The sequence below is a fragment of the Ambystoma mexicanum genome, chromosome 1p (assembly GCF_040938575.1).
Source record: "Ambystoma mexicanum isolate Mex_15411 chromosome 1p, UKY_AmexF1_1, whole genome shotgun sequence".
NCBI lineage: Eukaryota > Metazoa > Chordata > Amphibia > Caudata > Ambystomatidae > Ambystoma > Ambystoma mexicanum.
The window spans coordinates 1470226642-1470514999 of record NC_090921.1 but is presented as its reverse complement, the minus strand read 5'-3'; the positions used below and the strand labels follow the sequence as shown (position 1 = coordinate 1470514999).

General features: G+C 48.0%; 1 protein-coding gene across 2 annotated transcripts; it reads left to right on the top strand.

Moving 5' to 3' along the window:
• Nucleotides 1–148006: 148006 nt before the first annotated feature.
• On the top strand, nt 148007–279239 carry LAMTOR2 (late endosomal/lysosomal adaptor, MAPK and MTOR activator 2). Of its 2 annotated transcripts, XM_069607134.1 has the most exons (5): nt 148021–148181; nt 200176–200338; nt 234217–234250; nt 242118–242207; nt 278578–279239. In XM_069607134.1, exons 1-5 carry the CDS (start codon nt 148114–148116, stop codon nt 278760–278762), a joined length of 540 nt encoding a protein of 179 aa, XP_069463235.1. In that variant the 5' UTR covers nt 148021–148113; the 3' UTR covers nt 278763–279239. The 2 variants fall into 2 exon arrangements, with proteins under 2 accessions (XP_069463236.1, XP_069463235.1); XM_069607135.1 differs by lacking the exon at nt 234217–234250 and having other exon boundaries at nt 148007–148181.
• Nucleotides 279240–288358: the final 9119 nt, after the last annotated feature.

Here is a 288358-nt window from a genome sequence, read left to right as displayed (position 1 = left end):
TCAGCACCCATCCTTCACCCCCATCCATGTCCAGGTACAGAGACTGGCATGCTCTCATGTCCAAAATCTGCATAGGGCTCCCCATGCCGCATTTCAACACATGCAACAACCATGTGGGTCACACATCACTGGTCGCACATGCATTACCATGATGTCCCTGCACACATACATGCATACATGGCCCATGGCACACATACAGGCAAGTATCATAGAACCAGCACACCGCAACATGCCCTGTCTCACACAGTAATGCTTGGACACATACCGCTCAACTCCAGACGGGCCTCCCTCTCAAGGACCTGGGCGTGGAGCGCTGGGCGTACGCGTTCCAGGACCCTCTTCTGGATGGAACTCATGCGGCCCGGCCCCCCTCCACGAGGCGCCGGGCCTTCACAAGGGTCCTGGACCTCAAGTCCTCCCAGCGCTTCTTGATCTTCTGGACGTTGCGGGTTGCCACCCCCTCCGCGTTGATGGCAACCACACAGTCGGCCCAGATCCTCTCCCGTCCTTCCTTGCTGGCGCGGGACGATCCAAAGAGGGCATCATACTGCCCCAGGACATGCTCCACCAGGACACCAACTTCGGTGGCAGTGAAGCTGGTGCCCCTCTGGCCTGGGGTTGCCACTGGTGCCAGATGTGGAAGTGCCCGACATGGCAACCCCAGAGGCAGGTGTGGGTGGGCAACTGGGTCCTGGGGCTGGGCTGTGGAGCGATGTAATCCCAGTTGGGAGTCTTCTGTTCCAGCAGGGGTGGACACAGCAACTGGACCCCTGCAGATGGCTGATGTGCAGGCACCAAATGGCAGGGCACGGTGGCAGCAGGCAGGCAGGCAGCAGCAGATAGCACGTGGGAGGCTGCTCGGGGCACTGGGGGGCAGTAACTCGGCCTTCTGGGCAGGAGCGTGGTGTTCCGTGTGTTTTCGGGTGGCCAGCTTGATACGGAGTGATTTGGCACGTGAAAATCCTGCACGTCAGCGTGAAATCCGAGGAAAGGCCCTTAGCGCGTAAGCGCGTCAGCACGCATACGCGATTCTATTGGACCAGAGTCCCTCAGCGCGTAAGCGCGTCTGACGTGACCCGCACGGGCGTTCCCCACTCAGCAGGTGATGACGGAACACACGTGGAAATACTGCACGTCAGAGTGTCATCGCGTGATTGGCCTATGTACGTCTATTTCATTGCGTGTAATTGGACAAAAGTGTGCGTACACGCGATTGGCCTATGTACGTGTATTTCATAGCGTGTAATTGGACAAAAGTGCGCGTACACGCGATTGGCCTATGTACGTGTATTTCATTGCGTGTAATTGGACAAAAGTGTGCGTACACGCGATTGGCCTATGTACGTGTATTTCAGGGGTGCGCGGGCACTTGCACACGCAAGTACGTCAGCGCACCTGTATGCCTGCTGCGTGGGAATTTCCACACGCTATTGGAGTGGGAACTAGATTCCAGGGGTGCGCGGGTCACACGCTCGCCTAGAACACGCGCAAAGCATTAATTTGCGCACTTTTCAAATAACAAGCCAGATGCCAGGATGAACATACCGTTCCTAGCAGCAGTGGCAATGGGCTACCAAAGGAGGAGGAGGAGGAGAGTCAGGGCCAGAATATTCACACCCAGAACCAGCCTTTTCGGGATGCCTGATGACCAGGTGTATGGAAGGTACAGGTTTCCACCACACATAATACTGGACCTGGTGAGTGAGTGGGAGGATGACCTCACATCACCCACCCTGTGCTCTCAAGCACTCAGCCCCCTGGAGAAGGTCCTCAATGTACTGCACTTCTTAGCCACTGGATCATTTCAGCGGACAAGTGCCATAGTGGGTGGGGTGTCACAGGCCACCCAGTCACGCTGCCTACACCAGGTCTTGGACATCATCACTGCACGCCCATCAGTCCGCAGGCACATATACCTGCCCAGAACACCTGCTAAAAGGCATGCTGCCGCCCTGGATTTTTACGGAGTGGCACGATTCCCCAAAGTGCTAGGTGCCATCGACTGCACCCATGTGGCTCTACGTCCCCCCAGGGCATCTGAGCACATCTATAGGAACCGCAAGCACTGGCATTCCATCAACGTGCAGGTAGTATGTAATGCCAAAGGAATCATCACCTCAGTATATGCCAACTATCCCGGGTCCACCCACGACAGCTTCATTTACCGAATGTCCACCCTATGCCGGGAAATAGATGCTGGGCGGCATGGCGATACATGGCTTCTCGGTGAGTATGTATGCCACTGCACATGCATGCATGTTGGATACTGAGCAAGGTCACAACCCCACCAATGATACCAATCACCACCTCCACAGGGGACAGTGCCTACCCTCTCAGCCCCCACATGATGACGCCAATTCGGAACCCCACCACGCCACCCGAGGTAAGATATAACACAGCCCACATTACAACCCGGGGCATAGTGGAGCGCACATTCGGAGTGCTAAAGTCACGCTTTCGCTCCCTTGACCGTTCTGGCGGGCAGCTGTTATACGCTCCCCCAGTAGTGTGCAGGATCATAGTGGCAGCATGTGTCCTGCACAACGTTGCAACACGCCGGGGCCTGCCCGTGGACATGGTGGTGGCCCCACATCCCCAACCACATGCACGCCCGCTGCGCATGGGAGGGGAAAGGGCACGAGGGGAGGCAGCCCGTACACAGCTAGTGGCTAATTACTTCACATAGTATTCACTCCCCTGTGGAGTGCACACGGGCCTGGCACATTCCATCTGACAATCAATGATGACTCAACCTGACACTGATCCTGAATGTCTGGAGATTCAACCGTGAAAAGCATATCAGCCTGAGATTGTTCACCTGGAAGTGTTACAATGTGTGCATCCCTACCCACACACAACACCAATGCAGTTTTGTGAAGGAACACATTCAAGCAGCCAAAATTAATACCCACTTGCTAAATGCAACAAGAGGACAGTGCCATGTCACCCAACCCATCCCCAGCACCGCCACACAACACACCGTGCCATGTCATGCTATGTGCACGTAAACAAAGTAATCCCCACAACGCGACAAGTGTTGCGATGTACAGTGTCCCCAATTGAAACTTCCTACACCTGAAATGCTCACTGTAATGCAGGACAAACAACATACTTGAGCACGTACTACCATAAACATGACTTCAGTAATGTAATAAATCAGTTGTCTCACCACCTGGATATGCCTGCACTCCCACCACTTCTAACTGAACAGTGTTGGTGCCATGTAGAGTTGTAGGTGCACTGCTGCCAACAAGGACCCCATCTCCAGACTAGAGGGCCTTGTGTAGACATGAGGAAGGGACCTGCAAATTGGGAGGCAGACACAGATGATGAGTTACACATCAATGCAACATGCAGTGTACAACACAACAGCAATATGCACTAGGAATGTATACACAGTATTGACTAGACTACCCACACATGTAGTGGGAGTCCAATGTCACCATGTACTTCAATGTCACTTGGGCACACCCTTTGCAAGCCCATGGAAACGGGAAGCAGGAGGGGTGTGTGTGACTCAAACCCAGGCATCTGAACCTAATACATGACAAGCCTGCATGTGCCCAGCCACAATGCAGCGTATGCCCACAGGAACCACGGAAGCCAACAATTTGTCCCAAAAAAATTGGGAAAAATATAAAAATAAAAATAAAAATTTTAAAAAAATAAAAATAAAATGAAAATCAAAAATGGCCATTAAAGGGCCCGGGGGGGTTGGGGAGGCCACCCAGGAGGTCCGAGGTCAGGGTGCACACCAGAAACCACCTGTGTGGATCCTGGGAAAAAAAAAACACCTCCATGGGCTCATGGCCCACACGGCTACCCTATTGTGGGAGTATCACTGCTGTCGCTATTATCACCCTGTGCAGCTGCATCCGGAGGTGGTTGCACTATGGGAGGCAGCCCACGCAAGGCCCTACTCTGTTCCTCCATGGCTGCAAGCATGCGGGTGTGGTAGGTCTCGTTCTGGAGGATGAGGGTGCGGAGGTCCCCATGCAACAACTCACGGGATGCCCGGACCTCCGCCCTCGTTGCTTGCATCTCAGCTGAGAGCGTACGGGTGAGACGCTCCAGCTGCTGTTCTGTCCTTTGGTGTGTTGAAGCCTCTAGCTCAACAAGAGTCGTCCTGAGTTGATGTAGCTCCTGCCTCAGGGCTTCCCTGTGGCCCTGGGACTCTATGGAGATGGCCTCCTGCAGAGTCGCCAGTGCCGCCCGCCTGTCCCTGTTGGACGCCAACATGTCCTCCCTGTGTGACTGGCAGATGGAGTCGGTTGCCTGCTCTAGTCGCTCCATCAGCCTTTCAGGGGGGACAATGGAAGTGGCCACCCTATCCATGGCCTGAGCCATCATCTCGGATGATGCTGCCTGTTGGGTAGCCATACCGTAAATGGATTGCTCCCATACGGTATTGCCAGGTGGCGTACGGCCACCACGTCGGCGGGCACCACACCTGTCTGGGGCAAGGCGGACTGCGCCTTGCTGTGCCGGCACTGCCTGAGGCTGCAGGACTGCATTCCCCCTCTGATCTGCTGGCCCAGGAACAGGATCAGATGTCGCGGAGTGTGACCCTGCATCCGTAACCACCAAAGGCCTAGCTGCCAACACTGACATCCCCATTGAGGGTTCTGACCCTGGTGCAGGTGGGTGGGACAGAACAGATTCCCTCCCTGGAACACTCACCTGCGACGGCACGTAGGTCTCATCATCCGAGTCAACAGCTGAGTACAGCTCGGGGGAGGTGCAGCCAGAGACACCCCTTGAGAGCACGACCTGCAGCACTTGTGGGTTTTCACCCACCAGCACACCACGTCCCTCACTGGTGGTTGGTCGGCCCTCTGACCCCTCCTGGCTCTGCACGATCTCCACAACCCCAGCAGTATCAGGTGCGTCTTCCCCTGCAATGACATAATGACAAAGAAATGGAAACCCGCATTAGCACCATGGCACACAATGAGGGCTGTGAAACAAGAGAACCAGTACTTGATTGACACATGTCCCACATGACTAAGACCCTCCCATGCATGCACCCTCACTGCGTATGAAGGGCAGGCAAATGGCACACACTCATTACACAAAGATGGAAGATGAACACATTTCATGCATGCTGCCTGGCAGTGGCATCACACATTGCCCTGTGATTGCCAGGTGACACACACATGCCATCACACAGATGGCATGTGCCATTGCTATTGAGTGTAGATGGAGAGGAGGGCAGCACTTATTCATTCTGTCCAGTTCCCACATGCAATAGCTTTTCTAATTCTGACAGGTCTGCTTTATCACCTGGAGCTGCCAGTCCAATATGGTCCAATTGCACAGGGACATGTGTGAACATATGATATCCAGGTAACAAAGTAACTCCACTTTACCATGGCCATGCCATACATGTGACTAGAGGACTGAGGAATGCCTAGTATAAGTGGTGGAATGCATACAATCTGTCTGATTGAACATAGGAAAATAATCAACAATGTAGTGGCAAGGTGACACTTCAAGGGCAACTGGCGTGCAGTTGGGCTAGATGTCTACTGTTGGCAGAAGGGATACTGCAATGGCGAAATGCAGCTGCGCAGGATGTGTTGCATGAAGCACATGGCTGACCCATTCGACTCAGGCGCACACACTCTCACCTGGCACACAAACAGATGCCCTCACACACACACCATGCACATGGATGACACACACATGCATGTGCACTCACCGGACAATGCCTCGTAATCAGGCAGATCTCCCACGCCTTGGATCTGTTCCTCCGTGACGTAGGTCCCAGCGACTGACTCATGTGGAGTGAGTTCCATGTCTTCTACTGGAGACCCACCTCCAGTCACTAGAGTTGCGGCATGACTTGAGGCCAGCTTCTTCTTTGCCCTGCGCTTTAGGTCATTCCAGCGCTTGTAGCAATCATTGGCTGTGCGCCTCACGATTCCAAGGGCACTTACGATGTCCGCAATGGTCTGCCAGTGTGCCTGGCGTTGTGCAGGTGTGGTCTTGGATCCTGCAACAATGACCATCTCGTTATCATGTCCGGACACATACTCGACAAGTGCATTCAGTTCCACATCCGTGAAGCTGGGCTTCCTCGACGGACCGGACTGTGTAGCCGTGTCGGGGGCATCAGCCTGTGTCGGACGAGCACTCTTCCTCTTCCGCTTGGAAGGTGGTGGTGATCCTGAGTTTCCTGCGCCGCTCTGGACACTAGCGGCAGGAGCCCCCGTGGGCTCTGTATCAGGTGTGTGGGATTGCACACTCAGCATGGGAGTTGGTGCAGGCATTGGCTCAAGTGTAATGGTGTCATGGGGAATGTCAGCAGAATGGACTAGGACGGACACTGTCCTGGCTGGGTGTGTGAGAGCTGGGGTGGATGGAGCTGCAGCTGCCCCTGCAGCCTCTCTGCCCTGCCTACTTGGGGCAGCAGATGACCTTGCTGCCCCAGATCCACGTGGCATGATAGCATCAACGTGCACCAGCGCACGTGTCGTAGCCCTGCTGACCTGGAAGTCAGCCATGGAGTCAGCCAGGTCTGGTGCCACAATGGGCTGGTCCAACAAGGGCTGAGCATGGATGGTGTCAGCCACTTCAGCCTCAACGGGAGGGGGGGGGGGGATGATGGGTGCCCTTGACTGGTCCTCCACACATGGGGGGACAGGCTCACCCTGCAAGTTACGACCACGTCCCCTACCGGATCCACCACGGCCACCACTTGTGGCTCTTCCACCTTTGCCACCCTTACGGAATCCTCGCCTACCAGCCATGGCACTGATATTAATGTGCGTATGGGAGTGGCTGTAGACAATTGTCCTGGGCAATTGGGGGTCAAAGGGGTTGGGTACCAGATGGTAATTGTACCCTAGTGCTCTAGCACGGCTGATTGTAACCCCTGGGGAAAGATGACGGGTCACGCAACGCACAGGAGGCCCAAAAAAGGGAGATGACGTGCACTCAACCCCTCCTAGACCACGTGTGCAGAAAGAAAAACCTGCACTACGCTGTGGCACCCAGTAACACAAGAATGAACGTATGCGTGTCACACGCAGCCTAGAATGACCTCTGAAGGGGTAGGCTACACACGGGGCAAGCACAGAAGTTGGATACGTGCGTGACTCACCGTCTGCCAGGTAAAAGAGCGTGAAAAATGAGCGCGTTTGGCTGGCAATACCCCCGCCAAAAGAAGATGTGTACGCTGTCTGAGAAGACAGGACAACAGTAGAAGTGGACACTGTTTGAGGGAACAGGCCCAGGTAAACCAGTACAAGAGGAAAAAAGAGAAAAAGCTGTCAGAGGTAACAGGGAGTATGAACTGGAAACGCCTTGAAGTAAATCGCGTGTGAAACGACAAGAAGTACAGAATTCACCCACTCGCTCTCCACGAAAAGCACGTACAAGGAAATGGTGTTCTACATGTACCTTATATACAGGCCCACACGTACAGCGTCACTTACGCGGCGTGTACATTCACCAATCACACGCTTTGTCACTCCTGCGTGTAGATCCATTTTCACCAATCACACGCTTTGTCACTCCTGCGTGTAGATCCATTTTCACCAATCACACGCTTTGTCACTTCTGCGTGTAGATCCATTTTCACCAATCACACGCTTTGTCACTCCTGCGTGTAGATCCATTTTCACCAATCACACGCTTTGTCACTTCTGCGTGTAGATCCATTTTCACCAATCACACGCTTTGACACTGGGACGTGTCACGCAACAATTTCCTGCACGTGCAGGTGACTATAGGCGCGCATATGCTGTTGACGGGTTTACGCGCTAAGGGCCTTTCCTCGATTCACACGCTGACGTGTGGGATTTCACTCCCTATCAGGCTGTCCACGCGTTCACACACGAGAGACCACGCTCCTGGCCAGGAGGCCAAATTACTGCCCCCCAGAGCCCTGAGCACGCTCCCACCTGCCATCTGCTGCTGCCTGACTGCCTGCTGGCCACATGCCCCACAGTGCTGGTGGGTGGGGGTGATAGGGGACATGAGTGGGGGCCTGGTGGAGGCTGCCCCTGGTGGCGGGAGGGTGGGGGTGGTGGGAGACATGGGTGGGGGCCTGGTGGAGGCTGCCCCTGGTGGCGGGTGGGTGGGGGTGGTGGGAGACATGGGTGGGGGCCTGGTGGAGGCTGCCCCTGCACTGCTGGGGGGTGGGGGTGATAGGGGACATGAGTGGGGGCCTGGTGGAGGCTGCCCCTGGTGGCGGGGGGCTGGGGGTGGTGGGAGGCATGGGTGGGGGCCTGGTGGAGGCTGCCCCTGGTGGCGGGGGGGGTGGGGGTGGTGGGAGACATGGGTGGGGGCCTGGTGGAGGCTGCCCCTGGTGGCGGGGGGGTGGGGGTGGTGGGAGACATGAGTGGGGGGCTGGTGGAGGCTGCCCCTGGTGGCGGGGGGGTGGGGGTGGTGGGAGACATGGGTGGGGGCCTGGTGGAGGCTGCCCCTGCACTGCTGGGGGTTGGGGGTGGTGGGAGGCATGGGTGGGGGCCTGGTGGAGGCTGCCCCTGGTGGCGGGAGGGTGGGGGTGGTGGGAGACATGGGTGGGGGCCTGGTGGAGGCTGCCCCTGGTGGCGGGGGGGTGGGGGTGGTGGGAGGCATGGGTGGGGGCCTGGTGGAGGGTGCCCCTGGTGGCGGGGGGGTGGGGGTGGTGGGAGGCATGGGTGGGGGCCTGGTGGAGGCTGCCCCTGGTGGCGGGGGTGGTGGGTGTGGTGGGAGACATGGGTGGGGGCCTGGTGGAGGGTGCCCCTGGTGGCGGGGGGGTGGGGTGGTGGGAGGCATGGGTGGGGGCCTGGTGGAGGCTGCCCCTGGTGGCGGGAGGGTGGGGGTGGTGGGAGACATGGGTGGGGGCCTGGTGGAGGCTGCCCCTGGTGGCGGGGGGGGTGGGGGTGGTGGGAGACATGGGTGGGGGCCTGGTGGAGGCTGCCCCTGGTGGCGGGAGGGTGGGGGTGGTGGGAGACATGGGTGGGGGCCTGGTGGAGGCTGCCCCTGGTGGCGGGAGGGTGGGGGGTGGTGGGAGACATGGGTGGGGGCCTGGTGGAGGGTGCCCCTGGTGGCGGGGGGGTGGGGGTGGTGGGAGGCATGGGTGGGGGCCTGGTGGAGGCTGCCCCTGGTGGCGGGGGAGGGTGGGGGTGGTGGGAGACATGGGTGGGGGCCTGGTGGAGGGTGCCCCTGGTGGCGGGGGGGTGGGGGTGGTGGGAGGCATGGGTGGGGGCCTGGTGGAGGCTGCCCCTGGTGGCGGGAGGGTGGGGGTGGTGGGAGACATGGGTGGGGGCCTGGTGGAGGCTGCCCCTGGTGGCGGGGGGGGGTGGGGGTGGTGGGAGACATGGGTGGGGGCCTGGTGGAGGCTGCCCCTGGTGGCGGGAGGGTGGGGGTGGTGGGAGACATGGGTGTGGGCCTGGTGGAGGCTGCCCCTGGTGGCGGGGGGGTGGGGGTGGTGGGAGACATGGGTGGGGGCCTGGTGGAGGCTGCCCCTGGTGGCGGGAGGGTGGGGGGTGGTGGGAGACATGGGTGGGGGCCTGGTGGAGGGTGCCCCTGGTGGCGGGGGGGTGGGGATGGTGGGAGGCATGGGTGGGGGCCTGGTCGAGGCTGCCCCTGGTGGCGGGGGAGGGTGGGGGTGGTGGGAGACATGGGTGGGGGCCTGGTGGAGGGTGCCCCTGGTGGCGGGGGGGTGGGGGTGGTGGGAGGCATGGGTGGGGGCCTGGTGGAGGCTGCCCCTGGTGGCGGGAGGGTGGGGGTGGTGGGAGACATGGGTGGGGGCCTGGTGGAGGCTGCCCCTGCACTGCTGGGGGGTGGGGGTGATAGGGGACATGAGTGGGGGCCTGGTGGAGGCTGCCCCTGGTGGCGGGGGGGTTGGGGTGGTGGGAGACATGGGTGGGGGCCTGGTGGAGGCTGCCCCTGCACTGCTGGGGGTTGGGGGTGGTGGGAGGCATGGGTGGGGGCCTGGTGGAGGCTGCCCCTGCACTGCTGGGGGTTGGGGGTGGTGGGAGACATGGGTGGGGGCCTGGTGGAGGCTGCCCCTGCACTGCTGGGGGTTGGGGGTGGTGGGAGGCATGGGTGGGGGCCTGGTGGAGGCTGCCCCTGCACTGCTGGGGGTTGGTGGTGGTGGGAGGCATGGGTGGGGGCCTGGTGGAGGCTGCCCCTGCACTGCTGGGGGTTAGGGGTGGTGGGAGGCATGGGTGGGGGCCTGGTGGAGGCTGCCCCTGGTGGCAGGGGGGTGGGGGTGGTGGGAGACATGGGTGGGGGCCTGGTGGAGGCTGCCCCTGCACTGCTGGGGGGTGGGGGTGCAGGGGGACATGAGCAGGTGTGCAGGGTAGTCCCCTGTTTTGTAGGCTGCCTGCAGGGGCCGTGGAGGGTGTACAGGGAACACCTGTGAGGACCCACCCAGCCAAATCGCGTGTGACTTCCCACGCACACCTGTAATACACGTACCCAGCCAAATCGCGTGTGATAATTCCTGCGCACCCCTGTAATACACGTACCTGGCCAAATCGCATCCCTGTAATACACGTACACAGCCAAATCGCATGTGATAATTCCCGCGTACCCCTGTGATACACGTGCCCTGGCTAATCGCGTGTAAAACTTCCCGCCTACCCCTGTAATACACGTACCCTGGCCAATCGCGTGTTAAACTTCCCACGTACCCCTGTAATACACGTACCCTGGCTAATCGCATGTAAAACTTCCCGCATACCCCTGTAATACACGTACCCTGGCCAATCGCGTGTTAAACTTCCCGCGTACCCCTGTAATACACGTACCCTGGCTAATCGCGTGTATAACTTCCCGCCTACCCCTGTAATACACGTACCCTGGCCAATCGCGTGTTACACTTCCCGCGTACCCCTGTAATACACGTACCCTGGCTAATCGCGTGTATAACTTCACGCGTACCCCTGATATGCACGTTACCCGCTTTGCGTTCCTTGTTTGGCAGCCCTGTAAACTGGTCCAGGGTTAGCGCAGCCCTTTGCGATGATTTTGCGATTTTGATGGCTTTTCCTTGCGCGAGGGCGTTCTTGGGGGCGTTACTGGCGCTGCTGCAGGGTCGCTGCGATACTCTGCACCACAGCTGGTTTGGGAGCCTAAAATCCATGAATACGCTGTGCGCGGAAATCGGTTTTAGCGCACGTGCCTGGCGCAGACAATCGCACGCGGACACTCTGCGCCAGCCGCTTGCGACACTTTTCTGCGAAATTCTATGAATTACCCTGTTTGTTTTCAAACGTATTTTAAAAAATATTGAAAGAAAATACTGAGTGATTTAAGTTTTTCGTGTGCTTGTCACATAAGAGGTCATTCCAATTTCTTGGGGCAGCACACCCAAGAACAGTTTGCAAATTGTATTTCTATCCCTCAGTGCTGAAGAGATTATTTGGCAACAGGACCGCATAACATTTATGCAGTTCCAATAACATATGAAAATAATTACCTGCTGACAAGTGGCAGCTTGAAAGCATTGGCCTCCTGCTGCAAGGTCTGTTCTCGCGTGCCTGCCTTCTCCAGCGGTCTTGCTTCCCGCTTTGCCTGCTCTGCTTCTCTTCTCTCTGACTCCTGATTGAATGTTCAGGCCATTTTTAAATATCCAGCACAGCCGATGTCCATTGAAACAACTAATCTATGTGTTTGGCTTGGGGTTTATTTCAATCCATGCTGACTTCTTCCTCTTCTTCGTCTCAGTACTTGAGGCATTATGGCAGTTGGAGTCCATAGTATTTATAAGGATTCTAATGTGATTTTGTTTGGGATTTCTATTTGGGACAAACACATCAGAGACCAAGGATGTTAAATGTGATTTGTGTGTATTTGAGGTGTGAATGTTAGTCTGCTGAGTGTTTTGCAGAAAGGGTTCTTTGGTCCTACAATGGGGGGGCCTTGTAAAGTGACAATCAGTCATTAAGAATTCAGGAATTATGTGGTCTTCCCCCCCTGGAAATGAAAGAATATTGTGTCTCTCCCAATGGGGTCACCGCTTTTCCCCAGTAGCCATGTAGCCATCTTCTCCCATTTGATCCTCCCTTTTAATACCACCCCCAGGGGCAGGAGTCAGGATCGGGTAGCGACTTGCCGACCCCTGGCTATAGGGTAATGGATCCTTGGCTGGGAATCAGTGATGACTCCACAGGATTAATCACAGTGGGTAGAAAAGAAAGAAATCCCAGGGTGGTCTGATGAATCGGCAATGATTCACACAGAAAACCTGGTCTTGGACCCTTCTCATGTGGCCAGGGGAAGGCAGACGCTTCCTCATCCCGACCCCGGAGGTGGTGTTCTGTGGAATGATCACATGAGGGGACAAACCGGTCAGGAAGAATGGAAAACACCCTATTTAATTTCCCCCAAAACTCCAATCTTTAAATGGCTTATTGCAAAGCTACAGAAGTCAGAAAAACTAACTTTGTTACTGGGGGCTTCAGGTCCCATAATTCCCTAAGTACTGGGACGAGGAAGAGGGCTGAAGAGGAACAATGCAGGGGTGGTTAATGTAAATGACCCACACCTCAAGGAAGCTCTGATGTTTAAAAGGCCCCCTCAGGTGCAGGCAATGAGCCGCAAGGAGAAAGCGGGTGGAGAGCAGGGTGAGCAGAACAAGCCGGGCAGATAATGTATGCAGACCAGGTCAGGCTGGAGAAGGAAGACGCAGAGACCGTAGTGAAGCCAAAGACTGTGGGCCTCATCACGAGTTGGGCGGTATCCCTTAAATGCAGTGGTAATGCTATTCCTGCCGCATTTAAGGGTCCGCCCAAACATGAGTTGGCAGCATTTACCCCCAACTGGGGGTAAATGCGCTGGAAAATGTATGATTTTTGCCGCAATTACCGTGCGGTAATACCGCCGCTGTAATTGTACTGAAACTTTCCCGTTGGGTCCAATGGACCCAATGGAGAATGGGGAATACCCATTACCAACCAACCCTTGATCCGGCGCTAATAGTGCTGGACGGGTGGCCAGTAACGCAAATATTGTTGGGCAGTATCCCAGTGGGGATACCACCCTACTCACAATGAGGCCCTGTGGCTGGTCCGGAGAGGGTCTGTATTTCCAAAGGTCCCAGGTGCAGAGGTTCATGTCGAGGGAACGATGTCTCTGTGAAGACTCATTCTGCAGAAACTGCGCAGTGGGTGGTAAAAGCAGCAAGGGACGTTTGTGGAGAGGTCACTGGAGGCTGGGGAGCACCAGGAACTCTCAGGAGCCAGGAGGGCTGCAACAAGTGGCACAGGCAAAGGCGAACAGAAGAAGGTGTTCGCCAATTCACTGGAAGCCACTGCAGCAGAAGACCTGCAACTGCGGAGAGGAAAGGAGGAGCGCAACCCGACCGGTGAGTTCACAGTGGAAAAGTGAATCCGGGACCCTCCAATGCCACTCGCATGGTGCAGGCAGGCAAATTCACCCGCCTTTGAGTAAAGTTAATTTTAAATACTGAAATATAACCAAGCAGCAAAACTAGCCTATTAAGAAACCAAGTGACGGTCAAATTGGGCATGTGAGTGTATGGCAAGTCCACCAACCCAGGGAGGCGGCATTATTAAACAAAGCCTACAACTATTACCCAGGTCAGGAGAGCTTAAACCCTGAGCAATATAAGTCCAACAGATATTGCCAAAGATAAAGGGTGTGTAATAGAAGAACCCAGAGTTGGGAAGTCTGTCATTCATGCACACTGGACTATTTAACAACAGCGAATATAAACACACATTGCCAAAGCCATAAAGGTAGCAAAGCAAATCTATATTGTTGTCAATATATATGGTTATATATGGTTCCTGGTGCAGTGGGGAAACAAAAGAGGCAAAGAGGATGCCCTTCTGAAGGGTGTAATTCAGAGAGAGAGGAGCATAATTTGCAGAGGAATCTTGAATAGCATACAAGTAAACCTTGTTTCCCTAAAAGGTTGATGAACGTTTTGTGCTGCTAACCAAGGAGCATTTTGAAGTTGTTGCAAAGTTACTCAAGTTTTTGTTACCACAGAAGCACATGCTGTTTATAAAGAGCAATTTGGGCAGGTGAGTAAACCTGGATGGCAAACCTTTGAAGCAGCAGGCCTGGCATGGTAAGATACCAGGTAGCAGTTGATAAAGTGCTAAATTGTGGTCCTAATAAACAATGGGCCTCATTACGAATGTGGCGGTAAGGCAACAACGGCGCCGGTAGTGCTACCGGGTGCCGTTGTTACCATACCACCACATTACGAGTTCTGCTTGTGGGTGCCTTTCTGCACGCCTGTTCAGACCAGGCATGCAGAGCGGCACCCGCGAGCAGAACTCGTGATTGCAACGGCACCGTTTATAACAGTGCCGGTGCAATAATTCTCCCCACCCCCATTCTGCCCTATGGGGATCGAGAGCCCGGCCATACCGGCACCCGCGAATGAGCTATTACCGTCCCATTCAACTCGTAATGGGCCAGTAATGGCCCATTCGTAGGTGCCGGTAGTGAGTTTGGCGGTAGCCGTGCCCTTATTAAGGGCACGGCTATCGCCAAACTCGTAATGAGGCCCAATGTGTTATCATATATAGAGCTGAGGGAAGAATTGTAGAAAGCTGCTGTAGAGGAGTTACATTTCAGTTGTGGCAAATATCATCCTGACAAGACAAACATGTATATTTCTTGAAGACAATTAATTGTGGTAAAAAGCATCCTGACAATGACAAGTTGTGTTGTCTTGTGGAGAAGATTATCCTGAGATACATTTGTATACGAAGGAGAGAAAGAACATTTTGTTTTGAAGCATTGGGAACTTGCTATTGTCCAGTGGACGTTACAAAGGACTGTGACAGAACTTTGTTATCAACTAGGATTTTCTCATTTTCTTTAGAACTGTAACAAGGACCCTGGTGGAAACTGGGGACGGGGAATTCACCCAGAGCACAAACCCACAACTGTGAACATATAACTGGTTCAATTGTGATGTTATTTTGTTATGTTGAATTGCTATGTGTTTCCTTATGTGTTTAATCTTTAAGAGTGAGGGACAGCTATCCTTTATTAGAGTGTTTCCATTAGTTACTTTAGGCAGGGAAATCCCCATAAGGGTAGGGACAGTGAGGCGTTCATCCAACCTTTTTTGATTCAATAAAATTACAAATTTAGAAAACTCTTTACAAAGTGGTCCGCCTCCTGTTTCTGACCACTCAAATATGGTGTCAGAGTGGGATCGGAATCATTTGACACAAATTGGTGAACCCTTAAAATTTAGAGAAATTTTGCAAAAGGGCCTCCACTCCCACTATAGCTACTGAACAATCGATAGGTTTCGATATCTACAGTGGTAGAGAGGAGTTAATCCAACCGGGGCAGAGGGCTTTGATCCAGTGGCGTCACTAAGGTTGGTTACACCCAGTGCAGTAACTCATGGTGTCACCCCCTCATGGGGAGGGTGGTGGTGACACCATGAGTTACTGCATCGTGTGTCACCAACCTTTTGTATTCCCCTAGTGATGCAACTGAGGGTATAAGCAGCAGGGCAGGGGACAGGTACTGTAAATCAAGGACTTTCAAAGGCTTCACGTGAATGTCCTGACATCCTTTGTGGGTGAAGCCTGTGTAACTGGGTTTGCTTTTCCACTAGCAGGCACTTTGTTTGCCGATAATCAGATTGGTATACCTTGCTCGTGATCCATATTGTGTTTTACTGGTTGAATGAACCTAGTATCCGAGCCGAGAGCCCAAGACAAGGAAACTGTGGCAGCCAAGAGAGAAGCCACCCTTTGCATCTACATACTTGGAAAATGCTGGTTGAACGCTTGACTCAGATTTTCAAACGTCCAATGCCTTTGTTTTCACCATAAAATCAGCTTACCATTCAGCCCAAGATCACACATGCAGCCACACGTTACTAAGAGCCGGTACTTGAAAGTCTTAGAGGACAGGTAGGGAAAATGGCCACAATATCCCTGTGTCTCTCCATTTTTCCTGCTGTCATTTTTCACTCTCAGCCATTTTTGCCATTTTTCTTTCATTCTCACTCCTCTCTGGTATTTGTTTTCTCTTATATTTAACTCCCCCCCCTGCCACTTCTTACTTTCTTGCAAGCTTTCCCCATGACACTGTAACTGCCTCTTCTCATCCCTCTCCCCCTCTCACCCTTTATTTTTCATCCCTTCTTTACCACTTTCTCTCACTGACTTAACCCCTTATGTTTCTCTCTCCGTCTCCTTTCTCACCATCTCCTCTGCCTTTCCATCAGGGTTGGACTGTGGCATGAAATTGTCTCGGACGCCAATGAAAAAGTGTCTCACAGTTGTAAATGCCATTCATTCCTTTGAAAGTCCGGTTCAGTACCCATGCTGAAGTTCTTTTTATAAAATGTAATGCAAATTGTGCATTTTAAACAATATTTTGTCAGCAACACTGGTCAAAACTACTAGCCACATAGTGAAGTAACTCATCAAACTGGCCCACATTGGCCATAAAAGTGTCCCACTTTGACCCCAAAAACTGGGCCATCCTAGCATTTTGAGTTTTTGATTCTGCCATTGCCCTATTGCCCTATGAGCCAGTTCGAGCCTGCCTTCCATCCAGTCCATCGCCCTGAATGTCTCACACACACTACATCTTTATCACTTCCTCATTAATTCCTCCCTTCTCTTTCTCATAATGATCTCTCTTCCTCTACTTCAGCCTTTGATGACAGCACACCTGTGCTCGGAGTGCTTCAGGGGCCATATTTCTGTGATGCATGTAAGTGTAACACAACTGGTCTTAATTTCTTCTGAAATGTAGGGGTGGCCAGTGGGACCATAACAAACAATGAAGATTACCCTGCTAATAGCGCAGGGAGTCTTGATTCTATTAAAGACAAGGAGGTGAGCATTATGCTTCTACTTCCTTTATTCCTCTCTCCAGCAGTTTCAACAAATTTAATAAATCAACATCTTTCATGTTTGAATAAAACATGTATATATATTTTTCCTGCCAATACCCTTCCTGGGGTCTCTGGCTGTTTTCAAGACAAAGGCTAGCATCTTTGTGTCCAACTCTGGCGCCTCAGCTACCTTCCCTGGTAATTCGGGTTTAGGGAATTCTGCCCTCAAGCGCTGCCTTGTTTCCTTCTCTAGTTCTTTATGCAGCCTCTGGGTCATATACTTAGTCACACGTGGTGACGGCTGCAGTCTGATGACTTCGGGTTTTTAATATATTCAGGTTCGAACATGTCAGAGATTTTGTCTGTGTCTTCCAAGTTCTTTTCCATCCGCAGCCTTTTCTATGCGGGGGGCTGAAGGTCATCCTCTCCATCTCTGTTTCCTTCTTACTGGGGGGAGCGTGGTGATTCTGGAGGCTCTCCCTCAGAGTCTCGCCCTACATTACCCATACTATCTTCCCCTGGGTCGGGGGTCACGAGGCTTGGCACAGCCGATCTGTGCATAAATGCGTTCTTAAGTTTTTTTAAAGCGTTTGCAGCCTCTGGGGCCTCTGAGTCTGCCCCGTCAGGTTGACCCGGGGGGTCAGAAGAGGCATTCCTCTTCTGGGTCTCATTAGCCTCTTTATGGCCCTCTGTCGTGGCCTTTGTAGATGTGCTTTTCAATGCTTGGTTTCTGGCTCAGAAAGGTCTCTATTGTTGCCAGTCTGTCTTGCAGGGGTTTGACTCCCTGCGCCACTGCCTCCACCAGTGAGTTCCCCAGCACCTCCCTGAAGCTGTGGGCCAGGTACTCCGCCTGTTCCTCTTCACTCCACTCGAATTCTGCCATGCTTTGGGGTGCTTGTGCTTTGCTTACCTTTTCAGGTGTATGTGCGCTGTGGGGCAAATGTGGCTTGCACCTATTGCTTTGTGCTGCTGTGCAATAATCTCGCAGTGCGAGCTGCATTTGAGCAGGGGTCCTGCTGTTTATCTGCACGGCCTAGCCATGTGTTTCCCAGCCTAGTCGGATTCTGTATGATATATGTAGTCAGTTATTATAAATATTACATATACATATATTTTTTTGCCTTCACCCTTCTTGTGGGTGTTTATTTGCTGCTCTGGCTGATTCCCTCGCTAATAATCGCTTAGCTGGAGCGTCCGTGCAGCGTACAGTGTGTGGAAGAACATAGTAAAGATGACAGTGTCCTCGTTCAGAATGCGCAATATCAGCTTAACTCCGCCCCCCCGAAGGGTGGGGGCTTGCTGTGCTCTTTCTTCTTCTTCTTCTTCTTCTTAATTATAGGAGGCATGGGCGGACCCACACAGGCGCTTCCCCATCCTATAGGATGATGTGCACCGTACCCGCTAATTATTATTTAGCTCCATTTAAACTCACAACTCCTCCCACCTCCCCGTCTGCCTCACAAAATCCAACATCACACTACTCCTCGCTGTGCTCTTTCTCTCCGCCACGGAGCGTTGAGGGGCTTGATAGTATGCTGCTTGCTAATTGGCAGCTACTCGTGCAGAGGTGCAGAAGCTCCGCCCCCAGAGGGTGGGGCCTCTGCTCCACCTTAGCTCTACCTCCTCACCTGAGTGAGCCTTTGATTATGAGCAAGGAGATAGCGTAGCCCCCGGTCATGCTGATAGTGCGGCACAGGGCTATGCTGCCTCTGGCTGCCTTTAAGTTGTGTCAGAAAAATGAAATCTTAGTATTTTTGTCGATATTGCGTCTCTAATACGCATTCTTATGTCACGCTTTAGCGCTCATTAAGCATATGTACATGCTCAGATGCGCTCATTACAGATACAATAACATTAACTCTTTGCGTATCACAGCTAGGATTAAATAGTACTTATCTGCTTGAAGAGCAGGAAAAGAAGAGGAGGGAGGAACAGGAAGGACTATGAGCATGTGACAGGAGTCAGAAGGACTACAGAAAGGACTAGATTTGAAGGGACATATAATTTGAAAAAATATATATAAGTTTTGTTGAAACATGAAAGATGTTGATTTATTCAATTTGTTGAAATTGCTGGAGACAGGAATAAAAGAAGTAGAAGCATAATTCTCGCCTTCTTGACATAGAATAATAAAGTCAAGTTAATGTATAACGCTTAATGCAGCATTCCTCCTGCTTCTAAGCGCTGTAATAATATGTGCCATTATTACCCAATTTTAGATCCCTCAATTCATCGAACTCAAAGGATGAAGGCCAGTGTTGGCTTCTGAAAATGCAGGCTGCCCCCATGCATGGGGTGTGCGCTTAACTTGAGAGCCGTCCACCCGGAAGGGCACATTTTATTCAATTGACTAGCACTACGAACATAAAAGGCCAGCACAAGAACTCACTATAGGACAACAGGGACAAGCATAGCATGCATGTGATTAGACAATGTTAATGTTAATGATAAAGGATATTTGTACCGCGCACTATCACCACCGGAGTGGTCCCCTGACGTTCTTTCGGCTCTGAATAAAAAAGGGGAAGAAGGGAGGGTGAGTTAGTGGGGGAGAGCTGGAAAAATGCAAGAGAGAAGTGATGTGCTGTTGGCGGCCTCAGCCCGGTGGGTCCGTTGGCTGGGCCTGGGGTGTTTGAGGCCGGTAGTCGTTGCGTACTGTTGTGTGAGTCTATGTGTGTTTTGTTTTGTTGTTGCAGTGTAGTGAAGTTTGTGCGGTTTGTTGTGTTGTAGGTTTGTGGTTGTGTTTGGTTTAGAGTTTGAGAGGTGTATGCAGAGGGGTGAAATTGTTAGTGGATTTGGCATTTCTGTCTCGAAGTGAGGTGCTGGGTTTGCGTAGTCTCCCCAGATGGGGGGTGGGAGCATTTCTGCGCCTCTGTCCTGATCTGGGCTTGTCAGGTAATCACAGATCCTTTCACACCTGGCCTACACTTCCGTCAACTTCCTTCATAACCTTACCTGCCTTCCTTCGCCACTCATATGGCCAGTGTACATGCTAATGTCCACAACTTAGTTCTAGTGTGGTGATTGCTAACATTCAGACAACTTTATAACAGTGCAGTATCTGGTAGTAGTTATTGGTTGAGTGGGGATGTTGGCTGGGATTGGCTGGGGATGCTGATTCTGTCCTTGAGCTTGTCGCTTGTGTTCAATTTGGCTTGGTGTTACCTATCTAGTTGTGGTCAGAGATTCTCTGGTCGGTTCTGGGTGTTGTCTGTGTCCTCTTAAGTTTAGTCATCCTTTTTCTTTTCTGTTTCGGTTTTTAGTTTGAATCTGTGGTGTTGAAGAGCCAGGTTTTTAGTAATTTTCTGAATTGTAGGGGGTCTTTGGTGTTTCTTATTTTCTTTGGGATGTTGTTCCAGGTTTTTGCGGCTAGGTGGGAGAAGGAGGCGCCTCTATGTTTTTTCTTAAGGTATGGTTTTTGCTCTAGGCGGATTTCGTTGCTTGACCTGTGGAGTCTTGTTGGCTTGTAGATTGTTATTTTCTTTTGTAGGAATTCTGCTCCTTGTCCGCTGATTGCCCTGTGTGTTATGCCCATTGTTTTGAAGGTGATGCAATGTTTTACTGGGAGCCAGTGTAATGTTTTTAGAGCAGAAGTGATGTGATCTCTTTTGGATAGTTTGAGGAGTAGTATTTTGGATCTGTTGTAGTTTCTTCAGGAGGTATTCTGGTATTCCGAGGAAGAGGCTGTTTGCATAGTCGATTCTTGACATGATGAGGGCGACGATTGTGAGTGTTTTGTGCGTGAAGGAGAGGAAAGGTAGGATTCTTCTTGCTGTGTGGAGGAGGAAGAAGCATTTCTTGATGATTGCATTTATTTGTGGTTCTAAGGTTAGGGTTTTGTCCATCAGGACTCCCAGATTTGTTACTACCTTAGATGGTGATGGTGCAGTTACCATTTCCGTTGGCCACGGGATGGCGGTTTCGTTTTCTTGGTTTTTGGATATGATCATGATTTCTGTCTTTCCTGATTTGATTTTCAGATTGTTGGCATTCATCCAGTTGAAGACTTCTTTTAGACATTCGGCTAGGGTTGAGTGATCGTCTTGGGTGTCTTCAATTTTGTAGATGATTTGAGTGTCATCTGCGTAGTTGTAGCATGTAATGTTGTATTTTTCAAAGATTCTGATAACCGTTGTGGCACTCCAAGGTCGTTAACTCGTGGGGTGGATTTGAAGGGTTTAATCCATATGGTTTCTGTTCTGGCTGCTAGGAATGATTTAGTCCAGAGTAGTGTTGTGTCTGTTATGCCTATGTCTTCTAGTCTTTTGGTTAGGGTGTCATGGCCAACTGTGTCGAAGGCTGCAAAGAGGTCGAGCAGAATAAGGGCTGAGGTTGTGTTTGAGCCTGCATTAGTTTTTAGGTCATCCCAGGTGGATAGTAGTGCTGTTTCTGTTCCTCTTGCGGGTCTGAAGCCGACTTGAGATTGGTCTAGCAGATGGTGTTTTACTACATGTTCTTGGGTTATTTTGTATACGTAGGTTTCCAGGAGCTGTGCTGGGCAGGGAATGTTCGAAACTGGCCTGTAGTTGAAGAGGTCTTCTATGTCGCCACTTGTGTTCTTTAAAAGTGGTTTGATATATGCTGATTTGAATGTCCTTGGTACAGTTCCGGTGGCTAGTGATAGATTTAGAAGGTTTCTGTAATATTCTGCTGGCATTCCTTGTGCGAGGATTGATTTGTAGATGTCCAGGGGACAGGGATCCATGGGTGATCCTGCTTTCTTGCTATGTTTTACCTGCATTGCGAATGCCTCTGCTGATATTTCAGGAAAGTTTTGGTGTTTGTGCTGTGGTTCTGTGTTGGGTTCATTTGGTTGTATGTTGCGATTGGTTGGTCTGTTTTGTATGGTTTGTCAGATGTCATTATTTGTTTCTTGAAGTGGTCTGCCAGGTTGTTGCAAAGTTTCTCTGAGGGGGTTGGGGTGTTGTCACAGCCTGGTGGGTTTTTCATCTCTTTCATGATGTTGAACATTTCTTTTTGTGTGTTGGTGGCATTGGTGATTCTGTCATCATAATGCCTTCTCTTTGCCTTTTTAATTTCCTTCTTGTATGCGCAGATTTGTTTCTGGAACAGTGATTTTTTGTCTGGGTTGTATTTTTTCCTCCATTCCAGTTCTATCTTTTTGTTTTCCTTTTTCATGGTGCTTAGTAGTGTGGTGAACCATTTTGCCAGTGCTCTTTTTTTTGATGGGGTGAATGGTTTTTCCGGGGCGATCTTGCCAATTGTATCTGTAATCCATTTGTGCAGTAGCTCCACTTTCCCGTCTAGGTCAGCTCGCTCTAGTTCTGCAGTTGAGGGTTTGGTCATCTCCAGTTGTTCAAATAGGTTGCTTTCTTTGACATGTTTGCAGTTTCGTTTTGTGGTGGTTGTGGTTTAGGGAGTTTGATGTAGACTTGAGTTGGTAGAGTGATCACGAATGGGAGGTTGAGATGGTCGCATGGTCGCTCCACGGTATTTGTATCGGCGGTGCCGTGGTGATGAGATTTTCCTTGGCGAAAATTGTGTCAAGTGTGTGTCCTGTCGAGTGTGTTGCCCCTTTGACTAGCTATCGTAGTTTCATGGTCGTAAGTTGTCCAATAAGTGAGTTTTGGGAGTTGGCGTGACTGTCTTCAAACCAGATGTTAAAGTCCCCTAGGATGATTATATCAAGGCCACCAGGCTGCCCAAATACAATATTACGCTTGTCAGTTATATCTTCCTCTTCACTCAAACACAGCATATCTCCTACTTCCCCTTCCTCCTTACCTCACGTGGAAGAGTAGTCCAATTTCTTCCTTCGGGTGTGTCTGGCTTGTGGCTTCTTCTTCTTAAGAAGGTACGGTCTGCCTTGAAAGGAAGCCACTGTGACTCTGAGTCTGGAATCAACAGTGACTCCCCTCCGCGACAGCCAACAACAGAGTACGGGGAAAAGACTTGTGGCACAAAAAACCGCTTCAGGATCTTAGGTTGAGTGAGAAGAGTCCACACCGGATGAAGACCAAGGCGGCAAGTGGAAAGCTGACTGGAGCACAGTGGACTACTATGCGACGTAATCCAAATTCCAAGCAGAGAGAATGAATACCAGATTCTCGAGGGAAACAAAAAAAGGGGGCAGAAGGAGGCTGTCCCAGACAGAATACCAGAGAGAACCAGGGAGGAGTCAAGGAAGCACGAATAAGGGAATAAGGGGGGGGGGAGAGCCCACAAGCAGTAAACCCCCAAGCACGGAGAAACTGCAGGGAAAAAGTAGCGGAGCGGGGTGAAAAAATGGCGAGTGGGAAGGAAAAACAGGGAATAGACCGGACCACCGCTAAGTAAGGTAATGGAGCGCAGCGCAACAAGAGAGATCAAAGTTGCAACGCGCCAAACCGCTGAGTGTAGGATGGTAAATGCACTTGCGTGGCCATGTTGGAAAGGCCTAGACCGTTAACTACGTCTAGGGAAGAAACATCGTGGCACCGTTAGATGGCGGCCATGTTTCCACCTCTTCCACAGCCGCCAGTATCCCATGGTTGTGACAGATTAGATGTTTGTGCTTGATGGCTATGTTGGTGATGGCTTCTATAAAGTTGTCGACGAAGGTTGCATTGTATGCCGGTGGTCTGTACACCAGGATGAATGTGATGTTGGTTTTTGGGCTTGCTGTTAGATGTGTTACCATGGTTTCACAGTTGAGGATGTTGAGTGGTTCGTCTGTTTTTATTTTCAGGTGTCCTTTGAAAGCTATTACGATGCCTCCTTGTTTTTTGTTTTCCTGTTTATTTGAAGGCATTTAAAGTTGGTTGGAAGGCAGCTTTGCAGTGTGATTTTGTAGTTGTCATCCAGCCATGCCTCTGTGATGAATAGGATATCAATGCAGTTGTCATTGAGTAAGTCGAAGATCTCTGTTGAGTGTTTTGACATGGATCTTCCGTTTATTAGATTGCAGTGGAGTTTGGAGGTGTAGTTTGGCATTGCGCTTTCTTGTTGGAGTGGTCTTCTGATCGGTGTTGAAGTTTTCTTCCCGGGCGATCTCTTGTTGAGGTGTTGGTGCCGGGGTGTCAGTGTCGTTGAAAAGTTCTTCTAGGTTTTATCTTGGATTTTTGTTTTAATCGGGTTCGTTTTCCAGGAGTTGTGGGTATCGATTGGAAGTTCCTCTTGTTTTGGTGAAGTAAGGTGTTATCGCATTGATCGCGTTTTTGTTGTTTCTACTGTTGTTCATCCTTCTTTTGCGTGGTTTTGTTAGGTTGTTTGATTTTGTTACTTCTAGTGTTGGGTTGGTTTGTTCTGGTGACTAGTTGTCAGTGAGGTATGGAGTTAAGTAGAGGGACTGGTCTCTTCTCTCAGCGTTGGTTCGATTTTGTTCCTTTCTGTGGGGGTGCGTTCTGTAGTTTTTGTTCTTTGTTGCTGTATCGCAGTGTTTGTGCTTTCTTCTCTTTTTCTTTCCCCGGTACGGGATATCATACAGGATGGAATGAAGGAAGCAATAGCTACTCACATGCAGTGTTGATGAAAATGCATCAAATTCGAGACATAAAGTCCAGCACTCCGGTGTTTTTTAAAATGTGCCCCTCTGTATGATTACAGGGGGTTGCTTATCTACACGTGTTTCGGTTGTAGTTCATAGGCGATGATTGCCTCGCCTCAATATTCTTAGCCAACCTTCATCAGGACGAAAAAAACAACTATCGACTGTGAGTTGTCTCTGGATAGGATGGGTGAGCCTCTCAATCTCTCCACTTCAATTGAGTGGACGGGGACTTGATAGAGGGGAAGAAATCCCAGTAGTGGGTAGTTCTGTGTAGTAATGTATCGGACGGTAGTATGTATATACTGGTTAATATTTCATAAATCTGACATCTTCCGCGTTATTTGTGCTAGCCTACACCCTATCACAGTGACCATAGATTTACATTTGCACCAATTAGCACTGTCTATCCACAATGGAATAACCCATTCTGAGCGCGTCGTGTGATTCACGATCAGATAAGTAACGAGGCAGCTAAGTTACCAAATGTATCCAGTCTCGAGTAAAAAACACGAGAGTGCTGGACTTTATTATTTCTCAAAAATTGGTGTTGATATCTGGGGACAATCACTACCCCTTTTTCAAAATAGGTGATAATAGGAATATGGTATGCATGAGTGAGGTATGAATGATGTATGATGGGAAAAGTTGTTTATAGGATGAGCCTTTTGTAAATATATATGAGAATCATCAACAAGGACACATGGCTTATGTTATGTGAACTATTCATTGCTTATATGTAGAATAAAGATTATATTTTGCTAATATGTTGGAAGATTGAACTATATCACTGTCATCTTCATTCTATTGGTCCATATCCTACTTTTGTTTATATGTATGCTCACCTGGAGGACCATAGACAATATCCAGGCACCCTTATATTTATCAGAATATATATGGAAGCGACCTGATCCCCATGAGGTCCGGCAAGTGTGAGGAAGTGTTCAGCCTCTAACATCGCCTGGCTTGGGAGATTTCTCTCACGAATGATGAACGCTCTATGCGCTTGTGGAGCGAGAAAGTAAAATGGTGTGCACCTCTATGAGCTAACTTCACCTCGGGACGTGAGTGGCTTCCCGAACACTGACCATCAGTTCCTGCTACTCATGAGGAGAGAGTTATAGCCGCAGCGGGTGAGAACGGTGGCTCCGGTCGCAGCGGTCTTGGAGGCGGAGCTGAAACCGTCCTCCATGGCATAACAGAGTAAACCACTCCACAGCGCCATGGGCTGCCCACCCCAACAAGACAAGCAGCAGGAACCGGCACCCAGCCATCAGCACCCTCCCTCCTGCAGAGGGAGAGTGGGACCTCCCAGTGTGCTCCCGGAGCTCCGGAGAACCCTGAAGCCGTGGGTGACGGCTAAAAGTGGGTGAGGCTAATCCCGATTACTCTCCCGCCCTGCACCATCCCGACTCCAAACCAGAGGAAGCAACACAAGGACGAAGGACATGAACCAGCCAGGGCTGGTGACCCTTACGCTGCAATCAATTGGAAGGCTGGATGAGCTTTTGGCATGGACGGCAACCTGAAAGAGCAGCCCAGAGGACTCCAACTACATCACACCCACAGAGTTACCTTCATCCTGCCTGACAAACCCCAGGAGCTCCACGCCCAAGGAAGACGTCCGCATCTTTCCACTCGCCTCCATCGGCAGTAAACAGACACTTCCACTCCGTATCCCGCCATCGGGTAACGCCAAGCAAGCTACCCCACACCCAGCGGGAAGGTAGGATGGCACTTGCCGCACAAGCCAACAGCGACAGCCCTCTTTCCCCTGCTTGTGAACTAGGGGCTCGACCCCTCGTGCCCGAGCCCCCTGAAACACCCGCCTTCTTAGTGACTGTGAAGGCCATAACAGCACCCCTTCGGCCCAATGCTGTTGTGCTGCACACGCAGGACTCACAGCCCTGAATATAAGTCTGACGGTTCGACTCCCCAGTTACTGGCAGCATTATCGGAAAGCATGCCCCAGTCCATAAAGCTGCCAGTCCGTCTGAGACCACCCTTCTCGGCACAAACCGGCAAACAAGTCCCCAAGTCTCAAAAATCGCAATCCTTGGGGTCTCCTGAGGGAAATAAAGCCTATCACCAGGCAAATCTCCTGAATTCAGACCGCAGAGAGTGAACAGAGAGCAGAGCCGAGGAGGCACCCAGTTAGTGCAGTGATCACAAACTAAGACCCTTTCAGCCCCATCCTGCATACTCAAAGGAGGGGGAGCTCACCCCTTCTGATATTACCCAACATCCGATAGAACAGTTGGGAGCATAAGAGGACACGATCTGCCCTGCCAGTGCATAGGAAATAAACTCACAATGGCCAAGAACCCCAAAACAGACGGACATCTCTGCACTGCTGTCAACCCCAGCAGCAGAAAAAGCAAAGCGGGGGGACCGTAATGAACCTATGGCCACAGGTACACATGCAGAAGCGGATCTCCGCCCCTCGGCACAGGCTGTCACGAAATCCGACCTGCAAGACTGCTTTCGCCCATCACCAAGGAATACCAGAAGGGCACAGAAGAGGTTATGAGCAAGATCACTACCCTGGACAAGCGGGTGGGGAAATGGAGTCCAGGACAGCAGAGATTGAAACTACTCTGTATGAACAAATCTTCGAGATTGGTGAGGGCACGGACAGAATTGCAGCGTTCTACGCCAGATGCAAGGCCCTCAAACTCAAGCAGGAAGACAGCGAAAACCGTTCTCGGCACAACAACATAAAGAGGGATCCCAACAACAGTTACTGACGCAGACCTGGAGCTCTATGTCAATGACCTATTCCGCTTCATTCTCACCTTACCAGATGAATCCCACCTTGAGCTTGATAGAGTGCACAGAACAAGAACGAAACTAGGCTCATCCACTCTGCCTGTCATGGCCACTGGGCAAGGACCCATGTCTTCATCATCTACAGGGTCCAAATGGACCTAGTCCTGGCACCTCTGGCACCAGGCTCATAGAAAAGTGTGCTTTGCACACTTTGTGCCTAAGGCACGTGCATCAGGGCCGGGCGTGGCCATAGAGGATCATTGGGGAGCACGTGCAAGAACCTCTGGGAGTGGCAAGGTGGAGCCACAAGGCGGGGCCAAAGGGAGGGGCCGGGCCCAGTCTATTAAAGGCCAAACCGCCCATATACTGGCGCTTCACGTTAGTCTGCTTTATGCAGCGTAACGCTTACCGCCGTCCTTACCTGTTTTCCCTGCTCTTCACCTCGTCGTGCATCTTACCTGATTCCAGCCGCTCCAACTCTGAAGATGCATCATACCTGATTCCGGCTACTCCATCGCTGAAGGGGCATCTTAACTGACTCCGCCAGACTTCTCCTGCAAGAGAAAAGAGCACACAGGTTAGGAGTCATATAAATAACTAACGCTCTGCCGCCCCATACCTAGTCCTAGCATTCTACATTAAAAGCCAATTTACCATCTAGTTCAAAGGCTTCATCCTCCTCTGGGGAATCACTGGACTCGCTCCTAACACTGCGACTCTGGGCAGCCATCTTCACACCTATAGAGGAGAGAAAAGACATTGCAAGAATTACGAACTATAATCATAGCAAAAGACATTGCACGAATCACGAATTACAATCACGGCAAAAGACATTGGGCCTCATTACGACCCTGGCGCTAATTGAAAAACGATGGCGGTAAATGGTTACCGCCATCGTTTTCCGCCAGGTCCGATCATGACTCGTGACCGTAAACTACGATGCCAATAGCGGCATCGTAGTTAACGCTGCCGCTAACTGCGCTAAGGGTGCGCGCACGCGACCGCCCACACCGTACTTAGCGCCATGGCGGAAAGGTACGCAAATGCCGACCCAAGCGGACATGCACCTAACGCCATCACCGAGGCCGCTAAGTACCTTACCGCCATGGTGCAAATAACGCCATCGCGAACCAACCGTAAAGGGCCATGTCAAGTGAATGCAGCTGCCACAGGTGCACAGAAACAGCACAGGTGAAGGCAATACAGACTCAGGGGAGTACAAAAAGAGCACACCCCACCCCTACCCACACCCAGTCACACTCCACAATGATGCCAATACGACTAGCAATGTTGGGGCTGGAGGACCTGATAGCAATGCATGTGCTACTACAACAGCAACAACAACAACAACAGGCAGCACAGAGGAGACGCAGGAGGAGAAGGAGGGCAAGGCAGGCCCAGCAAGCCCCACCAGCACAGCCAGTGCCACCACGCAGGCAGCCCCCAATCCCACGCATCAGAGCCAATCCAAACAACCTCACTGCTGAGCAGATCCACACCCTGTACCGTTTGGACCGGGACACCATCACCGCCATCGTAGACATGACACACAACGACATCGTCAGCATGATAGAAAGTCCAACCGCCATCCCCCCCCTACTGAAGGTAGTGGCTGTACTCCACTTCCTGGCCACAGGCACCTACCAGCACACAGTGGGGCACCTGCATGGCATTTCACAACCATTATTCTCACGAACACTCATCCAAGTGCTCGATGCCCTCCTCAAGCACACAGACGACCACATCTCATTACCACGGACTGCCCAGGAGATTGCAAACACCAAAGTGGGTTTCCATGCACTAGCCAGCATACCCGGTTGCATTGGTGCCATCGACTGCACCCATGTGGAATTGGTGGTTCCACGTGCCATGGAGGTACCGTACCGCAACCGGAAACAGTTCCACTCTATCAACGTGCAAATGGTCTGTGACTCCAACAAGATCATCACACATTGTTGTGCCCGATTCCCCGGATCAACCCATGATTCACTGGTCCTGAGGAACTCCACAATACCACGCTACATGGAGCGACATGCAGGCCCAAGATCCTGGCTACTCGGTGAGTGCAATGTCATGGAAGTGGGCATGGGAATGACGTACCAGTGCATACTCCACCTGGCAGAAAGGGGGGGGGGATGATGCATACTCCACCTGGCAGAAAGGGGGGGGGGATGATGCATATTCCACCTGGCAGAAAGGGGGGGGGATGATGCATACTCCACCTGGCTGTGAGTAACACAGAGAACGGAGACAGAGGAAGGGCACTCACAATGCACACAACCCCTCTGCATACATAGGGTGATGGCATGCAAAACAGGCCATGGCAGCAATGAGCATATACTGGTTGCATTGTGTGAATCAATTAGTGCATGTAGAAGTGAGCCAAGGTAACAGTTCCATGCCAGCCATGGTGGAACATCATGTTCCTGATCAGACAACATGACTGACACATACATTCTCGCCTACATACAGGTGATGCAGCCTATCCCCTGAAGAGGTGGCTCCTCACACCAGTCCGGAACCCGCAGAACCAGCACGAGGAGGACTTCAACCGTGCACATACACGTACTCGTGTGGTCATAGAGCAGACATTCGGCCTCTTGAAGGCACGGTTCCGAAGCCTCAGCAGGTCTGGTGGGGCACTCCTGTATGGCCATGAGAAGGTGGCAAAGATCGTCATGGCATGTGTCATGCTGCACAATATGTGCGTCAGACGGAATGTGCCCCTGCCCCCTGACGCAGAACTGCAACCACCTGACGATGAGGATGAGGAGGGTGCAGATGGGGCGCCACCACATGGAGGAGGCGATGCACAGGAGGGGCGTGCCATGCGCCAAAGTATCATCGACCACTGCTTCTAGCACACACGGCTGGTGTTCATCGCATGGAGACTGCACTTGGGGCACTGTGTGTCTCTGGGACATGCACACTGTGGACTGTACACCAATAAAGCACACATACGCAATGAAAATGTCCACACATTTCTTTTTTTGAAAGAAAAAAGTGTATTGGAACTATGAACTGTCGTGTAACACCCCCTCCCACCTCCCCCCTGCACACCCCAACACACCCCTTCCCACCTCCCACCTCCCCCCTGCACACCCCAACACACCCCCTCCCACCTCCCACCTCCCCCCTGCACACCCCAACACACCCCCTCCCACCTCCCACCTCCCCCCTGCACACCCCAACACACCCCCTCCCACCTCCCACCTCCCCCCTGCACACCCCAACACACCCCATGTAGGTGTCAACAGATGCCTGTGACAGTGTCCACAGGCCGTCACAAGCCCCCTCTCCCGGCCCCCGGGGCACCCCTGGCTGTGGAGCGCAGGTTGCGTCCAGAACGTCGCACGGGGCTGCTCTGCGCAGAACTGGCAGTGGAGGATGTCCCTGGCTGCCCCTGTGCATGCAGCTCCTGTACTGTGTGGGTGAGGTCAGTGACCGCACGACGCAAGCCCGCAAGTTCGGCACAGATGTCCCTGGACATGGCATCCCTCAGGGTGGCAGTGCTCTGCGCCACTTCGGCCCTTAGTGTCTCCGTGGCCTGTTCAATGCTAAACCTAGCCCCCACACATTCCGCGGCATGCTCATCCAGCATTGCGGACAGTTGATGCTGCCGTTGAGTGATGTCCTCGAGGGACTGCTGGCCGTGCTGGCCCATGGCCAGTGCAGGTGGAGTGATGGAGGGGCTGCCCCCCTCCTGTGGAGTGTGCACAGGGCATGGGGTGGAAGGCCACTCCTCTGCCTCAGTGTGCCCCTGTGTGTCACCCTCATGGGGGCTGGCGTCTGAGAAACAGGGGGAATGTAGTTGGTCAGTGGGGCTTCTGACCTCCTGCTCCATGTCCGAGTCAGAACATGCAGCTGTTGCAGCTGTCTCCCCGATGTTGCTGCTGGCCGCTGACCCCCTGCCTTCTGTGGCAGGCAATGTCGGTGGAGGTGGAGCAGCTGCTGCTGGCCTGCTGCCAACAGGGGTGCTTGCCGGTGGGACCTCCGGTATGCCTGCAGTGGGACCTGCCTGTCGTGGGGTCTGCCTCACTGCAGCTGAGGTTGAGGGTGCAGGGACGTTGTAGTTGGACTTCGCTCTCTTCGGCGCAGGGGTGTCCTGGTCCTCTGGGTGTGATTCTGTGCCTGTGGTGGAGCAAAGGTGGGAGGGCGTTATTGATGGGTCTACGGACTTTGGAATTACAATGGTTGACATTATTTTGGCCAGTGGATGAGGCAGATTTCAGGCAGTGCCATGCAGGTTGTCTCCTTTTAGTGTGGTATGTGGATGCAGGTATGCGGGTGCCAGCAGTGTATGCAGGGTGGTGCTCGCATGTGGCTATGGGCAGTATTGATTTGTGTTGCATTTACACTCTAGGGCAACCTTGTGCTACACATGATTGGACTGCTGTGACTATGGCATGTCTTGTATGAGGCACCTACCTTCATCGCCTGATGTCGGGGCTCCCCTTTCCATCCCTCCAACGCCTTCGATGGATTCCATGCCGATGGTGGTTGCACAGATCTCCTCCCACGGTTGGAGTTTCAGGGGGGATTCCGACCCTCCACCGGTTCCCTGGGCAAGGTTGCGGTTTGCTGAGATGACGGCTCTGACCCGTATGCGCAGGTCATCCCAGCGCTTCCGGCACTGCTGTGGGGTGCGGGGTACGGTCCCCACCGCGCTGACGCGCTCAGCCACCAGGGCCCAGATGGCCTTCTTCTTCCCGATTGCTGTCCTGGTCATTTCAGGGGAGAAAACAACACCTGCGTTGTCCTGCAGGGTCTCCGCTAGCATGCAGAGTTCCTCCCGGCTGAATCGCTCCTGGCGCTGGCGGTCACATGCCTTTTTCACGGATTTTGGCATTTTCGGGAACTTGGATGGGTGGGTGTTTGGTTGGGACAGGTGTCAGGGTTGGGTCTGGTGTTGTTTGGTAGGATGGCGATGGATTGTGTTTTTAAAGATGGCCGACGGGCTGCTTCCCGTTCCGGCGCGATGACGCTATTTCCGGTTTGGCCTTTTACGGCCGCCGCTAATTACGGTGGCCGTAAATTACGGTGGCCGCTACTTACGCTGGCGGAAGGGCACCTTGCTCGCTTAGCGATGCCGGTAGGGGCCTTTTCCGCCATGGCGTTAATTGCATTACCGCCATGGCGTAATGCTCGTGCGCGATGGGTCGTGATGTGGCGCTCTTTACGCCATCGTGCCATGGCGTAAACGCTCATTACGCCATGGCGGTAATGACGGCCGATTACCGCCAGGGTCGTAATGAGGCCCATTATAATTAACGAACAATAATCATTGCTAAAAGACTCACCTTCTAAGTGGTTGGTCGCAGCCAGCCTGGATCGCCACTTCTAGGGGCCAGTGAAGCAACTAGGTCCACTCCAAGCACCCCTGCTACAAGAAGCAGGACGGAGAGCTCAGAATTACAAATAAACAGGTGAGCTTGCATGGGTAAATGCTTGCACACTTCGTTCTGGCACGAAAGGGTCGAGAGGAATCAGGACGCCACCATGCCATTCTCAATGCCTCTCATCTTCTCTCAGGGGCAATATCAGCATCCAGAGCAGTTGATTCCACAGCAGCTGGGGGACAGAGTCAATCCAGGGGAGCCAAGTGGAGGGAGGGCTCCAACCGTGCCCCAACGTCCCAGCAGAGACCAGGTGTGTGTAACACCGCCGGACGAACTAGCAAGAGTACACTTCTACATAGTAAAAGAGGAAATAATGCGGGAAGATAGAAGCTCGCCCCGCATACACTCCAGGGACGCTTCTATCTCTCTATATCAGGACCTAGCAGCCTCCACACTAATGAAAAGAAAGGCCCTGAAACCTGTCACAGAATGGCTCAGAGAGAGAACGATTCCATACCGCTGGGGGTTCCCCACGGCACTGACCTTTACCTGCAAAGGCAAACCTGCTTCATCCGTACCCCAAAAGTGGCAGAGAGGTTTTTGAACCCAGAGGCTGAGGAGGAAACCCCTGACAAAGAATCACCCTCCAGACAGGGCTCATCAGGGGACCTCAAACAATCCTGGACCCGAGTAGACAGACGATGCAGGATCAAGGGCCCCCTGTCCAAAAGCAAGCGGAACATCAAAGACCGAAAGAAAGAGGACCCAGACAGCCTATACAGAATCGTACAAAAATGTCGACCTGGGAACTGCGACCCCTCCCTTACACCATATATATATGTGGGTGGGTTAAGTGTATAATATTAATATGGGGGGTCTTCAGGGGGTCTCCACCCGCATATATATGTGGTGTAAAGGGTTAAATAAAGTCTGCATTTTCGGCCGTCGCAGTGATCACATAGATCCACCTACACTGCCTACATTTGACAAGGATCTTCAGCACAAACCGTTGTCCCACGAAAGGTCAAACGCGAACGTCATAGCTTCTGATTTGCCAACTGCAAGAATGCCAAGTTTCAAAATTAGAAGAAAATTAGAAGAGGCTCAGTTGCCTCGAAGTTAGTTGGTTGCGTCAGCCTAGCCGGATACTCTGTTGGTCGAAGGCTGGTCCTGACACCCTGTTTTTGTTTGGAGTCCGTGGAGGGGGGGGTTGCGAGAGGAGGGAATGGGGATAATGAGGGGATTCCCAATGGGGGCAAAACAATTGGCAATGAAGCTGGCTCATCAGGGGAGATCCAGAAAAGTCGCTCAAAGCAATCAACAAGCAGAATCTTCAAACTTCACAAGGAATGGGGGGAACAAATACACAGACCCGCAAGGCCCTGCCCGGATGACGGACAACACTAAAGAACTCTCCATGATAACATGGAACGTACAGGGTCTGAACTCACCAAGAAAGCGAAAGTCGGTCGAACACAGACTGGCCCAACTCACAGCAGACATTGTTTGCCTCCAAGAAACGCATCTACTGATACCAGATGAGAGGCGAGTCAACTTTCATTGATACCCCAGACGGTACTTTGCTTCATCAGGCCAGAAGAAAAGGGGCATAGCCATACTAATGAGCCGCAAGATCCCCCTAACACAAATCACAGTTAAGCAGGATTCGGCAGGGAGATATCTCCTGCTCATGGGGCTCTTGGTCGAACTCCTGATCACCATAGCAGCGATATACTGCCCAAACGCTCAAGATCGTTTCCTCCGCAATATCCTCCCAACGATAACACCTTCAAAGAGGGCCGCCTGCTGATTGGAAGAGACTTCAACCTTACCCCGGATCCCAACAACGACAAAACACTCCCTCCCTTGAGGGAGGACTTCTCCTGAGCGCTGGGGTTGGCAGAATTTCTGAGGGAAACCGGAACCATAGACGCATGGAGGCTAGCTAAAAAAGGGGTAAGAGACTACACATTCTACTCGGGTCCTCAAGGGATTTTCAAGAATAGATTTACTGCTGACATCCAGTGTTCTCTTTCCATACGTAGAAGACATACAAATTGGCCATAGAGCTATATCAGACCATGCCCCAGTGATAGCCCGCCTGCGAGTCGAGGACCTTCTGACACCCCCACAAAGGTACTGGAAACTACAAGATTATATCCTGTCAGACATAGCATCCAGCCAAGAGCTATCAAACTCTCTCACAAATTATTTTATGGAAAACAAAGCAAAAGGCACCTCTGAAGCGATGGTCTGGGATGCATGCCAGTGATCAGAGGGAAAGCAATCAACTGCACAGCGGCACACAAACGACGGCACCAACTACAGCTCTCCAGGCTGGAAAAGGAGGATGCGGAGCTAAAGGCAAGCTTCAAGAGATGCCAGACTACGAAAGCAGGAAGGGAGCTTAAAAAGGCAAAGGCAGCCCTCAAAATGCACCTTGCAGATCGGTTGGCCCACGCCCTAGCTTACACGAAACAGTATTACCATCTAAACAGCAATAAAGCAAACCAACTGCTGTTGCAGAAACTCAAAAAAGCTGCACACCCGGAACAATATACACGCCCTCCAAGACCCGAGTGGCAAGCCCTGCTACACAAAAGCAGAGAAACTGGGGATCATCACAGAATATCACAGGAACATCATGTTGGGCGCCCCAATAGACAAGGCGGTGCTAATCCAATACTTATGCACCATCCAAATGGGCCCCCAACACCTGCAACTGGAGCTCCCAATCACTGTGGAGGAAGTGGCCGATACAATTTCTTCCGTGAAAAACACTGCCCTAGGCCCTGAAGGGCTGATGGCGCCATTATATAAAAAATTCACCCACATCTTAACTCCCCATCTGGCATTGCTATACAACACTTTTCTCTCTACAAGTAGCATTACCCTATCAATGGAAGAATCCTTAACTGTGCTGATCTTGAAGCCCGGGAAAAACCCAGAACACTGTTCATCCTATAGACCCATCACACTGATGAATAATGACGCCAAGATATTGTCCAAGATTCTAGCACACAGACTAGCGAAAATTCTCCCAGAGTTGATTCATCCAGACCAAATGGGATTCATGCCAGGCCGTAACACACTGGACAACACCAGGCACACCCTAAACATAATTGAGTCTGCAAACAGGACCGGAGTGCAAATGGCAGTCCTCTCGTTCGTTGCACACAAAGCGTTCGACATGCTGGACTGGGGATATGTAGAGGAAACCTTAAACCACTTCGGCTTTGGCCTGAAATTTTTTAAATGGACTCTTGCTAACTACCAACACCCCACCACTTCACTTAGAATAAACGGCAGCAGATTGCCCAGAATCACGAAAACCTTGCTTCTCTTCTCTCATTCTATTCTCCCTCTCAGCCTCTCCTCTCTGTTGGACTCTTCCTACTTACTGTTCCTCGTGCCCCGTGTGCACAATCTCGCTTTCAATCTTTTCAACTGCTTGCCTCTCTTCACTGGAATCTCCTTCCTCTATGTCTCCGCTCTATAACCTCCTACTCTCTGTTTCAGGCTTCCTTAGAAAGTCACTTACTTGAGTCACCTGTCTGATTGTCACTGGCTGATCTTGAACAAAATTGTTTATGCTGATTTTATTGTACTGCTGATAGTTGTTTGTGAAGCGCTTTGATAAAAAGCGCTATATAAAATATAATAAAATACAAATACAAATACGGGGGCACTCGACAGGGATGGTCCCTCCAGCTCAAAGGATGGCGGATCCATTTCTCAACATTATTTTTCGCCTCCATAGTTTACCCGAAACTATTGTGTCTGATCGGGGACCTCAATATACTTCTTACTTTTGGAGACTATTGTGTGAAAAGCTGGGAGTACACCCAGTTCTTACGACAGGGTAGCACCCTCAGTCAAATGGCCAAACAGAGAGATTGAATCAGTTCTTAGAACAGTATCTAAGATGTTTCGCTTCAGCCACCTATGACAATTGGGCAGCGTTGCTTTCCTTCACAGAATATGCCTACAACAATGTCATAGCTCTCAACCATTTCTGTTGCAAAGGTGGGTGAAAACACCCAATTTTGTTTTTGGCGGGTGAGAGCCCATTGAACTGAATGGGCATGCAGGAGGCTTGGCAGGTGAGTCCGCTCTTTACAAGGCGGGTGACACCCGCCAAAAGCGTATTAGTTGAGACCTATGACAATGCCATGCATTCCTCTTTTTGAGTAAGCCCCTTTCTATGCCCCTACGGCATTCATCCAGTTTGTTTACCAGTGTTGGACGTCAAAGGCATAAATTCTCCTTCTCTTAATGAGCTTGTGAGCAACATCAAGAAAGGGCATATTACTGCATTACAATCTTTGAAGGAGGCTCAAGCTTACAGTAAACTGATGGCGGACAAACAACGGCTACCCTCTCCTAACTGGGCTGTGGGCGATCTCGTTTAGCTCTCATCCCGTTTTCTACCCAAGCATTTTGTTCCCTCCAAACTAGCCTGACGCTACTTCGGACCATTTAAAATCTGCAGGACAGTGGGTCCTGCTGCCTACAAACTAAAATTGCCATCTTCATGGTCTTGCGTCTATCCAGTATTTTACGTCTCTCAACTAAAGACATATCATTCTGACCGGTTCTGCAGGAACAACATTCGGATTCCCCCACCAGTTGATACTGCTGCAGGACCTGGATATGAGTTCAGGGCCATTTGTGACTCCAGGTACCACAGAGGACAATTGCAGTACCTACTGGACTGGAAAGGCTACACTCAGAGGCGTTGCTAGGGCAAGGGCGGCTAAGGGGGCTATAGCCCCTGGTCTTTTGGTTGTAACCCCGGATAGAATCTCAGGAACTACAACCAAAAGGCTAGGTAGCCCCCAGTCCCGACAGTCCCGACATTAGCGCAGCCCATACATGCCAACATTTTGCCACAGCTGGGAGGGAGATTTTGTGACAGAAATCGGGGGAAGGGAATTTTCCCATTGGATTGAATTGAGGTTACAAATATTTTAGGAGGGAGAAAGTAAAAATGAGCAACATTTTTGATGAAAAAATCAGGAGTCTCCCGCCCAAATCGGGAGGGTTGGCATGTATGGCAGCCACTGATCTTTTCCAGATCTAGCAACACCACTGGCTACACTCGCACCTTGGAACCATCTGCATAGCTCTTAACTCACGCGCTTTTGGTGGGTGTCACCCGCCTTGTAAACAGCTGGCTCACCCGCCAAGACTTCTGCACGCCCATTCGTTTCAATGGGCCTCTCACCCACCAAAAATAAAATCGGGTGTTTTCACCCGCCTTTGCGACACAAATGGTTGAGAGCTATTCATCTTCAAGAGTCCATGCTCCTCGCTTGTTGCACAGATTCCATTATTTACATCCGTAAAGGGGGGGAATGCTGTTAGGACTTTGTCCTCTTCCTGGTTTCTATGGCAGCGTTGGCGTAGGAGACATCCATATGATTCCAAAACCTTTCCAATATGGCAGAGAATGGGTCCTCACTTGCTTCATAGAGCGAACTCCCTAGTTATTCCACTAGATGGCAGCAGTGTGCAATGCTGCCGGGAAGAGACGTAACTACGGAAGGTTCATAAGCTGAATAGGAGGTGAGAGTGGTGTGTCACTTCGTTCTATTTTACCAAGCTACGTGCTAGTTTTCCTCTTTGTTGGTTACGCTCTTTCTTTCTTGCTCTCCTCACCCCGCCTTATCCGCAGCCTTCCATCTCTAGGACACCTGGTTCCCGCTTCTCCGGGCCTCGCCTTATTATGTATTATTATTAATTTCTTCCTTCTCTGTCTCTCCCGCAGCCCTGTCTGCCTCGACAGCTCGCCGCTTCAAGCAGCTGCTCTTTCCTTTCCGCATTCCTGTGGCACGGCTGCCCTGTTCCTTTTTACAAGCATTGCATTCTGCGGTCTGCTAACGGCTCCTACTGTTATCGTCAGCACACTCTACCTAATTTCAGCTTCTACTATCAGGGACGTCATTTCACCAAAATGCCAGGGGTAGTAGAAGTGACATCACACGACCCTTGACCCCCCTGATGACATCACAGGAAGTGATGTCATTTGACCCCATCCCGAAGTGATATCACGGGAAGCGATGGAACACGACCTATTGACAAAACAGGAAGTGGCATCACATAGCATTGTACACTATGAAAAATATGGTTATGATATCACTATAAGATGATGTACATTTCATACAAAAATGTATCGCCATATGTATGTTAAGTTCAGTGTGTATAGGCCCATATTACCAAATTACTGTGAATGCAAGCAGACGTCCATGAGCAAATGATAATGATGTGTTTTATATAGCACTTACGCTTAAGCGCTTTATATAGAAAAAATATACACCCAATATCGCCCAACCTGTTTTGGTACGCATTTATCGACCTCAGAAGGATGAAAGGCTGAGTTGAGGCGTTTAAGAACAGACTAAACCAGTGACTCATCCCATGAAGTGTGCTTGAAATAAACTTTTAATGAGTCTAGCAATTATTGTATAGAATTCCAGGAAGACACATTATTTGGTATTGCTATTCTTTCTTATTTAGGGTCAGTGCTGAAAGTGTTAGACTTGTGGCACTCCTGTTCTTATTTGTCGTCTTTTCATTAAGGGGCCTGAACAAGAAAGCCAGCCACTGCAGAGGTAAATGTGATGTCGCAGCCACGAACGACGCATGCGTGAGCCTCGCTCTGGGTCGCGCATGCGCGTTAGTATTAAAGAACGTCCGTGCGGCAGTTGCCGCCAGGACTCCGGACGACACACACGCGTGTCCTGTGTCTCCTTGTGCGAGTGCGTGTGCGCTCATCCCGGGCGGCCCGAGGCACGGGCTCGCCCACCACATCTGGCGACGAAGCGGGATGCAAACGGAGCGTTTCGTTCACACAACGCTACGTGCCAACCGTGGCATCGTGATACCGTTGCGTTCCCCGAATCCAACGCAAGCAAAATGGATGTGTTTCCCGGAATAGAGTGCGGCAGTAGCGGCTTGGAAAGGTGCTCGTGCGCTGGCCACATTTTGGAGGAACACCAAACAAACCGGAAGGTCCGACGGCTACGCTAACCCTCACGGCGCAGTGGGTCGAGGTACGTCCATTTGTGTGTCCAAGTCAGGTTTGCGGCCTCTGACCCAGGTAGGAGGTGCCTGTGCGACCTGTGAACATGGCGGGAAGTAAAAGAGAAGCAGAGGCAGCGCAGGTGGTGGTGCGTCGACAACAGGGGTCTTTGTTACCCATGCAAGAATTTGACACATCGGGCCCCCCCTCGAAGCTAGGCCCGAAATGGCTGTTGTGGATAAAGAAATTGGACATGTACTTTACTGCAACAGGAGAAACCGACGACGACGCAAAAAGGGCGACTCTGCTATACTCGGCAGGTATGGAAGTTCTACGAATTTATGAATCTCTCAACCTGCAAGTGGCAACCTATGACGCAGTCAAAACTGCCTTAAAGAATCATTTCATTCCTTTGTCCAACGTAGACTATGAGAGGTTCCTTTTCAGTGGCGAAAAACAGCGGGAAGAGGAGTCTCTTGATCAATTCTGTGCGCGCCTCCGACAAATGGCCACGACATGTAGATGGGACAATGATGAGGCCATGATTAGACATCAAGTAATCCATGGTTGCAGCTCAGGCAAGCTTCGCAGGCAGGTGTTGAGGGAGCTGGCTGAATCAAGGGGTGCCAAAATGGATGCGGCGGTGCGTCCCGGCAGGTCAGAAAAGGCATTCGCAATTGGGAAGCAGTCGTCGTCGAAGGCGAGGTGGGGCCAGATAAGCCAGGAGGTGGGTCCAACGCATGGGGCGCATCCATATGTCAATACTGTGGGTATGATTTACCGCACTCTGAGGACTGTCCCGCCAAATCAAGATCCTATGGCAGGTGCAACGGTCCAGGGCACTATGCCCGAATGTGTCGTGCTCCGGCACCTATATCTATACAGAGAGGACCGGCCAGGCTGGTAGGCGCCGGTTCAAGGAGGCAAAGGAGCATTGCGACATTGGAACAGGATGTGCAAGACCTAAATATCGCCGAAGAGGAAGAGTAAGATGAAGTATTCTTCATTTCAAATATAGAGACAGGGACAAAGAAAAAGAGGCAGCCCAAGTGTGTTGTGGACATTCAGGGGGTGCCAACACAAGTGCTGATTGACACGGGAGCATCGGTGTGCGTGCTTGCTGCCGATCACTATTAGTCAATCCCGGGGCCACCTCCACTAGACACTTCCAGGGCGAAGATTTTCACTTTTGGTGGTGACACACCACTCCCCATTCAAGGTGTGTTCGTGGCGCCCATATCCAGGGGCAACAAGACCATAAAAGCCCAGTTTTTCGTCACCGACGTTAGCCCCCACTCTTTACTCATTTGTGCGGCGTTAGAGGCATTGGAACTTGTACACTTTGCGTTTGAAGTTTATCAAGTAGACATTGAGCAGTTGTTGACCAGATTCTCAGGCATTTTCAAGGGAGTGGGAAAGTTGAGGGCTCCTCTTGTAAGGCTTTACATTGACGGGACCATCAGGCCTACAGCTCTCAAACATCGACGGATCCCGTTCCATCTCCGGAATCAGGTAGAGGAAGAGCTCCGCTCATTGATTCAAATGGACATCATTGAAAGGGTGGAAGGTCCGACGCCCTGGGTCTCGCCCATATTGGTAGCTCCCAAGCCAAAACAGCCGGGAGCGGTGCGCATTTGTGTCGATATGCGCCTCCCGAATGCGGCTATCAAAAGGGAGAGGCATATAACATCCACTCTGGATGACATTGTTGGAGAGCTGCAAGGGGCGAGAGTGTTCTCGAAGTTGGATCTGAGGTCGGGCTATCACCAGCTTGAGCTCCACCCAGATTCACGTTATATCACAAAGTTTACGACGCATGATGGCCTATATCAGTTTAAGCGCCTGAGCTTCGGCATTTCATCTGCTGCAGAAGTTTTCCAAAGCACAATCAGAGGGGCGCTAGCGGGACTGAAAGGTGCATTAAATATGAGCGATGACATCTTTGTCTTTGCCGAATCTGAAGCAGAACACATGCGAAGATTGGAACACACCCTGAAGAGGCTGGAGGAGTTGAAAAGTGTGAGTTTTTCAAAGACAAGATTTGTTTTTTCGGTTTCATCTTTCATGCCAGCGGCGTGTCACCAGATCCTGCAAAGGTCAAGGACATTCGTGAGGCCACAGCACCCCAGTCCCCCACGGAGGTAAGGAGCTTCTTGGGGATGGTCAACTATTGTGGGCGTTTTATTAGGGGCCTGGCTTCCTTGTCGGAACCCCTCTGGGCGCTAACCAAGAATGACGCTGCGTGGGTGTGGGACAGGAAGGAGCAGGAGGCCTTTCAGGCCTTCAAAAATGCCCTGTCGGATGGGGATACTATGGCGTACTTTGATCCCACTGCAGAATCCGAAATTGTTGTTGACGCCAGCCCGTTGGGTGTAGGGGCGGTCCTGATGCAGGCGGACAACAGAGGGTATATGCGACCCATCGCTTACGCGAGCAAAGCGCTCGCGGACACGGAAAGGCGGTATTCGCAAATATAAAGAGAAGCCTTGGCGATTCTTTGGGGCTGTTGTCACTTTCGTCTATACATCTTGGGCAAGCCCGTTGGGGTTGTGACGGATCACAAGCCCCTGCTGCCCATCCTGGCGGGAGTGTCATCAAAGCCACCGCCCAGAATAGAACGATGGATGTTGGCTCTCATGGAATATGGGGTCAAGCTTGTGTACAGACCGGGGTCCAATAATCCGGCGGACTATCTGTCTCGCCACCCAAACCAGGAGGAGGCAGAACCGACCAAGGAGGCTTCTGACTGTCAAGGGCTGCTGTGTCACATGGTGGAGGGTGCGTTGCCGGTGGCACTGTCCAGGCTCACCATAGCAACAGAATCGTCCAAGGATGAAGTGTTTCACATCATCAGAACGGCAGTGAGAAGCGGTGACTGGAGAGAGGTGCTTCACAACAACTCGAGGCGGCATGCGGATGCCCAAAGAGATCTTCAGGCACTTTGGAGGGTGAGGGACGAACTGTCCATTTCAGATGACGGATTACTGCTGAGAGGGAGGTAAATCGTGATCCCACCGGTGCTGAGAACTCGTGTAATGGAACTAGCCCGCATAGGGCATCAAGGGGTCGCCAAGACCAAGGCGAGACTCCGACCCAAAGTTTGGTTCCCCGGCCTAGAGGGAATGGTTGAGCTCTTCGTGAGAAGGTGTCTACCTTGCCAAGCAGCGAGTCCGGCGGAGAAAGCCCCGCCTATCAGCTCGATTGAACAGAGCGAAAAACCCTGGGGAACTGTCCATGTGGATTTTGGGTCGAGGGGGCGCGGCATGTATTTTTTGGATGTGGTAGACCAATGGTCAAGATACCCCGAGGTGGAGGTAGTGGAAGGAACAGCTACTGTGTACACCACCAGGGCCCTGGACAGAATGTTCACAACACATGGTTTCCTCGAACTATTGTGCTCGGACAATGGCCCTCCATTTACGGGTAGTCAATTTGCCAAATACCTAACTGAGAGGGGCATCAAGCACAGGAGGGTGTCGCCTCTGTGGCCTCGGGCAAATGGGGAAGCCGAGAGGCTCATGCGCACTTTGAACAAAGTGCTGAGGATATCTGAAAGTGGAGGGGAGGACCTATAGAAGAAGCTAGTGGAGTTCCTGAGAGAGTATAGGACCACGCCCCATCAGTCAACTGGTGTCGCTCCCACGGAAGCGCTCTTCGGGCGTTGTCCCCGTGGAATGATACCTGAAATAGAAGGCCGGGGACCGAAGGTCATTGACAATGATAAAGTAAGGGAAGAGCGAGCAGCACGCAACCGGAGGGAGAGCGAACGTAGGGGCCTACAAGACAAGGAAGTAGCCGTGGGTGATTCCGTGCTAGTACGGAACTGCCGACCGGAAGGCAAACTGTCCCTTCCCTATGAACCTCACCCGTGGACAGTCACGCATGTGAAGGCAATGATGGTCACGGCGGCCTGTGCACGAGGGACGGTCACTCGCAACAGGTCCTTCTTTAAGAAGGTGGACACGTCAACTGACGCGAGTGATCCTGGCGAAGGCACGTCCTCCGAAACCGTCCAAGAGAATCCCGTGGAGGATGCAGTGCAGGACGACGCTCCGCTAGTAGAGGGTCCCAGCGCAGTCCCCTCAAGTACCCCGCGGTATCCCGCGCGACGAGACCGCAGACTGCCCGCTCGTTTCAAGGACTACGTACTGGACTCTGGAGACTGAGCCGAGGTTCCAGCCAGTCCACAACCCACGTTGGGTCACATGTTCTGTATTCCCTGTTTGCACTGTTTTTGCATTATCTATGTTTGTGTTGTTTTTGATTAAAGAAAAAAAGGGATGTGATGTCGCAGCCACGAACGACGCATGCGTGAGCCTCGCTCTGCGTCGCGCATGCGCGTTAGTAATAAAGTACGTCCGTGCGGCAGTTGCCGCCAGGACTCCGGATGACACACATGCGTGTCCTGTGTCTCCTTGTGCGAGTGCGTGTGTGCTCATCCCGGGCGGCCCGAGGCACGGGCTCGCCCACCACAGTAAAGAGCCACATGGTGCTGGCCACAGCCCAAGAGCTTGCATTAAAAAAAAGAAAAAAAAAGTTTATTTAATTACATTTTTTTAGCGGTAGCAAGGGAAACCACAGAGGTCGCAAGGGAGAACTCGGAGGTCACAGTTGCGACCTCTGGCGACCCCTAAATGACATGCCTGTCTACTATTAATTACCACACCCGCGGTTGTTTACAATCTACTCGTGACCTTGCACACATTGCCAAGAGGCACTCCTCCTCAATTAGCAGGGCACTTCATCATACGGACCTGCTAATATTCGCTCTCCTTCTTTTCGAATTCCTTTGCTACTTACTGCTCCTGCGGTTGTTTCCCTTCAACTCGTGCCATTGCACCTGCAACTAGGAGGCACTCCTCCATTATTCGGAGACATCATCCTTCAGACCTGCTTGTATCACGTTACTCTGAATTGCCCCACCTGCAAGATAAGAACATCTGCACAAGCAATACTCCTATTTTTGACTTGAGAAGAAAGAAAACCTACACAGGGTTTTTTCCTTTTCAAGGGTTTTCCCCGGCTTACTTGGGCTAAGCCCCAGGAGCACCTCTGGAGACCTTTTCTCTTTACCAAGACTCAGGAGAGGCTTTCTGGGCCTTGTTTCACATACATCATAGCGCCAGACCAAGACTTCCATGAAGAGCAGGCAAGTTCCTTTTGTATTGGATGGCTGCTCATTTTGTAACACTGTAATCACATCAAGGTCTGACACCAATGGTCTGGTTGAAAGATTTAACCAAATTTTAAGACACATCTTAAAGAAATTAGTCTAGGCATTTGGAAAAATTGGGATATCATGATACCCTGTGTCGTGTCGTCACGGACACGTCACATGGGGAAGGACACGGGGCAGTGGGAAGGGGAGGGGCGAGGGACGGAAGCAGTAAGTTCCAGTTCTGAGTGAGATGAATAAAGAAGTGTTGCGCCCCATCTCCTGTCTGTCTTTATTTGATTTGTGAATGCGCAGCAGGCCTCCAGGAGATAAGGCAGTCCACTAAGATAGCACAACCTGGGCATTTTGCTATTTGGGAAACCTCTCAGTCATCTACCGGAGTCTCTCATTGTGAGCTCCTATATGGAAGGGAACCCAGAGATGTGTTAGATATGTTACGTGAGAACTGGGAAGAAAGAGAAGGGCTACTATTGCATTGTCTCAAACTGCACAAAGACTAAAAGAACATATGACTGCAGTTAGGAATATAGTACAACTCAATATGACCCGAGCTCAAGAACATCAGCAGGAAAATTAAAATAAAAAGGCGGTAGTGAGCTCCTTTTACATAGGCCAAAATGTTTTGATTCTTCTTCCGTCCTCTGACAATAAAATGCTGTTAAGGTGGCATGGACTGTATGAGGTTATGGAACAAACGGGACCTGATAATTATAGAATATCTCAACCAGATAGGAAAATTAAAACCCATTGTAAGGACCTAGGGGATTACAAGACAAACACAGAGCCGGCTACAAACGAACCCGCAGTGGTGGATGCGGGCAACACTGGGGTTTGGTGGTGCTCAAGGTTGTTTTATTGGGCTCGACTTCTGGAATGTGGCACATTCCTCACAGTATTTAGCGACTTCCCAATAGACCCCTGGCCAGTAAAATCTTTTCAGGATTTTATCTAGGGTTTTCTCTCAGGCCATGTGTCCCTCTGTCCTGTCACATGCGCAAGTTTGATTATGGCAGGTCTGAAACTGGCCGGTACCAACAGTTGTTCCACCTCCTGATCATTCTGGTCCTTGGTATTTCTATATAGAAGGCCTCTCAGGAACTTAAACTTAGGGTGTTCCTTGCCGCTTTTTGCTCCATCTACTGCTTGTTCCCTTACATTTCTCAAAGTTGGGTCTGTTAGTGTTTTGCTTCGAAATGACACCCTTTTATTCTCCGGGACCCAGTCTGCAAGTCCAGTGAATCGTTCAATCCATTTCTTTTTTTCATTCCGTACTTCACCCCTACCCTTCCTTTCTGCCCTGTTTTTATCCCCACAATATTAGTATGTGCATAAGTGGTCGTGGTTAGCCAGTCCGTTTCCGTAACACATTCTTGGAAGGTGGGTAGTTCTGTTCCTATTAATACTGGGGCAGGTAACTGTGGCATAACGGCTACCTCATATGTGTGCTGACCCCGTTAACTTCTAGGGTGACCTGCTTAGATGGGTAAGCTTTAGTGTCCCCATGCACACATTTCACTGGAATCATGTTAGCCCCCCATGCTCCCGTTGCACTTACTTCTGGTCTGATGGGGGTCTGTTCACTTCCACTGTCGAGAAGACCTTGCCTCGGAATCCCATCGACATGAAGATCTACCAGGTATGGCTCTCGTCTCCTTCGGAACTCCTGGTTCTGCATATACCTGATCCCCATAGGTTCCGATTTCTGTTTTCTAGGGCAGAATCTGCCAATATGCCCCCATTCTCCACATTCAAAGCACTGGGGCTGTCTATTGGAGATAGGCCATGCAACCCCTTTGTCAGGGTGCTGGGGTTTGGAGTCTATAGGGGCTGTAGCCCGGAAGGGTGTGGTCTTGGATACTTCCAACAGAGTTGTTTGTACCCCTCCTGCCTTTTGGAAAGCGGTAGCAATGTCGATGGCTTTGTTTAGGGTTGGACTTTGTTGTTGCCGGACCCACCATTGCATCGTTGTAGGAGGGCTTCCACAAATTGTTCCAGTTTTACCTTCTCCAGTATCTCCTGAACAGTACAAGAAGATGGTTTTAACCACTTGTCGGTTAAATCATGTACTATATAATAGAGCTGCCTGGGGGTCTCGCCATTGCGCAGTCATGTCTCTCTGAGTTTTTGCCGATACACCTCTTCATCAACCCCCATCCTTTCCAGAATGGTTCTCTTAATGTCGGCATAGGTGGCATCCCCATTTGGGTTAGCTGCCTGGTAAGCCCCTTGCATAGAGCCTGTCAGCAAGGGTACTATAAAGTGACCCCCTTTCTCTACCGGCCACTGTGAATTCCGGGCTACCCGTTCAAAGTTCATGAAGAATTATCCTGGGTCGTCTCCCTGTTGAAACGACTGTAGCAAGTTGGTAGGAGCCGGTGTTAGTCCTCTAGATTCAACGACCGCTTCAGTGACTTGTTTTAGCGCATCTTGTGTTGCCGCTTGCAACTGTAAGGCTTGCTGTAACGTTTGCCAGTCTGCTTGTGCTTGGTGACTATGGACCTGGACGAGTTGCTACAGCTGATTTTGTCCATCTGCTAATGCCTTAATTATGGCTTCCATTGCATGTTTGGAGTCCCACCGCTGCCACCAAATTATGTGACAAAGAGGCAGGCAGCCTGGACTTTCAAAGTAAATTCAGTCTTTATTGACTTAACTAAAATTAAAGGTAGATGGAAAATGGCCAAATTATAATTTGAAAAGTCTAACAGAATTCTTCTTCCGTTTTTATCTAGCTTTATCTGGATTTTCTCACGCTGCTGGTCCAGGGAATGTAGCAAGGACTGAGCTGTTTTCTGCACCTTCTAGTCCTCGTAAGGCCACACGCTTCCCACAGCTCCTGTCTCCTCGTCTGCCTGGCTCTGCAACAGAAGCGAGAATGAACCCCCAGTCCTTTCTTCACTACTTGTTTATATAGGCAGTGTTACTGGGCCAATCAGCATTCTTTTCGATCGTACAGGTTATAAAACCCCTCCCAACCCCCGCCCCTTTTCTCCTGAGATGAAGCCTGTGAAGATGGCTTCATGCTTCCTTCCCTACTGCCTTCAATCTGCGTCCAGCCGGTTGGAAGCCTATAACTTATGTAAGTGTTTTGGTCAGCATTTGTCCCAACTGTTTTTATTCGTGTGTTCACTCTTTTGCCACTATTCTTAGGGAGCCCATTGTCCATTTGTTTTTCTGTGCCTTGTTCAAAGGCGAAATGCTGCATTTCGGCCAGTCCGCTACAACGTGGCGTGGCTTTCAGCCCGCAGTGGTTTTCAAAGAACAAGCTGCTGTCAGCCCGCACCTTGCGACTCTTGCTGGTCGCTGCTCCCGTCTGCAGTGGGCTGCTGTCATTCCGTTCCTTGGTAGCCAGCGATGTGGAGGGGTCTGATTTTTCATTGCGGCCCCACCAATCCCCAGTGTGGGCCGCATCCACCACTGGGTTCGTTTGTAGCTGGGCCCATGTTTTTCTTGTAATCCCGTATGTCCTTACACCCATATTTACCATATCAACCTATGTAAAGAATGGACTGAAGACCCAGAGAAAAGTACATCCATCATGTTGACAAATTTGCTAGCAGAAGGGAGCAAAGTTAGTCAGTTAATCCCTCTGGAATTATCACAGAATCATAAACAAGATCTATTAGACCTTTTAAAGCAATTCCCTGATGTATTTAAAATGGAACCAGGAAGAGTGAAAGGAGTATATCATTACATATGTACTGTAAGGATCTAACAGTGGCAACAGTAAAGACATACACGAGTTATCACAGTTCAAGGGTGTTTATTGAACAATAAATGCACAGTGGAAAAACACCTAACCTAAATCTAAGATGGGAGCAAGCATCGACCCTCAAATGAAAAATAAGGCAGTCCTATTAGCGTTGTGTCTAAATAAAAGGGCCTATACTAAGAAAAACCTACTGCCAAGTCCTTACAACTAATTATAGAAAGAGTGTGGGATAGGGTTTCAATAAAGAAAAGAAGTGTTCCAAATAATAAGTCAGGATGTGAATGCCAGGGGTCTCCCTTCCCCGCGTTTTCAGCATGGGACAAGTTGAGACCTTGGAGCACAGCACACGCTCAAGCTTTCTCAGCACGAGCCGACAATTCTGTTCCAGCTACAGGTTCTTCAATGGTAAAGTCTCTTTGTATTCAAAAGTCTCTTGCCGTTGAGGCCTGATGTATCCAACCAACAAACATAAACAAAAGGTTAGTTTCCCAAGTTCACATTGGGTGATGACTTCACCCTCTGGTTTGGGCTCTACCGGGCGCCGACCCCTCATGTATCGTATTCAACTAATGTATTAAACAGTTCCTTTCTCAATTAACTTTGGGTGATGACTTTTCACCCCTGGATCTCCCTCAACCGGGCTGGACCCACTTGACAAGGGGGACGATTCACTTCACCTGGTCTTCCAATACCTCTTACTTCACAAGTCTTAATGCCATTTTAAACAGTACTCCAGGCTTTGTTCCTGTTTGTCGGCTTCCCTCTTCCGGGTTCACTCTCACCAACTTATACAACGCTCTGTTCATGCTAATTTGACCAAGCGGGATTCACTTCCGTTCGCTTCTCAATCTTCTGTAGGTCAAAGACTTTTGACGGTACAGAAGATTTTACAAGATCCCTGTGTGACCACTTTGACCTCTTTTCGCCCCTTCCCAAAGGCTTCTGGTTCTGGTAGTTTCTACCAACAGTTAATAGGCCAGAGTTTCCTGCCTGAGCATCCACGTGGTGCCGGACTTCTCTGTTGCTGGTTTTCCCCCCTCTTTCCTCAGTCGTATGTTTAAGTTTTTCAAAGTTCAAATTAGCTGCTGGCTACTTTTCGGTCAAGCACAGTTTGGTTTCTTAACGATTTTCTCCTCGACTCACCGGCTGTGATAAACTGCTTGCCTTTTTTTATCCCTGGAGTCAAGGTTGGTACCACCAAGACCAGCGTCCTTCCCCGGCTTGGTTACCAGTAGAGGAGGGTCTCGTGTACCGTAGACATCTGCTGCAAAACACGCTGGTTATTGTTTGCAGTGTTATGTTTCCATCTGCAGAGGTTTCACGTGCCTTAATCGGAAAAGGCAAGGTTACTTCTCTCCTTGACACCCTCTCGGAATTCCCCATCTTTCGCCTCCTCTTGAACTGCCATGCTGAGTTAGCTCTCACGTTGTGCGGTCTGCCATGCTCGTCTTGTGCTCTGGTGCGCCACCTTTTATCCCTGAGGGGAAGGGAAAGGGCCATCAGGTGTGTGTGATTCTGGTCAATTGCCTGACTTTGCCTGACTCTTGTATTGGGACATGTCAGGTAAACAGTTCTGGTGTTAGACCGTTGTCTTCAGTGTTGTGTGAAAGTGTTTGTGTTGGAAAAGGGGGGGGCAGTGTTTTGGAATATCCTACGTGGTAGGATGGGGAAAAGGTTTTGAAAGGAAGGGGATACTGTGTCTCGCCCGTCGGTGTCCCACTCCCACTCCCCAAGGACCCCCATCAAGGTGATCCTCCCGCACTGGTCCATACCCAGGAACTGGATCCAAAAGCGATGGCCATGTCCTAGCCACCTGAATGACAGATCCCTGGGGACTAGCTAGGGAGACACCTTCAGGTTTCTCACATACACTTCCTCCAAGCAATGTAATCACATTTGTTTCACAGGGGAAACGGGAAAGTCTACATTTCTCTGGTCTTTTCCTTTTTTGTGTTCCTGAATGAAACAATGGGGTTGTGGGTCTAGAAAGAATTGCATAACCCTTGGTTTGGAGTCTTTGCATTGGCTAATCCACACTAAGGGTGAGTGGACTGTAACAAGTGTGAACTTTCTTCCCAATAGGTAATACCTCAGATATATAATGGCCCATCTGATGGTTAGGGCCTCCAGTTCCAACACAGAGGGGGTCATTACGACCCAGGCGGTAAGTTACCGCCTGGGTCGTACCTTTACCACCATGGCGTAAACTACGTTTACGCCATGGTGGTTGGCGGACTTACCGCCCCATTCCGAGGTTGGCGGGGCGGTAAGTCCCCAATCCCCATTTACCCTTCCCCATTCCCATTTTTGCCCCATAGGGCATAATGGGAGTGGGGAAGGCGTTAATTACGCCACCGTAAATTACGGTGGCGTAATTAACATCAAGGTCCCTTAGCGCCATGGATTTTAACACCTGCTAAAAGCAGGTGTTAAAACCTCCATGGCGCTAAGGGACCTCGGAATCAGGCGGTAAGGGTCGGCGCTGTTTACGCCGCCGTAAACCCCTTACCGCCTGGGTCCTAATGAGGCCCAGAGTCATTTCATTCACGTTGGAACAGTTTGCGACTGGTAAATAATATGGGATGTTCCAATCCATTGCAAACGGTTCCATGTAATAATGTCCCCGCAAAAATGTCTTCTCACAAAAAAGTCGCTGTTTTTTGCGGAGACATTATTACATTGAACATGCAGGAGACACTCCTGCAACTCCCAAATTATTTATAAGGGGAGCAGGAGACATCCCCACAACCCGTCCCCATACATGTTACCATATCTAAGGTTGCCAATGGCTTTTCCGGACGACATTATGTATGGGGACATTATGTATGGCGATATTACCTAATACCTTGCAAACCTGGGACACGACGGGTCCTAACCCTGTGAGGGAGGCATCTGTCTGTAAGACAAACTTCTTAGAGAAGTCGAGTACCTTTTGGATTGGGTTCTGACACAGCGTCTGCTTCAAGCTGTTATAACATATCTCATCCTCGTCATTCTAATGAAGTTTCTGGGGTTCAGAATTCTTAAGTTTGTCTGTCAGCCGCGTTGTTTTGTCCGAAGAGTTGGGGATAAACATTCGGTAGTATCCTGTTAACCTGAGAAAAGCTCTATGATCTCATTTGGTCTTGGGAGTTGGTGTATCTAAGATGGCTTTTACCTTCTCATGTTGTGATTGTACATTCCCGTTCCCTATGAAGAAGCCAAGATATTTTACGGCTGATTGGGCCAATCTGCACTTAGCTGGATTAGCAGTTAGGCCTGCATTCCTGAGAACTTTCATGCTGGTATAAAGATGGAAGAGATGATCCTCCCAAGTCTTACTATAAATGACGATATCGTCAATATAAGCCCCACAGAAATTAGAATAGGGTTGTAGGATTTGATCCATGATGCGTTGGAAAGTGGCTGGCGCACCGTGTAGACCGAAAGGTAGGACTTTAAATTGGAATAATGCTATCAGTGTTGAAAATGCGGTCTTTTCATTATCTGGTTCATATACAGGAACTTGCCAGTACCCCTTGGTTAATCTAGGATAGATAGAAAGGTGGCTGCTCCGAATTGATCAATTAGGTCATCGATGCGCGGTATGGGATAGGCATCAAAATACGATATGGAATTAACTTGACGGAAGTCAATACAGAATCTCCGGGAACTGTCAGGTTTAGTGACCAGCACGATAGGAGAAGACAATGGACTTGAGGAGGGCTCAATGATGTTAGCTTTCAACATTTTGTTGACTTCCTTGATCACCATCTGCTTACGAGCTACTGGGAGTCGATATCATTTTAAGTGCTTCACTTTACCTTTAGGTGTTCTAATATAGTGGTATGTACCTTTTACTCTTCCCAGTTTTTCAGAGAATACATTGGGAAATGAAATTACTAAGGCCCTCATTACACATTGTGCGGTAAAAATTCCAAAATACCGGCATGGCGCTATCAACGTGTCCTCCCTCGCAAGAGTGCGCTAATAACGCACCATTACGAGTACGCGGGCACAAGCATAGCGCCATGCCGGTAAACCCCCTACCGCCATGGCGGTAAACACCCAAAAAAGTCACCTACCACCCTCGACGAAAGTGCAGATTGCACCTCCGCCCTCCTGCTGCATGCAAATAGCGGAACCGGAAATAGCGTCATCGCACAGGAACGTGAAAGAGCACGGCGGCCATCTTTAAAAACACAATCCATTGCCATCCTCTTCCCCCTGGACCTGTTTTGAGTCGTTAGCAGTTCAAAATCATCCGGGACACCTGCATCATGCCCAAAGCATTAAAAAAGTACTGACAGGCAGCGCAAGGAGAAATTTACAGCAGAGGAATTGAATATGCTGACACAGACCCTGGCTGAGAATGCAGAGGTTGTTTTTGCCAATGACATGCGTCGGCCAACACTACTCCAAAATAAAGCCATCTGAGAGGAAGTTGCAATCAAAGTCAGTGCAGTGGGCACCAGCACCCACACGGTGCGTGAGTGCAAGAAGAGGTGGGACGACCTCAGACTGCGGGTGAGGGGCATCCTTGCGGAAAACCACAGCATTGCCAGTGCAGGTGGAACTGGTTCACCAATCAGACTAAAAGAATGGAAGGTGACCTGTGGAAACCTGATTGCTGTGGAATCCTTTGAGGGAGTAGGTACCATGGAGCTCAGCGTGGGTACCACTTTGGATGGAGGTGAGTGTACACATGACAGGATGCGATGTGAATGTACTGTTTCCCCCCATATGTGAGCACAGACTCCTCTCATGCATGGACACACATCCACACATGCATCCATCCCTCACCATGTCAGTGTCAGACCCAAACACACACACACATGCACACATAACCAGAGACAAGTTCCAAACACAACCATGCATGGATGAGGCACTGAACTGGCACATCACCTGCATCCACAACTACTAAGTCCCAATGGCCACAACTGCATCATTCATGTAATCTGCATTAAGTATATTGAAACGCAACCAATGCCATTCCCCTTCTTGTCCCTGACAGGCTCACATACAGATGGTGAGGATGACGCTAATGCATCCCAGGCACCAGCTACGAGTAAGAGGCCAAGGGCACAGGACTCGGAGGACACCCCCACAACATCCAGGGGCAAGGGGGGAAGGTCACACTTGATGAACAGGAAACATCGTAGGAGTGCCACTGCCAGGGCAGAAGTAGCTGTACCACAAACTGCAGCCCCACCACTGGAGGAGAACCCACAGGCACCAATACCATCCACCGAGGGCCCACCATCAGCTGTGGCAAGCTCAGCTGGTGAGGCAGTCGCCACTGCCACCCTATCTAATCCGGAGGACACCCTAGTTGGGCCAATGGAGATGCACACCCCAAGCCCCCCTAGAACCCCAGAGCCAGCACCATTCCAGACACCTGGGTCTGATGTGACTGTTGAGGACAACAATCCAGCCATAATGTCCCCCATGGTGGCTTCACCTGCTGCAGTGAATGCATCTGAGGGCACAGCATCCAGTACACCATCACCCAGCACTGCCCTCCAACTGACCACCATCCTGCAGCGTCAACACAAACTGACTGTGCTGGTTGGCCAGCATGTTGAGGAGGCTGCCCATCTCAGGGAGAATATTGTGGAGATGGCGAGGCACTCCACTGAGAGGATGGACGCAAACACTGACAGGCTGTGTAACGAGATATCCAGGCTCAGGGAGGTCCTTACACGCATGGCCAACACAATGGACCGCCACTTCTCACAACCAGGCCAGTCTGCCCCATCGTCATCTTCCGGCTCTAGACAGACAAGCCCCCTCCGGCGCTCAACACGCACCACCAGACGCACGTCTGCCCATCCTCCAAATGCTGCTACAGACAATGGCAAATAGGGGGTCAATGGAGATTCCTCTGCGTGCATGGGCCAACGCAAACATGGCAGACACATGAGGGACTGTTGTGGGGGGTGGGGGAAGGGTGTTATGGGTCTGTTGTGGGGTGTGGGGGGAAGGGTGTTATGGGTCTGTTGTGGGGGGTGGGTGGAAGGGTGTTATGGGTCTGTTGTGGGGGGTGGGGGAAGGGTGTTATGGGTCTGTTGTGAGGGGTGGGGGGAAGGGTGGTGGGATGTTTGGGGACTTGCACTTTTTCACCTTTCCGTTACTCAAAACACTGGTTTCTGATCAAAACACAGGCTTGGACATCTTCATTGTGTTTGTGTACTTTATTGGCGACAGGGTCCATTGCGTGCTTCCAAACATACATCAGTGCATTAATACCCATATCCATGTGACAGTACGAAAACATGTTCCTCAGAATATTTGGTTGATCAGATGCTGTCTCACAGCACGTCCCTCCTGCCCATCCCCTCTTGCAAGACCTGCATCCCCTTCACCTCCGTCCTCATCACCATCATCATCCTCATCAGGTGCTTCTATTTCAACGTCAGGGGGCAGTGGCACATTCCGTCTGATACACATATTGTGCAGCATGCCACATGCCATGGTGATTTTGGCCACCTTCTCATGTCCATACAGGAGAGCGCCACCAGACCTGCTAATGCACCTAAACCGTGACTTCAAAAGGCCAAAAGTCTGCTCGATCACGATGCGGGTACGGGTATGTGCACAATTGTATTCCTCCTCGTGCCTGTTCTGTGGGTTCCGTACAGGTGTGAGGAGCCAGGTCTTCAGGGGATAGCCCGCATCACCTGTATGGGGGAACGAACGGGGTCCTGTTACTGTTCACCTCAAGAGCGTCCTGTTCATATCACACAAATTGACATTGCATTGTGATTCAAGTACACAATTAACAGCATACATGCAGATGGTCTGTGTGACAGCAATGTGCAAGGGGGAGGTCGACCCTGCAAGTGGACATGCCCCATTAATGCCTCCAACAGTAATTGACATGTCCTGGGTGAGGCGAGGTCTTCGGTGTCCCTGAGCCCAGGCAGATTTGGTTCAACACTGCTGGTGTACTGCCATTCCAACATTGATGTTGCCATGCAGAGAGGCATCACTGCAGTGGTGCTATAGGTGCGTGGTGAAATGCCATGGCTAGGGGTGATCCCTTTGCATGCATTATAGGGCACATTGCATTATTGATGTTGTGCTGGACTAATTCAGGATGACTATCTTGATGGCATGTGTGAAATGTTTGTATTTTGTGGCCTGGAATGTTGTGCAATGTGTATGTGGATGGATGTTTAATGTTACTAGACCTGGAATGTCATCTGTGTTGTGTAGCTTATACTTGCATGTCGGTTCATCTCAAGTACGTTGCCGCCTTCCCAGATGGGCATTGGCGTACATCTGTATGTGCATTTTGCCGACAGCCGACAAGCTACACCCATTTCGGGTATGTATCTCTCCCCCCGCCCCAATCACACCCAGTTGGAGTATGTATCTCTCCCCCCCCAATCACACCCAGTTGGAGTATGTATCTCTCCCCCCCCAATCACACCCAGTTGGAGTATGTATCTCCCCCCCCAAACACACCCAGTTGGAGTATGTATCTCTCCCCCCCAATCACACCCAGTTGGAGTATGTATCTCTCCCCCCCAATCACACTCAGTTGGAGTATGTATCTCTCCCCCCCAATCACACCCAGTTGGAGTATGTATCTCTCCCGCCCCCAATCACGCTGCCATGTGCTTGCCCTGCTACTCGCCAAGTAGCCACGAACGTTGTGCGATTTGTCGCTCCATGTAGCGTGGGATAGTTGAGTTCCGCAGGACCATGGAATCATGGGTTGATCCGGGAAATCGGGCACAGCAATGTGTGATTATCTTGTTGGCGTCACATACCATTTGGACATTGATGAAGTGGAATTGCTTCCTGTTTCGGTAGATTACTTCATTGTGATGTGGGACCACCAATTCCACATGGGTACAGTCGATGGCCCCGATGCAACTTGGGATGCCTGCCAGTGAATAGAAGCCAACTTTTGTGTTTGCAATATCCTGGGCAGTCCGTGGCATGTATATGTGTTCAGGGGCATGCTTCAGGAGGGCATCGGGTACCTGGTTCAGCATGCGGGAGAATACTGGTTGTGAGATGCCATGCATCTGTCCCACTGTATGCTGGTAGGTGCCTGTGGCAAGGAAGTGGAGCACACTCACCACCTTCAGTAGCGGGGGAATGGCAGTTCTGATGTCTGTGAGGCTCACAATGTCGTTGTGTATCAGGTCCACGATGCTGGTGATGGTAACCCGGTCCAGACGGTACAGGGTGTGTATCTGCTCAGGGGTTAGGTTGAATGACTGGCTCTGATCCTGGGGATTGGTGGGTGCCTCTGTGGTATGATTAGGTGCCGTGGTGGTGCTTGCTGTGCCTGTCTTGCCCTCCTCCTCTTCCTCCTCCTCCTCCTCCTGCGTCTCCTTTGTGCTGCCTGTTGTTTAGCAGCTGTGCTGCAATGAGGTCCTCCAGGCCATGTAATGCTGCCAGTATTGGAACCATCTTGGTGTGGGAAGGGGTGTGGGAAGGGGTGTGGTGTGCTCCTTTTGAGCTGCCACCGTCTCCATTGCCTCCACCTGTGCTGATTGTGTCCACCTGTGGCAGGTGGGAACACTGCTCAGTTCTCTTAACGGGTGGTTTGCGATGCCGGTATTAGCACCATGGCGGTAAGGGGTTTGGGGGGCTTTACCATGCCGCTATTGGCATGTCCTCTAGCCTTGTGATGCTGTGCTAATAGCGGCATGGCGTAATTTACGGGATGGAGGGTCTTAGCGGTGCCGCTAATAGCAGTGAGCCGGGTCGTAATCCGCATGGGGATTTAACGTTACCGGTATTCTGTTACCGGTAACGTTAAAACCATAACGCCTACCGTGTAATGAGGCCCTAAATCTTTTAAGTCCTGTTGGTGTTGCATAGATAACCTGGAAGGAATTAAATCAAAGTTATCTATGTCTTCAGGAACCAGGCAGGCTAGTACTTTGGCACTGGTGACTGACGGGTTCTCTTACCACTCTTTCAAGATAGTTACGTGATATAATTGGATTTTCTGCTTTCTATCCAGTTGGGCTACTCTATAAGTACAGGTTCCTGTTCTTTCTACTACTTCATAAGCTCTGTGCCACTTGGAGATCAGCTTGTTCTCTGAGGTTGGCAAGAGGACCAGTACTTTCTGTCCTATGGAGAATGATCTTAAATTCACTTTCTTGAGGATTCCAAGATGGCCTCTGCACCTTGAGGACGTGCGTGCAATGTGCTCCTCTTGGTTCTCCTGATATGAAGCAGCGGTCACCTCTCACTGTTATCTTTGCACAGCAGACCGAAGCTGGGAGGATCCTAGGCAAGCCGGAGCGGTGAAGCGTGCCCACTATAGTGCCATAGATCACACGCAAACAACGTGAAGAAGGCTAGCATGGCCAGGGTGGGGCCCTCCTGATCTCGTTGCTGACTGGGAACGCCAGGCAAGTGCAAACTTTTTGCACCAGCTGGGCACACTAAAATAATAAAAGAACTCTGGATCGGGGAAGAAGGGCACAAATGCTTGCCAGTTTCATTCAGAGCATTCACGCCCACAGAGTTAGGGTGGCCACAACAGCTGTGCTCGTTCCGCTCCAGCAGTGAAGCATTTCCCCATTGCTCTGGACTCCCAAGCAGATTGAAAAAGGCGGAGGAGGTACAGCAGAAAAAGCATTACGATACAGCGCAATTAGTAAAAGGAATAATTTGTGGGGCAGTAATCTTTAAAGCTGAGCACCTGAAAGTAATCTGGAAGAACTATTGGAAAAGTTTCAACAAATGAAAATATCTTCAGTGGCTCAGGGGGGCACTGCACGGCTTGCTTTCAGGTGGGGTGTGGTGTGAGGCAGGGTTGTGTACTGGCCCCCATTTGCTTCTGCCTCTACATTAATGGCCTCTCACAGGACCTGATTGGTGTATTGGCTGATTTTCTAGTTTTGGGAGGAAGGGGGTTCCCAGTATTGGCCTATGCTGATGACACTGTCCTTCTCGCAAGAACACCTAGGGCCCTACAGATATTGATTAATGCCTATTCAAGGTTCATGGAAAATTTGGGCTTAAAAATCAACTCTATGAAATCTGCAGTAATGGCGTGCGTTGGTAGAAAACGTCCTGTGCCCATGAAACCCATGCTATGTGCAGATGAAATCATCCCCAGAGTTAGGACTTTTGATTACCTTGGAATATGTTTTTCGGAGGCCTTAAACGGTAAAAACCATGTGGCCAAACAATCTGTTAAGATGAGTCAACAGATAGGCGGAATTTTTAGATTTATGTCGAAGTGTAGGGGCCGGCCTTTGGATGTGATCCTTAAGATCTATGGTACCCAAACTGCGGCTTCCGCTTTGTACGGTGCAGCTATCTGGGGTTTCCAGAATGCAGCGGAAATCCAGAGTAAGGAGAGCAAATTCTTTAAAAACCTGCTCGGGCTCCCGTCCAGTGCATCTGGAATAGCCGTCCACAGGGTGTTGGGTGTGGAGTTTTGGGAAGATCAGTGGGCGTTGGCCCCTCTTTTATTTTGGGTCAGGCTGTGGGCTAATGAGCATGCTTCTTTGTGCCATACTATTATTCGTACTGTGCTAGGTAAATGTGGCTGGAAAAAAATTCCCTGGCTAGCGTATGTCTTTTCAACTTTGCGTGAAGCCAATTTAGGTGCCCTTTTTCCGCTTGATACTCTTTTGTCCAAAAGTGAAGGGACTGTCTACAAAGCCATGCTGGGCGAAACCATAGTAAGTAAAAGAATTTTGCTAGAGCGTGGCCATAGTAACGGAGAACTTCACTCAAGCATTAGCTGCCTAACCGGAATCCAACCTTACTTGCTTTGGAGTACGTTAAAAAAGGACAGGTGATTGATTACGAGGGCACGGTTTGATTGCCTTCGGCTGCAAGGCAACACTCATAAATGGAAGGGTTTTCCCGACTCAGCGGGTTGCCCGGTTTGTGGACACGGTAGAGAGGATCTCTCTCATTTGCTATTCTTCTGTATAGGGTATGCAGGTATACGTAAAGTGTCCCTGATTCCTGCCGTTAAGAAGTCGATGATCCGCACACACAGGGCTGCTCTTGTGTTTCTCTTGAGCGCCGAAACAGTTTACACCGCATGGGCTCTTTTGACGTTCCTGAAAAGAGCGATGTATTTCAGAAATCGTATTCTGAAACTGCAAGGTGGTGAAGGTCTGTAAGAAAAACTTTATAGCACTCGTAATGGGTTAAAGCATTCTGTACTGTTTTTTGTATGAATCATCACTAAAATATCCTTTAATGTAGTCCATGATGAGGCAACCATCCGATTGCTAATTGTATCTGTATGCTGCCTTTGGTAATGTTTATTGATTCTATTTTTATGAAATTGTAATTTTAAGATTTTGTAATTTGGATCAGTGTAATAATTGTGTTTACTTGTCGTTTAATGGTTGCTTTACACAACCGAATAAACTTGTTTGACTGACTGAAAATATCTTCAGCTTGGGGTCGGAGGTGGATTTGGGCTGGACTATGTCTTCCTACATGTACCCATACAACAACCCTCGAATTTACAGAATTCTATTGAAAAATCACTGGCTATAAAGCTCAGCATCCTCTACAGCACATGCAGAGGGGAAAAAGAAGCTCACCCAGCTGTGCACCACCAAAAACCCCTAGCATAAACAGATGCTGGTCCAAAAACTGTGGGCATTGGGACAGGTGACAACTCTTGCTGGAGATACAGGGACATCTACCCCAGGTGAGGAGTCTAGCGAGCCTGAATTAGACATGGCAGCCTCTTTGTTTTTCCTTTCTCCTCTCTTCATTTTGAGTTACTCATACGCTTGTTGTCTCCATCATAATATGTTGTCTGATCTTGGATCTTCCGTTTGGGGGTCTGGGGGGTATGTTTAGGGGTTGTTATTTCTTCTTGGACATGTAGTCTCGCTCATTGACATGATATAATTGTATTTATGTTTTTGTTTGTTTCCAACCAAAACCTAATAAAGAAAGTTTTTAAAAAAAATTAAAAAAGAAATGGTGGCCTCCAAAGAGGACTTTGCAACGACCTTCCAGAAATTTCAGGATAAGTTCCTGGCCTTGTTTCAGCTACAGTTCACCTCCTTTACCACGGAAATTAGGCAATCCTTATTTTACTCCGTCAAGGACATTGCTTCCCTAGGGTAGCGGGTTCATACCAACGAACGGGCTGCCCAGGAACTGAAGCGGGAAAGTAAACAATTGGATATCGCACTTGAAGAGCTGGCAAGGGTAACACGCAACTTAGAGTTACAGTGCGAGGACCTTGAGAATAGATCTCGACGCTCTAATATCTGCATAAGAAATATGCCAGAGTTGATACTGGATTCTGATTTGAAGGACACTGTAACCCATATTTTAGCAGACTTAATCCCGGGAGAGGAGACTCCCACAGTTTTATTGGACCGTCTACATAGAGCTGTCCCAAAAAGAAATTACCCTGGGCCTCGTACACGGCACGTTTTAGCAGCTTGCACTTCTTAACCAAAAAGGAGTTGATTCTAATGAAGGCACGTGATCTGTGTACAATGACTTACAACTGGAATGAGATGCAACTTTTTCAAGACCTTTCTCAGACCACCCTCCAGAAGCGACATGAGATGCAACCGGTGGTTAGAACATTTCAACTGTGAGGGATCAATTATAAGTAGACTTTCCCTTTTGGATTGATTTTTTCTCTAGAAGGTAGACAGCACAGGATCACCTTACAAGAGTCAGGCATGGCCCTATTACAAATCAAGGAGGAGGAGGAGGTGGAAGGCCCATCTGAAATCGAAACCGGACGCTTGGCTCAATAATCTAGACCATGGTAGTGGTCAACATCAACTCGCCGTGGGAAGAACGAGAGAACGAAACAACAAGAGGACTGGAAGGAGCGACGTAGAGGAACCATCACTAAACCACCAGAATAAGGAAGCTTCAATCAAGAAAGCTATCAGTGAACAAATCAAACATTGCACTAAAGACTAAGGTTGGAGGGAGAGATGGAGGAGCTGTCAGTAATAGGGGCTGGCATCGATGGGGAGTGGCAAAGTTTGCCTATTGAATTGGAGGCGGACTGAAACTACAACTCCCAGTTCAATGAGTGTAGTTCAATGGACGCGTGCGTGACCAGCTGCATTGGATTAGGGCAGCTTTAAAGATGGTAACAGCGTGCAATCAAATATGGCTTATTGTTGTTCTTCGGTGCGGTTGGAAACAGGACGGCGTTTGCTTCCAGGAGAATGAACTTTGGATTTCCATTACGGTGCCGAGGCGAGGCACAAAGGAGGTGCCGGTAGATGACATTTGATCACGGCATTCTCGCCGTGTACGGAGCCGGAGCAGAGCAGACTGGCAGTCTGCGCACGGCGTGTTCGCCGGGCACGGAGAAGGAGCAGCCCAGCTGACGGTCTGATCAAGGCGTGCTACATTTCCTCCGAGAAGTCCTGCGGGTTTCCCGGAGCGCAGATAAATACCCATGCTATGGCGGGGTGGGGCGTGTCTCATTCTGTTAATCCAGTATGCTCTTGTGCCGACAGTGAGAAGGATATTACCAATATGCTATGCGCTAGGATTTGACTCTTTACACTTATGTGTGTGTCCGTGAACATTATAGTTCATGAAGCTATGACGCAATAGAGAGTGCTGCTAACTCGTTATAACATGTTCTGAAACCACTACCAGCTCAGTCTTTTCAGAGGGGCCAAGTGCTGGGTTATGTGTTGCTTAAGGTTGCCCAATTGGATTTCTATGTTGCTTAAAACTTGGCCAATGGGCCATGTGTGTTTGTTCTTCATATATGGGCATGAAGTCCATGGTTTGTGCCATACCGCTTGCTATCACAATTGTTTGTCCATGCTCTATGTTCACGCGTATTAAGGTGTGTTTCAGTATGTACCAGTATTAAGGTATATGTGTGTTGTGTCAGGAGGTTGGTCAGGGTTTGAGTGGCATCAGGTTTTGTAAGTTCAGGCAGGTCTTAGATAAGGAGGGTTTTTTTCCCGGTGTTTCCCTTTACCTGGTGTTCCTAACTCCCCTACCCCATCCACAACCTCTCCCTAACTCCTCTTCCCCCTATTGGCTGCCACGTGGTGCCCTTTGTAACTAATATCAGGCGCCTGTGCCAACCACGGTGGGAGGGTCGAATTCATTCGGCTTCTGTGGTTCGGGGGAGAGTGTCGATTCTCTCCTCTATTATTGTGTACCTTTGACATAATAAGCCACCCCCATATCGGGATACTTACAACCACCCCAGCCAAATTGGAGCGACTCCTCCGCCTTTGGCCGATGTGCTAAAGGCTCTTCAAGCTATTCAGTTGGAGTTAGTACATGCTCGTCAAGAGTCTGATAATTTGAAAAAACAAGTACAGGGTTTGGTGGCGCAGCGAACACCCTTGGAAGGGGATATGGGGTCTACGGCCAGGGAACCATCTACAAGTCATAACTCCACAGTCATTGTGCAACCACCCAGTAGTGTACCATTAACGGCACCTGAACTGTTTTCGGGGGCTCCCCGAAAGTATATGATGTTTCTTACTCAATGTAGATTACATTTTTTTGTGTAAACCCACAGGTTTTGAGACTATTCAGGCAAGAACGGCATTTGTGATATCTTATTTAATGGGAGATGCAGCGGTCTGGGCAATGCCGCTGGTACAAAAGGACGATCCTTCGTTGTATAATTGGGATGGGTTCTTGGCAGAAATTGGTAGGTTGTTTGACCGGCGGGAGGTGTCCTTGGCCCAAGATAAGGAGTTGTTGGGGTTGAAACAGGGCAACCGGTATTTAGTGACTTATGTGACCCAATCTAATAGATTGGTAATTGAAACGGAGCGGCCAGTGGTGAAGCAAACCGTGTTATTCTATCAAGGATTGAGGGAAGAGTTGAAGGATGCCATCACTCAAGTAGAGCCGCAACCTAGGACATGCACGGTAATGATCGATTTAGAATTAAGATTGGATCATAGAATGAATGAAAGGAAGGGTGACAAGAAGAGGCCGGAAACAGCACCGTTTGTGAGACTGGATAGGAGTAGGGGAGGAAGATTGAGTGAGGTGGAACCTATGCAGATTGGTAGTGTCAGAGGACCCCTATCAGCAGCAGAAAAGGAGCAGCATAAAGTTAACAACTTGTGTCTGTACTGTGGGCAGGCAGGATATTTTATACGCACTTGTCCTAATGCTCCCCAGAAGAGTGTGGGAGGTGAAAGGAACAAAAAGGAAGAGAGAAAAGAGATGGGCCGGCCTTAGGGCCTTAGGGGAACACAGGTGTCAGGCCAGAGTGAGTTAAGGTTCCCTAGATGGATAGCAAACACGGTTGGAAACAAAACATCTCACTTGTATATATTGGTGACCTTGTGTTTTGCTTTGTCTAAGCAGGAGGTATTGGCAATGGTTGATTCGGGCGCAACAGGAAATTTTGTGGATATTGCCTTGGCTGTACAATTAGGATTACCAATACAGGATAAGGAACGGGTGGAAGGAGTGCAGTCGGTAGATGGGTCCCCGTTAGTGTCAGGGCCGATTAGACAGCAAACAGAAAAATTGGAGATGGTGTGCACATCAGGTCACAGAGAGGAAATTACGTTTGACTTGATAGCAGCACCACAGTTTGGTTTGATTTTGGGAATGCCCTGGTTGACAAAGCATAATCCTAGAATAGATTGGGAGAAGCAAACGGTGTGGTTTGAGGAACAGAGGTGTCAGGAGCACATGACACCAGAAGGAGGACCTGCAGCATGGTTGGCAAAGAGATTGATAGACCCAGTAGTGGGAGCAGTGTTATCAGGGATTCCCACCCAATATATGGAGTTTGCAAAAGTATTTGACAAGGGAGGAGCAGAACGATTACCCCCTCATCACCCCTATGATTGTGTTATTGACTTAGAGGAGGGGGCGAAGTTGCCATGCAGCCGATTATATGCTCTCACAGAAACGGAAAATAAATATCTAAGAGAATATTTAGATGAGATGTTGGCGAAAGGGTCTATTAGACACTCTACGTCCCCATTCTCCTCACCTTTACTTTTTGTTCCAAAATAAGAAGGCACTTAACATAGGTTATCGTGCATTAAATAAGATTACAGTTAAGAATAGGTTCCCGTTGCCTTTGATTTCGGTCCTGTTGGATCAAGTGCGGTCTGCCCAGGTTTACACCAAGTTTGATTTGAGAGGAGCCTATCATTTGATAAGAGTGAAAGAGAGGGATGAGTGGAAAACGGCTTTCCGGACTACGTTTGGTTTATTTGAGTACCTTGTGATGCCGTTTGGTTTGTGTAATGCTCCTGCGGCTTTTCAGTTCTTCATGCAAGAAGTATTGCGAGAATTTATTGACATTTTTGTTATCGTCTACATTGACGACATTTTGATCTATTCAGATTCTCCAGAACAGCATGTAAAACATGTAAGGGCAGTGTTACAATGTCTAGAGGAATATCAATTATGTGTGAAATTGGAGAAATGTGCGTTCCATGTGAAGCAGGTTGAGTTTCTAGGATTTATTCTGACACCCACAGGCGTGGTTATGTATCCTAAAATGGTACGGGCAGTTATGGACTGGCTGTCGCCCCAATGCATTAAGGATATTCAATCCTTCTTAGGATTCGCCAATTTTTATCAGAGATTTATCAGCAATTTTTCCAAAATAGTCACTCCCATCACACAATTGCTTAGGAAGGTGGTGAGTTTTGTGTGGAGTTCAGAGGCTGAAAAGGCTTTTAAAGAACTGAAAGGAGCCTTTACTACAGCTCCAGTGTTACGACATCCAGACACAGAGAACGTTTTTCAGGTGGAGACTGACGCCAGTAATGTGGCGATAGAAGCCATATTATATCAGAAGGATGAGGAAGGAGTTTGTCATCCGGTGGCATTTTTCTCAAGGAAATTAACCGGTTGAGAGCAAAATTACTCCATAACAGACAAGGAATTGCTGGCCTTTAGGGCAGCTTTTTCTGGAGTGGAGGCATTATTTATTGGGGGCAAGGTATCAGGTGGTAGTGGTAACGGATCATAAGAACTTGCAATATTTCAAAACCGCTCAAACTTTGAGTCAGAGACAGCTGCAGTGGTCCCAGTACCTTAATTAATTTGATTTTGTGGTAAGCTACAGGCCTGGCAGTAAAAATGGGAAAGCAGATGCTTTATCCAGGCAGCAGAATACAGACAATTTGGTAGGGGAAGTCAAGACCATTATCTCCCCGGAGAGAGTCATTGGTGCAGTTACTACACGACTAATTGATCAAATAAAGAAGGTCTTGTCAGCCATCCAACTTCAGAAGTGGAAGGACAGTCATCCACACAAACTGTGCGGGAGGGATTGCCTTCCCATCAGGGGCATTTGTACTTACCAACCAAAGGGTTAAAGGAAAAGGCTTTATATTGGTGCCATAAGTCTCCCTTGGCAGGACATGCAGGTCAAAGAAAGATGCAAGTCATGTTGGACAACATGTGGAGAAGTATGTGTTACAGTGTGAGAATTGTGTGCGTAACAAGGCTGATCATGTTAAAAAGAGAGGACTACTACAGCCACCGCCAACTCCAGAAAGAGTATGGTCTCACATTTCCATGGATTTCATTACCGATTTGCCTCCTGATAATCAGTTCCACACTATTTGGGTGGTAGTGGATTTTCTGTCTAAACAAGCTCATTTTATCCCATGTATTGGAATTCCAGGGGCAGGCAAATTGGCGGAATTATTCCTACAACATGTGCTTAGATTGCATGGTTTACCGAAGAGTATTGTTTCAGACAGAGGCTCACAGTTTACATCCAGATTTTGGCGTGCTTTCTGTCAGATGCTGGGAATCAACTGTGCCCTGTCTACTAGCTATTACCCCCAAACTGATGGCCAGACGGAAAGAGTGAACCAGACTTCGGAACAATACTTGAGAGGGTATTTGGGGGATGGCAGAGACTCATGGGTACAGGCATTGTGGTTTACATACAGTTTACATACAATAATACCTTTCACAGTTCATTGGGTATGGTGCCCAATGAATGTTTGTACGGGCATGAACAAAACATGATACCTGAACAAATTCCGGAGATGGCTACTATGCCAGTACTACAGGAGCGTAAACAAGTTGCTTCTTGAAGTCAGACAGAGGGCACGCGCAAATTTGGAGAGAGCCAAGGAAGCATTTAAGAAGCAAGCTGGTAAACATCCCCGGTATCAAATTGGGGATTGGGTGTTGTTGTCTACCAGAAATGTATCCTTGGTGGGATCACGTAAATTTATTCCCAGATTTATTGGTCCTTACGAGATTATTCATTGTGTATCAGATACTGCGATGGAATTGTGTTTGCCAAAGATTTTACCTGTACATCCGGTATTTTATGTATTTTTAATTAAACCAGCAGCTACCGGAATGAAGACCAAACGCCCACCGCCTCTGGTGAAAGAAGGACAACTGGAATACGAGGTGAAACGCATTTTGGATGTCAAGAGGAAGAAACAACAGTTATGGTATTTGGTTGAGTGGGTTGGTTATGGACCGGAAGATTGTTCATGGGAGCCGGCAGAAGCAGTGAATGCTCCCAGGTTAGTCAAACAATTTCATTTGAGATATCCGTCAAAACCGGGTCCTGGGAAGAGGCCTGGGAGAGGAGGTAATGTGAGGAATAGGGGCTGGCATCGACGGGGAGTGGCAAAGTTTGTCTATTGAAATGGAGGCAGACTGAAACTACAACTCCCAGCACACCTTGGGGCTGAGTGTAGTTCAATGGACGCATGCGTGACCAGCTGCATTGGATTAGGGCAGCTTTAAGGACGGTAACAGCGCGCAATCAGGTGCGGCTTATTGTTGTTCTTGGGTGCGGTTGGAAACAGGACGGCGTTTGCTTCCAGGAGAATGAACTTTTGATTTCCATTACGGTGCTGAGGCGAGGCACAAAGGAGGTGCCGGTAGACGGCATTTGATCATGGCGTTTTCACCGTGCACGGAGCAGGAGCAGCCAGACTGGCGGTCTGCGCGCGGCGTATTCCCCGGTCATGCAGAAGGAGCGGCCCAGTTGATGGTCTGATCAAGGCGTGCTACATTTCCTCCGAGAAGTCCTGCAGGACTTCTCGGAGCGCAGATAAGTACCCATGCTATGGCAGGGAGGGGTGCGTCTCATTCTGTTCATCCAGTATGCTCTTGTGCCGACAGTGAGAAGGCTATTACCAATATGCTATGTGCTAGGATTTGACTCTTTACACTTATGTGTGTGACCGTGAACATTATATTTCATGAAGCTATGATGCAATAGCGAGTGCTGCTAACTCGTTATAACATGTTCTGAAACCACTACCAGTTTCAGGGGGGCCAAGTGCTGGGTTATCTGTTGCTTAAGGTTGCCCAATTGGGTTTCTATGTTGCTTAAAGCTTGGCCAATGGGACATGTGTGTTTGTTCTTCATATATGGGCATGAAGTCCATGGTTTGTGCCATACCGCTTGCTATCACAATTGTTTTTCCATGCTCTATGTTCACACGTATTAAGGTGTGTTTCAGTATGTACCAGTATTAAGGTATATGTGTGTTGTGTCAGGAGGTTAGTCAGGGTTTGAGTGGCATCAGGTTTTGTAAGTTCAGGCAGGTCTTAGATAGGGAGGGTTTTTCCCAGTGCTTCCCTTTACCTATCCCAAGTAGGAGATTCCCTAATCCTCTATCCGGTGTTCCTAACTCCCCTACCCCATCCACAACCTCTCCCTAACTCCTCTTCCCCCCATTGGCTGCCACGTGGTGTCCTGTGTAACTAATATCAGGTGCCTGTGCCAACCATGGTGGTCAAATTCATTCGGCTTCTGTGGTTCGGGGGAGAGTGTCGATTCTCTCCTCCATTATTGTGTACCTTTGACAGGAGCACATCTTGGAACTCATCTGTTCAAGTAACACCCTGGGGGTACAGTGGACTCACGGTTCGGGGTTTTATGCCCCGGGTTATGTTAGGTACTGTGGCTCACACAAGGGGACATTGTTTGGGGATATAGTTGGGATTTTTGGAGGTGGGGGGCTTAGTGGGGTGTGGGAAGCTGGATAACGGGGAAAGGGACACAATGCATGGTATTTGGGTGGATTTTCAAGAATTGCAGTGCTCCTAAGATCTTCTGATTCCATGTTATTAGGTTTCTGGGAAAATATTAGGGGCTTGAATGTGCCGGCGAAACGCAGGAAGCTAGAAGCTCTCCTGTAGCATTACCAACCGGACTTGGTGGCGCTCCAAGACACGCATTTGTGCTTGCCAGGTAGACATAAACTTTGCCTGAGACGATATCCAGCAGTACTACACGCAAATGCTGTGGGAAAGATGGCAAGGGTGTTGATAGCAATAAAGCTGGCTCCCCATATTAAAGTGCTCAGAACAAAAATCCATAAAGAGGGTCGCTATGTTTTTATAATTCTGGGCATAGACCTGAAAAGAATAACAGTGGCTGGCTTTGATTTACGCTCCCAATACAGGCCAGGAAGGTTTCTTAAAATCAATTATCACATTATTGGAAGCCTTTAGAAAGTGGGAAATAATTCTGTTAGGGGATTTTAACTTGGCGCCCTTGCGAAATTGGAGTGTGTTACTCACTCTATGCAATTGGTGCCTTCCAAAATGGGAAAACAAAAATTTGCAAATTTAACATTGGTAGACGTGTGGCAACATTAATCGGGGCAAACAAAGTATATACCTTTTATTCACATGTACACCGGACCTTTACCTGCATTGATTACACCTGGGTCTCAAAACCACTGCTCAGAACGGTCACTCAAATCACCTGTCGGACAATCACATATTTGGACCACGCACCTCTAATTATAGACTTGAATATAGCAGGGCCACTGTGTCAGAACTCGCCTTAATGTTGTCCACGAAGTGTGGATGACGACTTCTACCTAACAATACAACCCTTTGTATGGACGTGAAACCAATACCAAGGGATCTATTATTCGGAAGAATGGACCCGAACACGAACAGCAGATTAGATGCAATTCTTTCACCATAACACAATGATAAACACAGTCTGAAAACTACACCAACCTGCGGCTGGATAACTGATAACAATGAGTTGTTACAACGTAGTGGACCCTTATCTGTGGGTTATCGCAATCAGAGAAGACCTGGGTTACATGAGAACATGGATACAATAAGCTTAGACCCAAGGAGCAGGATATGATGATAGGATTCTATATATGCATTTAGGGGTAGTTAACACTCTTACCGTGATCTGGTAGGTTCAGGCTCCTAGGGCGTAGCAGTAGCCAGAAACACTAGACGTAAACCCAGGAAGCACTTGATCGGGTAAGGGGCTGTGCCCGACGGCACGCGTATGCCTATTGTACAGGAAGTCTCTGTTGGAACCCAACGAAAGAGGACACTCCTCTACAATCCCCCCATGTAGGAAGTCTCTAAACCATACAGGATGGTGTGTGAGGAGGTTAGGCTTCCGGGCTTACTAGTCCGTGTTTCCAGCTGGAGAGCAGAGTATAGCCGTGTGAGTAACAGCCAGGATTCAAGTGCGAGAATATCCATGAAACAGGCTGAGTTGACACTAGAGCAGGTACGTAATGTCCAAAGGAAAAAACAAGCAGTCCGTGTAAAGTTCTGAATTGGCAACGGGGTGGGCACGTAGAATCCGGAGGGTAAATTCAAGCAATCCGTGTAGAGTTCCGAGTTGGCAATGTAGCGGGCAGTACTATTTAAATGTGAGGGAGCAAGACAGAACAGCAGGTTGGAAAATGGGAAGCAGGGTTTGTCAACTGTAGCAGGCGCAAGGAAACCAGGTGATTCTTAGCAGACAGGGCTTAGGCAAGATGGAATCCAAGGAAAAAACAGACTCGAGATCAAGAAAACCAGGAAATCAGTAGTCCATAAACAAAACGCAAACACACTTCAGCAAATTCAGAAGCACTGGTGAAGTGGCAAGGAGGTGCTTAAAAAGTTATGGAATCACATGACTTGAAACGTGCGTGTGACGTGGAGACGTCTTAGTTAGTACGCCCAATCTCCATGGTAAGCGCCAAGGCTTACCATAGAGTGTGTATTTTTATTTGTATTTGTCTATTTGTATAGCACCTCCAGCCCTGAGGCAACTGAGCGCTGTTCTTACAATTTATAAATTTTATACATTATACATATTTTACAATAGACAGATATTTATATACAGTAACATGAAGATAAACAAATTATATTTATACCGTAATAGGAGTGGAGTAGCATTGCTAAGATTATAGGATGGGTCAGTTGTGTTCTTGATCCTGTAACCAGGTTTTTAGCTTTTTACGGAAGACCATGAAGGACGGTTCAGCTCTAATGTAGATAGGAAGTGTATTCCGTTTTTTGGAGGCCATGACTGGGAAGCTGACCCTGCCAGCCCGTTGTTGGTTATAGCGAGGTATATTGATGCAGTGTGATTGGGCAGATCTGCTGGGACGTATTGATGTGTGGCGTACAAAGGTGTCACAGAGGTATAGGGGTGCCTGATTATAAAGGCACTTGTGTGTTACTGAGAATGATTTGAGATTGATCCTTTGCTTAATATTCAGCCATTTTAAATTCTGTCTGGCTGTTGTTATATGCTGTCTTCTAGGTGTATTACAAGCTGATCTAACTGCCTTATTTTGGAGAACTTGCATTTTATTGATGTTCTGTGCTGATGTACCCAAGTAGAGAGCATTGCAATAGTCAAGCGTAGATAATACTAGTGCTCTTGCTACTGTGATACAGTTGGTGGTGGAGAGGTATGGGCAGCAGGCTGTGATAAGTTTGCAGGTGTATGATGTTGTAGATGCTAGGGCGTTAGTTTGTCTCGTAAGAGAAAAAGTGGAGTCAGTATAAATACTGAGAGTTTTCACATTGTCTGCTACTTCAATAATATTACTGTCGATATTGAACGCTTTAAAGGAGGTTCCTAGTTTAAGTTTGGCTGCGGAACCTAGTAAAAGTATTTCGAAGGGATTGTGTCCTCTGACGTATTCCTCATCTTAGATATCTCCTTCCAGCTCTGCTGGCCTCGGAAATTTTTTCTCTCTAGAGGGCGCTGCGCGTCGACGTCCTTCGAGTCGATGTCCCTCGACAGCCGCCGTATCGACGCCGACGTCATCCTGGCTATAAAGGCCGCCCGCAGCGCCCGTTGCTCAGTTCCGTTTTTCCGCGCGTACTCAGTGCCTCGGAATACCGTTGCTCAGTTTTGTCAAGTTAAACCTATTTACCTCGAGTTATTCGATACCGTACTCGATGGCTTCTTCGTCGGAACCGACAACTCCTCGATCCGGCTTCAAAAAATGCCGAGATTGTGGGAAAAAGATGTCGCTGACTGACCCTCACAGAGTTTGTCTGTGGTGTTTGGGAGCTGAACACCATTGTTCGGAGTGCGAGGACTGTATGTCCATGATAGCTAAGGCCCTGAAGGAGCGTAGGGGGAAGCTGGAGAAAGGTAAGACTTTTAAAGCTTCTTCTTCGTCGACAAAGTCGAGACATTCGTCTCCTCGTCACCATTCGCGCTCCAGATCTCGGAGTGGGTCTCATCACTCCTCGAGATCGAAGCACTCGAAGAGGAGACGTCGAAGATCCCCTTCTCCGTCTTCCTCTCCCTCTGTTTCGCCAGAGAGAATCCCGTGCCCCACGAAACATAGTTCCCGGGCTGAATGGGACGAATTCCGCAAAAATTTGATGAGCGTCTTCGAGAAAGCGGCCTCGACCCTCTCGAAGACTGCCGAGAGCGAACTCTGGTCGAAAGACCCGAAGGTCAAAAACGCCGCGAGTCGCATTACCCGGCGAAAGAAACCTCTCGAGCGCGTCACAAACCCTCGAGCATGACTATGACCTCCAAACCTTCCTCGAAGGTTCCGTCGATGCCGTCGACGAAAGTTCCGTCGACGTCGAGGTCGATGTCTTCAACGCCGTTGTCGAAGGGACCTTCGACACACAAGTCTGTCGACTCGACGCCAGCGTCGACACCGGTGACGACACCAAGAAAAGTCACGGTTACGACACACCCAGTGTCTATCCCCAGGTCCTCGATGTCGATGGCTTCGAGATTGTCGAGTAGAATCCCAATTCTGTCGAGGTCTTCGAGGCCTCCGCCTTTGTTTTCGACGCCACGCTCGAAGCCTTCGACGTCGGCGTCGACGACATCGACATTTTCGAGGCCGATTATGACAAGTTCGGCACCCTCGGCCTTGGAAATGGGTTTACACCCTTTATGAGTTCAGAACAATTGAGAACTATGTGCTCAATATTGGAAGAGGGTGAATTGTCTGAACAGGAAGACACATTTGAGTTGCAGGGACCTGTAACCCCAATTAGAGAGGAATTTTCCTCTGAAGAACGCAGGTTAAAGGATCTTCATGATTCCTTACATGAGGCAAGTGGGTTAGACACCTCCCCTGAGGTGGAGTTTGCTAGGCCAGACCCGGGGGAACATGCTGAAACCCCCTATAGAGCCTTAATGGCCAGGATCACAGAGTTTATGGGGTGGTCTGCACCTTCACAATCTTTCCAACAAGATGACCTCACGGATATTCTTGACAAAGGCCCACAGGAGGATCCTGTGGTGCCTTTTCATAAAGCTCTTCAGAGGAAGATCATGACAAACTGGGAAACCCCAGATGTCGTACCAGCAGTAAATAAAAAACTGTCTACAAAGTACAGGGTATCCTCTACAGACCCAGAGTTTTTGTCTAAACACCCATCCCCAGAAAGTCTGGTGGTACAGGCAGCATCCTCTACCGATGTCAAGACGGCTTATCCTACCGTCCCACAGGACAGGGACGATAAAAAATATGATGTTATGGAAAAGAAAGTCTTTTCAGCATGTAGCATGGCGTTAAAATCTGTTAATGCTACTTGCACCCTTGCTAGATTCAGCCATACACTTTGGGAGTGTGCTTCTACAGCGGCTGACTGCATCCCGGAGGGAGAAGAAAGGGATGCGTTCCTGAATATTATACAGGACGGTAAAGACGCTATGTGCGAATCCCTCCAGACGAGCATTGATTCGGCTGACAGTATCAGCAGAGCAATGGCGGCAAGTACATCAACCAGGAGATTTGCTTGGTTGAGAAAGTCTGGTTTTGCCCCAGATGTGCAAGCCAGGCTCTTGAACATGCCATTCGATGGCTCTTCTTTGTTCGGGAAAAAGGCGGATGACAGTTTAGAGAAACTGCAAACTTCAAAAGCAGCAGCAAAATCCCTAGCAGCTGCAATCCGTCAGACACCTTTTCGTCCCACAGGAACCTCTGCGAGGGGCAAGTCCTTTCGCTTCTACTCCGCATTCGGAAGAGGTAGAGGACGACCGGCTCAAAGGGGACAAAGAAGAACTACCCGAGGTGGACGAGGTAGATATTCAAAAGCCGCAGCAACAGCAGGTGCCTCTTTTCCATCGGCATCTGCATCAGCCGCCCCAAAACCACTCTGAGGACTTCCCTCACAGGACACCTGTAGGAGGCAGGTTGACTCAACATCTGGCGGTATGGCAGGCTATCACGTCAGATGCTTGAGCATTGGAAACAGTTGCCCAAGGTTACTGCCTACCTTTCCTACATATACCTCAGAGTCATCCACCGGGGATCAGCTCTCAGAAAGCTCCAGATCCGCTCCTCTTGCAGGAAATTTTAGACCTGCTAGAGAAAGGTGCCATAGAACCGGTACCTGTAGCGGAGAGGAACAAGGGCTGGTATTCCCCTTACTTTCTCATTCCAAAGAAAGACGGAGGACTGAGAGCCATCTTGGACTTGCGAGAATTGAACAAATTCCTCAGGAAAGACAAATTCAAGATGGTCACTCTTTCTCAGATCCTCCAGGCCCTTCAGTTCCAGGACTGGTTGGTATCTCTGGACCTTCAGGACGCTTATTTCCATGTGCCTATCCATCTCAAACACAGGAAATACCTGAGGTTCGCAATTGGCAACTCTCACTATCAATTTCGAGTGCTGCCATTTGGGCTGACCTCCGCCCCGAGGGTCTTCACCAAGTTAATGTCGGTAGTGGCGGCAAGTCTAAGGAGGGAAGGGATTCACGTCTACCCCTACCTGGACGATTGGTTGATCAGGGTTGTTTCTTCGGAACAAGCTCAGATCCAGCTAAATCACGTGTGCCACTTCCTTCACAGACTGGGCTTCTCCCTCAATTTAAAGAAGTCACAAATGATACCATCGCAGAGACTCCAGTTCATAGGAGCGATCCTGGACACTTCCCTGGGAAAAGCCTCGCCACCAGAGGTGAGGGCTCAAGATATTCTACAGATGGTTACCAAGTTCCAACATGCCCAACGTCTCCCAGCCTTTGACTTTTTGAGGTTGCTAGGCCTCATGGCATCCTGCATTTTCCTAGTGCCAGAGGCTCGCCTGAGAATGAGATCCCTCCAGTGGACACTGAGGACTCAGTGGTCACAATTCTCAGGGAGAATGACAGATCTTTTTCAGGTTCCCGACAGAGTAGCTCGAGACCTTCTGTGGTGGGCCTGTCAGGAGAACATTCTGAAAGGAGAACAGTTTTGGCAACCCTGGCCGGAGATAACAGTAGTCACGGATGCCTCACTCACGGGGTGGGGAGCCCACGCCAACGACTTGACCATCAGCGGTCGTTGGTCTCCATCGGAGTCCAGACTACATATCAACCTGTTAGAGCTGAGAGCCATCAGACTTGCGCTGAAGGCGTTCCTGCCAGCTGTACAAGGGAAGAACGTCCTGATAATGACGGACAACACGGTGGCCATGCATTACCTCAACAAAAGAGGAGGCGTAGGATCACTACCCCTGTGCAGAGAGGCGATGCAGCTCTGGTTTTGGGCAATCCAAGAAGGAATCTCTCTATCGGTAGTTCACCTAGCCGGAGAGAAGAACTTGACAGCGGACGCTCTGAGCAGGCAGACCACAGTCTCCCACGAGTGGGAGCTAGCTCAGGAAGTCCTTCAAGAGATCTTCGCCCTTTGGGGAACCCCTCAGGTAGATCTGTTCGCCACCAGCCCCAACAGGAAATGCGACCTGTTCTGCTCAAGGGAATTTCCCCCGAGAGGAGCTCTGGGAGACGCGTTCATAGTGGACTGGGAGTTTCCGCTTCTGTACGCTTTCCCACCGGTCCCTGTCATTCCTCAAATGATCAGGAGGTTGAGAAGATTCCGGAGAACCATGATCCTAATTGCCCCGGATTGGGCCAGGAGAACGTGGTACCCGGACCTTCTAGACTTGTCCATCTGCCCTCCAATTCGACTTCCACTCAGAGAGAACCTACTCTCACAGAAGGGAGGTCAGGTTCTCTATCCAGACATCAAAACCCTCAACCTTCACGCTTGGCTTCTGAAAGGCTGAGGTACAAGGATTGGGACCTCCCTGATGTTGTTATGGAGGTGTTGCTTTCGGCAAGTAAGCCAGCAACAAAGTCTTTATACCGCTGCCGTTGGAACAGATTTTGCAGCTGGTGTAGAGAACAGAATATCGACCCTTTTTCATGTGGTACACCAATGGTTTTGTCCTTCCTACTATATTTGGCAAATTCAGGCCTTCAAGTTGGCACCATTAAGGGCTATCTCGCAGCGCTATCCATCTTTAAGCGCACTGCGGAAGAACCATCATATTTCAAGTTACCCTTGGTAATACAATTTCTTAAGGGGTTAACCAATGTTTATCCCCCAAGACCATTCCAAGTTCCCCTATGGGATTTAAACTTAGTCCTAACTTTCCTGATGGGCACACCTTTCGAACCACTCCATTCTTGTTTGTTAATATTCCTTACCCTTAAAACTGTTTTATTAATAGCACTTACATCTGCTAGAAGGGTGAGCGAATTACAAGCTCTTTCTTGTAAAACTCCTCACACTATCTTTCACAAAGACAAAGTTGTCCTGCAAGTGAAGCCTAATTTCCTCCCAAAGGTGGTTTCTGAATTCCATATCACTCAGAAGATTACCCTACCATCTTTCTATCCTCCTCCTCACCCGGGGAAAGAGGAAGAGAGGTTACACAGGCTAGACCCTAGAAGGGCTTTAAGTTTTTACATCAGTAGACTAGCCAGGATAAGACAGGCAGACCAGCTGTTTGTAGGTTGCACAGGTCACAAGTTGGGGTTACCAATAACTAAGCAGACCATTTCCAGATGGATCATCCTAGCCATTCTGGAATGTTATAAATTGGCAGGAAAAGAGCCCCCTCAAAACCTTAGGGCTCATTCGACCAGAGGTATTGCAGCTTCATCGGCCCTCAAAAGAGGTGTGCCGGTTAAAGACATCTGTGCGGCCGCTACATAATCGTCTGTCCATACCTTTACACGATTTTACAATTTGGATTCCTCCTCCAGTTAAGAGACTAGGTTTGGAAGGGCTGTACTGTATTCTATTTATCAATAGAAGACAGCATGAAGTCAGTACTCCCTCCTCCAATAATAGAATACTGCTATGGGAGCATATCTAAGATGAGGAATACGTCGGAGGACACAATCCCTTCGAAGAACAAGTTACTTCTTACCTTGTAACGTTCTTTCGACGGGATGTTCCTCTGATGTATTCCTCATTGACCCTCCCATCCATCCCCGCAGTTCTACTTCCCTTGTTGTTGCAGTTTACACTCCATCAGGGTGATTAGTTTAGTCCAGAAAGCATATTTGTGGGCTACAAAACGGAACTGAGCAACGGGCGCTGCGCGCGGCCTTTATAGCCAGGATGACGTCGGCGTCGATACGGCGGCTGTCGAGGGACATCGACTTGAAGGACGTCGACGCGCAGCGCCCTCTAGAGAGAAAAATTTTCCGAGGCCAGCAGAGCTGGAAGGAGATATCTAAGATGAGGAATACGTCGGAGGAACATCCTGTCGAAAGAATGTTACAAGGTAAGAAGTAACTTGTTCTTCGGTTTTATCGTCGTTTAGACATAAACCGTGGTTCGGCATCCAACTTTGTATGGTACTATATATGTCATTAAATGTTTTGCTATCTATAGCGCAGTCCCTTGTGATAGGAATGCGTTTCTGGGTGTCATCCGCATAGTTAGTATATGTGACACCCAGATGATCAAGAATATCAAACAAAGGCTTGGTGAAAACGTTATAGAGCGTGAGTGACACACAAGATCCCAGTGGGACACCGCAGGAGACTGATGTGGGGGGGGGCTGACGCATTTGGTGCAAAGACCCTCATGGATTGGTTAGAGAGGACGGTGAGTTTAGTTATTATATTCTCTGCTTCTTTGGTGGATAAAGGTTTAAAGCTAAATTGTGGGAGATCAAAGTTAGAGGTGGATGACGTGTCTTGTGGAGTGACATTTTCACTAAGATTTTTCTTAATGGATATTTTGTTAAGTAGTAGCGTGATTTTGTCTTGTAAGGCATTCTGAATATTAGAGCACCATAAGGTGTCCTTAGTACAGGAGTCTGATATGGGTGCAGGTGATTCCAACTATTTTGGTATATTGAACAGTTCCTTAGTACTGGAGTTATCCTTAGCTATTCAGTCATTATAGTTATCCTTTTTTTGCCTGGACAATGGCTATTTTATAGCTATATGATGCTGCAATGAATAGGTCTTTATTTTGTTTTGAAGGGGACTTTTTCCAGGTGGTTTCAGCTGAGCGTTTATCTTTCCTAAGATTCTTTAGTTGTGGTGTATACCATTTGTTGATATGGGCACAAGGTTTCGACTTTTGTAGTTTGGGATGGTGTCATTGTAGAGATTCACTAGATCCGATGGGTCAGATGAAGTATTAGTAGGGTGCGTAATAGGACGTTACAGTGGTAGCAGGTTTTCTAATGTGAGATTACGTTTACATCTTGTCATAGATGCTTGAGCTTGGCTAGGTGTACATTGTGGTGTAGCTATGTCTGTGGTGAAGGTGGTGGTCTGTCCATGCGAATAGTGTATTAGCTATCACCTTGATATTACAATTAAGGTCGGTCTGTTTTCCTACCGACATACCCTGATCTGTTTATGGAGTGAACGCAAGTGTGGCATTGTGTGTAGTTTTGGGGCACTAGGATGATTAAGCAAAGAGAGACGTTACGTGTAGCTGGAGATACTGCCTGGATTCCTGACAGTACCCTTCCTCAAAGAAAGCCTCCCCCGCTGCGACGACCAAAAGTCTTTCAACAGGTCAGGGGCATGAATATTGGACAAAGGTTCCCCGGTCCGATCCTCAGGCCCATAAACCTTCCAGTCAATAAGGAACACCCGTATCCTCCGTGAAACCTTGGTATCAAGAATTTGATTGACCTCATATTCATCTGAACCCTTCACCGGAAGGGGACGATCTAGAGTGGTAAACCTGGTAGCCCCCTGCAAGGGTTTAAGAAGAGAGACATGAAACACGGGATGGATGTTCCAGGCAGTGAGGAGGTCCAAATGAACGTCCACTGGGCTGACTCGCTCAGTCTGCCCATCGGTTTGGGGATGGTAGACACTTGAGTACCTGTTCTCTATGTCAAACGAGTGGGACACGGCCCTCCAGAATCGTGATGTGAACTGGGACCCTTGATCCATTATAATAATACTGGGCAGCCTGAAAAACTTGAATACATGGTTTATGAACAGATCAGCCAGACCCGGGGCCACTGGTAACCCCTGACATGGAACAAACAATGCAGATTTAGTCAGATAGTCTACGACCATGCAAATGGTATCATAACCTTGTGTAGGGGGCTATTCAACAATGAGGTCCATAGATATCATGGTCCACGGGGTCTTTGGCACAGGTAACGGTTGCAGCAGACCCATTGGTTTAGCATGTGTGACCTTACCTTGAGCACATACAGCACAGGAGGAGATGTAATGAGAGATGTCGGTTGACATGTCAGGCCACCTGCACCACCTACGTAATCATTCAACGGTCTTTCTAGTGCCTGTATACGCTGAAAACTTGGAGTCGTGACACCATTGTAATGCCATAGTACGGGTGATGGTATTGGGTAAGTATAATCTGCCTCAAAGGTAAGGTAGGGACTGAATGACATCGATCCCTTTGTCTTTAATGGTCTGAGCATTCTCTTCTACCCAGGTGAGCAGAAGGGATCTCATGGAGGACTTCATGGTACAACCACACGGCCTCATCACGACTTGGGCGGTAACGGTAACGCTATTAGCGCAATGGTATTAGCCCTACCGCCGAACTCCCCGGCGCTAATAGCGCTGGATCACGAGTTCGGCGGTAATGTAAGTCCCCATTCCCCACTGAGCCCATTCGGGAATGCCCCATTCCCCATTGGGCTCAATGGGGAATCTTCACGCTAATACCGCTGGCGGATTTCCCGCCGGCGGTAATAGCGCACATTTTTGGCGGATTTCCCCCCAGCTCAGAGCTGGGGCGAAATCCGCCAAAGCACTGATTCGGCGGACCCTTAAATCCGACGGTAATAGCGCTACCGCCGGATTTAAGGGTTACCGCCGAAGTCGTGATGAGGCCCACAACCTGATGTGGTAACAACAAGATATCCTGACCAGAACGTGGAGCACTGTCCCCTGGTATGCAGGATAATGCGTCTGCTTTGGAGTGCCAAGAACCATGGCGGTACGTGATCGTGAAGTTATATGCAGAAAAGAATTCATGCCAATGTGCATGTCTAGCTGTGGTGCATCTCACAGATTGTAGAGCAACTAAATTTCGGTGATCCGAATAAACCTGGACTAGAAACGTAGTACCCAACAGATGGTGTCTCCAGACTACAAAGCCATCTCTAACAGCCAAAAGCTTCTTTTCTGTGATAGTGTAATTCTGTTCATGGGCGTTGAGCTTTTGTGAGTGATACGCTACCAGATGGAGCACGTTAGTGTCTTGGCAGTGTTTGCCACACTCTGAGTCCTCAGACTCTTGGCTCACCTGCGTTTCTTGACGTTTTCTTTCTTGTGTTTGCAGATTTCTCCTTTATAGAAATTCGGGTTTTGTACAGGAAGGGGTGTGTCTCCTCCGTCGCTAGTATGTAGGCAGGTAATGTGTAGATGTGATTTCGGGCTCCTGCCGAGGAAGGATTCGATGGCCTGGAGCGTCAGTGTTAAGGTCGGGTAGCAATCCAGGAGGTAAGGCAACGAGTCCAGGAAGTTATAGAAGTAGCTTGCACGGCTCTGCGAAGTGGAGATAGCGAGGAGTGGCACAGAAGAACACACCGGGAGGGAAGGGAAAAGGCTAACCGCAAGGAAGCCAGAGGATTAGGGAAAGCTGGACAAAGGAAGGACTTAGAGATACAACTTGCCGGAACGAAAAGCACGGACAAGCTTAGCGTTGAGACGCGCCGAGCCGTGGGGGCGTGTCTTTTTTCAAGGAAGCAACAGGCATTACTGGGAGACTAGACCACGTGTTTCCCCGCGGCGTCGGCCATTTTGGATGTACAATGGATGCAATACTACACTGTTTGAGGGACCATGTTGTCCAGAAGGGGCGGAATCTGTGATTCATGACAGTGTTGGGATAATACTGCCCCCAGAGCGACATCAGAAGTGTCGGCTTCAACCACAAAAGGCAGTTTCGGGTCTGGATGTTGTAGCACCAGAGCGGACGTGAAAGCCACCTTAAGTGCTTCAAATGCTTTGTCAGCGGCAGAATCCCACAAGAATGACCTCTTACTGCTGGTGAGAGCCATAAGGGGTGCCACAATCTCAGAGAATTACCTCACAAAGCACCTATAAAAGTTGGAGAAGCCAAGGAATGACTGCAGTTACTTCAAGTTCTTTGGGGCTGGCCATTCCAAAACTGCCCTGACTTTGGAAGAACACATTCTAATCCCCTGGTCCGTAATCTCATAGCCTAGGAATTCAACAGAGTTAACATGGTATATACACTTTTCCAACTTGTCTTAGAGGGAGTGGTCCTGTAATCGTTGCAAGACTTGACTGACGTGGTGTACATGGAGGTCATAAGAATCGGAATAGATCAAAATATCATTGAGATAAACGGTGATGAATCGATCCATCATATCCCTGAAAATATGCTTGCACGGCTCCGCAAAGCAGAGATAGCGAGGAGCGGCACAGAACAACACACTGGGAGGGAAGGGAAAAGGCTAACTGCAAGGAAGCCAAAGGATTAGGAAAAGCGGGACAAAGGAAGGAATCAGAGATAAAACTTGACGGAACGAATAGCACGGACAAGCTTGGCGTTGAGACTCGCCGAGCCGCGGGGGAGCGTCTCTTTTCAAGAAAGCAACATGCATTACTGGGAGACTAGACCGTGTGTTTCCCCGCAGCGTCGGCCATGTTGGATGTACAATGGATGCAATACTACAGTATTTGAGGGACCATGTTGTCTAGAAGGTGCGGAATCAGTGATTCATGACAGCATGCCCCCTTCTAAACTCCGAACCCCCAAGTTTGCCTGGATGGGTCAGATGGAATTGTCGCATCAGGCGGTGGGCGTTCATGTTGGACACAGGTTCCCATGTCCGTTCACTGGGTGGATAACCCTTCCACTCCACCAGGTATTGAAAACGACCTCTCCTATATCTTGAGTCACATATCCTGGAGACCTCAAATTCGATTTGATCGTTGATGAGAACAGGGGGAGGTCGAAGAGCTGTCCAGCTTGACTAGTGGTATGGTTTTAGTAAGGAAGTATGGAAAACAGGATGAATTCTCTTCCAGGATTCTGGTAGTTGGAGTCAAAAGACCACTGGGTTGATGATTTCCTTCACTGTGAATGGTCCATTGAAGCAAGGGGCTAGTTTGTTGGGTCTTAGGTGTCTGGGTAATAGTCGAGAAGAAAGCCAGACTTTGTCACCGATGGCATAGATAGGGCCAGGTCCTTTTTTGGCATTTGCATGTTTCTTAACGTCCATCCTGGCCTTTTCTAGATGTCCCTTTACATCCTTGTGTATTGTAACTAATTGAGCTATCCAGGAATTGACTGAAGGAACTAGGGTGGGGTGAGGCAAGAGTGTGGGCAGAACAGATGGATGGAATCCTTGATTGCAAAAGAAGGGACTTGTCTTGATTGCAGAGTGGTCGGAGTTGTTGTAGGCAAATTCGGCTACTGGAATCAACACTGACCAGTCATCCTGGACTTTAGATGCAAAACATCGCAAATACTGCTCATGGGTTTGGTTTACCCTTTCGGTAATGCTATTGGTCTGAGGATTTTATCCCGATGATAAGGCACGTTGAATACCCAACAGCTGGCATAGGTGCTTCCAGAACCTGGAGACATATTGGGGTCCACGATCTGAGATGATTTTGGATGGAAGACCATGTAGCCGAAAGATGTGGTTCACGAAAATTCCAGCCATTTCTTGTGCCAAATGCAGCTTGAACAGAGGAGTAAAATGGCCCATGTGGGAAAACAGGTTGATGGTAACCATAATGGTGTATAACCTTTGGAAGGGGGGAGATCCATAATAAAATCAGTGGCTATCACCTACCAGGGTCGGTAGGGCAGAGTAGGTTGATGGAGTAACCCTGCTGGTTTCCTGTTATCAGACTTGTTCTGATTGCCAACTGCACATGCCTGTATGTACAATCTCACATCATTGATCATCCTAGGCCACCAAAGGTTTATCTGGATGGTTTGAAGGGTAGCCGTAATACCACGATGCCCGGAATGGAATGTGTCATGACAAAGGTTAATTATCTTGGTTCTTGTGATCTGAGTAGGAACAACCTATTTAGTGTCCTTGAACAGGTAGACATCCTTGGCAAACAGGGACCATTGATTGGTTTCGGAGTATTCCTTCCAGAGGTCCGAGGTCGGGTTCTCAGCCTGTATGTTGTCCAATAGCGTGTTGGCCTGGGCTATGAACTTCGTGTCTGGAAACATCTTGGGAAAAGTCCATGCTTCTTCTGGTACATAATCTGGTCATCTGGATAATGCATCAGCAATTATATTGGATGTCCCGGTTACGTACTGAATGCGGAAATGGTATTGGGTGAAGAAAAAGACCCAACGGGCTTGACGGCTGTTTCTACATTCCATCAATTGTAGGACCTGCAGATTCTGATGATGATCAGTTTGTACCAGTACTGGGTGTTTGGCACCCAAGAGGAGATGGCGCTATTCCATGAAGGCTTGTCGAATGGCGAGCAGTTCTTTCTCCAGGACCGAATATTTTGTCTCACTAGGGTTCAACGTCCGAGACAAATTAGCAATGGGGTGTTCTTGATTATCCCCGGATTCTTGTTTTAACACTGCCCCGATTGCATACTGCGAGGCATCTGTTTCTACCAGGAAGGGATTGGTTGTATCTGGTTGAGCCAGGATGGGTCTTTGAGTAAACTTGTGTTTTAACTCCTGAAAGGCGGCTTATTGAACTGTTGACTAATGAAAGGGAGTGTCTTTCTTTAGCAAAGAAACAATAGGTTGCTCAATGGATGTGTATGTAGGAATTAACTTTCTATAGAAGTTAGCAAGTCCCAGAAATGACTGGACTTGTTTAACTGAGTTAGGAGCAAGCCAGGAAAGAATAGCTTCAACCGTGGCTGGATTCATTTCCACTCCTTGGGGACTTAGCACGAATCCCAGATAACGGACTGTAGACACATGAAAGATGCATTTCTCGGGTTTGGCCAGCAGATTATGGTCTGGTAAACATTGCAAGACCAAGGTAACATTTTCCTGATGTAAGACCGGGTTGTTGGAGTAAATCAATATGTCATCCAAATAGACGATCACAAAAAGGAATAACATGTCTGAGAAGATTTGATCCATAAAGCGCTGGAATACCGCCGGGGCATTAGCGAGACCAAATGGCGTGACCAGATATTGAAAATGTCCAAAAAGTGTTCTGTTGGCAGTCTTCCATTCATCTCCCTCCTTTATACGGATCAAATGGTAAGCACCCCGCAAGTCCAACTTGGTGAAAATCACAGCACCACGTAAGTCTTCTAGAATGTCTGAAATGAGTGGTAAAGGATAACAGTCCTTGAGGATACACTGAGACGTCGGTAATCCGGGCATGGTCGGAACTCCTTAGTGTCCTTTTTGAGCACGGAAAATAGGGAGGCCCCAGCAGGGGACTTGGAAGGACGAATGGTTGAGTTGGTTAGATTGGTATCCAAGTATTCTCGTAAGGCTATTTTCTCGGGTTCAGAAAGGATGAACATCCTTCCAAAGTGTCAGGATTCGTAAGTCAAGGAGGCAAATACGCGATCTTTCTTTCCCGACTCGCTTGGTTTCTTCACGTGAGGTGCCTTCGCTTTTGTCACGAAGACGTTATCTCAGGACCCGGAAGTTTGCTCAGCCACTTCGTTCCGTGTTCTTTAGGAAGCATTGGTCTTTGCCATGGAAACGCTCTCACTCTGCGTACTTGAAGTCACGTGTCTTCACGCATGGTTAGAATATCACGTGACTTTTGGTTTTCGTCTTATGTCCCGCCTTCCCCGATACTCGCTGCTTCTGAAATTGTCATTTCTCTTGCCGCTAAGTTTCTAACCTTGCTTCTGCTGAGTTTAGTGTATTGTGACCCAGACTGCCTACTGTATTCCTGCTTTTTTGTCCCTCTTGTCAGTACCTCGACCCTCGGAACTGCTTATTGGAACTGTTACGGATTACAGACGTCTGCTCGGATTTGGCCCGCTTGGTTTTCGACTATTGGAACTGCTCACGGATTTTCTTGTCATCTACGTCCTTCGTTCTACTGCTACTGGAACTTTTCTACGGACTTCCTTGTTTTCACGGGGAACTGGAAACTTATCTAGGCGTCCGCGTGCCGTCGGTGGGTAGGTGGATCACTCATTGCTTGCGGATTTTCTACTCTTCATTGAATTCTTCTATTTTGGACTTCCTTGGAAACTATCATCAGAATACTGACGTCATATTCCCATTGTGATTTGCCAGTCAGTCAACTAAATCTATTCTCAGGTACTTGCAGTTTGGTTGGTTGGTTGAGCATTGCTATTGTAGTTGTCTTGTGTCACTAATGCATTGTTCCTTTGCAGGTTGACTGGTTCCTGTGACGTCCTCTCATCTCAAAACCATCTTTTGGTTAATTGACTGCTCAGAGAGTATTTTCTTGTTCCTCTCTGTTTGGTACATTAACAAAAAGAATTCGTCTTCTACACGACGAGTTCAAAATATTGAAGTCAGGATTCTGGTTACTTGGTCTAGGAAATTCTCCTGACTTAACACAAAGGGAATGACTGTATCCTCTTCGGTGTCGATAGCACAGTCCTCAGGTTGATGGGGAGGTAGGGACTGGACAATGGCTGTTGAAAACACGTCCGAGAATTGATGGTAAATTTCAGGTACCGGAGTGATGTTGGAAACAGTGATAAGTTGCTATTCCGGGATCTTGTTTTCTGTGGATATGGTGTGTAGACTTTTCCAGGAAAGACAATGTGAAAGGCAAAATTCAGATCCTAGGAATAAAGATCCAGCAGCCCAATTGATGTACGGGTTATGCCTTTGCAGCTAGGGCATGTCCAGAACCATTAGGTAATGAGCTGCTTTTATTATATCAAATCGTAGCAACTCCTGGTGATTGTGTATGGAAAGCAAAAGTTCAGTGGTTTGTTGAGTTATGGGTCCTGATGATAGTGGTTTCCCATCTATCCCTTCTACCGCCTGGATGAAGCCTTTGATTTCTCTCGGGATTTGATGCTTCAAAGCCCATTTGTGATCCAGGAAGATGCCCATGGCTCCACAATCCACCAAAGCCAGGACGGAATGGTTTTCCTTGTCGGCTGTTGACAGGAATACCTGGAGTACCATCAGGGAGTTCTTCGGAAAGTGAGTCCAAGGAAAGAGAAGATTCGGAGCAAGGACCAGTCTCCCGAAGCTGGGCTCCGTTCAGGATCGGGAGCTGCCATTTCCCAAACGTCTTGGAGGGGCTTTTAGGGAGTTTCTTACCAGGTGTTTGTCAGAGGCACAATACATACACAGTCCACTGTTGATCCGACAAGTCCTTTCCTGAGAAGTGATAGGTCCCCGTAAGGAGGCCAGTTGCATGGGTTCAGGTTCCAACGAGTTAGATGTAGCTGGCTCTATGGGACTAGGATATTCTGAAGAGGGTTTCTGTGGAGGAGTATGTATCGTTCTTTTCTCTGCTTTTCTTTCTTGTATCCTAAAATCGATTTGCAATGACAAGTCTAAAAGGGCCTGGAAGGATCCTGGACAGCCACTCTTGGCAATTCATCTTTGATCTCCTCATTTAACCCACAACGAAACAAGGTAAAGCATGCTTCGGGGGTCCAATCAGCATCCTTAGCCAATTGTTTAAAGCGAGTTACATAGGACAGCATATCTCGATTTCCTTGCTGGAATTCCAACAGTTTCTCTTGGGCACAATACACCTGTTCAGGACGGTCAAACATGGCCTTAAAGGCATCTATGAATCCGTCATAGTTGTCAAGTAAAGGGTCCCCCGCTGATACCAGGGGTGTTGCCCAGGCCAATGCATTCCCGGAAAGGTGGGGAGATTATAAAGCCCACCTTAGCCCTGGGCGTGGAAAAATAGTAGGGTTTAAACGTGAAGTGTACCAGGTATGAATCAAGGAAAGAATGCAATGCCTTAGGGGTTCCATCATATTTATCCACAATGCCTCCTACTGATGCACTCTCCTGGTATGCCGAGTCCCTGGACAGAAAAAGTTGTAAAGTTGCATTCTCAGCCTATAGGTTCTGGACCTCTGTTGATAACTCCTGCATTCCCCTCATGAGGTCACTGTTAGGTTGTGGGCATCTCAAACTGTCACACTCTGAGTCCTCAGACTCTTGGCTCGCCTGTTTGCTTCTTGACGTTTTCTTTCTTGTGTTTGCAGATTTCTCCTTCTTTATAGAAATTCGGGTTTTGTACAGGAAGGGGCGTGTCTCCTCCGTCGCCAGTATGCAGGCAGGTAACGTTTAGATGTCATTTCGGGCTCCTGCCGAGGAAGGATTTGATGGCCCGGTGTTACGCTCACCTGGCTCCCACAGAGGCGTCGATCTGAACTGGACAGCTGCTGTCTCCATCAATGTGACGCGTAGGGCCGAGATGACGGACTGGACTGGCCCACCTAGCTTCGTTTGCTTGGCCCGTAGGAATATTCTTATGCAAATGGAGAAAGGGAATTAACCACCCATGGAGTTGAGCGTAAATCCCCCCACCCCCGCTGTTCTCCCCACAGATCACCTTTGATGTCCCCTCCTATAGTCTCACCTGATGGTTTGAAAAGATGAGCTCTCCATCCTGCATTGAGCGCAGGGGCACGTTGATAACCAGTTGCTTCACTTGCTCGAAGGAATTGGTGAGTTCCAGAACAATATGGACTCCGAAAAGTATGTAGTTCGCATGTCTGACTTTCACTCTTGTCCGATTCCTTGCAGTTTGTAGCTTGACCCCAGCGAAGAGTTCCTCGTGGTAGCTGACGAAGTTCAGGTAAGGATTTGGCTTATCCTACACAGTTCAATAAAATAAGGCCAGAATGTAACATGTGGCTTGCTCCCTTATTCAGGTGTGGAGAGAATATATGAAGTTCGGGGAATAATGCCTCCGGCGGTAAAATTAGGTAAGTCTATTGTGGTGGGAAGAGTTCCCCTTGTTTGTCCCTTCGTCTCACCTTGTTGTCCTTTTGTTCCCCTTAGGGGCCGGAGTACGGCGAGCATGCAATGGAGACTGCGCCGACCCGTGAAGAGGAATAGTACCCCCGGTGGTAATCAGGCAAGTCTATGGGGGTAGTTACTATTGCCTCTGTTTATTCCCTTGGCTCACCTTTGCTGTTCTTGTGTTCCCCTTAGCTGCCAGAGTGCGGCGGGAATGTGCAGAAGGATGTGTTGGATCGTGAGGATGCTGCGAAGGCTGGTGAGTTCAGCGCGGCGCTGCAGCAGGCGAGACGGCGCGCGTAAGATGCTTCTTTCATCCAGCTCGAAGGCGCAGTGGATCCGGAATTCAGGTAAGGATCGAAGGTTTTGCTCTTATTCTAACCTCTTCTCCTTCTGTTCCTCCCTTTTTCTAGGAGCTGCAGACTCTAGGCGGGCGTGGCAGAAGACTGGATGCAGGCTTGCAGACAGAGTGAGTGTTACGCTGCTGGATGCAGAATAACGCGAAGCGTGTGCTGCTCTTCGGGCGTGGTTTAAATAGCCTCCAAAGTAGTCCCAGGTAAGTATTCCTCCCCAGCCCCACCAGAGTAAAAAATAGTCCCTAGGTAAAATAGTCCTGTCCAAGCCTCATTTGGCTTGGAGCTCTGCAGCATGGTCTGTATCAGGTAAGCTTGCAGCATGGCCTGCATCAGGTAAGTTCTACTCTATGAGCTTGGCGCCTATGGTGCCAGGACTGACTCTCCATATGAGCCTAGCGCCATAGGCGCCAGGACCGCACCCAAACAGAGCCTAGCGGGGGTTTTTGGGCTTGCTAAAAATAACTTGATGCCTGCTTCTGGGGTCGCTCGACCTGGTCTGGGTCCCCGGGGGTATGCATCATGACAGCACTCCCCCCCCCAAGGCCCCTCCTAAAGTCATTCTTCCCCGTGGTTTTGGTTTGTCTGGGAAATTTCAATGGAATCTTTTCACCAATCAAGGTGCATGCACGTGGTCACTAGGTTCCCAAGACCTTTCCTGTGGTCCGTAACCTTTCCAGTCGATTAAATAAAAAAGTTTTGACTTCACCATCTTGGAGTCCAGGATGTTCTTAACTTCAAATTCGGGTTCCCCGTCTATAAGGATGGGGTCTGGTGGCTTCGTTAGTCTTTTCCCTGGTTGCACTGGCTCCAAAAGTGACACATGAAAGACGGGGTGTTTTTGCATATTAGCAGGTATGTCCAACTTGACGGCCACCGGGTTGATAATGCCCTTAATAGAGTAAGGTCCCAAATATCTAGAGTTAAAGGTCCGCGTTCCCTTGAGAGGTATGTGTTTTGTGGCCAACCATACTTGGTCCCCTATCTGGTACTGTGGAGTATCACTTCTATGCCGATCAGCATCTTTCTTATATTTCTCCTTCGCCTGTTTTAAATGTGCAGTTGCCTCCTTATAGGCTTGTGTAATCGTAGCGTGTAGATGGTCCACTGCGGGCATTTCTAAGTGTTGGGGTGAGACAAGGTCTGAGGTTCGAGGGTGGTGCCCATATAGGGTTTAAAAGGGGCTTTGTCCAGTTCCAGAATGTACTGAATTATTGTATGCATATTCGGCGATCCAAAGAATGTCCTTCCAATTACTCTCAGTCAGATGTAACATACAACGCAGGTATTGTTCAAGAGTCTGGTTGGTCCTCTCCGTTTGACCATCGGTCTGGGGTGGTGACTGGTCGATAATCTCACGTCGATTTGCGCCAATTGACAACATTTCTTCCAAAAATGTGAAATGAATTGACTGCCCCGGTCAGAGACCAACACGGACGGAAATCCATGTATGTGAACAATGTTTTCGAGGAATTCTTTGGCCAGGATTGAGGCTGAAGGTAGTCCTTTTAAAGGAATAAAGTGGGCCATCTTGGAGAAAAGATCCACAATAACTAGAATGGTGTTAAACCCATTACAAGGAGGTAGATCTGTAATAAAGTCTAACTATAAGGTGTGCCATGGTGTAGGCGGAATGTCTAAAGGTTGTAAGAGTCCAGCTGTTTTTTTCTTTTGACTTTTGTTTTGGGCGCAAATGCCACAAGACATCACAAATGCTTTACTATCCTTTCGCCAGGTGGACCACCAGAATTGTCTTTTAATTTTAGCTTCAGTTTTTGCAAACTCCATTAGGGTATCATGATAACGGTAAATGACTAGCTCTTGTAGTTCCTTGTGTGGCAGAAATAGCCGACCTTGGTAATAAGGCAGATCATTGGTGACAGAGTAGTCCGGGCCTTTCTTTACCCAGTCCTGCAGGGCTGTAGGATCAAAGAGTTGCTGGATCTTTACCTGAATGTCCTCTAGTGTCTGTAGAGTAGTCATGCCAAGAATCCTTTGTTCGGAAATTATAGGTACTGGTTCTGGGTTCACTTATGCCTCTCCCATCCCTATTCGGGATAAGGCGTCTGCTTTACAGTTCTTACAACCTTGTCGATAGGTTACCACGAAATCGAACTCAGCAAAGAACAATGCCCATCAGAGTTGACGTGACGATTGGGCCTTGGCTGTTTTTAAATGCTGTATGTTCCAGTGATCGGTGATCACAGTAATGGTATGCCTGGCACCGAGAAGATACTGCCGCAAAGCCTTGAAGGTGGATTTAATGGCTAATAACTCCTTGTCGGTAACTGCATAGTTTAACTCGGGTGCCGAGAACTTTCTGGACCAAAATGCTACTGGGTGAAGCTGGCCAGTTTCAGGGTCCTTTTGAGACAGGACAGCTCCCATGGCTAGACTGGATACATCAATTTCCACTATGTATGGAAGTTCAGGGTGCGGGTGTTTTAACACAGGTGGAGATATGAATTTCACTTTCAGCTCTTGGAAGGCATTTTCAGCTTCTTCAGTCCACATAAAGCGTTTATTTTTTCGCAAGAGTGCTGTGATGGGATGTACGATATGTGAAAAATCTGGGATGAATCTGTGGTAGAAATTGGCAAAGCCGAGCATGCTTTGTACTCCTTTAACTGAACTTGGTGATGGCCACTTAAGGATTGCGTCCACCTTTCGTGAGTCCATTCGGACTCCCTTTGAGGTCAGGATAAACCCCAGGAATTCAACTTCTGTGGCATGAAAAACACATTTTTCTAGTTTTGCATATAGTTTGTGCTGGCGCAATTTCCCAAGGACTGCTCGGACGTGCTTCACATGGTTAGATTCTGAGGAGGAGTATACTAGAATATCATCGATATACACAACAACACAAACGTCAATGAGTTCACGAAGGACATCGTTCATGAAGTATTGGAAGGCTGCTGGTGCATTGCACAACCCGAAAGGCATCACTTGGTATTAGAATAACCCATACTTAGTGTGGAAAGCAGTCTTCCATTCGTCGCCCTCTTTTACACGTACCAGATGGTATGCCCCCCGGAGATCTAATTTAGTGTATATACAAGCTTCTCCAGCATGGGGTCTGGCATGGATTCACATGCTCATGAATATTCCCCGTCGTCAGGCTGGGAATCCTCGGTAAAGAAAAAACCAGTATCAGTTTCGTTTCTGATCTGTCTTTCGTAGTAATAACCAATCACTGGTCTCTGCGTCATACTGACCACAGCCAATGACTGCCCTCTACCTAAGCACCGCCTCTGGCAGCCATCTTCAGATTTTTACCGCACGTTCATGTGTTGGGATCCTCGTGCTATTGCTCTCGAGCGTTAGTGCTATTTTTTCACGTTTTTTTCTCAAAACTTCGTTTTTTCCAGTCAAAAGAGCCTCAAGCTCCACCGACTCTCCATCCGATCAACGGGGACCCGTGTCGGATTCGTCTGCGCTCCTCAAGGGTGAAGATTTCGTCGAGCTACGTTTTGGAGGACTCCAGAAGCTTCTCAGGCCCGGACATGGCCCAGGAGAAGGGAAGCTCGACGCCCGGAAAGCTGTTCAGGGTCTGCCCTGGATGCCAGCTGCAGAACGTCTTTAAGGAGGACGAACACTCCTTTTGTCTCTACTGCTTACATGAGGACAAGACGCACGTGGAGAAGGACTGTGCGTTTTGCGGCAATATGTCGGAGCGGACCATGAAGGACCGCCACCAACGCCTCGCCAACTGGCTGGAAGGGAAGAGCCCGTCAGGCGAGAAGAAGAGGAAGAAATCCACCTCGGAGGGAGTCCTCTTTTGTGCCCATCGATAGGACCCCCGTGAAATCCCTGGCGGGGAAGAAAAAGGGGGGGCAGGGCGTCATCGTAGATTCGGCTTCAGAGGAAGAGCTGATCGAGGTCTTAAGCCACGGCCTTTGGCGTGGATGAAGACCGGCCCGTCGGGATGGATCCCGACGCAGGTGACGACGACAGGATTCCCCTCTGCCAGCGCCGCAAGACAACTCGGCGGCCATTTTGTTGGCTATACAGTCCTTATGCTCAGAGATAAGGACGAGACTACCGTTGCCGACGGAGGAACCTCTCCCGTCGGGGGATCCTGAACCGGGACCTTCTGGTGTTCCCCCGCCCAAGAAAAGAAGGATTCACCCTCCACCTCCTTTTCAGCCGTCGCGACCCGTCCAGCCCTCCTCCCCGTCCACCCGAGGGGATGATACGGGGACTGACACGGCAGCGACGGGTACGGACGACGAGGTATACGACGAGGATCTCCCGTCGTCACCTCCCACCAGGGCTTCTCCGCCCGACGAGATTGGATCGTTCCACTCCATGATCGCCAGGGCATCCGAGCTTTTCCAACTCTGCCCTGAGGAGAAGAAAAAGGAAGGATTCCTTTATCAACGGCGCGAGGCCAAGAGGAAGACGGTCCTCGCGGTGCCTCTACTGGACGACATTTGGGATGAGGGCCTCGCCCTCCTCAAGAACCCTTCCACGACGCCAGCTAGAAGAGACCTGTACGAGAAGAAGTACCGGGTCCCGGACGCGGCCCCCCTGTGCCTTCGGGCGCAGCCTACCCCGGACTCCGTCGTCTCCGCGGCAGCCAGGAAGAAAGCGGGGGGGTGCGGCCTCCACATCGACTTCCCCACCGGACGGCGAGGGAAAGAAATTGGACGCTATGGGACGCAGGGTCATCTCGTCTGCAGCGACGACGATTAAAGCGGCCAACGCCTTGGCTATCGTGGCCTGCTACGACAGGGAGCTATGGTACAAACTGGCTCCCCTGCTGGACTTCCTACCGGATGACAAGAGGGCGGATGCCCTGGAGATCCTACAGGAAGGTGAGGTGGCGTCGGACCACGCCATCACTATTGCGACGGACATCGCCGACACTGGGTTTCGCCAGTTGGGCAACCGCGTGTGCCTTAGGCGGCGTGGATGGCTCAAGGCTACGGACTTCCGTCAAGACGTACAGACCAGAGTCCTGGACATGCCGTTCGATGGGAACAACCTGTTTGGGAAAACAGTGGACGATTCCCTTCAGGCCATTAAAGCGGACACTGAGACGGCCCGGGCCCTTGGGATTCTACAGCAACGACGGACGCCCTTTCGGAGCAGCGGAGGCAAGGGCGCCTCCAAAGGTTCCGGCGGCGGTTCCTCTATCTACCATCAAGCGGCCCGCTCATCGTCTCAGAAGGCCTACAGAGGACGAGGCAAGTCTGGCGGACCCCGCCGTCGTCGCCTAGGAGGTCAAGGCGGCAAAGCCTCGTCGAAACAGGATTGTACCGGCCGTGGGGTCGGGTCCCCACCGAAGCACCCCGGTGGGAGGCCGGCTGGCGAGCTTCGTCAGCGTGTGGGAGTCCATCTCCACCGACCGTTGGGTGCTGGACGCCTTAGCCCGGGGCCACGCGCTCGAGTTTCAAAGAAGGTGCCCGCGCGTCCCCCCCGTGGCCAGGAAAGAGCTTCTCGTCCCTCAGCTTCTCCTGGAAGTAAAGGCGTTGCTCAGGAAGGGTGCCATCGAACTCGTCCCAAAGAGGCTTCGGGGCTCCGGAGTTTACTCGAGATACTTCCTCGTGAAGAAGAAGACGGGAGGATGGCGCCCCATCCTAGACCTGCGACGTCTGAACAAGTTCATCAAGGCGCAGAAGTTCCGGATGGTCACCCTCCAGCACGTCCTGGGTCAGCTGGAGGAAGGAGACTTCCTGTCGTCGTTGGATTTGGAGGATGCCTACTTCCATATTCCCATCCTAAAGGGGCACCGAAAATTCCTCAGGTTTGTGGTCCAAGGGCGTCACTACCAGTTCAAAGCCCTCCCCTTCGGACTACGGTCGGCACCCAGGGTATTTACCAAGTGCCTTGCACCGGTGGCGGCGCAGCTGCGCCGCGAGGGGATCCACGTCTACCCCTACCTGGACGACTGGCTCATCCGAGCCAAGACGAGGGAGCTCGCCGTGGAGCACACGGCAAGGACCGTCCAACTTCTCACGGACCTGGGATTCTCCGGGAACTACGCCAAGTCCCACCTGGTACCCATGCAAAACGCACTGTTTCTGGGAGCGAAGCTCGACACAGTGTCCCTTCTGGCCTCCCCTTTGGAGGAAAGGACCAGGTCCATCCTGGGCAAGGACGCGGCCAAGGTGAGGTCCATCAAGTCCCTCCTCGGAATGATGTCTTCTTGCATCTACCTCATTCCCATGTGCAGGCTCCGGATGCGCCCGTTGCAGGAGTTCCTGGACGCGCGCTGGATCCAAACGACGGGCAGCTTCGAGGAGAGGATCACACTCGACGAGAGTTTCCGCCGAGCGGTCCGGTGGTGGGGCACCCGCGCGCATCTGACGGCGGGCATGGACTTCCAGACCACCAGGAGACAGTGACCACGGATGCCTCCCTGGAAGGGTGGGGAGCGCACACCCAAAATCTGCACGCGAGAGGCCTCTGGCTCCCGACGGAGAAGTCCCTCCATATCAACGTCCTGGAGCTCCGTGCAGTGTTCTGGGCCTTCAGATCCTTCCTTCCGTCCCTCAAGGGCAAGGTGGTGAGGATCTTCACCGACAACACCACCACCATGTTTTACATCAGGAAACAGGGCGGAACCAGGTCCCCAGCACTGTCCAAGGAGGCGCAGGACCTGTGGCATTGGGCCGTCGCCCAAAGGATGTTTCTGGTGCCGTTTCATCTGGCAGGGATAAAAAACACCATCGCCGACTCACTCAGCAGGGAGCTGCGCTCGTGCCACGAGTGGGAATTACGGCAGGATCTAGTGGATCGCCTCTTCCGACGGTGGGGCACACCCCAGATCAACCTGTTCGCGACGGCGACGAACTCCAAGTGCCGGAGGTTCGCCAGCAGGTTTCCCCAGGCGAGGAGCATGGGCGATGCTTTCTCGTTCCCCTGGGAGGGCCTGTTCCTCTACACGTTCCCTCCTTTGCCACTGCTAATCCGGCTCGTCAACCAGCTCAAGAGGTCACGGTGCAGGATGATTCTCGTCGCACCTGCGAGGCCGAGGCAGATATGGTTCCCGGACCTTCTGGACTTATCAGCATCCCCGCCAATCAGGCTGCCGGTGGACGCAGATCTACTCTCCAGGGAAGGAGGCGCCATCCTCCACCACGACCCGAAATCGCTGAACTTGCAGGCCTGGCTCCTGCAGCGCTAGAGTTTGGAGGATACGACATACCGGCCGACTGCAGAGAGGTTCTTGCAAAGGCCAGGGCGTCCTCGACTCTTAAATGCTACGGACACAAATGGAAGAGGTTCTCTGTCTGGTGCCACGCACAGAAGATTAACCCTCTACGGATTACGGCTCCCCAGGTACTGCCGTACCTGCTGACGCTGGCCAAAGCTGGACTGGCACACGCGTCCATCAAGATTCATCTTGCTGCGATCTCCCGATACACCAGGACCACGCGCCGGACGTCCTTGTGGTCTCATCGTCTGGTGAAAGAGTTCATGAAGGGACTGTTCAGATCGTTCCCGCCGGTGAAGGCTCCGGCCCCGGCGTGGGAGCTCAACGTGGTGCTGACCAAGCTCATGGGACCTCCGTTCGAGCCTCTGCACTCGGCCCCGTTGAAGTTTCTGTCGTGGAAAACAGCGTTTCTTGTGGCCATCACCTCCGCACGACGGGTGGGAGAGATCCAGGCCCTTTCCTGCAAGGCCCCGTACTTGACTTTTCACGACACGAGGGTAGTGCTCAGGACGCACCCCTCCTTCATGCCCAAGGTACCATCGGACTTCCATCTCAACGAACCCTTGGTGTTGCCTGTGTTCTTCCCGTCGCCTTCGTCGCCGGCTGAGAGGACTTTGCACTCGCTGGATGTGGCTAGAGCGCTGAAGTTCTACGTGGACCGCACGAAGTGTTTTCGGAAGACGTCACAACTCTTTGTGAATTTTGGACCTGTCAATCAGGGGAAGGCTCTCTCGAAGGCTTCCATTTCCAGATGGCTCTCCGGCTGTATCATGTACTGTCATCGGTTGGCAAACCGACCGCTGCCTGGCCGTCCGAGAGCCCATTCCACCAGAGCGATCGCAGCCACCACGGCGTTCCTTTCTGGTGTGCCCCTGCTGGACATATGCAGGGCTGCTACGTGGAGGTCGACGCACACCTTCACGAAATTCTACTGCGTCGATCGGGATTCCAGGGAGGAGTCCAGGGTCGGCCAAGCAGTGCTGCGCAACCTGTTCGCCTGAGGTGAGCCTGGTGAGGAGGTAAGATGCTTAATGTTGGGTTTGATGTAATGCTTAATGTTGAGCCTTTGCCACCTCCCGTGGTTGTGCATGTGTGTACTGCTATGTATTCTTTATTCATGAGCATGTGAATCCATGCCAGACCCCATGCTGGAGAAGGAACAAGTTACTTACCTGTAACTGTTGTTCTCCAGCATGGGTCTGGCATGGATTCACATGCGAACCCTCCCGCCTACCCCTCTGCGGCTCTTCACTTCGTCATACTGCCACTTCACGTGCTTCCAAATCTGAAGATGGCTGCCAGAGGCGGTGCTTAGGTAGAGGGCAGTCATTGGCTGTGGTCAGTATGACGCAGAGACCAGTGATTGGTTATTACTACGAAAGACAGATCAGAAACGAAACTGATACTGGTTTTTTCTTTACCGAGGATTCCCAGCCTGATGACGGGGAATATTCATGAGCATGTGAATCCATGCCAGACCCATGCTGGAGAACAACAGTTACAGGTAAGTAACTTGTTCCGTCCTTCACTTGGTCTAGTAGTTCAGGGATCAGAGGCAATGGGTATCGGTTCTTAACAGTTATCTGGTTCAATGCGCGGTAGTCTATGCACGTTCTGAGGTCACCTTCCTTTTTGGGCACGAAGAACAAAGCTGAAGATGCAGGGGACTTGGATGGGCGAATAAAGCCATTGGCAAGGTACTGGTCTAAGTATTGTCGTAGGTGAAGGTTCTCCGGTTCCGTAAGGGCATAGATCCTGCTACAAGGGGGTTGTGCACCGGGTATGAGATCGATTTGACAATCGTACGATCTGTGAGGAGGTAAGGTGTTTGCCTGTTCCTTTTCGAAGACATCCTGGAATTCTTGGTATTCTGGAGGTAGTTGCATGACTGCTGTGGTTACTGTGACCAGGCCTGCGTTCTGATTTTTCTTTGGGTAACAGGTTTGTGCACAATCCGGCAAGGTTATTCTCTTCTCTCGCCAATCAATACAAGGATTATGTGTTTCCAACCAAGGTATCCCCAGTATTATTTGGAACTGTGGGGCTTTGATTGGATCAAACACAATAGTCTTTCAATGCCCATCCTGACCCAATAGTGTCATCTCTGCGGTGGAATGAGTTACAGGCCCAGAGGCAATTTCAGTTCCATCGACTGTGGTGATGACATCTGAGGTGGTTTTTCGGCAGAGAGGTAGATTCATCCTGGAAGCCAATTCATAGTCCACATAGTTTCCTATGGCCCTGCTATCAATGTATGCCCTTACTGCGTGCATACGCAATGGCTGCCCTGGATCTACGAGGACCATTTGTATGATGAAATGAGAGGTCTGAGTATCCTTCTTCAAGCTCGGCAAGCGGACCTCTACGCTTGTCGGGCGTGGTCGTTTCCCGAGTCTGACTCCATATGGCTTTTATCAGCAGCTCCTATCACCTTATTGGGTGGTTTTACAGGGCAATCCCGTAGAAAATGCCCAGAAGTTCCACAATATAGACACAATTGCATTTGCCGTCTCCTTTCTCTTTCCTTCTGGGTTAAGGGTCCTTTAACCCCTCCAATTTGCATGGGTTCTGAAGCATCTGCTCCTTTGGGGTTAGCGTGGGTTTTGACCAACACCCGGTTCTCAAACTTGGCTCGATCAGCCTTTCTGTTGTGAAGTCTGTGATCTAACTGGACCACTAAGTCTATGGGCCTCATTACGACCCAGGCGGTAAGGGGTTTACGGCAGCATAAACAGCGCCGACCCTTACCGCCCGAGTACGAGGTCCCTTAGCGCCATGGCGGATTTAACACCTGCCCCTATGGGGCAAAAATGGGAATGGGGAAGGGTAAATGGGGATTGGGGACTTACCGCCCCGCCAAGGTCGGAATGGGGCGGTAAGTCCGCCAACCACCATGGCGTAAACATAGTTTACGCCATGGTGGTAAAGTCACGGCCCAGGCGGTAACTTACCGCCTGGGTCGTAATGAGGCCATATATATTTAGCGCAGTCTTGAGGTGGGTTCACGACTTGAGCCAAGACATCCTTGAGTTCTCCTCGAAGGCCTCGATAAAATAACGTGATTCGTTTTACCTGAGGCCATCCAGGTTCCACTATTAACCTATTAAAGGTTGCGATGTAGGGTAGAAGGTCCTGGTTACCCTGTCCTAGGGACAAAAGTTCGTTATCCAGGGCCTGTCCTTGGGAGTGCCGGGCAAATAGTCTTTCCATGCTAGTTTGAAAGCCCTGAAAATCCTGAAGAATTGGGTCATCCTGAGTAACTAGTGGAATTGACCAATCAGCTGCTCTGCCGCTGAGATATGACAATACAAAGGCTACCTTGGCTTGATCGTTTGGGAAGGCTCCAGGTCTGCATAAGTGCAAGCGGCATTGGTTCATAAACACGGCAAACCTTTTGGGGTCTCCGGCAAAGCGTTCGGGTGGGGCTAATGGAATATTTCCTGGTAGGTTTATTTGCACAGGGTTACTCAATAACACAGGAGCTGGATTTCCCCCGGAACCAGGTAGGGGTGCTTGTCCAGCCTGGCTTTGCAATAGTTGCCTAGCAAGGTCATCAGTTCGCTGCTTTGACAAAATCAGTTCTCTCCTAAGAGCATTGGTTTCTTGATGGGCGGAATGCACTTCAGCCCTCAGTTCCCCTAGTAATTGGGCCAATTGGTCAGTCTCTGAGGTATCCATAACGCCCGGGTGGGAATTTGTGGGTATGCTTTGCGTTCTGTTACGCTCACCTGGCTCCCACAGAGGCGTCGATCTGAACTGCACAGCTGCGGTCTCCACCAATGTGACGCGTAGGGCCGAGATGACGGACTGGACTGGCCCACCTAGCTTCGTTTGCTTGGCCCGTAGGAATATTCTTCTGCAAATGGAGAAAGGGAATTAACCACCCGTGGAGTTGAGCGTAAATCCCCCCACCCCCGCTGTTCTCCCCACAGATCACCTTTGATGTCCCCTCCTATAGTCTCACCTGATGGTTTGAAAAGATGAGCTCTCCATCCTGCATTGAGCGCAGGGGCGCGTTGATAACCAGTTGCTTCACTGGCTCGAAGGAATTGGTGAGTTCCAGAACAATATTGACTCCGAAAAATATGTAGTTCGTAAGAGTTCACATGTCTGACTTTCACTCTTGTCTGATTCCTTGCAGTTGCCGCTTGACCCCAGCGAAGAGTTCCTCGTGGTAGCTGACGAAGTTCAGGTAAGGATTTGGCTTATCCTACACAGTTCAATAAAATAAGGCCAGAATGTAACCTGTGGCTTGCTCCCTTATTCAGGTGTGGAGAGAAAATATGAAGTTCGGGGAATAATGCCTCCGGCGGTAAAATTAGGTAAGTCTATTGTGGTGAGAAGAGTTCCCCTTGTTTGTCCCTTCGTCTCACCTTGTTGTCCTTTTGTTCCCCTTAGGGGCCGGGGTACGGTGAGGATGCAATGGAGACTGCGCCGACCCGTGAAGAGGAATAGTACCCACGGCGGTAATCAGGTAAGTCTATGGGGGTAGTTACTATTGCCTCGGTTTATTCCCTTGGCTCACCTTTGCTGTTCTTGTGTTCCCCTTAGGTGCCAGAGTGCGGCGGGAACGTGCAGAAGGATGCGGTGGATCGTGAGGATGCTGCGAAGGCCAGTGAGTTCAGCGCGGCGCTGCAGCAGGCGAGGCGGCGCGTGTAAAATGCTTCTTTCTTCCAGCTCGAAGGCGCAGTGCATCCGGAATTCAGGTAAGGATCGAAGGTTTTGCTCTTATTCTAATCTCTTCTCCTTCTGTTCCTCCCTTTTTCTAGGAGCTGCAGGCTCGAGGCGGGCATGGCAGAAGACTGGATGCAGGCTTGCAGACACGGTGAGCGTTACGCTGCTGGATGCAGAATAACATGAAGCGTGTGTTGCTCTTCGGGTGTGGTTTAAATAGCCTCCAAAATAGTCCCAGGTAAGTATTCCTCCCAGCCCCACCCGAGTAAAAAATAGTCCCTAGGTAAAATAGTCCCTTCCAAGCCTCATTTGGCTTTGAGCTCTGCAGCATGGTCTGCATCAGGTAAGCTTGCAGCATGGTCTGCATCAGGTAAGTTCTACTCTATCAGCCTGGCGCCTACGGCGCCAGGACTGACTCTCCATATGAGCCTGGCGCACCCAAACAGCCCCTAGCGGGGGTTTTTGGGCTTGCTCAAAATAACTTGATGCCTGCTTCCGGGGTTGCTGGACCTGGTCTGGTTCCTCGGGGGTAGGCATCATGACACCCGGAGCGTTCAGTGTTCCAGGAAGGATTCCAGGAAAGGTCGGGTAGCAATCCAGGAGGGAAGGCAACGAGTCCAGGAAGTTATAGAAGTAGCTTGCACGGCTCCGCAAAGCAGAGATAGCGAGGAGCGGCACAGAACAACACACCTGGAGGGAAGGGAAAAGGCTAACCGCAAGGAAGCCAAAAGATTAGGGAAAACTGGACATAGGAAGGACTCAGAGATACAACTTGCCGGAACGAACAGCACGGACAAGCTTAGCGTTGGGATGCGCCGAGCCGTGGGGGCGTGTCTTTTTTCAAGGAAGCAACAGACATTACTGGGAGACTAGACCGCATGTTTCCCCGCGGCGTCGGCCATTTTGGATGTATAATGGATGCAATAATACACTGTTTGAGGGACCATGTTGTCCAGAAGGGGCGGAATCTGTGATTCATGACAGTGTTGGGATAATACTGCCCCCAGAGCGACATCAGAAGTGTCGGCTCCAACCACAAAAGGCAGTTTCGGGTCTGGATGTTGTAGCACCGGAGCGGACGTGAAAGCCACCTTAAGTGCTTCAAATGCTTTGTCAGCGGCAGAATCCCACAAGTATGACCTCTTACTGCTGGTGAGAGCCATAAGGGGTGCCACAATCTCAGAGAATTACCTCACAAAGCACCTATAAAAGTTGGAGAAGCCAAGGAATGACTGCAGTGACTTCAAGTTCTTTGGGGCTGGCCATTCCAAAACTGCCCTGACTTTGGAAGAACACATTCTAATCCCCTGGTCCGTAATCTCATAGCCTAGGAATTCAACAGAGTTAACATGGAATATACACTTTTCCAACTTGGCTTAGAGGGAGTGGTCCTGTAATCGTTGCAAGACTTGACTGACGTGGTGTACATGGAGGTCATAAGAATCGGAATAGATCAAAATATCATTGAGATAAACGGTGATGAATCGATCCATCATATCCCTAAAAATGTTACTCATAAAGTGTTGGAATGTTGCAGGGGCATTGCATAGGCCAAATGGCATTACACAATATTCGAATAGCCCGTACTTGCTTTTAAATGCCGTCTTCCACTCATCCCCCTGTCTTATTTTCACCAAATTATAGGTACACGACGGTCAAACTTAGTGAAGATTGTCGATGAACCTAGCTGGTCCAGAAGTACAGAGATCAGTGGAATTGGGTACTGATTTCTGATGGTAATAGCATTCAGAGCACGATAATCTACACAAGGCTGAAGATCCCCTTTCTTTTTTGGCACAAAGAACAACGGGGAAGCCGCTGGAGAGCTTGAAGGGCAGATGAAACCAGTTTGTAAGGATTTATCAAGGTACTCCTTTAGGAACAAATCCTCCTTCCACTTCCACATTAGGGATTAGATCCGGCCTGAAGGTATCTTGGCTCCGGGTGTCAAATCAATGGGACAGTCATAGGGCCTGTGTGGCAGGAGTATTTCTGCTCCTTTCACGTCAAATACATCCTTAAAACTCATGTATTCCTTGGGCAAAGGAGTAGACGTGATAGCTCCCACTGAAGACGAGGCATTCAAGAGCGGGCAACAAGGAGTACGAGGTTCTAACTCGGAGGACTAACACAACGTTTCACAGTGACTAGACACAAAGTCAACCTCGCCAGTCTTCCAGTCCACCACTGGATTGTGGCGTCTTGACCAGGGCAACCCCAGGATCAACCGATATTGGGGAGCAGCAATGAGGTCAAAACATATGGTTCCTGTGTGTCCATTGTTCGTGATCATAGTCAGGTCTGTAGTTTGTTCTGTAACCAAGCCAGAAACCAACGTGGTACCGTCCACGGCATTGACCAATTCCGGTTGAGACTTAGATGTGACAGAGATGCCCAATTTTCGGGCGAAGGCATCATCAATATAGTTGCCGGTGGCTCCTGAATCAAACTCTGCATCAATAAACCACTCATGTTTGGGAAAGCATAAACATTGAGTGGCAATAGTAAAGGGCTTAGAAGCTGAGGAGTCAAAAGATGCAGAGCTCAGCAGTTCGACCCCTTCTACTGCTGAGCTTTGGCATTTCCCTGCTGCTTTGTTTTTTTTGTTGCAAGCCTTCAAAAGGTGTTCTGAGAAACCGCAATAGAAGCAAAATTGTCCCTTTTCCTTGACTCCCTCTCCTCTGCTGTCAGCGGACCCCGGACCACACCAATCTGCATGGGTTTCATGTTTCCTGGAGTAGAGTGTGTTGGCATCATGGCCAAAGGAACTAGCGCCCGCTTTATGCCTTTCCTCTCTGTTCTACGTGCATCAATTAGCAGCACCATGTCAAGGAGCTCAGGAAAGGCAGTGGGAACAATAGGCACTGTTGCTAGAGTATCCTTTAAGGAATCCGAGAGCCCTCTGTAAAATAATGATGCCTTCTTATCTTCCGGCCAACCCGCCTCTGCTACGAGCTAATTAAACTTGGCAAGGTAAGATAACAGAGTAGAGTCACCTTGTTGTAACCCTAAAAGCTCAAGATCAGCAGCTTGTGCCTTTTACCGAGTATCGAAGACTCGACTCATAGCCTCAATAAGGGCATCACAGTCAAACAACAACCAGCTTCCCTGTTCCAGCAATGGATTGGCCCATGATGCAGCAATACCGCCTAGATGTGATGACAAGAAGGCCGCCTTGGTTGTGGAATCAGGGAACAAGGATGGTCTGCAAAGAAAGTGCAAGCGGCACTGATTCGGAAAAGTATGAAAGGTCTTGGGATCCCTGTTAAACCTTTCAGGCGGGGCAAGTGGGAACTGTGTAGTCATATACACTGGCCCCGATTCCTGTCTGGGCAAAACCAAACCGGAACCCGAGGCCTGTGCATGGTCTGGGACTGGTGGCCCAGCAGATTGCATCCCGGCCTGTGGTTCATTAATACACTGTTGCGTAGAAGCATGGACAGTAGCCATTTCTGCTCTTAATTCTGAGAACATTTGCATGATTTGAGCTAATGTCTTGTTCGGGTCCATGGTAGGCTTCTGAATTTGTCAGAACTCGCCTTGATGTTGCCCATGAAGTGTTAACGATGAATTTTACCTAACAATATAACCCTGTGTATGAATGTGAAACCAATACCAAGGGATCCATTATTCGGAAGAATGGACCCGAACACGAACAGCAGACCTCCTAGAACCGGAACGGAAAAGCAGATTAGATGCAATCCTTTCACCATAACACAATGATAAACACAGTGTGAAAACTACACCAACCTGCAGCTGGATAACTGATAACAATGAGTTGTTACAACGAAAGGTTGGTAGTGGACCCTTATCTGTGGGTTATCACAATCAGAGAAGACCTGGGGTACATGAGAACATGGATACAATAAGCTTAGACCCAAGTAGCAGTCTATGATGATAGGATTCTATATATGCACGTAGGGGTAGTTAACACTCTTACAGTGATCTGGGAAGTTGAGGCTCCTAGGGCGTAGCAGTAGCCAGAAACACTAGACGTAAACCCAAGAAGCACTTGATCGGGTAAGGGGCCTTGCCCGATGGCACGCGTACGCCTATTGGACAGGAAGTCTCTGTTGGAACCCAGCGAAACGAGGATGCTCCTCTGCAACCTCCCAACGTATGTAGGAAGTCTCTAGTCCATACGGGATGTGGCGAGAAGGTTAGCCTTCCGGGCTTACTAGTCTGTGTTTCCAGCTGGAGAGCAGTGTGTAGCCGTGTGAGTAACAGCCAGGATTCGATTGTGAGAATATCTGTGAAACAGGCTGAGTTGACACCAGAGCAGGTACGTAATGTCCAAAGGAAAAAACAAGCAGTCCGTCTAAAGTTCCGTGTTGGCAAAGGGCGAGCCCGTAGAATCTGGAAAGCAAATGCAAGCAATCCGTGTAGAGTTCCGTGTTGGCAACGTGGCGGGCAGTACTATTCCAAAGTGAGGGAGCAAGACAGAAAAGCAGGTCGGAATATGGGAAGCAGGGTTCGTCAACGGTAGCAGGCGCAAGGAAACCAGGTAACTCTTAGCAGACAGGGCTTAGGCAAGACGGAATCCAAGGAAAGAACCGGCTCGAGATCAAGAAAACCAGGAAATCAGTAGTCCGTAAACAAAACGCAAACACACTTCAGCAAATTCAGAAGCACTGGTCAAGTGGCAAGAAGGCGCTTAAAAACGAATGGAATCACATGACTTGCAACGTGCGTGTGACATGGAGACGTCTTAGTACGCCCCAATCTCCATGGTATCTGCCAACGCTTCCCATAGAGAGTGTGTTTTCCTACCGCTGTACGTGCCATGTCCCGAAGGCTGCTAAGCAGTGAGAATACCCTGATCTGTTTATGGAGTGAACGCAAGCGCGCAGTGTGTGTAGTTTTGGGGCACTAGGATAATTAAGCAAAGAGAGACGTGATGTGTGACCGGAGATACTCCCTGGATTTCTGACACAGTGCAGCGGGTGTGGGCTTGGCGATTCCCATCTGAAATTCTGGAAGATTTGGTACTGAAAGATGAAATTGAAAGCAAGTTCTTTGAATTCAATTTGATGCAGGAACCCTCTGCAAATGTAACTTGGGACACTTTTAAAGCGACTCTCCATGGAGTCTTCATAGCAGAAGCTGCTTATAGACGGAAACAAAAAATAGCTTTGGAGACAGAACTGGAGTAAGAATTACAACAAATAATGGTGAAAATGGAAACAAAAGTAGGCCCCTCTATTCAAAAAGCATATAGAACAGTGAAGGGCTTCAAGCAAAAAAGGCCAAAAAATCTTTATTAAATATTTGACAGATTTATTATGTTAAAGCCACTTGGGCAGAACGCGTATTAGCTAGACAACTACGCCAAAGAATAGCATCACATACTATTCAGTTGATCCAATCACTTGCAGGAGAAACAGTAACGGAAACACATCAAATCATATCGCAGTTTCATACTTTCTATTCAAAACTTTACCTTTCAGAGTGTCTGGACACATAAACCCTGGCAACTTATTTAGAGGCTTTTACCATCCCCAGGATAGCAGTAGATAATTGGGAACACCTTGAGAGTGGCATCACCACAGAAGAAGTACTCAGGGTCATTAATTCTCTTCCCCCGAATAAATCCACAAGTCTGGATGGATTTCCTGCTCTGTTTTATAAGTCATACTGCAGAGTACTGGCCCCAAAGCTTGTATATCTATACAGCACGTTTATACAGTCAGACTGTATATCCCCCACCATGGAGTAGACAAAGACAGTTCTGTTACCAAAGTCCGACAAGGACCCTAGTAGATGTGGAACCTACCATCCTATCGCACTAATTAATTTAGATGCTAAAATGTACTCCAAAATATTAGCTAACAGAATAGAAGATCTACTCCCCACAATCATACACCCGGACCAATTAGGCTTTATAAAATATTGTCACACTCGCAATAACATCAGGTGCACCTGCCACGTCTTAGAGAAGGTGGGCAGAAAGGATATTTCAGCGGTCCTACTATCTCTTGACACCGAAAAAGCCTTTGACCGGGTCGAGTGTTCGTTTCTATTTATGGCCATGGCCAGGATGGGCTTCGGTCCGAAGTTCATGCAGAAAATAAAGGTAAACTATAAATCTCAGTTAGCCCACTTATTGATTAATGGACAACTCTCTCCCTCCATTGCTCTCCAAAGGGAAACTAAACAGGATTGGCCGATGTCACCCTTGTTACATGCCATATGTCTGGAGCCATTCCTTGCTAGGATCCGTCAAACGGAAGATATCCTAGGAATACATTTTGGGGGGATAGTGCATAAAACGATGGCCTATGCAGACGATATGTTGCTTGTTTTATCTGATCAAGCCACAACATTACCCGCAGTAGAACGCGAGTTAAACAGGTATGGCTCAGTGGCAGGTTTGAAAATGAATCACTCCAAATCGGAAATTTAAAATCTTTCTCTTTCCCCCAAAGAAGTACAGTTACTGCAAACAAACTCAATTTGGTTGGGCACAAAATCATATTAAATTATTGGGTGCCACCATAACCCTTGAAATAGCCGGGTGGTCTGGATCTTTCAAATTTTCAAAAATGTTATCGAGCTGCTCAATTCCGAATAGTGAAGGACTGGTGGGGACTAGATGTTGAGAAACGGTGGGTACAGATGGAACGCACGTTAGGAGGACCACAGCTCTGTGAAATGTCATGACTTCCCAAAAGAGATCAACTGCCCAATATCCATAAGAGTAGGATTACAAACCTGGTGGAAGAGGTTTTGGATACTGCGGCAAAGCAATATGTCATGAACTTCAGATCACGCCCCTTTTGGACCTCCTGGTCCTTGTCTCAACGGGGTTTACATTCCGTACTACTTCCAACATGGCCGTCCAGAGCTGAAGCCCTTGCTCGCTCCATGCACTGAACGCGGCGTTATCTATTTATAGACCACGCCTTCCGCGGCTCCGCGCGTCTCAATGCTATTGCAGAGTAGCCCCAGATGTGTGTTCGTAGCTCGCGGTATTGTTTCCTTTGTCCCAGTGCTATTACCCGCTCCTGACCCTTTCCCCCTTCCTGGTTCCAAGCATTTGTAGCCTTTCCCAGTCTCCCGGATTCCTGGACTCCGTGCTCCCGGAACTAAACGCAACCTGGAACCAGACGAGACTCGAGCAGTGCTGTTCAAGACCAGGAGCGTTCGCAAGAAGGGAGCGATCGAATACACCGGCAAACACCGGACCCATGTGAGAAGGGGGGAACTCCTTGACAGTTTGAGACACCACCCGATCAAACCTAAAAACGAGATGGAAGCCGTCGTGCAGGACTTAATGCGACGCATGCAAGAATTATCAACCGAGGTTCAAAATCTTAAGGCGGAAAGCGCTGCGCTCAAACAATTGGTCTTATCCCGGGATTCTGCTACAAAGGAGGGTGACCTGTTGGGCGGTATTGTTGACAAGTATGATGGTTCGGCAAAAACACTTCGCGGATTCCTGGATTCATGCCTGGTCCACTTTACCTCTAAGCCCTATTATTTCTCAACTCCTAGGGCTAAGGTGGGTTTCATCATATCCCACCTTTCCGGCAAGGCCTTAACTTGGGCAACAACTCTTGTTAACTCCGGCGATGCCCTCCTAGACGACTATGATGGGTTCATACAGGCCCTTAAAGGCATGTTTGACCGTCCAGAGCAGGTCTATACTGCCCAAGAACGCTTGCTGGACTTTCAACAGGGCTCCCAAGATATGCTCACTTATGTGACCAGATTTAAACAATTGGCTAAGGAAGCATACTGGTTCCCTGAGGCTAGTTTTACCCTGTTCAGGAGAGGCCTGAACGATGAGATCAATGATGAACTGGCCAGGGTGGCCAGACCAAATTAATTCCAAGCACTAATGGACCTGGCCTTGCAAATAGACTTTCGCATACAGGAAAGGAAGGCTGAAAGGAAGAAATCCAAGGGAAACCCACCCAAGACGTCCTTTGAGAACACAGCCAGAACGGACGCAAACCCAAGTCCAGCCCCAATACCTGAACCCATGCAAATTGGAGCCTTTCGTGGACCCATATCACCTCAAGAAAGATTGAGAAGGATCCATACGGGTTTGTGTATGTATTGTGCTTCAGACAAACATTTGGTCAGGGAATGTCCTCTGGCACCTCCTCGACGTTCGGGAACCACCAGCTCCCGATCTTAAATGGAGCAGAGATTTGGGAGAAAGATGTTTGCTCCACATAAAGTCCATCCTTGAACTCTCCTGGACAAAACAGTTTGGTGATACTACAGGCCTTCCTGGCGCCCTCCAAAGACAAGACCTATCCCATTCTGGCCTTGGTGGACTGCGGAGCTATGGGAATTTTCATTGATCAAGACTGGGCTCTTAGTCATCATATTCCGTACGAGACACGAAACACCATGCAGCCGGTGGAAGCAATTGACGGAAGACCCCTCTCTTCAGGACCCATAAGACTGCAGACTAAAGAGATCCAACTTTCCATAAACCATCATCAAGAGCGGATTACATTCGACATCATTAAGTCAGCCCATTACCCCATGATTTTGGGAATGCCCTGGTTACAAAAGCACAATCCGTATATCAATTGGACAGCAGGATCATTATTCCCGGGCTCAGAGTTCTGTATGTCCCAATGCCTATCCCTGGACCCCTCCTCGGTAAATTCTAAAGAACCACCAAGAGACCAAGAAACACCGCTCATGGTTTCCAATATCATACAAGTTCCAGAGGCCTATCAGGGATATGTTGATGTATTTTCTACTGCCATAGTCCAAGCCTTACCCCCTCACAGGCCCGAAGACTGTGCCATAGATACGGACCCCTCAGCTGTAATTCCCTTCAGTAGAATGTTCATTCTTTCCGAACCTGAGAAAAAGGCCCTTCGGGAATACCTAGACACTAATCTTGAAAAAGGCACCATAAAACCCTTGAAATCTCCAGCGGGTGCTTCGTTGTTCTTCGTTCCCAAGAAGGATACCAAGGAACTCAGACCTTGCCTCGACTATAGAGGCTTAAATCAATGCACCCTCACGGATCGGTACCCACTGCCCCTGATCTCGGATATCCTGGAAGCTGTGAGAGGAGCCGTAATATTCACCAAATTGGATCTCAGCGGTGCCTACCATTTGATCTGTATTCGGGAAGGAGATGAGTGGAAGACCGCCTTTAGAACACCCTTTGGCCACTACGAGTACCTGGTCATGCCCTTTGGACTAGCCAATGCCCCAGCAGTATTCCAACGTTTTATGGATAGGGTGTTCTCTGATATGTTGTGTCTCTTCGTCATTGTCTATTTGGATGACATATTGCTTTTTTCCAAAGACCCTCTGAAGCATGAAGGACATGTTAAGGCAGTTCTACAAAGACTCCGGGAACATCACCTCTTAGCCAAGCCTGAAAAATGTTTGTTTCACATTACCTCTGTGCACTATCTGGGATTTATCCTTAGTCCAGAGGGGATTGGCATGGACCCTTCAAAGGTAAAGGCCATTCTCGCCTGGCCTACTCCCACGTCCGTGAAACAAATCCAATCCTTCCTAGGACTATCCAATTTCTACCGAAAGTTCATAGCCACCTTTTCCGAGATTGTACAACCCATAGTGGCTCTGCTAAAAAAGGACACCCCATTTGTCTGGTCAACATTACAAGAAACTGCATTCCAGCGTTTGAAGACAGAGTTCACACAAGCTCCCATTTTGGCTCAACCCGATACAAGTCGACCCTTTTTAGTGGAAACGGATGTCTCTAATTACGCTATAGGAGCAGTGTTGAAGCAGAAAATGGAGGACGATTTGGAACACCCCGTTGCTTATCTTTCAAGAACCTTAACTCCTAGTGAAACACACTACTCCGTCCTGGAAAAGGAACTCTTAGCCATTCGCCAAGCCTTCACTGAATGGCGACACCTGCTTCTGGGAGTCAGACATCCTGTCCAAGTCCGTACTGATCTTCGAAACCTTCAGATTCCACAGTCACTGGAGTGCAGGAACAGTCGTCAGGCACGTTGGGCCTACTTTTTTGCCCAGTATCAGTTCCACATTACCCATGTCCCTGGATCACAGAACCTGATCGCTGACGCCTTGTCTCGCCGTCCTGACTACGTGACCACTGAAGATAAGACATTTCCTAAAATGTTCTCCCCCACGATCTTCGTAGCCCAAGCAGTTCATCTCCTGGAAGACGTCTGATTGCAAACTCAATCCTCGGAAATATGGACGAACATTTCAACACGAAATCACTGGAAATTAAGAGCTAAGGAAGGCTACTTATTCAAGGACAATGCACTACTCATTCCTACACGGAAGTTACAGGAAAAAATAATAAACCTTTGTCATGACACACTCCATTCTGGGCACTGAGGTATCACCAACACCCTCCGTCTTATACAGAGACAGTTCTGGTGGCCTAAAATGAAGTCTGACATACAGCAATACATCCAGGCTTGTATAACCTGTGCCCAAAATAAACATAACAAAAGACCGGCGGGTCTTCTTCTGCAGCCCACTCTACCTTCTAAACCATGGGAAATCATTGCTACAGACTTCATAGTGGAGTTACCACCTTCCCGAGGATATACTACCATCATGGTCACCATAGATTTGTTTACCCATATGGCCCATTTTACGCCACTGATGAAACTACCCTCCTCTTCAGAGCTAGCTGGAATATTTCTGGAACAAATATTCCGACTACATGGGCTTCCTTCCAAGATCATATCTGACCGGGGTCCCCAATACATTTCACAATTCTGGAAACACCTCTGTCGGGTACTAGGAATCCAACGTGGCCTCTCTTCAGGATATCACCCCCAAACCAACGGAGCCACAGATCGTGCGAATCAGACCCTGGAACAATATCTCTGTCACGCTTACCAGGAGACCGGGGTTCACTGTTCGCGCTCCCCCTCCCTGGCGCCTCTACCCGCGCTTCCGCGTTTGGGGAGGCGCCGGGGGGAGAGCTCCAGGGACAGGGGCGGCAGCTCCGCGGCGCTTGCATCGGGGACCGCGATTACGGTCCCGCGCATGCGCTGTGGGGGCGGCCGCCGAGGCTTGGAGCAGCTTGCTGCTCAAGCCTCATTCTGGGGCCGCCGGCGCCTGGCAACCATCAGGCTTGCGCTCCAGGCCTCGCAGGCGCCGGCGGCCCATAAAGGGAGGGACGCGGTCGGGAGCAGATCGCGTCTCAACGCGTTCTGTTCCGGATCGTGTCCTCGCCTTCTCCCGCTCAACTAGTTAGTGCTTACCTTGTTCCCTGCTCCTCCTGACCCTACCTCTCGCCTACTGCCGGACTTGCCTCCTTTGGCCAGGTTCCTTCCTGGGCTTATTCTCTGGTCCTGCTTCATTCCCTCCTGGTTCCCCTCCTTGTCAGCCCTGGTTCTCTGCCTGCATCCTTCCTCCCTTCTTTTGGCCTGGCCAATTCCCTAAGTTTTCTCCTGTGCCATTTTGGATTCCCAACCTCCCAGCTCTCATTGCCAGCTACGGGTGTGGCCTCCCACACCTTTGGACACTACTTCTCAGCACCCATTGCCAGCTACGGGTGTGGCCTCCCACACCTTCGGACTCTTACTCTTCTGCACCCATCGCCAGCTACTGGTGTGGCCTCCCACACCTTTGGACTCTACTTCTCAGTACCCATTGCCAGCTACGGGTGTGGCCTCCCACACCTTCGGACTCTTACTCTTCTGCACCCATCGCCAGCTACGGGTGTGGCCTCCCACACCTTTGGACTCTACTTCTCAGCACCCATTGCCAGCTACGGTGTGGCCTCCCACACCTTCAGACTCTTACTCTTCTGCACCCATCGCCAGCTACTGGTGTGGCCTCCCACACCTTTGGACTCTACTTCTCAGCACCCAGTGCCTGCTACAAGTGTGGCCTCCCACACCTTTGGACTCTCAACTCCTCTTCAAGGATTCCCTCCAACCACTTCTTCTGTCAACGCGGTGCAGAACTGCCATCTCTAGAACCTGGTTGTGGCATTGGGAATCGGTCCATCTTTCACTCAGTTCCCACTCAGGGTGGAGGAGAGGCTGGTTGCTTGTGTCACCAAGTCTTCTTGTCAGTCTGGCTGCCCCGTCGAGACCATCCAGAAATACAGGTACGCAGCATTCCCGTGATTCTCACCTTAACAGATTGAGACGCCTTCCTTCCGATTTGGATATGGAGGACACGCAGGACCTGCGGAGTGAGTTGCAAGCCCTCAGGGCAGAGATGTCTGCCCTTCATCAAGAAAATCAAGTCCTACGACAGATGGTAACTCAGGGGACAGGAGGTGCTCCACAGGCCGAAAGTTCATTGGCCCATACTGCCCCAATCAGGTTCGATGGAGACCCGCGTCGAGTGGCGGAATTTTGCAACCACTGTCGTATCCATTTCCTTTTCAGGTCAACCTATTTCAATAATGATAAGGCCAAGATCGGTTATATCTTGGGAAACTTAACTGGAAACGCCCTAGCTTGGGCGACACCTTTTGTGGCTACCAACAGTCCCATTCTTAACGATTTTGCTGCTTTCGAGAAGGCATTTCTGGAGGTCTTTCAGACACCAAACTTGGCTGCCGCTGCGCAGAATCAGTTAATGGACATCAAACAGGGCAGCTCAGACATAATAACATATATCAGTCGCTTCCGCCTGCTGGCTACGGATTCGCAATGGCCCGAAGTTACGCAAAAGACCCTGTTTCGCCGGGGGCTGAGGGAGGAATACAAGGACAAACTACTTCACATCCCTGAACCTGAAAGTCTCCAACTCTTAATTAACCAGGTGCTTCGCATAGACCAGAGACTAACCGAACGAAAGACCGAGAGACGTCGACTAGAGAGAGTCGCTCCCAGAACGGCCAGTCTTCCCGCCGGCGCCTTTGGTTCGACAGAATCTGGACCAGAACCTATGCAGTTGGGTGCCGTGAGAGGGCCATTATCGGAGGAAGAAAGAAGGAGGAGAAGAACATTACGATTATGTCTGTATTGTGGAGCCGCCGGACACTATTTGGGAATGTGTCCTTTACGGCCACAGAAGAAGAAGTCGGGAAACTAGAGGACCTGTCGTGTGGAGGAGAGGCAACGACAGGTCTCACCCCTTTTTCAGACCTTTCCGCCTTTTGCTCGATTCTTCTTCCCATGCAACCAGCTGTTCTACTAACCTTGAAGATTCAGATTCAACTGCCCGGCCGGTCACTTGAAGTTTTTGGGTTGTTGGATAGTGGAGCATCGGGCAATTACATTGATGAGGATTTTGCTAGCACTCATAAGATCCCTCTTTTGCCCAGACACTCAGTCCTTCCTGTGGAGGTTATTGATGGTACTCCTTTATCCTCTGGACCAGTTCGTCTGCACACTGTCGGACTAAGACTTAGGATCGCCGATCACGTGGAGAGGCTTGCTTTGGACGTCATCAGGTCACCTACTTACAAGTTGGTCTTGGGGTTACCTTGGCTCCAGCATCACAATCCAGTTATTAATTGGAGGACTCATACCTTGACCTTCTCCTCCACCTCTTGTACCTCGAGATGCAGCTTGCCTGTCCAGACTCAGGCTTCTTCAACTAATCTGGAACTCCGAGACAAGGGGACTCACCTTTGTTCTGCATTGCTGATTCCTCCTGAGTACGTTGACTTCGAACAAGTGTTTGCTGAACCGAGTAATATACCTCTGCCGCCTCATCGGTCGTTCGATTGTGCCATAGAACTGTCTCCGGGAGTTGAGATTCCGCATGGCAGGCTGTACGCGTTGTCTCGGGAAGAGAGACGAGTATTACAGGATTACTTATCGGACTGCTTGAGTAAGGGGTACATCGTACCATCCAAGTCTCCCGCTGGGTTTCCTCTGTTTTTCGTAAAGAAGAAGGAAGGTTCCTTAAGACCCTGTGTGGATTACCGGCTCTTAAACGATATCACCATCAAGGATCGGTACCCACTACCGCTGATTCGAAGTATCCTAGAGACCTTACATCAGGCTCAGATTTTTACTAAGCTAGATCTTCGAGGGGCATATCATCTGGTCCGAATCAAGAGTGGAGACGAATGGAAGACGGCATTCAAGACTCCTTTTGGGCATTACGAATATAGGGTTATGCCTTTTGGTCTGTGCAATGCCCCTGCGATTTTCCAACGGCTCATGGATCATATCTTTGGGGACATAATTGGAATCTCTGTCTGGATCTATCTGGATGACATCTTAATCTTTTCCCGATCTAAGGAGGAACACATAAGTCATGTACGAGAGGTCCTCGATCGACTGCTCCATAATCACCTGTTTGTCAAGGCGGAGAAGTGTTCCTTCCATCAATCCAGGATCGAATTCCTAGGGTTTGTAATAAGTCAGTCCGCTATTGAGATGGATTCCAAGAAGGTAAAGGCAATTCAAGAATGGCAGCAGCCACATGACGTAAGGTCTCTGCAACGCTTTTTGGGATTTGCCAATTTTTACAGGCAATTCATTCCACGCTTCTCTGAAATCTCAGCACCTCTTACGAGATTGACAAGCAGCAAGATAACCTTTCTGTGGGATTATTCCGCTTCGCAAGCCTTTAACACCCTGAAATCTGCCTTTATGGCTGCCCCGATCTTACGCCACCCACAGGATGACTTGCCCTTCACCGTTGAAGCAGACGCTTCGGACTTTGCTGTTGGAGCTGTACTGTTACAAAAGGATCCTGCTACGTCAGTCGAACATCCCGTGGCTTACTTCTCTCGCAAACTGAATCCTAGTGAGAGGAACTATGCAGTTATTGAGAAGGAGCTATTGGCCATCAAGATAGCTTTCGAGGAATGGAGACACCATCTGTTGGGAGCCCGTTTCTCGGTTGAGGTCCGTACAGATCACCGTAACCTACAGTATTTACGCTCTTTACAATGTCGGACACCCAGACAGGCTCGGTGGGCCTTCTTCTTTTCTCCGTTTGTGTTCCATATAACTTACATCTCCGGATCCTCGAATGTAAGAGCAGATGCCTTGTCTCGGTCCTTGGAGAGAGAGAAGAACGAAGACAGCTCCAGTCAGATTCAACCTCTGATTCCTTCTCATCGTTTTCTATCGACTGTATCGCCACTCTTAAAGTCGATATCAGATGCTACCCGGTCTGATTCTTGGAGGTCAGTCTTGCTCCAACGACCCTCAATATCTGAAAGTCATGGCCTTTTATTCTTTCGGAAGAGACTATACATCCCTAAAGGGGATATTCGCGGTGGCATTCTGCATGGAGTTCACGATTCCCCCATTGGAGGTCATCGTGGGATTCGTGCAACACAAGAGTTACTATCACGACAGTTTTGGTGGCCTGGCTGGGCTGAGGAGGTTCGGAAGTATGTACAGGCCTGTCCCATCTGTGCCCAATCCAAGGTTCCCAGACAACATCCTTTAGGGCTGCTTTCTCCTACTGAATTGCCGCCATACCCTTGGCACTCAATTGCTACCGACTTTATTGTCGACCTTCCCCCTTCTGCAGGACATACTTGTATTATGGTCGTAGTGGACTGTTTTACAAAGTATGCCCATTTCATTCCCTTTAAGAAGATACCCACTGCGGTCCAGATGGCCACTGCTTTTCTTCACGGAATCTACCGTTTACATGGTCTTCCTGAGAAGATCATTTCAGATCGAGGGTCTCAGTTTCTCTCTTCCTTTTGGGGTAAGGTTTGTGGTCATCTCGGTATTCATAGAGCTTTAAGCTCGGGTTATCATCCACAGTCCAATGGTCTCACGGAGAGAACGAATCAGACCTTGGAAGCCTATCTCCGTAGTTTTGCTAATGCCACACAAACCAATTGGAGCACCTATTTAGACCTAGCTGAGGTCTCCTACAATAATTCTTTTCATTCTTCCATCGGTATCAGCCCCTTTCATTGTTCTATGGGACAACATCCCAAGCTGTTCCCTTTCCACCCTGTACCAACCAGTACGGTTCCTTCCGCTGACGCCTTGGTCTCCACAATCCAACAGCAGCAGGAATTGGCACGTACCTCTTTGACGGCCGCTCGTGACCGCATGAAGGTTCAGGCTGACCGTGGGAGGCGGATGGAACCCGATTTCCAGGTTGGTGATAGGGTTTGGCTGTCCTCTAGGAATCTGCCTCTCCGCAACCTACCTGTTAAATTAGCTCCCCGATACTTTGGCCCATTTAGGATTGTCAAACGCCTATCCTCTGTAGCTTTTCGTCTCCAGCTACCTCGTTCATGGCACATTCATCCTGTTTTTCATGTCTCCCTCCTGAAACCCTATGTGGCAGATCCTTATGGACGTTCCAGTGTTTGTCCAGCCCCAGTTCTGGTACAGGGGGTTCCGGAATTCGAGGTTCAGGAGATCTGTGATGCCCGCTATCGCAGGGGGGTGCTCCATTTCCTGGTGGATTGGAAGGGGTACCCGGCCTGTGATCGCACTTGGGAACCCTCTCGGCATGTGCACGCTCCGCGCCTTGTGCGCGAGTTCTATCGGCGGTTTCCCTGGAAGCCTGGGGCTCCGGATCTTCCTAGGAGGGGGTATAGTGTCACGCTTACCAGGAGACCGGGGTTCACTGTTCGCGCTCCCCCTCCCTGGCGCCTCTACCCGCGCTTCCGCGTTTGGGGAGGCGCCGGGGGGAGAGCTCCAGGGACAGGGGCGGCAGCTCCGCGGCGCTTGCATCGGGGACCGCGATTACGGTCCCGCGTATGTGCCGTGGGGGCGGCCGCCGAGGCTTGGAGCAGCTTGCTGCTCAAGCCTCATTCTGGGGCCGCCGGCGCCTGGCAACCATCAGGCTTGCGCTCCAGGCCTCGCAGGCACCGGCGGCCCATAAAGGGAGAGACGCGGTCGGGAGCAGATCGCGTCTCAACGCGTTCTGTTCCGGATCGTGTCCTCGCCTTCTCCCGCTCAACTAGTTAGTGCTTACCTTGTTCCCTGCTCCTCCTGACCCTACCTCTCGCCTACTGCCGGACTTGCCTCCTTTGGCCAGGTTCCTTCCTGGGATTATTCTCTGGTCCTGCTTCATTCCCTCCTGGTTCCCCTCCTTGTCAGCCCTGGTTCTCTGCCTGCATCCTTCCTCCCTTCGTTTGGCCTGGCCAATTCCCTAAGTTTTCTCCTGTGCCATTTTGGATTCCCAACCTCCCAGCTCTCATTGCCAGCTACGGGTGTGGCCTCCCACACCTTTGGACACTACTTCTCAGCACCCATTGCCAGCTACGGGTGTGGCCTCCCACACCTTCGGACTCTTACTCTTCTGCACCCATCGCCAGCTACTGGTGTGGCCTCCCACACCTTTGGACTCTACTTCTCAGTACCCATTGCCAGCTACGGGTGTGGCCTCCCACACCTTCGGACTCTTACTCTTCTGCACCCATCGCCAGCTACGGGTGTGGCCTCCCACACCTTTGGACTCTACTTCTCAGCACCCACTGCCAGCTACGGGTGTGGCCTCCCACACCTTCAGACTCTTACTCTTCTGCACCCATCGCCAGCTACTGGTGTGGCCTCCCACACCTTTGGACTCTACTTCTCAGCACCCAGTGCCTGCTACAAGTGTGGCCTCCCACACCTTTGGACTCTCAACTCCTCTTCAAGGATTCCCTCCAACCACTTCTTCTGTCAACGCGGTGCAGAACTGCCATCTCTAGAACCTGGTTGTGGCATTGGGAATCGGTCCATCTTTCACCCAGTTCCCACTCAGGGTGGAGGAGAGGCTGGTTGCTTGTGTCACCAAGTCTTCTTGTCAGTCTGGCTGCCCCGTCAAGACCATCCAGAAATACAGGTACGCAGCATTCCCGTGATTCTCACCTTAACAATCTCCGATGTTTCGCCACCAATATCCAGGATGACTGGTCTCTCCTGATACCCGTTGCGGAATTCGCTTACAACAGCTCCGAACACTCAGCGCTACAGACCAGCCCCTTTTATTGTAGCCAGGGGTTCCATCCATCGGTCTTACCCTCGGTTCTTCCTTACCCTACACCAGTACCTACTGTTGACTCCTGGATCGATACTCTTATCAACATTCACCAGGAGGCTAAAGAACACTTGGAGAAAGCCAGATTACAGACCAAGAGGTATGCGGATTCCAAGAGAAGACCAGGTATAGGAAGGACCAAGTGTGGTTGTCATCAAAACTACTCCCCCGACACTTGTGACCAAACAAGCTGGCTCCCTACTACTATGGTCCATTTCCCATCAAGGAGATTATCAATCCTGTCTCATAACGAATCAAACTACCTGACTCCTGGAAAAGAATTCATCCAGTTTTTCACACATCCCTATTGAAGCCCTACATCCAATCCTCTCGAAAATCCAGTAGACCTCCTCCTCTACTGGTTGACAACCAACTGGAATATGAGGTGTCCCGGATTTGTGACTCCAGGTATAAGCGGGGCCATCTTCAATACCTAGTGGAGTGGAAAGGATATCCTCCTATCGAAAGGACCTGGGAACCTGTTTCAAATATCAAGGCTCCTTGGTTGCTCAGAAGATTTCACCTAACACACCCGGGCAAACCTGGAGGAAAAGGCCTTCGGAGGAGGCATGCTGTCATGAACTTCAGATCACACCCCTTTTGGACCTCCTGGTCCTTGAATCAACGGGGCTTACATTCCGCACTACTTCCAACATGGCCGTCCAGGGCTGAAGCCCTTGCTCGCTCCATGAGTTGAACGCGGCGTGATCTATTTATAGACCACGCCTTCCGTGGCTCCGCGCGTCTCAATGCTATTGCAGAGTAGCCCCAGACGTGTGTTCGTAGCTCGCGGTATTGTTTCCTTTGTCCCAGTGCTATTACCCGCTCCTGACCCTTTCCCCCTTCCTGGTTCCGAGCATTTCTAGCCTTTCCCAGTCTCCCGGATTCCTGGACTCCGCGCTCCCGGAACTAAACGCAACCTGGAACCAGACGAGACTCGAACAGCACTGTTCAAGACCAGGAGCGTTCGCAAGAAGGCAGCGATCGAAGACACCGGCAAACACCGGACCCAGGTGAGAAGGGGGGAACTCCTTGACACAATATCAATTTACAACATTTCCCTCACCCATTACGCCGTTCTTTTCTACCCACAAGTTTACACCGGGTCTCGATCCTCAGGCATTCAATAAATGGAAACAGGCAGGCTGTACAAAATTGCGAGACATGTTTCACGGCATAGATCCGAAGTCTTTTATCCAATGCAAATTAGAGCTGACACTGAATGAATTAGATCCTTTCAGTACTTTCAGGTCCGGTACTGGATATCGCCCCCCCGTACCCGCGAACAAGCAGGCGGCATCTAGGGAGTTAACTTCTTTTGAAACATTCGTCATCACTAACCCAGGAAATAAGGCTCTAATTTCAACTCTTTACAAAATTGAAAATTAGGTCTCCCCTAAAATCCCTTTGCATCATATAGCACACTGGCAACTAACGCTGGGAGGACAAATTCCGCAAATAGAATGGGAGGGGCTGTGGAAAGATATTCCCAAATGTACTCGTGCTATCCAAATAAGGGAATTTTGGTACAAACTGCTAACTCATTGACATTATACGCTGACCCGACTGCATAAGATCAAAGCATCTGTATCGGATCAATGCTGGACACAATGTGGCACGCTTGGGTGATTGGGGCATTTAAGGTGGAGCGGCCTGATTTTGGTGGGATACTGGGCAGAAATTGATGTTTGAATGAAGCAAATATTTGGTACATTAAAACCCGGCACCATGAAGTCTAATATATTGTTGATCTCAGAGACAGACAGGAGACGCAGTTCGAAACAAACATTTTAAAACTTTGTTATATTACAACTGGCACCTTTATTGGGGATAGCACAAAAGTGGAAATCCAAGGACCCTCCACAACTGGCCGAATGGCTATCCATAATATGGTACTTTGTTGCACTTGAGTGGATTACATAAACGATTCAAGGAGATCAATCGAAATTCTCACAAGACTGGGCTGAGGTACTTAACATTTTACAAGCTGACTACAACTGTCCTCAGCATCTTCACATTCTTGGCATTCAGTGACTTAATGAATATTGTAACCTGTACCATGCAAGTGGGGTAGAGGGTAGGGGGATGGTTATCCAATTGGGTTTGGGGAGGAGTGGGGAAGGGATATGTTTGATTGTTTTTTTAAAAATATGTTTTATTAGTTTTCTTATAAACATAACAAACAAACAATAAAACAGTTCCAAGGCAAAGCCTCATACAGCGTCTTCAGTATTCAAATCACAGTACTACATAACTCTACTCCCCACCCTCATCCCCCCTCCCTTGCTACTCCATCCCCACACTTCTGTCCAAAACCCTGCGTGGTGTCCATGTTATCACTATTAATAAGACTAAATTAATGAGACTGGATTCCTCTGGCTTTGTCTAGGGTTCTGCAACACTCTCCGTCCCCCTGGTCTTTGCTTCAAACAGGGCTTGTAGCACCTCTTCCCAGGCCATGATGCCTGTTATGTTTTCTCCTCGACTAAGCTGTACTGCTCCCCTCCACACCACTGTTTCAGCTAAAACCCACCTCTTTATGTCCCGCCACCACTCCTCTATGCGGGGACCCGAGGGTGACCTCCATGCCATGGCGATTCTACGTTGAGCCAATATGTATGCAAACTCCTTCAATTTGGTGATGTGTTTGCCTCTTTAGAGCACAGGGAATGGCCCAAAAGTCCAGCCGATGGGGCCTCCACATTCATCACCATGCCCCCGTCTTCATTCTGCTCGCCACCTCCCGCCAGTATTGTACCACTAATGGACACATCCAGAACATATGTAGCATGCCCGCTTCCTCTGCTCTGCACTTGGGGCATACTTGTTCCGCAGCACCTGGGAACTGTGAAATTTGCTTGGGTGTCATATATTCTCTGTGTGTAATCTGCAGCTGTATCAATTGCAATCTCGCATTTTGCAACACTTTCTTGTGGTATGCCGATATCCCTGCACATTGTGCATCAGTGAAAGAGGCTCCCAGGTCCTCCTCCCATTTGCTCCTTATTGCTAAAGGGGTGTAAATCGAGTTAGATAGTAAGAAGTGATATAACCTGGATATTGTGTGCCCCCCTCCGATATGTTGTACAAGTTATCTACCTTAGCATGCTGTTCTTTCAATTCGCTATATGCCGGGCACCTCTGCATTATCTCCCTCTTAATAGTGTTGTGCAACAAATAAAAGGCGTTTGTGCAGGCCTGTGTGGTCGGTCAATTCCTCAAACGGAATGACTGAGGCATCTCGCAACAAATCCCCTATCGTGGCCACCCCATGAGGTTCCCAGTACACCCGTATCTTTTATTGTCTCACCTGAGAGGAGGCAGCCACTACTGTGACCAGGGGAATCTGGACGGAAAAGGCGTCTTTGAGCCCTATCACTGCAAATGCTCTGTCCCACACCCTTACTCCCAAGGACACTAGGTACGATCTGTGTTTTCTCCGGGGCTTCATGGAGCTTTTAATGCCCACTAGCACCCTTTGCGTGTTGTGTACATGCTTGGTAGCTGGATCGTGATATATATTGACCACTAAATATCTGAACGTGTGGTCTGTCCACTGCAACGCCAATACTGGAAGCGCCCCTTGCTCCACCTTGTGTTGACCTGCTAACGGGAACAGTGCCGATTTATCGATTTATCAAAACAAATCATAATCCCTCATCATCTTGCAAATAACTCTAACGCCTCTAACAGCAACTCCAGGTTGTCTTCAGGGTTCTGTATATATAACAACGTGTTGTCCACGTACATTGATATCAGATGCGTAGCTCAGTCTATCACTACACCCGCTCCCATATACTCCGCCATAAGGTATTGTGCAATTGGTTTGATAGCCAGGATGTAAAGAAGTGGGGACAGTGGGCAGCCCGTTCTAGTACCTTTACCCAACTCCTATGCTTCCAAGATACATCCGCCGGTTTTGACTGTTGCCATTGGTCTGCTATACACCATCCTAACCCACTGAATGTATGCCCGCCCAAATCTGAACCTGCGCAATGTAGCGTACAACCAGTCCTACCTCACTGAGTCAAATGCCTTCACCGCATCCAGCGTGGCTATGGCGCACGGGATCGCCCAGTCTGCCATTGTGTCTATCACATGGTGCAGTTGTCTGAGATTTCAGGACATACTGCGTCCCGGGACGTACCCTGTCTAGTCCGGCTGCACCAATGTGTGTATTACTTTCTTCATTCTGTCCGCCAGTATAGATGTAAGAATTTTGTTGTCTTGATTTAACATTGACAGAGGCCTGTAGGAGCTGTATTCCATCACAGACTTGTGGGGTTCGAGGAGGGGGTATAATGACAGATTCCCTTAAGCTTGGGGGGAGAACACCCACTTCATAAGAGTCTGTGTGGGTGTTAAGTAAATGCGGGGCCAGTTCCTGTGCATATTCCTTGTAATATTCCCCAGGCATTCCATCTGTGCCCAGCGTCTTCCCCGTCTGCAGTGACCTGATAGTCTTCCTAGTCTAATATAGGAATATCTATCTCACCCAGCACCTCTTCTAAGTGCTCTTGTTACACCGGTGGTCCCGCTTTATACAGGCCTAGGTAGAATTCCTGAAAGGCTGCATTAACTCCCATTAGGGTGTTGCATAGGTCACCTTCTATCGTACGGATCGAGTGGATCGGGTTATGCTTCTCTTCTTTATTGCATAGCCATGCTAATAGTCGCCCTGTTTTATCTCCTTCTGTGTGCTGCCTTTCAATATATTTAGAGTAATTATGCTTACCCAGCCTCTCCCAGCATTATACATTCTTAATGTCGCTGCCTTCGCTGCATCCCTAGCTTGCCCTGCAGTGGAGTGTTCCAGTTCTCTTAATTGCTCTTCTGCCGAGGACAGCTCCCTGTTAATGGTAGCCTGGACATTCCCAGAACCTGCAACAGATGCTCCCCTAACTACAACCTTCAGTGCCTCCCAGAATGTTCCTGCACTGGCAACAGTCCCTTCATTATGTTTGACATAATCCACAATACTTTTCCTGACACAGTCACGAAATGGGGGATCATGTAAAGGTTCTCCCCTGAGTCTACACGTGGGTATCAGAGCCATAGGGGGCTTAAGCCACCATTGCAGACTTAACGGGCGTGATCCGACAGTACTCTACCTTTATTCTGCGCTCTATCAATTAAATGGGCAATTATCTGCCCTACAAAGAGATAATCTATTCTATTATGCACTGCATACGGTTCTGAATAATATGAATAGTGCCTGGTATCACCGTGGAGTACCCGACAAATGTCAATCATGTGAAGTGCCCCTAACAGTGTACTCAGTGCCTTAGCAGGTGGGTTGGCTTACTATGCCTAGCGTCTGACCTGTCAAGGGTAGGGTTAAGTCTGCAGTTAAAATTGCCCCCCCCATATAATATTATTGTTCCTGTATGGGCCCATCCTCGGGTAGATTGATTGGAAGAATACCCCAGCATTGTGGTTGGATGCGTACGTATTAATGATACAAGTGTCAATGTTTTCAAGGAGGCCCTGTACTAAGACATTCTACCCTCATTGTCTGTCTTAATTTGAGTCATCTTAAATCGCACTGTGGGCGCTATCCATATTAGGTCCCCCTTGGCATAGGCAGAATACGCTGAACTGAACACCTTCCCCTTCCATTTATTTGCCAACAGTATCTGCTTTTCGGGTGTTAGGTGTGTCTCCTGCAACATTGCAATGCCCACTCCTCTTCTTTTCAGGTACGCATGGACCCTATTCTGTTTCACATAAGCATTTAGCCCCCTCACGTTCCAGATAATCACATTTATTGTTCTGGCCATAAGCATCTTATCCGTTCGGAGAGGCTGACTGCCACTATCTCCACAGGTGCTGCCCTTTTGCTGCTATTTGGGAATCCATTCAAGTATATTCTATTACTACCCCCCATTGACACCCGGGTGGACAAACCCCAAACCCTGTTAACTCCCAAAACTCTCCCAACCCATAACCTATGCCCAACGTCTAGTTCCACGTTCAGGCATATCCGCTTCCCACAATGTCCTAAGTGCCCTGTAAAATGGAACTCAGCACTACTGTGAGCCTAGTCACCCTACATATAGTTTGTATAGTTGGTCAGTGGCCTCTCCCACCATGTAGAACTAAGTTAGGAGTCCACACATAGTTACAAAAACCAACAATAAAGTAATACAGTAATATAGTGAGCTCCTCAGCTAAGCAATACACCTCCAATAAGAGCCTGCCTATCCTGGGGCTCTCCTGTTAACACTGATGTCATCTTAAGCTCATCGGAGGTCCATTTCCTCAAGAGGAAGTCTCTACTGTGACACACATTCACAGTTACGGCTCCTTCTTTTTGCTTCTCCCTTGGTCTTCTCTCGCCTCCCTCACGTCCGGACCTATTTTCTCCCTATCCATCCAACCTTGGGCTTCCTCGGGTTCCTGTGTATGACTATCAGCCGCACCGGGTAAATCAGCATCTATTTTATGCCCGCCGCTCTAAGTCTGACTTTGGGGCCAGGAAGTGCGCCTGGTTCTTCTGCACCTGGAAGGTGTAGTCAGGATACACCGCCAGCTCCGCCGAGGCTCTCTTCAGTACTCCCCCTTGTCTGGAGTAGGCCAGTATCTAGTTTAGGACCTTTGTAATTATTGGTCTAGGAGGTGCGCCAGGAGGCGGGCATCTGGTCAGCGCTCTGTGTGCTCTCTCTATTGTGAATCGCTGTGTAAGTTTGCCTGGCCCAATGTCCTGAAGCAGCATGTTTTCTATGTGTGTAGGGGTTCCTCCCCTTCCTCACATCCCGGTAGCCCCACTATTCAAATATTGTTCCTCCTGGCCCTGCCCTCCGCTTCCTCCACCCTGTTTTCTATGAGGCTGACCTTCTGCTCCAAAACGTGCACATTATCTTGCGTCTCTTTTAGCACATCTGTCTTCTTCTACGTTTGTGCCTCAAGGCTGGTGGTGCACTCCGCCAAACAACGAACATCATGCCACAGCAATCCTACATCCAATTGCACTGCCCTAATTTGTGTTCCCAAATAGGCCTTGAGGTCTTCAATATCCTGCATAACTTGGTTATGCAATTCCATAGTGTCTCCTCCTGTCGACTGTAGGGACTGTAGTGGATCTTCTTGCACCACTTTAGCATAATTTTCAATAGAGGCTTGTCCTAACTTCATCTTGGTGGCTTTGGGAGGCATGTAGACTACATAGCACTATATTAGTGGACCGCACTTTCCCTCATCGAAATATAGCTGGCAAGTGCTGTGGCGCGACTTGTATCTCTGGAACCAGAGACCTCAATGCTGCAAGGCTTCCTGACGCCCTGTAATTGCCACGCTATTGGTCCAGATCAATGTAGGTACTACCAGTCGTTCCTCCTCCACTGCAGAGCCTTAGTCTGCGTTCCCAACCTCCTTTCTCCTCCGGGCTGGCGCCTGAGCTCTGTGGCACAGTGCAGTCTTCCTTACTGTAGAGCAGAATAGTGTAAGTACCCTGCAAGCCCTCTCCAGTCCAAGGATTATTGGCGCAATAAGGGACTCTGTACATCTATATAGCCAGCCTTGTGGACCATTCAGGGATTTAGGGAATGTGCAGGCTGTGGCTGTGCGCTACTTATTTTGTATATTTGCGCATACACCCCCACTTCGCAACTGCTGGCTGACTCTCAGCTTTGTGATGCAGTCTCTGGATGACTTGCAAGGCAACCCTTTGTTGGCTCTGATACTAAAATTGTTGTCGGGCTGTGCCGGCACCTTGCTTCCTGTATTGAGTGGGGAGGTTACTGTCTCTTCTTCCACTTTCCATTTGGTTGCGGGCCCCCAGCTATAGCTCAACCCCTCCCAGTGAGTGCCGCCTTGTGCTGGGGCTGTCGCGGGATTCCTCCGCTCCACTGCTGTTTTCGGAGGTGGGGTAATTCGTCCCTTCAACAATACCACGCTGCATGGTTTCACTCAAGCGAGGCTCCGCCTCTGCCTCCGTGCCGCGTGGGTCTGACACCTTATGCGGATACTGCCACCCCAGTCTGCAAGAGTTGTTATGTTTCCCCCCTACTGGAGTGGCCACTAGTGTCTTCCGGTCTCAGCTTTGGCACCGGCAGACCTCCCAATGTACTCCTTCATGAACACTTCATGAACGCACCAATGGCCTTCCATCATCTGCCCCCAATTTTCCACTTCACCTCCATGGGTGCCACGCGTGCCTAGTGCTCCAGGTGTAGTGAAGCAGCTTGCTGCCGTGCTTGTGCGCCCCCCGTGTGTACTACTTGGAGGATATTTCTGCTCCTCATGTCATCTCCACTATGGCCGGGAACTCTGACCCACTGTCCGCCTGCACTTTCAAGGGGACCTGAGGGGTATGTCACAGTCTGGGGAGTCCGCACTTCTCCTGCTTTACACCAGCCGCTGCGGAGGCGTGTCTGCAGGGAGCCGTTGTATCTCTCCCCTCACCTCTGCTATGCTGGTCTAGTCTGGTCACCAGCGTCCCTCCTTTGTTGAAGCGAGTCCAAACGCCTGTCTCGGCAACCACCTCTCCTGGCTTCTCGGCTCTTCTTTCCCCGGGTCTGCAGGCGTATCTCGCCAGCCACAGCTGTTCCTCACTCCGCTTTTCAGCCAAGCTGTCCTGGGAGGTTAACTCACAATCCTAGTCCTTTGCCTACTATATTTACACCAGCCGCTGCGTAGGCACATCTGCAGGGGGCCATTGTCATCTCTCTCCCCTCACCTCCACTCAGCTGGTCTGGTCACCGGCATCCCTCCTTTGTTGAAGCGGGTCCATGCGCTGTCTCGGCAAGCACCTCTCCAGACTTCTTGGCTCTTCTTCCCCCAGGTCTGCAGGGTTGGGGAGAGCTGGCAGCTTTCCGCTCCCTCTACGGTCCGCCTCACCTCACGCTCGCCATCTTGGTTTCGGGCTCCTCTGGAGGGCACTCTGATCTTCACAGTGTATCTCGCCAGCCACAGCTTTTCCACACTCTGCTTTTCGACCAAGCTGTCCTGGGAGGTTCACTCACAATGCCAGTCTGTTGCCTGCCATTTTCACGTTGTGTAAGCTTTGTTTTATGCTGGATCATGTAGGATCAGGTGGGAGCCGTCTTAAAGACGGACCTACTCCATTGACTGCTAGCCATGCCCCCCATGTTTTAGTGTTATATATGAAATGCCAATTTTGAAAAAAAAATCATTTTCTTGTCCTAAGTGGCCTTTTGTTGGCTTTCAGCTTTTTCCATATGGTGTCAGGATACACCAGCCCTCCTCGGCTCCCAGAGTGACTTCAACTGTTTCAGACGCACCATATGCTGCACGCTCCTCTAGCAGGGCTCAATGTGCTTTTTCTACACGTACTGTATGATCATCCAGACGGTATGGTTGTTCACCTTTATGGTCTGCTTCGTGGTTTCCGACAGGCACACTTGCCCGGATGTTTGCATTGCGTTCCAGCAGGGGGTTGCCATGGAGACGCTGGAACGCAGAATGTCGGATGCAGCACGGCTGAGGGTGCACGCTGCGATGTTACATATCGCCGGCGGATTAAGTACTGCCCTTTTCGCAATGTGCGTTCCTTCTGATTAATTTCACCTAGCACTCTTGTATCCTGTATGTACTCTATTGCTTTACTGTGTATCAATCTCGTATTTTGATTTTGCCTCTAGACCTCGCTACATCTTACCCTCCTGTCTGCATTGATCTCACGGCCTCGACTCGGTTGTGTTTTCCACGTCTTAATTAATTGCTCTGCTGTATTATACAAACCAGTAGAGTGGTAAATTATTAGGAAGAAATCTTCCTCTACACAACGTGTGCAAGGTACCAGTACCTATGCTATACCTTTCATGGTGTGGTAGAGGCTACTCTGACATAAGGGTACAAACTAAGTCTCAGACTAACTTCATATGTTTTCACATTCGGGTGGCAGTTTGCGAGATGGGAATAAGGGCTTCCTCTCATTCTTCACAGGTTTCCCAGAGCATGCCCAGGACATTTCTCGGTTCTCTTCCATAGAGCAATTCAAAGGGAGAGAAACATGTGGAAGCTTGGGGGATTTTCCTCACTGCAAATAGTGCCCATGAGATCATTCGGTCCCAGTCTTTACCATCCTTGTCTACCATTTTTCGGAGAATTACTTTTAGGGATTTATTGAATCTTTCTACCAAGCCATTGGTTTGGGGATGGTACACAGACGTTTACAAGGTGGTAATATGGAGTAGCTCTTTGACTTCGGCACTAAGCTTACTCATAAAAGTCGAGCCCTGGTCCATTAGTATTTCCTTGGGAAAGCCGACCCTGGAGAAATACGGTAGAAGATGTTTAAGGATCTGATGAGTGGTATTATTTTGCATTGGGAACACCACAGGATATCGGGTTTCATAATCCACGATCACAAGGACATATTGTCAGGCTCACCTGTTGGTCTTCTGCTTGTCTCCATCTCATTGCCGGAGGAGGAGGTGAGCTGAACCTTCCAATGCTTCCTTCGTTTGCCTTTTAGGCTGGTTTTCGTTTTATGCAGGTAGGGTCTGCCGCGGGACGACGCCACAGTGGTCTAGTAGGTAACAGACGTCCGGTGGTCCCAGTCTCGCGACAGCCAGAAAAGGGGAAAAAAGCCATGAGGCCCAAAAAAATCCCTTGGAGATAAGCAGCAGTAGTATTTCCAGAAGGATGGTAATCCGGACGGTATGCCCAGGTGGATAGATGAAGAGGAGGAGCTCCGGACAGGAATTTACCGGAAACCAAGTGCTTGGATATCCAAAGGACTAACCACAGCGGAATATCGCCGCCGGAGGCCCAATGCTGGGAAGCAGGAAGGTAAACAGGAGAGGGAGGCGAAAATGGAGAAAACCAGGGAGCACGGAAGAGTACCACGAACCAAGTAAACCAGAGAGAAGAATAGAAAGCAAAGCCTAGGCCAGAAATGGACAGAAATCGGACACAGAAGCAAAGCGGATAAAAGGTAAGGCAGAAAAGCAAGGGAGCGGGCACCAGAAGGAGGTGCGGCTGAGAGCTAGCAGGGCAGAGAACAAGGGAGGAAAAGGCAGTGAAATGTCCAGCGGAAAACTCAGGAGCGCAGCAACAAAGCGGAAAGCAAAGCAAACACAGGTGCAACGCAAAGACCGTCGGGAGTGGGAGGGCTGAGAGCTCCTGGCGGTGGCCATCTTGAAAAAGACTAGACTGACAACAGAAAGTGTGAGAAAGACAACAAAGGCACATTCTAATGGCGTCTCAACCTCCACCGATCCCAGGTCTTCCATGAGGGCAGGTGCATGACACATATTTATTGCCTAATCTGGAGGTTTCAAGCGGTCCAATTATGTCCATACCAATTCTTGAAAAGGGAATATATATAATCGACAACGGGTTCAGAGGGGCAGGTGATGGGATGTGCATACTGGTCGTTTGACATATTTCGCATTTCTGGATGAAAGTGTTTACATCAGTGTGGATACCTGGCCAGTAAAACTTCCCACCAATATGCACCTGGTTTTTAGATTGTCCAAAACGCCCCTCGGTAAGATGGTAATGTGCAATTTCTAGTATAACCTTTCGATGGCTGTTGGATGTAACCAATTGCGTTTTTACCATGCCTTCTGGGGAGGTTTATTTTCTGTAAAGAAATGCTTGTTTTATAAAGAAAAAATGACTCCTGTTCTCTAAACCTTCTTCCAGAATTACTTGTAAAAACGCTTCAGCAAGAACTGGATCATTTCGTTGAGCGAAGACTGGCTTGGGAGAGATGGTGGTTTACTCTCCCTTCCTTTCTTCGATGTTAATTGATTCATCAGCTTCCCCAAAGCCTAAATTACCTCTTTCTGTTTTATTTGGTTCACTTTCTTTAAACTGAGGAAATAGAGCTCTTTCCAAGATCCCCTGAGCAATTTGAACTCTCCTACCTACCTCAAAAGAAATTTTGCCATGATTTTGAAAGAGAACCTTCACATCTCCCCTAACATGGTGATCATTAATGCCTGCTAAGACGTCTATCCCGAACTTCCACACTTGGCCAGATTTTGGGGTCAATCGAATGTAACACCCCGGAGGGGGTATCAAAACCAAGTCTGTAGGAATAATTCTTCTTTTCCCAGGGGGAATGGTAGGTTCTGGTCATGCTTTGCCTGTGGAAGCTATGGCACTCCTGGAGGCTCCATTAAAGACTCTGTCACGTTATTCGTGACGTTCTGCTGAGCGGTCTAGATGTTGCCAAAGAAAACCGCCTCCCTTTTATACTGCCGTAGGTTGCGGCGGTTCGGTGCGTTGCCCCTATGTCTTTTGGTTGGAAGGCTAACGCTAGTTTTGTTCCGCCTTTGAGCTAACGCACTTCCTCTGTGAGCGTGTTTCGCGGTCACTGTGCTTCCTTACTTCCCAGTCCTGTCGGCTTCTTTCCTCCTTCGTGTTACTAGTCCCATCCCGGTGCTCAGGCTGGCTGCAGCTTCCCCCATTTGCTCCTGCTTTTCTCTTTTCTTTCCATTTTTCTCTTGCCACGCAGCTTACCTTCAGCTCAGCATTCGAGGTCGCTTCTGGGCGGCCTCCGAGGCTCTCTCGCTCTCTCCCTCTCTCTCTCTCTCTCTCTCTCTCTCACTCTCTCTCACTCTCTCTCACTCCCTTGCCGCAACTGGGCTTCCAGATACACCACAGTACCGCACTCCTACGCCGTCTTACCCGGAGCCATTGGGATTCCCACTACAAACTGTGAGCCCATTTGTTCTGTCATCCAGAAAGCTTTGCTGCCTAGTATGCAAGGATGTTGACATTCAGTCCAGTATTCATTATCATCAAGAATGAAGTTCTAAGAGGGTTTTTTCAGCCAGGAGGCTTTTTCCCAGTCTTGGGGCTTGCTGCTGGGGTACCCCACGGTCGGGTGTTCAATCATCCAGACAACATGGCCTCCGACAGAGCTCTCTCTGACCTGCATGAAAAGAAACCGATGAAGAAGACAGAAGAAAGGAAAGAAGCCGCAGAAGAAGGAAGACGGAGCCCCAGGAGAGTCCACCCAAAGAAATAGGTGAGGAGGAGGGCCGGAAGAATCTCCAGATTTTGACAGTTCCCTACTGCTACATATATCAAACTCTATTGAATCCTTGGTGGTGATGGAAGGGTTAGAGGCTCTCTGACTACGTTTATGAAATTGTAGGGTTCCCCAATTAGTTTCAATTGAGTCACATCCCACTACTGACACCATATGTAAGGAACTCATTGTGGCAACAGTAAAGACAGAGACAAGTAATCAAGGTTCAAGGGTGTTTATTGAACAATGAATGCAGGGTGGAAAAACGCCTAACCTAAACTTAAATCTAAGATCAGAGCACGTGTCAACCATCAAATGAAAAATAAGGCAGTCCTAGTGGCTTTGTGTCAAAATAAAAGGGTCTATACTAATAAAAAACGATTGAAAAGACCTTACACCTAAGTAAAGAAAGTGTGTGGGATAGGGTTTCAATAAAGAAAAGAAGTGTTCCTTATAATAAGTCAGGATGTGATTGCCAGGGTTCTTCCTTCCCGATGTTTTCAGCATGGGACAATGTGAGACCTTGGAGCACAGCACACGCTTTAGCTTTCTCAGCACAAGCAGACAATTCCGTTCCATCTAGCACAGTACATGCTCCGGCTATCTCAGCATGAGCCGACAGTTCCGTTCCAGCTATCCGGATGTTCGATGGTAAAGTCTCTTTGTATTCAAAAGTCTCTTGCCTTCGAGGCCTGATGTATCCAACCAACAAACATAACCAAAAAGTTATTTTTCCAAGTTCACATTGGATGACGGCTTCACCCCTAGGTCCCCCTCGTACGGGCGCCGAGCCCTCACGTATCATATTCAACTAATCAATGAAACAGTTCCTTTCTCAATGAACTTTTGGTGATGACTTTTCACCCCTAGATCTCCCTCGACTGGGCTCGGACCCACTTGACAAGGGGGTCAATTCACTTCCTGTGGTCTTCCAATACTTCTTACTTTCACGATTCTTGATGTCTTTTTAAACAGTACTGCAGACTTCATTCCTGTTTGTCGGCTTCCCTCTGCCAGGTTCACTCTCGCCCACTTATACAACACACTGTTCATGCGCTCATTTCACCAATCGGGATCCACTTCCCTTTGCTTCTCAGTCATCTTTAGGTCAAAGACCTTCGATGGTACAGAGGATTTTACAAGACCCCTGTATGACCGCTTTGACCTCTTCCCAAGGGCTTCTGGTTCTGGTAGTTTCTACCATTGGGTAATCGCCCAGAGTTTCCTGCCTGAGCACTCAGGTGGTGCCGGACTTCTCTTTTGCTAGTTTTCTCCCCTCTTTCCTCAATCATATTTTTAAGTCTTTCAAAGTTCAAATGAGCTGTTGGCTACTTTTCGTTCAAGCACAGTTTGGTTTTGTTACGCTCTGGCAGCGCTGCTCTCGCCAGTCTCCCTCGGCAGTTACACCGGCTCACACAGTCCGGGGAAAGACATTGCTGTGGCAGCGTTATCGGTTTCCATGGAGACTGTATGGACATCGGCATCAGTATCGGCCGTGTTAGCTGACACGCGCATTACGCACAACGCGTACACCGATGCCCCGCCCCTTGCCTTCTTAATCCGGTTCCTCTCGGGGCTCGGTGCTGCTAATTGTAGTCTACACGTACTCTTACGTGTTTAGCCCTCGAGCTAATTCCTTCTTCAAACCTTACAATTTAGTTTCCCTGTTTTTCGACTTTGCCTTCCACTTGGACTGTTCACGGATTGCCCTGTTGACTTTGGTTCTACATGCAGTTACGACTCGGAACGTTTCCTGGATTGTTGACGGGTGTTAGAAGTCGTTTTCCTATCTTCTGTAGCTCTTTGGTTCTGTCCACAAGGGCTGTATCGGAGCAATCATCGCCTGTCACTAATTGCCTTCAGTAAGTGTGTCTTCACTTCAAGTTGTCTACATTTATTCCTGTGTTTGTTGCTTCTTGGAATAACACTGCCTACCCTCGCTCTGAAGATAATTATTTGTTTCCTTGGACATTGTGCTGGATTTGTACTCTTATCTTACAAGTGCAGTTAAGAACGCTTTCCAGTTACCTGCACCAACCCGTACCTAGTGCGTCCCTCGTGCCGTTCGGGTGTTTCTTCCCTCGCTAACTTCCCTGTTTATTATTTTCTCTTGTCGTTGTGTCCTTTCCAACTGGATTTTCCTTTTGCTCCTCAACCATCTCCTTCCAGGTTAGTTGTGCATTCCCTAGAGGTTCAAGGGGAGTCCTTTACTCAGTTAAGCTAGTTCCTTATTGTCCTCTGCATTGTCCTTTTAGGCTCTATATCTACCCTGCTACTCCAACCAACTTGTTATTCAGGTATTCATGAATTGTTGATTGTCTTACAATTGTTATTCTTACCTGTAACGCTTATAACGCTTTCTGTGGTTTCTTTTCTGCTGTTGGCCTAGCGATGTGTGTGTCTACCCAGCTCTTTTATTTGATTGATATCTCTGTCTGTCTTATCAACACAGCAGAGGGATACATCATAGAAAAGAGCCCCTCTTTTGAGGAAGCCTGATTTACTAAAATCAGGGTAGCTGAGGTCGAGACTTGTTGCTCCGAGAGTTCCACCACTTCTGTCTTCGAGGTCCGGTTTCAATCTTCCGAACTTTGGTGTGGTGAGTAACAGGTTTCTTATCAATTCTCCCCTCGACTCACTGGCTGTGATGGACTGCTTGCCTTTCTTTATTCTTGCAGTCAAGCTTGGTACCAGCGAGACCAGCATCCTTCCCCAGCTTGGTTATCAGCGGAGGAGGGTCTTGCGTACCGTGGACATCTGCTGCAATACACGCTGGCTATTGTTCAGTCTTATGTTTCCATCTGCTGAGGTTTCACAGGCCTTGATCGGAAAGGGTAAGGTTACTTCTCTCCTTGTCACCCGCTCGGTAGTTGCCGTCTTTCACCTCCTCTTGAACTGCTGTGCTGAGTTAGCACTCACGTTGTACCGTCTGCCTTGCTCGTCTTGTGCTCTGATGCCCCACCTTTTATCCTTGTGGGGAAGGGAAAGGGCTGTCAAGTGTGTGTGTGTGTGTCACAGGTTTCCTGTTTTCTCACCTGTTTATGCTGCCTTGCGGGATCCTTGGCCGGGGTTTTCTTCCGTGCTGTTTGGGTCTTGTATAAGCCCGCTCGGCCGTCGTCGGATTCCAGGATTCGTTCAGCTTCTTCGTCCGGGATCAAGGAAACTCAAGGAAGACCAGGAAGGAGGGCCGCACACGGGGGAGGTGTGCAAGGAACGCAGAAGGATACAGGTACAAGGAAAGGGAAGGAGAAGGAGTGGGTCTGGGAATTCGAGCAGTAACTCAGTTCCAGGAGCACAACGCGACGCACGTCTAGCCTCAGCTAACGATAGCGTTGAGACGCGCGCAGCTGCAGGGGCGTGGTTAATTTATGGAACGTGCTGCATGGACGTAAAGGTCGATAGACCGCGTTTTGTGAATACGCCCATGTTGGGTGTACTTCTGCGAGTAACCCCCGACGTGCCAGGGACCAGGAGGACCAAAAGGGGCGTGATCGACGGATCATGACAGCATGTCCCCTTCTAAAACTCGTTCCACCGGGTTTGCCTGGATGTATTAGATGGAACTTTCTGCGCAATCTGGGGGAGTTTAGGTTTGAGACTGGTTCCCAGGTACGTTCACTGGGTGGATAGCCCTTCCATTCCACCAGGTATTGAAGTTGCCCTTGTCTATATCTGGAGTCACATATTCGAGACACTTCATATTCTAGCTGGTCATTGACAACCACAGGACTGGGTCTAAGATTAGTCCGTGTGATTTGGATGTAAGGTTTCAATAAAGATTTGTGAAAAACTGGATGGATTTTCTTCCAGGAGTCTGGTAGTTTAAGTCGAAAGGCCACAGGGTTAATGACTTCTTTTATAGGAAAAGGCCCATAATATCGAGGAGCCAACTTATTCGGTCTGAGATGTCGGGGAAGTAGGTTCGAGGATAGCCATACTTTATCCCCAATGGTGTAAGAAGGCCCTGGCCTTCTCCTCGAATCTGCATAGTGCTTAGTTTGGATCTGTGCTCTTTCTAGATGTTCCTTGGTTTCTCTCAGTACATTGATGAGTGTTTCAATCCAGGAATCGACTATTGGAACTGGTGTAGGGTGCGGAAGGACTGAAGGTAAAACCACAGGGTGGAATCCATGGCTGCAAAAAAAGGGGCTGGTTTTAACAGCCGAATGGTCCGAATTGTTGTAGGTGAATTCTGCCACTGGTATCAGAAGCGACCAATCGTCCTGGACCTTAGTAGAAAAACAACGAAGGTATTGTTCAAGGGATTGATTCACTCGTTCTGTGACTCCATTGGTTTGGGGATGATATCCTGAGGAGAGGGCTTGTTGGATTCCTAGTATCCTGCAGAGGTGTTTCCAAAATTGAGAGATATACTGTGGTCCTCTGTCTGATATAATCTTGGAAGGAAGTCCATGCAGTCGGAAGATGTGTTCCAGGAAGATTCCAGCAAGTTCTGACGAGGATGGTAACTTATACAGAGGAGTAAAATGGGCTATATAAGTGAATAAGTCAATGGTGACCATGATAGTGGTGTACCCTCTGGATGGCGGTAATTCTAAAATAAAGTCTGTAGCGATGACTTCCCATGGTCTTGTTGGTAGTGTAGGCTGTAATAAGAGTCCTGCTGGTTTCTGGTTGTCATGTTTGTTTTGATTACAGACAGAACAAGATTTCACGTACAGTTGAACGTCAGCCTTCATTCTAGGCCACCAGAATTGTCTTTGTATTAGACGGAGGGTGTTGGAAATGCCGCAATGACCGGAGTGAAGGGTATCATGGCAGAGGTTTATTATCTTTTGTTGTAGTTTCTGTGTGGGAATGACCAGGTTGTTATTTTTAAACAGGTATCCGTCCTGGGTTCTCAGATCCCATTGAGACCTTTTCGAAAGATCCTTCCAGAGTTCCGAAGTCTGAGTTTGCATATGAATGTCTTCCAGGAGATTGTTTGCTTGAGCTACAAATATTGTATGGGGAAACATCTTGGGATATGCCCGATCTCCCGGAGGTTCGTAGTCTGGACGTCGAGAGAGGGCGTCAGCTATTAGATTTTGTGTTCCGGGAACGTGGTGAATCTGGAACTGCTATTGGGCAAAGAAGAAAGCCCACCGAGCTTGACGACTGTTCCTACATTCCAAGGCCTGCAGTACTTGTAGGTTTCGATGGTCCGTGCGGACCTGGACAGGATGTTTCGCTCCGAGGAGTAGATGGCCCACTCGGTGAAGGCTTGACGGATGGCCAGCAGTTCCTTTTCCAAGACTGAGTAATGGGTTTCACTGGGAGTTAATGTCCGAGAACGGTAAACGATGGGGTGTTCCATCCTGTCCCCGAATAGCTGTTTCAGGACTGCTCCAATAGCATAACTGGAGGCATCTGTCTCCACTATGAATGGTCGGTTGACATCAGGTTGAGCCAGGATGGGAGCTTGTGTAAACTCAGTCTTTAACCGTTGGAAGGCTTCCTCTTGAGCTGTGGTCCAAAGGAAGGGAATGTCTTTCTTTTACAGGGCAATGATTGGTTGGACTATCTCGGAAAAGGAAGGTATGAATTTCCTATAGAAATTAGCTAAGCCCAGGAAAGACTGGATTTGTTTCACAGAGGTGGGGCTTGGCCAGGATAATATAGCCTTAACCTTGGATTGATCCATTCCAATGCCTTCTGGACTAAGGACAAATCCTAGGTAGTGTACAGTAGAAGCATGGAAGATGCATTTCCCAGGCTTTGCCAGGAGCTTGTTTTCGCGTAGTCGTTGTAACACTGCCTTAACATGTTCTTCGTGCTTGGAAATGTCCTTCCAAAATATTAGGATATCGTCCAGATAGAAAATCACAAAAAGGAATAGCATGTCTGAGAAGACCCTATCCATGAAGCGTTGGAAGACCGCCGGGGCATTAGCAAGACCAAAGGGCATGACCAAATATTCATAATGACCAAAGGGTGTTCTAAAGGCCGTTTTCCACTCCTCTCCTGCCCTAATGCGAATCAGATGGTAGGCACCCCTGAGATCCAACTTGGTGAAAACAACTGCGCCCCTTACTGCCTCCAGAATGTCCGAGATCAAGGGTAACGGATAGTGATCCTTAAGGGTGCATTGATTTAAACCTCGATAGTCCAGACACGGTCTGAGTTCCTTGGTGTCTTTCTTGGGAACAAAAAACAGTGAGGCTCCTGCTGGGGATTTAGAGGGTCGAATGGTGCCATTTGCAAGATTAGTATCCAGGTATTCTCGAAGGGCTTTCTTTTCAGGTGGTAAGATGAACATCCTCCCAAAGAGAATTACAGCAGAAGGATCCGTTTCTATAGCACAGTCTTCTGGTCTATGGGGAGGTAACACCTGGACAATGGCAGAGGAGAAGACATCAGAATATTCCTTGTATATCTCCAGAACCCAGATAATGTTTGAGACAGAGATTGCACCTTGGTGAATTGTAGAAGGTCCTCATGATGGTGTCGGAGCAAGGTCTGACAATAAACAGTGGGAAATACAAAATTCTGAGCCAAGGAACAAGGAACCCGCTACCCAATTGATGTCCGGATTGTGTTTTTGAAGCCAGGGCATTCCCAAAACCATTGAGTAGTGGGCCGACTTGATGATGTCAAATTTTATCCTTTCTCGATGGTGGTTTATGGCAAGTTCGACGTCCTTAGTCTGAAGGGTTATGGGTCCTGAAGAAAGGGGTCTTTCATCAATAGCTTCTACAGGTTGCACAATAGTCTGGGATTCGCAAGGAAAATGGTGTTTAAGAACCTATTCTTGGTCTATGAAAATCCCCATAGCTCTACAGTCCACCAGTGCCAGGATGGGATGCATTTCCTTCTTGAATGTCGATAAGAAGGCCTGTAGAATCACCAAAGAATTTTGTCCAGGAGAGTTCAAGGATGGAATTGATGTGGAGCAGGCATCTCTCTCCCAACCCTGTGCTCCATTTAGGATCGGGAGCTGGCGTTTCCCGAGCGCCGTGGGGGGGCTATTGGGCACTCTCTCACTAAATGTTTGTCTGATGCACAATACATACACAACCCGGTATGGATCCTACGCATTCTTTCTTGGGAGGATATGGGTCCACGGAATGCCCCTAGCTGCATAGGTTAAGGCTCGTTACTTGAAGTGGAAATACCTTCGGAGTTCGAGAGTATCCCAAAGGGGTTCTTCTGGAGTGGCGACTTGCTTTTGTTTTTCTCTGCATTTCTCTCCTGAATGCGAAAGTCAATCTGCAGGGCAAGATCCATCAGGGCCTGATAAGAACTTGGGCGTGCCACTCTGGCTAGTTCATCCTTGATGTCTTCGTTTAGCCCTCTTCAAAATAGGGTAAAACAAGCTTCAGACGACCAATCCGCTTCTTTAGCCAGCTGTATGAAGCGTGTGACATACGGAAGCATATCCTGGGTTCCTTGTTGAAAGTCAAGTAGACGTTCCTGGGCACTGTAGACCTGCTCAGGGTGGTCCAACATGGTCTTAAGGGCCTGTATGAAGCCATTGTAATCATCCAGGAGAGAATCCCCAGAGTTAACCAGTGGGGTGGCCCAGGTCAAGGCATTGCCGGAAAGATGCAAAATAATAAAACCCACCTTAGCCCTGGGCGTAGAAAAATAATAAGGCTTGAAAGTAAAGTGGACCAAACATGAGTCAAGGAATCCACGAAGGCTCTTTGCGGAACCATCATATTTATCAACAACGCCGCCCAGTATTACACTCTCTTTCGTAGCGGATTCAAGGGACAACACCAATTGCTTTAAGGCAGCGTTCTCTGCCTTTAAATTTTGCACTTCGGTCGTCAGCTCTTACATGCCACGCATAAGGTCCTGGATGGCCGCTTCCATGTCTGTGTCGAATTCAGTCAGGTGGCGTCTCAATCTGTCACAGGTTTCCTGTTTTCTCACCTGTTTATGCTGCCTTGCGGGATCCTTCGCCAGGGTTTTCTTCCATGCTATTCGGGTCTTGTATAAGCCCGCTCGGCCGTGGTGGGATTCCAGGATTCGTTCAGCTTCTTCGTCCGGGATCAAGGAAACTCCAGGAAGACCAGGAAGGAGGGCCGCACATTGGGGATGTGTGCGAGGAACGCGGAAAGATACAGGTACAAGGAAAGGGAAGGAAAAGGAGTGGGTCCGGGAATTCGAGCAGCAACTCAGTTCCAGGAGCACAACGCGACGCACGTCTAGCCTCCGCTAACGATAGCGTTGAGACGCGCGGAGCCGCAGGGGCGTGGTTAATTTATGGAACTTGCTGCATGGACGTAAAGGTTGATAGACCGCGTTGTGTGAATACGGCCATGTTGGGCCATGTTGGGTGTACTTCCCGACGTGCCAGGGACCAGGAGGACCAAAAGGGGAGTGATCGACGGATCATGACAGCGTGATTATGGTCAATTGCCTGACTTTGCCTGACCGTTGTATTGGGACATATCAGGTAAACGGCTCTGGTGTTAGTCCATTGTCTACTGTGTTGCGTGAAAGTGTTTGTGTTGGAAAAGAGGTGGGGGTGAGTGTTTTGGAATTTCTATGGTAGGATTGAGAAAAGATGTTGAAAGGAGGGGGATACCGCGTCTCACCCGTCGGTGTCCCACTCTAACTCCCCAAGGCAGAGAATGATGACAACTGAACATGTGCCGCTAATAATTGCTTTAGAGAAACTCGATTAAATGTTTGAATGATTTACAATGGGTAAATGACATTGGGGGTGATTTATTGTTGTCTTTGGGGGATGGATATAAAGAATGTTTTAGGAGTTGAAGAAAAGTGTTTTTTAGGAAGTGTATGGGTTTTTGTACTATGGATCTATTTAAGTGGGTTGTCTATTCTGCACATTTGCAAAGGTCTTTGGCTTTTTGTGAGAGTTGGTATTTTAGAATGGTTTTTAAGCGATGTAAAGATAACGAAAATGATGATTTAAAATTAAATACTTTTATTGTATTCAATGTTATGAATTGTGTAAGGTAAAATGTATATCAAAAACACAAATAAAAAATAAAATAAAGATGTCACCCCTTTTTGTGTGCATCCCCCAATACCCCAACGGACAGTGAGGTATTTTTGGTGCTGTGCTCCCATCTGTCTAGTGGGCTTATATTGGACTCTGTGAAAATAAAGTGCTGTGCTCCCATCTGTATAGTGGGCTTAAATTGGACTCTGTGAAAATAAATGTCATTGTCCAGCTCCATTGTCCGACCATCGACTCCTGCCTTCTGGCTGTTATTGCAGCTATCGGCTACAGCGCACTGCGCACCACTTTGGAGGGAAAGGACCTGCCTCACAGTGCCCTGTCATACAAGGTGCTGGCGACCCCAGCCCCTGCCAACAGGACAACGCTGATCCTCATTCCCTGATCATTGTTTCTGGCACCCCGGCAACATAACAACTGGCAACGAGGTGTAAAAGATACACACGTGCTGCCGGTCGCCTGTTACTCACCACTCCGAATAGGCCGATGATGCGGAGAACACGACCTTGGAGGTGTTGGTAGTATAGAATTCCGAATTCAGCCTTCCATCCCAGCTCCCCTGAGTACAAGACTCAGGCTTCCTCAAAGAGGGGCTCTTTTCCACAATGTACCTCTCTGCTGTTTCAGTTAGAACAGACAGAGGTGTCAATTGAGTAAAAGAGCGGGAGAACACACACCGCCAATACCAATGCTGCAAAAGAATACCAAGATATTAGACAGTGTTGATGTTAACAAGTGATTAGAACAGTTGAAATGATTGAACAACTACCTATATGGATATTGGAGTGGAGTTGCGTTTCCCCGGGATAATCTACAAAGAATAACACGAATGAGTGGAATTGATCTAAATCAGTATCGGTTCCCACTTTAGCTATAGAATTGATAACAACTGACCTGAGTAAAGATAAATGGAGTAAGAGGAGTCCAGGATTCTGAAGACAACGACAGGAGAAAATAACAAACAGGGAAGTTAGTATAGGTAAGTAACCCCGAACGGCACGAGGGATGCACTAGTGCCGGGTTGGGGCAGTTCAGGAAAGCGTTCATATGCACTAAAGAGCAATCTCACAGGAAAGTCCCTCAATGTCCCAGAATCCAACAGAAGACAATGTCCATGGAAAACAATAGATATGGACCTGAGTACACGAGTATAGTTGAGTAGTTGTTGAGATGATTCGGATGTAGACAGCAAATTGATGTGCAGAGCGGCAACCAGGGAAGAACCGCAAGACACAGAAGAGAGCCGTATCCAGTAGCGTTCCGAGTCCAACAACCAGACGATCACAACAAGAATAAGGGAGGAGACGAAGCAATCCAAATTTCAGGCAAAAGGTCAAAATCAGGAGTTCAGATAAGGATTCGTGTAGGGAGACACGAAGAGGAAACGTATGAAACCGTGTGTAGCTGGTAACGCTAATTAGCAGCAACGAGCCCCTTGGAAGACGGTGGTTTTATAGTCGTAAGAGGGGCGTGGCTTGCTGTACGTCTTCCACGTACAAGGCGTGTCAGGTGACCTGGAGTGCGTTGACGTTTGTACAGACGCCATGGTAGCTTGTACCTGGACCATAGAGGAGCCTGTAAAGAAGTTGTATTCTGCAAGGATGCCGGCGGGGACGTCTGAAGTGTAACAGCATCCTCCCCCAAAGACACCGGCAACCCACTGTTGGAATGGAAGCTGGACAATGCAAATTGGAGAGTGGCTCCCAAGTACGGTCCTCAGGCCCATACCCCTTCCAATCCACGAGGTAGAACAACGTACCCCTAGACACCCTGCAGTCCAGGATACGCGAGACCTCATATTCCTCCTCACCATCCACCAAGATCGGCGAAGGACGAGTAGGCAGACGGGTCCCAGGGATGAAAGGCTTGATCAAGGAGACTTGAAAGACTGGATGTATGCGCCATGATCGCGGCAGAGAAAGCTTAACTGCCACAGGATTGATGACATCAGTAATGACATAGGGTCCCACAAATTTAGGCAGAAGCGAGCGTTTACCTGCAATTCGCAAATTGCGGGACGATAACCACACCTTCATGCCACTGCGATAGACTGGAGCAGGTGATCAATGCACATCGACATACTTCTTGGCACGATCTTGAGCTCGGAGTAAATGGCAGTGTACATCCCGATGAATCTTATCGATATCTCTGATGCAATCCTTTGCTGCAGGATTAATGGCCGTTAATACCGGATCAAGTGGAAGTGCCCTAGGATGACCACCATACAGGGCAAAAAAGGGAGAAACTCCAGTTGATGTATGCATAGTGTTGTTATATGCAAATTCTGCATAAGGCAAAGAAGTAAACCAAGACTGTTGGTACTGAAGGCATAAACAGCGTAGATACTGTTCGATGGTAGCATTAGTTCTCTCAGTTTGCCCATCCGTTTGAGGATGGTAAGCTGAGGAATACCTGTCCTCAATACCCAAAGAAGCTGTAAGAGCCTTCCAGAATCGTGACGTAAATTGGGTGCCACGATCGGAAACAATAACCAAGGGTAAACCAAAGAAACGAAACACATTCGTCAAGAACATTTTTGCCAATTCAGGAGCTGCAGGTAAACCAGAACAAGGTATGAACAATGCGTATTTAGTGAAGTAATCAACGATTACCCAAATAGTGTCATAGCCCTGAACGTCAGGAAGTTCCACAATGAAATCCATAGACAGCATCTGCCAAGGTTTGTACTGCACAGGAAGAGGTTGTAACAATCTAACTGGTTTGGCTCTAGAAGTTTTACACTGAGTGCATATGGAACAAGTCAAAATGTAATCCTTTATGTCACGAACCATAGAAGGCCACCAGGCCCAACGCCGTAAGGCTTCAAGAGTTTTTTGACTTCCTGGATGTGCAGCAATAAAGGAATCGTGAGACCACTGAAGAGCTAAATCTCTAGCTTGACCTGATGGTATATAGACGCGCCCTTGAATGAATGGCATACCCTGAATGATTTCCAGATTGAGGTCAATGATCTCTTTTGGATGTTTTGAAACCCAATCAAGGATAATTGAACGCAAAGAGGGCTGAACCGAACAACCACAAACAACCTTGTTTGGTAGAAGAGTAAGAGATTCGATCTGTTGAGACTGGCCATCCGCATGTAAGCGCGAGAGAGTATCAGCCGGAACTTGAGCTTTAGCAGGACGGTATGTAATAACACATTGGTATGTGAAAAGAATAAATGCCACCGCGCCTGTCTAGCCGTAAGACATTTCATAGATTTGAAGGCTGCAGATATTTCAGAAAACCCATTGATGAAGCGTCTATAAAAGTTTGCAAATCCCAGGAATGATTGTAATGATTTGACTGAATTGGGCACAGGCCATTCCAAGATCGCACTAATTTTAGATTGACTCATGCGAACACCATTGTTATGTTAGTAAGATCATATCCCAGAAATTCCACCTCTGAGGCATGAAATATGCACTTTTCGGCTTTAACGAACAATCTATGTTCTCTCAGACGTTGGAGTACTATCTTGACATGTTTTTCGTGGTCTTCCTGGTTTTGAGAATAAATCAAAATGTCATCCAGGTAGACAACAACAAATTGATCAAGAATGTCGTAAAACAGATCGTTCATGAAAGCTTGAAAGGTGGCCGGGGCATTACATAAACCAAAAGGCATGACAAGATATTCAAATAGACCGTAACGTGTTTTAAATGCGGTCTTCCATTCGTCCCCATCTCTCATGCGGATGAGATTGTAAGCTCCTCTAAAATCAAGCTTAGTGAATATTTTGGAAGAACCCAACTGGTCAAGAAGGACAGAAATCAGAGGAAGAGGATACTGGTTTTTAATGGTTGCTGCATTCAAAGCACGATAATCTATACAAGGACGTAGATCCCCTTCCTTCTTAGGGACAAAGAAAAGTGGTGATGAAATAGGTGATTTGGAAGAACGAATAAATCCCATGGACAAAGCCTTGTCTATGTAATCTTTAAGAACTTCGTCTTCTTTGAGAGTGAGGGAGTACACTCTGCTGGATGGTATTTTTACTCCCGGAATTAGGTCTATTGGACAATCATAATCTCTATGTGGGGGTAGAGTCTCCGCCATCCCTTTGTCAAAAACATCTGTATAATCTGTATATTGCGAAGGTATCACAGAGTATACGTTTTTAGAGACAGCTCCGATATGCATAGTAGGTGAAACTAGCGCCCTGACTGGACTATCATGGGTAATACCGAGTAATGTAGTACATCGAGTATTGCACATACTGGAAGGGAATTGAATCTGAGATGTCGACCAGCCGATGGCAGGATTATGAAGTTTCAACCATGGAATGCCTAGAATGACTTTGTAAGCTGGTGCTTTAATGATATCAAATGACATGTCTTCAGTATGGCCTTCGTCAGTACTCATATGGAGTGGAACTGTTTGGTGAGTTACCATTCCTGAGACAAGAAGTGAACCATCCACTGCATTCACTGTTTCAGGGATAGTTTTGCAAACTAATGGTATTTTTGACATGGTGGCAAAACATTGATCAACATAATTACCTGTTGCACCTGAATCGATCACAGCTGTAGTCTGGAATGAAGCACCATGATCTAAAGAAAATGTAACAGGTAGGCGAACTAAATGACTCGGATTCTGTACTGAAGAGTCCAAGGGTGAGTTTCCCGACATAGGGACGCTGTCTACTGTCGGGATTTGGCGTTTCCCGCCTTTCTTTTAGGTTTTTTGGTACACTCAGGTAACAAGTGATCAGAGGCCCCACAATACATGCAGAGATTGTGTGATCGACGATATTCTCGTTGAGCAGGGGTAAGCGGTCCCCTAACCACCCCAATCTGCATATGTTCAGGCGCAGGAGATGACGAAGATGAGGCCTCTGCTGCAACCGAGCTGAACAATGCTGTTTTCTTTTCGCCGCGTCTTTCAGACTTACGAGCATCAATCTGAAGGACTAAATCTAGTAGTTCCCCGAATGCTGCGGGAACCACAGGAACAGTGGAGAGGATGTCCTTTAGTTCATCTGAGAGGCCTTGATAGAAGACAGCTGTCTTCTTTTCTTCAGGCCAGTCAGTCTCTGCTGCCAACTGATGGAATCGTGCCAAATAAACCAATAAAGAATTGTTTCCTTGTCGATGTTTTAAGAGTTCCAGATCAGTAGCTTGAGTAGTATAACGTGTATCAAATACTTTACTCATCATAGCAAGAAGGGCATCACAATTGTAAAGAACATGACTATTAGATTCCAACAATGGGTTAGCCCATGCGGCTGCAGTGCCTCCCAAATGAGACAAAACAAAAGCCGCTTTGGTTGTAGATGTGGGAAATGAGGCGGGGCGACACAGAAAATGCAATTTGCATTGACTGATGAAGGTTCTGTATTGTTTAGGGTCGCCTAGGAAGCGTTCAGGAGGAGCTAGCGGGAACTGGGTTGTAAGCATGATCGGATTTGATTCCTGCTGTGGAGGTGGAAACCCTGAACCGGATGCTGTAGCTCCAGCACCAGCCATCTGTGACGCTGGTGTGGTAACCAAAGACTGAATGGCGTCCATGCGTTGGCGCAGTGCTTCTTGTGCATTGGTCAAGTCGGTACGTAGATCCGTGACCATTTGCACGATCACTGGCCTCTGTGGACATTTTTTAAGGCTGCTAATTCTGTTACTCACCACTCCGAATAGGCCGAAGATGCAGAGAACACCACCTTGGAGGTGTTGGTAGTATAGAATTCCGAATTCAGCCTTCCATCCCAGCTCCCCTGAGTACAAGACTCAGGCTTCCTCAAAGAGGGGCTCTTTTCCACAATGTACCTCTCTGCTGTTTCAGTTAGAACAGACAGAGGTGTCAATTGAGTAAAAGACCGGGGGGAACACACACCGCCAATACCAATGCTGCAAAAGAATACCAAGATATTAGACAGTGTTGATGTTAACAAGTGATTAGAACAGTTGAAATGATTGAACAACTACCGATATGGATATTGGAGTGGAGTTGCGTTTCCCCGGGATAATCTACAAAGAATAACACGAATGAGTGGAATTGATCTAAATCAGTATCGGTTCCCACTTTAGCTATAGAATTGATAACAACTGACCTGAGTAAAGATAAATGGAGTAAGAGGAGTCCAGGATTCTGAAGACGACGACAGGAGAAAATAACAAACAGGGAAGTTAGTATAGGTAAGTAACCCCGAACGGCACGAGGGACGCACTAGTGCCGGGTTGGTGCAGTTCAGGAAAGCGTTCATATGCACTAAAGAGCAATCTCACAGCAAAGTCACTCAATGTCCCAGAATCCAACAGAAGACAATGTCCATGGTAGACAATAGATATGGACCTGAGTACACGAGTATAGTTGAGTAGTTGTTGAGATGATTCGGATGTAGACAGCAAATTGATGTGCAGAGCGGCAACCAGGGAAGAACCGCAAGACACAGAAGAGAGCCGTATCCAGTAGCGTTCCGAGTCCAACAACCAGACGATCACAACAAGAATAAGGGAGGAGACGAAGCAATCCAAATTTCAGGCAAAAGGTCAGGTCAAAACCAGGAGTTCAGATAAGGATTCGTGTAGGGAGACACGAAGAGGAAACGGATGAAACCGCGTGTAGCTGGTAACGCTAATTAGCAGCAACGAGCCCCTTGGAAGACGGTGGTTTTATAGTCGTAAGAGGGGCGTGGCTTGCTGTACGTCTTCCACGTACAAGGTGTGTCAGGTGACCTGGAGTGCGTCGACGTTTGTACAGACGCCATGGTAGCTTGTACCTGGACCATAGAGGAGCCGGCGGGGACGTCTGAAGTGTAACATCGCCCCACGGAACGTAAGCGGATTTACCTGCCCACTGTGCTCCCTGCTGCTGGTTGGGCATACCTTGACAACCACTGGCTGGTGCTGGCGAGACGTGACGCATGGGCTCCCGCCTCCAAAGTCCCTGGCGCGGGCTGAAGTGGCACAGCACAGTGTGTGTCGCGTTGTGCCTCCCCAACTGTTAGGCTATGCATAATGACCATTGGCCTTGTCGACAAGGTCCCGCCTGGAGGGCCAGGAGCAGGTCCTGCTTTGTTTGTGCCTGGAAGGGGAATGAGCAGAGGCGTAGCCAGGATTGTCTAACAAGTGGGGCCTGAAGCTAATGTAGGTAATGTTGTTGGACCCACCTCAGTGACATGAACATGTGTAAATGCCCAAACAGTGCTGCTGAGTGGGTATTTATAGATTTTGGGTGGGCCTTACCAACTCAGGCCCTACCTGTCTACGCCCCTGTGCATAAGAAGGAAATCTGGTCGCCTGGAGAGTGAATGCCTGTGTTCACCACAATGTCCTCCCTGCAGTGGGTCCTGCAGGAGGTGGTCATTGCATCCCCCTGTTTGACCACAAGGCTATTTGCTGCCACAACACTTGTTGCAGTACCTACTACCTGCCTCTGCCACCCAATGGGGATGGTTGGGTCTATAACAGACTGAGTTGTGGAGCTATTGCATGCACCTTGTTCTTTATCTTGCTGACAGTTTTGAGCTGTCAGTGGGGTTGTTGGATACCAAGCTTTGCATAGCTCTCAACTCACTCACTTTTGGCGGGTGTCACCCGCCTTGCAAAGGGCTGACTCACCCGCCAAGCCTCCTGCACGCCCTTCATTCCAATGGGCGTCTCACCCGCCAAAAACAAAATCGGGTGATTTCACCCACCTTTGCGAGACAAATGGTTGAGAGCTATGGCTTTGCATACATGCACCCCCCCCCTCGATACAGGTGGGAGACTCCCAACTTTTCAATGAAAAATATTGCTATTTTTCATGTTCTCCGGCCTAAAATAATTCCATCACCGATGTATTCCTATGGGGAAAATAATGTCTCCTGAATTCTTACACAAAATCTCCCTCCTAGGTGTGTCGGATTGTTGGCATGTTCATACATGTAAACCCTCCCCAAGGTTGGCATGTATACATGTATGGCTTAGTCTCATTACTCCAATTTTTCTGGTTGAAAGTGTAGTCATGGTTTGGATTGCTTCTTGATCTATGTTATCTTGCCACAGTATAGATGTTTCACAAGGTTGGCACTGAGGAAATATTGCATGGTGGGGCCTGCTGGGCTTTATTCCCCAAATTATTGGGGGTGGAGTCCATGGATGTAAACGATTTGGGAGTGTTCCTCTGTCGAGGCGCGGCCTATACTGGGACGAGGAAGGGTAGGAGTAATGAAGATTATCGTAAGTGCTTTTAGGTGCAATGAAATGAGAGGTAGATTAAAGTCCATTCGATACAAATGAGAGAGAAGTAGCTTTAAAATTGAATGAAATAATAATGAAAACACACACACGGTGTTAAAAATAATTTCCTTTCGTGTGCTTGAAAGTTTGGCTGAACCTGCTCCATGCCTCACATTGGTGAATAGAAAGTAGCATCAAAAACAAATGGCCGCCTCATTTAGCATGTCATGGAGATATGGAAAGAGAGAGAAAGAAAGAAAGAGAGAGCGAGAGAGAGAGAGAGAGAGATCGATCGTAAAACTACTACTCCCATGATGCTTCGAGGACCACTTCCGCTAGACAGTATTCGTTTCTTTTCTAGGAAGTGTCAGCTGACTAATTCAAGGGTTTGCGTTTTTGCACAAGCTGGCTGCTGTTCGTGGGAGTATGCTGCGCCCGAAAGCCCTAACTCAGGTGCTGAGTCAGGCGAACACGGGTGGAGTGCAGAGCACCCTGTAAGTATGAGTTAGAGCGTGGAGTACGTGCGCCAGGTACCGTTTATACGGTGGTTGCATAGCGTAAACTTGTCAGGAGCGTGCATCCTCAAACGATGGCAGGCGGGCAAGAATAGTTGGATCCTGGGACCAGTAACTGCATGCAAACCGAGTACCTTTTGGCTTTAAAAACGGTAGTGGCAAAAGGTAACATGACACCAGTTATAGGCAATGTTCGGGAAGTACCCTGCTACTGTTTTGTTGAGTAAGAGCACAGTCATGTGGTCATGTAGTGGGGGCGTAGCGTCTGTGACTGTGATGAGAGGGAGTAGGAGACTCTACCCTGTACGTGGGATGGAAAAGGGGGCGACCCGTAACACTCTGTGTTTGGGATCGGGAAGGGGAAGAGTACGTGATCTGTTAAGATGAGAAGGAAGCGGAACGATGTTCACAATGGGATTGTACAGCCCGGCTGGAGGATGGGTGTTGGAGGGGGCAGAGCCTTTGAACTCAAGTCGCGCAACCCTTGACCCAGTTGGTGTCACTGGGAGTGTTATGGTGCTCCCGCGTTCTCCTGCCCGTACCGGCTGGGACTGTGAAGGCAAGGGAACGCACAAAACCCACATCCACTCTGCTTGATGCCTGTCGGGCGACTTCCTCGGGGTAGCCTCGTCACGTTTATTGCCATACACGTGATCATAACTTTATTTCCCTTAACAGCACAAATAACCCGTGCATCTTTCCATTTGGACCCATAATACAGTACATGCTCATTCCTCTGTTCCCCCAGTAAAGTGTAGAATTAGTCTTGTTTTGTTTTTTGGCATAAAAAGGCTGCAGATTTATTTCCATAACATCTTAAAAACCACACTGCACACATTAGTGGAAATAGCTCTGAAGACGTGGCGACTGCTCCGTGTCCCAACAACCTGCTTCCCCCTTTACTTCCAAAAGTCCACTGTAGGCCCAACTCTCCCAACCCTTTGCGCCTAAGCCTCGCCTGCTCTTGCAGGTGTTCCTGGGTGGGGAGAGTGTCATTTCTTTTGGGGAAGCTGAGCCCTTATTATTACCACCAGACGCCCCTCCCGCTTAGGCTCCCAAGAGGCGCTGGTCTGAGAAGAGCGAACACCCTTCCGGCTTTCTCCTGGCTCATCCGGAGACTGTCTCTTTTGCTTGGTCGCCCAAACACCGCCAAATTGCCTCACCGTGCTGCGAGGTCGACGACTAGGCTTGCTCAAGCCCTGCCCTGTTTGTAGGGTGGGTGGGTGGAAACTAAATCCTTCTGCAGGAGCTGGATGCTTCCTGCAGTAAGATCCCACCCGTTATAAAGGGACATCCCTGCCCCTTTCCTTTGTTGCCCTTTGTGGGCATTTGGCATTTTTGCTGTGTTTCGGCTGGCTCTTCCCCCTTACCCAGGGGGGAGGGAGGGAGGGAGGAGGAGGAGCCTGCACAGGTTATCGGGGTGCCTCCTCCATTGCCTTCGTCCTTCCGCGGTCACTGGCATATACGCTCATTTACAATACTGCCACTCATGCCAACAGTTTGCCTTAACACACATTGTCACTTAGCTTTCCTCGTGTTTTTGGTGCCGCCCTCGGTTGGTACGAACTGTGCTACTGAGCCCTGGGGTCGTCTGGGGCAGAGTTGGTTGGCTGCGCCCCTCCTGGCCTGGACTGTCGACTTCAGCTGGGTTGCGGGTCTGTGCCATCCACCTTCTTGAGTTGCTTCTGCCACCGCTGTCGCTACATTTGCAGTCTCTTTATTGGTCCGTTGGCCTGGCTCCCCTTTCCACTCGGTGGAATTTTATTGAACCATGACCGCCCCCCCACCCAGTGATCATGGTTCCCCTCTTTTTCTGGTCGCCGTCCAGGGTGTTATAGGGGGGCTGGTCATGGACATTGCACAAGCACTTTGGAGGCCCACTGCCTCTAGGGATTTGATGGGTGGGGGCTGGTCATTGTTTGGGGGACGCCGTCCCTGGGTCACAGGAGTGGGCCACCCCGACGTCTGGATCACCCGACGTGATCACCAGGGCTGTGTTCACGTGGCCAACACTTGGCAGGGATTGCCCTGAATTCTCCGGATCACCAGAGTTCCACACGGGGGCAGAGGGCACCCAGCATAATGCAACCCCGGCTCTGGGGGCACCCAGGCTGGGGTTGCCCATTCAACCATGTTCGCATGGTTCCGACATCCACATGGGGACGGTGTTGCCCAGCAGGGACACAGTCCGAGGCAAGGGCCACGTGGCTAGGCCCTAGGCATACTGTGCAGCACCAGCATGGTGCCCGAACAAAGACACAGCAGTCGGGAATGGAGTTGACTGATGAGCCGTAAGCGGCTCGTTCTCTTTATTGACTTGGTCGCATGGTTACCACCATGTGACCACCCCCAGATCCTGGGGAGGTACCATGTTGCCCAGCAGGGGTGACATGCAACACTCCTCCTTTTTCATAACAACAAAACAAACTGCCAAATCGCAGCACACTATACACAATAACACTACACTTTTAACGCCCACTAGTCTTCACACTCTTTGGGGCCCAGGTTGTCCACTGGGTGACGGTCTGGGTTGGTGAGATATTGGTGACCCGTTAACATTCCACATCCAGGCACACCCTTTATTAAGCTGGGTGAGGTGTTCTTGTACCCACAACACCACCACTCCTAGCTGGCCCCTGCACCCCCAAACACAACAATACAGAATCACACCACATTAGTCCCGGTCCGCGGGCCACCAGTCCGACTTCCAGCGAGGATTCTTCAGGACAGTGCAGGGTTGACGGACGGACACAGACAGCAGAACCCATTTGTGGCTGGATGCCTGCGGCCAGATGAGTTCAGGGCCGGCAAAGCTGCACCTGGGGGTACCAGGGGCCACATCGGCCTAGTCCATAGCTGGTGGGCAAACCTTGTGGCAGGATGGTGGGGATGGCCAGATGATTACACTGTTTGGGTTCCGGGAAGACCGCACCTGGGAGGACCAGGGGCCACATCTGCCTCGTTCGTGCATGGTGTGAGGCTCACCGTTGCAGGGTACTGATGCGGGAAGACAAGCCACTCATTTCACTTCCTCTTCCACCCCAGGGCTGCTGACAGAGAGATATTGGTGACCGGTATTTGAGGCCACCTATCCTCTTCCGCTCCCTCAGGCAGCTGATTCGGTTGCATGGGCGGGCGCACAAGCACTCCTAATGGAGACACCACCAGGCGAAATCAAGAAACTCTGTGAGCAGTGACCAGATGGGCCCGTGGGTCATCCTCTTGCGCCCCTGACCTGGTGGAACACTGGGCTGATGGGCAGCGCTCGTCAAGTGACCCGCTCCCTTGCTGCTGTGGTGGCAGCAGCGAACCATGGCCTTCATTGCCTCTGACCTGGAGCCCCCTGGGCCCCTTGTTGATTTCACCTCTGCAGGCCCGGCCGGTCTTGTTCAGCCACACCCCTTTATCGGGGACTGTTCACCCAGTAATTCTCCTTTTGGGCAGCCAGGCTGTTGAAGCTGCACCTTGCGAGGGCGACATACACGTTGGAGGACCCACGAGTCTCCTGTGTTGTCAATCCTCTGCAGCTCCTCCATTCCACTGCTGTAGCCCAGTGACGTAGGCCACGCCCCTTCTTTGTCCATGGAGGCTATGACGTCGAGGCTGTGCTCCCTGCAGGCCTCCCTTCGGGTAAGATGACAGTCACTTTGATTGTCCACCTGCTTTATTGCGGTCACCTCTACTTTGGGCGGGTCTTGATAGGGTGCACTTGCCCCACCCCTCCCCCACTCTGGGCAGGATGTTAGGATCACTATCCGCCGTGGGCCTGGGTGACGAAGTCCTGCCCCTTTTTCTCTTGTTCGTTTTGCCGCACAGGAGTTAAGGAGCCACGCCTCCTTTTTGGGCTATTGTAGGCTCCCGTGTCCCTTTGTTAATTTCGGGGAGTGCGGACTCCCCCGTTCCAGTCCGTTTTTTTTCCATGCAGGCCCAGTTGGTATTGGGGCCGCCTCCCATGGGGGCTGCTTCAGCTGTTTGGTGGCCCCTGCACTTCCTCAGTGGCGACGCCACTCGTGGATAGGGCCGTCTCAGCTGTTCGGCAGCCCCCCATTTGCAGCTGCCTCCACCGCCCGCTCCTCAGAGCGAGCTCCTCTAACTCCGTGTTGCTGGCACAGGGCCACGCCTCCTGGCCAGCGCGGCCGCTTCAGCACCTGCACTGCGTGGCTCCCATGTGGGCACCAGGCGTCCCGTATCCACAAACATGGGGCCCTGGGCCACCCGTGGATCTCCTCAAAAACAGCAGTACGGGGCCTTGGGCCACCTGCAGAGCCACCTTTTCAACAGCGACCGACGCTGCCATGTACACGCGGGCTCCAGCCCTCGTCTCCATTGTTGGGGGCCCGCCCCCGGGTCACCGGAGCAGGACACCCCGAATTCTGGATTACCCGATGTGATCACCAGGGCTGCGTTCATGCGGCCAACACTTGGCAGGGATCACCCTGCATTCTCTGGCTCGCCGGAGTTCCACACGGGGGCTGGGGGCACCGAGCATAATGCAACCCTGGCTCTGGGGGCACCCAGGCCGGGGTTTCCCATTCAACCATGTTCACATGGTTCCGACATCCACAGCGGGGCGGTGTTGCCCAGCAGGGACGCCGTCGGAGGGAAGGGCCACGTGGCTAGGCCCAGCATGGTGCCCGAACAAAGACACAGGAATCAGGAATCGACTGATGAGCCGGAAATGGCTTATTCTCTTTATTGACTTGGTCACATGGTTACCACCATTTCACCACCCCCAGATCCTGGGGAGGTACCATGTTGCCCAGGAGGGGTGACATGCAACAATCATGGACGCACCAGCCACCTGAGGTGCTATGGGACACCAGCACCTGGGAGGCCCCCGTCCTTCTTCCTTGGGGCGCACAGTTCTTTCCTTTGCGGCGGAACGCCACGGGGCGCTCCTCACCGCCGGGTGGCCCGGGCTGACACCATAACATAGGCGGTGACGCACAGGCCAATCTTATGGCTGGCGGTGGGGCTGGGCGCTCCCTTCCTCGTTCCCCTCACCAATGCAAATGCGGGGGGAGCATGGACCTTGCTTCGCAGGGCCCATTGTCTTCTCTCCACTCTTCTTTTGTTGAGATGTCGAATTCCTCGTCGCCATTGTTATGGTGGGGGCTGGTCATGGACATCGCACCAGCCTCCTGAGGTGCTATGGGACACCAGCACCTGGGAGGCCCCGTGCCTTCGGTGGCAGGGCAAGCGTTGCCTGCACATGCGGACCCTAGCTGCCTTGCTGGCAGGGGGGCCTCATGGCAACCTGGCCTGCAGGCCCTGCGTACACAGGGTGGGCCTGCAGGCTTTAACGAGACCCGTAATCCGGTCATTCCATTTCGAAGTTTGCAGCCGTTCTGTTGCACGTGCCTGCAGGGCTCCCTTTTATTAGCTTGGCCATGACGCAGTCATGGCCCATCTTAAAAGGGCAATGCACATGGGAGAGACACATCCCCATAACGGGGCAACAACACACATGGGAGGGTTATTACACATCGGGGGTGGTCACGAAACAGCTTGCCAGCTTGGTCCTTGATGATGGGTTCCTGAAGACCAATACCTGATCCCCAATGTTGTGGTGTGCCTTCCAGGCTCGCTGTTTGCTGCTCATGTTAGTTTGCTTTTACTCTTTTGGTGTGGGTCCTGCAAGAGCCTACGTGCTCACACAACACAGGGCTCTTCAAAAAGGGTTGGGAGGCTAGGCCCTGACAGGGCCATAAATGCGAACGACACAGAGGTGCTTTTCACACTTTATTCCTTTACCATAAACTCTGTCAACCCTGAACCCACGTGACCTGCCTGAACCCATCCCTAGCCCAACGTCCCTTGTCTATTATAGCCCCAACCAAAGGCCACCCACATAACAATGTGGGAAGGTAGCCAGAGTCACGCTGCAATGTGACAGTTCCTCTGCTTATTCATAGCTTTTGGCTTGTAGTGACAGTGATGCGGTATGGAGGAGCGTAACATAGCTACAAACATGGTTGCTGGGGGAGTGTCAGTTGATGCATGTGGCGTCACTGGGAAGTTACGGAGGAATCTGAAATCTGTATAGGTCGAACTGCCATGGGGCTTATTGAGCCTTTGCAACCCTGAGGACCTTGTTAATTGTCTTCATGAAGCATTCCACTTTGCCGTTCGCCTAGGGCCATCGCGATGTGATGAGGTGGTGTAAGATCTGGAGGTCATTCATGTATTTGTGGAATTCATCCCCTTGGAATGGGGGCATACTGTCGCTTTTTATGTTCATGGGTAACCCGTGTGTCAAACCTCTTTTCCAGTGCTGGCAATAATGCTTCTGCCGCCATTGTTTGGACAACGTCTACCTCTGGGTAGCGCGAGTGTTCATCGATTGCTACTAGGGTATATGTCCCTTCTTGTACTGTGCAGAAATCGAGACTCGCTGATTCCCAGTGTGCCTTGCTCCTTGGGGCGGATTGGATTGGTTCTGATAGTGGGGGTGCGCCTGTGGCCAGGCACGGGAGGCAGGATGATATGACTCCTTCGACCTTTGCATCAATCTGTGGGAACCACTCGTATTTTTGTATTCTTGCCTTGGTCCTTACACTGCCCTGGTGGCCTTTGTGACTTAACGCCACTATTCTGCCCTGCAAGCTAGGCAGTACCAGAATGTGCGTTCCTCTCAGGATGAAGCCTTCAGTTTGTGGCGGACTGTGAACCCCCATGTGTTGGGCAGAATTACATGCAGTACACTACAGAACACTACATACAATTAAAACTACAGGTGTAAGCACAATCTCCTCTGTGGTACAATCATCTACTACACAGTTATGTGGTAGCAGTGGCTGAGCAGCCAGACTTATCTCAAGAGGGATGTGAGCAGTACAAGATATTACACAAAGGACTTGCAATCACAGTAGTTCAGACAAACACTATTCAAGGTTTCTTGGTAAAAGAATATATATTTATTAACAGTCAGTTAGAAAAGATTCCAATAGTAAGAAGCAGCTCAACATCACACTACAGTACACAACCAATACGTTTCTGAACAAGTTAGGCTCCCCTGAAGTGGGAGCAAAATGGCACTTGAGTAACTTTCAAAAGGGGTAGAAAGACAAAGGTTAAAATAATTGAAGCACAATTACCTTCATAGGCAGGGCAAATAGTTTCAGTTCACTAAAACGGGCAATTCAATTCAATAGGCCTGGGCCAAAGTCTATGGTTCAGTGTCTTGGATAGGATAGCACAGTTCTGGTAGTGAACAGTTAAGTCTTTGCCAATGTTCTCAGAAGTAGTTTGCCAGAAAAATAGTTAAGTCGGATTAGGAGCGAACACGACTCCAAAGTTGGGGAAGTTTCACAAACTTTCACCGCGGAAGAAAGGATTTCCTGACTGCATGTGCACAGTACTTTAATGATGAAGAAAAGCTGAGGCAGTTGTTCCTGGCAGTTCCTGCAGATCTCGCTTTTCCTGAGCTTCAGTCGTGGGGACAAGGAGGACGTCGGAGGTTCCTGCACGGTCTAGGGAAGAGGCCACAAGCTTGGCAAAACGTCAGTTTTAGGGTGTGAGCGACTTAAAGTCCACAAACTGGTATCCTTCTCACTGGCTATCCGTTTCTCAACAGCACACTGATGAAAATTTGACCAGTATGGAGACTGTGTCCAGGTGGCTTGCGAGTTGGTTGTTCCACCACCTCGAGGGAAGAAGTCGTCCTTTAAGGGGCTTCTCTGTCGATGGATATTCAGGCAATTCGGACCTGCAGCAGGGCTTCCCCCGGGCAAACCAATGGTCCAGGAGTTGCAGCAGTAGTCTTCCTTCATCTCGTCTTCGGTTCTTTCGTTCCAGTGGTCGACTCTGCTTTCCAAGTCCCAGATACCTGCTTTTAAACAGTTTTCTCCCATTCATTCCAGCCTAGCTGTCACTCACCCAGCAGGGAGGCTGTCCTTGCCGGACAGTCAGCCAGCTCCTCACGCTAGAGTGCATTCAGGTCTCCTAGGAGACTAAGCACAGGGAGTTTCGGACACCTCCCTCACATCATGTCCACCCAGACACTCGGGCACCAGAGGAGGGCTTCAGCACGGAAGCCCGCCGAAGGGCATCGAACAAAGTGACCAAACCTGGTTTGGTGAGCAGAGTTAAACACCAGAAGGACCTTTCCTAAAAGAAACGGCGAAAAAAGATAACCAGAGTCTGTTTTTAAAGATGGGTCTTGGGCACCATATTGAAAAACATTTTTTAACATTTTTAGCTACCGGTGTTCACGGTCGGGAAAAATCATGGTAGTTTGTTCTAAAACCAGTGCCACCAGCCATTTCAAGAGCAAAGGGTAACAATTGACTGTTAGATGAGTGTTTAGGCCCAGGGGATGCTAGGCAATGCCTCCACCACTCTATAGGAAGATAGTGTGTGCTGGCTCTATGAATTTAAAAAGACTAGCAAAGTCAATTTAACTTTACATGCTCTTGGAGACAGTAGTCAGTCCCAGAGAAGGTATTTAAACCTTGGGACGTCTGAAAGACATCCCTGTGCCACTGCACTGAAGGTACTTTGTGACACACAAGAAAAAGATGATGCCTAGGGAGTTGTTTAAAACCCCATATCCAAAGAACACAAAAGTAAAACGCACATCAAAATACATGAAAGAGTTGGGGGGGGGGTAGGCTCACACTCTATCCAGGTAAAAATTAAAATCCTAGAAATCCAGCAAAGTTGCTGGTGGTCTCAAAAGGTAAGGGAGCTTAGCACATTCTTGAGAATTCTCCCTAACACTATGCCAGGAAGTTTCTTGCGTCCATGGTGTCGTTGTTTGGACGAATGAGTGCCATTCACCTGCCAGGGCGGCGTTCTTCGTCAGGGTGCAGCAGGGGTCGCTGTTAGTGGCTTCTGCAAAGTCTGATATGCTCACAGCCTTTGGTTTGGTTGCTTCTATATATGTTCTTTCCTCTCTGCGGACTCTGAGATTTCTGTGGCAGTGCATGGGTGCCTGGACATAGTCTGTAGGTTTGTCTGCTCCTTGTCTGTATGCAAGGTCGAAATCATACTTTTGCAGCAGCAGCCATTTCCAGATCCGTGCCAGGGAGTGTGGCGCTGAGCCCATGCAGCTAGGGATGAGTGGTTTGTGGTCTGTGTAGGTTTTAAATTTCTACCCGTACAGGTATAAGTGGAAGTGCTTGCACCCCCACAGAACATCAATGTGTGAGTAGCGTTGTTCTGTGGGGGCAAGTGTTCTGGATGCGTAGGCCACTGGTCACGTCTCTCCGGATGGGTATTTTGCACTAGTATGTCCTCTATGCCCATGGGGCTTGCGTCCACATAAAGTTCTGTCTGCAGGCGGGTATCACAGTAGGCCATGGTGGTATCAGCTGATAGCGACTCTTTGCTCTCAAAAGGCTTCTTGGCACGCCCTGTTTCACTCCCACTTGGTGTTTGATTTGGTCAGTGCTTGCAGTGGTTCTGAGAGCGTGGTCAGCTGTTAGGCAGCATTGCATGCAGTACCTTCTGGGACCACCACATACAATTAGGACTACAGGTGTAAGCAAAACCAACCTTTGGTATACGTCTGTACTACACAGTTTTGTGGTAGCGAGCTGAGCAGCCAGGCTTATCGCAAGAGGGAATGTGAGCAGTAAATTAAGTTAGAGGTCTTACAATCACAGTGGTTCAAGTAGACAAACTCAAGGTTTCTTGGTAAAACACTTACTAATTTATTACATAGTCATTTAGAAAACATTCACTAGAAGGAGGCAACTTAATATTATACACAAATGTACTTCAACACAAAAGCAATAAGTTTCTGAGTAAATTAGGCTCTCCTGAAATGGGAGCAAAATGGCATTTCACATACTTTAAAGGGGAGTACAAAGGCACAAGTTAATATAATAGATCATAAATACTTTCTTAGGCAGTGCAAATAGCTTTTGTTCACTAGAGGATTCGATTCAGTTCAATAAGCCTAAGCCAAAATCAGTGGGCTAGTGTCTTGGTTAGGAAAAAGCAGTTCTTGTAGTAAATGTAAAGTCTTTGCCAAGTAGTTTGTACGAAAAAGAATCATATGTTGGGTCAAAAGCTGATTAGGTCTGCAAGTTGGGGAAAGTTCACTAACTTTCACAGCGAGAGGTAAGTTCTCTCCATCAGGTTGGCACAGTACCTTAATATGAAGAACAAGATGCAGCTGAAGACGTTGGTTCCTGCAGTTCTTGGTGTTCCTGAGTCTCAGTCGTGGGGACAAGAGGGAGGATGTTGGGGACTCCTGCACTGCACGGGATCATCAGAAAAAGCTGACAAAATGGAGTTCCTTCAGTTCCAGTAGCTGTAATTCAAACGCACAAACTGGTGTCCCTCTCCCTGGTTAATCCTAACCAGCTCTGAGAATGGTATCGAGGTGGCTTACGAGTTGATTGGTCCCACTTACTCAAAGATAGAAGTAGTCTTTGAATGGGCTTCTCTGTCGATATGAACTTGGCAATTCAGATCTGCAGTAGGGCTTCACCGGGCAAACCAACGGTCCAGGAGTTGCAGCAGCCATCCTCTTCCAGCTCGTCTTCGGTTCTTTCGTTCCAGTGGTCGACTCTGCATTCCAAGTCCAGAGACTCGCCTTTTTTAAACAGTTTTCTTCCTTTCATTCCAGCCTAGCTGACACTCACCCAGCAGGGTGGCTGTCCTTGCCAGACAGTCAGCCAGCCAATCACGCCAGAGTGCATTTGGGTCTCCTAGGAGACTAAGCACACAGAGTTTCGGGCACCTCCCTCACTTCCTGCCCACCCCAGACACTAGACGTCAGAGGTGGTCTTCAGTCCTGAAGCCTGGCAAAGGCATACGAACAAAGGGACCAAACCTGGTTTGGCGCACAGAGACAAACTCTAGAAGCACTTTTCCAAAAAGAAACGGCGAAAAAAGACCGGGACCTGTTTAAAAAAAGGGGCTTAAGGCGCCATCTTGAAAGACAAGGCTCCTGCGATTTTTAGCTACCGGTGTTAGCGTTTGGGGGGAAAATCATGGTAGTTCGTTGTAAAACCACTGCCACCAGCCATTTCGATAGGAAAGGGTAGCATTTGACTGCTATATGAGTTTTTAGACATACGGGATAATATATAACCCTTCCAGCACTCTATTGTAAGATAGGGTGTGCTGGGTCTAGGAATTTGGAAAGACTAGTAAAGTCAATTTCACTTTACATTCTCTGGGTAACAGTAGTTTATCCCAGAGAAGGTATTTCAACCGTTGGAAAGTCTAAAAAGACATCCCTGTGTCACTGCACTGAAGGTGCTATGTAGCACACATGAAAAGATTATGCCTATGGAGTCATCTAAAACTCCATAATCAAAGAACACGAGTAAAACGCACATCAAAATACATGAAAGAGTGGGGAAAAAGGCTCACCCTCTTTCCAGGTAAAAAAATCAAGTCCTCAAAATCCAGCAAAGTTGCTGGCGGTCTCTAAGGTGAAGGGAATTGGCACATTTATGAGAATTCTCCCTAAGACCAGGTTGTTGATGGATCTCTCGCAGGAGGTGGCCATCCCCAGGAAACTGCAAACCCATGTGTGCATTGTTGGTGGTGCCGCTCCCTTGTCATCTGCTACCTTGAGGGGGTCCACTGACACGCCCCTGCTGTTGAACACCTAGCTGATAAGATTTGCTCCTCCTTTTAAGGAACTCTCACTTGTCTCTGTGGATGGTCAGACCAGCTTTGTCGAGCTGGTCGAGGACTGCTGCCGACCTGCCCATTTTTTCTGTTTTGTTTCTGGCGTGCACTAAGAAGTCATCACTGACACTTAAAACCCCTTGGGGGTCCCTGTAGGATGGTCTGAATGGTTTGTTGGAATACTTGGGCTGCAGATGGTATTCCACAGTTCAATCTTTTATATCTCCTCAGCCCTAGGTGCGTTGAGAATGTTGTTATATATCTCAAGTCCTTGTGTAGCTTGTGCTGGTGATAGCCTGCGTTTAGATCTATTTTGGAGAAAATGTTGAACTATGTGAGATCTACAATGATTTCATCCAGTGTTGAAGTGATGTGCCTCTCCCGAATGATGGCTGTGTTGGGGAGACCCATGTCAATGTATATTCAGATCTTTCCCCGGTTTCTTTGTTTCACCATCGGTGAGACCCATGGTGTTGGTCCAGTAAATTCATTTATTCCAGCTTTTTCCAATTCGCGTAGTTCTTTGGTGACCAGGTCTCTCATGTGGAAGGGTGTCCTCTGGTGCCCTACCAGTTGCGGTTGTATAGTCAGGGCAATGTGCAGTTTGATTACTTTGTCTTGTAAACACATGATCCCTTGGAGTAGCCTGGCGTGTCTCACTAGGAGGTCGCAGATTTAGTCATTGCTGATGTTGCAAATGAATTTAAGTCCCAGGTCTTCAGCTGAGCAGGCATCTGATTCCTGCATCCACAACGGATATTCAGGCCTGAATTGTCCGTCCCCCTATTCGTGCTGAGTGCGGTGCAAAACTGCCCCACCATCGGTAGTGGCTTCCTGTTGCCATATGCGTACATTTGTGTGTGGGTGTGCTTTAGTGTTGGTTGTCTTCTGGCGCAGTGTATCAAAGGGCATCACGTTCACTGAAGCTCCAGCGTCAATGGTCATTGTCCTCTCTTGTTCACCTACTGAGATGTTGCATCTGGGTCTTCTCTTCTTCCTCCTTGTTTGCTGGTCCCCTCGCTCTAGCATCTAAATTAAATTTACCTTCCCTTTCCTTTTCCAGGGCTTTTGGGCTGTAATTTCTGCCATTGTCCTCTCGTCTTTGTCCTCCCACTTGTTGACCTGCTGGGTGCCCTATGATCGGCACACCTTGGCGTAGTGATCCAGTCGGCCACATGCGATGCACGTGGTACCCTGTGCTGGGCAGTTGCGCTTGCTGTGCAGCTGTCCACCACACCATCTGCAGTCGTTGGGCCCTGGAATTCTGGGGCACCACCTAGGGGTTTGAGTGGTTCCGCTGTCATCCCCTTGCGGTTGCGGCTGGTTGGTGATCACTGCAATCGCGGTTGGTGTCAGCTCTATCTTCATCAGGGTCGTGTTCATGTGGGCAGCCCTCGCATGTGAGAGCTCCCTTTTGCTGGCCATATTCTATTATGTGGTATAAGGAAATCCTGTTCTTGCTTAGCATGATCCTCTGTAGTTTCTCTGAATACATTCAGTTTATGATCTGTCGTCTGATCTTTGTCAGTATTTCCAAACTCACATGGTAGTGCTAGCCACTGCAGTCGGGTGTGGTAGGGTTTGTGTCTTGCATTGTACTGTTGTGCAGAAGTTGAAGACCTCATAATCCTGGTTGAGCTGGTACATGAAATGGTGTCGGAGCGTCCTTCGTTTTGTATTCATCATCCTCATCCAGCGCGTATTGGAGTGAGTTGAAAATGTGTAGTGTGTCGTCCCTTACATTCAGAATCAGGTGGGACCGAATTCTCTTTGGCATGGTTATGTCTTTACAGTCCATGGTCATTTCAAACTTTTGTATCCATAAAGCCCATCTGGGTCTGACCGATGGTGGTTCGGAGTATGGGTTGTAGGGGGCTATGGCCAGACCCATGTGCCCCTGCGTACGTGGTGAGAAATTTGGGCTGAAAGTGGGAGCCAATCTAGCGAGGGTGGATAGCCCCGGCGTGGCAGCCATTATCAAGTGGGGGGGAGGTTTAGCCAGCCTTTCCTGAGAACAGGGCCCACCTGGTTAGTAGGGGTTGCTGCGGTGCATTGTGTTTTTACTCTTCTTTCCACTGTAGGTGGGGTTATCTGGTACAGCAGCGGTGTGGGCCCCTGCCTCTGGTGGGCCTCCAGGGCCACATGCTTCCATGGTGCCTGTAGGGCCCAGTGCAGCATCTGCACTGCTGGTTAGGCCCTGAGCCCTGCTGAGCTGCTTTACATTTGATTAAATATATTTTTTTCCGGGAGCCCCTGCTGCTTGGGCCGTTGCGCTCTCATCATCAGTGTTATGGTGCTCCCGTTCTCCCACTCTCTGGCCCGTTTTGGCGGGGACTGGGAGAGCTTGAGCGGGGAGGCAAGGCAACGCAGGCTGTGTCACAAACCCACATCCACTCTGCTTAGTGCATGTCGGCCGGCTGCCTCCCCATCCGGGGTGATGTTCCGTTTAGTGCCGTACGCAGTCACGTGAAGATAACAGGGAGTGACATTGCACGACTTAACATTAGAGGCAGTGTCATTACAGGCTCTCTTCTGAGTGAGGCCCCCCCTCCTTTCCCCCAGCCCTCTTTGTTTCGAAGTACATTGCCAGTACCCCACACTTTACACAAAAACTAAAGTGATGAATGGAAGGTTATATTTCATTCCGGTTTGAAAAAAAATCTATTTGAATACAGATTAATGTGGTCTGGTCCTAAATAACAATCCTTCAATAACGGCCCGATCTTATACATTTCAAACATTTGTCGCATGGTGATGTCTTTTTATATACGTATAACAACCCTGTAGTCCCACCCCCCCCCCACACCGAATTAAACATAAGGAAAATAGGATGACCGTGACCCCTCTCGGGCTGCAGGGCCCGATAGAGCCATGGAATTCCTCCTCATCTCTGCCAAATCTGCACTGGTAAACTCCAAACCAGGCGAACAGATATATTTTATGCTTAACGGGCAATAGAAAGTTATATGTCTATCCTTTCCCCAAACCTCCCACAAATGCAGGATAGTATTTTTTTCAGAAAGTTCACCTGTTGCAAGCCTCCATGGACGTTCTGCCAAAATGTCACATTGAAAACTCCAAGAGTTGAACACTTACCTTTCTCATGGGAGCGAAAAAGACAACACAACTTTCTTTTGGCTCCTGCAACGTAATCCGTCAAAATAGTCCTTGCAACACTGCAGACTATATCACAGGCGAGAAAAACATGTTATCGACAGTTTTGTTGTACCCTATATCTCTGCTACTACCCTTAATGTGATAGTACAACAACTGTTGCACCAAAACACGTACTAACCCCACTTGTGTTTATGAATTGTATTTGATACATTTTTTATAATTGCATATTGTTTAATATATTTTCAGATACCTTCATTGGTCCTTTTTTAGATTGTGTCTTTAATAAGCTTTGTAAAAAATGTAACATATTTGTTACTATTTTTTGCTTTGGGTAAGTTATTTAATAAATTCCTCTCCCAATTCACTTTTTTAAAAACATTTTTATTTTGCAAGTCCATGATGGGGCACTACTCTTACGAATCTGAGTTTGAGAAATGGGGTAATTGCCTTCAATACCAGCTCTATTCTGCAAAACTGCTTTTTCTCGTAACTATATAGAAACAATTATTCTAAGGCTTGAGGGGGTATGATTTAACCCCTTCACTACTAAACATGCTAACTTAATCAAAGATTTATAGACCCCAGCAGCTAATCCCTCAAACTTCCACCAATGAATATGCATGAGCTAGAACTTCAGCTTCAGACAGCAAATGTACATTTGAATCACAGTCTGAGGTCAGCCCTACAGATTCAAACACTGATCCTTTGGTTCTATATAGCACAGGCTGCAAAGGAAATAACATAAGGGCAAGTCGTGTTACTGCACATGAACCTCCTGAGATTTAGCAGGTATGTATGTATGTATGTATGTGAAGTTATATTTCCACACGAATAAAGCTACTGGAAGTTTGACGCAATTCAAAAGATTAGCAGCTACAACTGTATGGTTACAAATCATGGTGTTATCAACTTTGGTGCATGTGTTTGGAGTACACGAACGCACTTGTTTTTCAAACAGTGTGGTTCATTTCGTTGGTCATATCCAGAACATTTGCCAGCCTCTTCTGGCTGACAAGTCATCAAAAAGTACACCTCACCTTGGGTAATATTGTAAGTTTCTATTTTGTGTTAAATTCTTCCATTTGTGGTTGGTTTCTGGACAAAATGTACAATATTCATACAGAAAACGATTGTCATACGTCGTCCTCCACTAAAGTATCATTAGGAATGAGTCCAAAAATGTCTCAAAGTTGAAGCGGGTAGTGGCACTGCTACCAGACATGTTGTCAGTAAGTTCATTGCATTGTGCACTTCTGTCAAACAAAAATGAGATGTTGAGAACTTTCCGTGCAAGGTATATCTATATGTCCTCCGTTTGGCCATTCATTGGGGAATACATTTGCCATGCAGCTTGTACTTGGTTCATCCTCGATGCTTTGTGAATCTGTTTCTTTGTGCCTGTTGGTGCTGGTATGGCGCCGTCCGCATCAAGCGACCTAGGAACACACACACACACACAGAGGGAACAACAATCATTATTTGTAGCGAGCCCTCACTTGGGTCCCCACCTGATACTTTACCCACTCCCTTACCGGAATGCTACACCTCCTTCCTTGTAACACAAATGCTGCTCGACTTTGCAAATTGCTGAACGCTGTACTCCCTGGCCCTAGTCCCCAATACAGAGTCCTGTCCAGCATGATTATGATTATTATAATGGGTTTCTTGTAGCTGTTAGGCTTGCTTTGGGGATCCACACTCGAGCAATAAAAAGGCATGAGCACATCACAGATTTGTTGCATGGTGATGCTCTGAGGGGGAAATCTGGGTACCCGGTGGCATAATCCACGATCACCAGCAGATATTTGTGCCCTTGACTAGTGAGGTCCAAGGGTTCGACAATATCCATTCCGATCCGGTGAAATGGTTCTGATATCGGAGGCATTGTTTGTAGAGGGGCTTTTGGAATGTTAGATGTGTTTTTCTTCTGGCATTTGTCGCACTGTTGACAGAATCGATTGGTCTGTTCATATACCCCTGGCCAAAGGAAACTGGACAGGACTTTCTGGATAGTCTTTTCAGATCCCATATGGCCCTCTCCTAACTGCGCATGAGCCACTGCTAGAACAGTGGACTGGAATTTGGCAGGTACCTGTAATTGTTTGAGGGGATCTTCATCGGTTTGTGGCACCACCTGGTTATACAACCCTTTGTCCTAGGTAAAATAAGGTCTTTGTCCTTTCCTTTCTTCTTGGGCGGCCAGCCTGGTATTCCGTAAGGTCGGGTCCAACTCTTGTGCTAGCCGGTAACTGTCACCTTGTTTATCTAATTTCCAATCAATGGTGACCGGCATCATGACTTTCTCATGCCACTGCTTCTGCATTTCCCTTTTCTCAGCACAACTTCTGATAGCTCGTCCCGGCCTTGCTTCGTTGAACTCTCCATGAAAGGGGGCACTGTTCAACCAACTCTTAGGCATCACAGCCACATCAGACCCCACCACCAGAGTTTTAGGTAGCATGGATGATCTGATTTTTACTTGTCCCCTCGCCAATTTAACCCCAATATCTTTGGTAGGATAAGTCTTCACTTCCCTATGCACACACCTGATCGGAATTCCCCCACCCCCATGCTTTCGTTCCAGCCACTAGTTGTGCGCTGTCCGTGCTCTGTAAACTTCCAGTCCACCATTTCCCTTGTAGGTATCCTATCTACTTCTGCCTCAGAGGTGTAGGGATATTGCGACCTTGGTGTGAGCCGCTGGTCATCTGGGTAATTCACAGCCATTGGCACGTCAAGCAGCCCTATCTACATAGGCTCTGCGTTACTCTTATTTGGACACATTGTGGTGATATGTCACCTTTCTCCCAACTCCTTACATTGCGGACACCTTGTAGCAACATGTTGGTTCTGCTTGCGAGTCCCCCATTGGCCATAGGTTTTCAGGGCACTGTGCTAAACCCCTTCAGGGCCCATGTTGGATTGGTGCAGCAGGTGTCATTCCTAGGACTCTATTAGGCTGCCCATATGACAACATTTTTCCCTGGCCAGCCTTCTGGCTGTAGAGGCGATATTGACCGCTTCCGCCAAGCTGGGTCGATGGTGTTTCTTCACCCACTGGTGTACTGGAATCTGCATCTGAGGCCACATGAACGCCTCTTCAGCGGCATTTGTCTTTATATCTCTGGCTTCTTGCCCCTCCTCGCTCTCCTTCTACACCGGCCTGCCAACACACAGACATGATTTCACTTTACCCATTACCTTACCCTAATGCCACACCCCCTTCCTTTTTAACACACCTGCTGCTTGACTTTGCAACTTTCCAAACACTGTGCTCCCTGGCATTAGTCTCCATTAGAGAGTCCTGTCCAGCATGATTATGGGACACTGCTCCCTCCTCTGACTCGCAACTAGATTAAAAGGAGCAGAGACTGGCTAGGTTGAGTTTGGAGGTATTGGTGGCAAATGATACCACCACATCGCTATCGCGCACAAAACAGTACTATTAAATGCACAGTACTATTATGTGCACAGTAATAAGGCTAACAAGCTGGTGGCATATAAATGAGTAAACAGAGATTCAGAAACTATATAACTGGCATCAGGGATGGGATCCTATGGTTTTTAGAGGCGGAAAAGCTTGAGACATTCAGAACAACTGTTGTCTTCTGGACACTGAAGAGCGGGATTCGCATCTTGCCTCTGCTTTCCTTCCCAGATGCACCAGGACAAACTGGAGCTCCCCATCGTGACGGAGGAGACTGAAATGGCAATTTGCTCAAATCAAAATCTCAATCAAAAGGCCCTGGATGGGCTTGCACTCAAAGAAACTGGGCCTTAAATGTTTTATATATCAGTGTGCAAAACCCTCCGGCATCCAGACACTAGTTAAAGTGCTAAGTGACATTTTACTAGTGCAACACCACACGTAAGGGTTAGAACATACGGGTGGATCTTGAAAGCATAATCTGGCAGCGGACTCTCGAGTGGGTACCTTCCAAAAGAACAGGTCAATGGGCCGTGTTCTTTCTTGCAGAGGGGCACTGATGGACTATTATTTGATTATTTAAGGGGCATCAGTTTAGTCACCCTAAGTTTCCTAGGGTCATCCAGACATGGACCTCTTGCTCACTGTGCTCAGGGAGGCACCGCTCCACTGATGAGGCCCAACAAGGCTGAAACATGTTCATGGGGTTGCTGTTGGTATTCTTGTTCAGAAGGGAATTGCCATAGCATTTCGGTGCTGGACTGCCCATGTGGGCGGGTCAAAGACTGATATGCAAATGAATATTTCCCATTTGTGAAAGGTACAGTGAGCTTAAGTGTGGCTGCGGACTCTCCAGTGGGTACCTTCCCAAAGAACAGGTCAATGGGCTGTGTTCGTTCTCGCAGAGGGGCGCCTATGAACTATTTTTTGATTTGTTTCATAATCTGGCAGAGGCACGCCTCAAGGTACACGTGGCTACAACAGGTATGCAGTAACTCAATAGGACACAATTAGATTAGTTGCTCGCCTCACTGCGCTATTAAATTATATTCTGCAGTCTGAGGCGATATCGGACATTATGGGTGACTCCTTGCTGTCCTTGATCTTAGAGCCTGGAAAAGATGCCACGTTGTGACTCCTATCGCCTGATTTCCCTACTACAAAACAGAGCTAGATCTATTCTAAGTGTCAGGGATGGCACTCTATTAAGAGTGGCACAGGACACCCAGGAAGGGTTTGGGTGGTTGTGCCAAAGTAAAGTGGACAGATAAGTGTACACACAGCTGAAAGGAAAGAGAACGAAGAGTAGGCAAGAGTAGCAAGGAAAAAGGTTCCGAATGAATTCCCTCTTGGGGTGTATGCAGATATAGGAAAAGAGTATTCCACGAACCTTAGGAAAACTCTAGCCTTCTGCACAGTTTGCTATAACAGAGGCCCACGCTGTTTGCTCATAGCTTGGAACAACAGCTAAGGGTGTCTGTTACGCAGAAACGAGACAAGGGAAGGGGCAGAGGTTGCCTGACGGAAACCAACAGACAAGCTCTGTACAAGGGGTTTACAAACAGTACAAGAGAAGACACTAACAGATAAATCCAGGGAAAAGGAAGTTGAATAGCAAACTAGCAGAAGGAAATGAAGGGAAAGCCGTATAACAAGATTGGAAAGGGAGAAAGAACTGAGGGTTGAATACAAGGAAGAAAGCAAGGGAGCAGCAGTCAGGAAACAGAGGAACTGTAATAACTGAAAGTAAATAATGAAGGTAAACTGATGTGGATAGCAGAGGACGGTAGGGTACAAGGTAGAAAGCTCAGAAAAGCAGGGAAGCAATGGGCAAGTCCAAAAGGAGCAGGGCTGTAAGGAAGGAAGCCCCGAGTGATAGGGCTTAGGGCAGCGGAGTGAAGCAGGCTACACGGCAAGGAGCCCAGAAGGGCCGGGCAGCAAGGAGTGAGCCCAGTGGAGTAGGGCCGCTGACTGTAGAAGGGTGCAGGAGGACTGTAGAAGGCTGCTAGACTGGAAACCCAGCAGACGAAGACTATAGGTTGAACACAGTGGAGCGTGATCTGCTGTAAGGCAGAAGCCTGGGAGGCAATGGCGGAAGGTAGCAGCGGAGCATGATCGGCTGCAAGGCAGGAGCCTGGAAGAGCAGGGCTGAGGCAGGGAGCCCAAAAGGTTAGGGCTGTAGGCAGTAGGGTGTAGCAGACTGCAAGGCAGGACGCCCAGAGGAGCAGGGCTGAGGCAGGGAGCCCAAAAGGCCCAGGGCGGAAGGTAGAAGGCAGCAGAGCGTGATCGGCTGCAAGGCTGGAGCCCGCCAGGGCACTGGAACAAAAGCAGGTGTAAGCAGGAAACAGCATACAAAGTTTGTAGCTCGAAGCAAAAAGGTGCCGGAAGGACTCTCAATGCAAGAGACTGAGCTCCTGCAGGCAGCAGCTTTTATACCGCCCAGCCCAGCACAGAGGCAGGCTAATTGGTTGCACCTGGCTCAGCACACCTGCAGACAATCGGCCACCTCCCTCTCTGTTCCTGAGCTGGTGGAAGAAGAGCAAATCCCTAGTGATTCTGGGGATTGTAGTTCTGATGAAGAAAAATAGGAATAGCCTGGAATAGATGGTTATAGCCAAGTGCATTGTGGTAAATGTAGTTTTTTGGGAAAAATAAAAAAGCACCAAAGTCTCGCAAATGGGAAATAAGGTCCATAAAGTGAATAGCGGTTGATCCAAGAGTTTTCTGTAGATAAATGAATAACAATTTGTCCATATTGATCGCCAATGTATGCGCCTATGGCGCAGGCATGACACTAAGGTGATGGCCTCAGTTGTGGGGGCGGAAGGCTCTTCCTCCTTTTGATCTATCCAGATTAGATGGGGATAAGCGTTGTTGACCGAAGTACACACAATAAAATCAGGCAGCCATAAATGGAAGTCTGACGTAGGAGTAAAATATCAATAACATTCCTGGCACTTGACGCCAATAAGTTCTTCAGTAGGTTGGATTGGGGATTTGTCTTTGACGCTCCATGAGTTTGGTCCCAATTTTATTGCTAGCCTTGGCCTGCTACAATTCCTAAAAACAAGGATCTGCCTAAATGGGTATGAGACCATTCCTGACAAAATAGCTTAGATATTGCACTACATTCTGGGCTAGATGACATTTCTTCGGGTTGTCGGGAGTCTTGCCTTCCTTAATGCCCTACATATCTCCTAGAGATGGAGCAGATGTTTTTCCCAACTACTGTGGATCGTTGTCATCTTTAGTATGCTCCTGTGAATGATGAGTATGGCTTTTAAGATTGTATCCATCAGTCTTTGGAAGGTAGCCTGGGTGCCATGACTGCCAACTGGGAGCCCTGTGAATTAAAATAAACCCTGAAGGCTGCCGAATGTTGTTAATCCTTTTGTCTGTGTTCAGTGGGACCTGCCAGTATCCCTTGATTGAACTGCACCTACTTTTTTAAATTATTTGTTGATTCTAGACAACAGATAAATATCAAAGACTGAAATGGAATTAATTCCCCCGGAAATCTATGCAGAATCGACCGCATTGGTTGCAAGTAAATCTGGGAGGACCATGGGCTCTCTGTGCGGGTTTGATTGCTCCCTATTTTAACATCTTGGCTATTTCTCCATCTATAACCCTCCTGCAAACTGCAGATTCAATGGGTTGTCAGGAGGGGTTCGGATATGGTGTAAGACATGTTTGACTCTGCCCTGATTCTCTTTATTTTTATTGTCAACCGAGAGGGTTGCTATCGTGACTGTGCCTTGTTTACCAGGGTCGCTATTCCAAATATTTAGTAGATTTATATAATAGATTTAGGTCTTTAGCCTTCTGTAAGGTTGAGATACCAGATAATTGAGAAGTCCCTTAGGTTCAAGGATTTTATCTAGAGCATACCACCACAAAATCGTCTTTATTTTTTCGAGGTAGGTAATGGCACCAATACCTAGTTGTCTGCAGAGATCGAACTGGCTACTGCCTGTTGATTGTATGTTTTTCTGGTGTTTGTCGGCCTTTGAGAGGTAACTACTAACAATTTTCCTTGCTGCTTTAATATGTGACTTGAGTTTGGTGACCACTTGGGATCTAAGTACAGAGGCATCCTCCCTTTCCTTGCAGGTTTGCCTTAACATGTCCAACATATTTGGAGGTTCCCGGCCATACAGGAGCTCGAAGGGTGAAGGGGAGTATACTAATGAGGATTGTTCGTTTTTCAGACTGCAAAAAGGCCCACAGTATCTAGTCCGAATTTTTTCCATCACTCTACCAATTTTCATAATGTTTTAGGATCCGATTAAAGCATTCCGCCTAACAATCTGTCTGCGGATGGTACACAGAGGTTTGAAGAGTTTTTTGATAATCTGTATTCCTTTGACCTCCTGCATCAGACAGGACCTGAATGTCATACCCTCACCGGTTAAGATTACCTTTGGGAACCCTACTCTGGACATTGGGTATAGATGCTTAAGTATTTGCTGAGTGGTATTATTCCAAATGGGAAAGTTTTCTGGATAGCAGGTTACATATTTATTTATTCAGACTTTTAAAGCGCACATCAGCCCTGGGGCATCGTGGCCGCTGTTACAGAATAGATGAAGACATAGGCTGGTTACAGAGAAAGGCATAGTGGTTACAAGGCATTTTGCATTACATGAGCATATTTAGGTTACATAAGTTATTACGTAACTAAATTAGCATTACAGACTTAGAATGTTGCAGTACAGCTGTGGGGATTATGTGAATAGAATAGTTTTGAGGGATTTACGAAATGAGTACATAGAGGGTTCTGATCTGAGTGAGTTGGGTAGGACGTTCCATGGCTTGGGTGTTATGTGGGGGAAGCAATGCCGCCAGCTTTGGCTCTTCTTATAGAGGGTGTTTGGAGTTGGTTAGCATGGTGGCTTCTTTTGGGGCGGAGGGAATACTTCTTGGTAATGGTTTCAGATAAGTAGGATGGTGCTGTGAGATTGATGCATTTATGTGTGATTGTGAGTATTTTAAAGTTGATTCTTTCCTTGACCGGGAGCCAGTATGCATTTCTTCTGGCCTGTGATATATGGTCAGATTTGGGGATGTGCAGTGCGGCACGGAGAGTGTTATTTTGCACTATTTGGAGCTTGTTTAGGTTTGTGATTGATGTGCCAGCTAGGAGGGCGTTACAGTAGTCGAGTTTGGCTCCTATCGTAGCTCTGGCGACGATGGAGAGGCAGTTGGGAGAGGTAAGGTAGGGTTTTATGGCATAAATGTGTTCTGTGGTGAGCGTGGATGCAGAGGAGATGGCGCTGACTTGTCTTGTCATTGAGAGTGGAGTCTAAGTAGACGCCTAGGGTCTTCACAGCTTAAGAGACAGGTATGTTTGTATTGTCAATGATGATCTGTGAGTATTCAGGGTTTCGTTTGGTTAGAATTTCTTTGGGGGCTAGGATAATGATCTCGGTTTTATCGCTGTTTAAGCAGAGACCATTAATAGCCATCCATGTTTGTATAGTGGTATAGATCTTGAGGAGGGCTTATGTATCTTGGTCATAGTCTCCGGTGAGAGGGAGGAGGACTTGTGTGTCGTCGGCATAGTTTGTGTAAGCTATGTCGAGTGAGTCCAATAAGTCAGAGGTTTGGTGAAGAGGTTATAGAGGGTAGATGCGGTACATGAGCCTTGTGGGACTCCACAATTAATGGTGGTAGGGGGAGCGTTGGCCTGATCTCAGTATACTTTCATAGCCCTACCTTCCAAGAATGAGGTTATCCATATGGTCGCTTTATGTGAGAAGTGTGCTGCATTGAATAGGTGAGAGGTGAGGATGTTATGGCCCACGAGGTCAAACGCTGCAGAGAGGTCTAACAGGTGTAAGAGGGCAGGTTTGCCTGTGTCCATTATTTCGGTGATTTGATTCTTTAAGTCTTGGAGGGCAGTATCTGTCCCATGGCCCTTGTGGAAGGCTGATTTTCTTCTACCTAAAATGGCATTGGTTTCCAGGTAGTGTTGGATTTGGTTATGGGCGGCTTTTTCTAGGATTTTGAGGAGTAAGGGTACGGTGGTGATGGGGCGATAGTTATTAGGGGAGGTGGGATTGAGGGTGTTTTGTTTTTTAGGAGCAGGCGAACCCATGCTTCTTTTAGGCATTGTGGTACGATTCCGGATGAGGAGGCATTGATAAATGCTGTGATGATGGGGGGTGAGTGACTCTGCGCATTCCTTGATAATGGTAGGTGGGCAGATGTCCCCTTTGCAAGTGGATGGTTTGATGTTCTTGAGAAGGTTAGAGACTTCCAGCTCTGTGACTTCTCTGAAGGCGAAGAGGGGTGTTTGAGGGTGTGGAATGTGAATGGGAGGTGTGGGAGGACTGTTTTGGGAATGGAGTGCTTTACGCTGGGATGCTATTTTGTCTTGAAGTGTTTTTGCTTTGTTGAGGAGGGCAGTCTGGATGCCTGTGCACCAAGCTTCGTCCTTGATGAATTCATCAGGGCTGGGAGCGGTTGTGGTCAGTTTTTTGAATATGGCGAATATTTCTCTTGATTTGGAGTTGGCTTTAGAGATTCTCTGATTGTAGGATTCGGATTTGGCTAGAAATATTGCTTTTTTTGTAGGTCATGGAGATCGCTTTGAATTCAGTGAGGGATGATAGGTTAGGTGCTGATTGCCATTTGGTTAGCGCTTTACGTTTCTTTGTGCGGAGGGCTGATAGTTCTTCAGTGAACCATGTGTTAGGGCATGGATTTTTTTCTCTTATTTTTCTCTTCTAGAGGGGCAATTGATTCAATGGTCTGGGTGAGAGCATGGGTGTAAGGTGTTGGCAAGAGAGGTGGGGTCATGGTTGAATGGAGGTTTGAGTTCAGGGGTATTGAGAAGAGGCGTGAGGTTGGTTGCAGTGAGTTTTTTGGAGCTTCTCACTTTAGCGGGCAGTGCATGAGTTAAGATTTTGTGTAGGAGTGGTGGGAATGGAGAATTGGATGTAGGAGTGGTCAGTCCATGGGAGGGCTGAGATGTTGGTGATGGCTGATGAGCAATTGTGATCGGCAATCCAGTCAATGGACTGTCCTTTGCAGTGTGTCGGTGTTGCAATCTTGTGTTCAAACTCATGTGTGAGAGATCTTTGGCTAGGGAGGCGGCTGCCTTGTCCTTGGGGTCAGATAAGCCAAGGTTAAGGTCACAGAGTAGGATGGTTTTAGTGGAGCTTTTGAGCTTGTTTCCTATGATTTGGAGGAGTTGCTTTTGGCAGTCCGGGGATGATCCTGGTGGTCTGTAAGTGATTATAATGTTTATGGTACAGATGGGGCAGAGAGCTAATTTGACGGTGAGAAGATAATCATTGTTTTCCCACTGTTAATTACACATTCTAATGGAGAGGATATTTTTGAAGATGAGGGCTACGCCTCTGCCTTTAGAAGTTTTGCGTTCCTGTCTCCGGACGGTGTATCCTTGAGGGAGGGCAAGGTGGACAGATGGGCTGGAGGCTTCATGAAGCCAAGTTTTAGGTATGGCTAGTAGGTCTAGTTTGTGAGAAGTAATGAGGTCATTGATCTCAATAGCATGGGCAGGGAGGGAGCGTGCATTAATGAGTGCGCATTTTAAATCGAAGTTAGCTAGAGGCGGAATATGGGTGTTAGTGGTGATGGGTGCGTGTATGTGACGGGGGGGTTGGTGAGTAGTGGTTGTGGAGTGTTGGGGGCGGTATGTGTATGATGTTGGAGTGTGTGTGCAGGAATTGAGTCTGTGGTTTCTGAGGAATGTGGAGGGTGTGGTGCTGTGGTGAGAAAAAGGCCTGGTGCGTGATCTGAGTCTATAGTGCTTAAGGTGGAGAGGGGGATGTCCGGTCAACTAGGAGGTGTGGCGGCTGACTGAGGTTTGGAGGGCCGTGGAGGAGGCAATGTGGCATAGGTCTGGTGATGTGAGGTCTGAGTGTGCAGGAGGCATGCTGTCAATTGCCCCAAGGGTGAGAGCAATGAGAATGATAGAAGAGGGGGAGGGGTGAGGTGTAGGCCCTGTTGAATGGGTTCCTGGAGAATGCATTTGTGATGTGCAGTGCTGTGTGTAGCCCTGAACAGATCTAGTTACGCAAGTTCATTATCATTGTGTTTAGAGCATTCATTTGACATTGCTAATAGAGATTATATGGCTAGTAGTGGCATATAAGGAACAAAGGTCATTGGGAGGAAAATAATATCAGTCGGGATAATGTCCGCTATGAGGCTAATAGTTGCATTCCAAAACAATGGCCACTGTGGGGCTGGCAGATAGGCACTTTGGGCAGCAGTAGGCTACCTGATGAGTAGTTAACCAGAGAGGGCACAGTGGGATGTAACAGGCTAGTTCAGGATTATGTACCGTAGACTGTGTTAGGCTATTTCAAAATTCAAGAAACATTCAGAATAGCAGGTAGTATCAGAAATAGGCATGGCAGGTTACATTAGGCTATTTCAGAAATCAAAAAACATTCAAAATAGCAAGCATTTTCCAAAATAGACATAGTGGGCTGGTAAAGTCTAGAACAGGAACACATTAAATGGGACACCGTGGGCTAATGTTGTGAGGGCAAGACTATATAGTGGAGGATCTGCAGGATCTGTATATAATATATGTGTATAGAAATATGGGTAGAGCAGATGACCAGCGCATATAGACAGCGAGTGGACAGAATAGTGAGTGTTGGTGGAGGGATCACAGCAATCGAGTCCTTTACTTAAAGTGTCAATGCTTATGCGAGGGCGTAGATGCATTCGCTGTATGGTGAGCTGGTTTTATGGAGCGGTAGGTTGATCCGCGGCTCTTGTTTGTCAACAGGAGGCCGATATCAATATTCCAGTGGTCCTCGAGGGGAAAGCCTTTAGCTCCACTGCGCCACAGTATGCAAACAGGAGCAAAACGGGCCCTTTTCTCAGCGGCCCTTCTCGATAGCGCCAGTTTCCGCCTACCGGCGGATATGGATGTTAATAAAGTTGATTGTTGCCTAGCAACACAAGTGCGTGGCCATTTTAGGCAGCGTTGTGCATATTGCCGATCGTGGGACCGGGCAAGGCACTGTGGGTAGGGGGCCGGGCACCGTGGGGCGCACAAAGAAAGGCCCAAAAGCAGGCTCAAGAGGCAATCCTCGCAAGCTGATACCGGAAGATGGCCGTAGCATGGGGCTCAGGATTCCTATGCGTTCCATCGTCTATTGGCATCAGGTGGGGGTTGGGGTCGGGGTAGAGGCGGCTCCTGCCCGCTCCGGAGATCCTGCTGAAATGTACAAGAGTGTACTTGTTACCCAGCTTAGATGGTTCCATGGGCCCCCATTATATCCATCGTAATTCTTGAAATTGGCACCTCAATAATGGGTAATGGCTGCAAGGGAGCTCTAGGGACAAGCGTGCTTTAAGTTCCCAATTGGCCACATAGGCCTTGACACTGGGGTAAACGCCCGGCCAATAGAATTTGAGCACTTGATCTTGGGTTTTGGTCACACACTGATGGCCGGCCGTTGGGTGGAAATGTGCCACTACCTTGATCATTTGTTGGTGGCTCCTAGGTATGATAGTTGGCTTCTCGGAGTGCCATCTCGCTCCGGTACATCCTCGATATATGGGGCCCTTTCCCGTAAAGAAGGGTCCACTCTGCTCAGTGCCCTGATGTTCAGTAGAAATGACCCTTTCCAAAGCCTCTGTTAGATTTTGGTCATTTCTCTGAGCAAATGCTAGGTCTGGTAAGGTAATGGTCTCGGGAGGGGGGGGTACACTGGTCAGAGGGCCAAAGGTCAAGTTTTTATCAGCTTCCTCGAGCCTAGGGCACCCCTATGTGTCAGACTTTCTGCTTTGTGTAAGCATGTGTCCATTGATTTTTCGAAGATGCCTTGTGCAGTGGATTCCCCTTTCTTTAGAACTATGTGTTCCAGCATTGTGATTACTACTTGATTCTGCCCTCATCCGTGTGTGTTAACACCAGCAGCTCTGTAAAGGGAACACTTCAAGGATAGGCCTGACTTGGCGGCCAGCTTGAGATGTTTTTTGGGGAGGTGTGATACTGAGCACTGTATGAATTTGCATTCTTTTTCGACTAAATATTTCTACATCTTTCAAGCAAAAGTAAAAACTGATGGAGTATGGGTAGGCCTTTTTCTGCTGTTTTAGCTGTTGGGATAAAATGACTCCGTAACATGGATCACAACCCTATAATGGGTTGTTCACATCTCACTTCTAACACCACTTCTGGTAAGTCGTACTCAGACGGACAAGAGGTCATGTTGCTGGTTGTTGTTTTTATTAAACTATTAAACTATTCACATAACCCTTCGACACTTGCACGCACCCTAGCTACCTTCCCTTTCAACTTTAAGCTGTATTGTAATGCAACCTGTCTGTAATGCAATTTCTATGTAAACAAAATATGCCCCTTAAATGCAAATTACCATGTAACCACTAAGCCTTCTTTTGTAACCAGCAATGTTATTTCTGCAACAGCGCCACAATGCCCTAAGGCTGCTGTGCGCTTTAAAAATACGAATAAATAAATAAAGCAAAAAGGCCTACCCTGACCCCCCCCCCCCCCCACCTTCTCCTCCTAGCAGGTTCTCGTCCCCATCTATAAATCAAACCGTGCTCATCAGGATGTCTTACAACAGAACTCAGTAGTCTGTCCAAACCTAATCTAAGTGCTGTCCCGAGCACTAATACAAAGGTTTAACATAAACTCAACCAGAAAAGGTCTCTCGAGGTTTCCCTCAGTACTTAAAGGGGTGGCTGGCTTCTTACCCCCACCAAAGCGCCCCTCTGGCTTCTCCCATGCCTGGTTATCACCAGTCCCCTTTGGGGTATTGCTCCTCTCACCCCTGCTTGGGATATTCTTTCCTTCTCCCCACCCCTTAAGCCCCCTCTTGGGTAGCATCTTCTCCCTTCCCTGCTTGGAACCTTGGGGGTGGGGTGGGGGGGGGTTTCCTCTTATTCCCAGCCTACCCATAGTTAGTCTTTTACCCCGTCTAAGAGTCTGCTTTTGGTCTCTCAGCCTGCTTTTTCTATGGCAGGGTCACCTCGCCCTCATCCCTGTGACAAGCGCATACCTTGTTTGCTGTTGCAGCGTTCTTCGGAGGAAGGGGAGGTGGGAGTTGTATCCGTGACATGTGCGTGACTGCAAACTGGGCTCTCGCTTGTTTGGTGGGGTGGCTTCTCTCAGCCACTCCTCTCACCGGTTCATCGGCACCAGGTGCCACAGTTGCTCTTTTCCAACCTGGTGTGGTCAGGGCTTCTCTCCTACGGCCAGATGGTTCCTGCTCCAGACAGTCAGCAAGAGCAGTGTTCTGGGGTCTGCTATTCTCTCCTGTGTCACCTGCTGTCTGCATCGAGGAGCTTAGAGTCCCTGCCTTCCAGGAGGACGTCTCCTCTTGCGACTGACCCTGCAAGACAGCATTCGCCTGCGGCTGGCTCTGTGGGACTTCTTCACCTGCGATGGACACCACCAAACTTCCTCCCTCTCCCTACTTTGTATGGTTCAGACTGGGGCGAGATTGGGCAGCCTATTGGCTTTGTGTTTCACAACATTGGAAACATCCAAGGGTCAGAAACCAAACCATCAACTTAAAAAGGATTGATTTCCTTAATCTCAATTTAGCCAACAAATGGGAGTCTGTATTTGAGGGGGGTTGACTAAAAACCCTTTTGGCGATTCCTTGTCCTTTTAAGGGGGACTCTCCCCCAGGTGGGATTGCATTTGCCCTGTCCCCTAGGGTGTCTTGGGCGTAGCAGGCTCACCCCTCTAAAATCAAAGGTGGGGGCTTCTGCATGGGGAGAAGGGACAAATTCCCTGGATTCGTCGGAGGATTCCGGCAGCTCCTGTGCGGTACCTTGAACTGCACCGATGGTTCCCAAACAGGGTTGAGGAGCTTAGGAAATGCAAGGGCAGCCCGGGCGTCACTTCCTTGGTGCTGTGGGTGCGGCAAACACCTACAGGGGTTGTTATGCCTGTAGTGGCAGGGTCCTGTTTCTGGTGCAGCCAGAGGGAGGCTATGGTCCAGCAGCAGTCACCTCTACTGTTCCCTGGTAATTGCTAAAGGCAGAGCTCGCCTCTTCCTTGGATGACGGGTGGCTTTACCTCCTTGGCAAAGTACTTTGATGCAGCCACTGCTTCCAACAAAGGTCCAGAGAATTTATTTTGTCCTTGTAGAAATCCAAAGAGGAATCCGTATTACGAGTGGGTTAGAGGGGGTGCGCCCCCTCTAAAATTCCACAGGCCATTGGTCTAAAGCAGGCCTGCTGTAATCGGTCCAATTTCTGCTGTAACAAGTTCCCTGTGCCTCATATCACACCTGGAGTGCCTGGCTTGAATAGAATGGAGGGGGCAGAGGGGGCAGGAGATTTAACAGAAAGCAAGATGGTAGAACCCTTCACCAGGCCTACCATCCCTCTTCGGGTACTCTACCTCTGCCCCCTTCCCATGCCTGTTGGCTTCAAAGGCATTCCAGTGATCTGCATCCTGGTGTGAGGCTTTCGTTGTCAGTGACCCCTTGTTAGGGGGATGTTTATGTGCTTTCTTGGGCAGGGGGTTTGGGGAGGTGTATCCTTATTGGCGGATCAAGAGGCAGCATCTTGGCTATTGTTTCACATTGCAGCTGTGGAGACCTTCGGCCTAGACCTCAATATAATACACATTAGCCGTGTTGCATCTGACATGCTCAGAGAGCTTACCCTGGTTTGAGATCAGATTGATATGGCTTATAATTATGCTCTTACAGCCACCATATTTAGCACAATCTACCCAGAGAGCCTCTCTGGGTGCAGCATAGTTCTAGAAGACACTTTTTGAATAATGTGGATACACTGTTAATGCATTAAATTGTGTAGTCAAATTAGTATAGAGAAACTAAGAGATGGCAACATATTCATTACATTGTTGATATTTAATGCTCATAAAAAGCGAGGAACAGATGCAAATAACGTCAAAGCAGCGAGTGCACTTAGGACAATTGTTCATCAGGGATCTAGCCACATAATCTCTCACTGAGAATCTGTCATGTGCCAATAGAGATGGTGATGTGTTCTGTGCCACTAGTGGATAACTAGTGTAGTCCAACTCCAACAAATGGTGGCGTTTGTAGCTCTGTACCGTGAAAATGCTGAAGCCACCAGCGCGTCTGATGGCAGGAGATGCCATAGAGTTGGAGAGTTGGTCTACACTAGTTTCATTAAAAAATGTAGCCTCTGCGAACCATAATACCCATTATTTTCCAGGCAGAATTTCTCTTCAGGGTTGTAGACCTGACTTATTTGCATGTGTCGATCTACAAATCTCATGCCCCCCCCCCCCACACATTCCCCCAGGCCATTTTCTATTCAGAGTCCTTTTAGTTTGGCATAAAATCTACTCACAGGAGCTTCAGCAAGTTTCTGGCTCTCTAGTAGTCCTGCTACATGGAGTAGTCCGTTTTAGTCCCCCATACTTGGACGATTGGCTAGTCTATGTGGACACTTTCCAGCATGTTGTCTGGGTCACTTTGATGGTATCGTTCCCCCTCTTGGAGTGCGGATGGCTGTCAAACCGGGAGACGTTTTCTTTGGTTCTCTGCCGATTTATGGATTTCATTGGCCTTGAGAATCCTGTGCAGTCGTTGTGCCTTTCCACTCCTCTGCAGGGTGCAGGTTCAAGATGGCTCCAGGTCCAGGGAGAGATGGGTACCTGCACCTTCAGTCTTTTGGGTAAGCGCCCAACTTGTTCAATGGTGAGACCTATGCTAAGGTATTCCTCTTCTGCGGAATACGAGACACATATCCCAGTATCCAAGGTCTTTGCCTGGGCCCCTCTGCTTGTGGCTTCATGCTCTCAACCTCCTATGGGGATAGGCTGTATCCTCTCTTCCCCAGTGGTCATCACGACCGATGCTAGTGAGGTGGGTTGACATATTGGACTCGAATTCTATCCAGCAGACCTGGTCTTGACTTGAGACGGCCAGGTATAACTGGTGGGACCTGACTGCCTTTTTGAGTAGTCCATCATTCCTCACCTGTCCTTCACAACTCTGGGGTCCTGATCAGAACAGACATGTTATCAGGGCAAGAATTTGGGGACTTGCTCCTTGGTAGAGACCACAAGTCATCTTTGAATATGTAGGTCACCTTCTGCCCATCTTGCACATTACGGGAGTAGAGGACTACAGGGGTAGACGGTTGGCGGAGTCTTCACTTCATCGTTGAAATAACTTTTTGCGCAACCTGGATGTCTTCAGGGAGCTATGCAGCCATTCGGGGAACCCAGCAGTAGGCCGTTGGCCTCAATGACCTCTGCTCTCTTCCCCACCTATTGCTCTAGGGCCAGAGTTTCTCAGACCTGGAAGGGCAATGTCCTACCCTTTGCATGCCCCCTCACTCTCTCCCATTATATGCTCTCCTCCTTCCCTGCTTTTGCTTAGGTTAAGAAGGATCCAGAGGGCGAGAACTATCTAGTTTGTGTGTTTTTTTCAATATTTATTTTTAATAATTTCAAATATCTCAACAATACATTACCAAAAGTCCAACAGAGTACATTTCTCCCCACTCACATTACATAGGTGAAAATATTAAAATCAGTTTAATGTATGAAGAATTACTATATTTCAGATAGCTTAAATTACTCCTCCTATGCATATAAATACCCAATCATAATCCCCTCGCACATAGAACCCCACCACTGAACAAATACCAAGACACTAAGACACTCCAGACTGAACACACACAAAAAAAGGATGGGGGATCCCAGATCAACACTCATGCTCACTACCCATTCATTAAAACCTATAGATTTAAACAATCCTCAGATACTCATCCACCATACAATTCATTAAATGGTGACCCAAGAGTTAGATATTTATCTTCCTTGCCCTGTCTTTGTCAGAATTTGAGAGGGAGATGTTTCAATCAATTTTCCATTTATCTAATTCATCACTTTAGGCTTTTTCCTTGTCTTCTATACCATCAACACCTGTTTTAACGCAATTGTAAGCACTTTATCAATCCACTGCCCATATCTTCGAGCAACCTTACATCGTCCCTTTCCTGACAAAAGCAACCCCTGCAAAGGCATGCTAGGAATACTTATGGACAATATTGCATCTAGCCTTAGCCTATCTAAAATTCCCACCTAGAAGTCCAACACACGAGAACAATACCACAACATATGAATTGGTGTCCGTTTCTCCTTCCCACATCCCCAACACATCATTGTCAGCTTGTCCCAATTTACACATACGTAATGGTGTCCAATACAAACGCCCCAATATTTTCTGGTGAATTAGTTGCAACTTGAGATCCAACTTACTTCTATATCCTACACCCCAAATAATTTGCCATTCCTTCTCCGTAATCTCACATCTCAATTCCTCTTTCCACTTCTCCAGTACTCTCTTCCCAGAATCAACTATCACAGAATTCACCGGCATTAAGTTAATATATGTGCTCACCATCCGTAGTGGCGACATGAGAATCTTACTAACTGATGGCACCTCCTGTAATGGCCTCATCAGCATTGCCAACCTCTCACTCGATAGTGCTTTCAACGTCACAAATCTATTCATTTCCCTCTTGGCTAAATTAAACATCCTTTGCAACTCCTCAAATGTTAACATAGGGCCATCCTGTATCACATCCCCAATACACAAAATCCCTTTCGAGACCCAACTCCTCCAATATATGAGCTTATTGGCAATCTGTAAGCTTGGATTAAGCCAAATAGAGGCTCCGTAATTGAGATACATATTCCCATGAAAAACACTCAACCACCAAATCAAAGCCTCCCTAGTTACAGTAATAGTTGGTAGCTTACTATCCATCCCAGGTAGTCTCCCCATTGAAACAGTACTCCGCTTAAATCCATACATTTTGTTAATTTCAATCAACATCCAAAAGGGCTCAGACTCATTCCTCACTGTCAAATAGAGCGCTGCTTTCTTCAGAAGAACCCTTTATATTATTGTTCCAAATCTCAGTACCCAAAACTGCCACATTTGGTACTATGCATCAAAATAAACTTCGGAAACTTCGGCCACTTTTTCTCCCCCACATAAATTTTTGAAATACTCGGTCAATAGTAGCTATCATTTTTTTCGATGGCAAGGACTGTATGACATAAAGCACATTCGGTAAAACAGTCCCCTTGATTGCATTGACTTTAGCCCAAATCCCCATCGGCAAGCGTTCCCACTTCCTAATATCTTTTCCTACGGTAGCTACTATTTTCCCCACATTGAATTCCACCATTTTTTTAACATCCCTAGTCAGGTAAACGCCCAAATACTTCACATGGGATTTATTCCATCTACAATTCCAATCCGAAAAATTATCCCTTACCAAGTCCTAGTAATCGGAAATACCTCAGTTTTATCCCAATTAATCTTATGCCCCGATAAATTACTCACCTTATCAAAAATACTCTTCAGAACTACTCTACCCCGTTCGGGATTCGCGAGAACCACCACCATATCATCTGCGTATGAAAGAACTTGCATTTCTTTATGACCAAACTTCAGACCCCTAATGCCCAGTTCCCCACGTATGTAGGCCAACTGCTCCTCCAAAGTGAGATTGAATAAGTAAGGCGACAAGGGACAGCCATGTCTTGTCCCCCGAGTTAGTTCAAAGCCTCAGACAACACATTATTCACCCAGATCCTTGCTTTAGCACCTTCCTGAAGACATCTGATTATCCCCAGAAAACTATTCCAAAACTCCATCCTTTCCATCGTAAACTTCAAATACCTCCAACTTACCCTATCAAACGCCTTCTCCGCATCCATAAAAACCAGTGCCGTATTCGATAACTCATTCTTCTGTAAACTCATTATGTCAACTAAAGTTCTTACATTATTATACCCAAACCTGTTTTTCATAAACCCCACCTGCGACTCATGAAACAATTTCCCTATACATGTTTCCATCCTATTCGCCATAACCTTCGCAAATATCTTCACATTCAGCAATGTAATGGGTCTCTAATTACTACAATTTTTACGTACGATCACTTCCCTCTTTTGGTATCAAAGTAATCATCCCCTCGCACATTGACTGACATAAATCACCATCCGCACAAACATATTGAATAATTTACACAGAATAGGTGCTAAATAAAGTTTTAAATCTCCTGTAAAACTCCACAGGTATACCATCCATTCCTGGAGATTTACCCATCACAAGCTGCTCAGTAACCCGCAAAACCTCATCTGTCAATTTCTATTTCCAATTTCCCACTTTCCTCCGTTGTCAATTGAGGAATATCTATATCCGCAGAGAAATCCTCCAATTCCACCTGAGAAGGAAATACTTCTTCCGACTACTATTTCTCATAAAACCTCTTTAAACTTTCAAAAATATCAACATTTTTCACCACCACATCCCCCTGGTCCTTCATAATACTATGAACAAACGATTTCTCTGCCATTCCATGCAATCTACTAGCATGCAGCTTCCCACTCCTATTCCCACATTCCCAAAATGTTTGCTTCGCAAAGAAAAGGCCTTTCTCTGCCAATAAGTCAGTCTTACTCGCCAATGACTTTTGGGTTTGTGACATCTCCAACCTATCTTTCACTCTACCTGACTGTGCATATTTCTGTTGCAAGTACGGCAGCCTAGTCTCCATTGATCTCAATTCACTCAAATGCTTATTTTTCAAGTATAAATTCCCCCTTACCACAGCTTTAAGACCATCCCACACCACCCTAAATTCTGCTGAAAACTCATTCTCCCTGAACTACTTCTCCATTATTGTTTGAAGGCTCTCCTGAACCACCTCTTCATCCAGAACCCCTACTTTAAGACACCATCTCATAAATGTGGGAACCTTCTTATCCATAATCACGTGTAAGTCCATAGGAGCATGGTCCGAGATCTTTCCCTATTCACACCAATCGTCTTATCCATCAATCTATCTGTAACTAAAATGTAATCTATTCTAGAAAATGTATCATGTACAGGTGAATAAAACGTATATTCCTTTGAAGATGGATGAACTCCCTCCATCCATCCCCCAAATTGAACTTATGTAAGAAAAACTCAAACACCTCGCATACACCAAAATTTGTGTACCTACACTGACTGGTCCGATCAATTTTATAATCTCCAACACTATTAAAATCACCCCCGAAAATAATCGTCTCCTCATGCATTTCACCAAGCAATTGTGATATGTAATCAAAGAACATCTTACCCGGCGAACACAGACCGTAAATACACCCCAACGTGACTTTCTTTCCACTGTATTGGATGTCTACAAAAATCATCCAACCCTCTCCATCCATTACCACCTTATCAATGATGAATCTTAAACCCTTCCTAAATAGTATGTTGACTCCTCTCGACTTAGTCAAATAACAATTAGAAAGCTCTTTACGATATCAGGAATTAAGTAAGAAGCAACTGTCCTCATTCACCAAATGTGTTTCCTGTTAAAAACACTATCTGCTTTCGCCCTCCACAATCCTGCCATTACTTTCCTACGCTTACGTGGGCAATTCAGACCTTTAACATTCCAGGTCAATGCTGTTAGTGTACCCATCACATCATAGTAATCTACTTAAGTGTTTAATTCCCAATCATAACCCGAATGAGTGTTCCATCGTACCTTGTCGCTCATTAAACAAGGAAGCATTAAAGCCAGACAGTATTATAAATTGCAGAGCACTCCAACCAACCACCCTAGCATCAAACAATACACAAGACAGGACATCAGACTAATAAAAGCACAAACACAAATCCACAAATATTCCAAACCGCTGTACAATCTGAACCCATACTTCAAATTCCTTATGAATATACATCCCCCCCATACATAGTGCATTCCAACCCATCCCCTCCACAATCCAAGGCCATAATATCTGCATTTCAAATAAGTTTCTTCTCCCCATTTGCAATTTAAAGACTTGTACTTAAATTATATTATACCCCTATGTAACATCATATTACACCTCCAGAAAGGGGAAGAAGAAAGAGCAGATGGTGAAAAGAGGGAGGATACAGTGTTGGGGCTTTTGACTCTGAGGAGAGATATGATGAATTGACTGCCACGGTCTCCTCTGTGGAGACTCATTTAAGCACAGCGGATGAAGAGACAAGAAGGATGACTGAGCAGATAAGGGAATTGTAAATGCAAGCAGAGAAACTGAACTTGAAATGTTCTGACCAGGAAAACATCTCAAGGAGGAATAATGTGTGCATAACAGGTTTTCCTGTAATATTGAACAAGGATGTCCCACAGATTTTCTGGAGAACACCTTAATCAAAATGCTTAAACTGGACCCGAAAACCCCCCTGGAGATTGAGAGGGCTCACAGTTGGAGAATTAGTACTGAGAAGAGCTTGTGAATTGAAAGACTTAAACTGGGGCGGTAACAAAATAATGATCTTTGGGGACCTAAGTAAAGATGTCGTGGAGAAGAGCCTTTAATATAGCAAAGGAGAAGGCTAGGAGCAAACACTTGAAATATTATATGATTTATCCGGCAACACTGAGGGTGGTTTCAAATGGTCAAACTCATTCATTCACTTACTTTCGTAATGCAAAAGCCTTTCTTTCTGATTTGGACGTGGAACCCATGAAGGATTCAAGCATACAGAGGAATGGTTTAGCTGGGAAAAAGAAAAGAAGAGCCCTACGGTGTACTGTTTACTGCTGATGACATTTGTTTGATTAATATTATTACGTTTATTTTAATTTTACTTTAATTGAGTTTCTGTTAGTGCCGTTGGAACTTGTCTGTTTAAAAGCTGAAACTGAGGGCACGCGATCTATTTGGATCAGAGGCATTGGAGTGGAAATGCTAGAGGAAAGAACCTGGTTAACGTGAGTAATGTGATGATAATGAAGGGAGGAAGTCGAGGAAACAGAACAGAGCCTTACCGCCGTACCCCAGTTGCAGCCTGAGCAAACAAGGGTCAGTCTACGATCAGCACCAGATTCCGGGAAGCATGCGATTCATGTCACTTGTGTGCAAGAAACAAAGAACTAGAATGAGAGAAATTAACTTCAGAAGGCAAAGTCTCAACAGATATTTTGAAAGGACACCCAGCACCCGCCTCCGTTCCATACCGCGTATCGCCACAGAGCCTCTACACCAAGGTTGTCCAACATACGGCCCGCGGGCCACAATGCGGCCCTCCAAGCCATTTCATGTGGCCCGCAAGGCTGTACAGACAACTTTGAACAAATAAAGAAATACACTGGGCCGTTGTGGAGGACTGTTACTGCCTCTGCCCAGTTTATTTATTTATCTGTTCAATGTTTGTCGGGTCCGAAATTAATCGGGTCCACGGACCCGGCAAACATTGAACAAATAAATAAATAAACCAGGCCGTGGCGGAGGACTGTTACTGCCTCTGCCACGGCCCAGTTTATTTATTTATTTGTTCAATGTTTGTCGGGTCCGTGGACCCGATTAATTTATTTATTTCTCCATAAATAAATTAATCGGGTCCACGGACCCGACAAACATTGAACAAATAAATAAACCAGGCCGTGGTCTGTAACTGCCTCGGGTGCGGCCCAGTTTCAGGGGCGCAGAGTATGCGGGTGCTCCGGCCCCCCAGGCCGCAGAGAAGAGACGCAGTATGGATGGTCCTTTGTTCCATCCATACTGTGTCTCTCTTTGGCGGCCCGGGTAAAAGCCGGGTAAAAAACAATATTTAAAAATTGTGGGACGGATGCAAAGCAAGATGCTCTTGTTTTGCATCTGTCCCTCAATTTCTAAAAAAAAATCGTTTTGGTTCGGGTATACTTCTACATCTGTGTGCACGGATGTAGAAGTACACCCAACCCAAAACGATTTTTGGAAATGGAGTCACAGATGCAAAGCAAGTCTGTCCATCAATTTCTAAAAATCGTTTTGGGTTGGATGTATTTGTACATCTGTCCACCCCACTTGGCAAGAGGGGTGCACGGATGTAGAGGTACACCCAACCCAAAACGGTTTTTAGAAATGGAGGCACAAATGCAAAGCAAGTCTGTCCCTCAATTTCTAAAAATCGTTTTGGGTTGGATGTATTTGTACATCTGTGCACCCCGCTTGGCAAGAGAGGTGCACAGATGTAGAAGTAACCCAACCCAAAACGATTTTTAGAAATGGAGGCACAGATGCAAAGCAAGTCTGTCCCTCAATTTCTAAAAATCGTCTTGGGTTGGATGTATTTGTACATCTGTGCATCCCGCTTGGCAAGAGGGGTGCACAGATGTAGAAGTAACCCAACCCAAAACGATTTTTAGAAATGGAGGCACAGATGCAAAGCAAGACTGTCCCTCAATTTCTAAAAATCGTTTTGGGTTGGGTGTATTTGTACATCTGTGGACACCTCTGTGCACCCCTCTTGATAAGAGGGGTGCACAGATGTAGAGGTATAATGTACCCAGCGGGATTGAACCTTTGTTGCTCCTGAGCTATCCCCCCGAGACTCCGAAGATCTGAAGTACATTTAATGATACAGAACCAGAACTATTGAGCAAGTCTAACATCATCTTCATCATCAGAATAAATCAACACTGTTGTGGTTATACAAGAGCTAATATATTTAAAGGGATGGAATTACTCCGAATGTAGCAGCACTATTCAATAACCCAAAGTGCTTAAGCATAGTTAATGTGAAAATATGACACTTCTCACCATTGGGACAGTACTGCCTTGGACAGAGTTTCACAGTGAAGAAGTGAGCAAGTGATCCGGGGGATGGCATTTCGTTCTCCTATCCTAGTTGTGTTGCTCTGCCTTTTGAGGCTACTACAACCTGGAGTAGGGGCAGTATTGGCCTACTGGAATGCAACTGGAAGGCTTAAACCTCCTTCTTACTTGCCTTTAGTATATGCAATACATGCTAACCAATGTTTCCACTGTTCTGCACCCCCCGTCCCCCTAGCACCAAGTTGGCGACTACGTGCAAATGCGGTCATACTGCTGGTTATGTCACTTCCTATATTTGGGCACCACCCGGGAAAATCATAAGTCGGCTTCCCTGCCTGATTTATTTATTCAATGTTTGTCGGGTCCGTGGACACGATTAATTAATTGATGTCTGCAATGTTGGGTCCGACCAATAAACTGGGCCGTGGCGGAGGACTTTTACTGCCTCAGGTGCCCCCTGGAATTGGATTATGCTTCTTTCATTACCACAGAAGTAATGAATGTGTATTACAGAGATAAGCTGGCATATGTATTGGGCACAGTGCACATGCTCACGCAGCATCAATCATGCTTTGTAGAGGACAATGCTGGCCTAAATTGGTAACAGCCAGCACAGACATTTTGCTACAGAGGCATATTTTGGGCATAACCAGCATGTCAATGTGTTACATCAGTGACAGTGCTGTCTTACACTGTGGACACATTGATCATTAAAATGTTGTGTTCTACAATGTTCTTGTCTGCTGTTAGTGACATGGACTGTACATGTTCCCCTTTAGAACTGATTGTAAACGTATGGCTTTTTGGTCCCTTTTCTTGCTGTAAAATGCACAATTTCAGCCCTATATTTGGAAAAAAAAATCTTGGGGGGGAGACCCTCCCTATATTGTTATAGCTCCCTCGCTACGCTCGGTGCCCCCACTATTTCCGAGAAATATCAACACATACACACTGGAAGAAATCACAAGAAACTAACCTTTCATCACTGCCCCCGACACCAAAAGCTATCTTTGGGACTGCACGGCTATGCCTTTGATGCTATTGTGTGAAAGGTCACACACCATCGCTTTTGAATATACTGCTTTGGGTCAGGGTGTTCACTTTTGGCTCGCCGGCCCTCCAGGTGACAAAAAGTGAATGCTTCGGCCCCACATTCAAAAAGGTTGGACAAGCCTGCTCTACCCCCGTTGTCCGATGGACCAGATTCAATGGAAGGTGCTTCCCTTTACGTGCGTGGTGCTTTCAAATCAGCCAGAAATGCTCTTTCATGCTCTGCTTTTCCTTCAGTGCCGAAAGTATAGAGTGATTATAGACATGGACAGGAGGGTTCTCGCAACCTTAAAGCAATTGTTACTGGCGAACAGAAGCTAATAACAAAAGAAATTGTGTTTTTTGTAGTGAACACCCTCTCTATATAATGCTGAAGTGTGATTGTCCATCTTCTTTGCCATATCTACGCTCTGGTTCTGCCTTCTACTGCCTATGTCTCAGTGGTTGCCTGGATTAAGACACCGGATACTGTTGATCTGCCGGCTCCATTCACCCCATGTGCGCCTGCATGTTACTGCAACTGTAATTCTTCAGCAGGACATTTATTTGTTATTGGAACACGCTTTAAATGATAATGCTCTGCAGTTGTTTTATTAGCAGTCATGTTATGTAGACATTTCATATGCTCTTTCTCGCTAAGTGGCGAGGCTGACCTGTCTTTGCTTTTGGGGGCTACTGTCGTGCGGATAGACTATTCGATGGGGGTTGTGACTCTTGCAATAAAGTGCATTGTTTCTCCTATGCTGCATAAAGTTGCAGTGACGACTATGCGCAGTGAGTTACTAACTAGACATTGGACTGTATTGTGTGAATGGTGAGTGATGGATGGAGGGGATGACATTGTAGGGGTCAATTGTTGAAATTGTTGAAGCTCAATTAAGGTGATAGAGGTGGGGGGTATTATGGGAGGGATTAATGGTATAGTCATGTATTATAAGGCTTAGGTGTGTGAATAGTGTTTGGCCTGGGTTAGAGATTATGATGGCTAATACTCTGTAAATTTAGGAGGTTATATTTGGTGCGTAATTGCAAAATTACTGGTGTTTAATGATCATGCCAGAGTTTGGCTGTTGTGTGTAAACACTTCACATTGTGTCGTGAAGCTAGGGCATAGTCTGATATTTTATTTGCGGCTGAGTAAGCAACTGGTTTATCATTCTGTGTAGTGATACTGAATGTAAGCTTTTTTTGGGCGGAACAGACGTGATGAATGCCTGCATGTTTTGGAATGGAAGTATATTCGGTTTGCTTAGCAGTTGCATTTGTGATGTGAATTATAACAAATGTTGGACTTGAAGGAGGTTTGTGGGTTTGTGATTTGAAGTGGTGTGTCAGTGGCTACTAATTGGGGAAGTATGGATATTGTCATAGGGGTGTACTGGTTTTGTTTTGGACATGAAGAGTGTGTGACTATTAGTTGATGTGATGGGGACTGCATATTATTAACATGTTAGATAGAATACTAGGGATTCATGTTGCAAGTAGGTGGATGTAGTTGTCTCGGGGTGTGTGGTTGATTGGGATGTAATATTGGGGAAACCAGTTATGTAGATATTTCATAGACGTATGTAGTATGATGTCCAGAAATTTTTGATTTGGGAAGTATGTGTTGAGGAGTGATTATACAGTTAAGTGTAAAAATTGTATGTATTGCAATAGAGAACAGTTTTGGGAGGAGGGAAATAAGGGTTATTATGTTTGAGGGAGATGTAGTTATTATAACTACATAGAGCCAAATGTTAAGATAATTGAATATGCCTCTATCTAGTTATTCTGATCCCTCTCTTCCAAAAGAGAATGTCCTGCTTTCCTCTCCTCAAGATGTTGATTAAGCCCCATCTTCCACTCCTGAATGTCCCACTGCAGGACTCTCATCAGTTTGTTGCCCAGGCTCCAGCTGACTGCATGAAAGCTGAAAAGAGGGGGATGTCCTGCTGAAGCATACGAGTCCAGTCACCCGCTTCCCTCTAGGACTGTAGAAGACCTTCTACTATTAAGTCCTATTCAAGCCCTCTTTCATCAGATAGTATGGGAATAAGAGCCTTGATCCTATGGTCTGATGTCCCCCTCAATCTTTTGTTTCTTGCAGGAGGGTTTTAGTTTGGCTCTTTCTGTCACTACCCTCTGAGCACAGATGGCTGACATCTGAGCGTTTAGGGCACAATGCCACTCGACTCCTTAAGAGTTTTGACATTTCTGTTCTAGGTTTAGATCTCCTTTCCGGAATCTCCTCCCATCCCAATCCCCCACATCCACTGACCAGAACTTCTCAAGAGTCGCCCCTCAAGACTGTGAGCCAGCAGAGGCTATGTCTTTTGCCCAGAGGAATTTGGGCCACTATTGTGAATAGATAGTTTTCTCTGACTCCTACCAGTGGACTTGGTCCTTCATTGTTCTCCCGATTTTAAGTCGAAGGTGCTCTGGTTGAGGTGAAACCCGGGACATTGTTCGCCCTCATTTATAACCGACTCGGCGATCTTCCTTCTCCATATACTTCCTGATTGGGTAGGGTTTGTTAAAAATCCATCTTGCTAGAATAGCCCATGTCTGCTTTTCAATTCCCTTTTTCTGAAATGCGACATGCTAGCAAGGTGTAAAAAGCTCTCCACTTCCACTCAATGGATTAGGCGGGACATATTCACTACAGGTATGAGGGCCTCTTGAGCATCTTGAAGCTGGGTCCTCCTTGATTTCTCCTGGGCAACCACTTGGGCTGCTCCAGACACGTTCTTTAGACATTACATGTGGGAGGCTCGATCGAGCGGCTGCACTTGTTGGTAAGGTAGTCTTGGACAGAAATACTTTAAGCTGCCTAGTTTGCAGCACACATGACTTCGTTTTATTTGCTTTGTTTTCTCAGCTTGGATTAGGCATTACTGGGACAAGGAAGATGGAGGCAGGGGTAATTGTTTTATTTTCTTACCTGTCATTTTCATGAGTCTGTTCTCTTCATGCCCACCTGCCTGAGCGTGGTCGAGGGAAGATCGCCAGATGGTGAATACGCTTGGAGAAACGGAGGAGTGCAGAGGAGCATGAGAGCCCTCTTACCCACTTTTCCTTTGGGGAGGTGTGGTTATGAGGTGAAAATTCGATTCTTTATTTGGGTCTTGGAACAGAGTGCCGGTCTGGGGAGGGAATGGCCCTCATTGAATTGCTGTGACAACGAAGATGGATTAGGTGTAAATAATTTAAAACGTTTAACAAGCACTAAAATGGCAACAGCTGGAAAATAGTGTTACTACCTGGCAAAAGACTATCTTATGCCTCACACTAGAGCTAAAACTGTTTGCTTTACCAGTGGCAGTGCTTACTTTTAACAGGAATTCAGTGCAAGTGACGGATCAAAGACACACACATTGCGTATACATCAAGTGGTTTAGTCCTTTTCATTTCATCAGGAGCTGATTTACAGCTCCCATTAGCTATTGGCTTTCAGAAGACTGCTTAGAAATAACATTCCCATTCCAAGCTCAAAGAGATCCCAGGGCAGGAAGGGCCAGGTAGTCTCTGGGATTTGCCATGTGTTATCAATTGGTGGTTAAAAGCCTATCACCTCTATGCTGTGGCCCTCTTCACGTCCCTCCGCAGCCCCACATTTGACAGTTTGGAGAAGCCAAAGGCGCAAATCTAGCGACCTTCACAGGTGTATAGTGCAGACCATTAAGCAGTTTAAATTGGATTAAGCGGTGCCTCGCATTCGAGACATCTTTAGTAAGCCTGCACCAGCATGCCCATCTAACGTCATCAAGCGGGCCGTCGAGATGCCTCTCCCAATACAGCCTGGCAGTGCCAGGTGGTCCCCGCCCATCCTGACAACCTTTATATAATGCGTAGATCAGACCACGGATATAGCCAGTAGTGACTACAAATTCCAAAGGCTGGCATTCAATAGGCTCTGTTGGAAATGATGTCCACTTAGATCTAATTGCAGCCCTGATTCTGTAGTATTGTAGTGTACGGGTGGGGCCTCCCCCAAACTTTGCCGTATAATCCGGTAGGGTAAAGAAAGTGCCCTCTGGGAAGAGATCCCTTAGTCATCCCACCCCCAGGATCCCAACCCTCCTTAATGGTTTTGTCATAGATGGGCGGAAGACCAGGGCATCGCCATGGGGGGAATAGAGCCTGCATATGGCTCATAAAAGTGCAATCTTTTAAATATCCTAGCCCAGGCGTTGACAGTGGTGCGAACCGGGTCAAAAGTGCAAGTATCTAGATATTTGTTGGCAACAACAATGGTACGTAGATAAGTGGGGTCAGCGCTAAATCTCTCCAATCCCGTGTGGACAGGGCGGGTGTGCAGAGCATACCAGTGGCTCGCGAAGTGCGCCTGGGCCACTTCATAATATAGTTCAAAGTCGGGCGCCTGAAAACCGCCCTGCTCATAGGGTGTAGTCATAGCCTCCCACTTCATGCGTGTGTACTCAACCCCCAACAAAAGCCTATTGCCAATGTTTTAAGCTTCTCAAAAAATTTCCTGCCAGGCCACAAAGGTATGTTAACAAAATAATAGAGTAACTTTGGGACCACAACCATCCTCTGGAGAGATAGCCTGCCATATAGCGATAGAGGCAGTCTAGACCACAAATTCAGCCTGTCAGCAAGTGCAGAAATATATTTCCAATGTATTTCAGCAAGCAATGGTTGGTGCTGATGTGAGACTATAATACCCAAATATTTCAATCTATCCTGGGCCCACCTAAAGCCCAGCAGATCCACCGGCGGAGTCGTAGACTTGTTTAATGGGAATAGCTCTGACTTGTCTTCATTGATGAGATACCCTGAGAATCTAGTAAACTTTCGCACTTCGAGTATCGGGGCTAGGTTGACAGACGGATCGCTGATAAACAATAGGGAATCATCCCCATTTAAGGAGATTATATGAGAAGGGCCAGTCATGCAAAGACCTCTATGTATATGTCTGGAGCGCATGATGCAAGCTAGAGGCTCAATGTAGAGAGCAAAAAGGAGCGAGGATAGGGGGCATCCTTGCCTCGTGCCCCTGATAAGTCTGAATAACGGGGATATTGTAGACCCGGTCCTGACCCTCGCCATCGGAGAGGAGTAAATCAGATTGACGCACCCAATAAAAGATTCACCAAAGCCCATGCGCCTGAGGGCCGAGAACAGAAATTGCCAAGACAAGAATCGAACGCCTTTTCGGCATCTAACGACGCGGCCATGGCCTGCGCGTCTGGTGTGATCTGTGAAAGCACTCCAAAGAGCCTACGCAAGTTATATGCGGTAGTGCGCCCTGGGATGAATCCCGACTGGTCCGGGTGGACCAGCTCAGTCATATGTGGGAGCAGTCGCAACGCTAACATTTTTGCCAGGACCTTTGTGTCTGAGTTAATCAAAGATAACGAACGATAAGAGCCCATGTTTTCAGGGGGCCTATTAGGTTTCCACAGCACTGTTATTAGCGCTTCTGACATCGACGAGGGAAGAGTTTGGCGCTGAAAAGATTCCTCCCAGGTACTGAGCAGTTGAGGGGCCAGAAGCGAGCTCAGTTCCTTTATATGATTCAATCCCAAGGCCATCCGGGCCAGGGGCCTTTCCTGAGGGAAGGGACTTGATGGCCTCTACAATCTCGTCAGTAGTAAGCGGAAGCTCTAACGCCAGACGGGCCTCCTCAGTAAGTTTGGGGAGCGGTATAGAGTCGAGGTAATGTTCCAATTCAGCCGAAGAACACTGGTCTGCGTTGGAGCAAAGCGACTTGTAGAACCCGAAGAATTCTGTGTTCACAGCCTCCGGCGAGCTAAGGATGTCACCCGACACTCCTGAATTGTGGCACAAGCTTATGTCCCCCTGTACCGCACGGGCTAGATGCCACCCTAGTCTGTCTGCCTCCCCCTATCTCCTAGCCTCAGTAGGGCGGTATAACATACGGACCTCTAGGTCTGCAAGGTCGTTGAACCTCAAGAGGTTACCCTTAATCCTGCCAAGTAATGCCCCGTCACCCGTGTGAGCGTATCCATCCTCCAAGTTCTTGAAATCCACCTCAACCTCGGCAAGCTTCTCCCTAGTTTCACACAGCATCCCAGAGGCCTTAGAAATTATCTCACCCCGACCCAAACCTTATAATACTCCCAAACCGTACCCACCTGGGGGACCGATGATGCATTCCTCAGGAAGAATTCCTCAGATTCAGTGCGTAAGCCTTAGGAAAATGCAGCATCCAATAGGCATCCCGGTGGCATGCGCCATAGGGGCCTCGGCTGCATCACATTAAACCAGGAGAATGTCAAAGCAACGGGAGAGTGGTCCGAAAGAGTGCGTGGTTAAATTGTGGAGTCAACCACCTGCACCATGAGTGAGACAGGGATTAGCCACAGGTCAATTCTAGAATGAGCATCATGTGCGGTGGAATAAAACGTATATTTTTACGCTTGGATGGGTTGCGACTGCGCCAGGGATCAGTCATCCGCAAATGGTTCATTATGTTTGCTACCATACGGCCTGCTGCAGTAAGCTCCCTCTGCGTGCCTCGTGAGCGATCTAGAGTGCAATCCAGTATAAGATTGGAATCCCCCCTGCCCAAATAATATTCGGGGATGGGTCCCAAATCAGGAGGTCCAGGATATTAGAGTAAATGTGAGGATCGTCTACATTGGGACCATAAGAGTTCAAGAGCACAACACTAATCCCAAGCAATAAGCCCCAAACCACCACATATCTCCCGAAAGGATCTATTTCACGCCTGTGTTCCTGGAATGGAATGATGTATCATAGTGAGCACACCCCGCGCCTGAGATGAATAGATGGTATAATAACGCTGGGAGCCCCATGTTTTAGCAAAGCCTTCATTAACTGGCCGAAGAGCATGCGTCTCCTGGAGCATAACTATTCTGGGGGAACAGCGGTTCATATAAGCAGACACCTTCCGGGCCTTAATGGGGTGATTGAGGCCCGCACGTTCCAAGAGAAGGTTAAATTAGCGTGCACTGTACTCATACACAAGGCAAAATATGTATCACAGAAGACAGCTCATGTGCAAAGATGAAGCACAACCAACACATTTGGAGAGATCTTCACTCGTTTTCAAGATATAGTTAAATAAACCTAATGGGGGACCATAGTGGCCCGCAGAAGCCATATTAACATTTGCTTCCAACATAACAGAATAAACAACATTCCCCACCTCCACATCACCCAAACATTGACGATGAACACCCCAGCACAAAAGAACCAAACAAACTCCATGAGATCGCCTAAGAACCAGACTACATGGCCAGACATGAGTCTAGTCATCCCGCCAAAGTAGGTTACACCATTTTTGAAAGTGCGGACAGGAACTCAATCTTTATCCATAGTGTCCGGGGAATCGACCAGGGCCGGGGAACCACCTCGTCCGCCACGGTTCCCACGTGGCAGAGGGATGGAGATATTGGCCTCAATATATGCTATCGCTTCACTTGGCTCCTTGAAAAAATGGGCTCTGCCACCATGCTGCACCCGGAGCTTGGCCGTGTACAGCAGATCGTACTGCACCTGGCGCATTCTCAACATCTTCTTAACAAGGTCAAATGATTTCCGCCCGGAGAGCAAAGCCGCTGTGAAATCTGGATAAATGTAAATATCGGAGGATTCATAGCGTAGCGCGCCATGCTCACGGGCCATGCGCAGGATCAAGTCCCTGTCTCGATAGTTTAATAACCTGGCAACAGTGGTGTTGGGAGGAGCCGGGCGGCTTAGGAAATGGGGCCAGAACTCGATGCGCCCTTTCAACAGGAAATGCTGCGAGAATCCAGATGGATCAAACAGGGTCTTGAGCAGGTTTTCGATTTACTTCTCCAACAGGCCTTTACAGGCAGCCTCGGGAATCCTGACGATTCTAATGTTGTTGCGTCGCGACCGCGATTCAAGATCGTCTCATTTTATTTCAGATACTGCTGAACTCCTGTTGGAGATGGGCAATGGCGCGACCATGCTTTGCTACTTGATCCTCTGCAGCACCAACTCTGGATTCGACCTCAGTGATGCAAGCTCCCTCCTTTTCTAGTTTTGACTTCAAGGAGCCAATAGTAGAGACAAGATCATCCAGTTTAACATTTACGGCCAGAAAGCAGTTTTGTACAGTCGTCAGCAGGTTGTCCTCTCGACGCTGCAGGGGAGGGGGATTGATCGCCTGCCGGAGGGTCTGCCTCAGGGACGGGGTATTTGGCAGGAGTATTTGTATTGGTGTCCATTGGGCCCCTCTTCTTTGCAGCGGCCCCCTTGGTCATGATGCATAAGTTTTGTCACCAGGCTGGGAATGAAAAGACGTGGGGGCAAACAGTCCACCAGAGCACCAGTGCCTCAGAGACAATAGCAGGAGAGCCAACAAGCCAGCCCAGGTAGAGAGCAGTACCGGTGTGTACCACAGCCTAAAGAGCGCCGGGCCGGCAGTGAGAGACCGATAGACCAGGCACTGGAGTCTATCAGTCACCAGAATATACAGCACGGGTATCCAGTAGGGCCGTCCCCAACAGGCAATGCTACTGGGTGACCCACAGAGAATGTCCACGTAGTGCACGGGCATTCAAGGGGCAGATGTCAGTCCTGTCACTGCAAGCCCCAGAGAACAGGCCGGGCGTCCCAGCTGCACACCCGGGCTCCCAGTCCGCTCACACCAATCCGATGTTTCCAATGTGCATGTAGCTTCGTACCACCGGGCTTCCCTATTGCACCTGCTGCGGTCGCCCCATTCGGGCAATGCCCAGTCACATATGCAGCTCCACACACCAGTCTCCGCCAACCGCCTTAACGTGCAGCGAGACCACAAAGCCTCCCCAAAGGGAGGGGGCCGCGGGGCAGCAGATGGCCCGGTGTAACACACAGCTCCAACCCAGGGAACTGCTCGCCCCGGCAACGAAGCGCAGGCTTTTTTAAAAAATGTTTTAAATGATTTTTATTAACAACACACACATTGAGGACATTCGCATTTAAGCTTCAAATCATTGTATTCCTATGTTGAGTGTCGCAGTCCTTGCTTCAATGCCCCCTTCTTGCGTATCTCTGGGCATGTCTGCCTCATTAATCTCTCTTATATCATCTACACTATTGTCGGCCTGGGAGGGTCCCACTATCGTGGCCACCAGTGTCTCCATGCTATCGGGGGTCCCGCTTCCTCCTCCCCTCCCCTACTGATTGCTTCATACCAAAATGCCGTATCTGCATCTGCCCACTTCAAGAGGTCAGCCGACCACATCTCTATTCTGGGTCGTTGGGCTGCCTTCCATCCCATTGCGATTCTCTGTTTGGCCAAGATGTAGGCCAGGTCTTTCATCTTACTGATGTGCTTTAGGTTGCGTGGTCTGGCAAAACCCCCCAGAATGCATGCCCAAACTGACTCCACCTCAAGTATGATCCCTTTTTCGGCTAGGCGTAGCTTAACCTCTGTCCAGAATCTGCCCACCTCCGGGCATGCCCAAAACATGTGTATCATCCCAGCTTCCACCTCCCCGCACCTTGGGCATTTCTGTGTCACTGGGCTTCCAAACCTGGCGATTTTACTAGGGGTCATATATGCCCTATGAGTGACATATAACTGGATCTGCTGTAGCCTCGCGTAACGAAGCGCAGGCTTACCGCAGCGCTCTCCCGCCACTGGCACACGAGGTCTCCTGAAGGTAATCCCAGCATGTATAGGACACCTTGCAGCTCCCGGCTACACCAAGCCAGCACTGCGGTCAGCGGCCCCTCCAGCTCACAGCCCCTCCGCCGGGTGCCCAGTTGAAATATAACTCCAGGGACCGCGCCAGAATCCAGCGCGACCGGAGCTCAGCACCGAACCAAGTCTGTGCCAAATGGAGTCGGCGCCGCCCGCCTTCCCCAACAGACCACCGCCGCTACAAGGGCACAGGTGCCAATTCTGCTCGAAATGTGGCACACAGCGTCAGCAGCTACTCCCCCGTCCACCAAGAGTAGAATGACGCTGCAACATAGGGTGTAAACGGATTTATCCCAAAAGACGGATTCTGCTCGGCAGGAGCTTTCAGCCTAAGCGGCCATCTTGCTCGTCAGCTCAACAGCACCCTACCCTTTTTTTTTTTTAAATATCTTGGAAAGGTTATAACTTTACTAGTCCAACTAATATTTGTTTTGCATGGCAGGCCCCATACCATTGTAGCATATTGTCAGAAGACCGACATGTGGAGTTTGGATTTCAGTTTGATACCGCCAAGAACCAAAAAGGGATGTTAATTTAGTAGAGCTTTCTACATACACCGTAATCAGTTGCCACTGGAACAAACTGACAGAAATCACAATTGCCCCGTTCGGCACACTTCTTTTTAAATGTGCTGCTGTGTTTGTCAGAAGCGTGAAAGGAGAAAAGCCCCTCTTTACGTTTTGCTTCCCGGCCCTTGTGATGGCCAGGAGGTTTCACTGTGGAGTGTTTTGGGCTGCTTATGGTTGACTGCACGCTCATTGGAGGAGGAAGGGATCTGGAAGCAGGTCTGCTTTGGTGCTGAGCCATGACATACCTGGCTCTGTGGTCCAGATTTTGAAATCTGAACCTTTCGTTAGTGACCTGCGCTTCCAGATAGGAAATAATTAACATAGACTTGCCTCATCCGAGTCCCACATTGCTTTGGGTTTCTAGAGGCCCACGCTACACTGTTTAATGATTTGTTTTATACTATTTTGGTATATGTAGAGTGCTAGCTCACTGTACACACCATAGGTGCTTTCACTCTGATATGGTAGTTGGGCCTAACAGGGCAAACCCTATGTTAGGCCCACACATTGTTGCAAGCAAGCAAGTTCTAGAAGTATTATTATAATTGTGCAGGGTCATAATGCTTCTAATGCTCTTGTCGACTTGGTAAGAGAAGGGATCTTGTATAGAATGAAACTCTGGCGTATGCAACTTTTTGGTTCTCCACACATTTTTGACTACAACTCCCATCTCCTTAGCCAGCCTTCATGGAGTCTTGGTTAATAACATCGGGAGAGTCACAGATTGCAGATGCTTGCTCTAAATGGTTCTCATCTTTGATTGCTCTACACTGCAACAAAATGTGAAATCAGAACAGCATATGAAAAGGTGGGGGTTTCTTTCATTTTTTATTTTTCTACAACTTTTGCATCAATGTTGGGGAAGACCTTTCCACTTCTCTTGAATCAAGAATTGGGCTTTTTGTGCCTCGCATCATTGTCTCGACCGGAGTTATTGTGGGGATATGTGTACTTTTTATAGTGTTTCATTTCTTGTCGTTTAGGTTGCTGAACAATGAGGGCTCCCTGCTTGCTTATTCCGGCTATGGAGATACCGATGCCCGGGTGACTGCAGCCATTGCCAGCAACATATGGTCAGCCTATGATAAGAACGGGCACCAGGCCTTCAACGAGGACAATCTCAAATTTATCCTTATGGATTGCATGGTAAGAAATTGTTGAGGCATGTTAATGGGAGAGATTTTGCAGTATGGTTCTGCATTGGCAAATATAACATACAACCTTGTATGTGCATCAGTGGCTGTCTTGCGACTGTCTTATACCCTTATCGGCCATGATACTTTGTTTATTCTTTTGTGCTCTTTCCAAAATCCAGATAACAGTTTTTGCACTTCTAGTTGTAGCGACTTTCACTACTGTGGTGATTGTTTTTTTCAGATTTTATAATTGTGTATCAGCAAAGTTGAAAAATAATCAGTTTGATACTTAGTTTAATATTTAAAGTTTGTGAACATGCATATTTCAGTCTTCTAGTCTGCCTTAAATCTTATTTTCCCGCAAGGGGCTTTTTTGTCTTGTCTACTTCTATTTACTTTATCCAAGGCCACAGTGCATTTCACTGTCTCCACCCATTCCTTGTGTAATGAGTCCTCCATGGAGATCCCGGTTCTCCAAACGTGTGATGACTGCAGAAAAGCTAACATAAACCAAACCGTTACTGAATCGCAAAAAAGTGATGTTGGAAGTTTCTGCCATTATTGGACTACGCTATCTAATTTCTTCTCTGAATTTTTCAGTTTAACCTGAGCTACCAACTGAGACTTTTGCTGCCCTTTAGTTATTTTATAGCCGGTCATGGATTTATTTTTTATTTTTAGGGTAGTCAGTTTGATACAGTGTACAGCGCCTATGGTTTTGTTGTCTTCGTCTCAGCCATCCGTCTAGGATATCATCAGGGTTTTTCCCCTTTAAAAGTGTCATCCTGTGGTGAATCAACAAAACACTGGACTCTCAAAATAAAGTTTCAAATGGATTGATTTACAAACCAGTATTGGTTGGGATAAGTATCTGTAAGGGCTACAGTTTACTTTACAACAGAACAGGGAGCCCCCTTCTTGGAACTGACTAAACCAACAGGGTAAGGATGGGATAAACAACGTGCCTGGGTTATACTTATCGTAGCATTTTGTTATTCCCCAGCTGCTTTGTATAACTGTCTTAGGGATATAAGGCCTAGTTTCTTGGCTTTGCTCTGTAAACCAGATGGTTTGTGTGTTGTGTTTTGTTCACTGTAACACAAGAATTTCTCCTCCTGAGGTTGGCTTTAATCAACAGTGTCTGGTTGGTATGAACAATAGTGTTGGTGTTATTACTATTACACTTGAAGAAGCAGGGGAGATTATTATACCTGTAACCGTCTTGGGGACGTAGTGTCCAGCTGCTTCTGAGCTTCACTACTGGAATCATGAATGTAGCGGCCTGCGGCTGCTTTGGTCCAGGTGTGCTTCACCAGGGTATAGTGTTCTTCTCATCAGTTATAACGGGAGAAAGTGCATGTTACACTTGGGCCTGGGACTATAGTGCTTTGGGTCATCCTAAAAGATTTGGTGCCGTTGTCACTGAAGGGGGTATCTTGCTGTACCTGCTCTCTACAGAGAGTTAATGTTCTTGGCCCTGGGAAGCCCCACAGTCTGTTACTTTCCTTGGGACGATCGGCTGCTGCAGCCGTCCCTTGAGTTGGCTCCACAGATCCTTAGGCTTTTTATGCAGCCACCTCAGCACACTGCCTCTGTGCCCACTGGCACACCCAATCTCCACCAGCTCCTCGCAGTAGTTCATGCGTGTCTCTCTCCAGCTTCTCTGGGTGTTCTCTTCTCCCAGGGGTGTCTGCGTCGTTCCCTCTGCCCCTGACCAACCCCCCCATGTCTGCTTCGTTCAGTATCCCCATTCACCCCCTCCTTGTTCCCTCTTTCACATGCACCCCCTTTTTTTCACCCTGACTCCTGACCCCAGCTTCTCACATTTACTAGTCTTTCATAGACCTCTTTTCATGCCTTTTAATTATGAACTCTGTTTTCGTGGGGCCATCAGATTGGTTGAACTCCTGGTCTGTTTTATTTAGACTCCATGCTGCGGATCAGCAGTCTGGTAAAGTGAGAAGTGGCCCATCTGCAATGTTAGTCCGGTGCAACTCTACTGTGATTTCTGAATCTGGCTTCGCTCTGCTTTCGTGGGTTAGGCTGTTCTTTAATAATGGCTCTTATTTGCTGGATTCACCATGTCTGCTTGATAGGTCTGCCTGTTTGCGCCATTCAGATCAGTATTGCAGGAAGCACAATAGTCTGTTCTTCTCTGGGTCAGGGGGATTGTCCCTTCAATGTCTCACGTCTTGGGGGTCTGACTAATTCTGTAATTCACAGTAGTTGTTAGGTGTAACCATAGATGAAACCCTAAGAGGTGTTGGGGGAGGCAAGGAGTGTATTGGGTTAGTGACACCAGTATTGCAAAAGGCATTTGTTTGGATGACTGTGCCCTCCCCCAATCTGCGTATAAGCGATACACAGTGGGCATCAACCAAACAAGATGAGCCCTTGTCCTCCTCTGAGTCAGATGTCTCATCACTCAGGATAAGGCTTATGTAGCACCATCGTAGTAGTGCCTATAGGTAGCTCACGGCTCTGGCTGGCTTGCTTTGTTAGGTTGGTTTTCCTGGGCTGATGTAACCCCTCAATCCTTGTGATGGAGTCACAGGACCGACTTCAAGACAGTCCACAAGGTCCAAGGTTGCCACATGTATCTTAAGATTGGGGGCCTTGTTATATGGAGGTACTTGTATTATGTAGTGTTATTGGATAACCTGAAATATTAATACATTATGACACTAGATGGACCAAGTTGTTGATTGTTTTTAGATTTATTGACTCCTAGGTTGGTAGCATTGCACCCTGAAGAATTTCCAAGCCCCTAGAAGATTACCTGAACAGATGATACCTAGAGACACACTCTATACCCATAAACATGCATTTACATAAACATGCATTTACATATCTATTTTGATAGGAAGCCAAGCTTCTCCTTTTATTCTGTGTGGGGCTAGCCAACTCATCAATGAGGCAGATGTGTTGTAACTTTCGAAGTATCTGAGTTACTGACCCTACTTTCTTTTGATCAAAGTCTGGCGATTATTCAACTTCAGGTCCCAGTATACCTGCAGTCGCCCAATCACATAAGTTTACATAGTCCCGTCTCACAGGGACAACCTAGCTTATGTCCACGCAAATTCCTTTTTGTTATCAGGAGCAGTTTAATGATTTAGCCAGAAGATCATTTTAATAATATGCTTGTATTTCACCTCAATATGCTATTTCTTTTTTTTTTTAAACTTTGGTTTTATTAACATTTTCTTAAACAAACTTTAGGGCACCAAGCATATTCACATGAAATCTAGTGACAGGCTCATAGGCCTCCGCCCCCCCCACCCCCACCACCCCAATACAATCCCACCCCCCAACAAAAAATCCCCCTTCTCGGGGCTTTGTGATGCAAGCTCTATTAGTCTGGAGCTTGGGAGCGAGCAAGAGCATTGACTTCTAGTATGGCTGTACTCCGTCTGCCGATTCCCGGGCCATGGGCGCCCGAACCATTCCCAATTCCACGCTACGGATCAGTGGACATCCCATCCCCAGGTCTGTTGCACCCCGTACCAGTTCGCTTGGAAGGCGGCCGAGACATTGTTTACCATTGCTGTCAGTTTGTCCATCAAGAACATATTTTTAACCTTCTGTAACCATTCCACCTTGGAGGGAGTTTCTGGGCTCTTCCACTTTTGGGCGAGGGCAACCCTTCCCGCTCGTAGCATTGTTTCCCACATTCTAGGGTACCTAAATGTGTCCATGTCCTCTGGGGGAGGCCCAGCAGCATAGTCAGAGGGTTGTGGGGGAGCAATTCCTCAGAGATTTCAGCGATCCAGCCCCTTACCTCCTCCCAATATGCCTGTACCTTCGGGCAGTGCCACCACATGTGTGCCCTCGAACCAACCTGGTCGCAACCCCTTGGGCATGCTGGGGATACACCTGGGAACATTTTTGACAACTTTGCAGGGTCTCTGTGCCATCCCTGGAGGATTTTAAAGTTGTGTTCCATATCCGCAGTAAATAAGTTCCCGTGGAAGGCTATTTTAAATATCCTGGACCAGGCGTCCTCCGAGATCTCTTCCCCTGCCAACTCGTTCCAAAAAGAGCGGAACCGTCTCCTCTCCCCCAGATTAACAGTGTTCAAAATTTTATACATCCCTGAAACCGCTCCCTTCCTGGAGGACGCTGTATCAAGAAACTTTTCAAAGGGGGACAGTTGTCTCTTCAAATCATGGCCCCAGGCCTGGTCACATAGGATGCCCTTCAAGCGGAGATATTCAAAAATGGATAGTGATCCCTGACCAAGAGCATCCCTCAATTCCTCGTATGGTAGGAATTCTCCTTCCTTAAACATCTGCCCTGCCCATTCCATCCCCGAGTCGGACCAGGACTGTGCACAGCGGAACCCCCTACTGCCCAGCTTGAGGGGTTGGCCCCATAGAGAGGACATCGGGGACGGCCATGACGTTAAATGTGCTGTCTGGGGGCCCTCCCGCCAGATCGCCCAGAGAACGCCTAATGTTGGGTGGGACTTCAATCTATTCGGAATAAACTTTCGTGGGGCCCATAGAAGGTCCCGAACCTTTAGTGGATGGGTATCCATGTCCTCCAGATAGGACCAGTATCTGCCCAGCCCCTCTTTCATATGCTCCAGGAGGACACGCAACTGGGCGGCACGATAGTAAAGCTGGAAATCTGGCAGCCCGAACCCTCCCTCCTCCCTAGGTAAAGTCAGGACAGTTTTTGCTGTTCTAGGTGTCCTACCCTGCCATATAAACTCACGGACTGCGTTTTGGAGGACCCTGAAGGTTTGGTCGGGGACGACCGCAGGAAGAGAGGTAAAGAGATACAATAACCGTGGAAGAATGTTCATCTTGACTGCCGTCATGCGGCCATACCAGAACAGAATCATGGAGCCCCATCTCCTCAGGTCCGCCGTAATCCCCACCATCACAGGGTCGTAATTCATAGGGGCAAGGTTGGAGAGGTCCCTGGGGAGGAGGACACCTAGGTATCGGATAGAGATTTTCCCCACTGTTATCCCCTCCAACCTGTCCAGGGAGTCCAAGCCCGGGTCTAGTGTTCTCATGGGGAGTAGGACCGATTTGGATGCGTTAATTTTGAGCACCGAGAAGCGCCCAAATGTGGCTATCAGAGACAAGAGGGGGGGGGAGCGAGAGCCGCGGGTCCACCAGGTAAGCCAGGATATCATCCGCAAACAAGGATAGCTTAAATTCCACCTCGCCTCTCTTAATCCCCTTGATATCTCTAAGAGCTCTGACTGCGATGGCCAGGGGTTCCATTGCAAGAACGTAGATTAGGGGGGGGAAAGCGGACATCCCTGCCTGGTTCCCCGCGTGAGGGAGAACGGGTCCGATAGCCTGCCGTTCACCTGAACCCTAGCCTTCGGGGCCCTGTATAGTGCAGCCACCCAGTCCCGGATCTGTGGCCCAAAGCCCATTCTCTGGAGGGTGAGTGCCATGAATCTCCATTCGACCCTGTCGAACGCCTTTTCCGAGTCCAAGGATAGGACGCTCGCGTCAAGATCAGACCTCTGGGCATGGTGGAACAAATCTATAGTTTTTCTGATGTTGTCTGAGCCCTGACGACCTCCTATCAAACCCACTTGGTCTCCGTGGACTAGTTTTGGCAGGACCCCCTCTATCCGCCTCCCAATCACCTTAGCCAGGATCTTCACATCAGTATTCAACAAAGATATCGGGCGGTAGGAGGCACACTCCGAGGGGTCCCTACCATCCTTGGGGAGCACCACTATGATCGCCTCCATCATGGAGTCCGGGAGAGACCCCCCCCCTCCAACACTGCGTTGAACACCTTTACCAGGTACGGAGCCAGGGTAGAACGAAACCTTTTATAGAAGACCAGCCATCCTCACCCGGGGAAGTACCCCCCTTCATGCCGCTAATCACTCGCTCCACCTCATCCTCGGTCACCGGACCCTCCAACCCCTCCGCCATCTCCCTGGAAAGGGCTGGGATCTGTATAGAATCCAGAAACCCCTCGATTTCCTCCTCATCCCCGTTATATTCAGACGAGTATAGTTTTTCGTAATATCTGCGGAATGCCTCTCCTATGTGGGATGGATCGTGACCTAATTTCCCCTCCTCGTTTTTAACTGCTCTCACCATTTTGCTTCTCTGGACCTCTCGCAGCTTCCAGGCTAAGATCCTGTCCGCCCTGTCCCCCTTCTCCTAGTACCTCTGTCTGACCAGCTGGAGACTTCTCTCGGTTTTTTGGAGGAGGAGTTCCTTTAACTGGAGCCTGTAATCGTCCAGGGCGGCTATCCTGTCTCGGTCTAAGGGCTCCGCAGGGGTACCCCCTTGTTGGAATTGGGCAATTTTCTCCCTCAGGGACCTTTCCTGGATGGCCCTTACCCTTTTTTTTCCCGGGCTCCTATTTTGATCAGGACTCCACGCAAGGTGGCCTTGAAGGCATCCAAAGGGTGTGTAGACCCACCTCCCCATTTTCATTAAACTCAAAAAATTCAGTGATGGCCTCAAGTTCCTCCTGCGCTAGTACCTCGTCTTTTAGTAGAAAGTCATTACACTTCCATCTCCCCCCGCGGTCACTCAGCCCTTCCCTCGCTATAGTAACTCTGACTAGGTCGTGGTCAGACCAGGGGACCGGCTCAACCCTGTAGCCAGATATAAATGGGAACAAGGACTCGTCCACCAAGATGTAGTCTATTCTGGAAAACGATGTGTGGATTGCTGAGTAGTACGTAAAGGAGGGGGTCTCGGATCTAGGGGTTGGGACCGTATCCACCAGGCCTAGTTCTGAATTAACCCTCTGGAAGGTACGGGCCATGACTTCATCCGCTGCCCTGGGGATCTGGGGGCCTGTTCGTTTCCTGTCCCGGATTGGGTCCAGGACCATATTAAAGTCCCCACCCACCACCACAGTACCGTGAACAAAAAGTTTTAGTTTATCCTTCATCTCCTCCCAGAACTGTGCTTGGCCTTCGTTTGGACCGTAGATGGCCGCCAGGGTGAGTGGGGCCCCCTGCAGGGCTCCCCGGACTAGCAGATAGCGGCCCCCCGGGTCTCTCAATATGGTTTCTTTTTCGAAGTTGACGCCTCTAGCTAATAGTATAGCCACCCCTCGTTTCTTTCCCTTGTGGGAAGCGCTGAAGACCTCCCCAATCCCACCACCCCGCAATTTGGGTTCCTTCCCCAGAGGCCAGTGGGTCTCTTGCAAGAAGAGGATGTCGAGCTTGGCTCTTCGGAACTCCCTACTAACCAGGGATCTTTTCGTGGGGGAATTTAAGCCCCGAACATTGAGGGAACCCACACCCAGGGCAGGCAGACTCTCAGCCATGATCTAAGTAATCTTCCCTCACGGTCAACGACTTTGTAATGCTCATTGTGCTTTGAACTCCCCTCTTCCCCCCACCCTTCCCCCCCCCCCCCCCCCCCAGGCGGGCATGTAACAAAACCCCAACTGCCCCCCTACCCCAAATTCAAACTGAACCCCCTAAACTTTCGTGTACCACTCCTCCCCCCTCCCCGGCGTCCAGCCAAATAGTTCCGCCAACACTGGCTTTTGGCCGACCCACCAGCCTGCCCCCTGTGGCCAGGCTAATAGCCCTTGAAGCTGATCCTCTAGAGCCCCCCAAACCCTCCCATGGCTGCATTCCTTTTGCGAGACCCATTTACTTGCTGTTCGTGGGGATGCAGTTAACGTTTAAACCTCCGACTCCTCCAAATGCCATTTAGATCATGACGGTTCGAGTCCGTTCTCAGTCCTCGGAATCGTTCCGACCGCCTTCCTTTGCTGGAGACTGGGTGTTCATTTTCCTAAATTTCCGCGTACCGGTTCTCTTTCTCCTGTCCCTCGACGGGCCGGGGTCACCGGGTCTGTCCCCCCCTGGGCCCGAAGGGCCCCTCCGGGGGTTCGTGTCCACCACGTATTCCTGGATCGCACCGCGGATGTCTTCTTCTGTGATCAGGGTCGATCTTTGGCCCATGTATTCGAATGTCAGGGTGAAGGGATAGCCCCATCTATAGCGTATCCCTTTTTCCTTTAGCAGCTGCGTGAGGGGGCGGCACATTCTCTGCTTAGCCAATGTGTATGCGGAGAGGTCCTGGTATATGGAGATCTGGGCATTATTATAGGCGATTTCTCGGGCCTTCCTGGCCTCCTCCAGCACTTTAGTCTTTTCCCAGTAGTAGTGGAACCGGGCCAGGATCGAACGGGGGCCCCCCCGCTCTGCCCCCGCCCTGTGCACTCTGTCGAATGTAGGCTCTGTAGTCATCTCCTCCACAAACAGGAGAGTAATGATGTCCCGCACCGTTCTGGTGACGTCCCTCTCCGTTTCCCCCTCCATTTCGGGCACCCCGAAAAATCCTGAGGTTGTTCCTCCTCTCCCTATTTTCGAAGTCGTCCATCTGGCGGGCTCTCTCCTCGTCCCTCTTTTCCAGGGCCTCTAGCCTCATGTTGAGTTGAATCTCTTGGGGTGCCGAGGTCGTTTGCTGGATCTCGACTTGAAGCAATCTGTCTTCAATATTATCCACCCTTTGGTCCATTTTTTCAAACTTCTGTGCAATATCAGAACGCATGTCCCTGATTTCTTGTAAAATTGAGGCGAAGCCCCTTTCCATGGCTGAGGAGTATGGGGCTGCGTCTTCCGACTGGGCATGGTTCTTTTCAGACTTGTACCTTTGTCGCCTTTTTTGCCCTCCTGGAAGCGATATTCCTGCAGGGACTCCCGCCAGCTCATCAGGTGCCTTCCCTTGGTCCACTGTCTGGGCCTCAATGTCCCTGGCGGGGGGTGAGACCGTTCTCCTGGGGACGCCAGCGGGGGGGGCCCCCCCCCCGAGACCAAGGGACCGTCCACTGGGGCAGACCCGTCCCGGGCCGGCTCCAGCCGGAGCTGTAGAACGTTGCGGGGGGGGGCGGGCACACGCCCCACCGCCACCCGGCGGTGGCCTCACACCCCGTCTGAACTCCCCGTGGGGGATCGGGGCCTTTACTGGGTACCCCTTGGAGGGACGCCGGGAACCCGGAAGCCTGTAGGGCTAGTTTCGTGGGCTTCTTTGAGTCTGCAGGGGGGGGGCGATCTAGATCCCCCGGGCGGGCACACGCCCCACCTTCGACAGGCGAGGGCCTCACACCCAGGTAACCCCCCTGTCTGGTGGTGCTAATGTGTTCGGGGTCTGGGGGGGGCGGCTCGTACCTCCGGTGTGTTCCTGGGGTCCGCACCCGCCGGCCACAGGCGAGGGGAGGGCCTATCACCTCGGCCCGCACGCCTGTGGGGAGCGGTCCCTGGACCTCATCTGGTTCTGCTGTCTTTGCCTTTCGTTGGGCTGTGGCAGCCCGCGTTTGAAGATCCAGGGGGGAGGGGTGGCCTCACACCCCGACTCGCTCCGTCAGCCTCGCTCAGTCCTCATGGGCCCGGGGGGAGGCACAGGTCCCCAGAGCCCGCCTCGGGCCTCCGGACGGGTCCCGCCGTCCTGTGTTCGGGGGAAATCCCTGGGCGTATGCCGCCAGGCTGGGGTGAAGTACGTGGTGAGGAGGGAGCGTGTCTCCTGGACCACGGTGATGTCTTCGGGCCGCCTCAGACCCGGTCCCCGTACCAGGTCGGGGGAAAAAAGCTAGTCTAGGGGAGGGCGGCGGGCCGGGCTATGGGCCCGCCAGGATGCGGGAGGGGCCCGCCTCTCCTCCGGCTCCGTGGCCTTCCGGGCCGCGCTCTTCTCCCAGTGCGGGGAATCCCGGGTCCCGATCTTCCGATTCCCGGGGACCTCGGATGCCGCTCTTTCGCCCGGGGGGTGCTCAGGGGGGGCGCCTGGCGAAATCGTTGGGGCGGGTCCCCCGGGGGCGCTTGGGGGGGGGGGGGGTACTCAATCCCTTACAGAAGCCCGGTCACGGCGGGAGCTACGCACTCAGGCAGCCATTGCCTGTGCGCCCCCTGGTGGCCTCTCCCTCAATATGCTATTTCAATGCAATTCTCCACTACCAGATCGACACATTTTGCTTGTGTGTATTTTGCACCCCAGTCATCTTATGTGGGACTTCTGGAGATAAGATGTTCAGCTCTTCTGACCTTTCACCCTTCGGGCTAAAATAGCTCTGCCAAACGTCTCGTACCCATCAATGGCAAATGCTGGGAAGAGTAATTTGTGTGTGTGAGCTACATTGAGAGTACTCAGTCTGGAAGACCTTTAACTAGGAAGAAAGACTATTTGATCTTGGTTTAGCTGTCTTAACTCATTAAGTCCTGATGATGCATGCATGCATGCATGCATGCATGTATGTTAGTGAAAATGCTACTCTTTATCATTAAAAAGATGGACCTAAGATGGGGTCAAAACAAAGGGAAGGTAACATCAAGAATTTGTGCAGCTGCTCCAGGAACATTTCTGGACGGATGCGTGGAGGTCTCGGTTCCCGCGTGGGGGTGGGATACACCTGTTTGTCGCTCCCTCAAACTTCCACTAGGAAAGACCTTGTATCAGTGCCACAGGAACAGGAGAGTATTGTATCCTTACGTAAGGTGGAGACTGTCACCTGGCCAGATCATAATGGCGGGTAGAGAAGGGGAGCAAGGGCCACTGCAATGGTGTTGACACTGGGGAGATCCCTCCAAAAACATTTGTGGGAAGCAGCTAAAGCTACGGTAAGAGGCCTCCACATTGCAGAAGGGGCAAGGAGAAAGAGAGAGAGATCTGGTGCAGGGAAGACTGTGGAAGGACTTAAGGAGTATGAGGATGCAGTTAACGAAGCCTGGGAAGGAGTATGAGGATGCAGTTAACGAAGCCTGGAGGGGCTCGGGAAGATGCTATTGCACGAGATGAGAAAAGTGGCAGGAACTGCACTCTCTCCTGATGGGTACTAAAATAGTTGAGATATACCAAGCAGAGGTATTATGAAAGGGAGGGGGGGCCGTGAGGGGACCCTGCTAGCGAATAGGATACGAGAGAATGGAGTGGAGAGTTGACTGGATTGAGGATGCGCAGGGGAATTTGATTATTGCCCAGAAAAATATCCCAGATCGTTTTGAAGAATATTATAAATGCCTCTACACACAGCCCCCTACGAAAGAGGATGCTAAGATTCAGTAATACCTAGGCAGGCTTCCCATCCCAAAGCGGACCAGGGTGGAAAGAGCCATGTTGGAAGCAGAAATTATATCGGAGGAGGTGATCGGGCCATGGGCCTTTTAAAACCGGATAAGGCGCCAGGGGAGGATTGTTATACCTCCTGATTTCTACAAGTAGTTTCAGGAAACCCTGGTGGGGCCCATTGCACAAGTTTTTAATTCTGTAAATGGTGCCAACTATATACCACCCACATTCTTGGAAGCACTGGTTGCAGTTCTATCCCTAAACTGGGCAAGGACCATGTGCAATGTTCAGCACACAGGCCCATTTCACTACTAAATGTAGGTGCCAAGTTATTCTCTAGGATTCTGGCGTCTAGGCTGGAAATGCACCCCCTAGACTGATTCATCGAGACTAGACAGGGTTAATTCAAAACAGGCAGGGCTCAGACAATCTACAGAAAACCCTCCACATAATAAATATGCCAGCAGTAGGGCAAAGGTGGGCCCTGATACTATCTCTCGATGCCGAGAAGGCTTTTGATCAGGACAATTGGTCCTTTATTAGGGGGTTCTCAAGACATTAGTATGGCCATGAAGTGGATGGGATGGATCTCTGTCCTGTACTGGTCACCTAGGGCTAAAGTGGTGGTGAATGGGGAGGTAACAAGGGTGTTCTCATTGAGTGGGGGTATCAGGCAGGGTTGCCCTCTCGCCGCTGTTGTACGCACTGGGTATGTAACCATGGGCAATTGGACTGTGGGAAAGCAAGGTTATCAAATGGGTGGAGATGGGAGTAGAATACAAGGTGAGCCTTTTTGACAATGACTCTTTGCTTTATATTACCAATCCAAGCACTCAGTCTCCCGCCTCTTGCAGGGGCTGGCCACATACGATGGCATGTCGGGGTCTAAGATTAACTTGAAAATATCAGTGGCATATCTGGTGGGTACGTGGGACCCGGCAGACCAGAGTTACATAGAGGGTGTGGGTTTTAGTATGCTTCTGGAGTTTGGGGGTTGACCCCATGGAAGACTTCAATGATCTGTTTAGTAAAAACTACCCTGCCCTTTGGGACAGGATATATCTAGATCTGCAGCGCTGGGGGCGGTTAAACCTTTCTTGGATGACCTGTTTAAATTCTTAACTTTAGCCTGCATTGCATCTAGCTAGAAATGTGACTGTTAGCTTGCACCACACTTGGATGAAACTGAATGACAAATGCAGCACTTTGAATGTAATCGTGATCACTAGCCTGACTCGCATCTAGACGGAATATTGAAGATTAACAAGTGCCACACTCAGATGGATTAGTGAATGATAGCAAGCAACACCCCTAGACATAATTGCAAGGAAAGCAATGCCAACTAACCAATCCACTAACAATTTCATCCATCTGCATGCACCTCTCAAACTCTAACCAAACACAACCGCAAGCCTAAAACGCAGCAATCAGCACAAACTTCACTACAATGCAACAACAAACAAACTGCACATAGACTTGCACAACAGCACACGACGACTACTGACCGTAAAACACCCCAAGCCCAGCCAACGGACCCACCGGGCTGAGTTTGCCAACAGCACATCACTGCTCTTGCACTTTTCCAGCTTATTCCCACTAACTGACCTCCTCCAACCCCCTCTTTTAGTGCCGCCAGAGCGCCAGGGGACCACTCCGTTTGTGATAGTGCATGGTACAAATATCCTTTAACATTAACATTGTATTAAAATGACGGTTCTCCTCAAATTACGTTTTGTTTTCCAAATGGTCCAGCCGGTGGTCCCGGCCGCGCCTTTACGAAAAGCAAGAGGGCGCTCCTACACTTTTTCTATGGGCAAGGGCAAAAAACTAGATTAGCCTACAAGACACTAGTATTATTGAAAGACAAGGGTGGGGTGGGGGCTTCTGGTCCTCGTGGCATACTATCATGCCGCGCAATTGCATATCATGGTTGACCATGTGTTTTCCAAGTAAGCAAAACAATGGGTTCTCAAGGACCACACGGTTCTAGCTCTCGTCACATTGGGAGAATTAATGTGTGCCCCTCATAACGTAATTCCCAGAAAGGTGTTGACGCATGCCATACTAAAGGCATTTTGTTCATTATGGCGGGAAAACAGCACCATGTCGACGTGGCCTTCGCCTCTCGGTTGCATATGGGCGCCAACACTGAGAAGCCTGATCGTGGAGCCATCACAGTTCAAATCTTGGTACGAAGCAGGCCTCTCTAGAGCAGGGCAGATGTGGAAGGGAGGTGGGTTTGTGTCCATAGACTGCAAGAGTGCCTGCATATCGGTAAACTTTCGGTTTTCCGTTATTTGCAGCTTAAATGGCTACTTACAAAGCAATGTTGGGGGCAGTGGAGGATCATCTACAAAGATATATTGCCTCCTTTGAGACAATATGGTTGCAGCATACAAACATGATGGGTCGGATAGTAAAGCTGTATGGGGAATTACTGCAAAGTGATCCCATTGATGTCCTGCAGGCAAGTGTAAAATGGGCTAAATATCTGAACAGGAATTTAATGGATAGAATGTGGTCCAAGATATGCAGGAGGGTGATGGTCTACGGCATCCCTGCAATATAGAATGCAGGCCGTAAAACGTAGATATCGTTGGCACTAACCCCCTGCTGTGCTTGCCAAAATGTACCCATGTGTGGACTCCCGCTGCTTCAAAAGTCTGCAACTACAGAGCGTTGTTTACCATATGTGGTGGGGCTGCTCTCATATACTGTTGGTGGCAGCTAGAAGCTGCATTGCGCAACACTGGAAAAGGGACAAAATTACCACTGAAAAGGAGTGGGTACAGACAGTGAGAGCCATTTACGATATGGAATACCTAATACACTTGATAGATGAATCAAGAACAAACTTAGAGGGTGCTTGGCTTCCCTGCTTCACCAAATACGGACGGTTACCTGCTTTGGGAAAGCAATTGTATCATAGTTATGTACTGACAGTGATGGAGATACAAAATGTTTCAACTATAGAGTGGGATGGGGTAGGGAAGTGGGGGTATGAAGTTTCTAAGTGGGAATGTGTTATTTGTGTAAAATGTTTAAACTTGCATATGGAAAATAAGAAAATTATAATAAAACTTGATTTTGAAAGAACAAAAAAAATGGACCTACAATTGGAATAATATGCCAGGGATTAGGGTCTGTTTCCACTCCTAGATATTTCATCATCAATTGTCATGCTTTGAATATTCCCAGTTTCCCTGCTGGGGATTTTCTGTATAGCTAACAGTAGTTTAAAGCTTAGCCAATCTGCTCGAGTAGGCTGTGTGCTCCGCAGTACCCTCCTACAGCTCCTATGCATTAGATCTCCCCCACCCCCACAGAGGCCAACTTCTGATTATTCACTGCACATCTTGTGAGGTGAAAGGGTTTGTCAGCTGTTCTTTCATTCAACTTTTGCAGAGTGAAAAGTTTATTCTGAGGAATAAGAAATTATGAAAACTGACATTTCGTTTCCAGTGTCTAAATGCTTTGGGAAGTGTGCTGCACTTAGTTTGAGACCTACTTAATTCTAGCCATGACTAAGGCAGGTAAGCTTATTTTTAAAAAAAATGGTAAGACCTCTAGCCTTTAATTTAGATTTGCCGAATGCTGTTGCTTTGTTTTTTATCACGTTTCTAAGAATTATTAACGTGTTTAGTGCCAGGCTTTAAATCGTAAGCACTGTCACCAAATTGGCTTTTGCGCTTAATATTTTTGCTCTGAATAGTCATTGTTATCGACCAGTGCCGCCGCCTTTGGGAAGGGGTAGATCAAAGGTCAAATCATCTTGGAAATGGAGATCCAGATCGGATTTTGGTCTTTTCAGAGACTGAATCTGTGTCCTCTCCAGCTACCAAAAGAGCATATTTGACACTCATGACCATGAGCTTACTGACCACAAAGGATCCTTTAAGGACTGGCTATTCCTCACACAATATGGCCAGTGAGAGCCTGGTCCATTTTAACAAGTTCCAGGCTGCAAGCACCTTGCCGACCTCCACATCCACACACAGGTCATCATCCAAGGAAGCCCCCACCATGTTAATGGGTCGGACAAGCATCTATATGTTGCTATCAACAAATTCCCCAGAAGTGATCAATGGCACTCCGTCTTTGAGACAAGTGTCCAGGTACTCCACTATTTATTGCCCCACCGATCGGGGGGAAAAAGGAAATGTAAATGTACAGGAGAATGGGAGCAGGCTCGGAGTAGAAACCTCAAGCCCTTGACTGAGGCCATGGTCTCCAATTACAGATGCTGACCTCTACCTGAGAAGATTAAACATCGGAGAGTTTCTCATTTTGAGGGCTGTTCAACCATGCGGCCATTGGTGGTGGTACCATGATCCCCAGGAAAGGACCCAGACTTTGAAGTTACTGCAACCAGTAACCAAACCTGAAAAAAGCTGAGAGGAGCTCGTCTTGTCAGCATGTTGCTTGCACCTTTGAGTACTTTCCTCTCTGCATCAGTTGGTTAAGGAACTAGACTGAAGGCTGCGAAAAGGACAATAGCAAACAACCTGAACTTGCTGCAATTACCCACTCTTGGGGTCAGGCTTTGGCATGAACACACAGTATAAAAAATAACAGACGGAGGAGCAATTGGATGTTTAATTGGCTTGTACCTCTGAGGAAGACGAATTGAAGGATTTTGTTGCTCCCTGGTTGTCCCTATAATGGCCATCTTCTAGGGCAGTGGTACAAATTTCAAGTTGCAAGCTACTAGTCAGCCATAAGGTTGTTCACCACATTGATTCTATACATACACCCAGCACACCATTTCTTACTTGCCAAGAGTCCGTTATCACTAGCCAAGGGCTAGTGGTGAGTGCATATTTTCCACTAGGTAGCATCTGCACTGTATGATCTCAACCTGAATGTGGCAAAGGGCAAACGCATTAGTTTGTCTCATCCCACCATTTAGAAATAAACTCAAACTACCATCCTTTGTTTCTTACTTTGCTTCTTCCACCCCACCGCTCTCCCTCTTGGGCAAACTTCTTTTAACCATGCCCATTGTAAAAAAAAAAAAAAAGTGTGGACTCTCACCCCCTTTGCACTCTGTTTTTCATGAGTATGGCCAATTCTCTGTTCCAAATCTGGCCCTGTGTTTTTGTGGGTGCACCAGGAGATGGGATTGCATGTAGCGTTTTGCATGGCACAGTCATACCACTCTGTTTAAATACCGGGGGGGAATTCCAAACCAGTGGCATTTCATGTGGCCATTGTAAAAAAAAAAAATGCCATTGTGAAAAAAATGAGAGCAATTTGAGGACGTTATGCCATTTGAGTCTGCAACCATAAGGTAAACATTAGTAACCGGCACCACTCTAACTGGCACCGGGACCAGTAATTGGATGAAAACCCACTTACAATGCGCACATAACTGTAATATGTTGGCTATAATTTAAACACCTCCATGGCCTAGATTTTAACCTCCTCTTACTTGGGGAGCCTTACCCCATATAAGCAGGTCCTGGCCTAATCTGGCTGAATATTCCTGGTTGTGTCACACATGGTACCCCTGCCCCACTCTCCTGGTAATCGCAGTGACTGGCGCTTCTACCCATGGTGCAGCAGGGGGAGCGGGCTGCAGGCGGGCACACGAAGAATGGCAGTGTCTAGTGAGCACGCAGCTGGTCGAATCGGCGTGCTTCGCCTGATTTGGGCACCGCCATCCTGGCACCCATGCGCACACCACTGGTGGGCCCACCCCTTTGGTAACTAATGCCATTGTACAAGAGCCTAGTTTTGGTGCAGCATTCAGATACAATCTGGCTCCAGGCTCCATGACCCCACGTCGAAACCCCTGCTGCTGCCAAAAAAAAAAGAAAATGACCCTGCAGCGCTGGTTACTGATCACGGAAGTGAAAGGGAACTGGTGCTGCAGGGGCATAGCGCGAAGGAAGGAGAAAGGTAAGTAGGGTGGTGGGGGTATGTTGGGGGGGTGGGAGTGTTGTGGGTGTGTATGTTTGGGTGTGTGTATGTATGGTTTTTGTATTGGATGTTCGCATGGGAAATGTACGAACATTTGTAGTGCGTACATTTCCCATGCAAACCTTTACGTCGTGGACTTTTCCGTGACGGAAATATCATGTAGATCCCCTGGTTCTGGCCCACTGTTGACTGTCTTGTCCGTTCTACCCTTCTGCTTCTTTTGATGCCTGGGATCCTGCATGCCTATCCTTCCCTCCGGTTCTTCCAGACCATTACCTTGTCGCCATCAGCCCTAGCACAGTTATGTTGGTTCTTTCCTTCCCTGTTTCCTGCACAGCTTGGTTACATCTTGGTCCCTAATTTTTTGACTTGGATTTAGATTTCCCTTGCCGGTCGGCACGCTTGTCTCATGACTGTTGCCCTTATCCCGCCCAGCCTGCTCTGGACGTACTTCCATCCATTAAATCCCAGTTGCAGTGCTTGCACTGTCCCAGCACTTCATGAACTACTTGGAGGCCATCCCCTGGTGCAGGGAGGTGGCCTCTGCCAATTCCCGTTATCCACACACTGGCAACTGTGTGGGCTTAGGCCTCTGCCCTACAACTCACACCCTGCAACAACCGCAGCAAGACAATGGTGACCCAAGAAATGGGTATACTGCGCCGAAGAGGCTCAGCTTGACACTGATCTAACAAGTATCAAGGTCAGCATCTGGCCATTCTTTTAACCATTGAGTTGCAACCAAAATTTGAAATGGATGTCAGCTGCAACACAATGAGATGGCAAATTTGTGACCTTTTGCTGCTGTACATTCTCACTCAAAAAATAATTTTTCGCCTGAGAATATTTTGACTTTATCCTTGCTTTGACACAATGCAGATCATACGTAATCTATTTCATTGTCTTTTGGCCATGGCAACGCTGTATGTGTTCTTGCTCCGTACTACATTGTATCTTAAAACAAAGTTCAGCCTTAAAAAGCAGGTCAAGTGTAGACCCCACCCCCGAGCCCATCCTTTTGTATTTTGGCAGATTATGGTGCCTCTGCATTCATCAGGAGACAGGGTTATTTCTTGAGATATTTGTTTTTGCCAGTTAATACAAAATGAATGTGCACATGGTTTGGGTGTAAAATGTCAGTGCCTCCACTTATTGTAAGTGCAATGTATTTATATTTTGATATCATGGAGCAGATCATACTCCCCGTTTCACTTATGAGCTGACAAAGCATCAAACCATGAATTTGGTATGGTTTAGGAAAGGGTAATGAATCAAAGGTTAAAAAAAAAAAACAGTAAGACTTCTAATGGCTGCAGCTATATACAATGTGGGTTCCATGGGCATGCATATAACAATGACTTTGTAATAAATAATGACGTCATCAGAAACCTTGACGTCATTTTTGCTCCATATGGATGGACAATAAAGGGAGCCGTAATCATTTTCTTCAGAATGTTCAGACTTCTGCCCATTAACCTACCCCAGATGGATCCGTAGGCATCTGGAAAGCTAGCACAATGGGACTTAAATTTCCTCCTCCATAGAACTACTCAACACCTGTGAAGAGAAGTCCCTACTTCCAAAAACACCAATAATGTTGAATGCTGGTAAGGGGAACCGGTTTCCACACATAGGATACTGTAGTGTAACCTATTTCTCGGACTGATTTTCATCACAGAAATTAAACCTGACTGACAGCATTACAGCTGAGTAGCAAGTATACAACTATCTTAGGACTCGCCTCTGATAACTAAAGGCGAAACATATAACCTTCTCTCCCCATCTTGGCGACAACTGTGGGGCATGCAAAACATGAGGGATTCGCACTAGTCACTGAAATTCTCTCTAATTAGTTCATGCTTGTACCCTAACATTTTAAATGATCCATTGGGGGCACAAGAGGACATTTGCACCACTGTGCTTCAGGCCGAAGATGCTTCACAACCAATTAATATCAACAGTTGTCTATGCATGGAAGAGGCACCCATTAAGGGCATTGATACCTTTATTCTAAACATGTGAAGTAGGCCCTCTATGGTGATTTCGCTCCTTTGTTCTAGGAGCCATATAATGATAGGACTCAAATTATATTTTGAGGCCCTGCCCACCCAGTGAATGGAGTGGGGAGCTAAGTAGTTCAAAGCAGACCCTCTTCCGCACCCCCCCTTTACTCCTTAGATAAATTCACATTAAGTGAAATGGGTCTGTTTTCTTACCTCTCTGGTCCACATCTCGCCTATCCTCACAGAACCGCTGTCTCATTTCCAGCAGTCCCAGCTCTTTCCTGTCAAGTCCTTGAACTCACTGGTCCAGTCGTCTGACAGTCACATAGCCCGTAAAATAGTTCCTTCCTTCTAGCCTCAGTGGACACCCTGCTGCCACGTACTGCCAGGCACCCCTCACCGCGGTTCAGGCCAGACCAGTCAACAAACTGCTAGCATAACATCGTAAACAGGAACTACTGTACTGAAAGTGTAACCCCTTCTGTCCCAGCTAACATTTTACCCTATCCACTGCAGTTTAAATAGGGAGGAAGAGACTGTTCTAGTCTAAAATAAATGACCGTAATACTACAAAAGCATTACTTGGTGTATGGAAACCAGACTTTCGAAATGGATTGTGTCTTGCATTGTCCACAAGGCCTTCTGGGGCCTCAATACCTTAAACTGTCTCTTCCTAAATATCTTCCTCCTCGAGCTCTTTATTCATCCACCTCCAACTTCCTCATGGTCAGCCTCTTCTCCAAGCAACGAGTTGGTGGTAGATCTCTCTTCGGCGGGGGCCTCCCTCTGGAACAGTCTCCCTGAACTTTAGGAGAACCATCTCCGGTTCCGGAAGCACCTTAAAACTTTCCTCTTTGCTTCTGCTTTCTCTCCCCTCTCCCCTGCTGAATTCCTGGTTGAAACTGAGATTGCACTGGTTATCTGGCCACCCTTCTGATCCCGGGCCCAGGCCCTGCCAGTTGCACACCTGCACTGCCCATCCCATGTACTGCACTGTCCCCTCCCCCCTCGCTCTTTTCCCTATGCACTTGCCCTATCTGAATGACACTGGGCCTAGTAAGATCGTTGTCTGTCTTCCCTCTGTTCCCGCTCCCTTGCATTTTTTCGGCAGAGGGCGCTCTGCGTCGATGGCGTTGGGTCGATGTCCCTCAAAGGCTTCCATCGACGGTGACGTCATCGGATGTTATAAGTAGCACGCACGGCACCCGTAGCCTCAGTTCTGTTTTGTCCGCAAACTAGTTTGCTTCATAAAACTCTGCGAGCCTCGTAGTTACTGTTAAGTTACCGTACTATGTCGTCTTCTACCCCGACAACCCCGCGGTCTGTTTCAAGAAATGTTGCGACTGCAGGTTCAAGATGTCGATCACGGACCCACATTGAATTTGTCTTTGGTGCCTTGGCAAGGGTCACCTTACGGATGACTGTTCGAAGTGCCAGTCGCTGACTGCCAAGGCCTTGCGGGAAAGAAAGGGGAAATTGAAGGTAGACAGGGTGTCCAAGCCCCGTAAATCTGAGTTGGCTGGCCTTTGGACCGAGTCGAGAGGGGACTCTCCTAGTCGGAAGAAGTCAAAGCGCTCCAGGTCTCGCAGTGGTTCCCGCCACTCATCTTTTTCGTTAGGCGGTCCAGGAAGCAGCGTCATTGTTGCCTTCCTCTTCGGATGATGCCTCCCCGAGAAAAGATGACCTGCCCCACCAGATCCTCGACCCCGGAGGAGTGCGATGCTCTCTGGGTGCAGATGTTTCTGCTATTTCAGTCCCAAGGCACATTTCCGTCCACGCCTTCTGACGAAGCAGGCAGGGAACTGTCTCAGCCGGATAATCTCGCACCTTTGGGCCCGGGTAGCTGGCGTGATAAATATCGGGAACCTTCGAGGCCCTGGTCAGACAAGGCTTTGGGTTTTCACCAGAAACGTGCCAGGTCCAGGTCGTGGTCTTCGTCTTTGGCAAGGGTCGAGACCTGTGAAATCATCGAAGCCCTTGAAGATATTGGCACCATGCCCGTTGCGTGCGCCTGTCGGGTCTTTGCCCCTGGTCAGGCTCTCGAAGCCGTTGGCGCCATTGTCGGCGCTGACTGTGCTGTCAATGCCATTGATGCAATTTGGGCTGAATTTACCGGTGGAGGTCCCTGGGACTGTGGACCAGCCGAGCAAGGCTACTGCCAATTCTGTAAAGCCTGTAGCTGAGAAGAGGTGTACTCCTCTACCAAGGAAGGACTTCAAGTCCCTCAGGGGTCGCTGGTCTAACACTTATTTATTTTTTTCCCACTCTTCCCAATTACCTCCTGCTGTTGGGATCTCCCTTTCTCCTTTCTCACACTGGTTGAACCTCTCCAACCCATGGTATAACAATGAGGCTGTGGGGTATTTTGAGTGTGAAGGGTTCTTCCCCATGTGCTCTTGAATCTTCTCCTGGGATTGGCTATAAGACTGTTACTTTCCGTCATTTGTTCTCATTAGAGAGAGGGGGTCAATAAATTGGTTCATGGTGTGATATTTTCTATTAAGACTTAATTGGGACCATAACATTTTATAAGCATGTCGGAATCACTAAATTTGAGTCTGGCAGTCTTCCTCTCGGTAGGTTTGTTTTTCAGATCAATGGACCATTTTGTTCCTGAATGTGCTGTTCTGGTGTCCACATGCTGGTCAGAACTCTTCCTAATCAGGGCTGAGCTCTGAGCCCTACCAGTGGAAAACCACTCAAAACCTTTATCTAAATTCACCGCCCCCCCCCATGTAACTTTCAGACCAGAAAGGAAAATGGGTCTACAAAGATTGACAGAAGGTTTAAATTCAATCATGAAAAACCGATCTACACGAACTACCCAGAAGGACTATTTGATTGAAATCTGGTTGTCCCTTGGACGAGAACAAATTTGAATGCCAAACCAGGAAATCGAATACACCATCAAACGGAAGAAATGCATCTTCAGTTAAACTCCTCACCCAAGCAACAAACATGGCAACTATTAAAGATTTATGCTGAAATTGCCAACCTAAGCCACACCACAATGTATATTTAAACCACTGTGACGGGGCTAGGGAAGTGACCCCTTTTAGAGGGAATGGGGAAATCCTCAACGTTGGCGTATGGTGTGGAGGGATCGGGTGGTGGGGAGGCAGGGAGAAACTAGAGTTTTCACCAGATTCAGTCCTGCACCGGAGTCTGGATGTGGGAGTTGGAAAGGCCCAGTCATTGGCCCTTCTACTTAGGCGTGTTTGCATGCAATGATAACTGCCTGTTCTTGCACAATGTATGTAATGCACAATGCTGGACAGTCTTTCTTCAGCGTTAAGCATGGCTAGTGGTTGAAGAACCAGTAAGCAGCTGGATTGGAAGACACGGCGAGTAACTGCCATACCACAGAGAAATCTTCAAACCAGATCGGTGCACCAAACCATCTATGCGATACGGAACACCGAGTTAACTTCACCTTCATTGAGAATGCAAGTATGGTCTGCACAGCAAACTGCTAATCCCAGCCTTCTATGTAATACCCACAGACATTTCCCATGTCTGTAGCAGCACTGCGTTACGGTCCCCATGTCCCCATGTCACACTGTCATACCAAACCCTCCTGGAAGCTCTAACACAAACTTGGACATTGACTCTGATTGTAGTGGGGCATTTCGAAAGGCGGGCATACCCATGTATGAGAAAGTGGTAGGGCTTTAACTCCTACTTTCTGTGTTTGCTTACCTGTAACACCTCCAATGGGGAAAGGAAAGCCAGTGTTTGGCCTGAGCATTCTGGTGACGGAAAGAGCACCAATGGAGGGTGAAGGGGTGAGGATTAAAAGGGCACAAGAAACCGCAAAGTGGGTGTTCTTCGGGTGAGATCAAGGGAGTACTAACAGATCAAGCAGAGGAACATGGAGGGAGATTTCTGAAGGGATGTGCAAGGTGAGGTATCAGTTGATGGGAGAAATTTGGTTTTTGGTTGCGAGTGTAAGGAATGGGAGTGAGACCAGTACAGTAGAGGGTGAAGGATAAGGGAAAGAAAGGCCTGCGCTAGGTGAGAGAGGGAGGGTGTCAGCCCTCAGTTCAAGGGATTTTATTAGAGAAATCGAAAACAGGTTCTCTGCTTCTGGCAGTTTGTGTGTTCTTGAGGCCATCTGTGACCAGACTCAAGAATTTGACATACGACCTGTCAAATGGCTGCATCTTGTAAGTGACAAACATTAAAGACTGAATCCACCAAACCAATTCCGGGGGGCAATCATTCCAACCAGCTACCCTGAAAGACTCCTTGGATTCCAACATGATCAAACCACCAAAAACACCATCTTAACTTTGTTTAGGGAACCTGCTAAGGATCTGATTTAAGCCATTGTGCAACTCATCCTGATCTTCACTAATCCTTTTAGTTTGCCTGATCAACGCTATAAAAAAATGCTTTTCCTTAAATAAAACAGCGCTGATACCTCTGTGTTGGCCAATCATAGGCATACATCCACAATTCCGCTAGAAGCTGAAACAATTGAAAGGGTTGCTAATAAGCTACAGGGTGCATTGAACAATATGCTCTGTTCCAAGATGAGCAATATGGTTTCAAACTAGTAAGATGCAGAGTTAATACACCTAGACACAAAAGCGGCATTACTACAGAAACTAGATGCTAACGGCTAATACAACACCATTAACAATGGTATTCTCCTTGGGAGACTGGAATCCCACATTGGAATCCAAGGCAATGCCCCTAAATGGATTGACTCCTACTAGGGGCATTTTAAATATGAAACCTTCAGGATGATCTGTATGAAGTACCCCAGGGTTTGTCTCTCTAACCTTAGCTTTTCAGAGTGTATACTCTACCCTTTTGAACAGAAAGCTTCTACCACTTCGGAATAGAATTCAAAATCCTATACAGACGACACTCCATTAAGAATACAACTAGATGGAAATCCGCCATATAATGTATGATTTGCCAACTGCCTATTTGTGATCAAAGCATTGTTGGCTGTTTACCAACTTTGCCTCAATGCGTGATGAACCAAAATTCTGATATGTGACATTCTATGCTCTCAGGTGGTGGCCTAAAGTCCTCAATCCAGCACCCACTCCCCGACACTAGTTAGGAACTGGTGTGTGATATTTGACCAGTCACTGTCCTTCTCAAACTTCATAACGGTGACAGTGAGAGTTATAATTCTATACTGAATCTCTTAGTTTTCCCAATCCTGCACTTGTCCCAACCCTAAATGACAAATGCTCTGGTTCTCTCTGATCTCTATTAGTTATAGTTATATTATTATTATAGTAGTCTCTTGTTAAGAAACCCAACGAAAGAGACTGACTTCAGTCCATGCAAAACTGGGCTTGCTGCTGTTTGGTTGGAAAAACCACAATCATGTCTTGAGCGCATTGAGATTCTTCCACTGGCTACGTATCCGATACCAAATGGAGTTAATGCCTCTCTGCATTTAGAATATTGGCCCCAAATACCTTTGTAGACCAGTTCACCAAATACTCTCAGAAGAGAACCCTGAGGGTCATCCAAAGCTAATGTCTGGTCCTCTCACACATTCAAACGAGCTAGAGTCTGAAAAAGAAGGCTAACGGTTATTGCAGCAGTTATTTGAAATTTCCTTCCTGCAAGGACTCTATGTGAACTTGATGACCTCACAAGGTAAGAGCTCCAACACTTTCCTATTTAAGATCGCTCTTCCCTAAACTGTAAAGTTAAATGCACCCAAAAGGGCCATGGGTCTGCTGAAGGTTTTTCATATTTTATTTGGCATGCAGACATAACGCATCCGTACAGCATGTGCAGCCCTGCACAGTATTTGTCGAGTCTGGAACGTTTTTCAATATAGCTGTTTTTGTATGTGAGAACATTTTGTTTTCCTTCCTCCCTTGTTTTCATATTCTCTGCACTATACAAAATACTAAGTAAATGAAATGGGCATGGCTGCTATGACATTGAATTGCAATTTTGAAAAGGGCATGTTTCACAGAAAATGTACACACTACATAATTTGATCCTTTTTCAAGATGAAATTAGAAAAGAGGAGCCGTCTTTTTGTACAGCATAAAGCCTATTGCATATAATACTGAGGCGTTTTGCAGTAGGAAAAAATGCCTGCCGCGGACAGAAAACGTAGTCACTTTTCTCTTTCCGTGGCGGCCATAGTAAACTAGGAAAATGGCCGCCATGTAAGAGGAGAAGGGAGTATGTGTAGTCCCTTCTCACTTTCCATGGCCGTCTGAAAGAAAAAAGATGACGACACCCGGTGTGCGATGCACGCAAGTGCGTCCACTGGATTACACTGGTATGGCTTGGAAACGAGCCAGTCCACATGAACTGTATCCTGTGGATTTGTTGCGCCGAGTACTAATAATGTTCCTAATACATGCTCCTGCTGAGGTAACGTGATCAAGTACATATTATTTTTATTATACATTTATAATTTCACCAATTTGCCAATTTCTCTAAAAGCATCCTTAAACTGTCAAAATTACATCTTCAGTGGCCTGATCGCTACTAGCTTTGATTAAAGTATAAATCCTTCTGCTTTGAAACTGTGCAGCCTATGTGTGTTTGGGTAGTGCAGTTGAGTAAACTACATTTTGTTCTTTGCATTATGTATTGTAAGAGTCGCTGTAACATTTCTGAAATGCTCTGGTCATATGAAACCTCTAGCAATCCTTCAGCATTCTATAAACGAGTAATTCTGGAAATAAATGCTTTTATATATTGCCTTAGGTTGGACCCCCTTGGTTAACCAAGTAAGTTTGTCTTTTCCACAATGTATTTTCAATCCCATTGGTCATCCTGGCTAGCTTAGTTTCTAGTGTATGAATGTTATCAAGGCCCTTTTTCTTTTTTCAGTATTCTTTAATGCCTTGTAATTTATCGAAAGTCTTTGTCTTGACTATTTGATATTATCCAGCTGTCCAATTAACACTGAGCTTACAGTCCCTATAAGTGATTGAGGGTATTGTTACAAATTCATTGTTGTCTTGGAGAGGGAGGGTGTGGGGGTGGCATGGCGCACACAATGGCGGACGCCAACTAGTCAAGCTCTGTGGCCCCACCGTTGATCCAGTGATGTGAGGTCATAAATCTGCACTAAGATCGCCTGCTAACAAAGCCCCTGGCAGGTGAGGCACAGGAGAGCTAATCTGCTCTGGCTCTAGACCACAGGCCAGGGAGGAGAGCCGCCAGTGTAACCTGCGGCGTGAGACCAGCTGTGAGTGCCCCGGCAACACACTGTGTCCATGGTAAATTGCCCAACCTGCACCATGCACCCACTGAGTTTGAGAGCAGGGGTGTTGCAGTGAACGGTGGGAGGAGGGGCGCAGCCCCATCCTGGTCTGTTGCAACAAAACCATTGTGAGATGTGCTCTGCCTTGGAAGCCGGCAAATCTCCGGTCAGGGGGGAGCAGAAGACCCAGGTTGCAAGTCCTCCTGCCTGTAATCCCCTGTTCACACTAAACAGATCCCACAGTGCAGCACCAGCACAGACTGACATTGGGCTCTTAACCCAACAGCTGGCAGGGGCAGAGCTACGAATACTGAAGAATCGGCATCACACCAGCTGCAGCGTGGCGCTACAGACTTCCCTGGTGTTATGTGGAGGGTTGGGCCCTCAAGCAGAGGTGAGCTTCCCAACATGGGAGAGTATCTCAAAAATAGCCTATATGAGAGCTAAGGGCACCCTCCGCAAGGCGCTAGAAGCTGAAGTTGAGACATGCAAAAAGCCATAAAGGATGAAGTATTCCCTAAATCGCCCGAGCAAAACTAGAAACCCGTCTCACTGAACACACTGCCCAATCCCTGATGGCTACTAAACAAACCTACTACACTCGGAGCAATAAAGCTAATAGATTACTAGCCGACAAGTAATTACATACTGAGCAGCTGAACTTTTTCCCTGCGTTCGGTTCAGAGCTGGTGAGTCACTTTGTCGAGGGGCCTAAAATTAATATAGTCCATGGCATCTTCACCCAAATGATGGCGGGTGAAAGCATATCTTCCACAAATCAGATGGCTTACTTATTTAGGACGGATCACCCTCACTCTCGCCTATTCTTTGCGACTCAAAGCCCCAATAACCAAAGAGGAAGTTTGGAAGCATTATCAAGCAACTAACTTTCCATAAGCCCCTGGGCTGGACGGATTAATACCGCTCTTTTTCAAAAGCTTTATGCACCAACTGCACCTAACACTATTTAATTCCTTCCAAGACACCAAAACAATGTCCCCTTCCATGGGAGATTCTTGAACTTGGCAATGCAGGAGTTGACTACTCCTTATATAGACCTGTTCCCCCCCTGAATAAAGAGCCCAACGTGTTCGGGAAGTTACTTGCCATGCAAAAACCCTGCTGGGCTTCATCTCTCAACAGTCCCCACAGGTAAATATTAGAAGAGCAATTAATGTAATGGCAACACTGCTGGTTGCCCTCAGATCTGGTTCTGTTAAGCATGGATGCAAACAGAGCCTTCGATAAAGTGGGTTGGCACTTCTATGTGAGACGATGGAGGTCATGAAATTTGGGCCTAGATTTAGGACGCGGGTCAAAGCTACCTTGGAAAACCCGACAACCAGGTTGAAAATAAATGGTTGTCTTCCTCCCCACCCCCAAAACTCAAGGGAGGAGTCGGGCAGGGGTGCCCCCTCTCCCCAATCTTCTTTGCCATCTTCTTGCAACCCTTCACCTCAAAAATCAGAACCAACAAGGTAATTGACGGCCCTGTGATGTGAAGTATCTCACACAAAGCGTTATACGCGGATGGGGTCCTCCTCTCCTGACTCATGCGGAAACATCCCTCCCTGAGGTCAAGAACAAGTGGTATCCAGGCATTGTTACGAAAACATAGTTTCGAATGACAAAAGTTTTGAAAAAAATGCACCGAAAAAAAGATTTTTTTTTTTGTAGGTAAAGGTGTTTTTTTTTTTTCCTTTTTTTTACTAATGGGTGTTAAGGGGTAAAAAAAACAGGGGTTGTGGGGGACCCCCATTCATTAATTTCTTTTGTTTAAAAATGCATTTTTTCAACACATTTTCATTTGATATTTTGCCATTCTAAACTATGGCATTCAAAACTATCACTAGCAACCAAACAAGCTTTCTAGCTTTGAGTGTATCCCCGACTTCTTCATCTACTATCTTAAATCGAAAGTCTTAAATATCTCGAAGAGTGAGCCCGCTATTACAGCTTTGTAGGGGATGACACTAATACTAATTTCTCAGATAGTGTAGGGTATCAAACTATATCCAGAAATAGAAACCCCTGTCCCCAACATAATCTAACCCTCTACTTAAGGAACTAAGCACAGACTTGGACAGGTGGAATGCCCAAGACTGTTCCATGGTGGTCAGAATCCAAGCCCTGAAAATCAACTTCGTCCCAACGCTGCACTACATATTGGGAGACTGCTTCCACCTAGGGCAACCCCTAACTTTTGAGGAGGACAAACACAAATGTTCTATCCCAGAATCTGAAAGATACTGTTGCATTCAGCTTTGTCACTGGATAACCCACCCTACAAACAAGGAGGCTGCGCCACGACGGCCACCGCCTCTCAAACGCCACATACATACATACAGAAAGCAAAGATCACAAAGCTATATCTCCTCCCAGACATCAACCTGGAGGAAATCGTGCCATACATGAAAAGATGGTAGGAGGAGCTGGGACCGAAGATCCCTGTAGCGACCTGGTCAACAATAGGGAGTAAAGCAGCAAAATCATCAATGTATCACTATAAAGAAATGTCTTCAATGGTACTATGACCATGGTTGTCATGTCCCAGAGCTCAGAGTTTGTGTCAGGAAATCTTGGCCAGACTTGAACACATGACAGGAGTGTCATTTCCACAAGATCTAGTAGTTATGGTCCTGGGCAGCGCAAAGGACATGAACGAGGATACCATGAGGGTCCAATCCCCCAAATTCTTCACTCACCCCCTTAATGCAGCCAGACTCTCCATAGCTCTGAACTGGAAAGACACACAAGTCCCCATATGGTAATCTGGTGGGGTAAGTGATGGAACATTTGTGCAATGGAGAGACTGACATTCATCCTGTGTGAGTCACTTCCAAAATTTCAACGTGACTCATCCCCATTGATAGAATTTCTTTCTTCCAATTTCCACACTCGGACCTACTTTGCTAAAATGTACATCCCTTCTTTAATTTAACTTGTTGCTCATATGGGGCTAGTTTCTGTTATGCGTTGCCAATCATTGGCTTATGTGCTAAATAAGTTCCTTCTTAGCATGACTTCCTTGCCCAATGTTACTCCCGCCGTCTCCTCGTTAAAGCTTGAACTAAAGATGTGGGAAAAAAAAAATGTTGTCCAAGAACAAATCCGCCCACCCTTTTTCTCCTCTTAACTTTTTTCCAGTGCGTTTCTTTGGTGGTGTTACAGGCAGTTTTTTCCCCATGACTTTATAGCTAGTGAAACCGAGAGCTTTCGATGTTGTCCTTATTCCCTCCCTTTTTGCATCATGCATTATCTGCGACAGCCTCTTCCATCTGTATTAATCTACGTCCTTTGAGCCTACATTGTCTGGATACTCGAACCTTTTGTCATTTTCTTCCATCCTGTTGCCTGTCGCTGATGGACCTGCTCCATCGCCTCCATTTTTTTCGACAAGTAGAGGGAAGATCACCACTAGCGCAGGAAGGGTACTGGGTCTCCTTTATTAGAATCATTCCTCCCGTCTTTCTCGACAATTCATGTTTAAGCGCCATTTTTTGGTAACTTATTCTCGTCCCACCTGTTTTTCCTGATCGCTCAGTTCTGTATGCTATACAATTTGGAGAAGAGATGCCTACACATTCCTCCAGTATTACTTCAGTTTCCTTGGCTTTGGCAATGTGGATATCTTTGAAGTATGGCTATTACTGCAGCATATTATTTCTATGCTCCTTCGTTCTCCCCCCAAAAGGGGTCATCTGCACTAGTACGTCCCCCCACGACTACCCGATTGTCTCTGGAAACTGCATTCGCTAAGCAGGGAGCAGCAGTTCCTAACAACGGAAATTAAATGTTCCTGTTCCGAGAGCCCTTGAGAGCTGGTATGATTTGCCTCCACTTTTCCCCACTGCGGTTTTCGCTTAATGAAGAATTATTCATACCGCTGTTGTGGCTAACTTGAGCTACTTGGTGATGGAGTACCATTTGAAAAAAAAAAGAAATGGAAGACCCCTTTATTTCCTAACCGGTTTTAACTTGGTTTTCCAATTCGCTGTACATGCTTTCTTTATTGCTGTTAGCTTTTCGTGCTTTTCCTGCTCACTTGCCGAGTGGCGTCTGCGCCTTTGTTGCCACTGCTCTGGTAGGAAGATCATTGAGGTAGTGTACAAATCAATGTCTGAGAGAGCGAGAATGAAAATGAATGAAATAAATATGTTCATGCTGTTTTAGTTAAATGAAGGGGACAGTAAAGTGAGAAACACATTTCGTATTCATAAAACGGTCAAAATTGAGCCGGATGTGTGCAATTAGCATTGTCCACAGGGACGGCAAGGATGAATGGAAAAGACCAGCCTCCACTCTTGAATCATGATACATTTGCTGTCCATGTGTTTCAATACCACCAACATTGACACTTCAAGCTTTTCTCAAATATATTTAAAAACCTGATGCTTTCCTCCAATCCTTCTGTGCTTTTGGTTGAAGGGAATGGCCTACCGTGTTGTAGTTAATAAAGTTGCCGGTGACCCAGAATTTCATTGTGAAGGTAAGAAGACTGCTGTAGTCCTGCAAGTCGGCTTTTGTTTTGAACCTCGGTTGGGAAGCTCTTTATAAAAAAGTACCTCCATATTCGTCCGTTCATGTTAATTACCAGTTGAGTTTACTTTCCCTTTTGGTGCTAATGGACCTGTAAGTGAAGCGCGTAGCGCGCTGAGTATTGGATAGTGGGAGTAGAGCAAATTCTGCTTTTGCTGAAGTGGTGGTGTGAGACAGATCTGCTAAGGTCCTATATTTTGTAGGGTGATGCTTCTAGGTGGTGGTCGTGCGGGATACTTCTAGGCGTCTGAAGACCTTATGCTGGCCTGTGTGGGCGTAAACCTGTAGGCTTTGGCTTGTTGCTCAGTGTAGATCAAGGAGAAGCTGAAGAGTGGATGTGGGGTACACATGAGAACTTGATGTGGATCTTGGTGTAGAGAAATGTGCGTTTCTGTTGGACGTCCTGGTGAGTTAGTATGATAGTCACAGGATGCAGTCCCAGACATTACAAAACCTAGTTAAATAATGAATGACCACTGGCTCATTTTTCACTCTTTGAGGCTTCACGAAAGATTGTGGAAAAATATTAGTGCTATGTAAGGCTTTTGTTTTTATCATGTAGAAACAAGTGCCGAATTTTAAACTGCTCCCTTTCTTTATTGGCAAGTGCAATAGTTCCTTAATTGTTCATCTGCAGATGATGCACAAACACTTCAAAAACATTAAACGTTTTGGGAATCCCCCCCCCCCCCCATGTTCATTTTGTGTAAGGGTAGTCTCCTCTGAAGCGACTGTTCTTTGTAAAGTCAATGCCCGAATGAAACTGAGCGTGTAGGTATCCTTTTAATAGGCTGTAAAATTAAAATCCTCCTCAAAAGGATATAGTTTGTGCGACAAGATTATCAGCTGTGCTACAAGGTCACCAATTTGTCACCCCTGGGGATGGGGCGCTGGGACGTTCACTCCCTGCAGGATGTGATTGAAGAGGCTGCATACGGGTGGTGCCCCAGAGTTTCCCAATCTTCCTTCAGAAACCCCTTGAGTACAGATAGCATTCAGGACAGAAGAAATGTGTGCCCTGATAACTGAAGAGGATCTAGTGCCAGCATCGGGTGATATCAGGCTGCCAAGCGATGATACCACCAGGGAACAAGTCTGTAAATGGAGTTCCCACATATATAGGATGTCAAGAAATGTTTAGACTGCCAACTTAATCCTGTTTGTGTCTCCATGCAGGTTCCTGCCCATTTGACTCTTGTATCTGTGTGATGCTGCCGCCATGCAACATGGGGAAGCTCCATGCTCCGCCTCACTTGTCTCACTCCCCTGCACTTTACGTATGATGTATTCCGCTGCATGTTCCTTAATTACTATAGGTACATTATGCGCTTCCTCTCTGTAACCTGAACCACTGAAACTAAGCACAAGTGCCTAGATACCTCCGGGTTTTGCACGCTATACAAATATACAATACAATGTGCAGTTTAGGACTGCCGACTTCACGAATCTGCATTGAATGCAAACTGGAGCGGGTTGCCTGATCCAAATATGGATGCTAGGCACTTTCTGGTATAGTGGCACGGTCCAATTCAAATTGACACATCTGCCTCACCTGCTCCCAAATTAACATGCGTATCAAACACGTGGGTAACCTAGAACCAACAAGCATGGGGCAATTACGTATTGCAAAGCTAATGGAAAAATTTACACTGAAATCAGGGCATGCATTGGCACAATTAGTCTTGGAGTGAACTTGTAAAGAAAAGGCATGAAGAAGTTGGCATTCTAGCGAGGTGCGTAGCAGATTGGAGAGACAGGAGGAGGGGTAGGAGTTTTAAAGGCGGTCTGCATTGCATTGCAAAAGTAGTTTGATGCGGATAGAGCAGAGCGGCTAGAGGTGGAGGCAGCCGAATAATTGGGCTGGCTGGGCTCATTTAACCTCCACACCTGATGTAGCACAGTGGCTAGCGGGGCAGGCCGTGCTGTTTTTCTGTTGGTCTGCCCCGCTGATGGCTCCCTGTTGGTACGTTACCAGCAGTGCTCATGCCTGCCTATCTAATATTGCTAACTTTACTGTTTTGGGTTCAGGACTTGGACCCAGACTTGACCCTGAATCTCTATTGACTGGATTGATTTTGGGCTCGTCTGTTGCTTGGACTGATTCAGGCCCCGTCTCTAGCTGGAATATAGCAGCTTCAACATACTGCTACATTGGACATATTGTGGCTGGGTAATGGGCTGACTCTGGGCTAGCTCCCTGTGGTTGGGCCTATAGGTTTGCACTAGCTTTTGTGCTAAAAACGTTGCCTACATTTTGACAATATTCATTTTATGCATCCTGTGATCGTTATGCACTTTTTGCCCCCTTTCAAGTGACTTCTGGCTATGCCTTTTTGAGTCTGTTTTTAGAGTGCTTTACAGTGTTTGTTTAGGATGTAAAACTCTGGGAACTGTAAACATCTCTGCTGAATGTTTTGTGGACTAAAGACTAAATGGGTCTGGTTGGGCGAAAAGGCTTGCACTTTATGCTGTGTTTTTCTTATTCTCATGCACTTTATGGATCTTATGCCCTCTATCCAGCGACTGTGGGCAGTGCCCTTGAGTCGGCCTTAGTATGCTAGAGTGTTTATCCAGGATATACTGGGGCTGGTTACTGCAATTGTAAATAACATCTGCTCAGAGCTGCCCCTTCAAATGGTGGCAATTTATGAAGTAATTTTGAATATCCTGTGGATTAGTCTACAAAGATTTAAAAGCACAGTGACTTGGAAAATAGGAGAATTGTTGACCTGTGCACTCTGAACACAGTTTGATTAAGCTGTGCAAACTGCACGGCTCACTGCTTACTGTTTGGGTTTTTGTAAGATTTTTTTAATTTTTTTTTTTTTTAAGATTGATGGGTGCTGGTAATATATTTTACCATTTTCTTAAGATCACCATCTCAAACTCAGGTAGAATCAGTATTTTCATTTTTTTAAAAAATATTTTGATGTATGTTCATTTGAGGAGGCCGCTTTGAGCAGGTTTTTGTAAACAATTTTTATTGATTTTATTACAACAAACCACACACAATATACTTTGAGCAGCTTTCGGCTTTTATTTTGCTTAAGTGTGGACGTAGTACCTTTTTGCTGGCTATTGTACTATTGTATAACTGCATGGTTTTCTTTCTATTTATGATTGATTTTGCATATTTTATCTAATGTTTCAAATATTTGTATTCTATATTTATTTCATTTCGTATGCCACATATAAGAGGAAAGCTAATACGCAGCAACAATCACCTGCTGGTAAGAATCTTAGCAATACTATTTGTGATGTAGCAAACATGTTCTCTTGATTCACATTTAAGCTGCATCGGGTATCTGCTAAATTAGAAGAAAACATTTTTAGTATAGAGTAAACTTTGGAAAATGATTTCCAATTAGTGGGTCTTAGTTTGGGTAATGTATTGCGATCAAAAAAGAATCAGTTGAACTAAGTCTGTGGTGGACTTAACATTTGTAGGGGATTTCTCTTTAATTGATCAGGGGCCAGCCCAACCTGATATTCGGAGGCAGACTTTAGTAGAATCTAAAGTCTGTAGCTCTGAGGAGCCTATTTTGGTTAAGGGTGTGTTGGTAATTATTCAGAAGCGGTATATCTGGAATGGAGGGTGATTAAGTGGCTAATGTTGAGTTTAGGAAGCTATGTTTGGGAATGCATTTCAAGATAGACTCCATGGTGGAGAATGTTCGATTAACTTTGCATTTATTTAAAAAAAATAAAGGTTAAGCAAGGTCTGACAGGCACTCCATCTTTTATTGATGACCTTATCAGAAATCTGTTATCTCCAGAATTAGCCAACCTTCATTGAAGGACTAAACGAGGGGTGCGGGAAAGTATGTTGGTCCATCTGCAAATCTACCATTGTACCTTCTTTGCAGAACTCTATTATTGGGAATACAATTCTAGCAAATCACAGGCCATCCATTGTAATGCGTTCTGTGGTTGCAGCTGTTTCAAACTTCGTTCCGCCTTTGAACTCTACCCCAAGTTGGAATACAATTTGGGGTACAAATTCAACAGCTTTTACTCTGAACAAGGTGACACATTGGATCGATGCTAGTTTGAGGGGGCATGATATTAATGCCCCGAAAATAATTATGGCCAATCGTACTAACTGGATCTGCTCAACTAAGCAGACGAGTGTAGAGGACTGCACTGCAATAACCTTTGCCAACCCTAAATTGTTGTCTTATTTATTAATTGCCCCTTGGCTTGATTGGCTCTAGTGTCCATCGTAGCCCAATCTATTCTGAGAACCCTGGTAAATTATCAATAAACAAGGGATTAATAAACCATCCTATCGTTCTGACTAAGATCCAACAAGTGGGGGTAGACATGGAACAGACTGTAAGGGATGCAAGTGCGATTCAACTGCCTTCACAGAGGGGATTATTTAGTACTTTTAGAAAACCAATTGGAAGCTTTTGTATTGAAGAAATTGATTGACCATTAAAAAGGCAAACTTCTAAATCCACTATAATTCACTCAAGTGGCAGTGGGTTTTCCATCCACGGAGAAGAATGCTAATGTACAGTTTGTTGGTTCTCCCATTATTATAACCAAGTCTTGGGACGACACCAGTCGGCATCCATGAGATTAAATTCCTTTAATGTCTTGGAATATTGCTGTGCTTTGTGGGAATTGGAGAACCCAGAAATAATACACGTTTTAGAAAATAAATCTATTCTCGTACAGGAAACCTAGGCAGATTACGACTGTTACTTGGATTTTTTTTTTTATATCAAGTCATGGCTTCTAAAAAACGAAGATGGAGACATGCAGATGGTTTGGTTAATTTGATCAAATCTTCACTGGGCTCCGATGTTGGAGTAATTGATACCAACTCTCCACACCTGTTGCTCTTGCTTTTAAAGGCTGGACCAACTTTTATAATGGCCCCCAGAGTGGAAGCTATGGTTCAGCATTACTAGATTTTAAATGTAATATTTATGGTTCCATCTCAGCTAATGATAAAATTGTGTCTTGGTTTATAATTGGAGGGGATTTTAACAGTCAAATGTGTTGCTATGCACAATATTGACCTGGCCACTTTATTTGTGTAGAAGAATAATATGATGGGAACTGTTATGAATTAGTTCCCCAAGAGGGAATTAATAATAACTTACCTCTAATATGATTTATTGAGACTTGAGGTAGATTCTGAGAAACTGCTTGCAAAATTTGAGGAGTTTGACTTCTGCCTCTTTCAGTTTCTTTAAAATGGGTGTCGATAGAAATACTAATTGTAACCATGGTTGTAGTCCTTCTACAGATGAGTGCACATGTCTCTTAAAAGCCATGCACTTTGAACTCCAGATCACAAAAGCTTGGGTGAAGTATGAGAAAGCAATTTCTAAGCGTAAAGCAGAATTGGAAGTCTTGGCCTGGGGACAAAGTAAATGGAGCTGCACTGTTATCTGCAGGAGTCAATCTGCCTGGAAGATTTGCCAGGGTACTACACTGGTTAAATTTTGATACAAAAGCATGTGTTCATTAAGTTAGTGGAGGACATTGCACTCCTTGGTTTCATGTTAAAACAGAAGTTGGACAAGGTTGTGTCCTTGCCCCTTTTTTTTTCTCCCTATACATTAACAGATGGTATATTTTGTGTTGTGGATCTCCCTTTGGTGATTCGAGCATATCTGTTTCAGCATATGCCGACGATTGCGACAACTCCATTTCTCTTCAGTCCCTAATTAATACGTATTCAAAATGAATTTTATCTGGATGATGATGCCACCAAAGGTCCGCAAGCCAACTTGGGCACGAGCTAGGCCAAGCCCGGCCGAAAGGGGGAGGCTAATTTCAAGACCCTGATGAGAACTTGATTCCAAGGATGGCAGTTTACAGGCCTGGCAGGGGGCAATGTGCGGAGGGGTTTGACCTCCCATGACAAAAACGAAAAGCCAAGACCCAAAAGGGTGGGGAGGTACTTTCAACTCACTGGAAATGTGAGTGACTTGGTGAATACTATCCTGACAGGTGCTCAGGAGAGTTGATACTAGGTCCTTTTTCAGAATGGGCCCTTCACTCCGTTTCCTATATCACATTCCTGTTTTTCTTATAACTTTTAATTCCCTACTTGAATAGGTTTTCCTCCAACAGAAATCCTGACCCCCTAAAATAAAGTTGTTAATCTCTTGATCATTTGTATTAACTCGTGATTGCTATCTTAGATCTGAAACGGGTCTCTCATTTCTTATCCTCTTTCCTTCATACTTGTTGGTTTTCCGTTCAAAGAGGACCAGAGCTTTCTGCACTGTAAAATGCCTCTATGTAAACAAAGCCATTGTGCATGCATGGTCACTGCACCCTCCCCATCGTAATACACCCTTCACCCACGAGTCCTTGTCTATCTGGCCTAGCCTAAAGGAGAACTTGTATTGGTTTTGTAGGGTGAGCCGTATGCGGGAAAGAGGTACTTTGCATACAGTAGTCTCTACAGTGAGTAACGTATTCTTACGGTTATGTGCCCTCTCCATTTACTCAGTAATTATGGTAGATTTCAAAGAGCCCTAATCTCCATGATAGAGGGACTTGTCCTGCCTTCTAAGGAAGCAGGTTTCGAGGGACCTTGTCCGAATCGAGCATTAGCCGTTCACCTGGTGTCAAAGACTTTTAAAACCATGTCTACATTTCCGTCCCTGTAGCAGACTATCATTTCCCATATTGATTCGTAAATCTGGTGATCACTTCACATCCAGAGAGTAGAATGTTTTCAGTCTTAGAACGCACTGGAAAAAATGGTTTGAAAACCCATTTCCTTATTTTATATGTTCAGCCACATTCATCGAGTCGAAAGAAATAGTGCATAACACCACATTGTCTTTGTGAAATACTGATTACAGTTCGGAAGATGTCAGTCTGTATGTTCCATCTGGTGGAGGGCAGCACTAGTAACCAAGCTATTCTTCATGTTGCCAGCTGAATGACGGCTGAGGGCATAGACCTGAATGGTTTGTGAGCGTAAGAAAGGGGGCTGTTAAGTTCCAAACTTGCAATGCTTGATCAGCCCTCTGAGTCTAGTACCCAAACTTTTACATAGAGAATGATCATCTGTAGCTGATTAAGCTCCTATTACAATTGTGTCTTCTTAAATTCCTGTGCTTGTGGTCAGAAAGCCAACTGCTAATGGTCTAATTTCTGGTGGAGTGCATTCTGGTAAACTGAATATTACAATGACTGCCTGCGACCAACCTGGGCAGATACATGTCCGATGATCCTCGCTACAGGGGTCTACTAGGACCGACTAACTGGGTTTTCCCTCAGGTGTTAAATTTATGGATTAATTCAGAGTCAGTCTGTACCAGGAAAATGCAGGTGAATAGCATCTCCAATGACTGGAGTTTCCCCTGAGGATCACTTCTTTGGTACTACCAGGGTACATCCTTTTGGCTGCCTGGGCAACAATTGACTGCTTATAGTAAGGAAAGGACATTCCCAAAGTTTTAGCCCCTGTTATTAACTGAGCATGTTACTATTATTCACAAAATGGCAGCCAATGTTAAAGCAGTAGAGTTGCTGTTCAATCCTTTCTTGGTAGGGGCTTTCATTAGGAACAGTCTCAGAAGGCATTACGCCTATATGGGTTTTTGCAGAGGGTCCTCGCTCCGATCCATGGATGCATTCTGAGGCCCTACAGAGGCATGATTAACTGAGCTCAGTGGGATCATTCACAAAATGGTGCCTATGCTAAAAGCAGTGAAGCAGCTGTTTGCTACCATTGTAGAGACGCACACTGATGACCTGTTTGATTCTCCATGGGTGCAATCGAAGAACGTGTGGTCTACGCATGTCCCAAGTAATTTCTGTTCAAGCAAGCACTCTGATTTTGATTTTATTTTTACAGGTCATGCGTTTGCACTTCTTTGTAGAATTTGTTATTATGAGACTTAATTGCTACCTGTGATGTGGGCTAGATTGGAGGAAATCTTGCCCTGATCCTCCACGCAGCTCATGCATAGCTGTGAAGCTACGTCACACCCTGCTTTCTTCTCATAAAAGGCATCCTGCTTCCTGAACTTGGAGGCTGGACTTTCTTCTTGAAAGGGAACGGAGCCCTCCTAGCTCAGTGGACAGAGCATATGTCTGCCAGTCTAAAGTCTAGGGCCAAAGCCTCGAGGCAGGCTGAGTCTTCAATCTGATCCTTACAAAGGTTTAACCACTATGCAAGGAGGTTACTTTTTATGTTGGGGCATGTAAATTGTCATAAAGGATGTCTCTGTTGTAGCCGTAGGTTCCCAGACTGTTGCTGCCCCTTTTTCTCTACTTCAAGATTGCAGAGTCAATAGGTTGCGGTGCTAATTAACTTCTTTGGGGCCAAAGGGAGCCCGGTCTTCCTACCACAATGGTGAAGGCGCGGGGGGGGGGGTTGTTTAGGTCTTCCTGCCCCAATGCCGGCACAGATGGATTCTTGGCAGTAGGCTAACGAGAAAAAAACCTGGTCATCCTGCATTCTATGCAGAACATTGAGGAAAGAACCTGTAAGCAGACTATCTCTTTATATTGTTATTAAAAGCTGTAAATGGATGTCTGATCCTTCGGAGATGGCCACCTAGAAATGCTGTTGTATTCCATCCTCCATTGTGGCAGCTGCTATGCTAAAGATCAAGTTGCTATACGTTTCCATCTCATCAGCCCTGAATGATTGTGAAGGGGCGCTACATGTACTGAAGTATTAGGACTACCATGACTTTGCGATCCACATTTGCCAGGCAAATAGGCTCTTTTTGGCTATGGTCTAAATGAAGAAATGTAAGCAGCCTCAAACATGATGGCAGCCTCTATCCAACCTATTTACTGCACAGCATTGGAGCTGCCATAAGGTGCTTTGCTTGTATACTCGCTTTTATCAACTCACTTTTATACAGGCCAAAATCATTGACTTTTACATGCACGGGATAGAGCTATGTCACCTGAGTTTGATGAACATCTCCTGATTGACAACGCGTGGATGACTTCTGTTTTGATGGGTGCTTCGTCTAACCGGCCGTTCCTTGCCTCCCACTCCCTAACTCCTACTTCAATCAGGGATATGATATAAGTCATTTATTACGTGCCAGTACACGTGTTTCTAGGTGCGGCAAGACAGAGGGATGCCAAAACAAACGATCTTACTAGCCTTGTGTCATTCAGATCACGACAATGAAAAGTGCATCATGGGGGGGGGGTTAAGGCAAAGTGCAATCAGGGCTGCATTGCTCTGAGTAAGTGCAACCAGGGTAGTGCGACTCTTGATAAGTGCAAGGTGTTAGTGGCCTATAGGGTTAGAGTTACAGCTCTTAAATGCACGGTAGACCCAGAACCAGTGCAGGTGCGAATGGTCGTGGAGGACCCTGGTACCCAGTGAGACTCTGAGGATAGCCAGGCAGCAGAGCAGATGGGTAAGTCAGCTAGGGAGAGGGAGAAAGCAGAGGCAAAAAAAGGTATTGAGCTGCTTCCAGAAACTTCAGGGGCAGGGAGGCCATTCCAGAGGAAGGCACCTGCAGAGGAGAGAGATATCCACCCCCCACTTTCTGCCTGGAGAAGCGTCTGCCCATTAGAGTTAAAGGTGGCTGAGCGAAGGGCTCGAGAAGCAAGGTGTTTTGGAAGAGAGTTGGATGTAGTGTGGGACCAGCCCCAAAAAGCCTTGTGGACGATGCAGAGGGCTTTGAACATGATCCTTGCAGCCACCGGGAGCCAGTGGAGAGATTTCAGGCCTTGAAATATACAGTCCCTGGGCTTGATGCCAAGGACAAGTCTCGCAGTCCTTTTCTGGATTGGTTGCAGAGGGTGGAGAGTAGAGGAAGGCAGATTGAGAAAGATGCTGTTACCGTAGTCCAACCTATAGAGCACCAGGGCTCTGGAGACAGTGACCTTCTGGGGGAAAGTGGGAAAATGAAGAACACCACTGAGGTGCAGCTGGTAGTCGGCCTTCTTGGCAAGGTCTGTGATGTGAGCAGAGAGTGGATTCCATACTCCAATAGTGGGGATAGGTTTCTCCTCTTCATAGGAGCGTATTCTCCATGCTATGTACTATAAATGGGATTGCCATTAGACTTTAAAGTGTGCACAGGGGGAGCATTTCAAAACGGTTTTCGAAGAGGTGCATTATGAAAATATCTAAAGTGGTGTTAGTATAATAATTATATGAACAATAAAGCATCCTTTGCAATTATCAGTGTTTTTGAAACTTTTACATTTTGTTTGAAGGGGTCCACTTTGCCCAATCTAATTGCTTTAATAAATACATTTAAATAAAATACAATTGCATTTGTTATTCCAATGAAAATAGGAAGATATCTGGCCTCATTACTACCACCAGCACCGTTGTTTCTGGACCGGCATAATTACAGGTCTGTCTGCCGGAAGCCGTTGTGCCCGACAGGTCTGACGCTGCCGGGCACAGTGGCAACAGTAGGCAGACCGGTCATGGTGCTTCTGTGTCCCCACTCCCATAGATTTCTACGGCACTCTATGGGAATGGGTACTTTCATTTTACCGGTGCCTGACTTTCTGGGCCGCCGGGGTTGTTATGTCCCAGTTGCAGGGGGAAGTCGGGCACCAGTAAATATTTGAGTCCGGCTGCAACCCGCCAGTAGCACCGGCAGGGTTACTGCCAGACCCGTAATGAGGACCATTGTCTGAACAGGACTGGGGTTACTACACAGTGGCTGCTCATAAAACATGTTGAGGGTACACTGTGTTTTCGCAGCAGCATGTGCTTGAAACTGCACTGTTGTAAACAATTGTTTTCCTTGATTTGTCCTCCACTTGTTTGCTGCACGCCTTTAAATCCCGGTGCTTGAAATAAGGTTTTATGTTCTCACTCATCCAAGCTCAGAAAACATTTTCCTCTGAGAATATGATGGGTTCCCTCAACGTGTTCCCCATGTCTAGTGAATGATAATGGCAGTTATGAACAACCAAGTCATTAGTGGTCTGGCATATTGGTGACAAATCTGCACCAAAAATCCACTGTCCTGCTATTTTTGTATTCGTATTCTGTTTTGTTACAGTGCAGTCTGATTAAAAGCTGCACAGAAGTGTGTGTAACTGCAAGACTGTTTTCACTGAAAGAACATGCATGTTTTAGCCTTTTTTTAAAGCTTAAATGATTGTTTTTCACAGGAAGGGCGTGTGGCAATCACCAGGGTGGCCAACCTATTGCTTTGCATGTATGCCAAGGAGACTGTTGGCTTCGGGATGCTGAAAGCCAAGGTAAGCATCGCAGGTAATCTTGCAGAAAGTCTACTGTGTTAGCCGGGGTTCTTGTGCAAAAGCATATGTTTAATTCCTCCAAAGGATATGCTCGAATGTAACTCAAAATTGAGGAAATCTGTTGGGGGTGTAATTTTCCCTGCAATTTTTTTCTAGTGCCAGTAAATACATAGGAAATCGGAATCAGAATTTCAGAACAATCATTGTACACAAATGATTGTGTATGAGCATGATAAAAATAAAATATATCATATCTTAATAGAACATTGCAGCCCAATGATTGAAATCTTCTGGCACTGGTTAATGTTGATCAATTGGATTTCTTCACGTTTTATTTATTTGTTGCACGACCATGTTCCTTGGATAACGAAAGTTTTGTTATTAGCACACTTCATTGACCTGGAGGGAAAGTGGGTGCTAACAGTTCATTTAAGATAAAGTGGTCTATACCTTGATACATTTGCAAAGGTGGGGCGGCACACTGATTCCAAGATAGTGGGTCTGTTACTCCTCCCACCCGACAGTACACTATTTGAGGAGCAAGACTTGGATACAAGAGTGCTTTGTTGATTGATAAAGACTTTTATTAATGACAAAAAAGAGGGGTTGGAGGAAATCCTAACTAACCCTAATTCTACGAGGGGTTAACGGTCCTTTTTTTTTTTCTTAGCAAGTTTGTTTTTCAGAATTTGTAACAAGGAATAATGGTCTGGATGCCTTTTCCAAGGCATTTGGGATCCCAGCTCCTTCGTGAGCTGACCTGACTCCTTGGTATTGTTATGAGGAATAGTAGCCTGGATTTCTTCTCAGACAGTATTTTAGTTCCCTGGTCGTTTTAGGGCAGAGCTGTTTTCCAGATACTGGGGTGGGGAAGAATAGCCTGTTTTTTTCTCCAAAGCTGATGCTGAGGGCACCCGACCTTTTCTAAGTGGGCCCGGCTCCCATTTACTATGTCTTGGAAGAATGGTCTTGTTCTCTTGTTGGTAGTATCGTGGGTCCCTGACCCTGGTTCCCAGATACTGCAGCTCTGGATAATAGTTTGATAGTCTTCCCTGGCTTGTGCTCTGGGATTCCTCTCGATTGCTGTAGGCTCCAGATCTTCTTAGTACTCTCCTTCTGTTCACTCTCCTGCCAAGTAGTATAGTCGTTGTTTTCATTCACGCCGTTCTCCCTCTGATTTCACTTTCACCCATATCCTTGTTTGCTCTCCTGCCAAGTCTGTCTCATCTGTAGGTAAACGTTGGTGTCATTTGTATTGCCTTTTGATATGATATGATAGGTTATAACGCGCTTTATACCCAGAGGTTTCTAAGCGCGGACCCAGGAATTGATCCTGTGGTGCTCCGTGTCGTCTTGCTTCCAAGGGGAGCACGTTGCCCCTGAGCTATCCCCCCAAGACAGGGGTGTATATCACCAGTTTGGGTCCAAGACCCCCTTCATTTGTTTGGTCTCAGTTCTTTTCATCCGACTTTCCTTCACCCCACAGTCTATGGGTATCGCTGGTATAAGCAAAGTTCACAGTTCTCCTTTTTATGGTTGGGCACACCTTACCCAGTATGGGTCCCAAACCCCCGTCACTTGCTCTTTTTTATAGGTTTCTTTATCCGGCTTCTCTGCCCCTCGCAGCCTTGGTTTACTGCCCTGCTGAGGTCTGCGAGTATCACTTGCACATATCAAGTTTGTCTCTTAACTCTGTAACGTATCTTTCCAGAAAGTGTCCCAGACTCACTTCACTTGATCTCTCTCTCTCTCTCTACCAATGGGTATTTTTTCTGTATTTTATATTGTGCTTCACTTGCTCTCTCGGTCTCCCCAACCCTGTGACTAGCCACCCTTGTATCTGTGGGATCTTGGCCTTCACCCTCTAGTTGTTCGCACGTCTCCCAGGAGCTCCGATAGATTCTGTGACTGCTCGGGTCCTTCCCCAGTCCTCTGTGCGTTTCCTCTGCAGTTCAGCGGCTTTTCTGGCTCACCAGAGCTTTCCCTGTTTCTCTGCAGTGTAATCAATACACTTTCCATGCTCTGGCATATGCAACATCGGCCCAGACCAGCTATTCATATGGGGCAAGCAACAGCTCATGGTATGCTAATCAAGAACTGCCAACCTCTCAATCATCCTTCCAGGTTCAATTTGGGCGAGGACATGGGAGTAGAAGCTTCTAGAGGTTTGGCTACCTCCCCCACCAAGCAATGTCCTTTTGCTCCACGTCAGCTTCCACTCCTGTAGGGGTTGCATTTCTCAATTCACCCACATATGGGAGGGGATAACCAATATGTGGGTGCTAACAACTGTCAAGGACGGGTATTGCGTGGAGTTTCTGGAAATACTGCACGGTCATCCTCCAAGACACAAGAACGTGTCTTTAGATCGGCAGATGCTCCAAGCAGAGGTAGAAGCTCTACTGTAAAAGGGGATACAGAGGGGTTTTTCCCATCAGGATTGCTTCAAATGACTTAATCAAACTAATTTGCATCAAATGATGCTGCATGGAGATAGAGCACAAAGTGTGCAGGCACTTGGTTTTGAAACTCAGTTTAGTTAAAAAACAATGAATGATTTAGATAATGGTGAGAAGAAATTAAATGTATAGTTTATTTCATAAATATCAAAAATAGACATTCAAACAATAAGAGACCAAAAGGATAGTGCAAATGACAATTTATAGTAATGATTTCATGGATTTTCAAACAACCACATAAATGAATACAGATTGTGCAGGGTCAGAACAAATCAGATAAGGGGCAATAGTCTACTCTTATACTAAAAAAAATCTGCAGAGATGGAAGTCCTATGCCCATGAGGAAAGTTCATGAATGAACCTAGCAAGTCTGAATTGTAATACAAATGATATAGGGTCTACTCCAAGAACACAAAAATCAGTGGTGTTCAGAGCCAGAGACATAGAGATCACAATGACCTTTTGGCAGTGGAGAGATGCAGACCTGCCTTCTTCATGACCAAGAACAATAATTTAGGACCCACTTGGGTGAAAACCCATTCGTAGGTAATGTGGAAAGATGGAGAGGACCAGCCATGACGTACAGCATGCTGGATCAGTCAGGGAGGCCACTGCGTCAGTTAGTGTCTGACCATGCTCCCATCCTGTGAATGCTCAAATGAGCTGCCAGTGCTGCTCACTGGAGAGTGCTGAGCAGCTGTGGAGAGATGCAGCGTCGGGCGGCAAAGGGGAATTGAAAGAAATATGTGCACCTCTGTTCGGCAGACGAATGCTTTAAATATGTAGGCGCCGTCTTGGTGTCCATAGGGTCGCCAGCAGTATTTTGGTGCCGAAGCATGTCATAGAGGGTAGCGGAACTTAACTGCGAAAAGGGTCCATAGAGCTTGTCCCTCCATCAGAGGGTAAACAAGGGTATTTATTCTGTGGACTTCTTGTTCCAAAAAAGACGAGACCAAACGTCCAGTGCTGGATCTAAGAACAGCAAACCCATATGCCAAACCTCAATAGTCATAATGACAACGTTACAAGAATTAATTTGTTCACTGAAGAGGGGAGACTATGTGGCAAGACTGGATATGAAAGATGCATGCTTTCGTTTTTCAATGTTGCCAGCTCATAGAAAGTACTTAAGGTCCAAAGTGGGATCCAGGCACTATCAATTCAAGGTAGTACCCTTCGGTATTGCGTCACCCCCTCAGGTCTTCATAAAGGTACTAGCTGTAGTGGCAGCACACCTGCGCTGACAATTACAGTATACCCATACCTGGATGATTGGCTCATAATGGGGGATACACCACAAATATGTCAGCAGCACACACAAACGATAAACCTTCTGTTTCAACTAGGGTTTTCGACCGACAAGAACAAATGAAGCCTAGTCCTCATCCAAGTCAAACAATTCCTAGGGGCAATAATCCGATCAGAAGACTCATTCGTTTTCCCCCTCCAACTTGAGGGTCCAGAACATGCTGCATCAAATCCCTTGTCATACAGCCACTCGCCAGTTAACAGTCAGGAATATGATGCGTCTTCCCGGTATGATGCATTCTTCATTGTGCCACATGCAAGGCCACACATTTGTCGAATACAAGAATGGCTAGTGAAGCAATGACCTCAAGCACGAGCAGATTGGGATGATCTAGTGGTAGTATTGGGTAGTTTTACTAAAGTCCACCTAGGACTAGAGAAGACTCCCTCTTGGGTGTACATGGTTCCATTCCTTACATTTGACCTGGACTACCCAAAAGGGCTGTAGTAAAGCACCCAGAACTGAGAGCATACACGGTTTGTCAAGGAAACACTGACATACTAGCAGTTATATAAAAATAACATTCATTTTACATACATTAAGTTTATGGAAGTAAAGCAATGGAAGTACTGTTCACAGTAGAATACAATGATGTATCCTTTAAATAAGAATGGAATAAAACAATGCACCTATAAATCAAAGTAGGATAAAAGCAATATAAAAACGTTTGTAATAGGTTGGCAAACTGTTAGATTACTCTGGTAACTTTTAATTAACCCCTGCTAACCAGGCTTCAGAAGTCCAACCCTATGCTAGGTTAGTCTGAGTCAAGGGGGGGGGGGGGAGCACTGTCGGTCCAGTGATGAAGGACTGAGGAGGCAGGGAGCAGGTCAATAGAAGATCGAGCAAAGTCTATGAAGGATTCTTGTTTGCAGGAAACTACAGTAGTTTGTATCAATATAGGGCCTAACTGGTTGTTCACCCCAAGGGGTGCAAGTAACCGCTTAACTGCAGCCCTCCAGGAGCACAAACACAGAGCAATACCAAGATCAGTAACTAGGCTTGCGACAGTAACTTTTTCAATGAAGACATTTCTCCAGCAGGACGGTCCACCAGGTGAAGCGACAGTTGCCTTGGTTTGGATTACTTGGCCTGGGAGGCTGAAGAAGGTTCTTTGGCGGGCACAGGCGGATTTCCTCGAGCAGTGGGATGCCCAGCAATGGATCGTTGTGTCACTGGTACGTTGGAGCCCTTCACAGGTTTTGGATGAAAAACGGTTGCTGTGCAGTAGAGTTCGCGCCCTTTCTAGGTCCTAGTCTCGGTTGATGTGACTTTTAGGAACAGGATCCGGTCACTGGAGGTCCAGAAGAATGTCTACCAAGCTACCGATTAAACAGACCTTCGGCAGATGTTGTACTGCAAAATGGCACAGGACTATGTTAATTGCAAGCCGTTGAGGTTGCAACTCGTCCGGGGATGGCACAAATTAATTTCGTCTTGGGACTCGTTGATGTGACCATTCCATGGGAGGAAGTTGTCCTTCTCTGGTCTTCCCTGCCATTCAGAAGTCGATGTTTGGGCACAGCGGTTACTCAGATGGCTCTGGCAGTTGCTGGAAGTGTCTGCAGACCTTATTCTTCGGATCCTCCGTCCAATGGTCAACTTTGGGAGTTTAGCCCCAAAACCCTCGCCTTTATGTCTAAGAACTGGCTAAGCCCACCAGTCACACCACAAGCCTCTCATGCAAATCTAGGAGGTGGGCTGTCCGGACGGGTAGGGGAGAAATCCAGTCTCCCAGTTGGAACAGGTTCCAGGTAGGCACTGTTTTGGGAGTTTTCCTGAAGTCCTACTTGGAGGTAAGACTTTAATAAGGTATCCCAGTTGTTTGTAGATGACCCCATGACCCCCCACACCCCCAACGTTTAGTATCAGTCAGTACTACTCAGAGACCTTGGCAGAGCAGCCAGGCGTATCTTAAGAGGAAGATGTGAGCTGTAGGTAAGTACACTGAACCTAGTTAGTAATGCACATCAATGAAACGCTTACACATACATTTATATAAAAATATTGATTTATTATAGTTACATAACTCACTGTTCAATACTTGGCACAATAAACCAACACACACAGGTATAGTTTTCAATACTTTCAGTTTGTTGGTTGCTGAATGTGTATGATTGTTACAGGCGTTTGACAGGTCTACCGTACTATCGGTAATAACACGTACCCACAAAGTAATACAGTAATTGCATTTAGTCAGCATAAACATACATAAGATATGGATTTTTGGGAAGGAAAATAGTTGGTTAGTGTTATCATAGCGGAGCTTCAGGTTTTAGAGGCGGTTTCCCTGCACAGCAAGTCTTTTAAATTCCAAAACTCAGCACTAGACAAAAGATATTTCGGAGAGGCTTCAAGTCTTGAAAAGCAACAGAAGTCAAAAGTTCTTGTGGATACTTTCTAGTCTCTAGGAAAGAAGATACAAGAAGGCTTCACCAACGTTGGACACCCTGTTAAAGGACACCCTAAAAGGACACAAGCAGCGGCTTCAGTCATAGGTATGAGGGGGGTTGCCCTGGACACACCTACGTACGATCTGGATTCCTGGTATTGGGTAAGCGATACATTTTTCCCCACAGCAGCTTCGGTTTGAAAAAAATGTTTGCGGTGGATGCTCCGATGCTGCAGCTCTGCACCAGACCTCTGGATTCCTCAGTCTGATGACGAAAGGCAGGACAATGGACGGGATCTCTTGGCAGCAGTCTCGAGGGAGGACCTCTGGAACCGCTTTCACCAACTCTGGGCACTCTGCGGTTTTGGTGCCTTTTTTTGCAGCACCAACAAAGGATGCGTTTCGTCTGGTCAATCTTCTTCGGTTCCTGCAATCCCACACTGAGGAGGGTGGGTCTGGACGAGTTGTATTGGGTCAATGGAGCTGTCCTTGAGGGCTCAGCAGAGACTTGGACGGATTCAGCCTTTCCACAACGATGCACTCAAAATGGGCAGCAGGTCTCCTGCTATTGGAGTTCTGCAGCTCTGGAAACTCGCAGGACTGCGGGAGATGACTCAAATCAAAGTTTGTCTTGGGACTGGTTGTTTCCATCAGTCGTAGACCTCTTACGAGTTCCTCTGACGCACAGAAAACAGTGTTAGGAGAGGTTGTCGCTTCAGTGTTGCAAAAGGTCTGCAGGTATCTCTGGTTGTCGCCTTCTTCTTCGGTTACTTCAGCTTCCAGTGGTCGACTTGCTTTTCACTCCAGGAACCTCACCTTTTTATACAGTTCCAGGACTCACGCCTCTGCAATCTTACTCAGCAGTTTACATAAAGGGGAATTTATGGCTGTCCAATAAGTACAGCCAGCCCTCCAGTGGGAGATGGTCCCATTCAGGCACTCTGGCAGACAAAAGGACAGGGGGGTGGGGGTTTAGAAAACTCCTCCCCCACTTCCTACCTGTCCCCACACTCTGGAACCTAGGCTGGGACACCCAAGGGTTCCCGCCAAATGCAAAACATACACACACTCCTCCCAGAATAGTAGGAGGACTGACTAAGAACAACCACACTAGTAATGGCGAAAAAAGAATGGAAGCCCCTAGTTAGTACTTGGGTGCCCCTATTGTGCACTACCGAGGCTGTGGACATAGCCTGCGGTAGAAGAGTCACACAATAGTTGGTAGAACACGTCCACTGCCATCAGCCATAACTAGGAGATTGTCTATGTGACTGAAATGTCACAAGAGCAGAGAGAAAGTGGATACTAGGTATTCCTTTGACTCTCCACATAAGGTGGTGTGTGCTAATCTCTCAGACTCTAACGTTTTATGTCCTTAAGAACTGTAGTTACTTGAGGATATAGAAAAATAATCCCTAGCAACACTGCCCATAAGGAGCTGTGTGCTGCAATAGTAAAATACATATGCCTTTAAATGTTATGGAGGAAAATAGGCTGCACTGTATGGGTATAATACAAAAATTAGTTCCAAAAGACCGATCCCAACAGAATTAATGAGTGGAAAAAGGCTCCACTCATTCAGTATTCAGAAAAAGGTCCAGAAGTCTAGCAACCAGTACTTGGGGGGGGGGGGGGGGGGGGGGGGTCTCACTATAGGAGATGGGATGAAGCAGAACAATTATAATCTCCCTAACGGGCACACTGAAGGACAAAGACCAGGGGAGTTTTGGTCACCTCCCTCACTTTCTTTCCTTTGCTTTCCTTTTAGTCACTCAGAGATCCTTGGTGGGCTTTCCAGGGAAAATGCGCTGAAGGCAAGACTTGAGACCACCCCTACCTAGCTAGGTAGAAGTCTCAACAAGGAACAAGTCATCAAGGGTTGGCGAGAAAGCACAGCCACCTTTTTTTGGATAATGTGTCCGATGTCGCACCTGCAAAGGCAGCCTGCAACAGAAGTTCACAAAAGTTGGTATAAAATATCCACTGCCACCAGTCACTCAGATGAACTTGCCATTGTAACAATATAGTTACTGGATGTACAGACTAGAGGCACAGAGCACCCCAGCCAAGGTTCTCTATTCGGTAGCTGTGGACAAGCAACCAAGGCTTAAGCCCTCAGGAGGATATGCAGGCTGGTTCTTAAGTACAGTGTAGTCCCCAAGCACCCACAAAGGAATGTCCACACACTGTTAGTGAAAGCACAATTCTTTATATAAATAGGCTAAAGTTATGTTCACAATAACGCACTTTGTGCTCAAGTTAATTTCAATTGTTAATATATACAGTTTCTATGTGGTACCACCATTACTTCTTAGATCCCTTAAAATGCATCAACTGTACTCAGTTATAATGTCATACAAATCATTTAATAAAGGGAACCAACAATAGACATAGGAGGAAAGCAAGTTGGTTAAACAATTGGCAGAATACTGGCCCCGTTACCTAGACACAGTTCTGTGTGAGGATCCCCCCCCACCTGGGCAACCTGTAAATAAAGATATAGAACAAGCCCAGTGCATATGTTTATCAGTGTCTTACCTCCTTCTATAAATGTTCTACCACCCCAATGTACCTGGTTTAGCAGATTTCTTCGATGGGTCATCAACAGATCCTTTTTGAGTGACCCCCTTTAAGGTAGGAGTCGCGGATCGTCGATAGTCCTCGAAGAAGGTGAACCTTGGTATCGAGCATCATCAGTGAAAAGGTTTGATGGCGTCGAGGCAGCAGCTTCTGTCCTGGCGGTGCTAGTCGATGATCGGTTGTGGACGTCCTGCGAAGACGAGGCGTGCAGTGCACCTCAACGACGATAGTTAATTGCTGCAAAGAGTCACTGAAGAACTTTGGCCCTGCAAGGGCATCGGTTGTCGGCGTCTTTGAGGACTTCGGGTGGCAGGAAACCCACTGGCGGATTCTCCTCGGCGCATCAGCGGCCTCAACTTTCTCCGGTGAGACAAAGTGGTCGGTGGTGCTGGCGAGAGTCCTTGGATTCAAATGTCTTAAACAATGGAGCGTTGCAGCTCTGGTCATCGGTGGCACGGCATCAAACTGTCCCTGCTTCTGGGCAACACTGCTTCGATGGGCCTCCAGCGGTTTCGGCGGGCCTCCTAACCCTGGTCGTCGACGACGGACGGAATGTCCGGGTGCTTTACCACTCAGCAGTCCCTGTCTTCGGTCAACCGTCTTTTCGAAGGCTGGCTTCGGCAAAGGTTTAGCAGTTTGCACAATGTTCTCTCGTAGCTCGGGGAGAGGGCTCGTAGCCAGGACCTCTCTCTGATCAGTCCTCGACAAACTCTACAGCTTTCGGATCGGGTCAAAGCAAATGCAGCAGCAAGTTGTCTTCTTCCAGCAGGGCTTCAAGGATGAGCATCAAGTATCAACTTCAGCTTCTGAACAATTTCCATCCGTGAGAGGTCCCCAGATATACTGTTTGGTCTCTCCGCTCTGCTGGGTCACACTCAGGCAACCAATCATCAGAAGGGCATTTATGCAGGCAAGTAGCCAATCGAGCTCACAGTGCATTCAGGCCAATCTCCTCCCTCCAGACCCTCAAACCAAGTAATGTGTATTGGGAGAAGTACCCAGCCATTCAGCACTCCACACTTCATTCATAGCAGTTTCGGGCAGGGCTGTCTCCGTCTTTGTGTTGCATACCAGAAACCAGAGACCCATAACATGAAGTGCATTTTGGTCACATTCTCCGTTCACCCAGGTCCCACCCCAAGGGTGTACCCACGGCATAGTCACTGGGAAAGCTGCAGCCAGTCTGGGCTCGGCTTCCATATATGGTATTGTGGGGAACTTTCATCCAACAGCCAGTCGGGGGGAAGGGACAGTCGGGGCTTCCCAGGACTTTGGGAAAAACAAGGTAACAGGCAATAGAAAGCAAGAGGCCACAGGGGCCATCTTGTCTCCTATCGGGAATCAACTGATTCCAATGGCAGGGCCTGGGTATCCCAAAATGGAGGCTACTCAGAGCACCTGTTAAATTCGGCATGGAACTGCCACCAGCCTATTCACTGCTCTGTGGGAACTAATAATTCCAGCGCCTCCACTCACTGAAGGTCCAGGTATGGCAGCGTCAAGAGGAGACTTTACTAAGAGCTTCCAGGACTTTCAGGGCACATTTGCAGCCTCTTTCCACTTTCAATTTATGGTGTTTACCTCGGAAATAAGCGTTCACTGGCTGACTTGGGCAAATAAATGTCTGCGCTAGGAGACAGAGTAGATGCAAACAAAAGAGCAATCCAAGGCCTGGTCGAGGATGGCAAACAATCGGAAATTGCAATTGAAGAACTGGCCAGAGCTACACAGTCTTGAGATTCAATGTGAAGCATTGGAGAATCAATCCAGACGTTCGAATATCGGCCTCAAGAATCTCTTGGAATCAGTCACGATGCAGAACTCAAGGGGGCGGTTACTCCGATCTTTGCAGACCTTATAGAAGGTGAGGTAGCTACTACCGTCCTACGTGATAGGATTCATAGCACAGGCCCGACGAGGCTGAAATCGGGTGCTTGCCCCAGGGACGTCCTTGCACCTTATATCCACAGAAAGAGCAGATCTTAAGGGTAGCGCGACAGGTTCCATGTGTTAAAATCATGGCAAAAAGCCAGCGGTTTTGCAGCCGTAACCCATGTAATGGATGCGGGGGGAAACCCCAGTAACCCCCGGATCCATTATACCATTTAAGAGGAGTGGAGGGGACACCGCTGCAACCCCTGTCTCCCCTTAAATGGCATAATGGGGTACAAATTTACTGGGTCAAACCACAGCATTTTTTCCAAGATTCTTTGTGCAGACAACTTTTTTGCCGCGATTTTATTACTGCATACCGCACGGCAGTCGGCACCAATGATGTATAGTAGAGTGGAGATTCAGCTTTACCAGGATCGATCCTTAACCATACCAAAAACAAAGAGATCTGCAACCAGTGGTAAGGACTCTTCAGGCACGGGAAATCTGGTACAAGTGGATGTTTCCATTTGTTCTCCTTTTTATGCTGGAAGGCAGCACTGTATAACATCTTGGGAACCTGGCACGGCGCTGCTTCAAATGGAGGATAAGGATGGAATGGGCTTAATGGCATCAACTACGGTTGAAAAGGAAGGAGGTTCAAAACATCCTACGACCAGGGAATGGTCTACAATCAAAAGTCGATGGAGGAAGCGCAAGGACGCACAGAGAGATGACTGGAGAACCAGACTGAGAGGGCCAATTCTGAAATCTGCAAAATAAGGGAGCACTGAAGGGACTCTATGGGACATAAAGGCTGAATTAGCCAGCAAAGCTTTGCATAAGACTGGACACGGAGATCAACGATTTGGACTTCTTCTGTTCAGGTAACAGATGGGGGTGGTACTCCACCCCACACTCATCCCTGGGGAAGTGGGTGATTCACGGCCGGGGATTGGTCTCCCGGGTAACACTAGGTTCTGTGTCTCTCGCCAGGGAACTTTTTGTGAAGGGCATGGGGCAAGATGGGGACTGGGGGGGATAAAAGGGGTGTGAGGGACAGGGGAGTTTGGGGTTGGGGGAAGCAACCCGGTGTGCACAAGTATTATGTGAATGTAATGCTAGGCTACAGTGCTTTCAAAGCTGCCTCACGGTGGAAAGATAGTTGTATGTAATTCAGGTGTTTAACACTGAATGCTAGGGGGCTGAATTCTCCACAGAAACGGAGGAAAGTAGAGGGACTGTTGGGGCGACACCAACCGGATTTGGTGGCGCTTCAAGAGACCCACATATGCAGAACGGACCGAGGCAAACTCTGTTTGCGCAATACCCTTTGATATTGCTGGCAAACGCTTAAGGGAAGGTGACGGAGGTTCTTATTGCCATTAGGAAAGGTATCGCAATTAAAGTATTTCGTTCTAAAACTCATAGGGAGGGCAGATACATATTCTCCATTATGCAACTGGGGGACAGTAAGCTGACAGTGGCCTCTGTATATGCCCCTAATGAAGCCAGCAAGGCTTACTGAAGGATACACTTGGGCTGCTGGCTGAGTTTGCGGAAGGGGATATACTGATGCTTGGATACCTTAACAGAGTATGGGATCCTGTGCGATATTGCACATTTAAGCGTGCTATGCTCCGCCTCCACCCTATAGGGCTTTACATCATAAATTTGCCCATCTTTACCTAGCAGATGTTTGGGCTGCCTGTGGGGGGACCGATAGGGGGTTTTCATATTACTCACATGTTCACCGATCATTTTCACGAAATAATGGAGAATTCTTTGAAATGAATGGTAAAGGGGACACAAACACTGGTGGTTTGGGATGCCTTTAAGGCTACAATGAGAGGGTCCATCATAGCGGAAGAGGCTATAAGACGAAAGCAGAAGATGGCCTTGGAAATTGAGCCAGAAGGGGTGAGGGAGGGGCGAAGTCCGACAGGTCCTCTCACAAATGGAAACGAACACAGGCCCGAAGATTAAAAAGGTGGATAGGGCCGCTGTCTCTTCCACACACAAAAGCAGAAAAATCCCTGCTATACCGGGAACAAAAATACTATCTGAAAGCTAATAAAACGGATAGTCTATCTAATCAACTTCGCCAGCGAGCCGCCTCCCCAATGGCGCTATAATTACAGAGACTGATCATGTCAACACACCATTTTTCCTATTCTACTCGGATCTCTATTTTTCCGATCCTCAAGGTGACTACTTGGACCCAGTCTCTCTTCCAAGGATTACACCTCCGGAAAGGCAGGCATTGGAAACAGAAATTACACAAGCAAGAGGTTTGCCGGGAGATCCGTGAACTACCACTTAATAAATCGCCAGGGCCCGATGGTTTTCCAGCATCCTTCCATTAAATGTGTAGTGAGATTCTAACCCCAAAATTGACAAATCTCTATAATTCCTTCAAGCAATTGTGTGGTATTACTCCCTCCATGGAAGAGCAAAGTTTAAACTGCTCCCCAAAATGGGTAAAGACCCAAGTAATTGCAGCTTTTAATGCCGGATGGCCTTAATAAATGTTGATGCCAAAATCTACACTAACGTTTTGGCCAACAAAATGGAAGACCGGTTACCCCTCCTAATACAGACCAAACAGGATTTCTAAACCAGCGACACACACATGATGATATCCGGAGGGTGTGCCATATTCTGGCGAAAACCGAAAAGAATAAGATCCCGGCGGTCCTTGTCTCATTTGATGCAGAAAAAGCCTTTGATCGGGTCGAATGGTCTTTCCTGTTTTGCATATTGGGAAATCTGTGGTTAGGCCCAAAATGTATAGCTAAATTTGAAGCAAATTATAAATCCCCCACGGTGAGAATGGGCAACTTTCTCCCCCATCTCACTGCAATGTGGGATAAAACAGGGCTGTCCTTTATCGCCCTTGCTATACGCAATCCACTCAGAGCCACTACTAGCGAAAATTGGACAGACGCAGGATATTAGGGGAGTAGAGTTTGGCGGCACTGCACATAAAATCATGGAGGCGAAATCCTTGAAGCAAGGTACCCAATTAGGGTGGGTGAAGGAAGGGTTAAAGTTACTGGGAGTGACTATAACTCCCACCATAATTGGGTTATACAAAGCTACCTACCTCCCTTTGTTAAAGGGTATTGAATCACAATTGCTGAAGTGGGGCCCCCTTACCGTCTCCTGGCTAGGCAGGATCAACTCAGTGAAAATTATTACTCTTTCTAGGGCTCTGTTTCTTCCAGACTCTACAAATACCGGTTCCAGTGACTTTTTTCCAGAATTTGCAAAGGGCAAACCCCAAGTGTATCCCAGCGCACATGAATGATTCCAACTGAACTGGGCGGACTAGGCCTCCCGGATTTCACAAAATACTATCAAGCTGCACAAATACGGGTCCTAAAAGATTGGTTTGGGGGGGACAAAGTGAAACGATGGCTTCAAATGGAGCTGGCGATGGGTGGGGGGGCAATGTCTTTGGTTGTTGACTCAGGATCGCCCTCCCAACATACACTTCAGCGTGATCACAGGGACAGTAGAGTACATTTGGGATGTAATAGTAAAAAAAATCACCTAACCTATTCCTCTCCACTTACGCCCTGTAATAATGCGCAATTTATTCATGGTCTTGATCCCAACACATTTAAAGAGTGGCAGTGTGAGGGCTGTGAGAGACTGAGAGACATGTTCCATGGAAAGGATGTAAAATCATTCATACAATGCAAACAAGAGCTTGCTTTGCGAGAAACTTCCCGATTTCAGTACTTTCAAGAGATCTAACTCTGAGAGATGTGCAACATCTAATCCAGGTAATAAAGCATTGATCTCGAATATATACCTACTGCTGGTAGACTCCAACACCAGGGAGTCAATAAAGTACATACAACAATGGCACAACACTCCTTGGGAGGAACTATCGGTGGAAGAATGGGAGTTTTTATGGTATAGGAATCCGACACTCACCAGATCAATCCAACAGAGAATTTTGGTACAAGTTGCTTGTGCAATGGCACTAAAATGCTTGCTCGATTGGGGAGAATGCTACCATCTGTTTCTGATAAATGTTGGAGGGAATGTGGGATGGTAGGGGTTTGGGAACATGTCTGGTGGACTTGTCCAGTTTTACAGCACTACTGGGACCAAGTTAACAAATGTTTTATTGAAACGTTTTCATTGGGGGGGGGGGGGGTGGTTTGGCGCAGAGGAAGATGGCCGCCTAGAACCGTTGCTCCGTCTCACTGTGCCTTTAACAAGACATATCCTTATTTAGACCTGCTTTTTCATAAAATCCCTGCCCCAGAGTTGCCTTTTCATTTGGTTTGACTGTACTTGAAATTCTGACTTTCGCTGGTATCTGTTGATTGCTGTGCTGTGCTGAAAGACACAAGTGCCAACTGCTTACTGGTGCGGCCGTGCCACTTGAGGAGAAAATCGGACTCCGCCTACTAGAGTGAGCCGGCTCAGGCCCGGTCTGACTTCTCCTTTATTACGGCGCCACCTGTGACGAACTCTGCAATCCTCACAACGGCTCCAATTTTAGGAGTACCAATTAAGTTTGATACACTTCCACTTGAAAACTTACGTTTTTCGTTTCTATGTGTGGCAGAAAAGAATATTACATTAGCGTTGCATTAAAGTGTACCCGGTAAACAATATGTATTAAGAATATAGAAGTGTAGGAACACTTAAGGACTGGCTGTACTACTTATTCTATGCTGCTGGCTAAGATTATTTTTAAATAAGAATAACTAAAAGGGGAAAAAACAAATACCAACGGGATTAAAACGCAACAGGGCAGAAGTCGGACCCAATAAAATGCAAATGTTTTTTATGGGCTCAGCAATACAAACTTAATCATAAGGGCTCAGACTCAATAATCTGTCTGATCCCTATATATGTATTGTTGCTGTACCTGCATAACCCAATCCTTGTACTGCTTTCTCAGGCTAATTTGATGTGACTGTGCGGCCCTTGTTTCCACTTCCTGCGTTACCTGGCACACTGCTCTTCTCTGGACCTACTGCGTTGCTCTGCTACCACAGCACCATTCAATTAGTGGGTTTTTACCCCCAGTACCTTCTATTTTACACCGCTTGCTACAATGGCTACCAGCAAAAATAATCAAAAAAACTACGCTAGTTAACAAAGTCACTACCGTTTCCTCAACTAATTTGAAGAGGCCCAAAAGTGATTCACCACCTCTGCTCTGTCCAACAGATCCCACTATTGAAACCATCTTGCAAGAAATAAGAGCACTAAAGCCCTTCATTGAGACAACCAATCAAAAGCTTCCAACAACTGGATGACAGATGGAGGGCTTTGAAGACCAAATGGAGGAGGTTGAGAGAAGGATAGGTCTCACAGAAGATGTCTTAGGGTAGCGCACCTTGAAAAAGCAGTCAAAGACCTTCAGAGACATAATGAGGACCTGGAAAATCAAATCAGATGCAATAATCTATGCATTTCAGGCCTGCCTGAAGGTTGTGAGGGCTCGGATCCCTTTGCTTTTTTGCAGAAATTACTACCTGCTATACTTTATCTTCCTTTGGAAATATCTTGGCATTCGCTTTGCCCCTCAACATTACTATTAAGCTTAACATGCACATTTTGCTGGACAGACTTTGCGAGTTAACCTCAGCGTGGTCTCCCCTCTAACTCTCATGGTGGGGTCAACTTAACACCATTAAAAAATGATGCTATACACTATTGTCCTATATTACCTGCAACTCCTTCCGGTCCGATTGTCTCCCTAATTCTTCATATCCATCTGTTCTATTCTTCTCAATTTCTTATGGGGCCCTGGAAAATGTAAAAGGATTGCTGTTGCCAAATTAAAAGCCCCATATCAGATGGGCGGGTCAAATTCCCTGATTTTTAAATCCGATCACTCTGCTTTTCTTAAGCAGTATCGCTGCTGGTTTGCTCCCCTGCATTCCTCTAACATTCCCTCCTAGTGTGTTTTAGAAAAACACCTAGCTCAACCCTATGATGCAGCCAATCTCATTTATGTATTTGGTCATTTTTCAGCTGCCCAGTCTGATCCCATTAATACCACTTTCTGCTCTTAGACTGTTCTTCCTGCACACCAAATCCCCTTCCAAGAATGTATCTCATCTGCTCTGGCACAACAAAAACCTCACTATTAACAAAAGGATACTGCAAATCCTGGTTAAGAAGTGGCATCAGATTCATTCAACAAATTGTAAATGGCCCCTCCATTCTCTCCTTCCAACAACTTACAAATCTCTTTACCATCCCTATTTCAGACTTTAACTTTTACAACAAGCTGGTAAATGCGTCCCTCGACGCACTCCATCTCTTCTCGAACACCATCTTTTCACCTGATTCCTCCACACTTTTTCTTTAATTGACCATGGTTTCCCACACACAAGTCTCAAAATTTTACAAAGTTCTATCCTCTAGGAATGTTGTTTGGCCTGTACGTTTGACATGGGAGGATGACTGTGGTGTACTCTAGGATCAGGGGCATATCCGCGTTGGCCAACATAACTCAACATCTGTTCTTCTTCATCCACAGAGCATTTATCACTCCTGTTAAATTATCCTAATCCAAGAAAGACACAGATAAGTGTTGGTCTTGCGGTTGTCCTCCTGCTACCTATACACATGTTTTTTGACTGCTCGTATGTATATAAGTTATGGCAGGAGGTGTGGAAGGTGTGGAAACTTCTTAAACTCATTTTCATAATGGATTTCCCACTATCCTTTTTAAGTATTGTTCTGGGGAGCCTGGCGGTCACAAACATAAATTCTCACGCCTCGGCCACGCTATATGATTTGTGTATGGCCCTGGCTTTGAAGCTCATCACCATCAATTGGAAAGACTCCAAAACATTTCCGTTAGGGGCTGGTGGAATAACATTTGTCACGTGCATAGAATGGAGTTATGTATGGCCACCTATTTGAACACTATCCCTAAATATAATGTCAAATGGGCTTTTTTTATCCGCTATCAGGACTGTTTTAATGTACCTTTGCATGGTACGTGAGCTGCTGTTCATGATCCCTCTCTCTGGTTGGGCATCCCCTTACTGCTCATGTTTGTTCTGCGCTTTTTGCTATCGCATTACGCCATAAAAGCTTTATCATATAGCTATTGATACCTCCGTCCCCCGCTGCCCCCTTCCTCCTCCCCCCATCTGTTTCATGTTAGTTCTCTGTCTCCTTGTCCGTCTCCCTTTTAAGTCTCAGGTTGTAGATCTTTAATTAGTTTTCAGATTTCAATGTTATGGAACCTCTTATTAATAGACCATTCCCTTGGTCCTATTCATTTTGCCATTGATTCTATGAACATATCGAAGTTTTTCTTGTCACCAAATGGTGAATAATATTTTCTGTTATGACTTTCTGCAAAGGTTTTATTATGTACTGTTTTTACCTGTATAATCTCAATAAAGATTATTAAGCACAAAAAAAAATGTTTTTAATTGAGGGTTAGGAAATAGACATTTTGGAAATGTTTCAAATATTAAGTGTCAAACAGTACTACTTGGGCAGCTAAAGAGGGGACGGGGCAAAATAAATGGCTAAATGGGACTGAGCAAAACTGGACTGGGGGGATGCTGAAGGTGTCTGGGGAAACAAATGGGGTTAAACACGACTGCGGGGCAACTAAAGGGGCTTGGGCAACAAGGGGGTGTTAAAGAATAGTAGGGGGGTAAGCAAAGGAGCTAGTGTGTAACAAAGGGGCTCACTTACCTTTTTTTTTTTTTTTTGTTTAAATTAGCCACAGTTTTACAGCACTACAAGGAAGTGTTTCAGTCATGCCCCACCCAATCAATAACTGGCTGAGTCTGGACAACCAAGAAAAACTTCTCCTGGCGGGCCAGCAGTACTTCAGGAGTGAGTCTGCCTGACTTACGTTCCCGGCTGCCAGACCTCCTGGCCTACTCCAGTCAATCAGTGGCTGGGGATGGACTTGAAGTCAGGAGGCTGCGACCGGAAGTCGGGCAGACCCACTCATTAAGTGCTGTCCGCACAGTAGGAGCGTGACTTTGAAAAAAGAAAAAGAAAAGAAAAAATATTTAGCAGAGGAATGGGTGGGCACAGTGGGGCTTGTGGCAGGACCCTGCATCGGGAAGCCACTGACCCGAGAGGGCCAGGCCAGAGCTCTGGTGGGATCACCCAGCTCTATACCACTTTACGACTTGGAGAGCTGAAGGACTCACTAACCATATCTCAGTCAGAAAGATTCATCTAAAAACCCTAACCACAGAGTTTAATAAATCTCACTAATATTTCTATACAGTAAGTGATTCTTAGCTGTGTGGCTACTGGTTTCAGGGTACCGTACATCTGAGAGGCTTACAGAGAAGGTGTTAGTTTTGCCTACCTTGAAAGTGTTACTGTACAAGCTGAGCTAGTGTTGGCCATTTCGCAATTCCAAGGTCTGTTCTGCACAGGGTAGCAGGAATCCTCTGAATCTACCTCTTCCATTGCCCAGCCCCACCATGGAGGAGTCCCTCCAACTGCGGCTAAAGAAGTTTGATTACAAGGAAGCCCAACTGACCTAGCAGGAGAAGAAGCACTAAGAAATTGAGTGGGAGAAATTGGTACTGGATCACTGGAAGCTCAAGGATGTCGGAGAAGAGAAAGGGACAGGGAAAAAAGGAAAGAGCGGGAAATAAAACTGAAGATCAAGTAAATGGAGCACGAAGCAGCAAAGGCCATGAGCATCCTTCCCAAAAAGACAGATGACAAAGTGTCAAACCAGTCTTTCAGAATTCCTTGGGGATTGGTGAGTTGAAAGCAAGGAAAGGAATGGTCTTTTATGGTGGGGAAGTCTTTTGATAGAGCTTGTAGAAAGGTTGACTTCACTGACCCTGGACAGGCCCTATGCTACATGGATAAACAGCTTCAAAGTGCTTTAGAACAGTCATTGGAACTGGATGAAACTGAGCAGGAGAAATATGAAAGTATGAAATACAGACTAATTGAAAATGTGGTGAACTCCTGTTCAATACCATGAGCCATTAAGAGAATACAGGAATACATAACTTGTGACTTCCACTTGGGTGATTGCTTCTATTGAGGATAATGATGGTTGGCTAAGGGATTACAAGCTGTACACATTTTAATAGTTTAAGACCTTTTGTTAATACATAAACACATGTTGAATGCTTGTTCCCCAGAGCTATGACAGCACCTTGCTGACTGACATTGATCCAGAGAAGCTGGCCACTGCTGCTGACCTCTGAGAGACCACGTTTCCAAAAGGTGGTTCTCCATATGTTTGAGGGGCAGAAGCCTACCTCCTGTTAAAAATAAAAGTGTGTACATATATATATTCTCCTCCAAATAGGGTAAGTCCCGAGGGGTGGTAATAAGGTTTGTGTTTGTCATAAAGCCCTTACCTAGATTTCCACTCACCTTTTGAAGAGTTTGTGGGTCTTCAGACCACAGGAAAGGGGATGGTAGGTGTAAAGGGACACCATCACCAAAGGATATTGGCCCGCTACCCTAATAATCCAGCTTGAGTTCAAAGGGTCCTGCTCAGAAATTACCCAGTTTCCCTGGTGCTTGAGTAATCTTTGCTTGCACGGCAGCATAAGTATCAAGAAATATTAGGAAGTCCATTGAAAGTGTCAATGTGCAGAAGATGACTGATTGGGTAGACCCTGGGCTAGCATAGCAGCACAATAGGGTACAAGACCCCGATCTGGCCCGAGGACAAACTACGCGTAGAGCCTCAAATCACCAGACTTCCTGTTCAGCCTCTTAGAAAATTCCCAGTTGCACAAGTAACTGTAGAGGTGGGTGGTTTATCTGCTTCTATTCCAGTGAGTGTCCAGGAAATTGACTGGAACGGATTTTCCACACTGCTTTAAAACAATTAACTTGTTTTTTCTGCATTGTCTGGTTACTAGGTTTACTCAGCGACTTTTCTTGAGCCATTAAAACCTGCGCACTTCACTAAATTTCAAGTGGGTGGATATATGTAGATATTGCATGCAAATGCTTTTTTTGCTCAGAGAATTGTGTTTTGATTCAAACGCATGATTATTTATCAGCGGTTTGTCTCTGCCCTTTTTCACAGATCGGCAGGTAGCATGTCTTGAGGAAAACAATCCCATAATATTATTGGTAGATTGATTAAAATAGGTAGGAGGGAACATGGTTACACCCTCCCATAGAGCTCAGAACACACTTTGAACACCCCTACATTACACTAGATTGTATCGCCTAGTAGACTTTTGTATAATGAAAAAAATGCTTTCACTGCTACCCGTTCAAAATTGCTTGTCTGCTTGATTTATCAACCCTATGTTTTAGACTGTGTATCAATTTGGTGTCCTTATCGTCATTGATCAGTAGGTGATGGTTATTTTTGCAGGTTACATGTCTTTACATCGAATATTTTCCATCGAAACCTATCCAATGAAATATTATTCATTGGAAAACCATTGAAATAGTTAAAAGTGCATATTCATCAAAACCTAACCATCGACAATGTCCGACGGTTTGATGAAAACACATAACATAAGAGTAAAGCACCCTATAGAAGCACATCATGCAAAGTGACAGTTAATAGTAAGTGCTTTCAGGTTTACCGATTTACTGGTGAGAGGATCGAAAGGTTAACAGAACGTGCTTCAGTAAATATCATTAGCCAACAAAGATGGTAAGTGATGTAATTCTCCCTAAAAATGTACCCCTATTGAAATGTGAAACCACCATATTTATTGTGAAACATATTGTATAATCTAACTTTCATTTTCTAGTCGGTGAAAATTACAGAATGTATAGTTTGTAGTCTCCAAAATGGGAAAAAGACAACTAGCTTTCATGGGATATACATATAACCAGGAAAAGCAAGTTAATGAAAGAATATATTGGAAGTGTTCCGAATATTTCAAAAACAAATGTAAGGGAAGAGCAGAGCAATCCCTCACGATGAGAAAGTTATTCATCAAATAGAACACAACATCCTACCTGATAGCACCAACATTATGATTAAAAAAACAATCGGCCAAATCAAAAATGGAGCAAATGTGAATATGAAAGAGGCGAGGGGGATCAGTTAACATGTGTGCAGAAAACTACCATTTCATGTAGCTGCTCAAAGGCCACAAATGAAAACACTATATCAAGTAAGCAAACAGACAAGTGAAAATTAAATTTCCAAAAGTGCCCGAAACATACGCAGAAATTGAATTACCACCAGAATTACAAATCACAGAAAAGAATTACAACTTTTTACTGTTAAATAAAAATATACACGATCAGAAATGTATAATATTTGGCACGTCCCGTAACATGGAATACCTCAATTCTCAAATCTGGCATGTGGATGCAACATTACAAGGTATGCACCAAACCATTCAGCCAATTTTATAGCATTCACAGAATGATCAATGACTCTTATCCCTCTAATATATGTACTGATGCCTATTAAAACTGAGCATATGTACAAAATCATTTTTAAATTAATTCAAGACAATATTTCCCCCAAATCATGGTTCTAGATTATGAATTCCAACAAATCGCGGCATTTACTGAAGTTTTCCAATCATGCAAAGTGCAAGGCTGTTTTTTTCATTTCACACAGTCAATTTGGAGAAAATTACAGAACATTGGTATGCAATCACGATATATTGAATATTTACAGTTCCAACATAACATTAATTACTATTCTCATTAGCATTTGTACCTATTATTTATCAAAGACAATGAACAATACCTAGAATCACTGTTAGATTACTTTGATGGGACTTGGATCGGACAATTAACCAGAAGTGGGTCGAGAAGTCGAGCACGATAGGATAAGAAACTATGGAATTGTTACGGATCAGTATTAGAGGGACATGCCAAAACAAATAACAAGATAGAAGGGTGGCACAATGGCCTAAATCGGTTCTTCAAAATGCATAATCCAACATTATGGAGCTTTTTAAGTGACTTATAAATGGAACAATCAAATCAAGAAATGCAGATAGCACAAGTAATATCGAAGGAGAAAACACAAAATCAGAGAAAAAATACAGGTACAGAGAAGAAAGACTGAAAAAATGCATACTTGATTTTGAGAAAGTGGACAAATTAACGTACTTAAACAGTGTGGCATTCCATATAAAATGTTAACCAAAACAAAAAGAAGTGCTTACAAGATACTATTGATTCCACAGACAGATCGACAAGGCAAAACACAGATCCAACTACTTTCCACAGAAAATCCAAATGATCCACGTTCCAAAAAAACCCAAAATTCCATGTGCCAAAATCCACCAGTAACTCCCGGTAAATTCACAAGAATCCATGTGCCAATAGCTGCCAAAAAAAGAACCGGGAAACCTTCCTATACGGAAAACCGAACTTAAAATAATGTTTACGTATTACGTTTGCATTGATTGCTATGGAAAACTGTTCAAAATAGCGACACCAAGTGGTGAAATATCTGTTTCTCAATATTACTATTGCAATTTAATTATAACAACTATTAAGTTATATAGTTATATGAACAAAGTTTACAGTATAAAGTTATATGTTTAAACAGTTTATTAATACAAATATAGTACACATACAGTTTAAACAAACAGTATAATATAGTACACATGCAGCATAAAGTTATATATGTATACAGTTGACTTATTTGATTCATGAAAATTTTATGGAAAATAAATACTATGTAAAATGTTTTTGATGGAAAATTATTTTGTTGTGCATAATTCGATGGAAATAATTTCTTTATACATTTCGATGAAGACTGCATACCATTTTTGCACATTAAAATTTCCCGATTCTTCTCAGTTTTGGGGATGCACTTTTTGCACACTGTACTTTAAATATTCGCTGTTTTTTGTAAAGTGTGTATTATGTTTACAGCTTTTATCGTCTGTGCTAAAGTCGGCAGAATGCAGCGACAAAAAACAGAAATGATTTCAATAAACTTGTTGGAATTTCACCTTCATTCCACCACCGCATTGTGATCACAGGAAATAAACAGGCCTGAAAGAACGTCATGGTGGGGCCAGGTCCTCTCGCCTCCATTGCTTCAGCTGTGACACTAGGTAGAAGACACATTGGGGACAAGTTGATAAAGCAGTTTCTACATCTAAGAAGAATCCGCCATCTAAGGTGTCAAAGAAGGACAATGGGAAATCAAAAGCCAACGGTAGAAAGAAGGGATTTAACATTCTGTAGATGAGCCAGCACTGACAGATCCTGTAGAAGATCCTAGGAACCCTTTAGTGGCAGAACCACTTTACCTTTTGAAATCGCCCTGACCTACACCTTGTCCTGGCAGAAGAAGGTCCTTCCAGGTGGAAATTCTGCCTTGTTTAACACGAACAAGGTAGCAAGAGTGTCCCACTCTAGAATCACTGAAAAAAAGGCTGCTTTCCATCTAGTGCAAAGGGGGCTTGGAATAACAATCTTCTGGGAGCATGGGCTCCTTTTATAATGAGCTTTTCGAGCCTGAGCCTGGTGCCCAAAAGGGGTTGATGGTGCCCAAGGCTTATAGGCATTTCCTGCATCAGTTAGCCCGCAATGTGCTTGTGACTGGGCACCATGTATTTGAGTCCACAGCAATGTTGACTCTTCACTTCTATTGGCCCAAAATGGGTATTGAAATAGAGGGCTACTGTAAATCTGGTCAACCCTGCCCAACTGGCAAAGTGGGTGGAACGTGCGAGGGGGGGGGCATGCCCACTTCGGTGGTTGGGGTACCCTTTGAGGTGCGGGCCTCAACGTTGTAGGGAGCCTGTCCTCCCTCAGTGCCCGTGTTTCCTGGGGAGCAGGAGCCCCCACACTGCAGGAGCAGTGCCTGCCGCTTTAGAGAAACCTCTGAGTGCCATCCAGCCTAAGGTAGGCCTTGGGACATATCAAACTGCATCTCGTGAAACTTACAGCCTCCACCACATGTGTGACAGGTTTTCTGCAAAACCGGTTTATAATTTGCCATATTTGTACCTGATGCCTGTAACAACCCTCCTAGACAAAACCCTTTTGGTTCGTGCCCCTTCTAATTATAATCTCGTGCTGACTCCATTGGCAGCCACGAGGACCAGGACCTTCTAAAATGGCCGCTTGCTACGAGCAGCTCGACGTGATTGGCTGATTTCATCTATTAACCAGCCAACCCCTTGCCGGCAGGCGAACGCCGGCCCACCTGCAAAGGCACACCTCCAAGGCTTGCACTGTGCCGTGAGCCTGTCTGGAGCCAACTGAGCCACGGCCAGTAATGCTACCCGTGTCCCCTCTCAAGCCATCCTTCACGACCTGGCACCTCATCCTGGTAAGCACACACCTAACAGCTTACTTCTGCAAACTGCGTCCATAAGCACTAACGCTCTCACAGTACTACGACTTGAGCGCCAGCTGCATCACGCTCCTCCTCTGCCCTTGCACGCTATCTGCAGTGCTCCTACTAAGTCTGTATTCAAATGCTTTGTCTCCAACATTATGTAACGCGCATCCGAATGCCTACTCTAACCAGACAGACTTGCATTGCAGCGTTCGAACAATGACACTTACCGTATGATTTCCTGTCTAGTGCATATCTCACACCCTGTACCCCCAATTATATATGTCATGCCGAACTTAAGTGGTAGAGCATTCTGCTACACCAGCAACAGCCCATTATCATCAGCCAGGTCAGTGCCTCGCTCCACTTTCTCCTCATATTCTGGCATGCCCCGTCTAGGTTGCTGTTAGCTCTCCACTTAACTATAACAACGGCCCTGTCTACCTCACTCCCTCAGCATAGTGCCTAAACTACTGTGTTGTGCCTTATGGTCGCTTTCAGATCATTTTTAAACTATGTTGTGCCTTATGGTCGCTTTCAGACCATGATGTCGTGCCTGACATATGCCTAGCTTGAACTTTCCCAACCTTTGTGGATATGATGATGACATTATATATACTTGTGCCTGATATGTGCAGAGCCAACCTACTATACTCTGCCTATGTACCTAGCTTAGAGACTATACCTTGCCTGATCTGTGCCTAGCCTAGACATCGCAGACCTTTTGTAGGTATGGCGATCCCATTATATATACACCTGTGCCTCGCTCACCAGCACCCCTGCTTGCCTGATACTTAGCCACAACCTGATACTAGCCTAACCCTCTGACCTTGTTGCTGTTAGGCACTACCCTATGTCACCGATGTCCCTTATTCGCCAATCCTTTGCACAGTGCCTTGGCCCTAGCATCCTTATTATGCTACTTTGCCTCACCACGATCATGTTCCCCTTTTGTGTCATGCAAAGCAATATACCTTGCACTGGTAACGGCTATATAGCCTATAATAATTATCTAGCAATACCTGCCTGCCCAAGACATCACCCTATCATCTGCCCCAAACCATTCCTGCCTACCACACCAGCCTTCCTCCCGCATTCCGCATATCATACCTATGGCCACGCACATCTCTGATGTCCTAGCCAATAAGAACTTAGATAGCTCCAAGCGGAACCCTACCGTCATGAGAGCATCTTGCCCTACCCCCGACCACAGCCCCTCCATAACTACTGACCTTACTGTCTCTCACACTACTACCCTTATCCCAACCGATCAAAACAATAGACTTGGTGCCAGAACCCACCACAGAACTAGCAAACGCCCAGATAAACTACCCGACCAGACCAACGGTCGCACTGTAACAGCCATCAATTCCACCCCTCGTACTCTAAAAGGAGCTCTTCTTCATGTTAGATCATTAGTCGCCCACTCCATAGAAGTCGCCGACATCATTCTGACTAATCACCTGGACTTCCTCGCTGTGACCGAAACTTGGTTGCATGATGCTGCGGGACCATCTCTTACCCTAGCTATCCCTGATAACTACACCATCCTCAGAGCAGACAGACCGAACGAACGCTCGAGGAGGTGGTGTAGCTATCATCTTGAAGTCCTCGCTTGATATTAGACTAGCCTCCTCTCCTCCACTCAAATCATGTGAGCATCTCAGTTAAATTACAAACTTCCCCTAAGAGCACTATCACAATGCATCTAATTTACAGACCGCCAGGCCCACCTGGCTCTTTTGAGGAAGATATCACCTCACTAGTAGCCGAAAGTTCCAAACCTTCAGCACAAATGATTATACTTGGAGACTTCAATCTTGCGTTTAATGACCCTCTTGACACCCCAGCCATTGCCCTGGCCACAGCATTGGAGGAGCATGGCCTCCTACAACTCTGCTCCAAACCCACCCATTCAAAGGGCAGAATCCTTGATTGGGTAACCGCCCTTAATTGCAACATGACCCTGAAGGACCCTGTTCAGCTCATCTGGACGGATCACCACCTCCTCCATTTCGACGTTAATATTAGCAACCTAGTGCATAAAAGGCCTGTTATTGCACCGGCTTGCCCAACTAGGAAAAAGAGCAACATCACAGCGGCAGCCTTAATACCCCTGGTGACCCCTATGCTGAACGCACTACCATCCACAACTGACTTTAACCTGCTGGTCAACGTCTATGATGATTCCATGGCTAAAGCTATCGACATCATTGCCCCACTAAAAATGCGCTAAGGGAAACCAAAAGCGCACTTGAATACATGGTACACCCCAGAGCTCAAACTTCTCCGACAACAAAAAAGTAAACTTGAATCGCTATGGAAATCGGTGCCTTCAGTAGTTAACAGAAATAATCTCACCAATATCTCCACTCTCTACAAAAATTAGATTATACGCGCTAAGAAAGAATCTCTTAATTCCAGGATCTCTCAGGCAGGCTCTAGCACAATGGAGCTCTTTAACATCCTAAAGGAGCTAGAAAACCCCACTCCTCCCACAGACACATGCGCTAAGGATAAACCATGGTGCACAGAGATCCAGAATGCCCTTGCTAACAAAATCTCAGGGCTCTAAACTAAAATTGAAAACAAACAACAACTCCTCACTCATGGTCCTACCTCCAGTTCCACCCTCCCTTCACCCACTGCCACTAGCTCAGGCTTCACTTTCAAAAAAGTAACCATACCTAAAGTACAAACAATTATAGCATCTTTGAAACCCTCGAACTGTAAGGGGGACAGTTGCCCCGCACAGATCATAAAAGATGCAGCCAGGGATCTTTCCCCCTTCATTACCAAATTAATAAACCTGTCATTCTCCAATAATACAGTCCCAAGTAATCTGAAACATTCCTGGGTCCTACCACTGCTAAAAAAACAAACTCTTGACCCAAATATACCCACGAACTATAGACCCATTAGCACTGTCCCATTCTTACTAAAGATTCTTGACAAAGTGACCTATTTACAAATTCAGGATTACCTTGAGACTAACCAACTACTAGGATCTCGCCAATCTGGCTTTCGTCCTCAACATGGGACAGAAACGGCCCTTGTTGATCTCAAATGCCAGATAGACTAACTCAAAGACAAAGGTAGGGCTGCCATCCTTCTCCTCGACCTATCCGCTGCCTTTGACTTGGTTGACCACAACATTTTGTGCAACCACTTGTCATCGGCAGCACACTTCTCCCACTCTGCGGTCACTTGGATCCAATCCTTCCTGGACAATAGGACCATGCGGGTCTTGTCAACCCTAGCAGCGGCCGACCGTATACCCATTACTTGCGGTGTCCCACAAGGATCTTGTGTCTCACCCACTTTGTATAATATATTTACAAAGCCCCTATTTGACAAGCTGGACCATCTGGGTGTCACCTACACCAATTACGCAGATGACACCCAGATACTCCTCACCTTATCCGGCAATTACAACTCGGATGCCAACCGGATCAGTGAAGTCTTCTCCATCATTCAGGCATGGACGGCCACACACGGCCTCTGCCTGAATGATGACAAGACTGAACTGCTCATTGTCGGCTCATCTAATACCATCCGGTAACTCGGCCCCAACTACACCAGCTTCACCATTGACGGGAACACTATTCCCATTGCCAAAAGTGTAAAAACCCTTGGATTCTACCCATTCACGAATACCAACCTCGCCAAACAAATTAATATGACGGCCTCAGCCACTGCCTACACTGGCAAATTAATTAGGGCCTGCAGACCTCTGATCTCCCCCAACAACTGCCTCACTTTAGCCAGAGCACTTACACAATCCAAACTGGATTACTGTAACAGCCTTTATGTAGGTGCCAACAAAACGGTAATCAATAAATTGCAAGTTTTACAAAACAATGCACTCCGTGCCGCCCTAAATATTCCCAGAAGAGAACATATCTCGGCCACAAGAATTTCATGCAAATGGCTCTCCATCCAACAAACAATTGACCTAAAAACCATCTGCCTCACCTACAAAGCTCTCAACCACCTAGACCCGCCTTATCTAACCAATAAATTCACATTTAGACAGAATACTAGAACCACTAGATCCTCTAATACATAACAACTGACAGTGCCCAAATATTCCCTTAAAAGAGCCGGTGGATCCAGCTTCCCAGTTCTAGTCTCTCAACTGTGGAACACCATTGCACTGGTTATCAAATGCACCCCCACCTTCCAACCATTCAGAAAAAAGGTATCACTTGGTTACTCAATAAATGACCAACTATGTATGTGTGCCTAATGTATGAATGTATCCTTTACTATGTCTGCTTGCTACTATATCTGTAATGACTGCTTTCTTGCCAACTTTACATATGCTGTACAACTGTACTAATGTTCCTTACCTTTGCCTGTAACCAGATGTTTAAACGCCCATATACCCCTGGGTCAGGAGCGCTATGCAAAACAAAATAAACAAACAAAATTGTTGGTCCCCCTATATCCTACCTCTTTCTCAGGAAGCAGATTCATTCATTCTGTGCATACCATGCCATTGGGCATCCTGAGGCAGTTCCATTGAAAACTGCCAGAGCAGTGGCAAGTGCTCTCTGGATATTTTACCATGGTAAAATATCCAAAGAGGTTGTCTCTGGCACAGGATCCAACTTCATGTCAAACTACATGAAAGCTATGAAGCAGGAATGCGGTGCGTCCTACAAACATTCCACTGCATAGCATCTTCAGAACAATGGTTTAGTTGAGATTCAACACAACCTTGAAGAACATGATGGGTGCTGTAGAAGAGCCCCTAAATAGGAAGCGAGTTCTCCTCTTACCATGCATTCTCTTGATGTCACACATCAAGCAAAGATACAAAACCTTCTTAATTCTTGTAAGGTCACAGGAAAAGAGGAGTTCTCGGACAGTCTCAAGAAATTCCTCTCCCTCAGCTGCCCCCTTGCTCTCGCTGGATATAAAGTCTTGGATTCTCCACACCGTTTACATTTTCTCTCAGCTAGCTCTTGTTGTGGCCAGCAATAATAAAGGTTTGTCTTGCTCTGCCTCTCACACTTTGTTCTCTTTGTGCTGCATTGGGGAGTGTGCGAAACCTGAGGGTATTTCCCTCCCCCACCCCCCTGAGTAGAGACCAGGAAACCCTTATTCAGGAGGCCTGGACACGGCCATCGCTGTTGGATCCAGTTCCTGGGGATGGACTAGTGGGGGAGGATCACAAGGGTAGGGGAACCTGAGGTTATGCTTGGGGGCTTGGGGGGGTGAGGGCGTGGGGGGGTTTTGGTGGGGACTTGGAGGGCGGGGGGGTATTCCCCAGGCGATGCTCGGTATCATCACAGGGAGGCTAGTGAGGGGAACGAAGTCCCTGGAGCTTTTATAAGATACCCCCCGGTCATTATCCCCTTTACCCAGTGAATCTTCCTTACCCAAAGATAAAGCCAACAACTCCTTTACATCTGGTAAAACCATTAAAGGCCACAACTCCCAGAATCTCTGCTATCTTGTCTTCTACTTGGATATTCCCTATCATTCTACTTCACTTTCCTCTAATAATTCATTTCTGAACACTCAATCTCCCTTGACCAAACATTACCTTTCTCACAATCCTCTCTTCAGTCCAAGATTCAGACTATCCCTGGTTGCTTCATAATTCCTACCAATCCCATCCCTCTAATTATCCCTTGCCGAACTCTGTCAAATATAACCAACAACTACCATTCCCGCAGACCCTCTTGTTAATTTTATGATTAAAAATCCTGGTCATTCCCGTTTGCCTCACATGAACACTTCCTTACTACATGACAGTAAACAGACTAATGTTAAAGCTGTGCACCTGACATGTCACAATACAAGGGTCGGGCAAAGTCAGGCAATTGACCGTAATCCCACACACATGACGGTCCTTTCCCCACAGGGATAAAAGGTGGCGCAAGAGAGCACACTCCGAGCATGGCAACAGCATGACAGCACAGCTAACCAAGCACAGCATTTCATGAGAAGGAGAAAGGTGGCGGGAATAGAGAGGGTGGCGAGGAGAGAAGTGACCTTGCCCTTTTCGGCCCAGTCCCGCTGAACCTTTGTGGAAAAGGACATAAGACCGCAAACAATAGCACAAATGTCTTTCAGCAGATGTCAACGGTGCACAGGGCAAATCTGCGCCAATGAGCAGGAGCGAGGGCAGCTCCCGCGACTGTGGTACCGGCCTTAACTCCAGTAAAGAGGAAAACCAAGCGTTTCATCAGTCAGAGAGTCGAGGGGAGAATCGATCAGAACCGGGCTGTGTTGAATGAAAGTGGCAATTTGAAGGAAGTCCAAAGAACTGTAAACTGAAAAAGGGAAAACCAGTTTCAGAGGGAACCGGCACCATGTGGGTGCTAAGTCAAGAGACTCTGGTCAGTCCCATGTTGAGTAAAACTACGGCAACCAGAAGGCCATAGGAGAGCCGCCATAAGAGGTCAAAGTGGTCATACAGGAGGTCCAGCAAAATCCCAGTGTGTGCTGTGCTCTGGGAAACCCACCTTGCCTCGTTAAGCAAATACTGACAAGGATATTTCTGCTAATTCCTTGGCTTTGGCAATGTGGGTTTATACGAGCTTTGTTTGTGTACTTCTTCAAATATGGGCAATAACCTTTGGCATTTTCATTAGTCCCCTACTGCCTTTGGCAATATCTGTTTTTAAATTGCCTTGTTTATACTTTCTTGTGGCTTGGGCATTAGATTCTAATGGTATTGCCACATCTTGTTGCTGGTTTCTCAACAAACTTGCATGTTTAAAAGAAAGTCATTTTGGTTTTTGCAAAATGTTTTCTCTGGTTTTTGATAGTTCGGTATTCGAAATTGCTTTTGGTATTAATTTAAGTTTTGTAATCTGAAACCACCTGCATCTAGCAAGCGGATGCTCTGGTGCCAGTTAGCTGGTGAACTCACTGGGTAAGGCGTGCGCATCCGATTCCCTCGCTGTTCACAGATACTTTGCTTCATCGGCTCCTTGCAACCCAGCAATCTGCTGATTTTGGTCTGCCACTGCCTACACCACTTGTACAAAGAGCTTCCTTTGCTCTGGAGGCTCTCTGGTGCTCGTCTGACACCTGAGATAGCGTTGTGGGGAAGAAAACTGTCCACACTTTCGCTTCTATCCAAATTCTTGAATGTATTCACGTATCCACTTGGTATACAGTACTCTGTTGCTAGGCTAACACTAGATCAAAACCAGCACATAAATACACATGTGCACATGTGTCCTGTGCGTGTTGTCGTTGGCGACTCTGCTCAGAATGCTTACTGTATTTCCTACAAGTCAAGGGGCGTCTTGTACTATAGAAAGCGTGGATGTTAAAATGGAGCCTGTAATGTAGAGTGGCAGCAGGATGTTGGCACAAAACCATGTAGGGCTGCATTGCAATACTTTAGTCTACTGTATGTCTAGAATGGATAACAATGAACTGTGATACTTGGTATAAGATTTCAACTTTAGCTTTGTGTGGCTGGATGTTAGCAAGAGGTTTCTCTGCGCTAATTCCAGTTATTTTACCTACCATAAAGCAAGGTCTCCTTTTTTATTGGTCGTTAACAATAACTTGCTTAGTAATTGGCAGTTTGTTTTTCCATTTCTTGCCAACCTTATCCTTGTGGATCAATATGACTTTTTTTGAGCACTCATGCTTTAATATCCAGCGATCTGGCTCATTTGATTTATTTGGTGTAATCTAGCCTGGAATGCTTTTTAGACACCCTGAATACAATTGAAGCATCAACAATCAATGCAAAACAAGTTATCAGTCCATTGTTGCATCAATAATGTAAACGGCGAGTATGTTTAAAACCATAATCTAAAGCTTTGTTAATGTGCTCCATGGTGCAAAAAAGTTTTGCCCAAGCTACATCTTTTATTTTGAGTAGTTTGTAGTAATGTGGCATCTAAGATTCCTTGGTGAGAGTACAATGTGGAAGGTATCTTGGTGTTAATCTCCAAGAACCGAAATTAAACTGCTATTGTGGTAAATTTCAATGATGTTCTCAGACACATTCACTAAAGCTTGATTTGTGGTGCTGTCTAGAGGATCATAAATGTTGACAGTTAAAATAGAATATCTGTTACCATTTTGTGATTGCCATTTGGCTGTCCTGGCAAATATCGAATCAATGAGTAGCTCTCCATTCGGGTGTCCCAGGTGACCTTTCACTGTGCTTTCTGTACTGCAGATCTGCCCTCTAATTTAATGTTGTGTGTAAGCCATGTTTCTTGCAATGCAAGCACACCAATTGTGTTTAAATTGTGCATAAGGCCATTTGTTTCGAACAAGTCGGTAAAACCCCATGTATTCCATGATAGAACGCTTAAACTCTGGTGAGGATCGATTGATGGGGTTGGTAGGTAAGAAAGTGGCAAGCTACTACTCGTTCTCCTCAAGCTTATTAGCGGCATGCTCTGTATCTACAAAATGTACCATTCTAAGGCCCTTGCTGTTACCTTTTTGATTCTTAGTTATTCAAAGGTTGAGAGACAGAAAGGGTTTGAAATTGACATTCGATGAGCAGGAGCTAAAACCAGCTCTGTGCTTTCGTGCGTTACCATGTAGGAAGGAGCTACCGCAGGGTTGTCCTGGAGCTACCAAAGATGCTCCTTTAACATTTTGTCATTTTGTATGAACCATTGTGTTTAAATGTATATTAGATGTGTTCTAATTCTTCTTTATTAACATTCTCAAAAAATCCAAATTAATTTCACATTTACATGTTTGGAAGGCACTGTTACCTTCTTTCTGAAGTCCAGAAGACAACTTCAGAACGTGTGACGGTATAAAATACTATTCTGGAGCAATCTGCTATCAAAAGACCACTAACTAACGTAGCCGGCCTGGTCCCTGATGCCATCTTTTGATGCCCACATAAGAGGGCAAATATAATACAAGAGACAGCAACTCTCAAAATAATTAAAAACAAAAGGAAAACTCAGAGGTAACTCAAACAGTAATAAGTTTGTTTGGATGAATATTAAAACCTCATTACTAAAGCCAATTACTGATAAGGGGGGCAGTTTTGAATTTGGTGTCATTAAAAAAGCTTCACTAAAACCAAAAAAATGATTGAGTAGGAAAGAAACAGTTTGCCTGAGTGTAATTCCCGTTTCTTTAGAGATGTCAGAAGGAGATCAAGTGCCTGAGATTGTACTCGCAAGATGGTGTCAATCTAATCGGAAGAATCAATAAAAGTGCTGTTATCCCCTAAAGAATGATTCACTTCTTCACCCACTATTCTAGAGCTCAGTACAGTTAATTTAGGGGAATTGCTAAGGATCATTCCTTTTGAATTGTATTTTCCAATAGATGAATATCAGTCATTTAATGATAGTGTCTTAATCTTATTTTATGTAGTTCCAGTGTGTCCGTTAGTTCCTTAGCCACATCACTGTTACTTTCTAACTTGTTGTGATTCATATTGTTTGTTGAAGGAGAGCTATGTTGACCAGGGGAGAGAGAGATATCGCTTAAAGTAAAGTAGGGACCCGCAAAGGGACCTTGGTGCTAAGTACGGTACCGCAATTTGTGGTACCGTACTTGGCGCCTTACCCATTCCCATTGAGCCCTATGGGGCAAAAATGGGAATGGGGAAGGGCCATGGAGGAAGGGGGAATTACCACCCCGCCAACCTTGTAATGGGGTGGTAATTCCCCCTTTCTCCATGGCGGAGTCGGTAAGTTACCGGCATGGACCATGGTGCTATTAGCACCATGGTTGTCCGCCTGGGTCGTAATGAGGCCCTTGGTGTCTATGCAAGGCATAAAATAAGCGGTATCGCATTGCAATTTGCGATATACCGCTTCTTTGCCTTTTAATTTTGTAATCCTGTTGCAGAAACTGCAAAATGATTTATTCCACCTAGCACAGAGTTGAAAGTCACAGATCACTGTGCCTTTTTATTTAATCTCTGCGCTCGGTGCACTGACAGTGTGCAGGCAGCAGCTCCCGGGCTGGGCTAAATACTTTGTATCAATGTATGAGCCCAGCCCGGGGGCTGCGTCAAAGTCACGTGGAGGAGACTGCAGCAGGAGCACCCCAGCTCCACTCACAGACCCGGCTTCAATCCGAGGTAAGGAGTCCTGCTGGGGTGCTTAGAGGGTGGGGGATGAGGGTTCAGGCCTTCTGCCACCCCCTTGTCTGTGGGGCTGGGTGTTAGCAAGTGGCCACGGCTAGGAAGAAATATTTCTCCTGCCCGTTCGGGTGGGAGAAATATTAATTACAGCCACCTGCTAGTACCCAGCCCCACAGTAATATGGCATGCTGGCAGATCGCCTTTCTAATATTCTTTCCTTCTCGTGATTCGCGAGAAGGAATATTTAAAATGCCCTCTGCAAGCAGGCTATGTTATTACTGCAGGCCTGGGTGCTTAAAGTGGCTGGAAATATTTCTCACGCCCCAACGGATGGGAGAAATATTATTTACCACCACTTTCTAAGCACCCAGGCCCGCACTAATAACATAGCCTGCTACATAAGGCACTTTACATTTTCTTTCAGTCTCGTGATTAAAGGTGCCATGAGAGCTTTAATCACGAGACTGAAAGAATATTTAAAATGCCCTCTGCAAGCAGACTATGTTAGTGGCCTATGGTGACCAGACGTCCCAGTTTTGCGGGACTGTCCCGGTATTTGGTGCTCTGTCCCCCTTTCTCAAGATTATGTTCCCATTGGAAACTGCAGTGGTCCCGTTTTTTTGTAGTAGGTCTTCATAGCTTGGAGGTAGGAATGCACAATCTCGCACAGAAGAAATGCTTTATTTTACAAATTAAGATAGTGCCAGTGTGTAATAAATTAATTATAGTATGTTTCTTTGTACCACAACACTTAAACCCTTTTCTCCTCCAAACGTTACTGAAGTGTAGTGCCTTCACAGGCACTTTCAAGAGATAGTCCTACTTTTATGTTAATTGCCCTGTCCCAGTTTTTAACTTTTTAAATTTGGTCACCCTATGGTGGCCTGATGGGCATTACAAAGACATTCCATAACGGACCAGGGTGCACTGGAACCCTGGCTTTCAGTTTTGTGATTGAAGTGCTTGTAGCACTTTAATCACAAGACTGAAGAAATATTTGAAGGCCCTCTGCAGCACCATTCTGTTGTTAGTGCGGGTCCTGGGTGCTTAGAAAGTGTGTGGAAACAATTGCCATAACTGCCACTTTTTGATAGTGAACAGACAACATTCCAGTAACACAGCAGTTTTATTTTTTACAGACACACATTTTGTGCTGCACCCACTTTCTCAAGGATTCATGTTGCGTAAAGCAATTGTTTAATGTTGTACGAAGGTCTGTTTGCATTTTGAAAGGTTCTTATCAGCAGAAAAACTCCATATCAAACTTTGCAAGCACATATATAGTTTGTACTCACAACTTATGTCAACGTCCAAGCTATTTTGCAGTGTACAAGTACATGTCATTTCTCTTGAGCTATTGCCTACAACATGGAACTATTAGTTTTGATTAGCATGCCCTGGACTTTTGGTTTATTAATCCATTGGAAATTTGTCTAACACTCCTCTCTTTTTTTGACAGGCTCAAGCACTGGTCCAGTATCTGGAGGAACCGTTGAATCAGGTGGCGGCATCCTAGGAAGGGTTTGGCAACTTCAGCGGAGGCAATCCATCCTTTGGCAATATCGGAGATGCAGAAAAATAAAGAGCTCTTTTAAAGGTGGCAGACGCCTTAATTGCAGACAACCCATGAGCTGCAATTTGTAACATCCCATGCCATCTTGGACTCCATGGACTGTCAAATAATTTGCCAGAAAAAAGTTCCATGTTTGTATTGATGAAAGTGAAAAGGATTGTATGTTTGGCTTTATGGATGCTTGCTAACCTCTACTCTACAAACGTTTTGGTTGAAAATGGGTATATATTTTTATCAAGCCAACGTTTTCTCAGTAAATCTGCTTCATCAAAATCATTTTCACTATTGTAGGGTATGTACTTCCTCGTGGACGGGCAATCTGTTACTCCAAATATTGGTATGCCCAAACCAGAACCTGTAACAGCCAGCTCTTTCTGTGCTAAAGGGCCTGGTAGACGTTTTGTTAATAATTTATGATTTCTGGAATATTTGCAACGATGACAAGCAACATTGGCGAGTAGTCTGGGTAGAGGTGTGGAATTGTTCAAATGAACAGTTTCCTTGTACTCCAGTATGTAAATGTTTATGTGAATAAAATGTGAAGAATCCTGTTTTTGATTTATTTGGGGCTGGGAGGGGGTTGGAGGGGCAGAAGAAGGGTGCAGGGGTGATTTTACAATATACTTGTACTGATTTACGTGTTTACACTTCCAGAGAGGATAGTATCTTTTTCAAGCCACAGTGAACCTTTGAGTACTTCTCTGTATAGAATGCCACAGCGCCCTGCCATGTTTTCTGAATGTGTGCTTCCATCTATTCTCTCTCCTTCAGTAAGAATGAAGGAAGTCCAAAGGCATGGCCAATAGGTCCCAAAGGAGACTTGCTCTTCTATATTCCCAGTCTCCCACGCGGGATGTGTACAACAGGTTCCAAATGTAAATGCTGGTCAGCTTGCTAAAAATATTAAGGCAACTTAAGAATGCTATTTTAACATTACCTGATGTGTAACTAGTGCAAGAATAAATTGCATTTTAGAGAATCGAAAACCTGCCTCAGATGGGGGTGGGGGAGGGGGGGAATCCTTTCCCTATGTTTTTTTTTTTCTATTTTCCTCAGATCTACACGCAACCATGTCTCTAACTACAGCTCACCTCCTCCATCTGGCCTTATACCCCTCAGTGTTTGAAGTCTTTGATACAGTCGATTATCCCTTCCACTTTCACACTCAAATCTTTCCTTTCAGGGCCCTGTACTTGCTTGTGTGGCTTACGGCCCAGTTATTCACCCTTTCCAGAAGAACACTGACGGCTCCACAATCCACTAGCATGTAGAGTCTCATCAAGGGTGTCTTCTTGGGCCCTGCCCGCTTTTTCCCCCTCTCCACAACCTCGCTCAACAACCCATCCTCCTTTTTGGCTTCTCATGTCATCGATTTGCCTTTAATACACAAACCTTCTCCTTCCTCACCTTTAACTCTGAGCTGTCCTTTTGCCTCTGTTCTCCAGCAGGTGGTCTTGCATGGATTGACATGCGCATCAATATTCCCTGTCAGGCTGGGAATCCTCTGTAAAAAATTAAAGAAGTTTAGCTTTAAGCTAAAACGAGTTGTCTTCGCTATAGCCCATTAGTGTCCTGTGGATCATACTGCCCTTAGCCAATGACACTCATCCTCCTAAGCTCCACCCCTGGTGGCCATCTTCAGGTTTTACCACACGCTTCTAGTGTGGAGTTCTTGTGCTTCACTCCTCAAAAACCAATAGTTGTTTGCTGTTTTTTGAAGAAATTATCCATGTCCTACCATCACACAGAGACTACCGGCAGCAGGGACCCGTTATCCGCCAAAGATCTTCAATCCATCATCCGATCTTCAGCCCATGGGCCTACACCTCGACCATGGCAGATGCAACGAAGAAAAGCCTCTTCAAGTCGTGTGAAAACTGCGGCCTGAAGATGATCTTCATTGAGGATTGCCACTTCAAGTGCATTTACTGTCTTCATCCCGACCACAACGCAGGCGGCTGTTCAATTTGTCAATACTTTTCATCAGAGACTGGTGGCATGGATCTAGGAAGGGAAGGCCTCTGACCAGGCCTCCTGGTGTAGTCATGCCTCTTCCTGGGCCGGCGGGTCCACTGAATGTACGCCCTCTGATAAGTCGAGGCTTCCCTGGCGAAGTTTCAAAAGAAGGTGAAATCCCACACTCCATCGCCTTCCTTGTCCACCATCTCTGCGGCTGCGGTACCTACTCTGGAGAAGGGTTGATCGCTGTTGCCAGCTCTCAACGGTTAGCCTACCGGCTGTGGGGGTTACCTCCGTCACTAGGAAATCTCTGGCCTTGTCGGCCATGCACAGGACGTCGAACAGCAAGTCTTCTAAGGGCCTGTCACCAGTCTCACTATTGACGCCAACTTAATCCATCAAGACTGTTGCCCCATCGGCAACCACCCCGTTGACGACTGTCTGCTAACTCAAGTATTACATTGACTGCTGCTACACAGACGGGTTCGTCAATGACCGTCACCTTTACCTCTGCCTCTGAAGGTTCAGACGACGTTCCTGTCGACGACTGTGCCTGTTCCTGCTCTGCAGGCCCCATTTGTCGCCTCATTCCAGAGGGGATCTGATTTGGAGAGGGAGATGCTGCCAGCTCTGGATTTGCTACAGTCTCACCAAGGCTGTGCCACTCTTTATTCTGGCTCCTCTGGGATCCCCCAGAAGGTCACCAGCCATCTACACCATTCCTGAGGAAATACTGCCAGAGGATATTTACTAGGATCAGGAAGGGGGCCAAGGGTAACTTCACCCCATTCTGCCTGTACCTCATCAGTGGTCACCGACCCGCAGGACTCCAATTATGTCTGCCCTCCCCTGCCCCCCTAGGGGCTCATGCCCGGTCCCTGAACCTGCTGCTGTGCTGAGGAACGTTTCCTTGGACTTACTTTCCACCCTAAACACTTTGGTGGCTGCAATTCAGCAGCGACTCCCCACTCCTCCTGCCCCTGCTCCGGTGCAGAGTCCAAGGCCTCCTCGGCAACAACTGACACCGTCTCATAAGGCCCCCTGCCTGTTACCCCTTGGGCATTGCCATGGGGTCTGCCCCCTGTGATTTAGGAGCCAGCTCAAACCGATACTGACACCGATACCGACACTCGCATGGATTAGTTTGATGACTGCAATCCTGCGCATGGGGAACCTGTGCATGTCCATGCAACTGCCAGGGCCTCTCTCCCGGACGAAATTGGCTCTTTCCCTTCTATCATCTTGAAGGCTACCAAACTCTTCAGCCTGGTACCAGAAGAGAAGAAAATGAAGGGTGCCGTGAGTCTACCGGGAGAGCACAGGGCAAAAGCTATATCTCACAGTATGCACTGTAGATTAGGGGAGATTCCTGAGGAAATGCTAGCATATAACAGAAACAGGGTACATAGCAAGCTGATCTGAGTTGACAGATATTTACAGGAACAGCAAGGGCATGATTTGTGGCTGTAAGTAAAGAGACCGAGAGAAAGCAAGGACAAGCAAATCTACTGAGCAACACGGGTTGATCAGAATACAAGGTTTACTGGAATATGATAAGGGGTGTCCATGGTTTAGGGAAAGCCCCTGGGATCGGTACTGACAGATTACTCTTAACTGTCATACAGCAGTGTCCGTGTCATGAGTTAGGTGTGCCGAAAAGACTGTTCTCGGTGCAAGGGTAAAACTGCAGACCATATACTGAGGTAGGTAAGACTCTTAGGACCACAGCAAGCTCTTGGTCTATCTGGCATAAATGGAGAAGGAGACCGCCTCAAAGCATTTCAGGTCTTCCAAGATGGCCGTGGGTTGAGTCTCTTTGAACCTTCAGGCACTGCTCTAGCGCTTTTCCAAGATGGCACCCGGAACTCTGGGGAATCACTTTGAGGTCCTATTCATGAGGAACAACAACAGTAAGGTAACTGCATCTCTTCTTTCCTCTCAAGCCCCAACGCTGTGCTTGTTTACCCTGCTCCCACCTTCTTGCTATTGCTCTGCTTTGTTTTGGCTCCTCCTCTCCTTGCCATTAGGCACTCTCCCTCCGAGCTGCTCGGCATTGCTCTCGGTTCTCTGGAGCCTTTTTTCCCCTGGTTTCCCATTCTCGGGTTGCCTCTCTTCTTACTCTTCGTTCCCACCTACCTTGTCTGTTTTCCAACTTGGGCTTGATTTAATCTTCACCGCCCGCGGCTGACGAATCTTCATTGTTTTCCAATTGTGCTTCCTGCATTTCACCATACCTCCCTTTGGAAATCGACCTCTGAGGAATTACAACTGGCAAGGACTCTGTTGTTTTTCCCCTTCACTGGGGTTTTTCCCTTTTTGGGGGCTTGGCCCTTACAGTTCCCGTTGTAGCCTTTGTTGCTGCAGGGCTCATAGGAAACAGTGAAGGACGGTACTGCTGCTGCCAATCATCCTACCCAAGGACTTCCCTACATTGGACAACCGATCAGTTTCGCTACTGTATCAATTGGTCCTGATGGACTCCAACAGACTAGGGGAAGGAAACACAAGTCTTTCCCTTATCTGATCTGAACGGAGATCAACCCGGGGGTCACACTGTAAACGGAGGGACGAGGTGGCTTCAGCAAGTGTCATGGCTCTTAAGCGAGTGGGGTCTCTCAAATCAATCTCTTTCTATGGCTGCCAACTCAGTGTCAGACGTTTGCCAGCGGGAATCCTCAGCCAAGGATCCTGGGGATGCCTTCCCACTCTCCTGGGAGTACCTCTTCCTGTAAGTTTTCCCACCGATTCCACTGTTGCTACATGTGATCAACACACTCTGATGTTGCCATTGCAAGTTGATCCTCATTGCACCAGCGTAGCCAAGGCAGATCTGGTATCCAGACCTTCTCCATCTGTCAGTGGTCCTGACCATCAAGCTGCCTCCACTTCCTGACCTCTCCAGAGAAGAATTATCAATCATACACCAGGACCCAGCATCGCTGAGCCTCACAGATTGGCTCCTGCCACCTTAGAATTTGGACACTATTCAAAGCTTTTGGAATGCAAGAAGATCCTGGCCAAAGCCAGGGCTCCCTCTACGTTGACTTGCTAAAAGCCCAAATGGAAGCGCTTTCCAGAGTGGTGCTGGCTGCAAAAGATTTTGCTGCTGTGCCTGTGCGTAACTGTACCGCAGTTCCTTGATGTGGCAGGATTTTATCATTGTGCTACACGAAGCTATAACCATTATACTTGTATATCAGGCCTCAGAATCCTCCATCTTGCCTTGATCTGAGGGCTCCTGCTCTCAGCTCCTCTGACATGCCCCCACCCTGCCTTGGGCAGACTAAGCCAAGGCACAGTAATGAGCCACAAGGACCATGTTGGCAATATTCTCCTTATTTCAGCAAATGGTACAGTATTGCCATATATAGTATGATTTAGTTGTTTAAGCCAAAGCTGCTTACCAACATTGTTACGCAATGTACTCTGCATGTAACCGCAAGGCTTCTTCAGAAACGAGCTACTTTCAGTATTACAAGATATCTGCCATGTTCGAGAAAGTCACACCTGCCATTGTGAAAATGCTATAACCTATTAGTGATTTGCTTATGATATGCTATATAACCTACGTTCTGAGGCCAGCCCCCTCACGGCTCTGTGTGACAGCTGCCTGCCACTTGTCATTCTATAATTTCCTAATTATTAGCTGATATCTCTGTATGCTCTTTATTTTCTATCTAATGCAAGAAGCTTGGTTTATCCATTAGTTTGGTGTCTAGTCTACTTATTACTGCACGCTGCGGCGACCGTTGGGAGGGTCCCGCTTTGGCTACCATAGAATGGAGCCACTGACCCCTCTCGCCCGACTGTGCTGCGAGTGAGTTCTCTGTGGGTTGCTGAGGGGAAACCATGACCACAAGGCCCACACTGAATCGGCCTTTATCATACTTAGGTCTCCTAATGGATGAAGCGCGCCTGTTGACTCTGAAGATGCTGATTTGTTGTGGTTGAGTTGCCAGCCCACAGATGATCTCCAGTGCTGCACTGCTGTGAACCGCCTCCCCGCCAGCTGATGTGTAAAAACATCTACTTCTATTTTCTGTCTCTGTTCTTACAAGCATATAACTGTCATTTGCGTTTTTTTTTTCCAACCACTATGTGATGTTAGGTTGATTTGACATTTAACTGATACTATCTCTCTCCCCAAGGGGAATCAATTGGCTTCCCTGTGTTCATTTACATGCGTGACATCTGCAGTGTCCAGCTGCCCTCCTAATGTCTTGTGCTCTGTCCGATGTCTTGCGCTCTATCGTCATTGTGTGCGTCATGCTTGTTATATGTAGAGCTTGTTTGCTGCAGTGCCAAGGTATATGCTCGGTAGAGTGCACATGATTGAATTGGTGCCTCAGGCTTTCCTGGGCATACTTATTATTATTGCCACCATTGAGAGATCACTAGGGTTACAGGGTTACAAGTATGAGTACAGTGGTCTTGGCAGACAAGTATTTACTCATTCTATGATTTCATTTCCTGTTAAAGTCTGCTTCGAGGATGCCCAGTCAGTGCCTTGAAGATACTTCCTCTTTCTCACTGCAGCACTCTGCAGACGCGAAAGCCCTGGAAGGGCTGCCTGCCAAGGCCCACAACTTCCTCTTTTTCACTTATTGTGCATCTGCACATTTTAGAGGGGCTTTCATGCAAACCACTTGGCTACTGGGAATGGCAGAAGTTTATATTTGTCACTGTCCTGTGGGTCATACTGCCCCCATCCAATGACAGTTCTCTCCCTAATCCCTGCCTCTGGTAGCCATCTTCAGATTTTTACTGCACGGTTCAGTTTTGGGAATCCTTGAGTTGCTCTCAGAGCTATTTTGTGTTTTTTTTTTTCCCCCCAAAATGTTGTGGAAAAGTTCTATTTGTGTTCCATCAGAGCCTGTGTGCTGCTGTCTTCATCGGCCAACAACTGGGATCCGTTATCGGTGAAGTTGTGCGCCCCACAATGGCAGTTGTTCAGGCCCTGCATCCAATGGGGGCTAAGGAACTTTTTTGTGGAGGCCAAACATCAGAAGTGTCTGTACTGCCTGCACCTGGACCACAACGAGGATGGGTCCGAGATATGGCTGGGCTTCTCGAAGAAAGACTGGTATAGCAGGCTGATGGCATGGCTCAAGTCGAGCAAGGCCTCTGACCCGTGCTTCGTGCCGGGTCATGCCTCACCCAAGACTAGTCGGTCCAAGGAGCCGTCTCCCTCCAAAAGGAGAACAAAGTCTTTTGGAGACACCCCATCCATGGGGGTCCAAGATAAGGCCAAGAAACCGCAGGGCTGATTCCGCTGGGTTCGCTGCTGATGCGGGTCCCAGGTCGGATGGACAGCGATCACTGTCCGGCTCATTAGCCAGCCTGCCATCAAGTTCCTCCTCAAAGAAGTCCTCCACCCGGCCAAGTTATGGGACAAATCGGAGAAACCGAGGCCGGAGGAAGAGAAGCCCTCACAGCAGGCTCATCAGGCGCTGACGAAAGTCTATGTTGACCACTTAGACATTCTCTAGAGCTATGGCGGGTGGTACTGACTCGACGAGGGTGGTCCCTACTCTGCAGAGGGTATCCCCGCCTCCCAGGCATGACACAGCTGGCGAGGCAGTGGCAAAGGCTGCGGGCATGCCCTGGAGGGGGAAAAGCACTGGCCCAGGACCTGGCCCTCAGGAGGGGAAAAGGCATGTGGGGGGGTCCCAAAACAGCCCCCCAAGGCTTACGTATGGCCATCTCATCCACGGACGACGACCAAGCATCCGTCCATACATTTCACGAGGAAGATGGCGGCGCAAGGCCTAGTGCTTCACCATTCCCTCCACATCCGATGGACATATCCTTGGACATCCTGTCGACTCTCCACATCTTCGTGACAAATCCAGTAGAGGCTGCCTCCAGCACCGGTTGTACCAAGAGAAAGCGTTATCCGCTGCTGCATCAGCCTCCTCCACTGCATCGGGACCAGACTCCACCAGCGGACCAGGATACACACACAGACACTGGTACGGAGACGGCCACAGAAACCGACGAAGATGTGGACTTCGTCCTGGCAGATGATGAATCACTGCACCTGGATGCCCCACATAGAGCCTCTCCACCAGACGAGGTGGTCTTCCACTCTATCTCCTGGTCCTCTGAGCTGTTTCAGCTGGTGCCCAAGGAAACAAAGGAGGGCTTCCTATATCAATGACAGGAGTCCAAGAGGAAGATTATCATGGCGGTACCCTTCCTCGATGAAATTTGGGAGGAAGGCCTAGCCCTCGTGAAAAACCCTTCCACGGCTCCAACCAAACAAACTGGGTTGGAGAAGAAGTACAGGGTGTTGGACTTCACACCCAAGTGCTTGAGGTCACAACCGTTGCTGGACTCAGTAGTGTCGGCCGCCGCAAGGAAACGTTAAGCCAACCTCGCCTCCGCATCATCAGTTCCCTCGGACAACGAAGGGAAGAAGATGGAAGCCATGGGGAAGAGAGTCAGCTACATAGCGGCATCCACAATCAAGGCGGCTAATGCTCTGGCCATCTTGTCCCGATACAACTGGGAGCTTTGGTACAAGCTGGGCCCTATCCTGGAATTCCTCCCAGACAGCAAGAAAACAGAGGCTCTCACCCTCTTTCAGGAAGGGTAGCTGGCGTTGGACCATGCCATTACGGTGGCAGTGGACATCGCTGATGCAGGTTCCGACAGATGGGAAACTGTGTGCCTTCATCGGCAGGGATGGTTGAAAGCCACAAACCTTCGCCTGGACGTTTATGCGAAGGTGCTCGACATACATTTCGACTGCAAAAATCTGTTCGGGGAGGCAGACAACGAATCTCTTCAAGCCATAAAGATAGACATGGAGACAGCAGTTCCCTTGGCACTCTGCAACAGCATTGCTCGTTGTCGTTTCGCTCCTCCAGTGGCAAATCGAGCAGATCATCCAAGGGATATTTCACATCAGCCAACCTCCCCAATACCCCAAGCCGGAAGCTTACATGGGTTGCTCCCAGGCCTACGGTAGTAGAGATCAGTGTTGCCATCGGCCACAGGGCAGGGCCCCGGCGCCCAAGCAAACCTGAACCGGCCAAGACATCGGGCTCCCACTCATGCACCTCAGTGGGAGGCTGGCTGACTAGGCTCATCAGCGAGTGGAAAAAGAACACCACTGACAGATGGGTGCTGGATGCTCTCACCCAGGGACACACCTTGGAGTTCCATTGCAGGTGTCCCCGTATTCCACTGGTTCCCCGTTGGGAGCAGCCCATCCCTCAGCTCCTGGAAGAAGTGCGAGCCATGTTACGGAAAGGTGTGATAGACCTCATTCCCCAACGGCTTTGTGCCTCCGGAGTCTATTCCAGATACTTTCTGGTCAGAAAGAAGATGGGGTGTGGAGGGAGGGGGAGGTGGGGTTGGAGACCCATCCTGGACCTGTGCCATCTAAATGGGTACCTGAAATCCGGTCACGTTGCAGGACGTGCTCGGCCGACTTTAGGAAGGGGACTTCTTGACGTCGTTTGACCTAGAGGATGCGTACTTCCATGTCCCCATCCACAGGAAACATCGGAGGTTCCTACAGTTCGTGGCACAAGGACAACATTACCAGTTCAAGGGCCCTCCTTTTGGCTTAGTCTGTTCCCAGGGTGTTCACGAAATGCAAGGCCCCCGATCACGGCCCAGGGAGTACACGTATAATAATACCTGGATGATTGGCTGATACGAGCTCGCTCCCGGGAACTGGCAGACAAGCACACAGACA

Coding starts and splice junctions, on each gene's coding strand:
- LAMTOR2 (XM_069607134.1), top strand. CDS start 148,114: ATGCTGCGCCCGAAAGCCCTAACTCAGGTGCTGAGTCAGGCGAACACG. Junction 234,251..242,117: donor GCAGCAACAATCACCTGCTG/GTAAGAATCTTA, acceptor TGTTTTTCACAG/GAAGGGCGTGTGGCAATCAC. Junction 242,208..278,577: donor TCGGGATGCTGAAAGCCAAG/GTAAGCATCGCA, acceptor TTTTTTTGACAG/GCTCAAGCACTGGTCCAGTA.